Below are 288,358 nucleotides of genomic sequence, written 5' to 3'. Positions count from 1 at the left end.
ATTAACATACTTCATGTCTTTTGTAACAGATATCTGCAAGGGCAGATGGTTCAAGGTCACTTATGCTGGATCTAAAAGCACTGTTGTCAAGCATCTTGGGGAATTACTCCATGCATTCTGCCCGTCTGGATGAAGGCATCGATACACTGGTCAATGTCATCGTTGGTATGCGCAGCGGAGATCTGAACGCGAATCCTGGCTTTGCCCTTTGGTACAACTGGGTATGAAAATCCAATCACGTACACTCCTATGGAGAAAGAAATCAAATGAAAAACAACAACGAAAAAACAAGCACACTTGAATCTGCATATGAACTTGGTTGGAGAATCCAAACAATTATACATTTGTTGCATAATTTGTAAGATTTCCAAGACACTGTCTCTTTGCCTGTCTCAAGGCCAAACTCCGTATAACATTTCTGAAATATCTATCTCACCAAGTTTCAGCATGCTGTCGGCCATCAGAGAGGCCAATCGGGCATCGCCAAGCATCACAGGACATATGGGGTGATCTGAGCCGGCGATGGTGAAACCAGCCTCCTTCATCCGGTTCCTGAACCTGAAGCGAGAAGATATTTAAACCTTGGGAGTTAGGATGTTGGGGACTATATTTGTAGTGAAGGCATGATTGTACCTCATGGTTTTTGCTTTCATGGTCTGTGCGATCTCATTGGAGGAGAGCAAGAGCTCCACTGCCTGGGTGGCGCAGCCAACAACGGGAGGGGGGAGGGAGTTGGAGAACAGGTACGGCCGTGAGCGCTGCCTCAGCAGGTCAATAAGGGGCTTTGGTCCAACCGTATACCCGCCTGAGAGAAAGAAATAACACCAAAATATGATAATTGTCATGAACAACAAAGTTTCTTATGTCATGGACAATCACACAATTTTCCCAGTGAAGGGAGGAATTCCTGTGGACATCTCTGCTAGTAATTTAAAAAAAAAAAAGATCAAACCATAAATTATTGAATCAGGTCAAAGGAGCATGCACTTGTGAGTTAAAATGTGCTGGACGAGCAGTTGTCAACAGATGCATATGATCTTCCATCTGGAGATTCTTTTTTCGTGTCACAATCAAAGCTATCTTGATGACATGAACACTTATCAAATGTATTTAGTGTCATATACTGGAGTGTTTGAGAACAATTTCCTGTAATATATTACTTCTGAGAATGCTGAGTTAACACAGCACAATGTTCCATGTACCGTTGTGGTCTGAGAGGCACGCAATACAACCATGCTGCTTTTTTTTTGAAAAGGGTGCCAATCTTTTCTTTGCAGCCACCTGCTCCAGATGTGACGCTGGCTTTTCTAACCCCTCAAAATGTCAGCTCATACCCAAAAAAAGCCCAATTAATTCCCAGTTTTACTCCAGACTTGAACTGTACTACATGAAAGACTATGACAGATGCAGTATTTGCTTTGAGAATGGTGATAAAGAAATTCAGAGAAGGTCAGGGGGAGTTGCATTGTGCCTTTTATTGATGCAGAACATGTATGAGAGCTGTAGGACAGGGGTGAGGAGTGCCGAATGTGTGTCAGAGGAGTTCAAGGTGGAGTTAGCACTGCATCAGAGATCAGTTCTTAGCCCCTTCTTGTTTGCTATGGTGATGGACAGAGTGACAGATGAGGTTAAACAAGAATCTCCATAGACTATAATGTTGACAGATGAAATAGTGATGTGTGGTGAGAGTTGGGAGCCGACAGAGGAACATCCCGAAAGGTGGTGGTATGCCCTGGAAAGGAGAGGAATAAGGCTGGACACATAAAGACAGAATGCATGTCTGTGAGTGAGAGGAACCCAAGTAGAGCAGTGAGTGGATATAAAGATGGTGGAGGATTTTAAGTACCGAGGGTCAATAGTCCAGCGCAATGGAGAGTGTGGAGAAGTGAAGAAATGCGTAGAAGCTGGTTGGAATGAGAGGAAAGAAGGTTCAAGTGTGAAAAAGAGTAACAGCCTGAATGAAAGAAAGGGTGGAGAAGACAGAGAAGTTGCTGTCTATTTTAGAGACAAAGGAAAAGACAGAAGGCAGAGCTGGAGGCAGCAGAGATGAAAATGTTGATGTTCTCTTTGGGAGTGAAGAGGATGGAGAGGATCAGGACTGAGTCCATCAGAGTGACAGCACATGTTAAATGTTCTGGAGATAAAAGTCAAAGAGATTGTTTGGACATGGACAGCGGAGGGATGGTGAAGATCTGATTAGGAGGATACGGAGCTTGGAGCTAAAAAAAAGGAGGCCTGGAGGAAGACCAGAGGGGATGTAGCTTGATCTACTGCTGCATCTCGTCAGGCATCCACCATTGTTCTTTCTTTTCTGAATATGAAGGGTACGATTTTATCATTTCAGCTTTTACCATGTAATTGTCAGCGCGACTGGTATTAGCTGTCATAGATCATTATTGCCTGTCCCACCCAACCCACATCTATCTCGATCACAGTCTTGCTTCCTATTGCTCTATCTTTCTTCTCTTGCTGTCTCTTATTCTTCTCATTCTCTCATTCTACCCCAACCAGTCGAGGCAAAAGGCTGCCCCAAATGAGTTTGGATCTGTCCATGGTTTCTGCACCAGTAAAAGGCAGTGTTTCCTCATCACATTGTGCTTGGTAATGGGGGAATGTTGTGTGTCTGTCATTTTAAAAAGGGTGGTCCAGGCCTGCTCTAAATGGAATGGGTCAGGAATATATGTGTTGCGATTTGGTGCCATGGAAATAAGATTTGACTTGACAAACACAGGCAGGATGTGTCATAACAGCAAAACGCCAGGAGAGTAATCTACCAGCTGCGCCTCCCAATGCTTTCCCCAAGGTGGAGTTCACAATGTGCACTCTGTCCATCACTCCCAGAAGCTCATCTGTTCCTCTGCAAAACAAAGAAGTGTTATTAGTCCACACTCAAGACTAATGGCAAATGATGACTTTGGCACATTTTACTGACTAAACTGACTATTGGAATGATATGACCTGCCAGTTTGCTGAAAGGTTCTGTTTATCTTTTCAAACGGTCTGTTTTTCAAAGACAGACTGTTAAAAGAGAAAAGATAAGGAGAACTTTTAAACGGACAGCCTTGACCACCCTATCCAACAGACAGTGAGGTGACAGCAATGAAGTTTCTCCAATAGCTCCGCTGTTGAATGGAAAGATTCAGGCAATCCTTCCTGCCACAGGTCATTTCTCTTTATAATAATTCACTGCCTAGCTGCACCTTACAGGTTATTTTGCACATTACAGTTAATATATTCAGTACATATTCATTTGTTGCATCCCTTATTAAGCTATATAAAACTTAATTTCAACGTATATTTCCTTTTCAATATGTACAGTGTTTCTTTAACTAAAATGTGTGTTAATTAAAATGTGTATAGTATGTTCCTTGTGCTCTGCCTTTTCCCACTGTCAGCAGCAAAAAATCAACATAAAATCTTCTGGATCGAATGTGCCATTAGATCTAATGTGCCAACAGTTAAATAAATGTTCAAACAAAAAAACTAAATAATCATCTATGATAATAATGTAATTAAATAGTTACAAAAAAATTGGTAGGAAAAAAGTTAATTTCAGTTACAGCGATATCTCACTCACCTTCCCCGTGCTCCCAGGAAGCCAGTTGCGTGGCATTCGTCTATGAAGACCATTGCTCCGTATTGATCAGCCAAGTCACAAATCCCTGGTAAGGGAGCCACGTCTCCGTCCATGGAGAAGACGCCGTCTGTCACGATCAGCCGCATTCGAGAAGACTGCGGGCAAAAACTAATTTCGTATACAAGACTGAAACAGCCGTATTCTCGTTTTTCAAAAAGCAACCTCCAGCTAGTAGTTCTGGGGCTAATCACATGTGAGACTGCCAGACTGCCACCTCCAAAGCCCCTTGCAAACATGAGCTTGAATCAGTTCCTGGAAAATTAAGCTGTTTTGCGGTCTGTCATTACATTTCTTCAGCAGCAAATGGGGATACACTGCTTTTAGGTGATCAACTATTAATGTGCACTGATTATAATACCTATTGCAAGCAATTTTTGCCTGGATGTCCTTTTGTTTCCTTGGGAAATGTTCCTCCAGTTGTCTTGCAACACGTTGGCAGACTTAACTAGCTCAAGCTAGACTTAATTACAGTCAAGATACCATTTGCTTATCGGATAAGCAAACATTATGTTAGCATACAAATTTTGGTACAACTACAGGCGACTGGGTCTCCCGTTCATGTGATTTCATGCTGTTTTTCCAGTTCCTTTTTGGCTAGCTGTTTTTTTAATGACAAATAAAGAGATGAAAATGCCAGACACAAAAACTAGGAGCAAACACATTTGAAAAATATTTTGAAAAGTCAGTGAGACAGGAAGTAGACGGTAGTTTCAAAAGGAAATAATAGAAAGTCTCACATTGCAAAAAGTATTTTTGATGTTGCAGATTAACTGAATATAGTTGAGTGTATTAAGCTATCTTGATGTGATCTGTAAGTGGAGGTGTGTGCTGAAAAGGAGAGGATATGTAGGTAGTTTGTGTGAGAGAGGAGGATACAGAAAATGGGGTTAGATGGCGAAGGTTGATTTACCGTGGCGACCCTTGAAGAGAAAAGCCGAAAGGAGAAGAAGTCATTTATATTCTGATCAACCGGATTATCTCTATATTTAAGGGTCTCTTAAGGGTCTTTAAGCCAGATCCTAATTCAGACTTGTAGCTTATTAATAAGTGTCTGAGGTCCAACACATAAAAAATTGGGCATTTATTGTGCACACACCTGAGCTTCCTGTAGCTGTTTCTCCAGATCGCCCAGGTCCATGTGCTTGTAGCGCAGCCTCTTCGCCCTGCACAGACGAATCCCATCGATTATGGAGGCATGGTTCAGCTCATCCGACAGAACCGCATCTTCTGGCCCCAGCAGGACCTGATGTGAGAGTGGTAACAAAGCTTTAGTGGTCGCCAAATTTTGCGTGAGCAGCGTAGGGCCCGACTCACCTCGAACAGCCCAGCATTTGCATCGAAACAGCTGGCATAGAGGATACAGTCCTCCCTCTCATGAAACTCAGCCAGCTTCTGCTCCAGATATTTGTGTAGATCCTTTAAATAGCCAGAGACACGGTGAGCTTATTATTGCCAAGGAATCCAGCTTATAAAAATATGAGTTGTTCTCTACATGTTAAATGCTGAATATTATATACCGTACCTGCGTACCACAGATGAATCTGACAGAGCTCAATCCAGCACCATAGGCCTTAAGAGCATCGATTCCTGCCTGTACCACCTGCGGATGGCTGGACAGTCCGAGGTAGTTGTTGGCACAGAAATTTAATATGCCTGGAAAACAGTCATAGAGGGTAAAACACAGCAACACTTAAATCAAAATTGGTCTTCAGGAATGGCTTTTGTCAGTATTTCTAAATCCGGGTGGCCATGAATTGGCGGAGTAAAATCCTGTGATTGGTTCACTGTAGAAACAGTGGCAGTTGAGCGAGCGGAACAGAAAACCGCAGAGGTGGGCAACATTTCTGCCTTCTTCAGTGAGCGTTGCACATACTTCATCGTTCTCCTTCATTGGCCCTAAACCTAATTTTTCCTACTTTAGGTATCACTGTTTTTGAGGTGTTTGTGATCCAGCTCCTGGATTGCTGTATCAGCAGAGTTTGTCACCAAGTTTGTCACTGCTGAAAGTTTACTTTTTTTGGACTTTACTTCTTCAGGTAATCACAATTAACCATTTTCCTGATACTACTTATATTCAATGTCACATTTCAGATGTAGCTCAGAGCACATTTGTTCAATGAACAGTAACATGGTTAACGTGCAAATTTCAAACGTCTGCGTGTTGCAAACACAAAGAGGAAACTTGGTGATGAAAAAAATTGAGTTTTTTGTTTCCGCAAAAGTGGGTTTGGTGGGGTAGATGTGCTTTCTGATACTTTCCTAAATGTATCTTATCTGTCCTATTTAAGTGGATCTTAGGTATATTAAACAAGAATTTCAAACCTGTCATCACTCTTTTATAAGTCCCACCTGTCTAAAGAAATTTGTATGCTTGACCAGCAATACCAGCAGTTGAACTATTCACAAACGCCTCGATAATCTTATTATCTTAGATTAGATTATAAGTTTATGCAAACAATACCGTTGAACTTCGGACAAAGGAGCTGAAATGTTATTTTTCAAGTTCTGTGTGGGCTTCCTGAACTATTATTGCGATGAATAACATATTAGCTGATAAGTCCCTCTACCGTTACCTCTGTGAGCGGAGGATTGGAAACGCAACAGCCAGTCCCGTGGGAGAGAAATGGCTTGGACCAATTAACTGACGATGGGGGTGCTTGTAACCTTTCAGTAGTTATAAATGTCAAACAACGTGTTTTTTTAATAGCTAGCTTGTATTATGCCTTCATAGGTTACACAATGCTATTCAAATAAAACATTATTTATGAGTACAATGTCGTTTAAGGGGGGGGGGGCAATTTTATGGAAAGTGGGACACCCCACCTCCCCAGATTTAAACCCACGAAGAAGACTTGCACAACGCAGCCGTAACTCACGCTTCCCTCAGACGACGTCAGCTGTCAATCACAGCAAGATAAAAGTAAAGTCAAGCGAATAGTCAACGATATAATATTAAATATTCTGTACGGCCACAGTTCGACGAGTCCCCTTACTGCCATTGCTGCCGTCCACGCTGATGTGAGGTCCCTGCTTGGACGTTATAATCCTTTCGGCTTTCCACGTCCCCCCGGCGCGGATAGTGTCCAGTTCAGTATTGAGCACAGCTCTAGCCTCCGCTGTGGCGGTGTATTTCCGAGCCAGAGGCAAAGTCAAGGGCCACAGGCGGCCGAAAATTGTGTTGATTACACCACGGCTAACTTTCCCGACAGACATGATCGTGGATGTGTAGTCGTGGGGGCGAAAGGAGCCCCGTCAGTGTGTCTGTACCCTGCGTGGCAACGTCGGAAGTTCCGTAGAAAGCTGGGCGTTGCTTCACGGGCCAATCAGACGGTGTCCACCGAAGCTCGATCAGACGTCAGGATGATGAGGCTAGCTTACTGGGTCAATTTGGTTGTGTTGCCAAATAAATAATAATTATAATACCGCATTTATACGAGAGTTTTAGAGCGTATACAATGTACAATAGATACCTGTTGAATATGAACGATTTTTTGGGATTGCCGTGTACCAAAAAAAAACAAAAAACGATTTCTTTCATTTATATCAATGCCCACACATCACCAGAATCTGACTTCCACTCGTACAATGCTCATCGCGCGTTTATTTCTGTAGCTACGCTGAAGAAAAAATATTCACTGGGAAAATTAAATTTATCGCCCCGCCTAGGACCTATAATCGACGGTTATGGAATTAATTCAGACTGTTGTTAGGACCTTTCAATGTCAAGGTTTCTCTCGTTGAGGCAGTTCAGCTCACAGTGGATGGGTCCCATGCTTATATTTTGATAGGCAAGGACGGAAGCTGTGGTTATGCTAAGAATTTGTTATTGACAGGCGTGTTTATGTATGATAATAAATAAAGCTGGCTGGTTTCGCGGCTGACGATAGATGGATGGGTGGATGGATGGATGGAAAATGAAATTGTTGAAGTACACGCAATAGTTTGGGTCACAACACACAATTTTTTAAGTGATAGAATTATATTTTCTCATTTCACATCCGGCAACACTGCAGGATATACTTTGAAACTAGTTTCAGTGAAACCAAGAATGTAATCCTTTGCACATTTTTGTCAAAGTACTTGAACCGAGCACTATCCAGTAATATGCTGGATGTCAACCTTGCCCAACCTCGGAGACATCGTCATTTGACCTTTGCCACCTCTACCTTAACCCTGCACTTCATCTTCCTGTATTCCTGTACACTCCCTACAGACCCTTGGTGTCCCACTTCTTTTTTGCGAGCCTCTTTTTCTGTGCACACTCATGTACTCCTGATTTATCTTCTTTCTAAATGACATACTGAGTGCTCTCCTACCATTCAGCTGAAGTCATCCAGTCATGTGGAAGCCGATTTTTGTAATTTAATCACTTCCTGCAAATTACAAATTCTAACCAATTCTCATAAATGAATGGATTTAATCTGCATGCAATTTTCTTATTTTAAGATTTAATACATTAACGGAGTATATTTGACTGGAACAGGCTTTGATAAAATACATAGTCTTGAAACTTTTTTGAATTTTTTTGTATTTCAGCCGGTCATGACTGAATTTCAAACACGGTTGAAAAGGCAGGGGGTGCAACAATGAACTGTTTTAGTTGCTAGGAGATGATGGCCTTGTGTGAATTTCAATTCATATTTGCACAAAGGATGTATAAAAGCATATGGGCTCTAGAAGCTGTGTGTTTTACTGTTTTTGTACACACTGTTTTATACAGTTTTATAATTAATGTCATGTGTAGTTGGTAAACAAGACTGTTTATGAGACACCCAATTTTACCAATAACCTCATATGATTTGAAATAAATTTCAATGTATTGGTGATTTTATTAACAGTAACTATTAACTTGGTCAATTTGGACAAGTACAGTAGTTTGGAAAAGCTACTTTCATGACTAAGGTTATGACTTTTGTATGAGTACATCATGAGTGGAAAATATCTTCACTCACGAGGCACGAGGTTCCTGTGATTTTGATGGAAAGGTCAACAAAATCATTAGCCCTAGGTGATTTCAGCAAAATCACACACTGGAACACACACTTTACTGAGTGACAAACATACAAATAATCCAGCTGTGTTACTGGTGCTCTACACTTTTACCACACAAATGAGAAAAGGATTCTCCAGTTAATAGTCAGTTTAATATGTAACAGAGGTTTGTAGCAACCTTTTAAATTAAAAACATTTTCACGAGGGAATGCTTAATGGAAAAGTCTCATCCTACATCAGTAACATGAAAACCAGCATCACACAATTAATTCAATGACAGATGAGCCTCTCACACACAAGCTTACAGTGTTTGCTACTTTGACAAAGGCATTTTCTGCAATCCATCAAATAATCACAAATACATATTTACATTAATATATATATAATACATTATTTGTTACAAAATGTTTTTTTAACATTCTCTCTGCCCTTTAAGAGTAAGAATATAACCGTATAAAATGTGCAAATGTTTGCATTCCACAGGTGAACCGCCACAGCTCATTTCCTAATCAAATACACTCACAGCCAGTCAAACATACGGCTGCTGCCACTGGAAGAATTAGGTGCAACATCTCTCTCAGTGTTTCCGTTGCGACTCCTGTGACAAACTTCACGTCACATAGAGGCATCCGTCCCTCATTTCACGGCCTTCATCTGTCTGGCAAATTTGGCTGGTGAAAGTGTGTCTTAAGACTCAGACTGGTCGGTGTCCTGGGCAGAGGCTCGCAGCGACGGCATGCGTTCAGCTGCTTTTGCTCTCTCGGCCAAAAACCTGTCGAACTCTACACAGGGAGAGAATCAAAAGAATATTAAATGGCACTTAATTTGGGAAAAGTTAGCTGAGAAAATGTTTATAGGATTCATAGAAACACAGAGATCCTATGATACCATATATTTATTTATTTGATACATCCACTTTCATTTAATTCAACTTGCTGTGAGTCAGAAGCCCTAACCGCTGTACCACTGCGCAGCCCAATTTCATTTCACGAGATCAATTTAACATCATTCAAAACCACAGGCTTTTCCAAAATGACAAGACAGTTCTCACACGATTTTGAGATGCAGAAGTTTTCTTTTCCATTTTGAGTGGAGGTTTTGTGAAGTGTTGCAGATAATCGCAGAAAATGTCCTTATCGCTTGAAATATGAGGAGGACAATTTAATTGAGGCTTCTACAGCTGAAATAATCAAAGCCTTGACAATGGCAGACAAAGATAATTATACTAATTCTAATTATTGTAATTTTTCATTATCTTTTTGTTTTTTGGTTGATGAAAGACATAACTCCAGACTAGATGTGCAAAGCCACAGTGCTCAACAAGACCAAATAGAATAGGATTTGCTTTAAAGCAAGTGATGATGTTGTTTATGTTGCCTTACTAAACTTATAACAAACAATATGAATGTACAAAAGGGATCTAAGTTTAACATAAAACAACTCCTCGACTGCTGAAAGGGAGAAATCGGCATTACCGAATAATAATGTCAATGGGTTGACGAAATGTGATCAGTTATCAAGGATCTCACCTTCACTGGTCACGCCATCAGAGTCCTCAAAGTCGTCGTACTATTACAAACAAAAATGATTGTGTATAATATAAGCTCAAGAGACATGTAAAGATCACGAGAGAGCTACATAGCTCTAATGTGTATTAAAGCTTGCTCTTGAAAACAACACCATAGTTATTAAATTGAGAGACATCCTGCACTCACGTCTGTGTCCAGTGAAAGCCATTTCTCTATGTCATCCATAACGGTGGACTGGTTGATGGGAATCTGCGGGAAACAGAGAACATCAGGATGCTCAGCGGGAGTAAATGCGGCTGAGGGATTCAACAACACGAGAGCAAAACCATCACTTACAGACATATGGCAACAAAAAAATGAACAACTTCCTGTTGTTGGTCAGCTATTAATCGAGAGGGCTGATAAAAATGTGGCATTTCAGGACATCACACAACCCAAAGTTTGTCAATCTCTTCGAGGGAGGATGGATGCATTTGGCAAAATACAATGGAAAAATAGCATGCAAAGAGATGTTTTTACACCTGAACCAGCAAGCTCAAAAACCAAAAAGCCATAATACCACAGTAAAAATAATTGCAACCAAGTGAAGGGGGTGGGGGTCCCCAAACAAGGGAAGCGAGGGGGTGGAGGTGGGGTGAACCAGTGAAGAAACCAAGTCACGTTCAGGACGGGAACCCACCATTCCCTTTTTAATCATCCAGTCTAACTTTGGTGAGGAGCTGCGGGAAGAAGCTGGACTGCAATCCTTCACATACAGACAAAGAGTTTTTTTTTGTTGTTTTTTTTTAAGATACAAAACAGAAAAATCACGTCATTTGAAGCTTTGCAAAATGGTCACCTGATGCATTACTGTACATGTTCAAACACAGGAAGCATAGAAGATAGTTTAGGTGGGGCTCTCAAAGTCGCTTTTCCTTGCTGCCCCTCGTATGAGCTCAGACAAACTTATACAACAGCTCAAATAACACATAATATCATGAGGAAGTGTAGTTACACCACTTCCAATATCAGTAGATTGGTTCAGTTCCTGATCATTTTACCACAGTAAAAAACTTCACATGGGGTCAGCGAAAAAATTATTCTTCCCTACTTGTTTAAAAATAAGCAAATAAATATAAAAAACAAGTACGGTCAAATGTCCACTTTGAGAGTATGGGTGCATCTTTGTCTTCGGCTGGAAGTCCAGGAGCCAGAAGGGCAGAGTATGATAGAAAAAATAAATTGCGAATTACTATGCTGATGATACTGTGCTGCTGAAAGCAGGGATAACTAGTCAGCGAGCCACTACTAATTTATAGTTTTCTCTCAAAGAGGAAAAGATAAAACTTTCATCTAAATCCTGCAAGATACTTTAAAACATGACATGAAATGTCACTGTTACTTACATTTTCACAATTTTGTGGACTGCCATCTTGAGCATGCGCCAAGCCATCAAGCACCGGGTCACTTTGCTCACTGAAATACCAAATTAATAACCTTGATTATGGACCATTTATGGGTACAATTTGTAAATGCAGGTAACTATTTAACAGGGCTGAATTGTAATATATATCCAAGAGACGTGGCCAAAAGTCATTGTGTCTGCAGACACCCCAACTGGGGAGCATTTGCGAGACAGTAACACTACAAATGCCTCATTATGAAGACAATATTTGTCTATTTTTGTTCAAAATATTCAGTATTTTCCACCTTTGTAAAGCATGAAATAACATACAAGCACACCTGAGCATCCCAATTAGGGATCGATAAACTATATTAATTCATTTTTTTCTGCACCTTTGTTGAGTTGATGCAATTTTCTTATGCAGTATGTCAGGGTCGTCTGCATCACTTGTATCTGCAAAAAAGTGGCAATGAATTAGAGGGTGAATTTGACAAAACAGGGTTTCGTTGAAAACATGAACAGATGGATGGCTGACATTCTCTTCTATGAACATGGATAACTCAGGGTCAACAAGTTACAAGGCAACCGCTTCACCCCAATCCATTCCAATTTCCGACAAGACAAGCCCATGCCTGCCTAAGCAGCCGCTGAGAATCACGGACTTAAACATTTGTAGGTTAACGCGAGCTATCCTATTCTAATTAATGATCAATTAGATAACTAATCAGCGATCAATATACCCACACCTGCACTGCGCCTCTCACCGGGGGCATCTTCAAAATTAAAAAAAAAGGAAAAAAAACAAAAAGAATCCAGCCCCTTTTAAGAGGCCTGGTTCCAGACCTAAATAAAATGTGTTGAAATATTTTTGTCACTTGATAAGAGACGGCACGTGCCAGTCCACGTTCGTATCAATAAACATATAAGAAAAATTGCATTTTTAAGACACAGTAGAGAAATATTACACTAATGGACTCACCAAGTGCTGCCATACAGTTTAACAAACTGTCATCTATTGATTGGCCAAGTGGCTCGCCATTGGTGACTGATCCAGCCTCTGACTGGTCAGCCTGGAACTGTGTCCGGTTCCTGTGCATGTCGCTCTGAGAGATAACGGAGGAGTATATAAACAAAATGCATTCCTTTTCATATCGTCAACAAGACAAGCGTCCATTTCCGCAACCATGGCAATATTCTTCACCTTCTGCTCTGTATCTTCATTGTTGGTTGATTGCCTTTCAAACCTGTGAAAACAAACAGAAATTGCATCACTGGCAAAAAAGGCCAAAAAATTGAATTATATCTATACACTTTATGAATACCAAAGTAGTATCATCATAATATCTAAATGGATGGTTGACTGGTTAACCTGTGATAGCGACTGAAAGCGGTGTTCATCTCGTCATTTGCCGAGAGCAACTCTTGTATCAGTTTCTCTTCATTAAGCCGCGGGATGATCTTCACAATCCTGTCTTGCATTTCCTTACACACTGTGTACAACTGCTAAAGACACAATAACACAGAGAATGTGTGGGTGGGGGGAGTTGCGGGAGAATGTGGATGATACACATACAGGGAAAGATCAGTTAAAGGTAACAGGAGTGGATTCAAAATGTTTCCCCGAAATAGAGCGTCAATGTCTTAATACTCGTAAGACACACCATTATAGCATAGTAGTTCCAAAGTAGTTGTTAATATAAAATGTTGTGGAAAATAATCCCAGCTGCCATTGGGTAAGAGGCAGGATTTACAGTGAACCAATCACAGGGCTTCATATATAGACACACAACTATTCACTCTCTCTTTACATGTTATTTAGACATATAACCATTTGCTCACTTCATAATGTAAATCTCTGAATATGTATTTATTTATCAATGTATTTTTTTTACCTCCAGGAGCTCCATGTCTGCTTGCTTTACTGTGACAGGATCCAGTTGGCTCATCAAGTCAGACATCATCGTCAGGTTGCTTCGCACAACGCCCAGCTCCGCCTTCAGTTTCTTTACCTGGAACATCACAAACATTGCCTGAGAACACACATCCGCACTCGCAATGGCACATTCTGATTGGTGTAACTGTAACAGGTGAAGAAAAAAGAAAAAAAAGAGAGATACTGAGAGGATTTCAGTGAGAAGTTGTGAGAAAGATTTCAACTAATGTGAAAAAATACTAATTATTGCAATTTACCCATTATGGGACAAATAAAGACTAATTCACTGGAAATATGGTGCATTATGGGTGATACAAAATGCCTCTCCAGAGCAGCAAAGTCCATCACCTGACTGGGAGTGAAGGCATCGCCTCTGTCTATCTTTTGTTTGAGGTCTGAGGTCAGGGGTGCACTGAGGGAAGATTTGGAGGACAGATGCACAGCAGCGACAGCAGTAACAATGGGCCCGTTCCCAGGTGAGGTCTGGTAAGCAATGCAGAAAAATCAACCCAAGAGAAAATGTGACCCAAAGTCAGCAGCGTTCACCAGAGTATAAGTGATGAAAGGACGTTCACCCTTCCTTGCGTCTACCTTTTTGGGTGCAGAGAGGTAGCCATCTAGTTCTGTCATGGGGAACTCAAGGCCCTTCCTTCTCAGGTCCTCGTACACAGACACCACACCTGTCAGGTCAGGTGAGCTACGGAATGCGTCAGCCCAAGCCTTAACGAACCGCAAATGATTGCAAGAATGTGACAACGCCAAAACTGCAAAAAAAACCAACCTAATTTCATTTACACCGCAGCCACACCCTACCTGTATTATGCTGAGAACTCTATCGTGAAGGATCAAGGGAGGGTTGTTCCTGGGAATAATTGACCTTAACAAAACCCCCTCAATAAAATCCCGTGTGGTCACATGGATGTGGAATCTGTAGCCACAGTTCTTCACACAGGTTTCCAGGACCTAATGTCAGAGGGAAAACAGGAGGGTGAATTCGATGCATGTCTTAACTCCGTCTGGGTCTGAATACAGAAAAAGGTTGGCAACTGTGGTGTGACTTTTAACCGCACTCACGGTGAGGGCTAGCATAACCTCTTTGAAGTTTTTGTTCCCCACAATCCTTTTCCTTATAGCTCTGACTGCCTCCTTGGGTCTAGGAATCATAGAATGTTCAAACGGTCAGAAGAATGTAATCTCCAAACTCTTCTCTGGATTTGCGAACAGATAACAACAGAAGTACATGCACGCTTGAATGCAGGCACAAGCACACACCCTTCTTCTGAGCTGTTGATCGTATCACAGATTTCCATATTGAGGGACCAGTCCTCTGATGGTAGACTGGAGCAGGTTGCATGCTCTGTGGGGTCAACATAACAGATGAGTAGCATAATGTAGTATAATGTTTCTTCATAAAAAATTAAAAATTATTCTTTAAACATAAATTTTTTTGAATATAGCACAAGCTGTACCTTTCTACGAGAATGCAATACTTCCGCCATGCTTTTTACGTATTTGCGGCAATTGTATTCATTTTTATTATCATGTATTAATTAAAAATATTGCATTTTACAAATGGACAGCAACAAGTTTTCAATTTTATTGTTTATTTTATAAGTCTTGAGTTTATTTAATGTTTATCTTATTGACAAGAGTTCCAGAACCTCTTGTAAAATGCTTTCCTGTTGCGATTCAGACAACAAAATAAAACCAGCCGAATGTCCATCAGATTTGGGTCAGCAGGATGTCGGCTGTTCCCTGTCGCATCAGCAACGGGAACCAATCAACTCCAAGCGTCACCGGCGTTTTTATCCCGCCCCCGGTGCGGGATTGGTCAAAAGTCGAATCAATCAAAACGCGAGTCGTTTGTTCCTATGTCGGTGGCAATCATTTTGCTAACTGGATTAAATACCTGGTGCGAAACGCACGGGTATCTCGCAAATGAAATTCACTCGACGGTGATGAGAACTGTTCCAAGGGGGATGACGCGACAAAATATATAAAAAAATGACTGACAAAAACTGGTTGTTAAAATGCAACGACCGTAATAAGCATCTCACCGATCCGCTGCCCCACCGGCGTATTGAACGGATTGCCCAGTAAGAATTCCATGCTAGCACCGACGAGGGCTCCCCAAAGCAGCGTCCACCGTGGGTCAAGCCAGGCGCCAACAGCTCCGGTCAGTACCGCAGAGTCCGGCTCGCCAGCGAACCAAAAGTGGGCCAGCCTAGCTGAGCTGCGTCATTCCTTAAAGGGAACGCATCTGTCCCGCCCACTTCTGCGGCTATTCAAGGGCTATGGTTTCCATGTTACTAGCTTGGGCGGGAGAAGAAAAGCGCATCGGATTACTTTTGAATTTATATGAGGATTGTTGAAAATACTGTGAGAGCAATTTCACTAATATATCAATATTTGTACCCGCTACATAAAAACGATTATTTAAAATCTATTAAAATATTTGTGTTTGTGTAAAATTGCTAAAAATAAAATCAAATAAAATAAAAATACTCGCAGGCTACCATTGCTGTTTACACCGTAGTGCTGACGTCATGAGGTTGCACTGAGCTCGGTCCCAAAAACATGGGATTTGAGCAACGCATTTGAACGTTATTGCTAACGTTGAGAAGTCAATGCTGAAGACAGAAGTCAAAATAATCTTCAAAATGAAGATGAACAAATATGTGAAGAGACAAGAGTCGGCCAAAGTTTCTGGTGTGCGTGCTGCAACTGCATTGCTACTCTTAACAGAGATAGAGTATCTGTTGTAAGGAGCTCCACTTTTTGTTATCGGCTGTTCACAATAGATCGACAGACCGTTGTGTTTACTAATGAGGTGACTCGACATCAGCTTCCCACATGATCATGCTGATTCCCAGTGTTTCGTCCTCAAATGCTACTTCTGCAGTATTGGGTTTTTGACATCCTCGCAGGAAAATCCAGCTTCTCTTGCCTGTGGCGTTTCTTTGAGCAGGCGTCAGTCGTTTCCCTAGGACCCTTTGTCTGCTTGTAAAAGAAAACTGGAGACACAGCGTTCGGCTCTAGTGTCTTTTTAAAACTAGCAGCACTCATGCTCTTTCAGCAGCTTAGCTTGGCTAAATTCAAACACATTCGGAGAGAAGTGGTGAGAACACAGCCATGGCTCCTGTGGAAGTTGTGTATGTCCACAAGCAACGTCCCACTTCTTTCTTTTCTTCTTGTCCCTTGGAAAGCTGTCTAAACTAACGTCACTCCCTTTGTTTCCCTTGAAGTGGAAATTGCATCCAAAAGCAGCACAATGTGGTATTATTACCGCATATACAGTATCTTCCCAAGCGAAAGTTAACACTATAGGAAAGCCAAAGTTAAGACGAGCAACTTTCATACGACCTGGAATGCATTGCACTAGTAAAGCAATGGCGGAGCCACTGCGTTAAAATATGTATTATAAATTGAGATTTTTGAAGAAATGTGTTTTTTAAACTACACATTCTTGTATGAGACAAACAGTAAAGCATATTTATTAGTCCTCCCAGGCGGGGTTCCCTTTAAAATTTGTTATAGAAACCTAACAGTCCTGACCCAACATGAGCAAACATTTGTTGACAGTGGCGAGGAAACGACACCAGCAGAGATCTTGAGCATCTCCGAGCTCATTGCGGGCGGTCTTTTTCCTCGACCGGTTGAGGTAGGGTTGGTAGGGAACAGCCACAAATGATCTCATACAAATGATAGCAGTAGTGTTAACAGTTACATGTTCTGGTGACACGATACAAGCAGGGGCTTTATTTTCATAAAAGACATAATGGTGGGGGCCTGGCAGGATGAAGTAGCTCAAGCCATGCTACTTTGGGACCTGTGAAATGAGAGAGCCCTGGGACTTTGGAGAAGTTGCTTATGCTTGTCAAGGTAGGAGATGCTAACATAATAATGCCAAAGTGGGAAAAATCCAAAACATTGCTTAGGATGGAATGGGACACAGACCTTGAGCTATGATACCAGAAGATGGCTCTAAAGCTTACTGAAATGATTAATAAATTATTATGAATTATTATTATTATTGTTAATGAATGAATGAATATGCTATTAAATGGACTGAAAATAACTACTTCGCCAATGTTTGCACATTTTATCAATTACCATCTTTATTCATTTTCAATATTATTTGGTGAATTTATTAGAATCTGAATTTCTTTACTGTGTAATTTTGTTCTTTTTTTCATTTTATTTGTGCCACTTTAGATGGTACATAAAACTATGTTTGTGAATAGGCTTGTTTGTTGTTTTTTCTGTGGCTCTTACTTCATTTCTCATGGTTGCCCTCCAGATTTGGTTGTGTTCTTTTTTTTTATCGATCGACATAAACTTTACCCGCATCTCCACCTTCCACACACCATGCAGGTGTCTTTATGTCTCAAGGTCTTCCTGTTTCATATGGAAATCTGTATTCATCCCTGTATTGTCTCATCACTTCCTGTCATACACCATTGTTCTTCTCATGCCAATAACCACCACATCCGTTGTTGTATCAGTTCCAGCCCCTTTGTCACAGCCATTCTTTGCCAGACTGTCATGGCTACCAGTTTGTAACTGGTTTCTTTTCATTTCCCTTGGTGTTACTGTAATGGTAAGCCACTCGTGTTACAAATGATGTTGACAGAATAGGCAAAACTAATTGTGTCAGCTATGTTTAAGGATAATGTTGTTTTCATCTAATATATTAACCAATGAACTAATGCTAAATATAATGTTAAATCAGATTCTGTGAATTAATGAGTTTAATTTTTTTCTGAGCAAGACACCTTCTTGCTATGTGGCGGAAGTGCTTGAGTAATTACTAATGACAAAAATCTGAACTGTTACAAGTGTTGCTCCTACCCATTAACCTAGGAAAATCAGAGGAATGGGAGGTTCATTAGAGAAAGACTATGATCGCTGATTTTTGGGTCTGCAGAAACCCTGGCCATGAAGGCAGCCAGCTATGCACCATAAGTAAGAACAAGAGTCTAGGTGTATAACTCCTTCACTTTACAAATGTCTGAGAAAAAAAACACACACCAAGAGTGCTCCAAAATTAAAGATAATTTATTGAACATTTTTTTTCAAACCTTTGTTATGTCAATACTTTTGATCCAGCACTCATCCCTACCTGGGCAACGGATGTGCGTGTTTTTCTTTTTTCTCTAACTTTCACTTCACCATGAAAGGTTGATACTGAATAACATTGAAATACAAGTTGAATATTAACACACAAAAAAACTATTATAACAAAACAACGGTAAGCAACTCAAGGAATTAAGGCTTTTTTTAAATTCCCTTAAAAAAGCCAGAAGTTCCATGGTCCAGAAGAATTCCCTTTGGTTTTGTAATTGGTCAAAAAAAAACAGTCCAAATGGTTCTGATGTCATGACCCTAAAGGCCTCAGTTCAACGAAGGGCGCCACTCAGGAATTGGGACTTAGATGGGATCAATTCTGAAATACACAGGGAACACATCAAGTCAGTATTAACAGGTGGCCCACTTCTCTCATAAATTATTGTGGAAAGTTGGGAACTTCAGTCACAAAGAATCCAATTTTCAACAGAATTTGAACCAGGAATCTTTTTGCTGCATGGCAATAGTATCTGATCTCGTACCAGCATGTCTTGTATGGGTTTGTCATGTCCCACGAAATGAAATATAAAGATCGTCACAGGGTCACTCCAGTGAAAGTGTTGATTGGAAGGGAGATATAATTGCTCAAAGGTAGCGCCTGCTCGGTGCTGCAACTTTGCCAGGACTTGATGCTGGATCCAGGGCGCAGGCACGGAGCAATTTGTAATCTGAAGAGAAAGACAACAAAAAAACCATCAATACACTTTCGATGTTTTATCCATTTGCTTGAGAACCGTTCATATAGAAGTTGAATTAAGTTTCAAAAATCGATATGAAATTATTTTCAATCACAATTTGTAGAAAGCTTGAGATGATATGTAATTATAATTACAAAATCCAACAAAGCGGTTTCAAGTTGATAATGCACCTGCTTAAAAAGTAACCTTGTATGTGTGAATTTCCAGGTAATTTTAGGCCCCTAGGTCTATTTTTCTACTCTCATGACCTTATTTCAAATAACTTTGTTGTGTAAATACATCTACTGATGCACCTGGACACATCCTCAGTGATGTTCCTGGGATCATCGGGTGTTTCGGGTCTTTCAACATCATACACCCTCATCCAGGTGACCCAGCCAGGGCTGATCAGGCCCCGACTTGTGTCCAGTTGGCACGCTAGCTACCATGATTCCATGGCTCTCCTCTCTTGAGCCACAGCCATCTTGAGGCCCTCTCTGCCGCTTCGGTGGTATTGCGGATGGCTCTTCTCCTATGCTGCCCGACGATGCCCAGACAACCCAGAGCGCTGGCATAGGACCGGGCTGCAAATCCCCTGCTAAGCTTAAACTTAAGCTCTAACTAAACTTATTTAAAATAATAAACCATACAGCAACACTTTAATTCATTGATAAATAGGCCTCATATTTCAGTATGGTTAAATGATAAATTCCTTTGATCTTGACATTCATACTGTCTGGTTACTGCAAAATGTGCACTCTTCTTCTTCTTCTTCTTCTTCTTCTTCTTCTTCTTCTTCTTCTTCTTCTTCTTCTTCTTCTTCTTCTTCTTCTTCTTTTGGCTTTTCCCGTCAGGGGTCGCCACAGCGAGTCAACTTTCTCCATCTAACCCTATTCTCTGTATCCTCCTCTCTCACACCAACTACCTTCATATCCTCTCTCACTACGTCCATAAATCTTCTCTCTGGTCTTCCTCGAGACCTCTTGCCTGGCAGCTCCAATTCCAGCATCCGTCTACCAATATATTCTCTATGCCTCCTCTGTACATGACCGAACCATCTCAGTGTAACTTCTCTGACCTTCTCTCCAAAACATCTAACATGTGCTGTTCCTCTGATGGACTCATTCCTGATCCTATCCATCCTGGTCACTCCCAAAGAGAACCTCAACATCTTCATCTCTGCAACCTCTAGTTCTGCCTGCTGTCTTTTGGTCATTGTAACAGTTTCTAGTCCATACATCATCGCTGGTCTCACCACTGTCTTGTACACCTTTCCTTTTATTCTGGCTGAAAGTCTTCTATCACATAGTACCCCTGACACTTTTCTTCACCCATTCCAACCTGCTTGGACCCGTCTCTTCACCTCTTTTGCGCACTCTCCGTTGCTCTGGACTATTGACCCCAAGTACCTGAAATCCTCCAGCTTCTTGATCTCCACTCCCTGTAGCCTCACCGTTCCACCCGTGTTCCCCTCATTCACGAACATATATTCTGTCTTGCTCCGACTAACTTTCATTCCTCTCCTTTCCTGAGTGTACCTCCACCTCTCTAGATTTTCCTCTACCTGTTGTCTGCTCTCACTACAGATCACAATGTCATCGGCAAACATCATGGAGATTCCTGTCTAACCTCATCTGTCAGCCTATCCATCACCATTGCGAACAAGGAGGGGCTCAGAGCTGATCCCTGATGGAGTCCCACCTCCACCTTGAACTTCTCTGTTACCCCTACAGCACACCGTACCAGTGTGCCACAGCTGGCATACATGTCCTGCACCAGTCTAACATACTTCTCTGCCACTCCAGACTTCCTCATATAATACCAGAGCTCCTGTCTTGGCACCCTGTCCTATGCTTTTTCTAGGTCTACAAAAACACAATGCAGCTCCCTCTGGCCTTCTCTGTACTTTTCTATTAGCATTCTCAACGCAAATACTGCATCTGTAGTACTCTTTCTCGGCATAAAGCCATACTGCTGTTCACAGATGCTGACTTCTGCTCTCAGTCTAGTTTCCACTACTCTTTCCCATAACTTCATAGTATGGCTCATCAACTTTATCCCTCTATAGTTGCCACAATTCTGCACATCCCCTTTATTCTTAAAAATAGGCACCATCACACTTTGTCTCCATTCTTCAGGCATCTTCTCACTCTCTAAGATCCGGTTGAATAATCTAGTCAGAAAATCTACCGCTGCCTCTCCTAGACACTTCCACACCTCCACAGGTATATCATCAGGACCAACTGCTTTTCCACTCTTCGTCCTCTTCAATGCCTTCCTCACTTCACTTTTACTAATTTTTGCAACTTTGTGGTCTACAATAGTCACCTCTTCTACCCTTGCCTCTCTTTCATTTTCCACATTCATCAGCTCTTCAAAGTACTCTTTCCATCTTCCCATCACTCTTCTAGCATCTGTCAATACATTTCCCTCTCTGTCCTTAATCACCCGGACCTGTTGTACATCCTTTCCATCTTTATCTCTCTGTTTCGCCAACCTGTATAGATCATTCTCACCCTCCTTACTATCCAACCGAGCATACAAGTCATCGTACGCCCTTTGTTTTGCCTTTGCTACCTCTATCTTTACCATTCGCCGCATCTCCCTGAACTCCTGTCTGTTCTCTTCAGTCCTCTCAGTATCCCACTTCTTCGCTAACCGCTTTCCCTGTATATACTCCTGCACTTCCTCATTCCACCATCAAGTCTCCTTATCTACTTTCCTTCCAGATGACACGCCAAGTACTCTTCTACCTGTCTCCCTGATAACACTAGCTGTAGTTGTCCAATCATCTGGAAGCTCACCCTGACCACCCAGACCCTTTCTCAACTCCTCCCTGAAAACCATGCAACACTCCTCCCTTTTCAGCTTCCACCACTTTGTCCTCTGCTCTGCCTTTGTCCTCTTCATCTTCCTTGTCACCAGAGTCATCCTACAAACCACCATCCTATGCTGTCTGGCTACACTCTCACCTACAACTACTTTGCAGTCACTGATCTCTTTCAGGTTACCTCGTCTATACAAGATGTAGTCTACCTGCGTGCTCCTACCTCTGCTCTTATAAGTTACCCTATGTTACTGTTTTTTCTGGAAAAAGGTATTCACTACAGCCATTTCCATCCTTTTTGCAAAATCTACCACCATCTGTCCCTCTGCATTCCTATCCTGGATACCAAATCTGCCCATCACTTCTTCATCCCCTCTATTGCCTTCACCAACATGTCCATTGAAGTCTGCACCAATTATCACTCTCTCATTTCTGGGAATATTCTGCATCACTTCATCTAACTCATTCCAGAATTTCTCCTTCTCTTCAGATTCGCATCCCACCTGTGGGGCGTAGCCACTAACAACATTGAGCATCACACCTTCAATTTCCAGTTTCAGACTCATAAGTCTATCTGACATTCTTTTCACCTCTAGGACGTTCCTTACGAACTTGTCCTTCAAGTTAACTCCTATTTCATTTCTCTTCTTGTTTGTACCATAATAGTACAACTTAAAGCCTGCTCCTAAGCGTCTAGCCTTACTACCTTTCCACCTGATCTCCTGGACACACATTATATCCACCTTCCTACTCTGCATCATGTCGACCAACTCTACCTTTTCCTGTCATAGTCCCAATATTCAAAGTCCCTACTCTCAGTCCCAGGCTCTTTCCTTTCCTTTCCTCCTCTCTCTCTGCTTCCGAACACGCACTCCTCCTCTTCTTCTTGTTCTTGTTCTTCGACCCACAGTAGCCCAATTTCCATTAGTACCCTGTAGGTCATCAGTACCAATGGCAGTCGTTGTTAACCCGGTCCGCAACTGATCCGGTATGGTATAGTTTTGGTTGACTTGCATGTTTGGTTTTGGCAAAAGTTTTACATCGGATGCCCTTCCTGACGCAACCCTCTGCATTTATCCGGGCTTGGGACTGGCACAGGGAGACACTGCTCCGTGCCCCCCCAAGGCAGGCTTGGAGAAATGTGCACACACTTTAAAATGTGCACTCTAAATTATTTAAAGTAAAAAAAAAAGGTTTTGAGGAGGGCTGGAGGGAGTCTTTACTTCCCCTAAGTAAAAGAATTGATTAAAAGTGATTAAAACCACCTGTCACACTGGTGGCCTGATTGACAAAAGTTTATATCTATATGTAAAATGTTACTGTAATCTGCTATGAATCAGAATATTTTGCCGCCTTCACTCTACAGTAAATCTCAAATATTTAACCTATATTGAAGCATAAATTGAAATTAATAATGTTACGTAACCTGTGGACGTCATTGTAGGTCCTGCGGGAGTCCTTATCCAGGCACACTGAAAGCGTTCGATCATCCACTGCCTTGATGCAGATATTCGGGGTTCGAATTGTCTTTCAGCGAGGGAGAAAAATTCATAAATAAACATTTTTTTCACTATTGATATACTACATAAATCCTTTTATGAATATGACAATAAATCTGTAAAGAATAAGAGTAATTTCCTACCCTTTTGTCTTGTGGCTTCATGGTGTCAAAACTTATGGCAAGGAAGTTCTCATCTACACATAGGGGACATTTTTAGATCACAGCAAACCAAACACATGCTATCAAAGGCTTTTGGGTGGGCTTTATGAAGCCGCAAGATATAAGATATATAAAATAAATAGAATATCATTTGGATGACCAACCTGGAGTCAACGTTTCTGATACAGATACAGCAACCAGCCTACACTTGACAACTGTCTCTCTTTTTTCAACCCGTTTGCTTAAAGTGCTCTATTGTAAACAAGAAATAAAGTATCTCAAGCAAAGCTCTTGCTTTCAATGAAGTATTATCCTACAACTTGGCACCAAAGAGAAACACTCTTGTACCTTCACGTAACTAAGTGAAATGACTGCCCATTGGACATCTGCTCTTGACTTCCTTTGAGACGTGAACTGTTTTCCTGATAAAGACAACACATTGTTTGATATCACTTCACCTTTGACTATCAAGGACACAGAAAAAATAGAAGTCAGAATCGTACTTTGGACCTGCTTGTTGAGCTCCCTTGAATCCAGGGCAACCTCCAGGTGAGACAGAAACACTTCTTCCACGACAGTCCTCTCATCACTGCCAGATAAGGTAATCTAAATATGTAAAACCATGAGCTACATGTGAAGATTGGTTAAAACTATTTTTGTATCCAGTAACTAGATTATAAGAAACATGAATTTCTTTGAATATTAATAAAGTGAGCTGACAGATACCTTAACAGAATACAGCGGCAGGTTGACTGGCTGATTCCCGCAGCGAAAGTAGTAACACAGTGTTTCCAATAGAAAGAATTTCTTTTCTGTTGTTTTGTAATGACTAAAAAACTGCAGTGGAGAGAAATTATAGTAAAATAGGAGTCATAATAAAGTATAAACACTCTTTCTGCTGCTTTTGTGTTTCATAATGAATTGCATGGTGGAAATTAATAACGCACAATGTGTTTGTGGAGTCAAACTAAATTATGAGTCATCAGGTTTTGCGTTTTGATTCAAGACCATTTTTTTACCAATTTTAAACTTCTGTCAGTCACCTCCAAAATGTGACAGAGGTGGCTGGAAACTGAAATTTGTTTTCAGATCCTGTTGTGGCAACTGGACTTAGTTATTCATCTTGGATGCACCGGCGCACAATGATCATTATTAATGATCAATGATTAATGATATTAATGATTATTCATTGTTTGACTCTCACCACCATCTTGAGCACCAGCTAGTGGTATTCAAGACTTCAACATTGGACGAAGAACATTCCAACAACCACTGCAAGTTGGAAAACAGGTCCAACAGGTAGGGAAACCGTAAATTCTTGAGCTACCCTAACTGGGCCTTTTCTTAAACAGAAACTGACAGGAAACACTGAACACAAGGAAGTGCAAAGTCAAGGACACACAAAGTCAAGAATGTGGTGTATGCCGTTCAGTGCAATGAGAATTGTGATAACGACTATATTAGAAAGAAAAAACAACCAGATGGCCCAACACGGGAGAGACACTTTTTCCGGGTAGGACTCTGTGGTCCACTTATAGACAAGGGCCACTCCTTTGGAGACAGCAAAGTCTGCATTCTGGCCAGACGAGACGGGTGGTTTGAGAGAGGAATCAAAAACGACCTTCATAGCACAGAGGAAGGGGACTCCAAGACAACTTTTCACCTACACACAACGTCTTGCTGAGGTTCTCCCCAAGACAGATCAACACACACCCTGCAACTCACTTAGGGAAATCAACAAATCAAACAAAATTTCCCCCCGGTTACTCGATTGCAAGCCATGGCCAAAGTGAACTGTTCTATTGTTTTATGCAGTCTACACAGTAGCCTTACAAGAACTTCTCCAGATCCCAGCTTAGGTGAGTCCACAGAATTCGTAACTTTGTTCCCAGAGCAACACACACATATATCGACATACAGATGAACATAAAATCTCATACAATCTAGTTACTGCTGCACAACAACTCGTTCATTAACAGAATAGATCCTCTCAACCTAGTTGCTGCAAAACAACTCATTCATTAACATAACAGACCCTATTGACTTGGACCACTGCCCGATTCCAGCCCGAGCAGTTCCCACAGTCTGCTAGAACTGAAGAACCTTCTCAGATGAGAGTCCAGTTGCCATGAAAAGATTTCAAAACAATTGACTGAGACCCGGATGTCTGAGAACCTTCATACAAATGGCATTCTGAGAGGTGCTACCAAAACGGAGATGTTTAAAACTGAAAAAAACATAACAATCAAATGGGAAATGTGTGAAATATGTGGAAACACAGGTTCCAAGAATTTCCTGTGAAGGATGGCGGGAAATTTGTTATAGATTTGCATCGGTAGGCAAGTTTAGATGGTATTTGATGCTGACAAAACTCAGTTTGCAGCAGGAGATAGAGTTTCATGTAGAATCATAGCATTTTAGAATTACCTTTTTAGAGCCACAGTTTTATCCAATCTGAAAGTAGAACAATTACTGTAAAACATTATCTGAAATTCCAAAGTCATAATTTTTGACTGAATGACGTTCTCGGCTCATGTGACTTCGACTGCCCAATCATCCAGATTTGCCATGTGTAACAACAGGGAAAAAACACTGCAGAACTTTCAGAACCAACAAAAATGACAGAGCAGACTTGAATAATTGACACATTTTATTGGCCGGTCCCCTTGAATCCACTGTCAGACCTCTGCAGAAATCAACGGTCCTCAACCAATCCGGAAACAAGGACTGTGTTTCAAAAAATCTCAAGACTTTTCATCCATTCCTTCATCATCTATACTGCTTATCCTAAACTCAGGGTCAAACTGGGGGTGGAGCTTATCACAACTGTCTTTGGGGGCAACTCAGGAAGTACCCTGGAGTGGTTGCCAGTGGAACACAGGGCCACATATAGAGACAAACAACAATTCACTCTCTATTTCATGTCTGGGGAAAAAAAATTTCCAATTCACCTTGGTGGACGATGGCAGGAAACAGGAGAACCCTACCAGACAAGGGGAGAATATGCAACTCCACAAAGAAAGGCCCCCTGTTGTAATCAAACCAGGGACCCTCTTTCTGTGAGGAAGAGGCCCTAACCACTTTGCCACTACTTAATGGGTTTTAATGCAACTTCCCACAAACATCCCACAAACATCGATTCCTGATGACCTCTGGATTCGTAAGATTTCCACCATCAACAAAATGTTGTTTATTGGTCTAACTAATGCATTTTAGGACAGGACAAGATAATACATTATTGATCCCCATAGGGGAAATTCTTTTGTCACAGGCGTGGAACAATGACAATATCAATAAATATGAGTATAAATATAAATAAAGAGACAATTAAAAGAATAGCAAAAGACATCCACAAAAAAATAGACAGCAAAATGAACAATAACAAGGATAAAAATAGACAACAGAGTGAAAAAACAACAGCAAAGGTGAGAATAGACAACCAAAATGACAAGGACAAGAACAGAAAAAGAGTGACAATAACAACAAGAATAAACAGGATGCGAATGGAATGCAAATTTTCCCTTCTGTACATATAACGTTCACTGTAGTGTACACTGACAAAGCCCATTGAAATTTCTAGCCTTGCACATCAATCACTGGTTGAACCTGATGTTTATATCAACCCCTTTTGGTATTTGGTCTCTGCCAGGTTTCCTACACAACTGTCACTGAAACCATGGTCTTTCCCCAGTTAATGACATAGAATTCCAACAAATCAGTTACCGATTCAGCAAACTTAGGTATCACCTCTCTAAGACTGCTGATAGTGCTGTGGTACCAGGGGTCCATGTTTCCCAGCAAGTAGGCATAAGACAACATGTCATCCGTCGGACATGGACTTTCCTATAAAGAATGTTTCACAGTGAGAGTGTTCATGATAAACACTTGACAACAATTACGGTATTGAGTGACCCAGAATAACTCACAGGTGAACAGACTGAAGACTGGACTCCTGTGACTGGGATGTAGTAAAATTGCAGGTTGAGGTTCTTGGTCAAATTAGAATATTTGGACTGCTGACTGAAAAGAGTTAAACAGGAGATGTATGCCAGATGAACAGTGAGGGATAAAGAGAATGTACACAACCATGGAGTACTTTTAAAAATAGATAGTGTATATTTGAAAACAAATGATTGAATGAAAAAAATGGCTGCTTACTGAATTGAGTGATACACTCGGGAAAGCCTTCCCAGCACACGGTTGTCCCCCATCACCACTACCCGTGCTGTGTGAGTCCAGGCTTCTTGTTGGATTTGGGATTTTCCAAGACAAGCCTCTATCTGGCCCATCATTTCACTCACCCAATTTGCGTGCCCTGTCTTCCTAAATGCTTTTCTTCTTGTCATAGTTGACGTGGTTTTTCTGAGGTAACATTGTCTGGTGTCATCAAAAACACCCTGTGTCAGAAATGACTGGTTCATGGTGTTTTTGGACTGTGCTGAATTCTGTCCCTCCTTTTCTTTTCCATCGAGGCTACTGTTTGAGCCCAGAGCGAACTCTACCAGCAGATCACCTTTGGTGAAAACACATGGAATGCACATTTGAACCACAACAGTGACTTTTAAGACATGTTCATTAAATCATTATACTGGTTATCCTGCACTCAGGGTAAGGTACACCTTGGACCCACTTGGATCACATACAGAGTCAAACCACCATTCACTCTCACATTCAAACACCTGCAATTTAGTGTCTCTAATGACCTCCTTGTCAAAATCTTCATTCACCATGACTTATATGACTTCTGCAGACATGTCTCCAATGAACCTTTTGCATAATTTTGACTGTGGGAGGTGGGAAAACCCACAGTCGGAATAAAACTAGGATCTCTTCTTTCGTAAGCTTTTCACTGCGCCACCGTGCCGCCCCTTCTGAGACACGTATTCACTTGATATCTTACAAAAAGGAACGATGTCAGCTGATGGACTCACATAGATCTTGCTCATTTTTCCAAAAGAGCAATATGACCTCCGGCAAAGGCATCGCGGTGTTGCACACAGTGCTGCATGTGGTGCTGCAATCTATCGTTCTCCCTTTGAGGAAAACAGTTTTGGTTACACGACAATCCCAAAACCACTTCAGCATGGCAGAATAAAGAAAACATACCTTCTTCTGAGACACTTAAGATGTCTCTGTAAATGTTTTGCAATCTTTGCAGATATCCAGAATGACCACCTGTATGCTCCTCTATATGCTGCTCCATAGCCTGGACAACATCCTGGAAATATTTATCTATAATGTCATCCTCCAAAGCCTGGGATACAGAAAATGTATACAAAATTAGCCAGTTTTAAACAGCAAGTGTGTGCAGATACCTAAGACATCATGGTTTGCTCACATTGCATGCTAACCAGTCTGATATTGTTGCATTGTAGTGCACACTAAAGGATGTGGCCTCTCACTCACGGGACTGAGGGCTGGGGGGTGATGTTAAGCTGAGTATATATAGATGTTCAAGTTTAATGGTGTTTGTTGGTGTTTCTTTATTTAAGTGTTAAACTCCTACACACCTCTGTTGTCTTTTCTCGGCAAAACACCATATTGGTGATCCTAAACTGATCAGGTCCAACTCAGAGGATACGTGCAATACTACCTCAACTACGTTGCCCCGACTCGCTCAACCGGCCCTGCCCGTCACGGCTGGCCGGCTGCTGGAGTTTTGGCAGAGTGACCTGGCCACTTGGTTCCAGCATGTGGAGGCCATTTTCCACCTGCGTGGAATTTTGTCGGAGGATGACAGATACTTCCTAGTCGTCACAGTGCTGGACCAGCAGACCACGAGGCAGGTCATCGAGTTGTTGTGTGACCCTCCATAGCGTGGTAGATATACTGCGTTAAGGGATTTCCTGCTTCAGAGGTACAGTTTGTCTGCCACGGAACAGGCGGACAGGCTGCTTTCCATGTCTGGTCTGAGAGATGGTTCTGTTGTTGATCTTATGGTGAACAAGTTGTTACTGCTAGGATCTGGTGACACTTGGTTCCTTTTTCAAAATGTTTTTCTGCATCGGCTTCCAGCCTTGGTATGTGCAATCCTGGCGAACTCCAGGCATTTGGCCGGCGGCGACTACCGTGGCCTGGCGGAGAAGGCCGACTGCATCTTGCTGACAGCTAGGCCATTTGTCATCCAGAGTGCAGCGCTGTAGCCCTTGTGGACGGAGCCTTGGGACAAGGATGCAGCCGCAGATGTTGCGAACCGCTGTCTTGATGACGCACTGTCTTTGGCCACCTACCCATGAGAAACAAAGGTATTTGGGCCATGGACACACGATGGGATGTTTAACAATGCCTATTGGCAGAAGTTTCATTGTTGATGACGCCTATGTTTTCCACCGTTTCTACGACACATGGTGTGGAGCATTTCATTCCCATAGTAGGGCCACCTGTTTTTGTGCAGGTCAGGCACCTGGATACAGCCAAACTAGCGACTGCTAGGGAGCCGTTTGCCATTGGCTTGGAATCGTGAGGCAGTCTAAACAACCCCTGGGCCTCCACGCTTTACATGGTGCCCAAGTCCGATGGGTCGAGGTGTCCGTGGAACTGCATTTCACCCCTTGGTGCAGTTCCATTGCCATCGAAGCTGCAGGCTGTGTCTGAGTTCCCTCACCTGGCATCAGTTAAGGCGTTGCAGGAGTTCTTGGGCATGGTCAGTTTTTACAATCAGTTCCTCCCTCATACTGCCCATCTCCTTCTGCCACTTTATGGGGCATCAGTCCTAATGGGCTAAAGATGCGGTTGTCTGGACTCTGGAGCGGGCTTGGGCTTTTGATGGGGCCAAGTGGGCCCGAGCTATTGCGGTCCTCCTAGCCGATCCCAAGCCCACAGCTCCCCTAGCATTGATGACCGATGCATCTGATGTTGCTGTGGGGGCCGTGGTTGAACAGTGGGTGGAGAATACCTGGCAATACCTTGCATTCTTTAGCCGCAAACTACAGGACAGTGAACACAAATACAGTGTTTTCGACAGAGAGTTATTGGTCCTGCATCTGGCGGCGTGGCACCTCCGCCTTCTTCTGGAGGGCTGCTCCTTCATGGGCCTTTGACTTTCGCCATGTCAAAACTCACCAGCAGCGACACCTTGCGGCTGTTTCTGAGTTCATCACAGGCATTAAGCATTTGACTGGGAAGGCCAATCCTGCAGATTGCCTGTCGCAGGTTCTTGTATGCCCAGCGCATGTTGGGATTGATTTTATGGCAATGGCCGCTGACCAGCCTGGCAACACGAACGTCCTCACCCAGAAGTCATTGCGTACTGACTTTGAGCTGGAGGATGTGGCTGTGCAAAACGGTGGCCCTGGCCTTCTCTGTGACGTCTCTCCTGGCCGGCCTCGCCTGGTAGTTCTCGAAGCTTGAGTTTTTGATTTGCACTGTGCACTTGCTCTCACACCCAGGGGTCCGGGCGTCAGTGTTACTCTGGTCTGGTGTTTGTAGGGATGTCAAGGAGTGGGCGGCAGCTTGTGTAGTGTGCCAGCGCGCCAAGGTTCACCGGCTTGTTCGGGTGGCCCTTGAGCCCTTTCCAATTCTGTCCAGGCATTTCGACCATGTCCATGTCGACCTGGTGGGTCCCCTGCCTCCTTCGCAGAGCTCATCACAGTCAAACGAACCACCAGGTGGTCCCGTTGTCATCCACGACCGCTGTCTCTGGCTTTTCTGTCCTCTTGGGTCGCCTGATTCAGCACCCTATCTGACATTACGTCAGTTTGTGTCAGCTCTCTGGTCAGCACCGGCAGAGTCTTTGGGGACAATGGTGCACCATACGACGGCGTACCACCCTCAGGCTAACAGCTTGTGCAAGCGGTTTCACTGGTCCCTCAAGGTGGCATTACGGACCGCACTCTTGGATGACACCCGGATAGACCATTTGCCATGGGTCGTGTTGGGGCTGTGTTCTACCTCTACGGACGACCTTGACACCTCACCGGCCAGTACGAATTCCAGGGGAATTTTTGGTGAGAGATCTACTTTCCATTTTTTCTTGACCACAGCATGTCATGTCATGTCCAATTTCAAGGGAGAGGGGTCCAAAATTAGTACTACCATGTTTTAGCTGCCAATCGAGTAAGGTTAGAGTAACAAGACTAAGAAGAACATATAAAATGTGTATAATGCAGATAAAAGTGGAGGGTAATTTAAATATTGGAATGATAAATAAAAGATAATATTCTTATCTTAAATTCAATGTATGCCTGTTCAACATTGGATGCGGTGATGAAACAATCATTATAGATGATAAAAATTGGGTGAGAATTTTTTTTTTTTCGGGCCTGTTTAATGAGCAGTTGGACTGCTGATACTTTCAGCTACTCTTTACTGATTATTACTGATTACTCTTCTCAATTTGGAAAAAAAAAATCACTTATGCATCGGTATTCAGAAGTAATTGATAGCATTGTCTCCAAAAATCCTCAATTGGTCTTGCTCTGTTATATATAGATATTTCGATAGCTGAACTCATTCATCATCATTCCCAATGTAATCACTATTACTGAAGTTGTTGTAACTAGCAATCCTTCAATTTTATCCTGCACTCAGGTTTGCAGGGGGGCCTTTTCCAATGTTGACAGACGAGGTTTACCCTTAAACAGTCGACAGTTGATCACAGGGCCATGTATAGAGACTACTGTTCACTCTCATCCACATGAAGTTTAAAGATATACAGCCAGGGGTGTAAGAGCGATCTTGGGGAATTTTTAAAATCGCATTCTACCACTATTGCAGCAGTTCTATCATTGTAGCCTCCTCTGAATGTAATGTCCAATCAGTGTGCAGCGCGCAGGGATCCGCCACTTTTTTGAGGTGATATTCAGTCAGATTGGCACTTCAATACATTCCCCATGGGTTCTGGGAGAGGTCACAGATTTGTGCTTTTGTTTTCACATAACCTGCTCAGGCCTTGGAAGGGCATCACTTTGACCTATCCACATTTGGTGTCAAGATGATATTTCTATTGCATCTGTCAAAGAAGATCCTTTCAGCCGATGTCGTAGTGAAGAAAAATTGTCGAGTTGTTCTGCTATGTAAGTGTGACAATTGTCTAGTCATCTGTTCTCCTTCTTCTTCTTCTTCTTTCGGCTTTTCCCGTCAGGGGTCGCCACAGCGAGTCAACTTTCTCCATCTAACCCTATTCTCTGTATCCTCCTCTCTCACACCAACTATCTTCATATCCTCTCTCACTACGTCCATAAATCTTCTCTCTGGTCTTCCTCGAGACCTCTTGCCTGGCAGCTCCAATTCCAGCATCCGTCTACCAATATATTCTCTATGCCTCCTCTGTACATGACCGAACCATCTCAGTCTGGCTTCTCTGACCTTCTCTCCAAAACATCTAACATGTGCTGTTCCTCTGATGGATTCATTCCTGATCCTATCCATCCTGGTCACTCCCAAAGAGAACCTCAACATCTTCATCTCTGCAACCTCTAGTTCTGCCTGCTGTCTTTTGGTCATTGTAACAGTTTCTAGTCCATACATCATCGCTGGTCTCACCACTGTCTTGTACACCTTTCATTTTATTCTGGCTGATAGTCTTCTATCACATAGTACCCCTGACACTTTTCTCCACCCATTCCAACCTGCTTGGACCCATCTCTTCACCTCTTTTCCACACTCTCCGTTACTCTGGACTGTTGACCCTAAGAACCCGAAATCCCCCAGCTTCTTGATCTCCACTCCCTGCAGCCTCACCGTTCCACCCGAGTTCCTCTCATTCACACCTATATTCTGTCTTGCTCCGACTAACTTTCATTCCTCTCCTTTCCAGAACATACCTCCACCTCTCTAGATTTTCCTCTACCTGTTGTCTGCTCTCACTACAGATCACAATGTCATCCGCAAACATCATGGTCCATGGGGATTCCTGTCTCACCTCTTCTGTCAGCCTGTCCATCACCGTTGCAAACAAGAAGGGGCTCAGAGCTGATCCCTGATGGAGTCCCACCTCCACCTTGAACTTCTCTGTTACCCCTACAGCACACCGTATCCACTGTCTCACCGATGCCCAGTCATCTGTTAATTTACCTATTTAATGGGCCACCTTAGTCATCATTGCAAAAGTTGCGTACAACCATTCACTCTCTGATTCAATGTCATACAGTGTTAGTGTCTCTAATAATACCATATATTTTATTTACAAACATATACATATAAATACTTTTGGATGTAGTGATATGAAATTAGTTAGAGAGGAGAATACGGAGAAGGTTGATTAGCTGTGGCGACTCCTCAAGGGAAAAGCCAAAAGGAAAAGAAGATATATGTATATGTATATATGCATGTACAAACACATACACATACACATATACATATATAACATATATACACCCACACATATCAATAAGTAACTAAAAGCTAAAGGTGATAGTGTGCTTTAAATAGAGGTGTTTTGAGTAGCGAATTAAAGTGGGAGAATTAATTGGTGTTGCTGAGTTGGCGTGATAATGAATGTTAGAAACGAGGAGAGACATACAACAATTCACTATCAGTCACATGTCATATAAAGACAAACAACCATTCACTTTCTCACTCACATGGGGGCAATTATTTTATTTTTTTTTTTGGGGGGGGGGGTCTACAATTAATTACTGCATATTTTGGACTTCGGGAGGAAACCCGAGGACCCAGAGGAAGCCGGAATTGAACCAGGGGCCTTCATATGGTGCTGTAAGCACGAAGTCAGTCATTTAGTTACAGTTTTGCTGAACCTTTCCAAATGCTTGCTTACCTCAAGAACTCGAACCAATTCAGAGCTTTGACATGACTGGTCAAGCCCCCGCCGCAAACACCGAAACACTAGATATCTCTTCTGAGCGGCCGTGTCCTTCAGCAAACCAGGCACTTGCAGCTGTTCCCTTACTGATGCTTCCAGGGGACCAGAAATCACAGCTGGGTCCGCCAGCACAAAAATCCTGAGGGGAAATCAGCAAAATAAAATGTGAGAAAACGGTCGCAATAAAGGAAGTTGAACTTTGGTCATTCTGTAGATGGAAACTTACTTTTCCTGCAAATTGAAATGCTTGCTCTTTATATTCTGTTCCGCAATTACTTTTCTCTGATATAAAGAGCCTGTCGACAGAAAGGTAGAGAATTTAAAGTATTAAATTAGGGTATCTACCATGATCATGGTACCATGATACCTGGTGTGGTGATTTCCATCTTGATGCTCCTCAGGATGTTTAGTACCAATGCAGAATAAGGAAGTGGTAATATCAGGAGCTTTTTCAAACACTCATATACATCCTGGTACAAGGTGGTAGGGATAATGACACTTGACTGCAAGTTTTACGGGAAATAGCAAAAAGGAAGGGCAATTATGTCAAATCACAGCCATTCATCTGCACTTTGAGCAACATATTGGTTTTGGTTTTGTGCGGCAAAGCCCTGGCTCACCTGAAGAAGCACGGAATGGAGAGTGTGCAGTTTTGGGACCACGCACATGCAGGAATGGGCTTTGTGGAGCTGTTATATAAAAAAGCCATTGAATTAGCAAGCTAAAAGTGAATCAAAAAGTATCCAGTGATTCAAATTAAAGCATGCCTGTTTACCTCACTCAGGTTTTCCAGCAGGTCTTTGACTAAACTCTTGATAAGTAGAACAACACATGATGGATGGGTCTCCAACATCTTTTGAAGATTCCATCGCAATATCCCTGCAGCACAGACACAACCATGTCCTTCAACAGTAATTGGTCTCATCAATATAGTGTGTACACTAGATGGCATTCACGCACCCAAGGAAACAGAGCCGCCATGCTAGGTGCTAACCAGGCCAAGTGCGCTTTGATATACAGAAAGGAGCGGTTTGGAATCGGTCAGTTGCACTACCAACTGTGCCACAGCTGCTCCATTTTAGTCATTTTTATTGATTATATCGGACCTGGGCCTTTTACGGCCATAACCAGCCTTTTGGTCAATCAGAACATGAATGAAAAAACATTTATTGTTATACAAATGTGTCACTTTAATTTAGAAAACAGTGTTGTTCTTTAGGTGAGGAAGCACATACATGGGTGGGTGCGTGAACTGAGACGAGTGATGCTAACCATTTAATCCTCGAATTGGCTCATGCAGAAAAAAAGAAAAGTTGATGCAGACTGCCATGTTTTCAATAAGCCATTGCTAAATATCAATTTACAGAAGTTAAAGAATAATTGGTGTACTTGGTTTGTGGTACACAGATCACAGTGTGTAAGGATTACAGTTTTTCTGACTTGTCTTCATCAAGTTGTCTGATGAAGAACATGCAAGGGAGTCAGATGCTTTGCTAGCTACACTGCAAAATCAACAAGGACTTTTTCCAAAGCTTTGCATACCCAGAAATGTAGCTGTCAAGACGAGTTACTTCATATCCCACCAAATCGTCAGAAGTAAGCCATTTTCGGATAGAGGGTATTAATATGCCCGAGGAAAAAGCACACACTTTCTTGCGACGCACTTTGATGTGGAGGGTTGAGGAGACTGCAAGATATCTGGAACTTAAGCTAAAGGAGCTGCAATGTTCTCAACATTGCCAATCTACTCATCTTGTAACGTGGGATAACCGCAGACTCTAAAATCACCCTCATGTATGTGAACAAACATTCTCACTAATGAAGTTCCTCAAACCAAGATCCAGATCCTCCACCACGAATGATTCTGATATTCTGCTGCTCAGAAGCAGTTAATCAAAATATGTAATTGACTGCCTTTTAAAACAGGACATAAATAAAGTTATTATTTACCCTTTATTAATCTCCATAGGGAAATTCATTGTCTGCAATTAACCCATCATGGATGAACCATGAGCAGTTGGCATGCTGTTGATCAGTGCCAGGGGAGCAGTTAAGTGTTCAGTGTCTTGCTCAATGACACTTCGATACACTAGGGGGAGCCAGGAATCGAACCAGGAATGTTTGGTTCCAAAGATGATTTCTCTACCTCCTGCGTCACGGCACCCATAATTAAAGCTGAGCAGAATTAAGTTAAAGTTATTGTTGGTTTGGCTCCTTGTAAAAATGAACTGTCCACCCCTGGGTTACATCCAACCATTGAGTTAAGTGGCATTGTCATGATAAACGAGATCTGTTAACAAACGAGATCTCTGTCTACCCAAATGGTGAAATAAATATATTTCGATAGATATTTAAATAGATTCCAATACCCTTGAGGCCATTTAGCTGTAGCTTCGCACAAAAAACAGAAAGTTTTCACAAACCGAATGATAAGCTTATTTTCAAGAAGAAAACATCATATTCGCTTGACATCAGGACCATCATCTGATTTTTTTGACAATATATAAGAAAGTTGGTATTTACTGTCATTTACAATTTGATTTTAGACACCTGATCACAGGCAAAAGCGTAAGGTAGATTTTACCAGCCATTTATTAAACGTCCTTATCACCCATTTATTTACTGGTCACTGTTATATACTGTATATATGTGTCAAGCGTCATTTAGGAACATTATTTAGGAACATTATTGGAACATTAACAGGAACATTATGTTCCTATTGTGTGTATTACGTGTATTATGTAGGGTACAACATGTTGACCAATCGGTGTCACACAACTAAACTAAACTAAACTAAACTAAACTAAACTAAACTAAACTAAACTAAACTAAACTAAACTAAACTAAACTAAACCAAGAGGCATCCTTACCAGATGCCCGAGCCACCTCATCTGGGTTCTCTCTATGTGTATGAGCAGTGATTCTACTCCGAGCTCCTCCCGCATGACCGGACTTCTCACCCTGTCTCCAGGGGAGAGTCCGGCCACCCTGTGGAGGAAACTCATTTCGGCCGCTTGTATCCCCAATCTCGTTCTTTTGGTCACTACCCACAGCTCATGACCATAGGTGAGGGTGGGAATGTAGATCAACTGGTAAATTGAGAGCTTCGCCTTTTGGCTCAGCTCCCTCTTCACCCCAACAGACCAGTACAGAGTCCGCAACGCTGCAGACGGCGAACCAACCCGTCTGTCGACCCCCCACTCCATCCTCCCCTCACTCATGAACAAGACCTCGAGATACTTGAAGTCCTCCTCTTGGGGCAAAACTTCTTCCCTGACCTGGAGTGGGGATTCTACCTGTTTGCGATTGAGCACCATGGTCTCGGATTTGGAAGTCCTGATCCTCATCCCGGCCACTTCACACTTGGCTGTAAATCGCTCCAGTGAGAGCTGGACTTTATTGTGGACTGATGAAGCCAACAGAACCACATCATCTGCAAAGAGCAGAGACTCAATCCTGCAGCCACCAAATCGGTGACAAAGGGCAAGGAGTCCAGAGGGCGGAGTCCATGTGTCACTGGAAACGGGTCCTACTTACAACCGGCAATGAGGACCAAGCTCCAACAACAGTCATACCGAAGAGCCCGTATAACGGGGTTCGGTACTTCATACTCCTGGACCACCACCCACAGGATTGACTATGGGACACAATCAAATGCCATCTTCCGATGTACAAAACACATGTATACTGGTTTGGCAAACCCAATTATTATTATTATTGTTGTAGTTGTATAACCACCATCATAATAATAGCTCTTCATGTCCTTTTCCTTCTTTTTGTGCTACTTATTATTATTATGATTATTAGCATCATCATAATCATCATTATTGCTGGTGTTGTTATCATTATTAATCTGCCAGCACCTCACTATAGAATGTTGGATTCATCTTTGGATTACAAAAATAGAGAGAAAGAGACAGACAAAAAGAAAGATAGGCAAAAAGAAAGAGATTTTTTTCAAGACCATGATCCATGCCTAAATGTGTCACACAAGCACCAGTCGCTTCCAGGAAATGTGAATCATAATAAATTTGTCAGCTTAGAATGCCGTTAACCTGCAGTCAACCTCTACAATACGTCTACCTTTCTGCGGTGACCCTTGGCTGTCCCTGTCGCTGAGGAGGGCCTGGAAGTTGTCATACAGACTGTAGAGCACTGTCCAGGAGTCATCCATGTCGGGCTGAAAATGAATATCGCATCAAAAAGTCACTGAAATATTCTTCCAAGCGGGCCATCCATGCTTGAACCGGCCACACAAGTTTGGCAGGTGAGGTCACTCCTCTTAAACCCGTCATTTCGAAAGAAAGATAGGACTGTCAGTAATGATTTAAACCGGTTTGCAGTGGCAGACAGATAATCTAAGTGGTGAAAAAAAGCTAAACCCTCCTTCTGCTATGGCATGAAGTATAGAAATTAATATGATCTTGGCATGTCATAACAAAATAAAGGCTAAAATAAGACGCAATAGTCCATCACTTATCAAAGTAGCCTCTATTCTTTTACAGATCTGGACATAAAATCAAAACTGTGTCCGCAGCTGCTACCTGTAAGCCAAAAGACTGACAAAAGCCTGTTTTGTTGTTTGAAATGGGTGCCTGCAACTCTTATGGGGAAGTTTGTCACGGGTCAGGGGGCGGACTCGGGCAGGGAACCACACCTTCAAGGCTGAAATCAGGGTTTGAGCTCTTTATTTCGGTAGGCAGAGTGTCTCAGGCAGGCTGGGTGTCGCTGGTAATTCCCTGGCCCCGAGACAGAGTCACACAAGGCTGGGTCCCAGGCGGAGTTGCAGGTAGGGTGTCTCGGGAAGGCAGGGTGTCTCGGGAAGGCAGGGTTGCAGGACAGGCCAAAGGCAGGGTTGCAGGACGGGTCACGGCAGGATCTCAGGAAGGGTCGGGGTCCGGTGGTCCACCAGGGGGTCTCACAGGGTCAGGGTCCAAAGGTCCAGAGGGGGCTCTCGCAGGGTCGGGGTCCGGTGGTCCACCAGGGGGTCCCGGTCTACACTCGGGATCTGGTGGTCCACCAGGGGGTCTCACTGGGTCAGGTCGTAACAGGCGTCGTGGGGATAAACATGGCAAAGGGGAAGTCCAGGAACCACGGCTGGGTCCAGTCGCCAGGGGTCATGGGGACCCACAGTGGTCAGGGTTGTTGGGCAACCACAATCCCCCGGCCCCAGGCAGAGCGTGCCGCTGCCCTTTATAGGGATCTTGATTAGCGGCCGCTGCTGCAGCTGGCGCCGATTATGAATTGGACCCAGGTGTGAGACCCTGACAAAGTTTAATTGAAGTGTGGCTTCATGGCTGATATATTTTTAGTGGACGTAGGACTGGAATGTTTACAATGACGCTTTTTCAAAGCACTTTGGCATGTAAGAACAATATAATAACAGATTTATTATTGTACTGTAACATAATAAGCAAAACAAAAGTGAAAGGATGTTGCAAATCATTGAAAATGGAATGCTTTTAAAAGTAAACTCAAAAGGTGTTTTATTCTGACATGAATACATGTGGCACACAATAAAAAGTTTTATGCCCTAACTATGAACACATGAAATTTCAGTGGAAAATAGAGGGAAAAAAAAAACGACAATATTTGAGAGCACATGAATGGGGCAGAACAAAGGTGACTAACATTGCCTATCAGCAAATTTCAAAAAGGTACAAATTTAGCATCAACCTTTGGTTATACGGGTTACAGATTTAAAAAATAAAATCTCTGTTCTGATTTAATACGACCTTTTTCCCATGTACTCCTATATAATCTATCTAAATAATCAATACTGGGCTTCATCAGTTACAGGAAATAGTGAATTATTTATATATCTACACAGTTCAAGTTAAATGCTAATTGTCTCTCATCATGTATTGTGAAAAAGCGATGGCTGTGTGTAGTTTCTGGTCACCTTTGAAAGTGAAGTAATTTATGACTCAGAAATGACGCAGTTATAAAATGTATAGCACCTTGAGATCAGGAGCAGCACAGAAATAATGTGAATGTAGGTCAGTGACCTACATTTGACAGGTATTTCTGTCCAACCCTTTCCTAGTTTGGCTCTGAAGTGTTTCCTAAATCTCCCTGCTGAAGAAAACCGGACACGCATTGTATGTTAATAGCATATCATTGTTTGACTTCATGCACTTCAAGTATGGTCAGGGGTCTAAGGCGGAGAAGGAGATGATGGGGAGGCAGAGCAGAGAGCAGTGGGGCAGGTTCATGGGCTGCACTTGGCCTGGTGAATGCTTGTAAGACCTCCAGTCGGACATGCTTTCTGGCTTACAGCACAAAGACACCTCAAACCTGAAAAAATAACATTTGCAGCATGGGTATCTTGTCTTGCAGGGTGGGTGCACACCGTAAAAGTAAAAAGACAAGGCATTTTAAGGGTCTGCAATGAAATGGAGGAACATGGAGACTCCACACAGAAAGGCCCCCTGTCGGAAGGGAACTGGGGACCTCCTTGTGCCAGCCAAAGATACTAATAATGATAATGAAAATTATAATAATAGCAATTGTAATCATCATTCAGCCTCTCAACAAATGGGATAGGCTACACCCCCTGCGACTCTGAGTGCAGGATAAGTGATATAGGTAAAGCGTTGAATTAACAACAACAACAACAAAAACAACAATAGTAATAATAATAATATCCATCGCCCCATCCATCTTCTGCCGCTTATTCTGCACTCAAGGTCACGGGGAATGCTGGAAAACCCCGGACTGGTCTCCACTCAATCACAGGGCCACATATAGACACAGACAACCATTCACTCACTCATTTTGGTCAAATTTTCTCAATTTATTCCAATTAACCTGCTGCATGTTTTTGGACTGGGGGAGGAAACCAGAGAACCTGGAGGAAACCCATGCAGACGCAGGGAGTACATGCAAACTCCCCACAGAAAGGTCCCCTTGTCGGACTTGAACGAGACTCCTTCATGGGGTCAGGCCAAAGCACTAACCACTGCACCATGTGCCCATAATAATAATAATAATAATGATAATAATAGTAATAATAGTAATAATAATAATAATAATTATTATTGTTGTTATAATTATTATCATCATTATTGTTGTTAGTATTGTTAGAATTATTACTTCTGTTATTACTTATTATTACTTATTACTTATGTTGTTGTTATTACTTATGTTGTTGTTTTTTCGATTACAGAGAAAGGGAGTGTCAGAAAGACAAAGAGAAAGACATGAAAAGCTATAGAAAGAGAGAGAGAGAGAGAGAGAGAGAGAGAAAGAGAGAGCTCTATTTTCTCAATGTGGCATATTTGACATTTGTGGCAACTAGCAATATATCCTACCTGGTGACACTTTGGATGAACTTTTTCTCATCCTGATCCAGACACACTGCAAAAGTGGTCCCATCCACTCCACTGGTCACCTGTACTCTGTCCACCTTTACTTCACAGATGGAGAAATGCTGCCAGATAACGAGAGGGATGTAAAGGAAGGGGTTGTAAAAGGAAGGGGTTTTTTTGCGTGCGATTATTCGACAACAACATCTCCTCACCTGGTTGTAGCCCATTTTAGACTTGGAGCACTGCCGTTTCAAAACCTCTGTCATTGTCAGCCACAGACTTTCTGTTGTTGAGTCTGGAGGGACAGGATTTACAGGATGTGCCATTGAACGCCATTGTACAACTCCTTCAAAAACATGCATATACTTTACAGAGTCCTTGAAATTACCTTTGTTGATATGGCAGACATTTAGTGTTATGATTATTTATAAATATACCATCTTAACAACCACAAAACAGTAATTTCTTTTTGCCTTTTTGTACTTTATGTGGATCATATTCACAGTGAAATGTTATGTGATAGAATATACCAATGGTATGTTGATTATGAATTCCAAGATAAGTTCAGTCCACAAAGGTCAATATACTTTTCTATCTAATGACCTTTTTGCTGAGAGAAGGCTAGGGGATGTTTTGCAGAGCACGCAAACAGATGTGGACTTTCACCCAAAACCAATGTTGCAGCTTCCTTCCAAACAAAAGTCGCAACATCTTACCCAATACCCCAAACAACACTGTAATACCGCCATTTCAACAGCACCTCTTTTTTAATGTTAGTGCCCTGTTCCTGTGTAGGAGCCAATCCTTCTCCTTGTAGAATTTACATAATTGTGGGTTTTAATTAATTTCATTTAAATCCTCGTCTATGAGTTCAGGGTATTTGGTGTTGTTATATGAACTAATAACTAATGTAATACATCATATCAATTATTCAATCCATTATAATATACAAGGAAATATATGTAAATAAATGATTATGATGAAAAGACTTGTTAATGATTTCTTTGTAAGAGTTGCTGAGTTTAGCATGAACAAACGTTATGTGAGGTGCAAACAAAAATGCCACTCTCCACAACATACCCAGCTGCTCCGGCTCTCTGCAGGCCTTGTAAAGATTTATGGAGGTACACACCATCTCTGACTCCATCCATCGACTTCGCCCACTGATGGCCACCTGAGTGTAGATGGGGATCAGTTAAGAAATAGGATATGTGTCATGGTTCCGCCTCAACACATGGCTACTGCTCGGTACTGGACGCATGGCTGCTGCTCATTGCCAGCAGTTAGTGAGAACTTAAAAACCATAAGCTAAGCCTCATTGTCGTTTCTTTCTCTTATCTGTCTGTCACTCTGAGTCTGTTTGCAGGTGCTGATGCCTTTTTGCTGTCTCCTTTCTGAGTCTGTACGTGGGCTCCTCCTCTCTGTCACTATAAGTCTCCCTCCTTCTCCCTGTCCTATTCTCTGTCTTAGTCTCTCTTTGTTCTCTACCTCTCCTGCTCCTTTTCTCTGTCTTCAGGTCCGAGTCTGTACCCGAGTCATCTCTCTGTCTGCCTTCCTTTTCCAAGTGCCTTCCTTCCTTTCTTTCTTTCCTTGACCCCCAGGTCATGTGACAGTATTCCCTCCTTGCCGCGCAAGACCTTTCAGTGGTTCACAGGTTGGACCCTCCTTATCCTTACTGTCTCCTGCCTGGGCTCCCTGTGCCAATGTTGCCTCTTCGAATCCCCTGCCTCATCTGTGGATCCTAATGCCACCTGGCCTGGCCTTCTGGTACCAACGTTGCCTCTTCCAGTCCCCTGCCCGATTTGGTAGAAACCAGTGGTACCCTATCTGGCTTCCTAGGACCAACCTTGCCTTCTCAACTCCCCTGGCCCGCTGGTGGACTCCAGCGCCACTGTGCTAGGTGGCCTGGTACCAGAGTTTTCTCATCAGGGCCTGCATGGATCCCAGAGCCATGCTGTACTGTGGATGCCTGCGCTGCCCAGCCTGGCCAGCGCAGCGAAGTTACCTCTTCGAGTCCACTGTCCCATCGGTGGAATCCAGCACCTTGCTGCCTGGCCTCCCGGTACCAACCTTGCCTCTTTGAGTTCCCTGCCCCATCAGTTGATGCCAGCGCTGCTGTACCTGGCCTCCTGTTACCAACATTGCCTCTTTGGGTCCCCTGTCCCATCAGTGGAATCCAGCATCTTGCTGCCTGGTCTCCTGGTGCAAACCTTGCCTCTTTGAGTTCCCTGCCCCGTCAGAGAATGCCTGCGTTCCCCTACCTGGACCCCGGCTCCCAACTACATCTGTCTTCAAGTAGCTGTCCTCCTGCTGCTGGACCCTCAGTAAACTTGGTTTTGACCTCTCTCCATCGGTGTGGCATCTTGTATTGCATCTGGGTCACCCTCACCCGTCACTTTTAATGATTTTGTCTCATTTTTTTCTTTTGATTTAGCAAATCTCTAGCTGTTGAGCAGGACCTTATTATAGGCCACATTCAGATGCAAAGGAACAGCCTCGCGCTCCTCATCGATCCCGAACCTTTTGCTCGCCACACCTGCAAAAAGAGAAGAGGTGCAGGTGTCTACTTTGCTCGGCTTCCATCTGCCGGTCTACCTTGAGCCTGTCAGGTGTGACTCACCCATGGCCTTGACCGCTCTGGTTGCGGCAGTATGTCCGAGCTCCGCGGATTGAATGAAGACCTCACTTCTCCTTTCTCCTCCAGCTAGTGTCATCTGTGGGGAACAAACGTAGCCAATAAGCATTTTCTTGTGAGGAGTACATTCTGCTTAAGCCTGCTGTGTTACTTGACTGTCAGATTGTGTATGTGTGTGCACGTGTACATGGTTGCGGTACTCTCCTGACCTCGGCCTGGTAGAGCTGTACAAGGACGGGCTGCTCTGCGTGCCGGCAGTAATAAAGCACCAGGTCGGCCATCAGGGGAAGACATGTTGTGCTGCTGCTTTCCGAGGCAGTGGCCGTCTACGGATCAGATCACATTATGGATTTATCAACAAACAAATTATTTGATGAACTTGAATTTGACACTTTGCTGCAATGCCACCACCACAATGCCACACAGCTGGCCCATTAGGCAATATAGACCAATGCCTCTAGGGGGCACCACTAAGTTGGGAAAAAAGTTTGCCTTCTAATATAATTGCATTAAAATTAGTTATTACGATAAACTCTTAAAATGGAAGTGCTCACATTTACTCAAATTTAAAGCAATGCCTTACTAATATTACTTAAAGTGATAATAATAAATAAGCCGCCCGGCTGATGGGTACCTGCTCACTCTTTGTGTCTCTCTCTCTCTAGTTTATTGCTAGTATTATTTATTCAATTATTTACATGCTTTTTTTTGTGGTAAGGGTATGAAAATTCAATCCCAGATGTTTTTTGTATTGAGTGTTGTTTTATCTTAGACATTGCAGACAATGGTAAAACAAATTGCTACTTGACTTATTTTTTGAGTGTGTATAAATCGCCAGTGGAGGAGGTTGCATGGAAAATCTCGCCTAGGAGGACCACATTGGGTAAGGCTGGCTCCGGAAATATAGACCAAACCGTGAAATTGTACATTTCTTCTCTTTAAATGCTCTTGTGACGTCAGGACATTAGGTCAAACACTGCCTTGACTTTTTTTGATTTTTAGGACCAGATGCAGGTGATAGTACCATCCCACATACCTGACGGAGGATGTCTGGGGAAAGATTGAGCAGGCTGACCACATTCCTTTCGTACCAGGGGTCCATCATGCCCAACATCTGGGATATATCAGTCGTACCGTCCCCCTGCATAATGCCACTAGATGCCTGTCAGAATACAGGAGCATAAACCTCTTCAACCAACCTTTAACTTTCTTTCGGTTTCAGCAAGCAAAAACAAAGACAACCCTGCCCTGATTAAGAAGTAACATATCCATTTTATTGGTTCTTCAACAATCCATGTTGCAACCTGAACGCTAGGCATTGATCATTTTCGATATGTTTGCAATACTAAATTATTGTTTATGTGTCAAACAGTGTTACTAATGGCGGTATTCGAATGAAACTGTTTTCTGTTTATCATACATGTAAAGGCGGAACCAGATAAGAATGGACAGATGTTCTCACCACAGAACCGGTAGCTTTGGATGAAGTTCTTAGCTGCCCCTCTGCTGATACCCTTCCCTCTCCTGGGAGCTCCCTCCTTCTCCTTCTGGTGGGAACAAAGTAAAACTGAAGATGGCAAGTCTTGCTGAGCCGTGGACATCGACTCTCTTTCTGCTGCAGTTCGCTGTATGCCCTTGCCAGCCGTCCCGCCTCTCGGTCCCCTCCAAACACAACCACCCGGGCCAGGGTCTCCACTTCTGTACTGTCGGCTTCGCTGCAGCTCAGGATCGGCCTCTTGTGTGAGCATACGTGCCTCTGAGGGCGGTGAAAACCCTGAGATGTCCGAGGCGACGTGTGCTGATGGTGCTTGGAGTGCTTAATCCTGGACCTTTTGTGTTGAGGATCGTGAGTGAAATCACTACTGAAGCCCATGCTTTGTGCACGCCGGCACAGGATCGGACTGCGGGGACTTTTAAAAAAGATCGAGAGGCGCTCTACGCCCAGTAGGGACCTGGATTTCTTTTTAGGTTTTTTTCTTGGCTTGGGCTGGTTGCCTTGTCCTTCTTCTGCGTCCTCCTGTCCCGTGTCTTCGCTGAAATCGCTCTCCACACCCGAAGAGCCGGATGTCGTTGAGGCCAAAGGCCAGCTGGAGGTCAGAAAGTAGTTGGAATCCCTTGCGTAAGAGGATGTGGAGGAGATGCCGTGGCTAAGAATGTCTTTGTTTTCCTCTGCATCATATTTCTCATCAACGCCTGTGTCATTACTATCATCAACCTCGTCCATTTCTGATTTGACAAAAGTGTCCGGTTGCAAATCCAGGTCCGAGTCTTTGGTAAGAATGTCATGAAGAAAATCTAGTTGGATATAGGGAGATTCATTAGGGGAACTCATAACCGAGGAAATATGAGCAGTGATTGGTCTGAAGTTAAAAGCAAATATCGGTAATTTTACTAGGGCTGGGACTATAACACCTTGATTCTTATTTCTCGAAAAAAGAACCCATAAAGTTTAAGGAAAATCTAAATTTATAGATATATTATAGTAGCATAAACAAACGTGCTGTTATTTGCATTTTATGCGAGAAGGAGTTTGCATATCTCAGGAGCACCTCCAGTAGCACCTCAAACCTGCACCTGTTGTTGCATGCACGCTGTAATATTAGCTTTGTACAAGTGTGCAGGTTACTTATGCTAGCTTTTTATGAACACACAGGTTTGATAATATTAGCTATGTATGAGCACACATGTTGCTAATGCTAGGTTTGTATGAGCACTCAGGCTGGCAATATTGGTTCTTCATGAATGCATGAGTTGCTAATGACAAATTTGTATGAGCATGCAGGTTGCTAATGTTACGTTTGAATGAGCATGAAGGTTGTTAACGCAGGTCGCTTATTCCAATTTTGTACAAGCATGCAGGTTGGTAATATGAACGTGCAGGTCGCTCATGAATACTTTGAATGAGTAAGCAGGTTTGAAATGTTAACTTTGAATGAGCATGCAGGTTGCTAGTGTTAACTTTGCAATGAAAGACAATAACTATGGCAATATGGGCAAGCTTCATCGCCATCATTTGACCACGTCAGAGCTCAAATTCAGAAGCTAAAAATCCAAGTCCACATCTGATAGATTGACCAGTTCATGAGCGAGATTGACAGTTAGCACCTCCGATAGAATGTCAATGCAAGACATGCTGGCGCTGTATTATTTGCTTTGTGCGAGTGCAGAATTTGCTTATGCTAGCTTTTTACAGACACAAAGGTTCGGTTATATTTGCTTTGTACGAGCATGTAGGTCTGAAGTGTTAGCTTTGTTCAAGCGCGCAGGCCACCAATGCTAGCTTTTTACTAGCATGCAGGTTGGGAATATTAGCTATATATGAACAAATAGGTCGCCAATGTTAACTTTGCTCTGGAAGTTATTCATCAAACAATTTAAAATGAATTCTTTCTTGTGTCAAATATTGAAATGTGATGAAAATTATTAATTCCAATCAAATAATTGCAAAGTCTATAATTTATTAGATTTCCAATTGGGTCCCAACCCTAGTTTTTTTACATCGGCAGCTTAAACCTTGCATTACCAAAGTTGTCACTTTCCCAGGAGCATGTGTGACATTTGGGGAACGGCAGAGTGAACATCTCGACAGTCCCTGGCGAAAGGAGGAAAAATGTTTGGATTAAAATGCAGCAGTGTAGATGTACATATCTGCACAATGACATTGGTCTTGAAAAGCAGGTTCAGTGAGATAGCGTTAGCCAAACATGGTAAAAATATATCGCCTTATTGCAATTGCCTATCGGGAGTTGCGTATTTACCAGCCAGCAGGGGACACATATTGATCCAAAAAACAACTCTGTTCAGAGTAATCAGAGTCTATGCAGATGTTGGAATAAGTAAAAAAAGAGGAATCAAAATGAGGCCCGACATGAAGTTTGTCAGATTAGCAGGTGTGAAAATTGTTTCACTTTGCAGCCTGTCTTTCGTACCGGTTTCCGAGTTGCCATTGGGAATGGTCAAAACGAGGCCCTCTCTGAGCTGCTCCATTGCCTGACGGAGACCTTCTCTGGCTGTGCAGAAATCTGCTGAAGAGGCAGCCGTCTCCATGCAGTTGGTAACTGTCTCAAGGAGCTTCTCCAGCTCCTCGGGCTTCTTCGTCTAAAGCACCATATGAGGGTTATTTTTAGGAGGGCATTGAGGATAATGTTTTTAAGGAAAAAATCCTGACGCATAAAAAGAGCAGTGTTATTATTTTCACCTGCAGGGCATCGTGGAGCCCACGAAGATTGTATCTGACCCCCAGAACAGCTTGGAAACTATGCAGGAGGAGCGTAACTGTAACGTCTTTGGTAGACTGGTTAGTGGCTCCCAGCTGTTCAGACACAGACAGAAACTCCGGTGGGACGTCTTCGTCCGAGTTCACTAAAAACACCGTTCTGACGAGGACACACAGAAAAAGGAGAGTGTTTCAGCACTCGGTAACTGTGGGCTTCTTCTGCGGAATAATCTGGGGAGGCAGAGACCGTCTCTTCGTTAAAGAGAGGGCCTTTATTTTTGAGAGAGCTTGTTGTGCCGTCATATGGTTACTCTGCTGAGGGATATCCCATGATGCACATCTCTCATTCCCTCCATTCTTCCTATCCTGTCAGCACATTTGTCCCATCATCTCTGCATGAGTCACCTCATGCTTTGGCACTCTCATTTCGCAGGTTCCCAGGGTGGCTTGATCTACCTGGAACTTCCTGTCTGATGTCCACCACTGTTAATTCTTATGTGACTATTAAACCAATTAATGCATTGTTTCAGCTATTCGCATGTTACATTAAGAGCTACTGGTATAAATAGAAATCATTTGTGGATGCCCCTTCCAACCCTTTCTATCTCTCTGTCCTTGTTGAGACAGAAAGCTGCATACATTGAACTGGGATCTATTAAAGGTTTCTGCACAGGTTAAAGGCTATGTTTCCTTGCCGTTGTTGCCAAAGGCTTGCTCACTGGGGAATGTTGGGGGCAACTCTGGCAACAATGACCAAGGTGACCCATCAAATAGGTCAATTAACAGGTGACCAGACAATTGTCACAATTTACGTTTGTCTTGTAGTGATAGCTGTTGCAGCTGAGCTAATCAGGGCTCAGGATACAGAACACCATGCACTGGTTGCTCACAACCCTCAAAAATGCTTATTTTGCCATAAGATGATTGAAACTACAAATATATAAAATATATCCATGGTAATATCCGCATATCCCCAGTATTATCCATGATATGGCAAGGGACTACTGTAGGTTGAAGTGCTGCCCTTCCTTGGCCTAAGCAGGTTACATGATGATGATAGCACACACTGTATGTGCAAGCCCTCCGGACCCATAGGGAATGCATTGAAATGCCTTTTTTTTTAAATGAATAAATAAAATTAAAAAATGGATTTCACATGATAGTCTACGAGAATTATTTCAACCTGACTGGAAATCTCCCCAAAAAGGTTCCGGTCCCCATGGAACGGCACCGCATGCTGATTGGAAATTTTATTCGGAAGCAGCTACAATGGTCAAAACTGCCGTAACAGTTGTACAATGGGATTTTAAAAATTCCCTGGTACGTCGCCAAGATCACCTTTATGAATCAACAAACACTTGTTGTTTGTACTGACAATTTCATAGAGTGCATACCAGACACAGGTTTCATGAGACAACAGTGTTGTGATGTGACACCATATGAATAAAATCTATTAAGACTTAAACTTATAAAGCGTTTTCAAAATTTGCGATTTCACAGAGCTTTGCACTAGATAGCATTCATACACTGATGGCGGTAGTGCTGCTGTGCAAGGTGCAGCTTGAGGTTCAGTGTCTTGTGCAAGGGCACTCAGTACACAGATAGGAGGAGCTGGGAATCGAACCTCTAACATTTGGATCAGACGAAGGCCCGCTCCACCACCTGAGCCAGAGTAAGTGGACCTAAAGTGAAACAGGTCCAGCTGCCACTGTCAGATCTCGCAACAGTATTTGGTACTGATACAAAAATGATGACATGCCTTTGTGTTGCATGGAAGGAACATGGCAAAAATTTATGAGGAACTCATATTCGACTCAATGTCCAATTCACTGCTACTTGTGACTGAAAACCATGGCAACAACACAATCACATTAATATAACACTCCGACGATAAAGATAGATATATATATATACTGTATATATATGCATGTATGTAAGTATGTATATATAAACAATGACCCCAAAACATACAAATCACTTCACAATTTTTTTAAGACACGGAGCGTGATTCGAGCAAATTTCATCCTTTGAAATATAAAAAAAAACGTCATAATATGTATACAAGCGCGAGAAAATCAAAATTTGAAATTTGCTGGGTACATGCCAAGCGAGCTCTCACAACCCGAATATTCTTCATGACGCAGCTGCATCCGAACTGGCGCTGCTGGCTGTTCTCACTTTGAAGAGCACCTCATAGCTTCCAGCATCCCTCGGCCACTTTGTCCGGGTAGTTTGTACAGTAGGCATATCTCGTGCCATGTTAATTCTATATCTGTTTGCTATTTGTTGTTATTTTGTGTTTCTTTTTTAATTTATTAATCATTATGGGTCCTAAGAAAGCAAGTGTTAAGGCAAATGTTGAAGCCAGAGAGAACAAACTTTCTTTGGATAATCAGCGAACATGGTGAATATAATCGCAATGCATCCACAATACGTACCATTTTGTGAGTTTTGAGGAGAGGGTTGGAGCGAATTAATTTCTTTTCTATTATTTTAAATGGAGAAAATTAATATACGATATGAAAAAATCAGTTGTATATATTTTTTTTATTTACTCGTGAGTTAAAATTCTGAAAGAAAAAAATGACTTGTTGATTGTTATCATTATTAGAGTTATTATTACTTTACAGTGTCTACATATATATATATATATAAAATGAGAGCTCTAGCTTAATATAGAGAGATATAGCTTTATATGTATATATATATATATATATATATATATATATATGTAGCTTTAGCCATGAATGCTGCACTGCAAAAATATATTGCTTTCCATAGCCAAACAAGTGTACTCGTCTCGACATTCATGGCTTTCTTATTCACGCTAATGAGGATCCAAAATACCTGAGTTTATAACACAAGGTTGCATCGTATTAAAGCCGGAATGGACTTACATGGTTTTGGGAGTGTGTATCCCGAGGGAAATGCCCTGCTCCGACCTCACCAGCCTTTGAAATGAGATACCTGCAAACAGAAAGCAGCTGTTGAGTGTCCCAGCACAGGTGAACATTATCCTCGTTGGAGAGGCACATGAGCAGGGTGAAAGGATGCAAAAAGCAAAAAAAAAAAATCTGTTTTGGGACTTTTTCACCACGTCACCTGGGGCTCTGAGCTCGTGATGGATGACAGTCAGCAGCCTTTTGCTGGCGGAGCAGCAAGGGTCGGGCCAGGAGAGGAACCTCTGAAACAGCGAGGAGGCCTCTTGCAGCACCCCGAAGTCTGGAGCCAGGTAAGGAGCCTGCGAGAGTCCGAGTGAAAAACCTGTTTAAAATGAATTCTTCACAGTTGTCCTCTGATTGACTATTGATGGCGGACGCTCACTTTTAGCAGTGTTGAGTAAAACAGGAGTGTCAGAGGCACCACCTGCTCATACTGACACTGCTCAAGCACCTGCAGCAAAGTAGAAGAATCACGAATAAAGATATACGCCTCTGTTCTTTAAACGTGGCACGTACGGTTATGAAAAAGTTTCAGATCACCACCTCCTTTGTTTTCCGCAGGATCGCATGCAGGAGGATGAGGAAGTTCCGGGAATCTCTTTTCACTAGTTCCTCCAAACACCAGCGGTTGATGCACAGACCGGCTAGGCAGATGGACACAAACAGACACGCACACATCTGCTTTACTTCTGCTTTTAGGTATCACTCTGATCGCTCCGAGGGGGTTTCAGTCTTTTCTATCATTTAGTTAATCAGTAAAAATGGCACGAAAGCACACCATAGCTTATTAAACAACAACAAAAGAAGGTTTCCGACATAATCTGAATACTCACACCGCTATTTGTTAAATTTCTGCAGGACTTCTAAGATCGGACACAGTTAGTATTACAGTATACTTTATTATAATTGTTTACATTTTTTGTAAGTCCCTTTAAATTAACCCATAATCTCAAGTGTGACGTGACATGCAAATTATCTTTAATCAACCACACAAGAAATCACCCAATTATCTGATAAAAGTCCTGTTTGAGACATCTTTGGTTTATAATCCCTATTTGCTGTTTAGCCTTTTATATATTACACAGTACTTGCAGGAGAGGAAAATCCGGATTCGCCTTTCGAGGACAAATCGGCCCTTACCTTTCCAGATTTGTTTGTGGGGAGTGCTGAGACCCAGGTCGGTCAGGCAGCATTCAAGGCCATGTCGAATGCGATCCTCCGTGCATGAACTCTGCTCCATCTTCTGCAGAGGCATCACAAAAACCACAGCGACAATGCGAACGATTATTCCTGGTTCTCATTAGCGTTGGATAGTTATCTCCTAAAAAAGGGTCTCCCTGAACAAACACAAACACGAATGAAAACATCCAGGACTTAAATGCTAGCCATCACTTCCTACCAAAACTGGGTGACTCACCAGTGGCTGAGGGCTCTGGAGATGAGCCGGTTCCGAAAAGGAACCGCAACTTCTTCTTTTTCATTAAAAAAAAAAATCTGCTGCTGACATCAAATTTCCTTTGCCTCAAAGTTGATGATGTCGGGCTGAGTCCCAAATTGGGGTAGTGTAGCGATGACTGTTAATGTCAGTCAAGGTACAAAGTCAGGGAAATAAAATACAGGGCCAACACCGAACCCACCATGAGATCTCTGGAACGAGGCTACAGATCACAAGACGCTTAGTGGTTTGGGCACACATACATTTGTGGCCGAAATGACTTTTAACTGAGGAGCCGACGAAACCACATCACGGGGATAATGAAAGGCTTAAAACGGGACGACATCGTATTCCACGATAGGGCGTGCTCCCTTGTTTTTCATTTCTATGAACGTCATCCTGGAATTAAACGGGGCTCCTTGTGATGGGATGTGGACAAGCACTCAGAAGCAGTGTTAAATCAAGTCAAATTTTTCATTTATTCTATGCTGAATCAAAAACAAAGTTGTCTTGTGATACATGTAGAGCAGGCCTGGTTGAAACTCCCTAAGATGATTTACAGAATCCAACATTCACCAGTGAACCAGGCACTTGGGACAGTGGCGAGGAAACATCGCCTTTCACTAGGCAGAAACCTTGGACAGATCCCAGCGCATTGTGGGCGGCCCTCTGCCTCGACCGTTCAGATTAGAAAGAGAGAGCCAGAGAGAAGGGGGTAAGAGGCACTAATGGACTACTACAAGTTATACCAGTAGCGTTAACAGTTACCTGCTAGTAGCTGAAATGATGCATTGATAGCTTTAATATTCATAAAAGAAATAATAGTGGGCGCCTGGCAGGACGGCCCCTGAAAGACAAGAGATTACTATCTCGCACTGATGAAGGGACATAACTGGCTAAGCCTCCGGCAACATAACTGGGGCCTAGCCTAGCGCTAACTGTAAGCTTTCTCAAAAAGAAAGGCTTTAAACCTAATCAAGGAGAGGGTGTGGGGAGATAGTTCCACTGAGGAAGTTGTCCCCAAGATTTTAAACTCGTGGGGCGACCAAAAGGGAAAATGGTACACAGGAAGATGAAGAAACACGAGAAAACGATGTTACTACTTGAAAAAAGGATGTTATACAGTGTAGTAACCAACTGCTCATCACTTGTAACTACTTACGTGTACTGGATAAGCGAAATTACATCACCTACTGGTTTCTGGACATTTTGAAGCCTTGGGTTTTGTGTCCCAGCCGTCACCACTTTGACCTCTTGCCACCTGAGGTCGGAGCCCGAGCCGGGACAAATCGGACCAGGGTGCATTGGGGTGACTGCAGAGGGGCAAAGACTGCCATTACCCCTCCAGAGCCAAAAACATAAGCTAAGCCCACTAATGTAGTAAACATTTGAACAAAAGTGATAAATGAATACAGAAATATGGACTGAATAAATGAATAAGTACAAATAAATGAAAAAAATAAACAATTAATTGATAAAGTGATGTAAGATAAGACTTTTGTCTTTAGGTCTGCAGTTCTCATCTAATACTTTACTGTCAGGAGGCGACTTCCCCCCGACACACACACACATAAAGCTTGTGGAGTTCAGACCTATTCAATGCAGAAAATGTTTCACCATTTCAGCTGCCATTAGCAGTAATCTTATTATTTGTAAATTACATTTTGCTTTATGAAGAACATCAGCCCACTAGACTTTTTCTCTTGGATATTTGAGCAAAAAGTATGTCTTTGTTAAAGCATTTTCAACTTCTCTTTACCTTTCTTTCTTTACCTTTCTAAATAAATCTTTACCTTTTTATCACATTATTCTCATTTCATCGCGGATATTTAAAGGAATTAATTAACTCTTCAACGGGTAATAAAATTTAAGGTATTAACTGTCTTGGCAGGGAAAGTTCACATTAACAGGAGTAATTTCATTACATTAAGAGAATATTTAATTCTAAAAAAATAAATCTAATCAAGATTTTTAGAATGTCACTATAACCTGAAACTTTTGGAGAAATCAGGTATTTTCCAGCACTGCCAGGTATGTTGATCTATCAAATACTCATCAACATGTTGCACATGTGCTAAGGTATGAAAGGACAGGAATTAAAAGTCTTAACTAACATTTTAAAAGATAAAAGTTTGTAAGTTTGTAGAAGTTATGTAACAGAGACTTGAGTCTCCTTAATAGAGACAGAATATGAAATTTAAAAAAAAAATACATGCCACGGAATCTCAATAATTCACACTTGAAGTATCTATAAAGACATAATAAAACTCTTACCTTTTCCTTTTAGCTGTCAGAGTCCAATTAAAAATGCTCAGGCCAGCAAAGAGGGGAAACAATGCAAAGAATACATCCTCCTGTGTTCGTACTTTTCAAAAATAGACTCTTCAGCTGCAGAGCTAAGAAATTATGGGATGAAAAACAGGAACTGAATGAGTCTTTTTGTCCAAGCAGCTGACATAAGACATTGTGTTGGTATTGTAGGAGGAGTCTTCCACATTATATAAAGTGGCTTGTGTGCTGCTTTATAGTGCTTCATTTGCAACAAAATTCTCATTTTATTTTATTTTACTTTTTTTATAATTTAATTTTATTTTTGCATTGTAACAGATCCACAAACACCCCAAGATCATGGGGTGTTAGTTAGGCTTCAGAACTCCACCAGATATAGTATTTGCAAATATTTCAGGTAATGCGCTGACATTTCTGTGAGTTTGCATTTTTTCTCCAAAGTATGCCTTGTCCTCAGGCACGCATGCCTGAAATAGAGAAGCACAAGGATTACCAGTCATTTAAAACTAGGAATTCTGAATGAATGAACAGCATTGAATTGCAAGTTTTGATCGCCAAGTTTATTAGAGTTCAACTATCCATAATTAATCTATAGCAAATCAATGGGTATCAGTGGTTGCACAGATGAACTCAATGGGTCCCAGCAGATATTATTTGCTTAATACATTAAACTTTAGCATTTGACTTCTGTTAAAAAACTGGGTGTGAGTGACAAGAGGTGATACTGTGTGTGTGGGGAAGGCAGGGGGGGGCACACTCACATGGGCATGAGTGTGTGTGGTTACGTGCACTCAGTGGTAGACAAAAAGATGAAAGTAAATAGCCACCATTGAACTGCCAGTGCTCCTTAAAGTTTTTTTTTTCAGGGGAAAAATTTTTTTTAGAACATCACCTAATGGGTGAATGCTGTGTTTCTGTAAATAATCTTAAAGAGTGTAATCTAGTCCTGCTCTAACTGTAAAGAGTCATAAGACATCAATGTTGTTGTTTGGCGCAAAATCTGACTTGAATTAGCCAGAAGAGGTTTATGGTCTCTGAAGAAAGATTTGTTATAAAGCTATCCTATCCTATTTTCCTCTCCATTCAGCCGCCGGCAACCATAAAAACCTATCTTTAACCTAAAAACAAACAAAAATGTGCAATATCTCATCCCATTTCTGTGCAATATTCAGAAACTGTGCAATATTTCATCTCATAACAGCTACACTGTGCAATATTTCATCTCATCTCATAACAGCTACACTACAATGTTCCCCTCTATCATACTATTGTGCACTCCTTGCCTCACTTGTTACTAAGACACTTATAGTTTTATCACTGCTTACTAAGACACTTTATAGTTTCACTGAGACACTTTATAGTTTATTGTTTATTTTTATTTCTAATTCTGCCTTTCTCTTATTATTTATTACTGTTATATTTTCTGTAACTCTGGCACAGCAATTTCCTTCGGGATTAATAAAGTTGTTCTTATTCTTATTCTTATTCTTATTCTTATTCTTATTCTTATTCTTATTCTTATTCTTATTCTTATTCTTATTCTTATTCTTATTCTTATTCTTATTCTTATTCTTATTCTTATTCTTATTCTTATTCTAAATGATAGTGTATTAACTTCTGTGTAGATCTCTGAGAATTATAAACTTTAGTGCTACCAACAGCCAAACTTGTGTTTTGAGTCTAAATTGATCCAAATCAGTGGGTTACACTCACACTTACACACATGTCACGTAAATGCACCGCTTTTCTAACGATGGGAATTCTCAGCAACCACAATGAAGCCCTGAGGGAGTCCTCTCTCTGAGATGGTCCCAAGCCTGGATAAATGCAATTCATGGATGTCAGGAAGGGCATCTGATGTAAAACCTAAGCCAGACTAAATCAATCTCAAATCTATGATGGTCGAGGCCTGGGTTAACAACAACTGCTACTGATGCCAAAAGTCCACAAGGTCCTGGGGGAATTTTGGTGACTGAGGGTTGAAGAAGGAGAAGGGGAGAGAGTGAGAGAGTCAGAGAGAGAAGAAGGAAGGCAGGAGTCTACGACAAAGAGCACAACGGTTTGAATATTAGGACTATGATGGGGAAAGGTAGAGAGTTGGTTGACACAGAGGAGGAAGGTGGATGCACTGTGTGCCCAGGACACCAGGTGGAAAGGTAGCAACGCAAGAAGTTTAGGAGAGGGATTTAAGTCGTACTATCGTCATATTGATGGGAAGAGTACCTCGGTAGGCATTATCTTGAAGGAAGTGTTTGTTAGGAATGTTCTGAAGGTGGAATGAATGAAGCTAGAAATTGATTTAATGTTCCATCATGGTCAATGTTGTTAGTGGGTATGCCCCACAGGTAGGATTTGACTAAGAAAAGAAGGAGAATTTACTGAGTGAGTTAGATAAGGTGATGTAGAATATTCTCAGAGGTGAGAGAGTGGTAGATATCAATGGACATGTTGGTGCAGGGAACATAGGTGATGACATGATAGGAAGGTTTGGTATATATATAGGTACGCAGAGGGACAGATGGTGATAGACTTTGTAAATAAGACGGAGATAGCTGTAGTGAATACTTTCTTCCAGAAGAGGCAATGACATGGGGTAGCTGATAAGAGCGGAGGTAGGAGCACACAGGGGGACAACATCAGTGACATATAAAAAGTAGGTGACAATGTAGGCAGACAGCATTGGGTGGTTGTGGGTGGGATGACTGTAGAGGCAAGATGAAGATGAAGAGGACAAAGGTAGAGCAGAGGATGAAGAGGTGGGAGCCGAAAAAGGAAGACCATTGTGCATCGAGACCACTGAACAACTGCTGTGGATGTGGCCAGGGAGACAATTAGGGTACTTGGTGTGTCATCTCGTAGAATAAGGAGACTTGTTGGTGGAATGAGGAAGTGCAGGAGTGTATACATTAAACAAGTTAGCTAAGAAGAAACAAGACTCTGAGGGGACTGAAGAGAGCATACAGGAGTACAGGGAGATGTAGTGCAAGGTGAAGCTAGAGGAGGAGAACGGCACCACCACACTTCCTCTCCATTCTTGAGGCATCTTCTCACTGTCTAAGATCCTGTTGAATAATCTAGTCAGAAACTCTACCGCTGCCTCTCCTAGACACTTATACACCTCCACAGGCATATCATCCGGCCTTTCCACTCTTCATCCTCTTCAATACCTTCCTCACTTCACTTTTACTAATCTCTGCTACTTTGTGATCTGCAATTAGTCACCTCTTTAATCCTTGCCTCACTTTAATTTTCCACATCCATCAGCTCTTCAATGTACTCTTTCCATCTTCGAATCACTCTTCTAGCATCTGTCAATACATTTCCCTCTCTATCCTTAATCACCTGGATCTGTTGTACATCCTTTCCATCTTTATCTCTCTGTTTCGCCAACCTGTATCGATCATTCTCTCCCTCCGTACTGTCCAACCGAGCACACGGGTCATCGTACACCTTTTGTTTTGCCTTTGCTACATGTATCTTTACCTTACATTGCATTTCCCTGTACTCCTGTCTGTTCTCTTCAGTCTTCTCACTGTCCCAGTTCCTCTTTGCCATCTTCTTTCCGTCCTTTTTGCAAAGTCTATCACCATCTGTCCTTCTGCGTTTCTATCCTGTATACCAAATTTGCCCATCACTTCATCCCCTCTATTGTCCGCACCAACATGGCCATTGAAGTCTGCACCAAATACCACTCTCTCATCTCTGGGGATATTCTGCATCACTTCAACTACCTCATTCCGGAACTTCTCCTTCTCTTCAAATTCATATCCCACCTGCGAGGCATAGCCTCTAACCTACAACTTCCAGTTTCAGACTTATAAGTCTATCTTCCAAAATCCCCCTTCAAGATAACTCCAACTCCATTTCTCTTCCTGTCAGTACCGTGATAATACAACTTAAAGCCTGCTCCTCAGCTTCTAGCCTTACTACCTTTCCTCCTGGTCTCCAGGACACACAGTATATCCAACTTCTTTTTCTGCATCACCAACTCTCTACCCTATCCGTCATAGTCCTGAGATTCAAAGTCCCTACTCTCAGTCCTAGACTATTGCCTTTCCTCTTTTCACTCTGTTTCTGAACATGCCTTCCTCCTCTCCGTCTTTGACAGAGTTGTGGTAACTATGGAGGAATAAAGTTGATGAGCCATACAGTGAATTTATGGGAAACAGTAGTAGGAGAAGTAAGCATCCATGAGCAGCTGTTTGGTTTCATGCCAAGAAAGGGTACTAGAGATGTTGTATTTGTTTTGATAATGTTGATAGGGAAGTATAGAGAGGGTCAGAAGTAAAGAGAAGGTCAGAAGGCGCTGCATTGTGCCGTTGTAGATCTAGAAAAAGTCTGTGACAGGGTGCTGATAGAGGAACTGTGGCCGTATGAGGAAGTCTGGAGTGGCAAGGAAGTATGTTAAGAGTGGTGCAGGACATGTATGTGAGCTGTGAGACAGTGGTGAGGTGTGCGGAAAGTGTGACAGAGGAGTTCAAGGTGGATGCGGGACTACATCAAGAATCTGCTTTGATCCCCTTCTTGTTTGCAATGGAGACAGATAGACTGACGGATCACATTAGACAGGAATACTCATGGGCTACTATGTTTGCAGATGAAATTGTGATGTGTAGTAAGAGTGGGGAGCAGGTGGAGGAACATCTGGAGAGGTGGAGGTATGCTCTGGCAAAGAGGAATAAAGGTTAGATACAGCAATTCAGAAAATATGTGTGTAAATGAGATGAACCCAAGGGTAACAGTGAGCCTACAGTGAGTGGAGATCAAGACAGTGGAGGATTTTAGACACCTAGGTTCAACAGTTCAGAGCAATGGAGATTGGAAAAAAGAGGCATCGAAATGCATACAAGTAGGTTGGAATAGCTGGAGGAAAGTGTCAGGTATTTGTGTCACAAAGGAGCAGCCAGAATGAAAGGAAAAGTTTGGAGATGGTGGTGAGACTGGAGATGTTGTCTGCTTTAGAGGCAGAAGCAATGAACAAGAGACGGGAGGCAGAGCTGGAGCTAGCAAAGATGAAGATGTTGAGGTTCCCTTTGGGGGTAAAGATGGGAAATCGGGAATTTGTCCATTCAAGGAACAGCACATGTTAGAGGTTTGAAGGAAAGATCAGATTGAAATGGTTTGGACATGCACAGAGGAGGGATGCTGAGGCTGGAACTGCCAGTCAGGAGGCCTGGAGGAAGACAAGATAGGAGGTTTACGGATGTAAGAGGACATGAAGTTGGTTGGTGTGAGAGAATAGAATGCAGAGGAGATGGTTAGATGGAAACAGATGATTCACCGTGGTTACCCCTGAAGGGAACAGCTGAAATGAAGATTTACTGTCTATAACCTTAGGGAGATAAAGAGGTTTTTTGAGTTTTTAAAGACAGGCAGCACTCAGAGCTCTTCCATCACGCTCATCTGATTATTTACAACATGGTCAACTGTTTCCCTTCCTCTTCTTCTTGCCCCCTTTTCCTGTCCTCTCTTTCTTCCATGCCCCTTAGTTTTGAAATTTTCCATCATAAATTATTGGATGTCGTTCATGGCCTATGTAATGGGAAAATGAGTGGAGGGAGAAAGATGTAAAATATCTACAAGAAATTAATACGTTATTGCCAAAAATAAGATTAAAAAACCATACAAGTATTGGTACGATGATCATAACAATTCATTTCAATATCTAATGAACTGATCGGTCACTTTAATTATGCTGAAACACTGCCTCAAGTAAAAGCATTTTACCAGCATTTAAATATATAGGAGTTACATTACTATCCATTTTATTTAATATGATCTTTATGCGAAGATATCTAATTAAGATAAGTATTTGCATTTCAGACATCTATAATTTAATCATCAGGCCCTTACTTTGAAACACAGTTCTCCATTGAGACCGCTCAAAAACGAGCTGATACATCCTCCAGCAAATGCTTTCAGGATATATCTATAATAATGTGACCCACTCGTGCTATCTGTCTGCACACAGCCTGGCACCGAGCATTGTGTGAGCTTTTATAGTGCAGAAGGAAGTTTTGGATACAAGAGTTCAAGACTATAGTTGAGTCAAAATTGCCCTTTATTGTTTCTTATTTATAGCAGAGGAATGACTGATGGGGCGGATGTGGCTCCAATCTGAGGAGTTGACGATTCAAATCCTTGTTCTTCCAGTATCTACTTTAGAGGTTAAACACTGAAACCCCAGTTGCCCACAACAGTCTGCCACCGTCGGTGTGTGTGAGTGTGGGTGAACAGGAACAAAAGGTGAACCCGCTTTGACCCATTAGAGACAAAACCAACACTATATATACATATATATGTACAACACTATATATATATATATATATATATATATATATATATATATATATATGTATATAAAAATTTATCAAGTCACAAAAAAAATCCTATAAACTAAATACATGTTTCAAAAATCGAAGGTAAGATATAACAAACTCCTGCATATTCAAAAGAAAAAGCTATATGCTCATTCACATTAAATATGCTAATGCTTGCTATTCACCTTCATGAAACAGTGCCACCCAGTGATATTCAAATTTCATGACTTGTAGCTCACAAAAGAGTCTGTTTGAGTGAATTCAATTCTTTTCTAATATCTCCTTGGAACCTGAACTATTGCATTGTCTGCCTCACTTTTCAGTCATCTGTCCTGCAGCTTTCTCGATTCCTTTTTGTACCATCTGTAAGGTGTCCTCAGTGGGACCTTGTCCATGAATTCCTATATATTTTATAACATGAAATGTCTGTGAGGGTTCCCAGCCATCCAGGTCATGATAAAATTTTGTCAAAATCTTCTCGTTGTGGCAACTTTCTTCTGAAGAAATTCAAGTCTTGCCGTAGGAAAATGAGCGGAGGGTCAAGGATGTAAAATATTTACAAGAAATTGATAAATGATTGCCAAAAAATATGAATAAAAAACATACAAGTATTAGTACAATGATCATAACAATTCATTTTGATTTCTCATGAACTGATTTGTTTAATTATATTAAAACACTGCCTCATGTAAAAGCATTATACAAGCATTTAAATACATAGCAATTACATTTACTATTCGTTTTACAAAGCATCTCCTGATTTAATATGATATTTATGCTAAGATATCTAACTCAGATATGTTTTTGCATTTCTGACATCTGTAATTTAATCATCAGGCACTTCTTTTGAAACACGGTTCAGACCCTTGAGACATGACTTGAATTTCTTCTGAAGAAATTCAAGTCCGATTTCCACGACAAGAAGATTTTGCGCATACTCACTCTATTTGCATTGTTCAAAGATGATAGTGAGCCCAAAGATCAGGTTAGCTGTGTGCATTCTTAATCATGATTAATATTCAATCAAATACTGTCTTGCACATAGAGTTCATCATTGCATCAGTGTGTTCAAACCAGCAAACCAATTTCTAAGTTGTCCTATTGGTCTCAGAGTGGCAGCTGGTTGTGTTAAACTTGCTTTACCCTCAAACAATAGAACTTTCAAAATGGTGCCTGTGATCTTCTAGCAATTTACAGGGAAGCTAACCATAGAAAAGAAGTATCTAATATTTACAAAATGGATTTATGTGTTATTTTTAATAAATGTGCTTTGCTCTAAGCCCCAGGGAAAGTGGGAACTTGGTGTAAGGGCAAACATAAAACATTGCAAAATCAAAAAATAAAAGCTCAAAATCTACATTTGACTGAAAATAACGAAAAAGGTAAATAAAGCAGATTTTCGAATACCAGGTCTGAAAAAGGTTGAAACCTTGAAAAACCTCGAAAAAGGACATCACCTATGACAAAAAACACAAACAAACAAAGAATACTTGTGTATCATACCCCACAAGCAAGTATATCATTTATCAACAATTCCAATAAGCAATTTAACTGGGCAGATGCTTTTAAGCAAAGATCTTGAAAGACTTATTAAAAATAATTGTAACTGCTTTCTTGTAAAGGTAAATGCCACAAGAAGGGGCCTCCCACACACGCACATGCACACACACACAAGCAAGTGCACAAACAGGCACACTTACACATGCAAAGAAACAAACAAACCAAAACCAAAATGCACAATGTAGATCCTCTATCACTCATTGAGTTGAAATAGATTAAGTTTATTTAAAGTCTGCTCCTATTTATGTATTAATTATGTATGATGTTTCATGTATTTATTTTTTTGAGTTGTTACTAATTTAATTTAATTTAATTTAATTTAATTTAATTTAATTTAATTTAATTTAATTTAATTTAATTTAATTTAATTTAATTTAATTCAATTTAATTTAATTTAATTTAATTTCTATTTGTTCAATAACTCATTGAGCTTTATTAAGCAATGATGAAGATGCTGAGGTTCTCTTTGGGAGTGAGGGGATGATTAGGATCTGGAATTAGATAATCAAAAAGTGTTTTGGAGATAAACACTGGTTGAGGTGGTCTGGACACATGCAGAGGAGGGATGGGGAAGATCTGTGAGGAAGGATGCTGAGGTTGGAACTGCCAGGTGGGAGGACTGGAGGAAGACCAGAGAGATTTATGGATGGTGGGGAAAGATGACAGAATATTAGTGAGAAAAGAGAATAAAGAGGAGAGGCTTAGAAGGAGGCAAATAATTGGCTGTGGTGACTTCTGAGAAAAGAAAATTGAGCTGTATCATTAAGCGTCCTCAACATGCAGCACTTTTTCAGCCTCAATGAGGCAAAGCGCTATTACAACATGTAATACAGTCAATTTACCGAAAGATGTCGCTGTTGTATCTACCACACTCAGGCTCCTTTTGCGAGTGACTGGACTCCCTCTTTTTCCCCCCTTAATATTCCAGAAAGGGAATGGGACGGGCAGATATAGAGGTGGGCAGAGGTGAGACCGAGTGGACAGACGGAGGCAGGCGGGGAAGTTGCCATATTTCGAGCGTGTTTTTAATTATTTCATATAATCTTGGGAAAAAAAGTGAATTGTAGTTGTAGTTTTGCGGCGGGCAAGACGAGTTTCAAGATTTAGTTTTTGGAGACTTCACCTGGAAGTGGGCAGCTCACTCGGAGGGAGTTCGTTTGGCTGGTAAGAACATTTGAAAATAATTGATTTGGAATGTAGTTTGTGATGATCGATTATTAATTCGATTTTTTTTTTGGGGGGGGGGGGGGATTGGGGTTCCAGTGTAGTGCCGCGGTGCGCTGACTACAATGCGAAGGCTCTCGGGGGTCTGGTTCGCCCTGGTGACAGTTTGCGCGCTGACCGGGGGGGTCCTGGGAGGGTACGGCCTGAGCATGTTCGCCGCCCAGTCCTCCCCTCCGGACCCGTGCTACGACGAAAACGGCAACCCGCGGAGATGCATCCCAGATTTCGTCAATTCCGCCTTCGGCAAGGACGTGCGAGTCTCCAGCACCTGCGGCGCGCCGACCGCAAGGTACTGCGTGGTGAGCGAAAAGGGCGAGGAGCGGTCGCGGGACTGCCACTCCTGCGACGCCGGGGACCCCAAGAAGAGCCACCCCGCCGCGTACCTCACGGACTTGAACAACCCGCACAACCTCACCTGCTGGCAGTCGGAGAACTACGTCCAGTTCCCGCAGAACGTCACCCTCACCTTGTCTCTGGGCAAGAAGTTCGAGGTGACCTACGTGAGCCTGCAGTTCTGCTCGCCCAGACCCGAGTCCATGGCCATCCTCAAGTCCATGGACTACGGCAAGTCGTGGGTGCCATTCCAGTTCTACTCCACGCAGTGCAAGAAGATGTACAACCGGCAGAACAAAGCGGTGATCAACAAGCAGAACGAGCAGGAGGCCATCTGCACCGACTCCCACACCGACATGCATCCGCTGACGGGCGGCCTGATCGCTTTCAGCACGCTGGACGGCCGCCCGTCCGCGCACGACTTCGACAACTCGCCGGTGCTGCAGGACTGGGTGACGGCCACCGACGTGAAGGTGATCTTCAGCCGCCTGCACACGTTCGGGGACGAGAACGAGGACGACTCGGAGTTGGCCCGCGACTCGTACTTCTACGCCGTGTCGGACCTGCAGGTGGGCGGGCGGTGCAAGTGCAACGGCCACGCGTCCAAGTGCGTTAAGGACCGCGACGGGGGGCTGGTTTGCGAGTGCAAACACAACACGGCGGGACCGGAGTGCGACAGGTGCAAGCCTTTCCACTACGACCGGCCGTGGCAGCGCGCCACAGCCAGGGAGGCCAACGAGTGCGTGGGTAAGAACCTCGCTTTTCCCCCTCTCTTGATTTTTTTCCTGCAAAAAACGAAACAAACAAAAAACAATTATATCAAGTTGGTTAGATCTGGCCAGATGCGCGGCAAGGGAAAAAAAAACAAAACATCATCTGATGGCACAACCACTACGCACGGAAGAGACTTCCGACCGGCTTCCGACTGGACGACAAAACACGTTCACCAAAAAAAGATAATCATCATTTTCGTTCCCAAAACGCACACGGTTAATTTAATCGTATTCGCAATGCCGACAGATAAATAAATAAAACAATCCGGGGTGTCAAAACACCCGGCAGGGCGGGAAACATCAACTTTTCTTGACAGAAAAAGTACAAATAAAATAAAACAAAAAAATACATAAAGCTTCCCTATAAGAATTAGAAGTCCGCGAAGAAAAAAAATAAAATCCATGAAAGGAAGAGAGCGCTTTCTTGGCTGGATGCGTAATTGCGCACGAACAAGTGCAACGCGCCTGCGCAGTAAAGGGAAGGAAACGTTGTGATTCTATAATAAGGCGCTATTAGAGATCAGACCGGCGATTAAGGCTGTTTTATTGTCATCTTTTTGGCAGGCGGAGGATTAACTACCACCGCAGAGTTGGTCTGTGTGTGTGTGTGTGTGTGTGTGTGTCGGGGATGGATTTTGAAACCAGATCTTAACTTTTTTGCGTGTTAGGTCTGGTGTTTATTTGCAGCACAGCAGACCTAGTAGAAGTAACAAGCTCTGACAATGGCATGGTTTGCTCAACTGAATGGAGCATGTGAACAAGTCGCCCCCCCCCCCCCCACACCACAGACACACACACACACACACACACTCACACTTGAACGAAAGAGGAACCGGGGCAGGGTTGTTTTTTCTATTGTGTCCACATGTTTGGTGTAAATGATCTATCTGGATTTCCCTCTTCCTGCAATCAAACAGATTTAGAGATGGATGGATGAGGATGGAATTTGACGTCCCCCATCTATCTATCTCTGCCCCAACCGGTCGAGGCATAAGGCTTAAGAGTGACTGAGCAGTGTTTTCTCACCGCCTCGTCAAGCGTCTTACTCATGGGAATGTCGGGTTTGTGTAAATCATCCTAAAGTGTGTGGTCTTGACCTGTTTTTCCTGCAAAGTGTGTATTGATAAGAATCCGCCGATGGGAAAGGAGTGGATTTCATCGGCTGTGACTGGGCCGTCAGAGTTTGCCCGGCCAGTCGATTGCAGGGCATACAACGATCATCGTCTTTTTTATGAGTCCTCGCTGCATTATTTTGGACTGTGGGAGGGAACCGGAGAACCTGAACTGGGAGAACAAGGGGACCCCGTACAGAAAGCCCCCCCAGTCGGAATTCAGCTCGAGACTTCCTCGCTGTGAGGCGGGAAGCGCTAACTGGGAATTGCCCCCATCAGCCAGCGAGTCATTCAGAGATCTCAAGCTGATTTAAAACAATGCCGTTTGAATTCTCAGTGAGGTTCAGGAACGCAAACGCATTTGATTACACGTCAGGCTCCGCCGTCCCAAGCAGCTGCTTCATATTCTCTCCGTGTGCAGCGTAGCAGTGACCCCTGACAGTCAGCCCCCCCCCACCCTCTCCTCACCAGCCTGACTGATGGGCTGTGAAGGGGAACTGTGGGAAACTGCAGCCTGCCAAGTGGGTTTTGAAGCAACTGAAAAATCATAGCCTCGGTCACTCATTTGTGTCATTTTGCATTCCGAGTCATTTTTACCGGCTTTCTGAAGCTCGGATCGGCCGCGTCCTCTTGTGCTTTTAACGTGCCTCTGGAGCACGTCTTTCCTGCGCAGCCGGCGGCCTTTTGTCTCGAGCAGCCTTTTTTTTTTCTTTTTTTTTTTAAGATAAAGACGCAACGGTGACAAAGCAGAATCAGTTTCCTGTGCAGCGTCCGGCGTCCTCTGCCAAAAGAACGTTAGCTAATCAGAGACTGAGAGAAGGCAAATCAGGAAGTGGCTGCATAAATTGCTTGCTGATCAGCTCCAGTTTGTATAAGAAACACATTAATTTATTCATTGCGCACCTGTATGCATGTTGATAATGTATTTATTAACACAGTCAATTGATTGAATTATGACAGAAAATATTTTTTCATGAACATTCTTGCTCTTCATTATAAATCGCAAGTATGGAAGTTAAATGTTTATATAAATATGAATCAGTATATGTATCATAGGCCGATGCATGCTCATGTACAGTAAACATATGCTTCTTCCATTCATGGGTATACAGCAGATTATGAAGATAATTAAATTTCTCTTTTGATTTTTGTTTTTTATAAATAGACTGAATTCCTTATGCATTTTTAAAAAGAGAATGGCCCATCCATACTGAATGTCAGCTGATATTCTGCTACAGTCAATAAGCATGGTTACACTATGGATATGCTAATACATAATAAGACATTATTAACTAATTTGTAGAAAATGAATTAGAGTGACTATGCAAGTTAGTAGGCCGATAGTTACTGACGATACAAAATTGTCAAGGTTAAGATAAAACTCTAAAATCAATAAAAACCATGACTCCTTGCTCTACTGAATGTTGATCCCCTAAGTCAAATTGTCAACAAAAGATATATTTTTTCATCTAAAAAAGGTTCAAGAAATGATTTTGCTCATGAAGATGGGAGAGAGCTTTCATCCAGTAGAAAGTCTCGCTCTCCCTCTCTCTTTTCCCTTGAACATTATTTTCTTTAATTCTCCTTTTCCACTCCCCCCTCCTTCCTCTCCTCTACAGTTTTCTCTGTTTTCTTACTCACCACTGTATCCAAGTGGAGAGTAAACAGCTTAATTTGTTATATGAGACTTCAATAGTGTTCTTTTTTTTTTTACATCTGAACTTAAGTTTTCTGAGATCAGAGCATTTTGTGTTTTAGGAGCATTTGTCACCTTCTAATATTGTAAATGGCATCTACTTGAATTAGCTGGCTCGATATGTCACAGTTAAATGGATAAGTCACTGTGAAGATAAAAAGGCACATGGCCCGACACTCAAAAATGATTTTTTTTGCATGTACAACAACAAAATGTCACTTCAGACACATCAAGTGTTTTTCAAATGGAAAACTTTCAAACATTCAAGTGTTTTATCTCGCCCCGAGTAGATAGCAATATGACAGGAGCCTCCACTTTTGAATGAAGTATTTTGAAGTAGTCTATATGAGATACAATGGAACCACTGCTACGAACGCCCCTAATTACGAAATAATCGGCCTACAAACAGTTTTCGATCAAATTTTGAAATGACCTGCAAAGAAGCCTCGGTGCACAAACACAAACAAACAAAGTCACATGCTTTCTGCGTTGTTCATCGTTGTGTTCCCCTGTTAGAAACGCTTTTTGGTGCTTTTTTTCAGTAAGTAACTCTTTATCACGGCTCCCAAAAAGGTTAAATATGCTAGCGCTAGCGGTGTTAAGAAGGAGTTAAGAATTACAGCCGAAATGAAAAATGAAAAAAAGTGTGACGGGAGAGTGGCATTGGTGTTACAGATCTCGCCAAGCACTATTGCATGGCTAAGTGTTGAACAAAGAATAAAGATGTACTAAAGATTGCAGATATGGCTAAATGGGCAATTACAAAAATGAAGCATATTTCTCAAGTCTTAGAAGAAGTAGAAAATTTATTGTTAGTTTGGGGTCATGAAAGACAGGTTGCTGGAGATAGCGTTTGCATTAGCGAGGCTCCCATGTGGCGCACAGGATAGAGTGATTTTCTGCAACACCCAACAACAACAACCCAACATTCCTAGTTCGATTCCATGGCTCCTCCTTCTTGTGTGTTGTTGTGCAAGACAGTGCTAGATGGCAGCCAACTGCTTCTGATGCATTGATGATTGGTTAAATGCGGGAGGAGGAATTTCCCACAAGGGCTTAATAAATTATTATTATCATTCTATGCTAGAAGGCTTTACTTACTTTGCTGTTTTCATGAAGGAAACGCAATGTACAAGTGCTGGCAAGAGGAACAAGAACACCGGAACCACTAATAATTAAGGTCATCCTTAATTCCTTTCTTTCTGATTGCAAACAAAGTCAAAGAACAAATGAAATTTTTAAGCCAAGGTTCTACTGTACTAATGAGAGAGTGAATGCTTATATGTCTCTATATGACGAATGAATGAGAGAGTGAGTGGCTGTATGCCTTTATATGACGAAGTTAACAGTTGTATGTCTCTATATGTGGTATTTCATACTCAAACAGTTTATTCCAAGGCAGCCGCCTACCTGATGTTTTGAGCTTGAGTCCTCATGTTATTCACAAACATGATGCAAATGACTATTTTTAGGCACATCAAACTCTCTATATAACAAATATAAAATTGTATGCGTTGCTGGTTATGTTAACTCTTTGTAAAGTTAAAATTTTATTTTGTCCCCATTTCAGTCCAGTTCCTCGTGGTCAAGGTGCTACAGATAACATCTTACCGTATTATCATAATACACAAAATTTCAGAAAGTCCAATTCAGCTGGTCTGCGCCTTTCAGTTTGAGCTGTCATACCTCGAGAATAAACTCTATACTCTTCAAAAAGGGTTTGTTATATATCAACTGTAGCACAAACAGTTTTGCTGGTTTTAAAATGGTTTGCCATGGTGTAAGCATTCTTCAGACATTAAATGATACACCCTGTAACACCCCCAGGGTTCTCTGGCTCCGCTCCACAGTAATGACAGCAAGCATAAAAAACATGGCATGAGAATAACCACCTTTTTTGTTTTTTTGAGTAAAACCATTTCTTATCCTGTCACGGGTACAAATGGAACAATGCCTCTAAAATTGGTCGTAACTCTTCTTCCTTGTAGCCTCTCTGTGCGACAGCCTGTGTAACTTCAGTGAGAAGTTGCTCTGTGAATGACCAGACAATTAGACCTTAAAAAAATGCATTTTGAAGATTTTGAAAAAAAAGTAAAATCAAATCCATCCTCCAGTCCAATGCCCTGCAGTTAAAGACAACATGTTTAGAGGATTTTGTTTTGTTGTGCTCTTTCTCTCTGGCTTTAGGGATAATTCCCTCAAGCTTTGCTGTGTTGTGGATGGAAATTTGAACGGGTGACTTTTTTTCTATTTGTGTGTGTTTGAGTGTGTGTGTCCCACTGTCATTAGGCAAGAGGCAAGGTTCACCCAGTCGATCACAGGACCACATATAGAGACAAAGCCATTCTCTCTGACTCACACGTATTTCAGAGGCATACAACTGTTCACTTCCTCATTCACACGTCTGGCTGATTTAGGATCTCCAATGAACCTGCTGCAAGTTTTTGGACTGTGGGAGGAAACCAGAGAGCCTGGAGGGAGCCCATGTAGACACAGGGAGAACACACAGAGACCTCCAGTCCCCTGTGTGAAATTTGTGTAAAAAAATATTGGTAATAGCGCAAGTTAAAGTCACGAGGAAAAATGACCTCCAGCCAACATGATTTTATATCCTAGTCACTGTGTTCATCATTTAACATACACAACATTTTTCTCTTTGCATATCTGTATCTATATCTATATCTATATCTATATCTATATCTATATCTATATCTATATCTATATCTATATCTATATCTATATCTATATCTATATCTATATCTATATCTATATTGGCTAATGAATTATGGCCCAGCAAGCTACAATTGCATGCTTTCTTGTGAATTCCTTCATAATTTATAGTGATTGAATTGGAGACAAAAGAAAACACTATGAATTTCAAGGACAGCGCAAGCAGTTTTTGGTACTGCTTTGTCATACTATTGTTTCCTTATTGGAGTGCTACATGTTCCCACTTGTATGCTTCACCCTTTGCTGCAGTTTATCTCTGTCCGCGGAGCAGAACGAGACTTGTAGGCCATCAGGACAGCCCAGTCCTTGCGCTTAGAGACCCTTCAAAATGTTGAAGCTGGGAATGCAGAGGGACACGCTCTGTAGCTCAGCTTCAGACCCCTTGGCAGCTCCCCCACTACGCTGCCACCCGCCACAGCCAGCTCAGTGACAGCGCTGTTTGTACGACCACATGCAGCAAAGGTCCTTAGTGTCACTTACCCAGCTTAGCCCCATTGCCATGTATCCCTCCTCCTTTCGAATGCATGAGGGAACTCCGCCGCGGTAGCATAGCTGAGCTCATTGGCTGTGACCCTCTTCCCTGCTGTGGATCCACATGGGGGTCCTTTCAAAAGAAGTCAAAAGAAAACCTGGATCAATTACAGCTGAAAAAAATCTTGATTCTTATCAGATGGACACTGCATTGCATTTGCTGGCACAACCATACATATTTAGGGTACTGTACAGTATACAAGTAGTGCCCATTCTGTTCAAGTCACACCATTGACAGCCTTTGACCTGAAATTAACAAGTGGCATAAAATGTGAACAGACATTGATGTGAAGTTGCATGCATATGTTTGGGAAAAAAAGGTTGACAAATTCACTGTTCCAAAAGATTCCAGAGCTATAGGAAAATCTTGCAAGCTTCAGCAGCAGGGATAGCAGTTAGGATGCCGCCACCATCACACATGAGCGGAGGGTGAGCAAAGATTAATGGTACTGTGGAGGAAAGAAATGCCTCCAGGCACCTTCTGTCATGAGAACAAACTAAACTGGATAAACAGATTCTGCACGTGGACGTGTAGTCTGCTGGACCGCAACAAGATTCGGGGGATGAGAAGCATTCCGATCCCATTTGCAGACGGAATGGTGTAGGTTGATTGCATTCAGAGATAACATATGTTCCATGGTCATAAAGCAGTTGGCTTTATTTAATAGAATATTACTGTGTTTTTTTCCACTACATGAACCTAAAACAACAGCATGGTTTGTATAAACAGACTTCACCTCACTAAAGCCAGGGTATAGCCCAATCTTGCATATGCAGGTTGGGCAGTTTGGGATTTTGCCAAATTAGTAAAAACAAATCAGGTCAGGTTTTATTTAAATGGCACTGAATTAAAATGCAGTTGTCAGTTGACACTTGGTGTGTGGAACAGATCTGGACCACACTCTTCAAGGATTTAGACCGTGGGGTATGAGAGCTGGGAGGGACGGACTCGCATGATCTATCGCTACTAATGCTAGTAGCGCTCACGGTTATATGGTAAAGATGAAATTATATGTTAATTGCGTTTATGTTCATTAAAGAAATAACAACGGGGGGGGACGCTTGGTATTAGATCAAACCTCGACCCCTGGGAACCTGCGAATGGAGCGAAACAGAGGACTCAGGAAATGATATGAGGTTACTATCACGCACTGATGAAGGGACATACTATGGGTGCAGACCGGATAGGAAGACTGGGAGGAATGAGAGTGATTTATGGAATAACCATCAGCCTATGGCAGCAAACCTAGGAGCTAGTTCTCCTCAAGTTAACTGACTAGCAAAGGGTCCAAGCCTTTTGTTGTTTCTGTTTGGTGAAAGGTAGGCGCAGGATCCGAAAATTAAAATGATAGAGCACAGACATATACCGTTATTTCCGGACTGTAAGCCGCTACTTTTTTCACACGCTTTGAAAACTGCAGCTTAAAAAACGATGTGGCTATTTTATGGAGTTTTGGGGGGCAAATGAGCTTCATGCTGCCAAATCATTTTGCCTCGTCACATCAGACCAATGAAATTACCTTGAAATTCTGAGGCTGTTCAATTCTGACACTGAAGAAGACAACTTTAATGGTTTTAGTGTGCAGAAGCAAGAATAAGATTGCGATCAGCCGGAGTAGGACAAAACGGAGATAGAAAATGTTTTTTATTATTAACTATTACTATTGTTATTATTCAGCGTTATTTATTATTAATCTTTCTTTATGTAAGAGGCACTGTTCTGGAAAAAAAGGATTTCTAGTAGGTATTTGTGGATGTTACCGGCATGTATTTAATTAAAAGTAAAAAAAAATGTTTCTCTGTTTTTTTTTTTAACATCTTTCTGTGTAAATAGCTCATGTTAAATTGTGGACACCTGTGGCTTATAGACAAGTGCCGCCTATATATTTGTACATATATTTATATATTCATTTTTAGTCAGTGTGGCAAATAGTCAATTGTGCTCAATAGTCTGGAAATTATAGTACATCTGTAGCAGGATCAGTGCGTATGGCGTGATGCACCAAGCTGATGACTGAACTGTCATCAGACGCTCAGTGTGGATTATACTGTAAAAGAAGAACATAAGAAACCAATTTGCATTGCCCTGATGAGGATGATGATGTAGCACGCGACTTTGCTATTTGCACCTATTTCTGTACCAATTTGCGCTGCAGTCCTTTGGGTGTTGCTGGTCTCACAGCTCCTCACAAGTCTGGAAAGTAAAAACCTGCACAAAGAAGAAGCATAGGGTGTCTTTTTGGCTGAACTGGAAGCTTCAAAAGCAGATATTGCACAATAACAGGGATGACATTATAAAAAACATTACGGGAAGACTATTTTGTGCTTGTAGCTTAGAAAACTTTTCAAGATCTTGTCTCCTGCACACATGAGATCATTTGAAACAACTCACATCTTAAGGGTTCTGCTTGATAAGATGAGCGGAGGCTTCAATCAGTATTTATGTATGGTCAGACTGTTTATTGTTGAATGTGCAAATTTTATCTATCCATCCTTCGCATTTGGAGGTTCTGAACAAAACCAGCCAGATCATATTTTGTACCCTGTTGGTGCGTGCATCCACTGTATAAACAAGCACAGACCACTGCAGGACACAAACCAGCAGTTTTCCCATTTCTGTGTTTCTGGGGTGATCCCTGCTGCTTCTTGATAACTTTCTGAGCTGTGCCTGCTTCCGTCATGTACCCTAGTGGCTGGTCCTTTCCTGGAGAGAGAATAATCAATTATTGGATTCTCGTGGAACTAAAGAGAGCGGAGAAAAAACACGGTGGTTGACAAGCGTCAGACACCATGACAAAGCCTCTGGATTTATATCTGCTCAAAGGAGGGAAGACCAAGGGATTCATCATTTGTCGCCCTCTATTATATACAGTATCTCTAGTTACAGGATGGTGGCGCAGTGATTAGTGCTTCCGCCTCACAGCAAGACGGTCCCTGGTTGGAATCCAACAGGAGGGCTTTCTGTGTGGAGTCAGCATATTCTCCTGGTGTCTGCGTGGGTTTCTTCAGGGTTCTCCGGTTTCCCCCCACTGTCCAAAAACATGCAGTAGGTTTATGGTAGACCCCAAACTGCCCAGATGTGAATGGTTGCATGTCTCTATGTTAAGTGTGAACGAGAGAGCATGTCGAGATGACATGCAAAAGAGGGAGTGAATAGTTGTATGTCTTTATACAGAATGAACCCCACCTCTCGCCCAATGGCTAATGGGATGAGCTACAGCCCCCCGCGACCCTGGTATAGATAATGAATAAAGCAGTTCTGTGAGTTAGCCCCTCATCGGCCAGGGGACATGGATACACCCATGGTTGGTAGGTGTCTTCTGTCCTCGTGGTCTTCTGTCACTTGTCCAGTCTGGATGGATGTGTAGACGGAGCAGACGGCCTTTGTCCCTCCAGGGCAACTGAATGCCTCAAATGGCATCACTCATGTGGTAGATAGTTTATCACATTTCCCCTCTTTCCTGTCTGTCGGCGGGAAAACCTCGGGCACCGAGTGCGTGATGTGAAACAGGTTGCAGCGGGTTTGTTAGTTCTTCATGTTCCATGCGGATTATTTACTCAGATAGTGAAGCTCAATTTCTCATGAATGAGCGTGAGTCAGAGATAACGGAGTGTCTGGTTCTCACCCGGGATGGCATCTTGGGGGAAAAAAAAAATGACTGTAAAGCCTCTAGCCCCCAGACCATTAGATTTTCTGGGATGCACAATGATCTCGGACTCTTCTGGGTAGCAGAAATATTGGCACCCCCACTTTCATTGTTAAATAACAAATAATAGCAAAACAAAAACAAAAGCACTGTGTTCTCGCTCAATCCCTCTTTATTTCATACTTGACTGTTAAAAGTGTTTCACTGTTAAAAGAAAAACACGAAAACAAAACGCTGTTTCGGTGAATTCTATTCCAGTAGAAAAGACCTCCCTTACCTCCTTTCATTTTTAGTAGCGTGTAAACTACCGTGTCCAATGCTATGAACATGATCCGTATGTCAGCTGCGGCGGATTTCCGCACCCTGCCCGAAGAGGGTCGCGCTGCAGATGCGGTGGGGGGGTGGGGAGGGTCTGTGGCTCTCTGAGTTCACCATGAACACATCTCGCTTCACTCCTCCGCTCCGTGCCGGTGCTTCTCTCTCTGTTTGCTTGACCAGGTTTGACAGATGATTCTCCGTAACAGCTAAAAAATAATAATTATTCAGAAACCTTTCAGCAACTTTGTCCCAGGGAAACTCTGAAGAGAGTGTATTCAGCTAACTGAATTATGGGGATGGTTCTTGGGGGGGGGGGGGGACGACTAAAAATAAAGGTAAAATTGCTGTAACAGTGGCACAGCAATCCTTTACACGCACGTGACCCTATAGAACAAATAATTTAAGTCTCACAGCAAACTATTTTTTATGAATTTCTGAGCTGAGTTTAACGTGATCATGCCAATACCTGGGATGACATAATTACAGGGAATCATCTTTTTTCTGTAAATGCTGGAAAGACAAATTCGAAGCCAAAGAGCACCGCCTTGTATTACCTATGACCAGTAAACTTCTCTTCCAGATAGTGGACCGACACTTTGTACTGCAAATCCTTCATTAAGATTAACTTCATGTAAAATGGGTGTGATAGTCTGATTGACAGTTATTGGATGTACTTCTCAATTAATGGGATGTAGCCTTACTTTAATACTGTATTTGAAGGTTCATTGGGTTCCTGCGAGGATTTCCAGCGGTTGGCACGATTCAGGAAGAACCAAGCCTTTTCCTTTTCAGCTCAATAGTATGTCCTGGAAGCCACCTAGCAACCGGCGTAAACTTTGGAATTGAAATGAATGCAGTAGTAAGAAAATGTTTGCAATGACCGCACAGTTTTTCCATAAAAACCATCATTAACAATTAATTCGCTGACTTTTTCCTTCCTATCTGGAGAAAATGCGACCATCTGTCTCAGTCACTTTTCCTGAGGTAAGCTGGTGTTCCTCACACTTGTTATGCCACACCATGAGTTAAACAGCTCTTCAGATTTGTAGAGAAAACACACACTGTAGTAGCTCACAGAATGTTCAATGATGCCATCGTGATTTCGTGCATTTTTGAACATATATATGGTATTTTTTAAAAAGTGTCCAAAAATATATTAATATATGATCTTAATTTGTAAGAGGAAAACAACAGTGTATAAAATAGACCGTTGATATAAATAATTACGTTACTCCAATCTTTAAGTGCAGCAGAGGTTTTCGACAAAGTCGTGTAGCGTTTTTTATAAACAGAACCTCAGGGGCTCCAAGAGAAAAACATAGCAATGAAACAGCGCAAGAATGATGGATTGTTACCTGACCAACATGATTTAGAACCTTGTAGATTCCTGAATTTCTCTTGAGCACAACCCGGATTGGAGAGTTTAAATAACCTCCCCACTCAGTGGGGAGGATTTGGACTAAGGCCTGGCAAATTCCCACAGCACCCTGGTGTTCTTGGTAAATAAATGTTAAATAGTACAGGTTTAGTATACATACACAATTTTGTACATAAATACATATGTATACATACTGTAAATACATACATACTTACATACATATGTACATATATATTGCTATCCAAGAGAGACTGTCTATGATGAAGAACTGGACAGTACCAGGGCCCTGGTGACCAAGAAGCTAACTGCAGTCCATGAAAGACTGGAAACAAAGATGAACCAGCTGCTAAGGTTGGAAACCCACCCAGCCTGGCTGACCAAAGGAAGCACAATCCTCAGCAGAGCTGTGTAGGAACAACAGGAGATTTAGAGCCCTCATCAAGAACTAGGTAGGGCTCTGGAAGATGACTCGAAGCCAATAGAAGACATGAGCATTAGATTTCGGATATCGGAGACTGCACCCACTTGCTGTTGTGCATAGGCCTGAACCCGCTGAGCCAGATTATCACCGAGACTGGCTTTGGATACCAATTACGAAATGGACCAACAGCCAGACACCTCCTCTACACACATGACATCAAGCTGCACAACTCCCTGATTCATCTCCTCAGGTTGCACAGCTATGACATTGGATGGATACAGTAAATGCGGATGGAAGGAAGATGATCACCACTGAAGGCTCTCTGAAGGCAATGTAGCAGATTTTCAAATGCAAACAGCAACCATGAGGTGGCAGCGTGGAGGTCAGACAAGACAAGAAAGCTCCTTATAGTTGCATGCACTGGTTTCACCCAAAGTCCAGCGTCCTGAGGCGATGACACTGCGTAGAACAGTGGGTGACACAGTGGTGAAGAAGCAAGCCTCCAGAAGGACATCAGGAAGATACCCCCCCATTTATGACCTGCTGAGTTTCAAGGAGTAGCTTACGTTGCAAAAACATGTCACTAGCCTTGAAAGACCAAAGGACCAGTCAAGGTACGGGTCTACCACACCAGACAAGAATCCAGGTGCAGGCTGTGCAAAGGTGACCCCAAGAGAATCCAGCAAATCATAACAAGGGGGCTGACACTGTACACACGAACATCTGTACTGGGAATGGGCTGGAGGTCTGAGGCTCAAGGTGGAAGACACTTCCAAAGGAATTCCAAAACTTCCGGTTCCAGACTGAAAAACAGGTGATGGTGAATCAACCGTACCTAGTTGTGGGGGACAAGCAGCATAATGGTGGATGAAGCGATCAAAAGTGGCTGCAATATCAGGGAGAACGTACACATGAAGCTGAGGAGGAGGAGTTGGAGAAGTAAGGGCAAGACTGGTACCAGGAATGATCTGATCACTTGGAGCAGCAATCCCAACCAAGATTGGAGAATGGCTCCAGCAGATACCAGGTAGAAAACAGCTCGGATCCTGTGCAGAATCCTCAAGCTCCTCCTCCAACCTGAGGTTGATGGAGACACAACACCACCCAAATGGGGGAAAGAGGGATTTTTTTGTCTTCATTATGAAATGGCAAAAGCAATTGGCTGGAGATAGCAAAGAAGCAATACATTTGACCAGATGCAAGTTGATCACAAGGACACATGCAGAATACACAATACAACCATTCACTTATTTACACCTATGGACAATCTAGCTTCTTCTTAAGCTACTTCTTTTAAAGACAGCAATGGAAGGAATATCTTGGATGCCGAGATCCACAGCACACATTAAGCAAACTCCCCGCAGTAAGGCCCTGCTCGGCCGCTGGAATTGAACCAGAAACCTCTTGCTGTGAGCGCTGACCAATCGAGCCTGTTCAGTCAAACAAACAAACCCGAAATGTAATGAAAACACTCACCCAATCGTTAGTGTTGAATATCCTCATTCAGCCAAAATGAACACAATGTTGAGGGATGGGACCATATCCATCCCATGAAGTCAGAATGTCCAGTCGAAGCAAAACAGCCGGATGCCCGTGGCCCCTCGACACATTCACCACATTTCCCACAAACTGGTTGAAGCAAACCCGAGGCAGGAAAACAGCAGCACCCATGTCCCTCTTTTTCCACACCTACGGTGTTGCCGTGCCACATCCCATTCATGACGATATTCAAGGATTCAAGAAAAAAAAGCCCCACATGTATTATATTTCAGAAAATGTTTCGTCTGTTTATTCCTACAGAGATGATTTTACCAACAGTCTTGTCACGCATTGTTAATTAATTTCCTAGTTGCATGCACAGAGTAGAGCACGTAGTCCCAAGTTGACAACACAAGCCAATGACAGCACAATGTTCCCCAATGGATCCATTAAATTTATGCTATTAATGTTTGTTTTAAGTCCAGACTGCTGTCCTCTACGGGTTGCTCAAGCAACAAACCACACACGACCTCACGTATTTTCATTATTTGGCTTTTATACAGACATCATCTCTGATGTGGAGTGGTTCCAGTATCTGCGAAGCCAGAAAAACAGACCGAGAAAAAGAAACCCCTTATTCCACTCCTCTTTTTGCCCCGAACCCGTTTCGCGTGTTGCGCTTTTATTCTCTATAAACACCGCCAAGATTCATCCCAAATGAGGGTAGGATAATGGACGATGGGCGTCTGAGTTCTCGGGCGACGCTCCTCAACAGAATCGTTGCATTTACATAGCTTCAGCAGAACGCCTACACTCAACTCCCTTGGAACGCATTCAATGCCGCAACAAGAGGATAAATGGGCCGAGGTACGCTGGCCATCGTGCATTATTTTTCATAAGAGAGTGTGTGTTATCATTGGCACTCCCTCGCAAAGACTATTTAGGAAAGACTGCGCCGCCATTATATAACATTGGGCCTTTTATCGGTGAGATCACGGTACGTCTCAGTCTGACCTCACACATCACAAAACACCTGTGGCTGTCTTTCCTACACTGTAAATAATTCTGCAAATAAATCAGAAGTTCTCAAAGACTTGAATGTCTCGGATATCAAACTTGTTGATTCACCGCCGATCCCTGATCTGAGCGACGACCATCTTTCCTTGCCATAAGAACAGACATTTGGTTTTGTTCTCGGCACTTTTTTTTATTTGTGGAAATTTTGCACAAGTACAAAAATAGAATAAGATAGAATAGAATAGAATCAAATCGAATAGAATAGACTAGCTTTTGATTGTCATTATATTTCAATAACGCACCAAAAAAAACTTTTTTAGAATACTCATTCTTTTTTCAACAATCTCGATTATTTCAACTCAGATGGGATAACTGTTAAAATAAATTCAGGACTTTTTGTGACAGGAATGTGAGTAACCTTGAAAATATGTAGGTTATTTTGGGGAAAGCTGGATGAACTTTGGAAGTGTGTATGTGGGGGGTAATTTTGTTTGAACCATTACATTATGAAATGCAAAATACTTCTGAGAGCATTCAGGTTTTACCTTTCGCATTAAGTGTACCCTTTGCAGATCAGCCGTTAAAGCCTACGTTTCCTGTCTGTGAGGCCACTAAATCGTAATTACTACCTTCAAATCTTAAGAATTATTACCCTCCGATCCGAAATGAATTTGCCTGACGCCGCATCGCATAAGCTGATTTCTCAGGGCCCTTAATGACATACGCAGAGAGGGAGCCTACGGTGCTACTGCTGGGGCCCTTTATGTCAAGGCAGCGCACCCCCTCCACACCCCGACCCTTTGCCAGGCAACAGCGGTTTTACGAGCGGTTGCTCGCACAATGGCGCGGGGCAGGCCGATTGCTTGGCTAATTGATCTCCACCAGAGATCACAGAGCCGGACGAATAAAGAAAGGTGACGCCTCCCATTACATCAGCGCATGGCGCATGGTGAGACGAGTCATTGGAGAAACATTTCCCACAGCGAGGGAGGCAGAGACTGCTTAGGGAGGGGAGAGTCGCACAGGGCGCACACATAAACACAAGCGCACGCAGATATACACAACCATTTATCAAGAGCAAGAAAAGGGTTCTCTTCTTAGATTCCACTGTTGGACAAAGGCTGGTGACTAAAACTCGACTTGCTTAATGGAAGTTTCCAAACAAAATAACCACAGTGATTCTTGAAACACTAATTATTGCAGCCTGTGTCATTGTTTTTCTCTATAGCTGATAATTTCACAACACGGTTTTTGACAAATTTTATCACCGCTATTATGCAAAAATAAATATTTCTCTTGTAGTGACACAAGGTTGGCCCCGCAATGTAGATGGGCCAAGGGTACAGCGTTTTTAATCCTGGACAGTGAGTGCGAGGGATGAGAACAAACCAGAAGAAAGCAGCGGACGAAAAGGTAGAGGGAACACAGGAAAGAGGAGAAGGAGGTGATGGGTGAGAGGAAGAGAAAGCTACAAAAATGTGTTAAATCAGGCACCTTTGTGTCGTCAACCAAAGAATCAGCACAAAAACGTGCTGTTCTACTATTAGCATTTTACTGTCATTTCAAGAAGGCTGTCTTCTTTTTCCTCGTTTCTCGTTTCTCACTTTATGGTTTTGAAGATTTGAATTGGACATTTTAATAAAAAGGAAATTTAATTTTTTTTAAATATGTGTTATATCCAAATCCATATCCTTGGGTAGTGTGGGCGCCTGTGTACATTAGAATCTCAATTTATGAATGCCCGCAATTACAAACAAATCATAAGTTTTCATGAAGGAACCTCAGTGTGTGAATACACAAACAGACAAACTCATGGGCTTTCCACGATGTTGCATAGCAACTATTGTGCATGGTACTCCGCGTTGTTTACATCGTTCATCAATGTGTTCCCCTTTTATACTGTTTTTTTTTTCAGTAAGTTAGCTCTCGGTATTTCTCCCCAAAAAGTTAAAAATGCTAGTGGTGTTGAGAAGAAGTTAAGAAATTATAGTCGATACAAAGAAGGAAATTATCGCTCAAGGTGAGAGCAGTGTTCATACTACAGATCTTGCTAAGCACTACGACATGACGAAGTCACCATCCGTACAATTCTGAAGAACAAAAATGTGCAAAAGACGACTGATGTGGCCAAAAAGATTAACGACATTAACAAAGCAAATTTATCACATCTTAGAAGATCTAGAAAATTAATTGTTTGTTTGGATTAATGAAGGACAGCTCGCTGGAGATAGCGAGGGTCTCATATGCGAAAAGGCTCTACTTTTACTGATTTAGTGAGGGAAACACAGAGTACATGTGCTGGCAAGATGTCTGGCAAGAAGCACAGTAATAATTAAGGCTATCTTTAATTCCTTTCTGTTTTTTTTTGCCACAAATAATCCCATAAAAAAATTCAAAAGAAATCAGTATGTTTTTGGGACTGGAGAACAGTCACTGGGAATCAGAGAATGAATTCAATTCATAAGCGGTGGTTCTACTCCATTCTTATGAACTTTGAAAAAAATCTTAATTACAAGTTACATTGTCCTGTAAACATGAGAGCCACAAATGTTTTTCTTTTCTTATTTGAAAAGTAGTCTGCATGTGTTATGTCAATGGGATGCTGTTACAAAGAGCCGGATTAGATTTGCAAGAATTGTTTTGCTTTTTTAGTGAATGCATAATGTTTTGATTGTTGGGTGTAAGGTTTTGTGGGTTCCTGCATGGAGTTTGCACAAATAGCTTGCAGCCTCTAAAATAGCACTAATACAAAAAGAAAGATGTAATAACTGCAAAGGAATTCCATTTAAGGTTAGTGTGAACTTAGGGGTGACATATACTTTGTGCCGTCGCCAACCCAACTGGAGGTCTTGAGGTTTAGCAAAACCATCAAGACTATAATGCAGCTTATTATTTCATTGAATTTAAATGGATTTCATTTTGTTGATGTGGGTGCAAGGATTTAAAAGATGTATATTTTTAATCTGATCGATCTGGTTTTGTTTTAAAGAGAGGCCTCTGATTTTCATTATTTCCTTCATTATCTATCTTGCTTACCTATCCCAGCTGTCATTGGGCGGGAGGTTGTGTTCAACCTGGACCGGTCGCCGGTCAACCAAATTGCCGCAATCGTCCCCTGTCATCCATTGTTATTAACAATTAAGTCTTTGATTAACCTACCTTGTATTTTGAACCGGAGAAAAGCCAGTCAGGCAACTTGAAAATACTCTGGGTTTTCAGTGTTGTTAACCCTTGTGTGGTGTTTTCACTTTTGTGTGTGTGTGTGTGTGTGTGTGTGTGCCCACAGACCCGAACACCACACAAGGGTTAAGTTCGCCCAAAATGTCTGTTTGGCAGAATGTTTGGGGGTTAATTGTCTGCTAATGAACACTTTTGACAATATCACAAGGGGATATTGGGTTGCACCTATCACATGATATCCTAATACCAGTATCCCTGATCCACATTCTAAGAACAACTGATCCTTCAGAACCTTTTCCATACTTTCAGATATGATTGAACACAATTCAAATCAAAATGCATTAGCAGAATGCTATTTCATATTTAAAAAGGTGGCAGCATTTTTTGACTCATCATAAAATGAGTAATAAGTTATCTAAACTGCATTTTAATTTTCTTCTCCCAGACTGCTCATTCGGTGACTTTATACAAAATAAAAAGCAAAATATATTTAAAATATCCCACCAAATGATCAAATTTCAAATAGAAGAGTATAATTTATTAAATAAAATTCCTTAGCAGAATGTGGCATCATATTTTGACTCATAACTAAAACGAGTAATGAGTAATCCAAACTGCATTTTCATTTCCTGCCGTGCAAAAAAGGTATCAAAATTCATATGCGTTCGCAATCCCAAGCAGCGCAGGAGAGTGACGTCAGAGGCTGATCTTCTTCCTCATGACTTGTTTGGGTACTAGGATATGGAACACGTTCAGCTGTTTACCTGCTGGCTAATCGCTGATACTTGTTCACATGGGCAGACAACTTCTGAATTGGATGCCCGTGACAGACCTGCGCAGATTACAGAGAGTTTTGTCAAATACTCTGGCCTAACAGACACTGTTATCAACAATGTTGACTGAGCTGGCCTCCCCACAGTCCTTCAACAACTTGATGCGATGATGCCTTGAAGGGGACGTCCGGCCACCAGTACACCTTTCAATGTAATCAAAACATACCGTGATAACGTTGTCTGTTAGGGCAGAGTATTCAGCCTAGCTCTCTATAATCTGCTCAGGTCTGTCACGGCATCCGATTCAGAAATAGTGAAGTGAAAAGTGAAAGACACAGCAGAGCTGTTCAGTACTGAGAGTCGGTTAGTTAGAGCAACATCGTTGATAGCAGTATCATGCAAATCTTACGATTGCAGAGTCAGATAGAATTGTTAGTATGGCACTCCCACGGCATTCACTCCTACCCAGACAATTTGTGAATCAGATGCAGTGACAGACTTGAGTAGATTATAGAGAGCTTGGTTGAATAATCTGCCCTACCAGACACCGTTTTCAACGACATTGCCTGAGCTCGCCTCTTCTTAGCCCTTCAACAACTTGAGACAACGGTGCCTTGAAGGGGACGTACGGCCACCTGCATCCCTTTCATTGCGATGGAAACTGTTCAGAGAAGAGGTTAGCTAGGGCAACGTTGTTGATAATAACGGTATCATGCAAATCTTACAGTTAAAGAAGCAGATAAAATTGCAGACAATTTCTGAATCGAATGACCTGAGCAGATTATAGAGAGCTGGGCTGAATACTCTGCCCAAATAGACACTGTTATCATGGTACAATTTGATCAAATCGAAAGGGATGCTGATAGCTGGGGTCCCCTTCAAGGCGGCACCGCTTGTTGATGGACTGTGAGGAGGCTAGCTGAGGCAACGTCGTTGATAACAGTATCTGTTAGGCTAGCGTATTCAACCAAGCTCTCTATAATCTGCTCAGGTCTGTCATGGGGATCTTATTCACAAATTGTCTGGTAGGAAGGGAGCACCATGGGAATTTTAGGCTAACAAGTATGAGGGATCAGCTAGCAGGTCAACAGCTGAATGTATTCCGTATTCCAGTGAGGAAGAAGATTGGCCTCTGATGTCGCTCTCCTGTGCCGCTTGGGATTGCAAATCCAAATTGAATTTTGAAAACAATTTTTTGCGTGACGGGAAGGGAAATGAGAAAGCAGTGTTCTTTTCTTTTTCATTTTAATTGCGTCATAAAAGATGTGACCTCAAGAAGAAAACTGAAATGCAGATTGAATTAAATATTACTCATTTTAGTTATCAGTCAAATTACACTGCGACATTCTGGAAATGAAAAAGCATTTCTGCTAATGAATTTTATTTAACAAATTAGACACTTCCAATTGAAATTTGATAACAATTTGAGGTGTATGTGTGGTGCTACATAAATAAAATCTGACTTATCTGCCCTGTAGCTGTACGTTGAACTGATAAAGTGAATTTGACTTGCAAATTCTACCAACGAAGCTTTGAAACCATTGTTTCACAGATGTTTAGGGACCAGAAAACAATGCACAGAAAGAGAAAAAAGTGTTTTGTGACCCCAAAGGCGACTTCCTGATCCCTCACTGCAAAACTGCAATCAACTTTCCTCTGGCCTCCCGAGGAATGCTTGGCCATATGACAAGTGAACCACAAGTAAGCATCAAATTCAGAAACGTGGTGCAGTATGGCTAACTGTTCCTCAAAAAAGAGGAAGTATAATCTTTGGTGCTGAACACAAGTTCAAAGGAGATGAAACCAATGAAAGATTCAAGGACTCCCTTGGCCCAAAAAAATGTCAAATGGAAATGCAATGACCCAGGATATTGAATCCCGTGTGACTATCCTTCAACATAGTAGGATCTGCCCAATTACAGGCCCCTCTGGACAAGGGATCAGATAGAGATAAGCACTTTATGAGACACTGGGATAGCACGTTGAAGATTCCAGAGACTGGACCTTGTCATTGGTTATTTCCAAAAAGAAAGGATGTCTGTAATGGTTTTAGAATAATTTATCCAAGGCGTGGTTGCAGTGACCCCCATGATGATTATCCAAACTCCACTGCATTTCAGTCCTTGATTGATTCAAGATGTCCTTATTGTCATTGCACATTTTCAGTGCAATGGAATTTCTTTTTGAGAGTAGCTCTTTTCACAGCAGCATACTTTGGAGATAGCGGCAACCTTAAACAGAAACTTAAAATTACAATCAAAAGGACAAATGATGGGAAAAAGTACCAGTAAATGAATGTCTGTTAGTGTAGTGTGGTGGCATGGATTCTAGCCAGTGCAGAGTATAAAGGTCCAACTCCAGGGGTGGAATGATGATCTGTGGTGCGGTCTTGGTGATCGGAGTTCTCGGAGGTCTTACCTTTCTTCTGAGCTGGAGAACCAAATCCACTGGCAGATGTTTCTGCGGAGCCCATATTTGGTCACTGGAGCTCCATGGACCTTCTGATTACTTTCTCCAAGCAACTGACAAGCATTACAGGAGAGGCAAAGAGCATCTGCATCTCCGTGGAGATTAGTCAGTGGATCATATGATCCTGACTGCATCTTATTAACAACCAAGTGGCCAGTTTATGTTTTTTTGAGGCATGTGAATATTTGACCTGCCACAAAGGGAGCTGCAAGCTTTAAGTATGCTTTCATGAGGGTCCTGTTTCTACAATCAATGTCTCTCAACTTCCGACCCACAAATCACTCACACTGCACTATTAGGCAGTTAAAGGGAGAAGCAATGTAAGCCTCAGAGAGCAGCAGTTTGATTGGGAGTGCTCAATGATAGAAATACTCATAATGAAAATACTTCTTCTAGATATTGCTGTTTTTTTACTGTTTATTACTGTTTTATTACTGCATCAATCCATTATCTCCGGCTTCTCCTGTAATTAGGGTTGCTAGGATGCTGGAGCTTATTGCCTCCTTCCCTTGGCAAGAGGTGGGGTTCACCTATTATTGTTATTATTATTATTATTATTATTATTATTATTATTATTATTATTATTATTATTATTATTATTATTATTATCCATCCATCCATCCATCCATCCATCTTCTGATGCCTATCCTGAACTCAGGGTTGCAGGGAGATGCTGGAGCCTATCCCAACTGTCATCGGGTTGAAGGTGGGGTACACCCTGGACTGGTCGATCGCAGAGCCACATATACAGATAGACAACCACTGACTCTCTCATTCGGGGCAAATTTTCCAATTTTTCCAATTAATATGCTAATATGCTTAATATCCTTTTTAGACTCTGGGAAGAAGCTAGAGAACCCAGACGAAACCCACCCAGACACGGGAAGAACATGCAAACTCTACACTCCCTTGTTGGAATCAAACCAGGGTCCTTCATGCTGTGAGGCAAGCGCTAACCACTGCCACCCTATTATTATTATTCTTTTTATTATTGGAATTCTTACTTTTATTATCATTATTATTATTCTTTTTCTTGTTATTATTATTTTCATTTGAATAATAACAATAACAATAATAATAATAAGAAGAATAATATTAACAATAAGAACGACAACAACAACAACAACAATAATTATAATAATAATATGGATATTATTAAATCATCATATGAAATAATATATATGGCAGGGGTTCATATATGGCTGGGTATATAGTAAAGCACTTCAATTCCTCCTGGCTTTGCACATAATCCATAAACTTTTTAACACTGAGAATCAGATTGAGGTTTAAAAGTTCACACTTGACAAGTCTGCCGTCATCTCACTGCACAGCAATTGTCTCCAACATTTGAACCCCCCCCCGCCAAAAAAAAAAAAAAAAAATCCTCAGGATTGCTATTTGCCATTAATAAAACATTAATAACCCACCTTTGGAGTGTACTTACATAGGTGTGGCAGTGAAAATCATTTAGATTTTTTTTTAATTAAGAAAATGTGGATTCTTCATGTTACAATCAAGGCACCGTTTGTGCTTATGACCCGATATATCTTCTCAGATGAGATAAAAGATGGCCAAAGTACCGAAGACATGAGAAAGGCCTCTGGTTTTAAAGCAGGGGGGTCCCAAAATGTCCTGTTAGTGTTCAGGTATTTTTCATGCATCTTTAATATAAAACATATAATGTTCTGTGGAGCTGCATGAATAGTAATGAAGTGCATCGGCGCTTTTGAAATGTAGCCCACACATACTACGCGGGGGTTATGAAAGCATTGTGTAACCTACGTGCGCCTGTTAAGAAAATATCTCTTCAGGTATTTTTGATCCAATTACCGAATGCGTGTGGGAGCTTGGTCAGGTCAAGATGTGTGTCAGCACGGTGATAAAGAAAATTCCACTGCCTGATTTGAAAAAAAACACAAAAAACAAAAAACAAACCAAAAAAAAAAAAACACTATGTAACGCTTGAAATAAAAATCACAGTAACTGAATGGAATCTGTACAATCAACATAGTATTACTGCTTTATAAGGACGTAATAACAGTGTCTTACACTTGTTACTAATAAGTGTTGTAACATTATAGAAACACATCGTCACTGTCAACTAGCTATTTTACCAAACTGGTAAGTTGAATCACTGTCACAATAATTTTAAATTATACTACAACTCATTCGATTTGTGCAAATTTCAACAGTGTGACGGATTAAGGGTCACGCATTATTTAAGGTTTTTTTTTCAGCAGTCCATTGGGGAGAGTTGCATTTTACTCACGAGCAGTTTGAATTCCATCCTGCTCTGCCATGTGAAGATGAGCTGCATTCTTTTCCGTGTAGGTCACGTGTGTATGCGCACACAGACACACATGCATGCACATAGTCGCTGTAACCAAGCATGATTTGCAGCTAATTGATGAGACATTCAATTGCTTTGGAAGGTGTTCCTCTCATGTCTGAGAGACCGCCTCCGCCGGACTGCGAGATGCGTGATTTCCGCGCAGTATGCACACCCACCCGCAGAGCCTACATAGATGATAGATGGCCCTTGAGCACACTGGAATAGCATAGCTCCAAGTAGGCCCTTGAAAGTGTTCTGTACATCTAGAAGCGAGCACCATGTTTGAAGCAATGATTCCTCCCCAACGTATTCCACTTTTTTTTCCGTTTAAACGATCACCCCGTTTCTATTGATGTCTTTCCATGAAGTTCTTGTTGTTAAGTTTCCCAAACTCTTAGTCGCTGCCAAATTTCCTGCGGTCTTAATGAATGTAACAGCTGACACCGAGCTGAGAGAACAAATAGTGTAGGCTTTCAAAATCATTGGCGAATCACTGGAAGATAAGCTTAGTATGGAAATGATAATATAATGATAATACTAGTAGTAAGATAATATTACTAGAACTACTACTTCTACAAATAATGATAATTATTATTATAATGAATATTTGGTATTGTTATGATAGCATTATAACAACCATAATTGTAATTTTATGTTTTATGATTATTATTTGATTTCTGTTTAATTGTATTTGTAATAAATAAATAGATAAAAAAATATGATATTATTAGATATGTTATAATTATTGTTAGTAGTAGTAGTAGTAATATTATTATTATCATTATATTATTAAAATTGCTTCCATACTAAACTTTTCGATCACCATTAGAGTAACAATAACAATTCTCTATATGATGAATATCTATATGTTTATGTGATGTGAATGAATGAATGAATAATTTATTTTATTGAGGCTGGGAGCTCAATACATGCCAATAGTCAAGCCTGACCAAGTGAGGAAGATAATCAGAGAGGTTTACCAGTTTTCAGGCTTTCATAGATGCGTTCGTTGTTTTGAATCAGGGTACCAATCACTCACTCACACACACACACACACACACACACACACACACACACACACACACACACACACACACACACACACACACACACACACACACACACACACACACACCCCGCTAAGTGCCATTAGGAGCTAACCCCTCCTTAGGGGCTTATCAACATCCTGCTATTGTCAGTGCTGTACAATTACTGCAGCGGCTGTATGAGCAGAGCCAGGATGTGTGAATGAGATAACATGGGAGAGGGGCCTTCTTTGGAGATGGCGGATTTGAATCCCATAATAGTCTCACACGTTTAGAGAGCGGCATGTTTGAAAATGAGTGGCTGCGGGGATGGCAAAGCGTTGTCTTTAACCAGACTGTGTTGAAGTGAACGGAAACAAAATCGTCAAAAGTTTGACTCTCTGGCTGGATGGAGGGAAGTGTGTGTTGCCAGTGTATGTGTGTATGTGTGTGTTGCAGTCAGGGTAGGGGAGTGTGGGAGATAAGCCCTTAACAGCTGCCAAACACCTCTCCTAAGTGGTGTATGTGTGTGTGTGTGTGTAGGCCTCCCACTCAGCATGGGTGTTTCTAAATCCCAACCACCTGCCAACTCTGATCTCTCATGGTAGCCATGAGTCTGTGTGGGCTATGGCCCACAAATGGCAATCACACATGTATGACGTCTTAAAAACCGGGCGTCTCTCTGTAACAGCCTCAGGAGAGACACGCTCAACTAAAATGTCGCCAAAGGTGTTTTCTGTCAATTATGCATGTTAGCATTTACCCATGCCACTTGCCATGGATGGTCTGCATCAAATACCTGCATTGATCTCGCTCAAACCATCATATAGCAGTCACTCTCATTCACGCATCATGTAGACATAGGAGCATTATGTTCCTCATTCACTTGTCATGTCAAGACATTCAACCATTCACACTCCTATTCACCCTCTCATTCATACATTATATTGAGCCATACAAGCATTCACACTCTCACTTATACTTCATACAGACTTCTTTCATTCATTCATCATATTGACATACACAAGCATTCACCCTCTCATTCATACTTTAAATGGGACACAAACAGTATTCACTCTTACAGTCACCATGTCATTCACTTCATTAAGATATGCAGCTATTTACCCTCCTATTCACCCTCTCATTCACAAATCATGCAGAGACATAAAATTATTCAGTCTCTCATCCACCAGTCATAATGAAACACAAGCATTCACCCTTCCATTCATACTTGATACGGGAGGCAAACAGCATTCACACTCTCATTTACACCTTATATACTGTATATAGACATAGAAGCATCACTTCCTCATTCACCCGTCATATTGACACACAACCATTCACGCTTCATGCTTCATATTGGAGACATACGGTATTCACTCCCCCATTCACTCTCTCATCACATCATATAGAGACATACAAGCATTCACCCTCTCATTCATACTGCATATGGGATGCAAATAGTATTCGGCCTCTCATTCACGTCATACAGAAACAATCTGCATCAAATACTTGACTGTCGCACTGATCTTAATTAATTCACCCTGTCACTCAAACTTCATATAGACATGCAGCTATTCACACTCTCATTCACCCTCTCATTAACACATCATGTATGGACATACAAGCATTCAGCCCCTCAGTCATATCGAGACATATATCCATACACCCTCTCATTTAACCTCTCATTCACATGTCATATAGAGACATACAACAATTCCCTCTCTCATCGTGGCCAGTTTCAACCTCTAATGAATTTCCTGCGTGTTTTTGGCCTGAGTGAGGCTGGAGACGCTACAATGAAATGCCCTGTTGGAAGCTGCTGCGTTTAGCTGTGCATCCGAGGTCTCCCCAAAAACTTAAAGAAGAAGTGAATGCAACGGACGGACAGGGAGCTCCGAGTGCATTACCTCATGTAATGTTGTGCTGTTTACGTTGTTATGGATACCTAAAGTGCCAAAGCCCCCTTCTTGCCCCTACCAGCCTGCCACTGCAACCTGCACGCCCGCCGCTGTCGATTCAACATGGAGCTGTACAAGCTGTCAGGACGCCGGAGCGGCGGCGTCTGCCTCAACTGTCGTCATAATACGGCAGGACGCCATTGCCACTACTGCAAGGAGGGCTACTACCGGGACATGACAAAGTCCATCTCGCATCGCCGAGCTTGCAAAGGTAAGGACACGTCCCTCTCACATTCCCTAGCTCCCCTGGTAATCAACCCACCACATGGTTTTGCATCTTGGCATGAGCACCTAAACAACAAATGAGCATGCGACAGGTTTGAGGCCGAACCCCCCGGAGGACTCGTGAGGAGTGAGTTGAAAGCTGAGCCCCATCTGCTTCGGGGGTAAAAAATCCCTCAGCAAACAAAAATGCCATCCTGTCCAAAAGAGCCTGCACAATAGCAAATTACCTGTCGCTATGTTAAAATGACATATTATTCATAGTGGACTCACAATTCCAAGATCTCCAGATCATCCAAGTAAGAAATTTGATAATTTTGCGTATTCTATTGCATTCCATGGTTTTTTTTTCATTTCTGTGGTTGCATTTCAAAAAACCTATTTCTCTGCCTCATGGTTAAATTTGAAAGTGGAGGCTGATTTTGATCTCTTTCATTTACACAGCATATAAAGAGTTTCAGCCATTCACGCTCTGATTCACGCTTCATGTAGTCGTACAGCCAGTCACTTGGTCATTCACAAAGCATATAGACACAAAATCTCTCATTCATACATCATATATATTTATGAACACCCATTCACTTCCTCATTTATATGTCATTGAAAAACAAACTGCAACAGCTCTGTTCAGCGGCTCTCAAGCATTTAAAAAACTGATTTCACTGAGAAAAAGACATTATTATTCAACAGATATGCAAAGGAGAGCAATTTTACATGGAGGTGGGAGAAAACCAGTTACACATTGGAAATTACACAGCCATAGCCAAAAAGCCCCGTTTTAGTCAGAAATATGTAATTAATCAATTGTTTGCTGTTCAAAGAGCTCAATTAAGCCATTCTATGCTAATGTTCAAATGTTTTATTGTGAGAAATGTGAGTGATTCGAATAGAGGCTGACACATAATGCCATCATTATGAGTGTTATTTATCTGGAAACTTACTCTTCTTCCTTGAAATCAACGTTTTTACACAATCATTGTCAAAATTTGACACATGTGTTTATATATTTCTTTCTCATCACAAGCCTGCGACTGCCATCCTGTCGGCGCAGCGGGAAAGACGTGTAACCAGACTACTGGCCAGTGCCCCTGCAAAGATGGCGTGACAGGAATCACGTGCAACCGCTGCGCCAAGGGCTACCAGCAGAGCCGCTCTCCCATTGCCCCCTGCATCAGTAAGTTTTAATTTCGCTCGGCTTCATGAGTTGTAGTTATAATGTTATTATATGTCAATTACACAACGAAGTGGGCAAACCCCATACAGGACAGTTGGTGTTGTGAAGTACACAATTTTGCCTGAAAAGTGAAGCGAGTGTTCGAGGACCCTAAACCTGCATTCTTTAGAATGGCCAGCAGGGGGAGACTGTGGTCATTGTAATAAATACAAAAGCAAGCCCACATTTATTACTAATTTCTTCCTAGTTTATGGTCTCAGTCATTAGTTCCGGGTGTGTTTTTAAATGTCATTGTGCCAAACTTGATACAATTTTAAGCAGAAAAGGATAGCACGACCTGCGTCCTTCAAATTGAAATGTGACCTTCGCCTCCACCAAGCTTCACCTTGTCCCACAAACATTAAGATGGTGACAGCCTCATCCCCAGCACCGGCTGTTGTTGGATTTTCCATTCATATGTATCAACCAATTGCAGATGGACTGAGGACTGTAAATTAAACTTTGCATCGCTCAGTCATGTTGAAATCCGTTATAAACTGGTTACAGCGCTGTTATAACACATTTATAACATGGCTTTAATTACTTTTTTGACGATGTCTCGCCCTTACATCGGAGCTAGCTCTCTACGGCCTCACGTGCACGTGCCTTCAACAGCAACCCCCACCCCCCCCCCACACACACAATAAATCCACAGAATTTGAGGGAATTATTGCTGATGTGTTTATTGGCTGTATCTGTTGCCTGCAGGCTCCAGGTTCTGGGTCAGTGTTCGCTAGCAACCCATGCAAACATGAATATCCCGTTTGTGTCTCTTTTTTTTATTTTTTTATTGAGAAGCAACAGGTAGCCGGCTGGCGCAAACAGATAAGATAGCAATCGTGACCGCGGAGGCCACTATTTCACCAGGATTGACATGCATGATAAATGAATGCATCTATACAAAACAGCTATGATTACACCTTTGACCGGAAATCCATTGTCATTTAAATCCACCAAACTGATCGGGTAGCCTTGTGTCATTTGTTTGGGAGGGAACAAAAAAGGGGGGAAGCTTCACTTCTGATTGATAACGCATAACGCGTTTACAGTTTCAAAATACGCAGCAAAGGTTGGCACAGCCATGTGGGATAGTTACCGTAGCGTGATTAAAATGTGCACAGCAAGCATAGAAAGATGAAATTTAACAAACTCACATTTTGCACAGCAATCAGCCACAAGCAGGATATGACATCAATTCTCACACGGCTCATCTTAAATGGAATTTTGGAGTCCCCCCCCCCCCCCCCCCCCAACTTTTATCCATTATTTATTTGGCTTCATTGGGACATGCTAGTAGCTAGCTGTACGCTAGTGGCTTTCACCTTTATATAGGAAAACTGTTAGAAAAAAAAAAAAGCACACACAGAATAATGTTTCTAGGACTTGTGTTTAGGGGTGGGGGTATTTCGGGGGATTTGTCCCCTAGCAAAATGTAACAGTTGAGTAATTTCTTTTAATAGAGATCTGCGTGTGTCATTTTTTTAATTGGGACAATGCTAGTAGCTGGTCATATGCTGGCGGATTTCAACCTCATATAGGAAAACTGTTGGGAAAAAGCCCACAGTTATGTTTCTAGGATGTGTGTTTAAGGGTGGGCATATTTCGGGGGATTTGTCCCCTAGCAAAATGTAACAGTTGTGTAATTGTTTTTCATAGAGATCAGGGTGTTTCATTTTTTCTAATTGGGACAATGCCAGGCAAACCTCATACGCAAACCTCATAGTCATACGCTAGTGGATTTCAACTTCATTTAGGAAAACGTTCAGAAAAAAAAACAACACACAGAGTTATGTTCCTAGGACATGGGACTTGTGTTTGTGGGAGTTGAACCGAGCAAAATGAAACAATTGTGTAATTCTTCTTTTTTCTGAGATCTGCATTGTTTTTAATTGGGACAATGCGAGTAGCTCGTTGCACACCAGTGGATTTCAACTTAATTTAGGAAAACTGTTAAAAAAAAAAAAGCAACACATTGTTATGTTGCCAGGACTTGGGTTTTAGGTCGGGGAACTTTGGGGGATTTGGCCCCTAGCAAAATGTAACAGTTGTCTTCTTTTTTCACAGAGATTCAGGTTCTGTTTTTTTAATTGTGACAATGCTAGCAGCTAGTCGTATGCTAGTGGCTTTCAGCTTCATTTGGAAAAACTTTTCAAAAAGCAAAACACAACAGACAGTTATATTTCTAGAATTTACGTAATAGTAACAGTTATATAATTACACTTGTATTACAACAAGGCCTATCCTTTTTGCTCTCTTTCTTCTTTCAGAGATCCCGATGGCATCCCCGACGTCAACCTACAGCAGCTATGAGGAGCCGTCAGGTGAGAAACACGTGTGAATATTCCGGTGACAAGAACAAATGGGGATAATTGAGGTCACCCCTTATGAATCATAAGTATATCTTTTCCTAGAGCACAGTCGCCAAAGCATACGCCAGTTCAATGTGGTCTGCTGCCGTTGTAAATTTTCCTAGCGCTTCCTGTGGCGCGCTTGTATTCTTAGCTCGCGCGGCGGCCTGCCCCCTCGGGGTTCCAGCCTTAATCTGATTACATGCTTCATTTGCGCCAGTTTGTATTTCAATCAAGGAGCGGCTGCGCTGGCAGAAAAGCCCTCCCCCGACCGATTGTCCGCCCGCTCTGACACCGCTCTCTGTTTTTCGGAGTCGTGACACCGGGGCGATCGCCCGCCGTCATCTTGACATGTTGCATTTTTTCGGCCTCCGAGAAACCGGGTCGCGTGTGCCGAATAACCCTTCACTGGTCGCAGGTTCAATCGCCCAAGCCGAGTCGCCTCGGATCATCCATCAGGGATGATGAGGGGGCGCGCCGCCTACTTCGCCGCTGTTGTTAGCTGCGTGTTTTTTTTCTCGCCATAGTCACGGCCGCGTGAAGTTTCAATTCTTGTCGGACACCACCCTCTGCATTAGGAACGGCGCCCCCCCCGCCCTTGGGGACACCGGTAGAATGAACGTGGCGTGGCCGCTGCCACACAAAGGGGGTATTTGTTCTCCCGGCAGGGGGATTGGACCTTAATGAGCGCCGCGGGTGTAATGGTCCAGACAGTACAGCAATTGCCGAGGCTAATGGACAACGTCATCTATCAAAGCGAGGAATGAAGAAGGCCCCCAGGGGCCAGCGAGAGATAAAGAGCCCCCCCGACACACACACACCTCCCCCCACACTCTCGCCACCTCATTTAAATGGAAATCGGGCATGCTGGATATGGGCTCATCAAATTAATTTACTTTGGGATTTCCATTTTTTTATTTGCCTCCCCCCACCCGAGAAAGCAGGCAGGCACCGGTGGGGCTTTCTCCACATACATGAATTTGATCCCACATCCGCAAAACCCCGCTTTTTTTTTTTTTTTTTTGAGAGGGAGGAGAGGGGCGTTTTTTTCTTCCTCCATGATTACCCGGGCAACCTCATTCACACGGAGTATAATGGGGAAGAAAGGGGAAGACTGGACAGAGGGCTGGAAGAAATAATGAAGTTTGTCCATATTCAGGCAAGCTGAAAGGTCCCCTCTCTCTCTCAAATGCCCCCCTCCTTTCTCTTCAGACTACCCAGCCCAGCTTTCCCACTCCCCCTCCAGAAAAGAGCACAAGGCTTACTGCTCTGGGAGAGGCAGAATCGGTGGGGGCGATGGGTGGGGGGGGGGGTGACACACATTAGGGGATGATCTGGTTTCAATTTGTGCCTATCGGCAGGGGGAAGTGGCGGGAACAAGCGATTTCACCTGTTATTAGCCGATAGCAGCTGATTGCCCCGTTCACACTGTAGGATTTTTTTTGTGGTTCCTAGAACCTTTTCCGGAAATAGGCCCTTGTTTTGTGTATTCAGACAGCAGACACCAGTTCCTAGAACTGTTTAAGTGCAGGGTCTTTTTACGGTTCCATAGAAATTTGTGTCTTGGTGGAACTCATACAGCATTTTTAAAAATTGTTGTCATCGCCGGTCGGGTGTTCCCTCATGACAAAATGGACAGACACGGACCAACTAAGAGGTCCAAGTAACGCCATGGCGGGATTACATATGTAAACATTTTGGCTGATATTCGTGTGGCATTAGAGGACTCCATGTCCTCTTCCTCGTGGCTGTCTGGGCATTGCGCTGAGGTTGCATGTCACCGGTACTTGCATGACGCTGGTCCCATACGAATCCAAAACTAAAGGTTCTCCTGGAGGATGGCCAGTACTAGAACTAGAACCAAATTCCAGCCGGACATTTCCTAAAACTGTATACTTAGAACTTGTATCAGTTTGTAAGCGTCTATTGATGGAGCCAGTTGTACTTACAGGGGTCTTATAGGAAAACCCCTAAGACACTCTCCCCACGCTTAGAGTCATGGCTGTCTTTGCAAGAAGATCTCTGGAGATTTTGGGTGGTCAGTGGCTGATTTCCCTCCATGGCCTCACAATAGTCGCTATCCGACAGGAAAGTTCCAAGAACTCTATATTCAGTTCCAGGAAATACCCTTCCCTTAGTTTTGCATTGTCACAAGCAGTGAGGGATCACAATAGGGACTGTCTGCATAGTGCACCTTCAGCGCCACACTTAAAAACAAACAACCGCGAAAGTGAGGAGGACGACACTAACATGGAAAGCTTCCGCCGTGAAAAAACACAGCCGTTAGTTAACTCTGTACTTATTTTGACCAAAATGTTTGCGTTCCCTTGCGAGGCCTGGAAACCCCGCTGTGGTCGCTCCTCATTGTGTAAGATATAACTGGTGACGGCCGTGGCTTATGAGTCCACCAATCAAATGTCATCCAGATGGAGTGTTGCACCATGTATCTTTTGTCACTGGAAATTTTACCACCAAATGGTCAGCCTTCATTCTTTCTTACCTTGGCCCTACAGATTGCGAGTCTCACTGCAAAGCCTCCAAGGGAAAGATGAAGATCACCATGAAAAAGTACTGCAAAAAAGACTTTGGTGAGTGAGTCATACAGGTAAACGGACTTAACCGCATCACAAGACATACCTGGTGTTGCTTGACTTGTCGTATGTCTCCATGTGAATGAGAACGTGAGTGTGTTATGTCTCTATAAAACATGTGAATTAGAGTAAATGGTTGTATTTCTACATGACAAGCGAATAGTTGTATGTCTCCATATAAGGTGCGGATGAGAGGGTGAATTCCTGTATGTCTCTGAGGGAATAGTAAATGGTTGAATGTTAATGTTAATGTTGATGAGCATCATCACCTTTGTGTATTTCGTTCACATATGCCAGGGGTGTCCAAAGATGGCCATATTTGGTGGAGTGAAAATGTGTGAGGGTCGACATTCTTTGAACTATATTAGACTACTATTATAGTAGACTATATCTTTGAACTAAATGAAGTATTTCATGACATTCTTTTATTGCAAATGGCATACTTTTCATGTATTAACACAAAACACGAGTCAACAAAATTATGCAAATCACTCTTTCATATTTGAATACCACATAAAATGGAGAAAGTCCGTCTGAAAAAAAAATTAAACCTATCTAGGTTCATTTGAAAGATTACGTATTATTCACCACAAAATGCTCACTACGAACTTCAAAACCTGTGAACAGGAAAACAATGCTGACAATGATATTATTCAGAAGTGCAAAACATTGATGGCCGTATAAATCCTTTTATTACTCGTTTTCAAAAAGGAGAAGTGCAGTGGTTTTCATTATTTCAAATTTAGACTCAAACTGAAAATACGAAATAGAAAAAAAACGGGTGACCGGACCAAATTAGATTTTATTATTGATTTTATGACCGAGGCTGCGCACCAGTGTAAATTTGAACACGGGTCTCATTGGGCCCATGGGCCGGACTTTGGACATGTCTGACATACAGTCACGGTGGCATGCAAGGCACTAACCAGGCCATTGGGATCTGCGTCTTGCCTAAGGACACCTAAGTAGCAGATAAGAGGAGCGAGAAATCCAACTACCAACCCTCCGATTGGAGGGACACCGGCCCTGCCATTGCTGGCTCTGGTATCTGAATGTCAGTTGCTAAGTAGCTCGCATATGGTAGTGAGCTGGCACTAAAAGGAGAATATTTATATGATCAGACTATAATATTAAAATCAGTTGTGGTTTAGCACAAATTCAGCGCCACTTAAATGCTTCCGAAGGAAAGAACACACAACTCCACCCTCTGAAACACCCACTGTGAAAACACAACTGCGCAAAGCTCATGTGAATGTGCCGCACCACAACGTCTGTGGGCAGCTGAGCTGCATGTACTTTTCATCATATTCGTATTTTCAATGTAAACACAGAATAGCGTGGATTTTGGGCTGCACCCTGTATTTGAATACCCCACAGTAAGGCATCTGCCCTTGACTCACGTGCGCACCCACCCGCCCACACATATTCTGAACTATCCTGGTGGGCTGCAGCTTTGAAACCAACTGTTGGAATAAATTTGTTAGGGCATTAAGTGATTTCTAGAGGCTGTCACCGGCCTAGGGCTTAAGGGTATGCACTGTAAACAAATGACGTGGCGTTATGTTTGGGTCACTTCCTGTTTTCCACTGCTCTACCTGAATACCTCTCCTGTCAGAACAAAACAATTAAAAATCTCCTGCCACAAGCTACTTATGGGAAATGGCAAATCCAGGCCTGGATTTCTAAGAAGTTATTGGCAAATCTAAATGAAAAGGGTTGTGAATATCAGATGTCGATGCTACGAGATGTGGAGCTTTTTTTGGGGTGTGGTTCTTTGTTCAAGGGTACCTCAGCAGTCCTCAGGTCTGAGCCACTGCCATACGTGCTCTGGAAAACCTGTGTTAAAAAATATGACTGGAACTACGTTGGTTATGTTTGTCGTATTATTTTACGGTTTGTTTTTGTTTGTTTTTAAAAATATTTTTTGGGTTCTGTTAATTACCTTCAAAACATCACAAAGTATTTTTATTGAACATAGATTAAATGCTAAAATGCACAGAGACTTTGGAGTTTCCTCAATTGCATGAATCTAGCCGAAAGTCCTTCCAGCACAATTTGAACGCGTAAAAATCATAAAAAGGGTAAAATTAACTCGTTTTTGCACCAAACTCATGGGCAAAGACTGATGTACTGACTTGACCTGTAAAATAACTTGACAGGATATTCGATCCAAACGTCTGGTTCTAACTTAAAGCATGTTTTAGCACACGCTCAAAAATGTGTTCTCTGGCAAAGATTGAGTAATCATCAATCGTCACTCGACCAATGAAATATTCATAATATTTTCCAGCGCAGAGAAACCTCTGATTGGCTCAGTCGAAATCATCACCAGGCATCCTTCAAAGAAATTGGCCAGATTTATCCTTAGATGCTGCTCCAGCCAAACAGATACTAATTGAGGCCATTTTCCGCTTTTTAGTTTCGCCTCGGAGCCAAAGGTGGCCGTAATTCACGCCCCACCACCACCACCACCACCATTGGATTTTAAGTCTTAATCTCTGGAGCCGTGACAGCGTGTTGAACATCTCTCGGGCTGATTCGAGCCTAGCGGGCGGCTCTTGTTGGTCCACCCCTTTTCCCCTCGAAGCCGATGACTCCGGCGTAACTGCGACCACGGGTGGTGTGGCAGTGGCGGACACAGTTAGCTAACGTGCATTCCTTTCCTTTTCCCCCCTGCTTTTAATTCATTTCTCAGGCCTGTCGCCTCACTTTTATCCCGCCTCAGAGTCATTCTCTGTTCTCCGTGGGGTGTGTGTGTGTGCTGGAAGGGCAACCCCCCCCTCTCGCCCCCGACACACACACCCCCATGTGCGAGTGGTGATACTGGCCCCCCGGGGGTCACGGGAAGGGGCCCTCTGTTTAAACACAGTTGTGCACTCTGCCAGCTCCGAGCATTCCTTGGGGCACAAACAGGTGGTAAATTAGCCAGACGGTGATGGACTGCCGCCCCCGAAAAGAAAGAAATATGTTTTGTTTATTCAGTTTTCCTTTTTCTTAACATCAGCCGTAGCTACGGAGATGACGGACACAAAAGGATTATATTCCGGCCCGATACCCTCCTCCCTCCCTCTCCCCTACTACCGGGAGAACAATGAATCAAAGGGCCGAGTGTTTACCGACGCTCTGGGATTGTGCTCAAAAGGCCTGGGCCTCTCTGTCTTCCCCGGCCACCCTTCAGTGCCCACCCAGGGGTAACAGGTCCCCTGATCATTCACTCGGCTGATAAACACGGGGTGGGGGGGAGGCGTAATTAACCAAGCTCTAATTTCATTAGCCTTTGGTTGTTAATGGCGTGCTGTGTCAAACAGCAACACACACCCCCAAAAGGAGATAAACCCAGCAGGGAGTATGGCCGCGAGGGATGCCCGGCGCACAAGAGCACGGGAGCCATCGCAGTGATTTGTTCCGGCCCAAATGTGTTTTTTTCTCCGCTAGCCCCCCCCCTCCCTTTTTAGCTTGAAACTCCTATCGGTGTCTAAAAAAGGCAGACAGAGGACCCCACTTGAAAAGTGAAAGCAAGCGAGATAGACGGTCCACCAAAAAAAAAAAAGAAAAGAAAAAAGGGACCGTTACTGGTTGCGGTGGCAAAGTCCAAGTCCAGCGCGGCGGCGTGTTAGAGGGGAGAGCGCTATCTCTGCTGGATTCTCACGCTGCAAAGTTGGACGGGGCTCTGGGAGCAGAGCCCCCGGGTAGCTCATGAGGTCAGAACATATTTCGATTCTCCTGGAACTTTTTTTTTTTCTGTGGCTTGGGAAGATAAATAGTGCCCCCTCCCCAACCCCCCCATCCTCCCACCCCCCTTTACACCCTTCATGTGTCTGGATGAAGGCGAGAGCTGCCATGAATGGCGGGGGGGCTATGAGAGCTCACTCTACTCAGCCTCAACAAACCTTCTTTCTTCCGCAAATTGTCTTCGCTCTTTCGCTCGCGGCCGCGCATTGAAAACGCGCGCTGAAATGCTCCCGCTGTTCCGCTCAGCCCTCGAAGGTGCCAGAAAAACAGGATGGCCAGCGGAACATGGAAAGCGACCACGTCTGGCCCAAAGAAACATACTCAACCATTAGAGCATATGAGGAAGAAATTCTTCTTTTTATTGTCATCATATCGAGATATTCTTTTTTGTAGTTAATAGGCACTCTAGTCAAGTCTTTCTTGGGGCCCTTTGGTCATAAGGGCCACCTGGGTAACGCACCACCAAAAGGGATGGAATTTTTAAAATCCCATTCTGTTACAGAAGTTCCTACCATTGTAGCTGCATCTGAATGTAACATCCAATCAGAGTGCAGTGACCCTCTGTGGGGAATCCTCTTTTTGGGGCAATTTTCAGTCAGGTTGAAATTGCCCCAAGGTCCCTCATAGCTTCTCATGTGAAATCTCTTATGTGAATCCCCCCCCCCCCAAAAAAAGGCAAATCAATGCATTCTTGGACACCTTACATGCTTTCGTCATACGGGAAATTATCAAACAGGCTTCTCTCTTCATATTGAGAGACACCTGAAGGATTTCTATGAATGAATGGTCAATAATTGTTCATTCGTGAACAATCTTAGATATACCTTCCGTGTAGCTTATGTGGCTGGAGGGAACATCTTTTTTTTTTAATCTCACTAACTATTGGTTACAAGTTGTATTGCTATGTAATTTTAACATGACAAACCCAGTGTGACAATTGTCTGGTCCCCTTCTAATTGGCCTATTTAATGGATCGCCTTAGTCATCTTTGCAAAAGCTGCCCCCCCTGATGATTTTGTCTGGAGCTGCCACTGTTTATTTCAATGGCGCAGAATCACAAATCAGTTATCTGACAGCCCTTTTCATGCAGAGCATGTCTGGATTGCATGCCTTAAGATGATTGACAGAAACCCAACGTTTCACGTCATGAGCGAGGCATTTGGCAACAGCAAAGAGGTAACAGTACCTTTCAGGAGCCTTGGACAGATCTGAATTCAATGCGAGCAGCCTTCTGCCTCGACCAGTCGGTCGAAAGTAAGAGTCTATTTCTACTAATAAAAAGCAGAAAAAGTTGGGCGCCTGGCTAGACCATTGCAGTAAATCAAGCAACGCGCCCTGGTAATTAGGGAAATGGGACTTGGGGGAAGACATGAGGTTACCATCATGCACTGATGAAGGGATGTGAGCGCAGACAGGATAGGATGAATGGGAGTAATGGGAGAAGTGCATCATGGGATATCCCTCTAGAGAGTAAGCCGACAGCAGCATAATTAGCGGCTGGCCTAACCCTATCTTTAAGCTTCCTCAAAAAGAAAGTCCTTAAGCCTATTCTTAAACAAAGAGGGGGTGCTGATGGAAATTGGAGGATAGTTCCACAGAAGGGAAGCTCGGTAACTGATGATGAGCAGGGGATATGTTAATTTTTTTTCCTGCCTCATTCGTGTGATTGTCAGTGAGCCCCCGCTCACACTTGAACGGCGTGAGCGCATTCCGAGCAGAGCCCCGGGGTGCGAAAGCACTTTGGTTCAAGCACAGATTAACTGGGACGCTCTCCTGCGCCAGCGGACGTGATGCACAAACACCGTCTGTGTCTGACGGACGCTTTGCGTCTGAGAAGGACCCCCACTCAAGTCGAGAACCAGCCTCCCCCTCCTGGGAGTGTGTTTTTCAACCTTACAGCTAAAAGTGGCACATTCGCTTTAATTGTTCAGGACGTTTTACATTGTTCACTTCTTTGAGGGCGAAATTGGATATCTAATATGTAATTTGTTGGCCACAACAATGCAGTCCTTCTGCAGCTGTCAATGTACGTTCTTAGCCGTCTGGATTACAGAACTTGTTTCAACTTCCTTTTTTTTCCACTATTGGTAAGGTGGCACAGCGCTTCAGCCCCTCACAAAGAAGGTCGCTGGTTTAATATGGAGACAGGGAGCGTGGAGTCTACATGGACTTCTTATATCTACGTGGGTTTCTCCCTGCCATAGTCCAAAAACTGGGGACTGATGTGAGAATGAATGAGTGAATGGTCTCTGTATGACACATAAACAAGCAAGCGAATGCTTGTTAGTCTCTATGACATGTGTATTGCATATTTCTGTAGGACATGTAAAGAAAGGGAGAATAGTTGTATGCCTCAGTAAGTTGCCGTGTAACTGACAGGTGACAGGGCCGGGGTGAACCGTGCCTCTCGCACCAACTCCCCTACAAACACTGTAGAGAATGAGTGAATGAATAAATGGATGAATGAACAAATGCAGTGGAGAAAATGCAAGTCTGATGGGCCAGACTCTTGTAGGAAACCCATCCACGCCCAAGATGTAACTTTGACTTGTCTCCTCTCCACTAGCCGTCCAAGTGCACGTGCTGAAAGGAGACAAGGCGGGCGAGTGGTGGAAGTTCACGGTCAACATCATCTCGGTCTACAAACAAGGCGAAAACCGGATCCGTCGCGGAGATCAGCTACTGTGGGTCCACTCCAAGGACGTGGCCTGCAAGTGCCCAAAGATCAAGCCCGGAAGGAAGTACCTCCTCCTGGGCACAGACGATGACTCCCCCGGGCAGAGTGGCGTCGTTGCGGACAAGGGCAGCCTCCTCATCCCTTGGAAGGACCTGTGGGGTCGCCGGCTGAGGAAGTTCCAGCAACGTGACAAGAGGGGCAAGTGCTAAAAGCAGCTGCAGTGGAGGGAGGGTATGGAAGGGATGGTGGAGGGGCAAGCGGAGGCCTCTCCGGGATAGTGGCAAGGAGAGGAGCGGATGAATGAAATCAAAACTGGAAGAATGAAATATCAGGAGGAGGTGGGTGGGAGGGGGATGACCGAGTGCTGCTGCTCTGAGTGAGAATTAAAAAAAAAGATCAGTGTTTTTAGGGAACTTTTGTGAAGGAGCTCATTCTAGAGATTTTCTGTTTGTCTCGCGGTTGTTTTTCTTTTTTTTATTATGTAATTGCAGATTTTGCACCTAATGTTACAGATATGCCACATCATGAAGTCTTTCTTTTTTGTTTTTAACCCTCACCAAACTCAGCTCTTCAATTGCCTCACCTCTGTTTTTTTTTTTCCACCCCTTGTGTTATAGAGGTTCATTGAGAGCTGAGATTTACTCATACGTGAGTGATACCTGCCATTGGGGGGGAAGGAAAGCTGTAGAAGAGAAAATAATCCTTTCTTCATTCTGTACAATGAACGCGTAACATGACAGTATTCGCTCAGCGCTTGTTGATGTAGTCGTGACCGCTGCACTCGAAAGTAACCATCCGTGCCGACAGCCGGCAAATAATGCCGTGGCATCAGCTAGATGTGTAGTGGACACGCCAACCATGCACTTATTTTTACTCGTAAACTTTTTTTTCTAGAAACGCGTAAGATATACTTATATTTTTTAAGCGGCATGCGGGATTCTTGTATAGCTCAAACCGTTCTCACCTCACTGAACTGGTTCATATCAACAACTCAGCTTATACATGTTATAGCTGTGTGATAAGCGTAAAATCCGCTGCCCTTTGTTCACTTCTGACGACAGGAACAGCACGTGCCATGAATAACACCCGCTGTTCACCCTGATTTGTCAAGAGTAGAATTATAAGCTCCAAGAAGCCCATACAGGAAGATGAAGCTGCGAGTTGGGATCCGCATTTTGCCGAGATAATTGCGCATGTGAGGCAGTTCTACTCGTGACTGTAATAAAATAATCTCGGACTCATTTTACGAATAAAATCTGGCTGTGTTGCTTTTAAATTATCTTGGAAGGAGGAACCACGCTTGTGGTATTTCAAGTGTAGTTGCCCTCTGAAAGAAGCCCTATCAAGCAGCTCCCACACCACTGACGTCCTGCATGCTCATTATTTACTGTAGCTGACCGATAGATAGCAACGATTGTGATTAATGCACCCATTTGATTTGTATCCATGATTCCGTGTTGCGGGTGGGCGTGGAGAGATAAACCTGTGGAGTGATAAATATCACGTTTATTGTACAGTGCATCACCTGCAGTGTATCACCTGTACAGCATTTCACCTCAAAGCCAATTTAAAATTCTTTTGGAGGATTGGTTTCCATTTTTAAGACTCGGTACTCGACTTTACTCCTTTTCTGTTTGTTTTGTTCGGTTTCGTTCAGTATTAACTCGATCTATCTCCATGTGAAATTAACCAGAATGCTATATAGAGACTTGAAATAAAGAAAAAATGAAAAAAAAGACAAGTAAATGAATGTGTGACAAATATCTCATGTTTACCCGAATGTGTGCAGCCAGAAACGCTCTCTCTCGTGCTGGGAGACTGTGCTTACACACATACACTTACAGTACATTCTGCAGGGCTACATCAAAATGCACATATAAATACATTGGTACTCCTCAGTACTCCGTGCATCATACTGTATGTATTTTAAAGAAAAAAAACAAAAAAAGGAAAAAGTCTCCGCCGTCACATCTGTGCCGTCGTGTCGTTTTCGCAGGCATTCGCAGAAAGGTACTCCTGACTGCATTTCTGCATCCCATAAACATTCTCTCTGATCATCATCTGCTCATGTTTAGAAAATGGCTTGTAAATTGTTGTCCGGCAGAGTCCATTGCAAATGGTCATGTGCTGTCCTGTAATACTAATATATTATGTTTATCACAAATGAATATATTTAATGACACATGGAACAATATGGCTTTTGTGGTTTCTATTTTTTTTTAACTTTGGTTACTTTTGGAATTTGATTTGTAGATGGCTATAATGAAAAGTATTGATACGTGTTTGGCTATTGAATGGCCCAATAGAAAATGGACATTAATTCATCTGTAATAAAGCTGTGTAAAAAAAGAAAAGCTGACTATCCCGGTTGTAATGTTTATTATTTCATATACTATATATATTTCAACCTGCTGTGAATTCATCGAGCTCAAAAATATGCTATTTCAAAGAATTTTTGATTATTCATCTCAAATTTTGTGAGTTTGATCCATTTGATATGACTGCGACATTAGCAGTAGCTATTACAATGTTATGCATTAAATAGTACGTAATTAACATTGAATGAATTTGTGTTGTCTGTATTTTTAACATTATGCTAAGTTTTCTTCAATATTCTATTAACACGTTGCTTTAACAGCGATAATAACATAAAGCCCCTTTAATCAACACCTATCAATGGCATTCATTAACGATTAATTACGATAACCAAAAGCAATTATAAACAATTAATTTCAGTCAATCAATCCTGCCACACCCTTATTTCTTTCGAGATGTTAAAAAATTGTACTAGCGTCATAAAGCGTCATAAAAAGTGGGATTAATAATGCAACAATTATTTAACACAATCAAAATAATCACTCAATTTTATTTCTTAAACATTTTAATCCAGCATTAACATCTATTTTAAATGTGAGATGTTTTTTCCATTGCCAATGTACAGGCCTGCAGGTGCAGTCACAGACAATTGTGATCGCCAGTAAGACTGTTTGAATACAAGCACATAACTAAAAGTGTGAAATTAAAAACCATGTCTGATCCAAACTACAGACATTATTGTTGCCGCTTGAATGTTTTGGCGTCAGTGAAGACCATTCAATTCATTCATTTATTCATTCGTTATTAAAGGACAGGTGTACAAGACAGTTGTGAGACCAATGATGCTGCATGGTTTGGAGGCAGCGGCATTGAAGAAAAGACACGAAGCAGAGCTGGAGGTCGCAGAGATGAAGATGTCGAGGTTCTCTTTTGGAGCGACGAGGATGGATAGGATCAAGAATGATTCTGTCGGGGACAGAACATGTTAGATGTTTTGGAGATAAGGCCAGAGAAGCCAGACTGAGATGGTCCGGTCATATGCAGAGGAGAAATAGTGAATGCATTGGTAGACGGATGCTGGAATTGGAGCTGCCAGGCAGGAGGTCGAGCATTAGACCGGAGAGAAGATTTATGGATGAAGTGAAAGAGGATATGAAGTTAGTTGACGTGAGGGAGGAGGTTGCAGAGAATAGGGATAGATGGAGGAGGTTGATTTGCTGTGGAGACCCCTGAAGGGAAAATGCGAAAGGAAAAGAAGATTATGTATACTTCACTCGGGGTTTGGTACCAGTGTCAAGTCCGACTGTCATGGCGTGACTGGCGGCGTTCACCCTAGCCTGGTCGCCTGTCACATAGAGACATACAACCATTCACTCAGGATCTGAATGTATCTCAATTTAATATTTCGTTCCATTTTCTTTTCAGCAATAAAACCCAAAATAACCATTAAACATGGTTCCTTTGCTCTGGTCTGTCACTGGAGTCATTGAAAATATACAACAGAGACTTTTAATGAGATTCATTCATTATCGATACCGCGGGATTGCTGGAATATATTCCAGCTGTCATTGGGTCAGAGGTCGGAGGCCATTCACCCTCTCATTCATATGTAATATGGAGACAAACGGGGATTTTCTCTCTCTCTTTTACTCATCTAGGCAAATTTGAGAGCCTCTGATGAATCTCCTACATATTTTGTGACTGGGAGGAAACCAGAGGACCTACGCAGCCACACAGAAAGGCCCAAAGGTCGGGATCAAACTTCTTGCCTTGAGTCGGATGCACCAACCATTGTGTGCCCCCCAATTATATCATTTTAATAAACAAAATCAACAAAAACTTAATCCTGGATCCGGTCCTTCTGGACAATAGCTACAGGATATTTTCTGTTCTTGTCCATTCAACCCCTTCTGCAAAACTGCTGGGCATGCTAGACACCGGCGTCCACTCCAGCTTATTCAGGCCGATGCGTGATGCGGGGTGTTTTGCGGGAGTTGAAATGAGATCTGAGTGTGTGAACCTTCAAACAACCCGACGCGGAGAGATGATTTTACCATAGCTCTTGGCATCAGCGGAGCATTCATTAAGTGGAATGAATCGAGAGGTCAGCTTTTCATCAATGGCACCGGCTTGAGACATTCCGCGTTTACCAATCCCCTCGGTCACACGGCTGCCATTGTCTCCCTTTTTAAAAACAAGAGTACCCCTTGGAAAAAAAAAAGGAAAAAAAAGAAGAAAAGAAGCCCTTCTCTGGCAAAGCAGGGTGGTGCCGGTAATGCGACACGTTTAGTTTGTCCCAGGTTCTGTTGCTCAGTGGCTCCCTGCCCTGCATTTGTGTGCTGCGGTGACAGCTGCCAGGAAATGGGAGCTTTATTCTCACGCCATGTATGCTTATATGCCCCTCTGGTTACTTCGCGACTCGAGAGCGGGCTGGAATTTCTTTCTCGGTCTGAGTCCACAAAATTGCTCATAGCCTGCGAATGCCTCGTGGCGACAATCATAACCATGTGTGGCATTCAAAGTAAACCAAAACTAAAAAACATTTCGCATCAAACGTCATTTGCCTGTCGGAAAAAGTAACCGCATACCAAAACGCGCATCTGCCTGTAAAATATATGTCCGACTAATGTGGATGTTTATTTATTATCGCAGTCATGATGTTTCTGTGCAAAACAACCCAAAAAACAGAAATTGCCATCGGTTCATGGTGTGGGACTAGCCATTAGCTTTAGCATCGGGTAACAAGATGTAGTGGTTTTCACCCCTGATAAAATTTTTTGCATACATGTGCAGAATAATCGGTAAAGATAATGACAGGATAGCAATTGAACCATGTTGAATGGCTAGTATGCACTTTATTGCCCCAAAGAAAATGGAGAAAAATATTAAATTGAGATACTTTCTGATCCTGTCTCATGTTTCCTGGTACTTAAGTGAATGTGTCATTTGGGAAAAATAGGGAACGCCCTTGTGGATCGCCAAGGCTGATTTTTATTACAGCCTCTGCGAGCGACTCAGACATTGACTTCACATCATATTTTCTTTTTCAGTTGCTTGAAGTTGGATTCGATGCATTCACTTTTCAGCTAAGGTGAAACTCCAGTCATTGTCTTGCGTTTCAATCGAACCCCTTGCCAAACCGGGATGCAGAACCCACGATGCTCTGTTGTTTATTTATTCAGTGGCGTCATCCACCCGCACAAAAATTTCAAAACAGCATTTTGAAAACAATAAATATTGATAACTGACCGATGGGTGTTGAATCAGATTTTATTAATATCAATATTATTTCTGTCAGTATTTTATTAGCCTTTTAATAATTGCTTATTGATTCTATCAAAATGTATGCGATGAAAAATAAATGTCAATGAGATTCAAGATTCAAAGTTTTTGTTGTCATATGCACAGCGTGAAAACATGTTTCCCTGTACAAAGAAATTCTTACATTCCTGTCTGCAATGCATTTAGATATGCCTTGATAAGAAATAATGATCATGTAAACATTATTATAAATCTGAACAGTGTGCAGATAAAACATTTGAATGCAATATGGATATGTACAACCGTCTTTCCTTGGCTTACCGAGGCTCCTCTTACAGACCACCTGATGTGAAACAGGAGAATAGGCTGAAAAAAAAAAAGAATGAAGCACCTATTTGGAGCTGGAAAAGGGGAGCTTAAAGAAGTACTTGATATTAGCCCACACACACACACAAACGGGTGACAGCTGTCTGCGATGCAACATATACAGCATGTGCGCACACACACACGTGAAATATATTACACCGACCACATTTGACACTAACACCTTTAGTGCCCTCCCAACCCCCAACCCCTTCAATCACCCATTCAGTCGCTCCCAAACTCCCTCTCCATTTCTCTCCTTTGAATGCACTGCAGTTCAAAAGCTGTATTTCTGGCTTACTAGATTGGAGCACAAAAGCTCTTCTTATGCATCCTGAAAAAAAAAAACACTAGAGAGGCCTCAATCCCATCCCGGATAGCGGCGCACAGTTAGTCCCTCTTCTTTTTTTTTCTCATTACCATTTCCATACAGGATTAGGCTACTTGGCTTTTGGATGGTGTGTAGTATATTTCTTCACCTAACTCGACTACCCTCTACTTGAAATCATCTCCGTGACAATCAGCCCGTCGTTTTTTGTTTTTTTTTGACGTAGACACACACACTCAGAGTGGGCCCTTTCGGATGAGGCACCCCTATCGTGATTTTATACGGTGGCTTCTCTTCCCAATTGCATTGTCTTTACCATTGTGTTTAATTTACAAGATGAAAATGGCCATCCATGCTTAAAAATTGGTTAATACAAAAAATTTAAAATACAATATAATTTGGCATTGCTTTGCATTTGAATCAATATGATCTGTTGACGCATAGGGAGTGAGAGCAGGTCCACTATTAAGTCTTAAAGTGGAAAAGCTCACATTGTTCAAATGTAAACCAATGCCCAGTTATATTTTATTATATATAATTTATTCAGCATGCCATTTGGGGGGACATATTATTTTATAAATTGAAGACAATGGTAAAAACAACGCAGTTGATTTCTTTTGATATAGATGCATTGTAATCCCTTTATTGTAATTTTTCAAAGAACCTTGAGCATCATGGCTACAGCAACATGTGTATCTTGTATTAAGTTTGTATTTTAACGTCTTTTGGTTCTAAATGAGGAATTGTCTTCCCCCACTGACAACGCACCTCGGAAATAGAGGCTTCTTCAAAAAATGACGAGAAAGGGGTGTCTGATAAGTTGGAATCTGACGCAGGCTTGGGAAAGAGAGCGCCCTCTAGAGGCCAGCATTTAACCACCGTAGTGACTACTGTGGCTTAAACAATAATGCGGCTAATTTATGGATTATTAAGGCTAACAGGCTCCAAAATATTCTGCTCATTACAGCAGACCAATAAAATTGTTGGAATTTAATCAAATGCACTTTCACTGAATTCCTCAGACGGGTCATTTTGCGATTTGTGATGAAGGGGACAACATAAGCTCAAGGTCAAATTTGACGAAATTGACATTGAGAGCGACAACAAAAGAGAAATGGAGAAATTCTGAAACACTGAAGAAGACGACTTAAGTATTTTTCATGGGCAGGATAAAGATGAAGACCGCAATCACTGACCCTTCCTGGTAGGCCATTGTATTTTTAATTTTTTTAACTACACGTGTTATGGGGACTGTTTGAAAAAAAACAAACCATTTACAGTATGTATGTAATTAAAATAAAAAATCATTCTGTGCAAATCTCATGTTACAAATAGACACTTGCAGCTTGTGGACAAGTGCGGCCTATAGATATTTAAATTTTTTTTCTATCTAAATCAATGGGGTGCGGCTTATATTTGGGTGCACTCAGTAGTCCGAGTGTGAATTTTTTTTTGCAGCCATAATATAAAAATGACAAAACTAAGAAAGGGAGCAGGGGATATGTGGAAGCCTGAAATTTTTGGTTTCCTTTTTTCTCCACACTTGGCCAACACAGCCTCGATTCTACCCGGCCTTCTCTCCTCTGCTGCCCTCCCCCTCCCTTTTTCGCTCGAATACATTAATATCTGAAATGCTCGGAGGTCTGGGATCTTCAAATAAACCCTGCCTGGGTGTCATGGGGACCAGGAAGTGGAATTAACTGCTATATTAGCTGACCTTCATCTTGTTGTTTGTCCAAACCTGCCTGGCTGCGTATCGAGGCCGGTCCGTAACCACGGTCTCCAGGCCCAACAATGCGAGCATTTCCCCGAGGCTAAAAAAAAAAAAAAGGAGGCCTCAGTGGTTTACTGAGCAAACAAGATGTGCCCTGTCAAACACTCCTCGCTCCCACATTTCACAATAACTTTTTCAATCGCCATTTTTTTCACCCCCTTCACTCCCCTTAGAACCAGCCAAAAACAAAACGCCATCCCCGCTTAAATTTTGTGTAAGTTCAATCGCTCAAGTCGTTTTTTTTTTGTGTTTAATCCCGGGACCGGCATATGGTCGAGGCATCGGGAAGTTTTGATAAATGCTTATTTTGAGAAAACAAACAAAGCCGAATTCCCAGCGCCATCGTAAATCACCATTACGGTTTTTCTGCTTTGTCCATCAGACAGAGTTCCGTGTCGTTCGGTTCCTCGTGCAGAGGGCCAGGGGGGGTAAAAAAAAAGGCAAAGTGGTCCTGCGTCGCCAGTAAACACCTCCCTTCCCCCCGGCTTCCCCTCTGCTAGCGCCGATTAACGCTTGGAGTGAAAAACAGACCGCTGGTTTGCCTCTCCTATCCCTGTGAGGCCATTCCTTGACTGTTTCCCGACAGAATAAAACTCGCGTATTCATCCAACAGGTGGACAGTGCCATGTAAAAAGTGGAATATGAAATGAAATACTTCCTCTGGAATTTCGTGACGCCCCTAAAGACAGGGTACGGGAGTGATGTTTATCGGCGAGATGACAAATAGAAGTTCTCCACGTGAAAGCGAGAAAATATAGCCTCTCCTGCATGGTCGTGTTTTTGCGGCTTCCCGCGTCACAGAGGGTGTTTTCGGATTCGATCTCGCCGCCGCAATCAAAGCAACGCGGCCGTCAAAAGCGTCGGCATTAACGCAGGGGGTTCAAACGTGTTTTCGCTCACGGGGTCGGGAAGCGGCTGTCAGAAAATCCAGTTAAAGATTACCTGAATACACACAATCACACACACAGGTTTTTTTTTTTGCACAATCACCTTCAAGGTGCCGGAAAGGAGGACGCTTATGAAACTGTCGTCCATCATAGACAACCCAGACCACCCCGTCCACCTCACATTGGATAGACAACTTCTACAGCAGACTGTTACAGCTCTGCTGTCCAACAGAAAGATACAGGAAATCTTTCCTACCTCATTCCATAACCCTACACAGCAACTCACTCAAACTAAACAGTTACTGCGCTGCTTTATATTGTTCCTTTGCTCATTATGTATTCCTGTATATTGGTAAATATTTAGATTTTTTTTTGTAAATGTAATACTTCATACTTTATTTAATGTAGTTTTTACTTCTATTTTCAGCTAGCCTGTAAAAGTGTCTGTGATACTATGCGATAGAAAAATATCAGCCAGAATAAAAGAAAAGGTGTATAAGACAGTTGTGAGACCAGAGATGTTGTATGGTTTGGAGACAGCAGAGGTGAAGAAAAGACAGGAAGCAGAGCTGGAGGTCGCAGAAATGAAGTTGCTGAGGTTCTCTTTGGGTTTTGGGGAAAAGGTCAGAGAAGCCGGACTGAGATGGTTGGGTCATGTACAGAGGAGGGAGAGCGAATATATTGGTAGAACGGATGCTGGAATTGGAGCTGCCAGGCAGGAGGTCTAGAGGAAGACCAAAGGGAGGATTTATGGACACAGTGAGAGAGGATATAAAGTTAGTTGGTATGAGAGAGGAGGATACAGAGAATAGGGTTAGATGGAAAAGGTTGATTCGCTGTGGCGACCCCTGAAGGGAAAAGCCAAAAGGAAGCCAGCTTGTCACTGTCTTGTCCTTGTATGTCTTGTTGCTGCTATACAATTTCCCAAGCATGTTATCATTCGAGTACATCTTGTCTTATCTTATCCGTGTTATGGCGACATATTTTCAGCAATAAAATGGCAATAAGAAATGTACACAATTTCATCTGACGTGGGGTTGGTCAGCACTTCCGCCTCACTGCAAGAAGGTCCCTGTTTCAATTCCGACAGGGGAGAGTCTGAATGGTCTCCTTGTTCACCCCCGTGTCTGCATGGGTTCCCTCTGATTTAGGGGTGGGCTGATCATTTTTACATGTGAGAGTCATATGAGAAACCTAAATGGTGGTGGACGGCCAAACCAACGATAACTTGCTCAAAATTACTTGTATCGTTGTAAAAGCTAGTCTATTGAATATTTTGATTAACCGCTACATGTTGTGAAATATTGTAAATATTTCACTGTAAATATTTATATAAAAATTTTTAATTACGGTGTTGATCAAACAGGAAAATACTCCTTTAGAAGTAATAAACAGTGAAAACAGAACCAATCATCATATCAGTGTTCTGGACCCTTTCTTTATGCTTGTTGATCTTCACAAACAATGACAACAAACACTGACAATGTTTGTTCACATACATGAAGGTGATTTTAGGGTCTGCAGTTATCCCACATTACAATATGAGTAGATGGGCAGTGTCGAAAACATCGCAGCTCTCGTTCGAAGCCAGAGAAAATATTTAGAGGTCACCGCTCCGTCCTTCAGCTGAAGCTCCAGATTTCCTCCGATATCCTCAACTCTCAGTAACAGTTGGTCGCGAGAGAGTGCGTACTTTCTCTCCACGCATATTAATGCTGCAGGCAAACAGTCCTTAATAAAATCTCGGTCTGAAAACGGCTTATTTTCTGGCAGTTTGGTGGGATATGACGTAACTCATCTTGACAGCTGCATTTCTGAGTGTGCAAAAAAAAAAATCCCTGTTGGTTTTGCAGTTTAGCTAGAAAATAATCTGACACACCAATTTACCTTTGACTTCTGTAAATAAATATTTAGTGGCCCATGTCTTGTTGAAAATGTGGCATACTGCATCAACTTTTCTTTGTTTTTGCAAGAGCTGACATTTGAGGGTTAACCGACTCGCATCACTCATCTCAGTTCATGTACCCAAGCACGCACATGCATCCTAACATAAAAAAATAAAAAAACGGCACTGTTTTCTAAATTACAAGGAATAAATGTTTTTTCATTCATATTCTGGCCAACCTTACGCTGGCCAGACAAGGACGGGGTTGTCTTTATATGACATCTAATGTAAATAAGAGAGTAAATGGTTTTGTATCTCTATCTGACTTGTGAACGAGGGGTCAAAATATGATAATATATATAATTATAAATGATTTTGATGAAACTACTTTTCTCTTATTTTGCTTGTGCTTTCAAAAAACCAATCCAACTGCAGTTTTGCAATAACGCCATAAATTATTGATTTTATCTGTCAGTATGTATATCATATTTAGACTCTATTCAAATACACTAATAAACATGGAATTGACTTTCAGCTATTTTGGCGAGGTAAACTGTCATGTGCAAAGGCCCGGCCAAACCCTTGTTTTTGCCGCAGCTCGGAGCATTCAGAGGAATCCGGTCTCAGACAACCGTCCTCAGGGGTTTTACTCAGGATGTGAGAGATCCGTCTGTCGTGATCCAGGCACGGCCCTTGGATGGGCGCACACAAGGAAGGAAAAGGGTGGCGTCCCATTATCCCTGCTCTCTTTTCGACTGAACCGAGCGGTGGCAGGATTTTGCCTTCAATGCTGATTTTGGATTTCGCAGAGAAGCGCTGGATTATTGGTACAAGAAAAGAAGCGGGCCAGACTTTTCGATGTACTGATTGCCCCGCCAATAAAAAATAAGAATAAAAACACATTATCAGATCATTCCACATGGTTCTCTAATGTCATGTGCATTTATTAAATACATAGTGATAATGTCCACATGATGATTAGGATAGTTGTAATTTATTACAGTTCTATAATACTGTAGTGATGTCGGGTGTTGGCTTAAAGCTCAGTTTATTCACCGCTGCAACGTGGTTGATGAGTTCCACCCCAAATGTGGTCAGAAAGTGTCAGAACGCCCTTACATCTTGGATGGAACAATTTTGACTGTCTGTTGATACTGTCTGTAGCGTGAATGAATTTGAACTTCCTTCGGAGACTAGAAGATTTGGGAGCCAGGATTTTGTTTTGTTTTTTTCTGTTAGTTTCGTTTTCCACGTTAAATCATCGGGCATCATGAGTCACATAGATTTTTAATTTTTTTTCAAAAATGATTTTGTCTGGGATTATTTTTGTGGCACCAGTGGCGCATTGGTTAGGACTTCCGTCTCATGTTCTCCCGTGTCTGCGTCGGTTTCCTCTCCGGTTTTCCCCCCACAGTCCAAATCAATACCATTGTTTTTCTCCTTCATCTGAAAGATGAGCTGATGACCAATGACTCAGCGTGGATTAAAAAACAGATGAGGTCGAAACGACGTCCCAACCTCGACATCCACAGGAAAGCTGATATTAGCCACACTGAAAGATGGTAATCAATAACAGCCTTGAATATGATCAGATCGAGGGGACTGATACTGATTCAATGATTAAGGAATGATAGCCCCAGAATCCGAGCACGACTTCTACTGGTGGAATTCGTTTTATTGGAGCATCTGAGCACCAAAAAGAGGGAGAGTGGAAAGAGTTCCCATGAAGTCTCGACAAATTTGTTTGTATCCGCACTAGGAATTCCTCCATAGCTGTTTACATAAACACATTGTGGGAATTGGCCCGATTCCAGCCGACTCGAGTTTGATGTAAATCTTTTTATTTTAGGGCGAAGACCGTGGATTGAATTCTGGATACAGCTCGGTGCTGCGCAAAGCAACATTCACAAGGATAAATTCCAGCTGGCTTGAATGGCGTGTCAAAATTCCACCTAGTTCAACGAGGTGGTCTTTAGGGAAAGGGATTGATGAGTGTCATCTGCGTATTAATACAAAATTGCCAAGCCAAGTATTGCACTTCTATGTGTTGGATATGCTTTCCAATCGTCGTTGACTCTTTTTGTTACATAAAATCCTAAAATAACAAAAAAGGAAAAGAAAAACAGTTTGCTGGTTGTTGTTGGGACAGTTTTCAAAGACAGACTGTCCTGCTGTTGCACGACTAACCATTCAGATAAGCGTGGAAGCCTACACAAGATAAAAGTTAGGATTCGATAAAGGTCAGAACTAGGAATCGGATATCAGAGTGCGCACAGAGTCAGGTGTTGGGGGAGTGGGGACCAGAGCCGGTCCAAACTGGCACTGAGGAGAACCTGGGGAGGTAGACCTTTGAGCACCAGTGACGCAAAAGGTTACGTACAGAGACCAATTCACAGCCAAGGACATATTTGGAGTCCTCAGGTGACCGACTGAGTGCTTTTTCAGTTGCTGGGTCATCGAAGGCAAAGAAGGCTGGCTCATGCAATATTCATGCGAGTGCAAAGCAAAACTAAATGCACTCAGTTTGACCACAGGATTCGAACCTGGAACCTCGATGCTGCAGCACACAACAATTATTTTTATTTATTTTGTCATTAATTATTACTATTATCATTTATTATTATTTCATCAGAATAGCCCTGATTCACTTATAAACGGATGGTTATATGTAATGAAATATTGCTTGAAGTCAAAAACGATCATTGCTCTCCTTTCCAGGGCAGGCCTCCACCTGCTCCCTGTTCTCACTACAGATCACAATGTCATCTATGAATGTTTCAACCTCACATTTCACCCTGTCTATCATCATAGTGGATAAAAGGTGGCTCAGAGCTGATCCCCTGATGTTCTCCCACCTCCACCTCTGTCACCCAAATTGTCTCACAGGTCTCATAGGCTAGGAGTCTATGTGCATTTTCCTTCACCTCTCAGTTCTTCACCAGAGAGCCTGACTGAGCAGCAGCCCTGCAGAAGGATGGATTTTAGCTGGGGGAAGTGCATACCTGTGGATCATCAGGCCTCATCAGACGCAGGATAAGAGGAGCCTGCTGCCAGCATCTTCGGTGCCAGATTGTTTGTCTGGAGTGGTCACCGCCACATGGATCTCGCTCCCGGATGCCATTCAGCCCTTTCTGGCAGATCTTCATCTGCACAGTAAGAGCCATTATCTTTGTTTCATTCCTGAGTCCAGAATTCTATGTCTCACCTTTCCTCGCATGTTCCTTGTTCCAGAATTCTACGTCTCGCCTTTTGCTCACAAGTTCCTTGTTCCAGAATTCTATGTCTCGCCTTTCCTCGCAAGTTTCTGTGATCCGACCTCAGAGGCAACCTGGATCCAGCACAGTCATCCGTTCACTTCATTTGGAATAAATGCCTTACCACCCCAGTCTTTTTGCATTTTGGTCAGGTACACACTTTGGAACGTACTCATACAATTGAACGACAGTTCCTCTCTTTGCACCCTGTTGTATGCCTTTTTGATTTTACCAAGCCCGATGTTCTGAACTTCTGTTATTTTCAATGTATATGCCACATCTACAATATTGTTTCTTGGCATTAAACCATACTGCTGCTCAAATACTAATCTCTGCCCCCAGTTTAATTTCCACTATTCTTTCCTATAACTTCATTGTGTGGCTTGTCACCTTTATCCCTCTTGTTACTTCATGTATAGTAAAACTGTAAAGTCATACTACAGTGACAATGGGTTTAAGTATTGTTCACTTAAGTGACAGTTATGGACTGAAATAACTGAGAATCACAAATATCAAATTGAACACTTTATTGTGGATTTGACTGCAGCTGCAATTTGGACGATGACCCAAGGCAACATGTCCTGACAGCTGCTGTCATCTTCTGTATTTTTCAGATTCTCACCCGAGTCTGGGACATATAAGCACTTGTCATTATCAATTCCGTTGGGTCATGCATAGAGCGTGACACCTTCAGTGTTCTCTTCCTCAAAGTTGTGAAAACCTTGATGGAACACCTCTCCGAGCATCTGGCACTCAGAAAATGTCTGAAGACATGGGTCTTTAAGGTTCAGATCCGAATGGACTCGTGATCTCACAGGGGCTTGGGGTCTGCCCTGCCCAGAGACCTTTTACCACCCAGGCACTGCAGCAAATCCTTTCACTTCTTTATAGAGGGTGATTCCTTGCATTGTTTCCAGAGTGTGCCGCAGCTTCAAAGCCTCATGGCAAGTAGACAATTGTTCTCCCTCTGGGCTTATTCATCCCTAACCTTCCATATCACCAGGGAGATGCATACCGAATGCGAGGTCACTGAGATGGGTTGCTACCGGAAGGCATTTCCAAAGAAATAGTTCTTCAGTGTGTCTGCAAACTGCGTTCCAACTGAAGTAGCCAAAGTATGCAGTGGAAAACAGAATGTGTTTTTGTATGTCCCAAAATCTGAGGCTGAAGTAGCACTTGCGGTTTTTTTCTCGGTCAAATCAGACTTTGGTCTGGCGCGATTTAATTTGTTGGGTGTTCAGTGTCAAAATGGGTCATCAGATAACACTGAACAAGATATTACACGGCAGCTCGGAAACCCTTGCATTGAAGTGCAAAATCACAGCAGGTCTGGTCTACACATTTACAGAAACCCAACATTCCCCAACTGCAAGCACTTGGCAACAGCGTTGAGGAAACACTGCCTGTTACCGGGAAGAGAAATGCATCATGGGATATACCTCAGAAGAGTAGACCTATGGCAACATTGCTAGGCACCAGCCCGAACTTTGACCGTTTTGTTTTTGTGAATAAAAAATCCTCATTGAAAATTTGCATTTATGCCTTCACAATTATAGTTGCATTGCAGCTAAAGAATCAACAGCTTCACCTTTTTCTTTTCTTGTCCATGACTGGTCATGTCCTTTGGCTCGTACAAATGATTATATTGTCATTCCGAAAGACGGCCCTGCCAGAGTCAGAGACGAGGAAATGGACAAGAGAAAGAGATGCGTGAGGAGAGGACGTTACTTCACAGCTGAGGAAACATGGCAGATGGCAAGTCCAAGCTTTTGTGGTGAAAGAAAAAAATCTGCTCTGGTGCCAATGAAAATATGAATGTAGAAAGTTTAAAACATCTACATATGATATATAGGGGTAGAACCACCCCTGACATGGACTATGAGGACAAACCAAAGGATACAAGGCTTCGCAAAATCACCGGAAGAAGGCGGCAGGGTGGCGCAGTGGTTAGTGCCGAGAAGGTCCTTGGTTCGATTCTGACGGGACTCCATTCTGTGTGGAGTCTCCATTTTTTCCCGATGTCTACGTGGGATTTCCGGGTTCTGCGGTTTCAACAACAGTCCAAAAACAAGAGAACCCTAAATCGTCCACACATGCGAATGAGTGAGTGAATGGTTGCATATGACGAATGAAAATGTTAATAGTTCCACGTGTCTGTATGCCCTGTGATAGACTGACAACCTCCATTCCATCTGCAACTTTGACTGCAAAATAATCAATACAGACAGAATGAATCAATGAATGGATGAACTGCATTGCAAATAAGGTGGATTTGGACAGTGGGAATGGGCCATTACAACAACATTGCCCTTTTGAAGTCGTTCCTCATTGCAGTGCATCATATGCATCCCTTCTCTCAACAACGTGACTCCCTCCCATTTAACGCTCTGCCTCCAATTTTACTCTGCTTGTTCTGTGAACGCCAACTCGTCCGTGTAAATGGAGCAATTTTATTTCAATTGCCTTTTTCCTTCTGCTTGGGTTGCACAGCGGCGGGGCCAACTCTGCCAATACCATTTGTACAGAGCAAGAATCCAAATACTAATTCACCAGGTGTAATCATCAGGATGTGGTGGAAATCACCACTCTTGCATTGGTATAGCTATGATTTTTTTGAGGTTTATTCACATTTGATCAAAATGTGAATTTAAAAAGCCATGCATTTTTGATCATTTCAAAAATAACTGTCATTAATACATTTACTATCTCACCCTGGATGTCATTGGACGAGAGTTAGGGTTCAGCCAATCGTCACACTTAGAAATACAACCATTCACTCATTCATTCACATGTCAAATGAAGATGAAAAACCATTTGCTTAATCATTAACGAGGCGTATGTGATGAATGTGAAACTGACAAAAAAAATCTTGCATTAACCCTTTTGTATTTAGTCGTTTACCCCAAAAAGGCCACAGCATAGTGCTTTACAATCTGGACAATCCAGCAGCATCGCAACACACACGTCTGACAAGCAGCTAAACAGTTAGCCACTGTGAGAGTTTCTCTAAACATGTACTCAAGCTGACAGGAGACGGGCCATGTGCCCGGAGGGGGCTGCTTGTGTGTGTTGCTACACCTGCGAACCATAAATTCCCCCGTCGGTCATATAGGTCAAACCGAAACTTTTAGAGACATTGGGCCGTGTGATTTACGGATCTATGTAACCACCGGCATTTTAAAATAATAAGAACAAATCTCACTTGGAATGTAACACCTCTGCACGGCACCGATACTGTAAAACCACTTTAAACACAATTTATATGCGGAACATGACAACCTGTGTAAGAAGAAAAATACAGATGAGTTATGTTGCGAGGGGGTTTATGTATTATAAAAGCTTGTTGAGCTTTTTTTACACTGAAAGGCTGATATGTATATTCATTCATCCATTAATTCACCGGTGCCAGTTGATCACAGAGTCAAGTACAGAGAAATGGAGCCATTCACTCATTTACACATCATATAAGGACATATTCATGATTCCAAGGATTGTTCTGACAACTTCTCAGCAGAATACAGTGACACAGCAAGTTAGCGTTAGCAAGTCAAGTGCAGCCATCCATTCATTTTTTTCCTCTCCTCACTTTCAAAGTAGAGAATTACATATCCAAACTTAGACAATTTTAAATTGGTCTCACATGTCATTTATAAGTAAACGTAAGACCATAATAACTTTTTTTAAATTAGATGTGCTTTTCTGTGTGCTACAGTTTGTACAGTATGTGTGAAGAAAGCTGATATGAGATTTTAAACATAACCTGTTAACTACTGCCAATCAAATGGTGAATAAGCTACTCTGACGGGGTTCATAAGTTCAAGTCAGTGCTTCACCAGCCATCACTGCATTCAAACATCATACAGAGACAAACATCATTCACCTTCTCATTGACACATCTTGTAGAGATCTACAACCATTCACCCTCTCATTCACATGTCATATAGAGACATACAATTATTCATTCATTCATTCACACATTTGGGCAATTTAGGGTTACCTAAATTGACCCATGTTATTTGACTGTGGGAGGAAACATCGCAGAGAAAGTCCCAATGCTGGACTTGAGCCCGAGACCCTCTTGCTGACCACTGCGCCGCCCTTAAAATGGACTTTGGTGAGAAGCTGTGAACAGAAATATTCTCTCTAACGTCCGTGCCTTTCAGACGGACAGTCACATTGCTCACTCCCCCACTGACTGGCTATTACTGAACTCCCCTGTCTGAAAAGCAGCCTTTGCAGGACTCAGAGGACTTCTGAGAGCTCACCCGGTGGCAAAACCCGGCACATAAACAATTTTCTATAATGACACCGCTTTCAAACGGGGGCCTCATGATTAATGGGGGAAGGTAATGCTTTTAACATTTCTACATTTATCGGAGACAGAATGGCCGCAGAACCGAAGCACGGATTTATTTGCGCTTACCAGTTGAGTTTTCTTTAAAGGCAGCCTTTTTAAGGGGACAATGAAAATTGAATTTTTCACACAAGTCACAGTGTTTGAATTACTGATGGCTTGTGCTTCCAGTGCCGCTATTATCATCTGATGCAGAGCTTAAACTTGAACTTTGTTAAAAATGTTGGGATAAACGTTAGTTAAACCAAGTGTTGTGAAGATAGCCTCCTCTCACACTCAACTCATCGCATCACCAGATCACCATATTTTGTCTCGATTTGTTCCTGAACATCGTCAACCCTCTGATGCAAAAGACAAGTTCAGCTTTGTTATCTATCATGAATGCAGATTACTGTTCTGCTAGCATCCATCTATGTGGCTCACAAGAGGCACGTTCATTGATATTAATGTTTAAATGCAGTTTCCCAGGCGATGGAAGCCGCCGCCGTCCCCCCTTCCTCCCCCAACAAGGCTGACATGCAGAGGAAAACATTCATTATGTCATCTCAGTTTAGCAATATAGCCGAAGCTTCCGCTAGGTGAGATAGCCACTCGGAATCATACTGTCTTCATTGTGGTGGGACGACGTCAGTGTCCGGACAGACAGTGAAGAAGATGATTCATTTGCATCGCTTCACTGACCTGCTACTATTCCCAAATGCCGGTTGTATTTAATGACCCTTCAACAGGGTACTCGCGCAAGTTGGCGCATTGCACACAATGTGATCATTTCCCGTCGCTGATTCACAAAAAGCTCCCCTGCGGTGTAACATATCCGTTTGTTTAGCCGTGGGCTACTTGGGGTGTCCAAGCTAAACCTAGCAGCAGTGAAACAATATTGCATTTTGTGCTTTTGCACATGTATCTTATGTGCAACAATAATGCACCAGAAAGAAGGTAGATGCTTTAGATCATTTTCATAATGAGCACTGATTGAACCAGAGTATTCACAGAAATCTTCATTTTTACACTTATCACCTGCCTTAATGTTGCTGCAGATGGATTAAACCCTTGCATGAACTGATTATTTCCAAATGGCGATAGTTGCTCTCTTTAGTGGGATAATGTGGTCTGCAAAAGTGGTGTGGGAATGGATTTGAGGATCAAAACAAGTAATTCAAGGGGTTCATTGCCCCCCCCAAGGTTCCCCAGATCTCAATCCAATAATACATCTGAAGGTTGGAGGGATCAATGGAGGCCCCACTTCACAACACCAGAAGAATCTGCTACTGGTGTCTCAGTAGCCTGGCTCATGCACCTTCAGAGGTCTTTAGGAGTTTGTGCATGGGCGAGTCAGTGATGTTTCGGTGGCAACGCTGAATGTAAACATTATGATATACATTTACATTTCACTGGTTGAGGTTGGTGGCTACTGTGTCCGTGCTTCCTTTCTTCATTCATTCATTCATTATCTATACAACTTATACTGCAGTCAGGGTCATGGGGGCCTGGAGTTCATCCCGGCTGTCACTGGCCGCGAGGCCGTTTTCACCCTGGTCTCTTCTTAAAACCCTAAAACAAATAGAAACAATGGTATTTTGGGAGACACTTGAAGGGTAACCCAATAGCAACAAGCTTGATCATACTCGTAAAAAAGGATAGATATAGATTTAAAGAGTGTATACATAAAACAATTTGCCCTGTAGAACTTTTTTCTCCATAATGTTCAATGAAGAAGCACCGAAACGCACACTGACATCTGCTGTGCATTCAAACCTTGGAAGTCATACTTGCTGCCACTTTGAGGACATCCTGAAATGAGCTCTTCATAGTTCATCCATCCATCTTCTGCCGCTCATCCTGCACTCTGGAGCCTATTCCAGCTGTCAGCGGGCAAGAGGAATAATACACCCCGTAACATGCAAACTCCACACAGAAAGGTCCCCTAGTCGGAATCGAACCAGGCTAAAGCGCGAACCACTGCACCACCGCGCCACCCCTCTTCAAGGTGCCACCCCTTTTCAAGGTCAAATTTGGAATGTTGGTTTATCCCTTGACATCACTTTTGGCTTTCAGCACGCACTATCCTGCCCATGGTTTATAACCCGGTTTGGTTTCATAACACGCTATCGTGATCTGTGTGCAATCTGTTTGTTTCCATTAGTAAATGAGCTATTTCATATATTTCACGATTCATAACGTAACATAAATATATATTCTGAACATTCAGTTATTGTATATTAGTGTGGTATTACTGAAAAAAGTGTAGTACATTATGGATTCTGTTTGACCACGAAACACATTCTCCTCCCGCATCTCTGATCATGTCTTTTAATGATTTTAGCAACGACAACCTGTCCACAAAACCTGAGGGATTTCATGGTTCTTCGATTAATGGTTCATCCGATTAGCCTTGTGTTTGGGAAAATCTGCTCCAGTCAGGCGAGTCTAAACATCGGATCCCCCCCACAAACAATACCCAGTCAGACCCCCCTATTTATGACTGGGTCCTTTTCCCTTGGGCAAATATTCATGTAACACGCTGTTCCTCTGATTGAGTTTCAAAAGGAGCATTACAAGGCCGAACGCATTGATAATTCAAGCGTGGATAATACAGTTGTTCCCCAGGGGACCTCACAGTGTGTCCCGGTGCCCTCTCATTATTCTCATACACGTTCTAGGACGGAAAAAAAGATAAGTCTGATTAAATCACTTGCGTTGCCGACACACAGAGTTTAAAATATATTGTGATTCTGCAAAAATGACACTTAACATAGTTTTCAGGGACTGATTTTTTCTTAATATCAGGAAAGGGGTCAAAAACTACATCTGAGTCACCCTGGCAGAAGACAGGATGGCATTTCTCGTGCTGTCGGTCATAACCGGGGTAGGACGTTGCGCCACATCCCCCAACATTTGCAGCTTGGACAATCAGAACCGTCCCGCTGCCATTCCCCTTTAAATGCTTCCCCCTGCAGGGGAAATCTGTTAAGTGTCTGTGGGAGAGGAATTTTCTTGAACTGCGTTCTTGTCATGCTTCCTTTGCAAAGATTCATGTTTCATGCATGAAAGCTGTGGGGAAAAAAAAGTATTTTGATTTTTCATTTCCACGCCTTGCATGTTCGGCATAATTTCCCCGCCGTGACGATGCTGTCACAAGAGCCACAGGTGGCTAAATTCTAAGAGAAAATTGCTATTTCTCAAAGCAGGGAGCAGGTGGAGGGACATCAAAAGAGGTGGAGGTATGCCCTGGAAAGGAGAGTGATGATTAGCCGCAGCAAGACAGAATACATGCGTGTGAATGAGAGGGACCCAAGTGGAGCAGCGAGTGGAGATAAAGAAGGTGGAGGATTTTAGGTCTACGGTAGAACAACGGAGAGCGTGGAGGAGATGTGAAGGAACGTGTACAGGCAGGTTGGAAGGGGTGGAGAAAAGTGTCAGGAGTGGGGAAACAGTATCAGCTGGAATGAAAGGTCGGTTGTAGAAGACTGTTGTTTGACCAACTATGTTAACACTGTGGCGAAGACAGGATGCAGCAGAGATGGAGATATTGAGGTTCCCTTTGGGAGTGATGATCAGGAATGAGTCCATCAGAGAGGCAGCACATGTTAGATGTTTGGTGATAAGGTCAGATGGTTTTGACATGGACCTGGAGGGATAGTGCTGGGGTAGAGAGGAAGACCAGAGAGGAGGTTTACAGATGGAGTGAAAGAGGACATGAAGTTGGTGGAGTCAGAAAAGATGATGCAGAGAATAGACTTCTCTTACTTTTTGCTCCTTAACGCAACTAAGTCAGAAATTATAATCAGAAATAATCTGTTAATCCAGGAGGAAACTGATTGATAATGGATCAAGTTCTCTCCTCGGACCCTGCACCAAACATAGAGTGGGTTGATAAAACTGTACCGTGAGTTTGGAGTTGAAGGGTGTGGACTCGATGCAGAGGAAACTCCGGCGCTGACATCCACCGAGATACTGGCAGCAGTTGAACAGTTTGTTGATGCACTGTGGCGTTCACCAAGGATTCAGCACCAGGTGAGCTCCAGGAGGGCCCTGGAGACCAGGCGGGAGGGCCAGTTGGGGCTAGAAAGCCAGTGGAAAGTCTGGAAGGGAAGGTGGGAGAGGAGGTCCGGGCCAGTCCTGAAGGCCAGGGAGAAGAACGCTTGCATCCAAGATTTGAGGAGGGGGGCCCGAAAAGAACCGGGAGGCCAGGCATGGAAGTGCCAGCAAGCGAAACAAAACTCGAGGAGGGGCCCGGTTAGGACCGGAAGGCCGGGCAGAAGAACGGAACCGGGAGGCCAGGCCGGGAAGTGCCGGCAATCAAAAACAGAACTCAAGGAGGGTCCCGGTCAGGACAAAGGGCGCTGGCATCCAAGACTCAAGCACGGGGGCCCAGATGGAACCAGGAGGCCAGGCAAAGAGTGCCAAAAATCAAACCTCAAAGCTCGAGGAGGGGCCATGCAGGAAATGCTGGCATACTCTGACAGGTGGGGAGGAAAGATAGAGCGAGAGATCAGGAAAGGGGACAGAAATGAGAAATGAGAAATTATTGAAAAGATATATGGAGTAGGAGACGAAGAGTATGGGTAGGGATACATAAGGATGACCCAGTGGGACAGAAGCTATCGCTTTTAAATCCTCATACGTCAATGGGTAGCAGCCATGCATCCCCCAATGAGAGGCAGCCCGAGCCAAACCATAGCAGAGTCCTTTCATTGACTATTTCACACCCAGGCCTTCAATAGTGCTCCATTTATCAATCTACCCCTCAATAACTGTTTTACAGCTATGAAAACCATCTTATAATGCAGTACAAAGAGCCGTTACTTCACAGAGATAACTTGTGTAGCCACAAAAAAGCTGTTGCTGAAGAAATAAACCTGGAGTGCACAAGTCTCCTTCTACTGCAGCTACAACTGCGACACATATAAACACATTTTTCTTGTATCCCCAAAACTTTGGGGGGTCGAGTAGGGTGTTAAGCATCAGTTTTTCCGAGTCTTGTAATCTGGTCTGTGTCTGGAAAATAACATTGTCCAAAATCCTGCGATGGAGTTGGTGGTAGTACATGCAACGATCTTGGGCTTGACCTCTTTGTGCACTGGGAGCGCCTGCGATGCTATCAGTGGCCTCATAGAGTTCCTTGTATCGGCTTCTCTTTCGCTTGACTGTGTCACAAAATTCTTTTACCCTACCCAGACAAAACTGTACATCACGGGTTGACAAATTAGCTATTATATCAACACAACTATATATGTGTTTGTGCAGCTCACCACAGATGCATCCTGCTAGCTCTGGCTGGTGTACTCTCTGACTATCCAATCAAAGGGCGTGTGACACGCTGATGTTACCATACCCTTACAGAAGGCCTTGGTGTAGCAACTCAAACTGTGATTGGGCAGATTTCTTTGATTTGGACGACAAATAATGGCTGAAATCAATTAAAATAAGTCTGTGATTCAGATATTTTTTAGGCCAGCGGAGAGGGCTTTGCAGGCCCTAACAGCCCACCACTGCTTTTGACCCTTGTATGAAAGAAGTCACCAGAATCGTTAACATCCATCTAAGATCGGACCTGCCTTGTCATTAAAGGACAGAGAGATCTTAATCCACGCATTCGGTGAGATCTGGATTGAATTATTGTATTGCCCTTTTATCTGATTGCCAAAGAAAAGTGCCCAAGGCCTTCATAGTTCCTCAGCCCGTGTTTCAACCAGCACAAGTACATTTGAACATATCATTGCAGTGTTGTAAAGCAGACTTTAAGGTTTTGCTCCTCATGTATAAAGCACTAGCGCTGCACCATCTTATCTACCTGAGTTGGTGAAGTCATATGTGCCTGGACTTGGACTGCGCTTCCAGGGTTCTAGTTTCTTGTGTCCCTGAGATCCAGAATAAGACCTGTTGAAGAGAGCGGCTTTTCTTTTCCTGCCCCAACTTTGTGGGGCATTCTCCGTCCAAACGTCAGGCGGACTTGCCTCTGGCGGTTCTTCAAGCAAAACTAGAAACCAACCAGGTTATTGGTGCATGTGAGTTTGTTGAGTTGTATTGTGATATTGTAACCTTTTGTTTTGAGACATTGAGCCACCTCACCTCCTGAACCTTGAGCGTTCTCCCCATGTCTGCGTGGGTTTTTCCTTCTTCGGTTCCTCCATAACTTCATAAATATGTGATACGTTCACCAGAGACATCCAACCCCACTACAAAAATGGATGGGCAGAAAGGATTATAAGTAAATGTTTTATTTCATTGTGTCTCTTTCCTATTTCTTCTTGTTTGTGCAGCACTGGGATGGAATGCACTATTTAAATACTATCATCATCATCATAATTAATGCCCAGCATCATGTCCTAGTTTTCTTGGACCAACAAATAGCCTTGGCAAAGCTCCACATCTCTGTGGCAACATGCTGATCATAATCCCCTGATCGTGGTCTTCCTTGTCTTCCAATATTTGCCGGTAGCATGCAGAGTGGTACTGCTGTGCCAGTGACTTCAGCACTCACAAAGCTTTGGCGTCACGTTCTTATTATGGTTTATTGGGTTTGCAGCTGTGGTAATTGGGCAGCAATTTATTTTCAAGACAGTCGTGGGAGGAGCGTTTTTAAAGGATTATCGCTTCCCAAAGATGGCCAGACAAGCACATACGATCTTTCCATCTCTCCTCTCCATAAAACAAGGCTGCAATGTATATTATTTTTCTATAGTCTGTTTTTATTCATGCATTGTTCACGGGGGTCGGTGTCATGAAAGGGTCGGGATGGCTGGTTACAAAGCCGGTCACGTGCTCATCTGCCATCCCGAAGTGTTGGCTGGCGGATGCCATTTTTACCATAGCATATGGTATTCCGTTCTACGCCAGGCGGATAAACACATTCCTCCAGTTTATGTTCTTAGTTCATTTCTCTGTGTGGTTTCCAAGGTTGCTCGGATCCAAAATGTTAAAGGGTCCATCTGTGGCCGCCAGTATTAACCCTTTTGAGTTAGTTTCCAGATTTATGTGATGCTGCAGGACAGAACTTAATTTTAGATCAAATCGCTTTTACATCAGGATGCAGTTGAGAATCCAGTTTTGATTTGTTTATTTATACTCACACAACTTTACCCCAAAAGGACTGCAATGCTACTTTTGCCGCGATCGCATATTCCTCCAAAGTCGTGCCAGTCTCCGTCATCGTCATACCAACTCACATATATTATATCTATATTTTGATTCACAGTCGCCACGGCAGCCGCATCCCCCTTCCCCATATCTCAAAGCAGAAGTAAATATGAGACTTGGCAGTAAGAATGTTGATCATTACAAGATTTTATCAAGATTAATCCAAATTTTTTTCGAGGGATATGTTGAGGACTCCTTAAAGGCCTTGTCTCCCTGATAAGATAAGATAAGATAAGATAAGATAAGATAAGATAAGATAAGATAAGATAAGATAAGATAAGATAAGATAAGATAAGATAAGATAGTACTTTATTGATCTTCGTAGGGGAAATTCATTGTCACAGCTGCGAAACAATAACGTTCAATAATCAATAAAATGAATATAAATATAGAATAGAAGAGACATATAAATAGAAGAAACATGTGGCAACAACAGCAAGGATAAAAATAGATAACAGAATGAAAAAAAAAACAACAACAAAAAGGGAAAAATTAACTAAGCAGGGTGAGAATGGAGTGACCAACAACAAGGATAAAAAAAAATAAATGAAACAATACATATATTGCTATGAAGTTAATGCTTAAGATGATGTTCAGATTGGTATGAGAAAGCATTATGTACACAATGTATTTTTATTTATTAGATTTTGGAAATAGCAAGATATTTGAATGGGTGAGATGTTTATTAATCGGATGGCTATCATACAACTGGTGTGGAAGGGGAACTTGAATGGCCAAGAAGAAATGTCCACTAAAAGTTTTTGTAGCTTAGCTCCACACCTCCGTCCTTTAGTTCGATATACCTTCATCTTGAAGTTTGTTGCGCGTATTTCTTGAGACAAATAGCCTTGAATTAGCATCTATTTGATAAGTGGGAGTCACAAAAAGTCACACAGAAGTTTGCAATATGATTTTGTGACAAAAATTTAGTAGACAGCAGGATTTCAGCAGGATCTTACCTCCTTGTTTCTGACCATGTCTCCATGAACCAATCAGTGGTAGAAGAACTCATCAAGGGAACTAATTGTGAAAATCATAGACAGAATTAAGCAGAACTAACGCAATCATTTCAACTGATGTCCAAAGCAGGTCCTGGTTCAATTCCTATGGGGGTTGGAGGGGGTTCTGTGTGGAGTGTTCATGTCGTGCTCCAGGTTCTCCAGTTTCCTCAGACAATCCAAAAACCATGCAGTTTGTTGTATGTCTCTAAATGCAGCCCTGTGACCGACTTGCAATCGATCCAGGGGGAACCAACTAATGATGGCAGGGATGGACCGAACACCCTGCAGAATCTGGAATAAGCAGCACATATCATGAATGGATGAATGTTTTCTAGCCCTGCTGTATAAATCTACATTGTAAATTGCTTTTGAACTGAATTGACTCAAATAATCTTCTCAACCTCACACATGTACATCCATGTATGATTGGTGTGCTGGAGGAAACTGCTGTAAACACACCAACAGTATCGGGGTAGTTTGTGTTTCCTGCTACGTCCTTTGCCGCAGTGTCTGCAGGGTCAACCCTGTTTTACCCCTGCAGTCGCAATCCTTTGGTTTTAGTTTCATCCTGTGGTTCCCTCAGCTATCGCACTGCTTTCCCAATGTCATTACGCGGTGCCTTCAAGCGCTCATCTATTCAGCGATTATATGCAGCATCCCCCAGGCTGGATGTGAATGAGGGCCTTAGATGTTTCCACCTAAGAAACACAGTTTCCCCCCCCGTTGATGTCGATGATATCCACCCGTAACAGGGGATGAATGAATGTTACTCATTCAGGCATGTTGAGTATACCATTGCTCACCGGTGATTGTGTGCGTGCCGTTCTGCAGCCCGGAGAAACCTGCGTGCCTGAAAAGACTGAACAGGCGCCAGGTCATATTTTCGGCTTGAATCAGCTTCCTGAGAAGCAAACAGGATTTTTTTTCTCTCATTTTGTCTACTTTCCCCTTATCAGGAAATGCCTATTTGTAACTTTTGCGCCTCCGAGGTGATATTCTTGGATGACAATGTTGCTTCTCATTCTGTTGTGGAAATGAGACCAAAGGGTTCTCCAAAGGGAAGGCAAAGGACTATATATACTGCATATACAGGGCCGTCTCTAACTTTCTGGGGCCCTATCCGAGACATTGTTTGGGGGCCCCCTATTTTGCCAAACAGCGATGGATAGATATGTTAAAATATCCACAAAGACGTTAAAATCTATTACATTAAAAAAAAAGACATTGAGAGTTGTGAATTCCTCCACTGAATTATATATCATACATTATTGACCCCTTATTACTGACAATGTGTCCTAGAGTGACATGTATCACATAAAATATTTATGCTAAATATTCAACCTCCCCCACAACCAACATCATGAAATAAAAACTTTTTTTCTTTTTCCATTTGTCTGCACTAGATAGATTTTCTTAATTTTTTGGTATCATATTTCACGCTTTGATCCTCCGCACTATTGACTTTAACTGCAGAATTTAGCACAATCTGACTCATCAATTAGAATCATTACGTTTATTTAAAAAAAAAAAATAGGCTCAACTCATCACCCCTTACAGTTTCTATCATAAGTAATCACCCCCTTGGATGTTTTACCCTCTAGCCTTGACTTTGACACTTTATATTTTTATTCGTATTTCTCCCTCCTTCCCACTATTATCTATTATTGTTATGCTTTACTTGAAACTCTGGCACAACAATTTCCTTTGGGATAAATAAAGTTGTTCTTATTCTTATTCTTATTCTTATTCTTATTCTTATTCTTATTCTTATTCTTATTCTTATTCTTATTCTTATTCTTAAAATTTGGCTTTTTTTAACACAAAAATTGATTGGAAAAACTCTTAAATGTGTAACGTGAAAACAGATTTCTACAAATTTATTTCAATGAAATAAAAATATATAAAGGAATATAATTGCTTGCATAATTAATCACCCCATTCCAGTCAGTATTTTGTAGATGCACCTTTGGATGCAATCACAGGAGTGAGTCTGAGTGGATAAGTCTTGATAAGTCTTGTACATCTGCCAAAGCAATTTTGCTCCGTTCATCCTTGCAAAACCAGTCAAGCTCTGTCAGGTTGCGTGGGTATCGGGCATGAACAGCCCTTTTTAAGTCCAGCCACAAATTCTCTATAGGATGGAGGTCTGGGCTTCACTGAACTCCGGGGGATGTTCAATGCCTTGGAAATGTTTTTGTATCCATCCGAATTGTACTTCTCAATCACCCTGTCCCTGAGTTGCTTGGAGTGTTTTTCTGTCTTCATGGTGTAATTATAACCAAGAATACTGATCCACCAGTCTGGACCATTCGTACAAAGGTGTTTTATACCTCAATCACTTGAAGCACACCCATACCACTCAGGTGATCTTCATTACACCGAATGTGACACTATTGGCAAGAATTTGATGGACCTCTATTGAATTACACCATTAACTTAAAAAGGGGGGTGATTAATTATACAAACAATTACATTTCTTTATACATTTTTATTTCATTGACATAACTTTGTAGAAATCTGTTTTCACTTTCACATTAAAGAGTTTTTTCCAATAAATTTTTGTGTTAAAAAAGCCAAATTTTATAGAGCATGATTGATTTATGAAAGCACTAAAAGTGTAAAACATCCAAGGGGGTGAATACTTATGATAGGAACTGCATACCTGGAGCGGTGATCTTCATTGTCAACCCCGAAATTCTTGCAGTTTCAAGCTGTTGGTGATGTGTAACATTCTCCTCATGTATTTTACATGAGATTTACACTGGTAAAATGTAAAATTTTACCAGTGTAATTGTGATTTTACTTGCACTGAAATTTAAAGTGCATCACGTACTTTTGTGTGGTTACTTTGCTTACGTCAGGATACAAGAAACCAATGTTTGGCTGATGTTCCACATCAATTGGTTGGTGGATATCCTGTTTAAAGTCTGGGCTTTTGGCAGGATTGAAGGGGGAGGGGATCACTTAAATTTGTGCTGGAAAAAAGGTATCCTGCACACAATATAATTTGTGGCAAACAAATAGGAGGATGCAGACTGGTGTGACTTCACCCCCAAAGATAAATTGTGAAGAAATGTTGCATAGTCACTGGAATTTTTTTTAAAGTTGAAAAGAAATTGAAAATGGTTTCTTCTTCACATAACATGCAATCATATACAGACGAAAGAAAGTTAAGTATAAGTATAGATGATTTTTGGCTTAGTTTTACTGTCACATGCAGTACCGTCCGAGCTAGAAAATACTGCCATGCTCACATTTGACCACTAGAGAGAGCCATGACCCAATTAATTTCATGTATCGGCTTGTCAAGACTAAATCAACCAATCTATCAGCTTTGTATATTTATTTATTCACAAACCATGTTAAATTGTAATTTATATTTCCCTTGAAATCTAGCAGGAACTGGAACATTTTACATCATAGGATGTATGGTTTGTTTAGTTTGAGTAGACATTTCATATGAGATATTACATATATTATTTATTAGAAGTCATAAATATGGACCACAACCCACCACAATCCTGTAACAAGCATGTTTTTACCCATCAAATTCTGTATGTATATATGTGTGTGTGTGTGTGTGTGTGTGTGTGTGTGTGTGTGTGTGTGTGTGTGTGTGTCCATCAGGAGCAGTCGCTCCGTTGAATACAGTGTGCAATCTTTGCTGCTGGAAATAGACTTAAAGATATTTATTCCTCTTAGTCCACAATGCAGCAGTAATTATCTCTGAAAGACATGTCATCTCAGGGTAAAAAAAAACTCCCTGGACTTTGCAGAGGGGTGATCTGATTTTTCCAATCACAGGAGAAGCTCTCGGAAATCTCCCAAAATATGTATCTGATATCGTACGCATTATATCTTACAATCCTGACATTTGGTATGTTGAGTTCAAGGGTCATCTTCTGTGGGAGCTTCAGCTCACATATTTTTCTCCCTTAAAAAATTTGATTATTTTTGGAAGACTGCAGTGGAACAAAGAAATTACCAGAAACAAAAACTGCAACAACAACAATAATAATAATAATAATAATAATAATAATAATAATAATAATAATAATAATGATAATAATAATAATAATAGATAATGATGATGATTGATAAGAATAAGAATAAGAATAAGAATAAGAATAAGAATAAGAATAAGAATAAGAATAAGAATAAGAATAAGAATAAGAATAAGAATAAGAAATATTTCTGTACAGATGTGTCACTACAGTGATTAATTGTACTTAAAATATGAACAATAAATAAATACAAAAAAGTTCTTTCACAATACACTCAAGACCATGTGAACAGAAATAAGAAAAACAGAAGCGTCTGATTTTATATATATATATATCCTTATATGTATACATTCCAATTCAAATCTTTTTTTTTCATTCATTATCCATATGGTTTATTCCACAGGGTGAAATCTGGGTCGCCAGGGTTACTTTTACAGAGTAGTTTCCCAGAAAACTGCCATTTTCGTCTTCCTTCAGGGAAATGGTGGAGTCGGTCAAAATATATTTTCTAGGCTTTGTAAGTCAGCCACGTGTTGCGAAGCCTATCTCTCTCTGCGTGGGATAAACCATGCTGCTCGCCTCTACTTCATGATCTAGGAATGAGGAGGATAATCCAAGGCACCGTAACCTTTAGTAAATACCTTTGAAGGCCTAGCTGATGAATTTCCGCTGCGGGCTATGAGGTTTATAGAGACACACAGCCATTAACACTCTCTTGCACACGTCTGGGCAATTTACAGCCTCCAATCAATCCACTGTCTCTCTCATATACGTATGTGTACATACGGTAATTGTGAACATTCTGGTTGTATGCCTATAGTGGGTGTATGAATGAGTGAGTGAATGGTTGTAAGTCTCTATATGATTTGTGAATGAGTGAGATGTCCCATTGTCCTGTTGAACACACATAAGCTCGGCAGACATAGCAAATATTTCAAATTTAAATAACTTCAATGTTGGTGGCCTTCTGCCTCGACCAATTGGTTGAAAACGGTAGTGTGAAAAAGCCAGATGGCTTGGAAGGACAGACACGGATGATCTAATTATAACAGAAGTGATGACACTTGCATAGTATTAGCTAAAATGATATCTTGTCCAGTAGTTCAGTAAACTTTCGTAAACTAGTAACAACCTATGGCCTTGAATTCTCCAGATCATACTATGTAATACCTACTACAGACGTAATAGTACAACCAAAACATGCGTGTCAAATCAAAGCTTGATAAGATAAGATAAGATAAGATAAGATAAGATAAGATAAGATAAGATAAGATAAGATAAGATAAGATAAGATAAGATAAGATAAGATAAGATAAGAAAAAACTTTTTTTAATCCCGAAGGATATAATGCTGAGAAGTGGAGAGTAACATTGCACCTGACAGTGATAGTAAAAATAATAATAATAACAGCAACATCAATAATTATAATAATAATAATAATGATAATAATAATTTTATTTTATTTAAAACTTTGTATGCATCACTCGAGAATACCATATAAATATATCCGAACATTGGATATGAAAAAATACCAAAAAATACAGATTCAAACGAGGCAATGAAAAATAAAACAATAAAAGTGACAAAGTGGTTGAAACTGTATAAACAGGACGTTACATGAGATAATAGACAAATGTATTGCGTATGATTTTGAAAGTATTTATTTGCACTTTCAAATACTTTGGGATATGTAAGTCATATCACGGGGTTTTTTCTTTGCTTTTTTTTTTTTTTTTTTTTTTTTTGTTATTTTGAGCATGCCATGCCACACCATGATACCCTGCCGTATTCAAACATCTGGAGGATCGTCCGTATCCGGTACATGTGCGTTGGAAGTGGGAGGAGGCAGGCAAGAAAAAAAAATCACAGGCAGGCCAAGTTCGAAAGGGAGCAGAGACGAGGACAGAGGAGAGGAGAGGAAAAGAGGAGGAGAGGGGAGGAGAGTACGGGGAAGAGCAGCCCGACGCTCTGCGAGGCTCGTCTTGCGGGAGCGTGTCGCGATGGGGTCCGATAATGGAAGCCTCCACTAAGCACCGGGGATAGATGGGGATGAGTGCCGGGAACAGAGCGCCGTCCCGCAGCGATGGCGACGGCGTCGCCATCGGGCGCCTCTCCATCTAGCAGCCGGGATGGGAGGCCGGTGGTGCGTGGGGGTGGACGGGGACGGTGCGGTGTCACTCGCGGAGGAGTGACACGCCGGTGTAGGAATCATTTAATGTTGGCGTAGACTGGGGGAAGCGGGCGGCCATGGAGAGGCTGACATCGTCGACGCCGACGAAGCCGAGAGCCGGCAGGTTTTTCCGGGGGAAATCGCCGAAGTCCGTCGGCGGCTTAGTGAGCAGAATCTTTAAAACTTTGACCACTTTGGCCCACTTCGGAGCGGAGGACGCACGGGGCGGGGCGGAGGACGACGACGACGACGACGGGGGGTTCGGGGACCCCGGTGCCCTCGGCGCGAAGACGCCCGCGGACGCGCAGGTGGCCGCGGGGACGAGGGACGCGCCGGGCGCTCAAGCGGTGGCTCCCCGCGGGGAGACGCCACTCCGCCGCTACGGGGGTCGGATTCCCGGCGCCCTGGGGCTGAAAAACCACGGCAACACGTGTTTCATGAACGCCGCGGTCCAGTGTTTGAGCAATACCGACCTGCTGGCGGAGTTCCTGGGCCTGCGGGGATACGCGCTCCGCGGGGCGCAGACCGGCGGGAACGGCGAGGTCACGGAGCGTCTGGCGTCGCTCGTCCGGGCCCTGTGGACCCTGGACTACACCCCGCAGCTGTCCGTGGACTTCAAGGTAACCCCCCGAAACTGATGAATTAGTCAAGTAATATTTAAAAAAAAGGGGAGTAGTATGAAGATTCTGAAATAGTGATCAGGGAGGTATATCCACTATTAAAATCTTAAGAAGAAGTAGCATAGATGTAATAGGAGGACAGGTGTCTCAGATAAGATAAGCAGCAGATTATGACTGATAACTCTGCAAAAGTGGATTATAGACAGATCACAAGCTCGATTTATCGTGTCCTTCATATCCCGTCCGGTGTGCTTATTCTTCCCGTAAACATCCTTCTCCAGTCCACATGGTCAACATTCTCGTTGACAAGTTTGAGTGTGAACGCGCTACTTGATTTAACCGTGCAGCTTCATTGAACATGGAAGGGTGCCTTAAATCATGCGTTCATGGGTGTGCATGAATATCAGATTTTTGTAAAAGCCTGCAGACACTTGTACTTTGTGGCATTACAGATTTTTTTTCACCCCTGTCCACGTCAGATCAGATTTTATTTATATGATGCCAAATCACGACATGGTTGTCACAAGATACTTTCCATACAGGGCTGGTCTGGACCATGCTCTTTCAGATGATTTACAGAGACCCAACATTCACCCATGAGAAAGGCACTTGTGGACGGTGGCGAGGAAACACTGTCCTTTGACCAATGCAGATCTCTTTTAAATGTGGGCCGCCTTCTGCCTCGAGTGATTGGTTGAAAACAGGAGTGTGACAGAGCAGGAGGATTGGGAGGGACAGGCATGAACAGGCAGTAATAGCTAATATTATACCTTGCCCGGTTGTTCAGAAATGACTTACAGCCTCAAATCTTCCAGGTAGGTGTTTATCACAATGTAATATCTACTATTACAAATGAAAGTAAAACATGTTGTCTCAAATCGCAAATTAAAGCGCTTGGTAAGATAAGAAAAGATAAGATAAGATAAGATAAGATAAGATAAGATAAGATAAGATAAGATAAGATAAGATAAGATAAGATAAGATAAGATGAGATGGCTCCAAAATTGAAAAGTGAGGAGTAAAATTGCATGTGAAAGTGAATATACAGCACATTGTAACAATAATAATAATGATAATAATGACAATAAACACAATAATAATAATTGTTATTATTATTGTTATTATTATTACTAATAATAATAATCACATCACATCACCCAAGGACACCATACAGACAAAGACAGATATACAAAATACAGATTTCAAAGAGGCAATAAAAATAAAAACAATAAAAATAAACCTTTATAAAAGCATGATGTTACAGTAGATGACAGACAAATATATTGCGCATATTGTTGAATTTAATGGAACTGAGATTAATATTGCACATGATTTTAAAAATAATTTAGCCCATGATGTTGACAGTGTTATTGCACATGATTTAAGAAAGAAAAACTAATATCATACATAGCAATTACAGATTCACACACTCACTAACACATTGATGAAAGTTCTCCCAAACGTGCCTGAAGATCATTGGATATTTGACGACCTGAGGTCTCTGGAACTGGACTTGATCTTTTCGTATGACTCGATGAGGTTTCCTATCGACCTGTTGAACACGCAGAAGTTTGACAGACAGAGCAGACACAGCAATTAGTAACGTCTGCTGCTGCTGCTGCTGCTGTGAACTATAAGACTCATTCATTCATAGAAGGATTTGAACTTGAATGTCATGAACTTTTCTGTTGCATGTTTTCCTGTTTCCTGTATGTGATTTCATTTCTAACTACCGGTAAGGTCATTTGTTTTACCGAGACGTGGTGCAGAGGTTATCGCTTTTGCCCCACAAGAGGGTCCCCGGTTCAGTTCTGCCAGGGGGGCGTTTCTGCGTGGCATCTCCGTGTTGTCTGGTAGGGTTCTCTTCGGTTTCCTCTGGCTGACCAAAAACGTGCAGGAGGTTTATCTGACACCCTGAATTGTCCAGACATTTGAATAAATCTTGTTCGCCTTTCGGCTTTTCCCTTCGGGGGTTGCCACAGCGAATCAACCTTCTCTATCTAACCCTATTCTCTGTATCCTCCTCTCTCACACCAACGACCTTCATATCTCCTCTCACTACGTCCCTAAATCTTCTAGACATGTGAATGAATGACTGACAGTTTTTCTCTCGTGTGAATGAGAGAGTGATTGGTTGTATTTCCCTACATTTAGCCGTGTTATCGACTGACATGGTGAACCCCACCTCTGGCCCGTCAGCTGATGGAATAGGCAGCCTTGATCCAGAGCGCAGGAAACATGAATTAATTAATCTGCGATATTAGTGAGAGAGACCTTGGAGAAGTTGCAAATCTTTGTTTACCTCATCAAAAGACCTACATCTCTTTGAAAGATGTTTGAAAAGGAATAAACCATGAATTTAATTTATTCTTCTGTACCGATTTTCCTGCGTTCACGGTGGTGGGGGAGCCGGAGCCTATCATAGCTGTCGTTGGTCGAGAGACAGGGTTCGCATCCAGTCAATCACAGGGCTACATCATACAACCATTCACCCTCTCATTCACATGCTTGGACAATTCAGGGTCTCCCCAATGTATCCCCTGGATGTTTTTGGACATCGTTTTTGGAGAACATAGACACCCCACACAAAAAAGGCCCGCGGCCGGGATGCAACCAGAGACCTTCTTACTTTGAGGCAGAGGCACTAACCATTGTGAATTTCAAGTTGCTAAATCTCTAATTCTAGTTTGCCAACCCCCCCCCTCCCGAGAAAAGGCCTGAACAACAACTACATAGCTGTTGTATGACTTCTTACAACTACAAGCTAGAACTGCTTATCATTGACCCCGCATGAGTGTAGGAGAGCACAGCGACCAGCCACTGTCTGACGCATCCCTCACTTTACTTCCCCACAAATATTTAGATTGCCTAAAAGATTTAAAGAGCAAAACATCCTATTCTCAAATGATAGAGGGTATGGTGAGTTTCTTAAGTATAGTTGGCCACAGTCGTTTGCGTGTTCTCCCCTGTGTCTGCTTGGGTGTCCTCTGGGTTCTCTAGTTTCCTACCACAGTCCAAAAACACACGGTTGGTTAGTTGGAGTCTTGGAATTGCCCATATGTGTGAATGAGAGAATGAATGTTTGTCTATCTCTATATGTGATTAGTCCAAGAAGAAACTCGCCTCTCGCCCGATGACAGCTGAGATAAGCTCCAGACCCCTCTTCAGGAAGGGGTCTGGTGTGAAAATGAGAGCTAACAGTTGTACGTCTCTGCATGCAGTCTGACGGTGAAAGTTCCCTTAGGGTCACACATCGACGCATTAGGCACCCCTTTATGGTTGTTTTTCGGGGAACATGAAGAAGCGTCTATTTTTGGGTTGGAGGAACACGATTTCTCATTTACAACAGAAATATGTGGAAAATACAAACTCCACTTTTATTCAGATGAGGTTTTAATACAGATACAGCCCACCCCCCAACTCCCCGTTATCCTGAGGCCAGGAAGAGCACTAGTAATGAATGACTGAACATATTAAGTATATTATTTTATTTTACTATATATAGGACATGATGCTACATATTTAAATCAAAACAAACCTTGCATTGTGTTACAGCTGCAAGAATAGTTATCCTCGTTTTACAAAGAAAAGTTCTATGGAATAGTATTATTTGTGAGTTGGCTGCAGTCAGATGAGAAAAAAAAAAAAAAAAAAACACAACAAATCTTGCTGAATGCCTGGCACTGGGCTGGCTCCGCTGCCACCTGGCAACAATGGAGGTGAAAGGAAAAAGACGCTTTTTCAAATGCATGCCTAAATTATCACTACACAATTTGTTTTATGGCGATGGTGGCGAAAACGGTCGTGAAGGTTGAGTCCCTCCAAACCTACATGGGGAGCAGATGTGGTCTTTTGATCTGGAGACCCCCTGCCACCGCCGCCGCAACAGGGTGGCGTGTTTGCACAGAATTTTGCTGGACAGGGGCGAAGCTTGAAACCCAGACAGATACCCATTGGAGAGGTTGTTTGTTTCCACAGCACAAGAGATTACAAGACAGTCAGGAATTGTTGAAAACATGCATGAGCATGGGTGTAATTCTACCAAAGGGTGTGTGATTGACGACCATATTTAAGAGGCTGAATATGCTATTGTGACGGCATCTAGGCAAGAGTTGCACACAGGTACACTTCATTATTTTCCCCTTGTGTCTGCAACCTAAAATATATATTGACAGGGTCAGCCGAAAGCCCTGAATACTGTATAATTCATTAATTCTGTGTAGTGCTTGTCATAGACTTCAGGGTCGATGGGGTGGTGGATACCTGGCCTGGATCCATTACAGGGCCACTTATGGAGACAAACAACCATTCACTCTCTCATTCACTTGTCTTATTAACATGCAATACTCACTCAGCCATTCACACACCATATAGGCATGCAAAAAATCACTCAGTCATTCACATATACTGGCATGCCAAATTCACTCAGTCATTCACATATACAGGCATGCAAAAATTCACTCAGTCATTCACATATATAGGCATGCAAAAAAATCAGTCAGTCATTCACACGTCATAGACATGCAAACATTCATTCACAGATCATATATACATGTGTAAAATCACTCACATCATATACACATGCAAATATTCACCCATTCATTCACACACCATAGACATGCAAAAATACACTCACACATTGACACTTATAGATAAGAAAAAATTAACTTGTTCATTCACACATCACACTTGCATGCAAAAATTCACTCACAGATCATATACACATGCAAAAACTCATTCAAATAACATAGACATGCAACAATGTTCTCACACATATAGATGTGCAAAAACAAGCTTTATATTTTAGTTTTATGTAAAGGTGATGATAAATCAATGAGTTTTATAATTAGATAAAAATTGAAAAGTTGGTTATGGTCTTGTAGAGGACAGAGGGGCCATTTTCTATTCTCACGCTCTGGATACATGATTTAGGAAACATCGAGGCCAAACAGACATTCGTCTCCCGAGGGTCCAATGGCCATCGTGTCAGAGAGAAAATTTAATGAACACCTCTCTCACCTCACTTGTCTTGCAGGGACAATTACTATGTAATTACTGTTATTACACCACTCTACTGACTATCTGCACAGCAGTGTTTAGTTACCACATGTCCCACGCTCTCATGGTCAAAAACCTTTCATGCCTACAAATCATTTTTTGGGCTAAATTTATCTGTAGTGTCTGGCCAGTCTGGTATTGTTGCCAAAATCTTGTATACGTTAAGAATTTCTATTTATAGTCAAAACAGCTCATAGGTATTTATAAGGTTAGCAATGTTAAAAATGTGTAGTAATGAGCCCATAGTGTAAGCTGTGTGACAGGTTCAATGACAGTGACAAAGAAAATACAATCTGCTGTGCTCATGGATTAGACTTTAAATGGATCAGAAATGCTCCAATTTCATCCACGTTTTTTCCCCTGGTCACACATTCAGCGTATATTTTCAGTTTGTGTCACTCAGTGGAAAAAATACATCTAATGCCACCCATACAATCTTAAGAGATTTTCCAAAAGACTTGTGGAAACCTATCATCTCACACCTGCTCACATCTAAAGACTAGTTTTGAGAGTTTTAAGTCTCAGCCTAGTCTCATACCGGACTGTGAATCTTACAGGGTCACTATTTACAAGACTGCAATTAGATTCTTTCTGCAATTTAGGCAGCGGGTATTTGCAGAGCCTCTGCTATTTCAGTCCATCACTTTTCCTTTTCCACTCGGCTGTGATATGTTAGGGAGTTGACATTGTCCAAGCCGGGCTGTTCTGCCCACAGCGCCACAGTCCGCTCCTCTGTCTGGACGGTGCACATTGATCGGGACGTCCTCCGCCTTTCCCATTCATCCATACCACCACCAAATGCGGTCTCTGCAGCCAACACCACTCAGGTGATTATTTGTCTGCCAGGTTTCCCGTTTTCAGTTTTGTTAGAGTTCATTTATTGGTTGTCGATTGTGTTTTAACGTCTGATCTAGATTAAAATCGAATAGAACAGAATTGCCTTATATTCTCATTGCATTACAAAACACAATGAAATTGCAGTGTTGCTCCATGGTGTAGCAAGCAAAAACAAAAGAAGGTAAAACGCAACAAAATACGACACAATATAATAACAAATAATGAATGATAAAAAGAAAACAATGCAGTAAAGCGAGATGTGCAACTGGAACAATCAGTTATATTCTTGTAAACATTCTGAGATGAGGTATATAGCACTGGTCAACTACATGCTTGACTAAGCATGTAGATATAAATAAAAAACAATAAATAATACAATGTGAGTTATTGCACTTGAGTGAAGATGGGAAAAAGAGTCTAGAGGTGTGTGGCGTGGGGGTTTATGTGCTTTGGGAAAGAGGCCGTCTCTGAGTCCGTTCATGCGGCATTTGCGCGCTTAGTTGCGCCAGCCGGTGGGAATTGACGATGTTTGTCGTTCTGCTGGCGGGAGCACGTTGCTACTCCATTAAGACTCTGGTTAAACCCGTCCGACTTTTCAGTTTGAACTCTGCATTTGAGTATTTTTCTTTTGCGGGATTTCTTCCACAACCCAAAAGCATACAGCACAGACCCTAAAAATCCCAGACGTGCACGCAGAGTGAAAGGTCGTGTGTCTCTATATTTGGCCAGCCTCTCCCACGACCCTCAGTGCTGGATAAGTGTTATTGATAATGAATAAATGGATGAACGATTGGTCGACTGCATCCTTGTCATATAAAGATAACCTGAGCATTTAAAAGGCATCCATTCACACAGGTTCTCAAATATCGTCACTTTCTTATTTTTTTTCAGAAAACACAAAAAGCTGAGCCACATGCTGAATAAGGAGGTAATTCTAGCAAAAAAAAAAAAAAGGCAAAAAATGGCTATTATTTCAAGAAGGTGACAATGTTGAATTTGCTTTCTGCAGAAGATGATAAAAAGCAGCAAGAGCACCCTTCTGCAAATACAGTAAATAGAATAATCTAGATGAGGGCTCTGGAGGGTTTAGCAAGTCCACCAGCAATCGGGAGGTTAATGGATTCATCTTTACTTTAAAATGCTTTAGGTGTAAAAGCAATTTATAAACGTAGGCTGTTCGTGATGAGGTCTTCAAGGTAAAGAGAACTTCAGTGTCACTTTCAAGATCAAATTCAGAGAAGAAGATTAAAAGGTGTAGTGCTTTATCAAAAGTTATCTTTTTTTGTTTATGATTTTCCGCTCGCTTTTTCCCCGCAACGCTGACCCTGACTCGCCCGTCCAATCAGCTCTCGCTCCCACTGGATCCCGGTTCTCTTTTTAGATGAAGCAAAGGGGGAACGTGGTTTCGAGTGTGCTTGAGTCTTTTGGACGCGCACTCAAAACGTATTGTCGCGGTCGAGTTGAGATATCCCTTATTTGTAGATTACGAAGCTAGTGATAACACACCACCGGCTGTGGTTCATATTATTTGTTTAATGCCCACATTAGCAGTGTGCCATTCAACACTGCAGTCACATTGAACTCCGTGTGAACTAAAATAACCCACAGCCCTTTTCAGGTATACTGCTAATACCATCTGAAATGTCTTATTGAAAAATCCAAATTTAGCTGTTGCCCATTAGGTAAGCATGTTAAGAAAACAATTGGCGGTAATCGGATTTTAGCTTGAAATACTGAGATCAGAAGAGTGTTTAAGGAGGCGTGACTGAGCGGAGAGTAGAGGAGCGGCGAAATGCAAAGCATTTGTGATCCAATTGCGATGGGATCGCTCAGGGTGTGCTGCGTGTTCGGACCAAACCAACAGCTGGGTGAAGGTAGGAGAGATGCAACGTGAAGAACCCAAAAGGAACTGGTGGATTCTTCTGATCATCGACGTGTCCGAGGTTCATGTTTGATAAAGGATGTAGGTGCGAGAAGATTTGAATTTGACTTCCAAAAGTTACCAGGAGTTCTTTTGATTCAGACACGTTGTCAGAGTTACTGACTATAACATTTGTCAACAGCGATAAGGTCCCTGGTTGAACTCCGACAGTGGGCCTTTATGTTTGGAGCCACCGTTTTCTGCCCATTCCTTACTGAAGAAAATTCAAACGCGGTAGAATGAGCTATCCCACCAGGACTTGGAGATTAATGAGTCGAAATAAGACTCCCGCCTCTTTTTGTTCAGTGAAGAAAATCTCAGAGTAATGGAAATGCAATATCACGAGTTTGTGAGAATCTCGTTCATCATCACAGTAACTCTGCCAATGATGTCATTTCTTCATCATTCCCTCTCCCCAGGCTGTCGTGTCCAAGTATGGGTCACAGTTCCACGGCAACTCTCAACACGACGCATTGGAGTTCCTGCTGTGGCTGTTAGACCGCGTCCATGAAGACATCAGTCCGGCCTTGTGCCGTAACGGCAACATGATCCAAGCGCCCCAACAGGTCAGCCTGCTATCGCTGCTACGCCTTACTACTCATCTACAAAGTCCCACTTTTAGCTGTGCTTTTATATAACCACCGCTGTGAGCAGGCTTTATGTTAGTAGGATTCTTGCAAATGAATTCACATTCATTGTGTGTGTGATGGTGTGTGTGTGTGTGTGTGTGTATTGTCCTCCTGTTCCTGCTTCGTGTGTTGCCTTCCAGTTTTTGGCCCAGGCCCTGTTACAAAACCCACTGAGGCATGTGGTCATTCTCATCTGTCCCAATTTAATAACATCCCAAGTTAAAATAAATACATTTTGCATCATAACACATTCCATTTAAGTATTTTACTATTATTACTATTATTATTGTTATTGTTGTCATTAATTAAGTTCATAATAAATGACATATATATTACATTTTTAAAGGCTCTATTAATTTTATTTTATTTTATTGAATTTTATTTTCTTTTATTTTGTTTTGGTGGGGACATCCTTTAAGAACATAAAACAGATATTGGAGTTTAATGATCCAAAATGCAATAAGCAAATTCAAACTTACAAACCCGGAGGTGTTCATGGAAAAAGAAAATGAACATATAGCCAAGCTGCTGCAGAGAAATGTGTTACGAGAAAAAAGACGGTTTAAAAGCAAGTGTTAATGGGCTGCGTGAAAGAAGAATAGCAATATGAACTTAAAAGTTGATGTCAAACTAAAAGCTACAGAAAGAGGGACATATTGTTCATTCATAAATTCGTTATCTACATTGCTTATCCTGCAGTCAGGGTCAATCATAGACCCACATATAGAGACAAACAACCATTCACCCTCTCATTCACACATTATATGGAGACATAAAACCATGTAGCGTTTCACTTACAGGCCATATTGAACCATATACAACCATTCACCCTCTCATCCATACAACCATTCATGAGTTAACTCCAAATGACACCAGCTAAGCTCCAGTATTGTGAGAGAGAATGTTTGTCGAAATTCAAATGTGTTTCTCATTGAAAAAGACAAAGCCAAGGAATTTCTCCAGCCAAATTATTCACATCAGTGAACCATTTTCAAGTTGCATCCAAGATTAGCTCGCATATTCATTCATTCATTGTCTGTACTGCTTGTGCTGCACACAAGGTCACAAGTAACTGATGTCAGGTTTATATCCTGCATATCCCACAAGCCCCTTGGGGAGTTGACACAGTTCACTTCCCAGGGTGCAAATCATTGACAGTAGCCAGTCATACAGAAACAGCTCGAAGAAATACTTAAGTCAAAGGAAAGAACATGTTCCCATCCACCGTGAGAGGCGACTGACACCCTTGGCTTTTTAATGAAGGTTGAATCTCAATCATACCTATGCTATTGTGAAATGAGTTTCGGTAAAGAATAATAAATAAACTATTGGTCATTTATTCAAAGATTCAAAAGCGTGCATTGTCATATGTACAGTGTGGATATGTATGCTGCTTAAAGAAATAAAGGGAACACTTAAACAACACAATCCAAGTCAATCACACTTCTGTGAAATCAAACTGTCCACATAGGAAGCAACACTGATTCATTTGGACTTGATTCAAGGATATTACATCAAACTTGAATCAGCTTTTACTGTGTATTTCCACCTTTATTTTGAGCATGACTCCAAATCCAGACCTCCATGGGTTAATACATTTGATTTTTATTGATAATTTTGTATGATTTTGTTTTCAGCGCATTCAACTATGTAAAGAACAAGTATTTAACAAGAATATTTCATTCATTCAGATCTAGGATGAGTTATTTTAGTGTTCCCTTGATTTTTTTTGTGCAGTGTATTTCCCCATATAATGAAATTCTTACTGACAGCGGTGCATTCGGCCAACATGCATCTGCAGAGCAAGCAAACACGTCTGCCATGGAGGGGGCCATTTAAGTGGATTTATTCAAAAATATTCAATAATAATATGTATTGTTCTAGAAATAATAGGTGTCTGGACACATTCTCTTCCCGTCCAGTCTTTCTTTTACTATAAAAGGGAACACCCAAACAAGTAGTAAAAAAAAATGTTGCAGCATTCACATTTTGCCTCTCAATGGGAATTTCTGGTCAAAATCTGCCTGACAGTGAAGCAAATACAGAAGTTAGTTTAAAAAAGCACCGGGTTGCTAATGAAGTCAACAAGAGCACTGACAGAGGAAGGAAGGGTCTGCATAGCCTGAGCACACAGCTGCAAAAATGGTCCACTGACATATGATACGGTTGAATTTCTTTAGATTCATTATCATCACGATTTTAAACATCTGATCTCTTATCATATGATTCGAGCGGGGTAGGCGTAGCACGTTCAAATTATTATCGGAAATTTCGGTGTACTTGAATTGAGTTACGTTGATGGTCCACTGCCAGTTCTTTTAATCACAAATGAATTTTCCGTGAATCAATTTTTCACTCTATCAGACATGATTCATGCAGTCAGATAACCCCTCCGCTCATCACGAGGAACGCGAAGGAAAATTATTTTAAGTAGCCCATGTCACCCAGTCGATCAGCATCCACTCTTTTCCTCATTCCCTGTTTTTCCCCCGGCAGAGCTCTGACATACTGTACCTCTGTGAGTGTATACAGTTAAGCTTTGGAATGCAGTCCACTGTCAGTGTGGTACAAAGGAGCTTTGTGAGGGGGCAGAGAGGGCCTCACTGAGGGTTCGAGAGGGTAGCTGAGTGAGAGTCACTCATTCACGCTCCATGACATCACCACTCAGTTGCGTCGAAGAACTGTAATATCAGAGTACAGCGGTCACTCCTTGTCTAACACCTAATGAGGCCGGCAGCTCACTGTCCTTTTCAGTCCGTGGCGTTTGTTTGCTTACCTCGGTCTCACTCGACATCGCCACTCCTCCGGCAGAGGCATGGGGGTGCTGGCGGTGCCGTCCGGTGTCGGCGCCGTCCGCCAGTCCACTCGTGTCCTCGCCCGCATGGCTGTTTCGGCATTAGCGAGTTCTGTCTCCTTCAGCTGTCGTCTTCCCGTTGACCCATTTTTAATTGTTCTTAAGTTTGTATTGATGTAAATGCTGAGCATGGGAGTGCTAGAGCTAGCAGGAAAAGTGAGGCACCCTCAGGGCTGCCTGTGTAGTCACTATCACCAGTATAAACCTGGCCTATATTTGGAGTATTTTATGATTGTAATTTCAGCTGACAGTTCCCAATTCGGCATGTATAAAAACAAATCCATTGCACACACATTCTAACTTTTGTGCTGATCCCTATTGACTTTGACTCCTGTGGAATTCATCTTTGACTCGGTTTCGTTGATATTATGTCACTCAGAGGGAAAAAAAAAGGAACAAGTGTGAAGTTCTCTCTCATTCTCCCTCCCTCTCGTTCTCTTGTTGTCTCTCCCTTGCTCTGCGTGAGCTTTGTGAATGTGCTTTTTGTAATGAAGAGGAAGAAAGAGACGCTTGTGCAGAATTAGTAGAGACGGGGGCATACAGAGCGAGCTAGGGGAAGGTGAGACAGAGTGGAGAGAAGATATGCAGAAGCCAGCAGTAGTGACAGTCTTGGACATGGGGGGGAAAGAGCAAGATTATATAATTCTTTGGTACTTCCTGACAAGTTATAATTTAAAAAAGTGCATAAGTACTGCCTTGTACCATACAAGACTGATATCCCCTTTAAAAGTAGGGCTTAACGCAAACTGTTTTCCTTCCAACATTTTCACTTTATGTACGTAAATACACAGCACATGTTAGATAGTTTGGAGATAAGGTCAGGGAGCCCAGACTGAGATGGTTTGGAACTGCCAGGAAGGAGGCCTAGATGAAGACTAAAGTGAAGATTTATGGATGTCATGAAAGAGGACATTAAGGTAGTTGGTGTGAGAGAAGAGGACACAGAGAGCATGGTTAGATGGAGGAAGCTGGTTGTGACGATGTTTGAAGGGAGCAGCCGACAGAAAAAGAAGTACATGCATACAATTCCAGGAAAACAGGAGGCTGTGGACTAGTGAGAGCCAGGGCCACTATCCAGAAGGGAAACAGAAGGCCTCCAAGGGTACATTGGAGCGATAGCACTCATTTATGACCTTCTGAGTAAATGGCTCATGCCGCAGAAGCCCAGGAGGCGCAAGAAGTGCTGCAATGAACACGCAAGCTCTTGCAAGGCACGTACCATCAGCAACTCGCAGGAATGGGTGACATCAAGAAAAAATAACAGTGGCTGGAAAAGGCTTGAATACAAAATTGACCCAAACCAGACCTCAAGTTCAGGCTGTGCAAAGAAGATGATCTTCCAGGTGGCTAGCATTGTGTACTGGAACAAATGTACCACGTATGGGCTGGAGGTCCTAGGATACAGAGATCTCGACCTAGATATCTCCAAAGATGATCCTGAGCGACTGGACCAAGATCCTTAGGGACTCCAAGCCCAGATGGACAAAATGGTCGTTGTCAACCAACCGTAAATGGTGGTAGACAAGCAGCAGAAGACAGACATAGTAGTGGATGTAGCAATATCAAGAAGAAAGAGCTTGAGGAACAGTAAAAGTGGTCCCAGTAGTGATCTGGCCAATGGGAGCAGTAAACCCTTGAGCTGGGAGAAAGGTACCAGCAGATTCCAGGAAGGACAACTGAATTTTTTGTTCAGAGGAGTGCGAACTTGGGAACAGCTAAGATGTGCAGAACTCATAAGCCCCTGGATCTCTGGTAGATCACCCGAGCGTGAAGGAGACCCAATACCGCCCAGAAGGGAATATTATACACTGTTACAAGGGAAAATTGCTTTGGATCTGGAGGTCTCCTCATCAGCTCATCAGCCCCTGAACCATCCTGGATCAGATTACATTTACAGGTTTTATCTTGGCCCGCTAACCACAATGACCGAAAAAGGTCCTTGCTTTTTCCACTGCAATCGAGTTTTGTATGTAATTGAAAATTACATTTTTCAATTGTAAAGACTTCCTTTCTGAGTGAATTTGAAACACCACTCCATCTGTGGTGTCTTTCCACCAGGCATCGTTCTCAGAACATGAAATACCACATGGAAATGATTCCCCTTCCTGCTTTTTGCAGCTGTTTTGGAGATGACACTGACTTGTGTTACCTAAGATGCCAGATATTTTCCCCATTTAGCTGGATAATTCATATATTCCAGGCAGAAGAAATGGTTATTATTTGATTCAACCAACACAATATTACATTCTTATTTTGTTGCCAAGTTAGGGCAAACTGGATTTGTAGCAAAAAATAAGCCATCATCTGTAATTTTCTGTAGTTATGATTGATTATTGATAAGTTGGAACATGGAAGCAGAAAGTGGTTATTTTAATAGATCAAGACTCTGAAGCCAGAGGTAGCTCACCAGAGTAAGGAGGAATACAAAATAATGTAAGAGACAAATGTCAAGACAGTGGCATTATTAAAGTTCTTGTGTTTACCCCAGAGGCTCTCATTAGGCTGAGAAGATCCAAAAAGACTAATATAGTCAATTTTACTGACTAATGGATGGAAGCTAGAAGCATGACAAGTGAGGTGCAGTGAAATCTTCACCTTGGCCAGCAGTGACAATGCTAACAGGATCCTCTTCACGCTGCAGCCCAAGTTAGATAGCTGAAATATACATCTGTATAATGTAGCGAGACGTAAAAATGTGAACCAAATGTGGATTTATAATAGCAAGAACTTTTTTTGGCTGTTCCCTTTGGGGGTCCCCGCAGCCAGTCACCTGCCTCCATCTAACCCTCTCTTCTGTATCCTCTCCTCTCACCACATATAGCTTGTGCGGCACAAAAAAAAAAAAATTAAAGATTTTTTTATGAGTGGTATGCGAGAAGCGGCTGAGTACATTATAATTGCTAAAGGGCCTCTTGGGAACATATCGAGTATGGCTGCCATTTGTAATTTTTGTAACTACGTTTTTAATGAATCGATGGTTGATATAACCATCACACCGCATTAAATTCCACTGAAAGCTTGCTAAACTTACTGTACCAGCAGTATTTAGATTTTCTCAAGTTGTTTCCTGTTTGTCTGGACTGATTTGGTTGAGTCTTGTGTTTCTAGTATGGAGGTCAAATCTACCTGTTTTGCCATATATAACACATAATCATCTCTGGAGCAAAAGTGAAGGCATTCATGATTTTGTCAGTTTATCCTAAAAAGAGTATCAGTTTTATAGTGTTTCTTGCTCCGTGGGTCCAGGTGAACCTCGGTGCATTCAGTCTGCTCTGCAAGAACAAATTGTACAAACTATATCTGCACCATTTGGGTTTCATTGTCTGTCACATGATGTCATTCCCATTAAATGTCCGTCTTTGTCACCAGTTTCTGGGCCGTGTGAATGGCTGCTGTGCTTGTTTTGTCCTTAGTGATGACAGCATCACTCACAAATGTCTCCTCCTCTAATTTACTCATCCTTGACTTTTTGCTATTCCCTGCCTCTTCTGTTAAAAAAAAAGAATTATCATTAATTTGTTGGATTATTCTTTCTGCAGCAAAGATTTTGGGGCATATTTGTGATCCTACAATGTGTAAAATACAAATGTAGTGAAGTACAGTAGAGCCTCTGCTTACCAACATTACCCCAAATCGGCCAACGAGTAGAGATTTCGATCACATTTTGAATCGAGCTTCGATCAAACCTCGGTTTATGAACACACAAGCACAAAAACTCATGGGCTTTCCACTTTGTGGCATAGTGTGCTGCTCCCCTTTGTCTTTTACTGTTATAACCCTTCTTTGTGTTTTTTTCAGTTTGGTATTCCTAATTATGGCTCCCAAAAGGGATAAAAGTGCTACCGGTAATGGTGTTAAGAAGAAGTTGAGAATTTCAGTTGATCTGAAGACGGAAATAATAGCAAAATTTTAGAGTGGTGTTTGTGTGACAGATTCCACTAAGCACTATGACACTTAAGCCTCACTTGAATATCTGTACAATCCAAAGTTATTAGTTTTGATTCATGAAGGACAGCTTGCGGGACATAGCTTTAGCATTAGCAAGGGTCTCGTATGCGTGAAGGTTTTACTTTTGCTGATTTATTGAAGGAAATGCAAAGTACAAGTGCTGGCAAGAAGAGAAAAAACACCAGAAACCCAGCAATAATTAAGGCTGTCTTTTATTGATTTTCTATATTTCTGCAACAAATAAACCCATAAAAAAGTTTCAAAAGAGAGCAGTATGTGTTTTGGTGCTGGAGAATGGATCAATGGGTATACATTGATTTCAATGTGAAACATTTTTTCACTTTGCAGACATTTTGGTTCGCAAACAGTCAAAGAACGAAATAAATTCATAAGCGGTTATGCTGTATAAACCAAATGAAAAAAAAAAGGCAAGTGTGATAATATACTGCTCAAAAAAATAAAGGGAACACTTGAACAACACAATGTAACTCCAAGTCAATCACACTTCTGTGAAATCATAGTGTCCACTCAGGAAGCAACACAGATTCATTTTGACTTGTTTTAAGGACATTACATCAAAGTTGGATCAGCCTGGAGTTTGTTTTTACACTTTAATTTTGAGTGTGATTCCTAATCAGACCTCCATGGGTTGATACAATTGATTTCCATTGATCATTTTTGTGTGATTTTGTTGTCAGCACGTTCAACTGTGTAAAGAGCAAAGTATTTCATAAGAATATTTCATTCATTTAGATCTAGGATGTGTTTTTTAAGTGTTCCCTTTATTTTTTTGAGCAGTGCATTATAATTCAGATGACTGAAGTCAGTTCCAATTGGAATGGTGAGGTTACAGGGAGTCGAGATGAATAAGGTGGAGGATTATAAGAACTTAAGGTCAACAGTCCAGAGCAACCGACAGCATGGAGAAGAGGTGAAGAAAGTGTGCAAAAAGGTTGGAGCAAGTGGAGAAAGGTTTCGGGTGTAATGTGCGATAAAGAATGAAAGGAGGAGATGGCGGCGAGATGAAGATCTTAGGTTTGCTTTGGGAGTGATGAGGATGGATAGGATCAGCACATGTTGACTGTTTTAGAGATGGAGTCAGACTGAGATGGTTTGGACGTTCACAGAGTTAGTTGGTGGGAGAGAAGAGGATGCAGAGAGGGTTAAATGGAAAGCGATGATTGGCTGTGGCAACCCCTGAAGGGAGCAGCTGAAAGTAACTGTTACGATTATGATATTTGACAAATTCTGTATTTTTGATATTACGTGCAGGGCTGCTGCGACAGACTGCCATCTTCCAGGACCGTTTGAAAAAAAAATTAATAAAAAATTTCCTTGTGGTTGTTCATTTTGCTATCTATTTTTTTTTTACTCTTGTTGTTCTCATTCCATTCTCATCCTGGATATTTTTATCCTTGTTGTCATTCTGCTGTCTGTTCCTATCCTTGTTATTGTCATCGTCCTTTAATTGTCTCTTCTATTTATATGTCTATTCATATTTATTGATTTTGTTATTGTTGCACTGCTGTGACAAACAAATTTCCCCTATGGGGAAAGATCATACCTTATCTTATCTTATCTTATCTTATCTTATCTTATCTTATCTTATCTTATCTTATCTTATCTTATCTAATCTTATCTTATCTTATCTTATCTTATCTTATCTTATCTTATCTTATCTTATCTTATCTTATCTTATCTTATCTTATGGGATTTTCCCATGCATGCTGAGTTCAGTACCGTCTATCAAACATTCTTTTTTTTTGTTCATGTTGGATCAGTCCTTGAAAAGCAGTCTTTGGACTTTATTACTTACTACATGCAGTATGAAGTTGTCCACCCGTCTCAGAACACCTTTTTATACAATATTTCAGTTTTCTCCATCGCCTTGTCTTTTGACAGGATTTCCTTCCACAATCACCAAAGCTGATTTTGATTCAGTACTCAAAATCATGCAAGCGTCCACCTATGAATCCATCGTCTCACATTTATGCGGGGGTTGGGTCGCAGCCTAAGCAGAGAGTCACAGACGTTGGGACGTGGCAGGCCCATCATTTGGCTCCTCTCCATGCAGAGGAGCGGCAGCTCGACTCTGAGTCCCTCCTGGACGGCCAAGCTTCTCACCCTATCTTCAGGGGACACCCTGCGGAGGAAACTTCGGCCACTCGAGTCCGTGATCTCTGTCCTATGACCTCATAGGACCATTGTGAGGGGGGGAATGTAGATCTAGTGGTAAATTGAGAGTCTCACTTTTCAGCTCAGCTCTTTTTACACCATTGCAGCCAGGTGCAGAGTCCACATCATTGCTTACATCTGCCTGCCAATCTTCCTGAACAAGACCCTGTTATATTTGAGTTGCTCCACTTGAAGCAGGATCTCATCCCCTTGAGGACCATGACCTTGGATTTGGAGGTGCTGATTCTCATCTCAGCTGCCTCACATTTTGGTGGGAACCCCTCCGGTGAGAGCTGGACATCGCGTTTGGATGAAGTCAATTGGATCACATCATCTGCAACAAGTAGAGATCCTGAGGCCAGTAAACCCAATCTCTCCCAGCTGAAAACTAATCCGACTTACTACCTGTAAAGCAGACTGGGCTCTGACACGTACTGTACAGGAAATGAGTAGCCTGTATTTGCTGGGTGTTGCCCATACTCCCGAGGCGGCCCCCATAGGACTCCCCATAGGGACACAGTTGAATGCCTTCTCCAAGTTTCTGAAGCACATGTCGACTGGTTGGGTGAACTGTCACGCATTCTCCACGACCTGCTAAAGGTGTAAAGCTGGTCCACTGTTCTGCGACCACGACAAAACCAAACTGCTCCCAAATCTCAAGTTCAACTGACAGACCTTCCTCCTCAAGGACCCCCAATAGCCCTTTACTGAGGAGGCTGACATGTACAGGTAATCAAGTTACCTGTAACATGTAAGAGCCATTCATAAACATTCTTCTCATGACTCCGAAATCATGGGAGAAATATTCATCAGAATAAAAATGTCTAATGCTGACATAATGCTTAAAAAATATTGTTTTGTATCCCTATGTCTAATTGGACTTTGTTTACCATTTTTGTCACCATGTTTTGAATATCAGGAGAAAACACCTGTGGAGGGATATAATTATCTTTCAAGCTCGTACCAAAGAATGTGCTGAGTCTTTTACTAGTTTTCTGGATTTTCTCACTTGTTAATTAGTTTGCTCATTAACGGGGTACGTAAGCCTTAGCGGCATGCTAATGAACCTGTGCTCTAATTACATTCTTAAACCCTATCCGGTGGCTCACTGCTATCATGACCCACGAGTCAGTCACATTTTCCTCCCTGCTGAATCTCTCTCACCCTTATTCGTTCCATACCAGCCGTTCTTCTTTTAGACCTGTGCTTTGAGGCACCCCTTCTGTATCCTATTTTTAGGACAGAGAAAAACAGGTTGAAGGACTTTTAACTCTGGCTATGCGCAGCTTTAACTCGTTCTTCAGACTGAAACCAGGTCACAAAAGCATCCCATTCCAGCTCTGTGGGAAAAGAGAGCAGAGCAGGAACTCAGTGGACATTAAGTATCTGCAGCAAAGCAATGTACAATCAACCATTGCATGGCTGCAGATACTGCAGATGCTTGGTTGATCGGCCCCTTCCTTCCGTATCCAGAAGGTAGGAATCATGGTAGCTGAGCCAAGTGATATTTGATATACGATGATATTTATACTGAAATCCTTACCGAAAAAGACAATTCATATTTCATTATATTTCTTATTCTTCCTCCTTTCTACTATTATCTATTACTGTTATGTTTTTTACGTGAAACTCTAGCACAACAATTTCCTTCGGGATTAATAAAGTTGTTCTCATCTCATCTCATCTCTCATCTCAAAAGCCAAACTCCTGCCCGTCGTCCGATCTGTGAACTTTGTCAAAACAAACCGATGTATCCCACAAGGGCTCGCATCAGACCAGCTAAATGTGTATCTTGAATCGACACCTCAGGAAGAAAAAGAGAAAAAGCAAAAAGTGTGACGAATTTTAAAAACAACCTGCCACACTTCCCATCGTCAAGATATCGCTGCCAATCAAACCCAGAGTCAACAGATCTCAGCACATACATTTTTTTTTCTCTCAGCACAGAAACTTCTCTGCTCGCTACCATGCACGCACCAGAAGACTGAGAGACAGCTTTTACCGTTGGGTTGTCTGGCGTCTGAACTTAACAAACTGTTCAAGACACTGCATTCACTTCATATTATCAAGCACACATTCTTTAGGACCATAATGTTTGAAATCCTCAATTTTAGCTCTGGACCTTACACATGTGTATTGGTTGAAACCCCGAGTTGCTCCCGATGCCCTGTTAAGCTGTGCCGCCATTAATGTAGCATACAGTATAGAGTATATACACATGTGATTTGGGATTTCTACCAGTTCGTAATTGATAGCCTTAATGGAAAATAGGCTCCAATGGTGCTGCCTCACAACAAAATAGGTTCCTGGTTCGATTCCGACAGATTGCCTTCCTATGCGGAGTCCCGCTGTCTGCGTGGGTTTCCTCCAGGTTCTTCTGTTTCTTCCCACAGTCCAAAAACACACAGGAGGTTCACTGGAGAAATGAATTTGTCCAGACATGTGAATGTGAGAGTGACTGGTTTTATGTCTCCATGTGATGTGTAAATGACAGGGTGAATGGTTGGATGTTTCTATATGTTGTGCGAATGAGGGAGTGAATGGTTGTACATTTATAAATGTGGCCCAAAACAATCCAGGGTGAACCCCACCCATCGTCCAATGACAGCTGGGATAAGATCCAACCCACCGATCCCAACTGTTGCGGGATAAGCGGTGTGAATAAATGAATGTGCGGTCCACGTAACTCGATGAAAGCAATGTAAAATCACACTCAGCCATCTGTGCTTTAGGAGGTAGAGCAGTTCAATCAGATATCTGGGAGCAGTTCTGGTGTGACCTGCTTTTGTTCTGCCCAGCATATGGCATCAAATCACACAGGAACTTTTTCAGAGGCAGAGCAATTGGTCTGCCTCTGACAAAAGTGATATTAAAGGGATAAAAGGACAAACATGCATTTTGCATGTAATATAGTCTGTGCCATGCACATTTAACAGTCATTATTTATGCTCTTTTTTCTACTTTGTTATTTTATAGCCAAAAGACAGACTATATATCATTGTGGTTCGTACAGCTGAGTCAACAGTGCTTTGAACCTTCTTGCAGAAGGTGCACATTTTCAAATTTCCCCCCCTCCTGCTTTTGCCTGAATGTGTATATAGCCCCCATTCCTTTGAGTATATACACTTTTAGCACTTAATCCATATAAATGCTCACCCACCGTGGTAATCCCTGTCCGTAAGGTCGGAAAACCTTCCGGCTTAGACATTATCGGGACTTTCAGAGTGGTACATGCACGAGTGGAGAAGCTTACCATTATTTATTAATGTTCAAATATCACCACAGTACTTGAACTCTTTTACTCACTCAGCTGCTCAATAACTCGATAGCATCTTTGTAGATGTAGAGTTTTAACACGTGCCCTGCAGCATTCACCCTCAGTTGAGATCCCCACAGGCGTCCCCATCAATCGCCTGTTGTGCTTTAAGCGTCAGCAGCGAAGGCCCATTTATGTGTGCGTTTGTACAGCTATTTTAAATTATTCATGCCGAAGCCGCTCAACCCCCGGTTGGGAAAGTCCACAAAGCAAAATATCAAAAATCTTTTGGTATTTAATTTCTTGGTTGACAACAGTGGTGAGGCTTTAGAGCAGAAAAAGCAGCAGTGCAAACATTGTGGAACACCGAGAACATCGAAACCATTCGCTTTCTTATTTACAAGTCTGGGAAATTTTGCATGTTTTTGGACTCTTGGATGACACTGGAGAACCTAGAGGAAAACCTATCAAACTAGGGACCTTGTTGGTTGGTTAGTGAGCAAGAGGGGCCAACCTTTGCAAATACAGAAATACAGAACAGAGGTCTTGCACATGGGTTTCTAGCCATGCAATTTGTTCTAGATATTTATATATGATTATTATTACTACCCACATCAGATACTTGTCCGACATCTATCTCCAGCTGCCAGCTGCACATTGATGAGCTTGTCATTTTTCGCTCTGGCTGACTCTTTTTGTTTTCTGGCCACCTTCAGCATCTCCGTGAACTCACATCGCCTCCTTCTGACGGTTGTGAGCTGTCGGCCAGCCCCCACTGCAAGCACAGCACTCATTTTGATGCGTCTACACCATTTATCGAAACCCACAAATCATTTGCAGGCACTGTAGGTGAGGGATTTTAGTTTGAATTTTCCCTCTTGCTACTCAGCCTCTTGGCAAACAGCGTCTCCAGCTATGAAGCAGAGTAAGGCCGTTTTCAGACAGAACATTACTTGATATCAGCACATTTAAATGATCATGGAGGGCAACTTTGGCATTTACTAATGTGACCCATTGGTAAATTAACAGGTGACTAGAAAATTGTCACAATTTATGTATGTCCTGTCAAAATTTCATTGCAATACAACTTGTAAACGAAAGGTGGCGAGATAAACATAAAGATATCCCCTCTAGCTACTTAAGCTACATTAGCTACAAGGAATTTAGATCTAGCTACATCAGTTGCGGTGCCTCATTTATCACGGGGGCTACTTTCCATCAAGTGGCTACCATATCTGTATTTTATTATTTATATACATTTTAGAGCTTTATGACCCTACCCACTCTTATTAACCTTTCCCATACTCTTATAAACACTTCCTATACTCTTAAACAAGTAGTGATTGCTCGCTGAGCCAGTCAGAGCCCGGGATACACGACACATACTCTGGTTGGTTGCCACTCTATTAGATGCTTATTTTGCCATCAAAATAATTGAAATAATAAATGTATAAAATTCAATTATACTGTGATATAAAATCACAGCAAAAGGTGAACCATGATATGGCGAGGGACTACTGTAGATGGAAGTGATGTCCTTCCTTAGCCTGAGCTGGTTACGTAATGACGAAAGCACATACAGGTATATGCAACCCCTCCTGGAACCCATAGGGAGTGCGGTGAAGTGCCTCATTTCCAAAGAAAAATTCTGAAGGGGCAGCATTGAGGGGCAGCGAGGTGCAGGAGGTAGAGGAATTGTCTTTGGAACCGAACGGATGTCATTTGACATATTTATCAATGTCAAACGTCTTGTCATTTTGAGTTGCAGTACCTTGACTATTACGCACCGACAAGTGCAGGCGCCTGACAGAAAGGGAAGGGTTAAAGCAACAGAATGGACAAACAATTGTTAAGGCTCTAATCGCTGCACTGCGGGGAAAGTATATCCACTGTTTTACTCTGCATACAACCATTCATTCCCCCCGCTTGACTGCCATCACTCAAACCCTTGGTCACCTGTCTCCTTCAGCTCTCAAAAAACTGTCCTGCACCATGTTTTTTTCCGGCAGTCCAGGTCTGCGTTTTTCTCACACTCACCAATGGAGAACTATTCTCGATATGCAGTCATGGTTCATTCCAAGCACATGGCCTAGCTATTTGAGTCTTCTTCTCATGCTGTCCTGGATGATGCTGTTACCCGCAGTCTTTTTACTACTGTATGTCATTTGTGATCTTGTTCAGCCAAAAGATCCTTTGCTTGTTGTGCAGCAACCCTCTGAACGTTTCTCTTTGCACCACTCCATCTTTCAGACCCCGTCCAGCAACATGGTCTTGACACCGTATCTGGTAGGGTTGGAGCTTTGGTATCACTGGTTGCTGAGTTAAGTGCTGCTTCTCGTCTGTCTCCCGTGCCAAATCTCACCAGTTGCTCATTACTCCAACGCCATTCCTCAATAATGGCCTCTTTCACTTGTCAGTGCTCGCCAGCACATCGCCTGGCCACCCTTCCCTACTGGCCTTTCCCTATCGGTGTATGCTAGCGACTCTCGCCTGGCCACCATCTAACCAGGCTTCCTTTGTCGGTGTATGCCAGCACCTCCCACCGAGCCGCCCATCCAAGCCAGGCTCCCGGACAAGCTTCAGATGTAGCAGTTGTGACAACAACACCACCCAGCACTAGCGGTTCACCTGAGTTCTCCCGACACCAAGACCCAGCAGTTCATATATAAGAGGTCAGAGTCATGCTGACATCGCAAGCCCAGCTGTACACATACTGTCAGCGTTCTCCCGACCCCGCAAACCACCAAGTAAATGTGCAATTTGACTAAGCTCAGTAATCTTGTTTTTTTGTCTTGTGTCTGCATGTGGGTTTGTCAGTTCCCGAACCGTAACAATGTCAAAGATGCATCTGTTCTAGTTACGGTCGTTTAGCACTCCCCAAAAAATGTTTCCCGAACAAGCAACAGTTGCAGCATATTTTAACCGCCACCATTGTCAAAACCCATACTTAACTTCCCGGCGGTCTGTTGACAGGACAGAGCTAAGCCTCGCCTCCTGCAAAAGTGATAAGCCCATGTGAGTGTGTGCTCTTCGGCCAGAATGTTGCTTCGTTATCTCGACGGAAAGAAATCTCTGGAATCCACAAACGGCTATGTGAAGTGGGGACAGAGAGGGCCTGAATTCTGGGCCCATGATACGTTTGTTTAGGGCCGGCAGACAACTGGGAGTCGTGCAAAAAACAGAGTAACTGGAGAGGGTGTGTGTTTGAACAGCGAAGGCCACCGCTGTGTAAAAGCACAGCTAAAACGATATGTGACGGAATACACTCAATAGTACACAACTCACTTATCGCGTTGGTATTTAAAAGATGTGTGTGAACAGATAAAATCAAACTGGGTGGGTGTGTGAACCATGCTGACCAGAGCTTAGTGGGAGGTGCAGTGGTTAGCGCCTCTTCCTCGCTGCAAGATGGTTCCTGGTTTGATTCCAACAGGGGGGGCTTTCTGTGCCGAGTCTCCATTTTCTCCCTCGAGTGTTTGACACTTCACAGATTTGTGGAGTTTGTTGAGTCCAGGAAAAAAAATGCAAAGAAAACATTGTTTAAGAAGATTTAGGATTTGAACAGGCTGCTGGCTGTAGCTTCCTGTTTACAGAAGACAAGACTAAGAGAGCTGGAATTGTTCAACGCCCTCAGAATTTTTCCTTCTCTGCATCTGTGACTTCATGTTTTTGACATTGCAAAAAAACCAAGACATATGCATACAGACTGAATTACCTGAATTTTATGTAGAACATTTCAAACAGTGTTTACATATGCCTATTACTCAGTAAATTTTTACTTTCTCAGCATGTAATAAATTCCTAATTCCCAACTTAAACAAAGTAAGACTATCCTTGGCATATAAAGAAAGTTATGGTAAAATGACTAATTTTGGGGAAAAAATGGTCATTAAAGCAGCTTACACAGATGTTTGTATGATGTTTGCAGATAACACTGTGATTTTTAGTGTGAACAGGGAGCAGGTAGAGGGAAATATAGCAAGGTGGACGTAGCTGTGGAAAGGAGAGGAATGACGGTTAGGCCCAGCAAGAGGCCACAGGGAGTGGAGATAAAAACGGTTGAGCAATAGAGTGTGGAGAAGAGGTGAAGAAACGTGTAAGAAAAGAAGAAGGAATAGAAGAAGATGAAGATATCATTAAGGACATTTTACATTTTTCGGTTTCTGCAGAATAAATAAAGCCAACACACCTGCTTCAAGAGTAAATTGGAATTTTACTTAGCCCCAATGAGAAGCCAGTTGTGATAACTTCATATCCTCTTGTTGGTGTTGGTTGTAAATCCACAGTGTGTATCTGCATGTGCATTTGTGTGATTTGTGCCACCGCACATTTGTTATCTGACCTTGTGAGTCGCTCTGCTATCACTGTGTTTTTTTATCTTCCTTGTTCTCTTTTATCTTCCTCCAAGGCCAACATTTTCTGTTCGGTAGGTGAGTAGATGAAAGAAGAAGAACTGGGTTTCCCAGGGAGTTGTATTTAGCTCAGGGCACTCCCCTTGATTTAAAATTCACCGAACTGCATGGGCTTACATAGATAAGTCCTAAATCCCGAGACAATATATGAAACTCTCTGCTGCTGTAAGCATTTCATTTACAGATGGTCTTCTATGTGCTGCAGGGGCCGGTTGGATCCGAGGAGCTGCTTTCTTCTGACCCGTCTCAGTCCCAGCAGCCAGCCGGAGTCCAGCCAACCTTTGTCCAGCAACATTTCCAGGCACAATACAAGTGAGTTTACATCTGTAACTCAAACAGCTGCTTAAAAGGTAGAATACAAGAAGTTGGTGATGATCAACAATACAGATTCTGTTAAAAATCGATTTGAATCTTGATACCATAATTCCCAGACTATTGAGTGCACCTGAATATAAACCGCACAGGCTAAAAAAAAATAAACAAATATATGTGTACATATATAGTGGTGTCCACATTGTAACATGAGATATTTACGAGAAAGATGTTACACAGAAACATTTTTTTTTACTTTAAATTGACTCCAAACCGGTAACCCCCCACAAATTCGTTCTGGAAATGATTTTTTCTGAACAGTGCCTGGAAAGCGGCTGATGAAAAAGATTAATAATAAATAACGGAAAAACGGAAAAGTCCATTACCCCTTCTCCAGCTGATCACTATCTTCATCTTTCTCCTGCATACTAAAACCATTAAAGTGTTCTTCGTCAGTGTTGGACTTCAACAGCCTCAGAATTTCGCGGTAATTTAAATGGTCCAATGTGACGAGGCTAAATGTTTTAGTGGCAGGAAGCTCGTTAGCACCAAAAAATCCATGAATTTGCTGCATCATTGTTGAAGCCGCAGTGTTCAAAGCGTGTGAAAAAAAAAAAAAAAGGATGAAATGAATGTATGTATGTATATGGTTGAGTGGTCACTTCTGACTTCCGAGCACTGGTGCTTCGGATCTTCGGTGACTGAATTGCACTTTTTGTAGGACGCTTTGGATAAAAGCGTCTGCCAAATGGCTGTAATGTAATGTAAATGTAATGTAAAAAAGTAGCATCTTATGGTCCGGAAATTACGGTAGTTCAGCCTTTTTCAATTGTTTAAGACCTTCCTATTCAAATAAACTGCGGCTTGTTGTAAAAGTCGTATATTATAAAATCCCGAAAGACTTTTACCCATTCTGAAACCTCAGACGGACCCTGACTCAATGTTGGCGACCTTCTTCCTTGACTGATTGGGAGAGACAGGCACAAATGATTTCATACTAATAATAACAATCATGCTAACAGTTAACACATGGAAATAGCTGAAATGATACAGTATTAGCGTTAATATTCATAAAAGAAGGATGGTTGCCCATAAAGACCACAACAGTAGATCAACCAACGACCCTTGGGAATATACAAAATAAGAGCAAGAGCCCTGCATTAGCGCCCTGAATCCAACGTGAAGCACTTTGATAGCACTTCGGTATATAAGTGGAGACGTTTGGGCATTCAAATGGGTTGCAAATCGCAGAAACATATATATGCTGTCAATCTCTGGAACTCTACCGGAAGGGATGAAAAGAAAAATCCTCCTTGACATATTCCTCCATTTGGTTTGTTGATGGCATTGGTGTATAGCGGTCTTAATGAGCTCATCACTTGGGGTGAGGCGCGTCAGTTAAAGAGGCTCCGAAAACTTTAACCTTAAAAACGATCACTTTTAAGTCATTTAGTTAATCACCTTTTTGGATACACTGGTATTTTCCTCCCAGGTATTCTTTTCTGCCATGTTTGAGGTACCTTTAAAAAAGATAATGTACGTCATCTTGGAAATTCATGTGAGGTGTTACAGCAGCTCGTTTTGTGTTCTTGTGAAAAACATTTGACGTTATTTTAGCTTCAGCTGTGTTTTCAGTTTGTTCCATAACCTTGATAAATCTGAAACCCCGCGCAGCAAGAAGTGACATGACCGATTGTTCTTCAATTCACCACCGTCATCTTAAATATCACAAGGATCGCATAGTTTCTGCCAAGTGTCACCTGATCTACTTGTAATGAGAAATCGGTGTCTGTGTATATTCTGAACCTTAATAACATACACCTTAATGTTGGTGTAAAGAATAGCTGTCTTGTGTGCTGGAGAAGTGGACTTACCAATATTGAAGTTAAAGATAAGTATATAAAAGATTGACATCTACATCACTCATGCTGCTGTCAATCATTTTTCAGTGCATCCAGTTTGCACTAAATGTGTACTTTGAAAGTGTTCTCTCCAGACTGTGGACGATTTCTTGCTCGGATGTCAAATAAGATCCTCCGTCTGCCAGTCTCTCAGAAACCTGGCACTTCTGCGCGACTGCAAGGGATACATATGTCAGTGTCCAAAATGTTCCATCGCTTCCCTCATCGGCAAATTCTTGAGCTGCGACTCCCTGGTGTCAACAGGCGTAGGAGGCAAATGTTCATCTCAAAATCTCAAAAACCAAAATCAGCTTGCGATTAATTTATTATTAAATCACTAAAGTTATTATCAGTGACCAAAAGGGTTAAAACACTGTCAGAGCCAGCAAACAAGGTTAATGATGCTAACTTATGGTGTCTGTCAGAACACGCTGTAGTGGAACATCTCATTATGGCATAAATCAAGGCGGCGCTGGTATCCTTTACCGGGATCGGGTCAAATCGGAATTAGGTCATACATCATTTTTAACAAGACAGCTATATTTTTCATTTGGCCAACGTGGTGCCATTACAGTGGGATAGAAGATTTTACATTGGTTGCATCAGTCAGATTATGTTATCATAAACTCCCATTTTATTGAAGGTCAGTGGTACTTTCCTATTCAGTTGGTAATATAGAGAAATATATATTACACCTGTCAAACAGTTAGTTTTAATCAGATGAATCATATGGACACTGTCGATTCATTTAGAATAATCATGATTAATACCTGTTCATTATTCATTGCGTTTAAATTTCTAGCAGAGGGCAACATATATACACTTAACATGTGTTATATTGAAACTCAAGGACTGTTATGATTACAAAAGAAATGTAACACATAAATGATAAATATTAAAATAATAACTTTAATATAGAGAAATATATATTACACCTGTCAAACAGTTAGTTTAAATCAGATGAATCATATGGACACTGTTGATTAATTAATAATAATTGTGATTAAAACCTGTTCATTATTCATTGTGTTTCATTGTGGCCTCTCGATGGGATGTACTCTAACATCCCATCGAGAGGCCATTTTGTTATTTAGAGTCATCTGTCTTGATCAGATGGGTGGGAATGGAGTTGAGGGGGTGGTTATTGTTCGCTGTTCATCCGTCCTTTTCATTAAGATTTTTAATCAAATATATCATGCAAATGACTTAGTTGATTAATTGATTCATTGACTGATTAATTTCAGCAGACCTAATAAATACATACACCCACACACATTCACTACCCAGTGAGGGTGCGGTACTGTAAGGCGTCGGGCCAGGAGCCTCTGTCGCATGGCTGCGTCATGAATTTCGGATACTTTTCAACCTTTGCACGCTTATTCCATTAGCACGTCACCAGAATATCTCTCCCTCTTCTTCTGCTTTTATCTGCGTAAGTGTTTTATAGCAGCTCCGAGCACATACATGTTTAAGTGGGGCCACAGTGTGATTTGTATGCACGAATCGCGTTCACCCCCTCACTGTTTCCGGGCAAGAATAAGACATCTGTAGCTCGGCAATTCTGCTTAGCCAAGAGGCAGCACTCCAGTAAGTGTCAGCTGGGCTTGTTTGAATAGAGCTTTATTCAGTCCCTCTCTCAACCTATCGGGTGCCTGGAAGACATTTGAGGATTTGCTGCTTTGTTATTGATGGAAAAGTTCAATGATGTTTCAAAATAGCACCAGGCTGAATTTCAGTTGCACCACAATAGTTCATCAAAATATTGTCACGCCAATCATTGCATTCATAGAACAGCAAGCAGAAATTTTAAGTCCGGAATTATTTTAAAAGTAGCTTATTTTACTTGCATGCACAGTAGTGAAGAGAGGGGAACAGGGAAAATGCTGAATGGCTGCAGAAAACTCGGGGAACGAGGCAGATGTAATGAGGCTAATGCGGCACAGGGGCCACTTGCGTGAAGAAAAGTCACCATAAACACAGTATCTTCCAAAGGTCTCGTTCGACAAAGTAAAACAACTGCAGCCCCCTGAGCTGGAATAAGATATGTCCTGACAAAAAACAAAAAAAAGGACCATCAAGAGCCCGTACAATCTGGTGGTGGCAGTGCAAGTTACAAAACACTATAGAGCTGCAGCAAAGGAATTTTTACAAAGGGAAAATATAGATTGGAGTTTCTGTTTTGTTGGTTGGTCGGTCAGTTGGTTGGTTTGCTGGATCGATAACAGCAAATGTACAATGTTCATGTCATTCGAGCGGTAACTTCCAGCGACCGTTTTTTTTTAAACTGCTGTCAACTGTTTGAGTCATTCTTCAGACTGCTATTTCCTTCGAATCAATTTTTTCCAAGTAACTGAAAGAAATGAAAGGAAATTAATGGTAAACTGAAGAAATGAAATGAGAAGCAGATGTTGTTCATTTTTCATTTTATGCAACAGAATAAATTCACCTTACTGCCATTAATACCATGGATCCAGAGGGCTTCTTCAATTTCCTACCCCACTCCCACAGACCCTTGTTCTCATTCTACCCGGTTACATCTTTACCATTTTTCCCATTAAAGGAGAGTAACCTGTACAACCCGCCTCTTATTTCTGTCCCTGTGACAAAATGAAGCCATCGAGAAGGGTGACGGCAAGGGTTTCTTTTCAAGTCAAATGGCAGCTTTTCCAGCTGAATGTAACGGTGCCCTCCGCTCTCCGCAGATCTTCACTGACCTGCCCTCATTGTCTGAAACAGAGCAACACCTTTGACCCGTTCCTCTGCATCTCACTTCCCATCCCTTTGCGTCAGACCAGGTGAGTACCTCAGACAACTTCCAAATTCCAAGTACCACCAGATTTTACCTATTTTCTTGGATCACATACAATGTAGACCTCTCTCAGGGGCCTCATGACTTTTCCCATGGCAACACCAGGAGGTTGTACTCATTCATTCAACTATTATGTATACAGGAATTAAGTTTGCTGGGGCACTGGAGCCTATCCCAGCAATTGGGCGAGAGAGGGGTTCATCCTGGTCCAGTTGATCAGAGACAAACAACGATTCTCTCTTTCATTCCCTTAGCATCACATGCGACAAATTAGACCATAGGTGTCAAACTCTGGCCCGCAGGCCACTTTCGGCCCGCATTGTAATTTTTTTTTGCCTGCAAAGCCATATCAAATAATATGTGCTGGCTCGCCAGTATCATGGCCTACAGTGCATGTACTGCTAATACCACAAAACCCAGAATGCTCTGCTGGTGTTTTAGCCCAAAAGTCACAACAGGACCCATAAACGTCTTCTCTGTTGACAGTAATCATAGCATTGTGTGCTAATATTGGTAACGTACTAGCTTTCTGAAATACAGCAAAATGAAAGGCAGATGACCAGAGTAGATCAGTGTGTAGCAAACTGAGCTATAATTAATGTTTTCTTGATGCATTATTATCATTATCATTATTATTATTATTATTATTATTATTATTATTATTATTATTATTTCATTTTTACATTTATTATCAGCCTGTGGTAAAAGGTTAAAATTCAACTCAGAAGATTGAAAATAAAAAGAAGCACACGATGTTAATGTAATTTTTATTTAAATAATAAATGCCATTGATGTGTTTTTTTAATTTGAATTTCAATTTTAATATTAAGTTATATATTACCTGGTCTTAAGATTTTTCTTGTTCCATATACAGTTTTTAAGCACTACTTGTTTGGGTGAAGAGGGTCACAGTTACATCTGGAGGAAGATTTTCTTCAATAAATATCAATGTGTGCAAGTGACTTTGTCCCAGTTTTGAATTTTGGCCCACTCTGTATTTGAGTTTTACATCCCTGCATTAGACATTCCTCTCTCATCATTTTGCGACAAACCTAGAGCAACATGTCTACACTAACATCTGTATCCATTTCTAAACCTAACCTTAGTAAAAGCGGATTTTGTATTGTCCACATCTTTCTTTTGTAAACGAGAAATCACGTTCCTCCGCTGGCGCTGCACCCGAAAGTGTTTCTCCAGGTTTTTCGAAAAATAACGAGAAAGTGGTGCCTAATGCTAACTTTCTCGCTGGGCTAACTTTCACCATTTGTCGCTTAATGGCATGTAAGATATTGAAATATAAATTTAAATATAAATATGATAAATATAATTTTGAATATAAATAAAAAATGAATATAATTCATTTATTTAATTTATAAATATAAATATTTAAATATAAATATTAAAGCTTGGTATAAATGTTACACCCCATCTAGCAAAAAATTTCAAGGCCTACACATTTTACCAGAGCATGAGTCAAAGATATACCTACGGAGTGAGAAGTGCAAATGGTGTTCGTATAAATAGAAAGCAAATTTATAAAGACTTCTAGACTTCTAGACAGAGACATGATGTTCCATATGAGACACACAATATGCAGTGCAAGAACATGGTATCCCGTATTAGCAGCATATTCAATTTTAAGTCTGGCAATCTGATGACCTGGGGGGGAGAGTGGGAAGAACATGGCTCGGGACAAGCAGCGCTCTGGATATTTATGTCGGTTAGTTTTTTAAAGAAGTTAAAGAACAGACTATCATGGAGCACATAGCTTCCGATGCTAGAATGGAAGTAGATAAAATAAAAAAAAAAATCATCTCCCTACAATTCCAATTGAGCAGCACGGTGGCGCGGATGTTAGCTCTTCACTTAGAGGGTTTTCGGTTTAATTTTGGCCTTTCTGTACCCCGGTGTCTGTGAGGGTTTCTCTCCTGGTTCTCCAGCTTCCTTCCACAGTTCAAAAACATGCAGGCGGTCCAGACATGTCAGTGACAGAGTGAATGGTTGTATTTCTTATTCCATGTGAATGAGTGAATGTTTGTATGTCTCTACATGTGGCCTCGTGATCGACTGGCGACCATTCCAGGTTGAACTCCGTCTCTTGCCCAATGACAGCTCGGATAGACGCCAGCCTCTCTGCAATCCTACGTGCAGGAGAAGCAGGATAATCAATTAGTCAATCCAATTTTTAACAAGATAACCTGATGCCGCTTTAAGAAACAGTTGATATTAGGTATAATTTTGGAACAAATATATATTATTTTGGTAGAGTCATCCTAAACCTTCATTTTCACTGTTAAATTTTAATATGGAAAATTGACTTTCTGAATACTGTTTCTCTTCTTTTTCAAGACGATTGAATTACTTTGGGAAGTTCCAGATATTTAAGCTGTTAGATGGGGTCATATGAAAAAGTGTGTATTGAAGAAATAAGAGAGAGGTTAATGACTCCCAATTAAACCATCAATCAGACTATCTGTCCTACTCCTACCACTCAATGGGTCAAGAGCTCACATGCTTCCTTGGGGTCAACGACACCTCATAGGACTGAAGTAACTAAAAGTTTTTTTCACAGTTTGACCTACTGGAGTCTCTTCCATATTAGATATAAAGTATCTTTAAGATCCAACTTTTGAAAGAAGTCACCCTGTCCTGTTTGTGTACCAAGACACAATTTTAACTTCCCCCCATTGGTTGACCTGATATTTGGTCTTTTTTCCACCAATCACTCCAGGGTGTGATTGGCCGAGGGATGACATATATAAATGAGGTAAAGATGTGCACAATTTGGGATGTTGACTAAACGAGTGTTATAACAGTTTAAATGGGGATTACATGTGGTGTTATCTTGTTATGACATGCCATGTTGCAATGGTGTTGTCCGATGTTTTCTTCGTGTCAAAGTCATGAGTGAAGTAGTTAAACAGGCTTCAGCCGTTGTCCTGTTGTTTGCTATTTTTCTAAATAAAACACTGACCACTGACGATACTCCAACCTCATCATATTCACCCATTTCACAAAGCAAAAGAGAAAATTCATAGATAGGGAATTACATGAGTTTCTAGTATGTGCAATGAAATACATGTCATACTTAGAAATTCTGGATATCGAGTCACAATCCAATTTATTACAATATATTTACAAAATGCAGCTGCTGTTTGCAAAGCAATACTGAAACACTTGGGTTTTGATCTCATTAGCGGTTCATATGGGTTTAACCAATATCCCCTCTTATTTGGAGATTGGTTTTTAAATGCATTTTTCTGACAATTTCTGGCAAAACGGGAGATTTCAGCCATCCTTTGTTTTTACCTCACAATGTAAGGGGATAATAATTACTCTGAAGGGATAACAAGAAGAAAGAAAAGAGTTTTATATTTGCATATTTTCTGTGTGTGTGTGCAGGGGTGAGCTCAAAGATTGAGCCTGTGTAAAGATCAGCTGCAACCAGAAACTCCAGCACACTGCGGTCTGGTCGGGATATCATGTATTCTCTGTCTGTTGGGTTACTGCATTCGTGTTTTGGAGCTGCTGAAGTCACATACATTTGGAGCTGGAAAAGACAGGCAAAAATTAACGTGTCAAGGTTGTAAGTGATTTCCTGTTAAATACCACAGTATTTGCTGATAAAAATCCGTATTCTAGACCAGAGGTGGGCAATCTGCGGCCCATGGGCCACATCCAGCCCGCTGGTCTTTTTAATCCGGCCTGCCAAAGATCGGTACAGAACTCATACTTGATGTGAATTAATGAATGATTGGATCAATGAATGTGGGATCTCAAACAGGAGATTATTTCACTTTTGGAGCTACTTGAGAATTTTCCTGAGCTGAATGACACAGATCGGGTTTGTGATTTAGCCCGCTGATTTTCAACCATAGTGCCGCGAGATCGTTGAGCGTCACGTCTGTGACGCGATGACGTAGAGGTCAATGTTAGAGTTAGTGCTGCGCGACAGTGGCAGTGGTGAGTGACAGTGATGGAGATGAACAAAAGGAAAAAGAAAAGACGGTGAGCTTGAGGCAATACGGCAAAAGCTATCTTTCATTTGGATTCACTTTCACCGGGGATACAAATCCACCGACTCCGCCGTTCTTGGTGTGTGGTGAGAAGCTATCCAATAGCGCCGCGGTGCCAAGCAAGCTAAAACACCATCTCCAAACCAAACACCCTTCCGTTCAAAACAGACCATGGACTATTTTGTACCCTTACATACAAACAATGAGAAACGGGCAATTTTTGGGAGAAAATCCACAAAGGTAAATGAGAGAGCCCTCAAAGCTAGCTACCTTGTTGCTGAACTCGTAGTTAAATCAAAAAAGTCCCACACTGTGGCAGAAACATTAATACTGCCAGCTTGTAAAGCTTGAGCAAGAGCTTCGTGTCTGTCTCTCTGCCATTACTGCCAGGATATTCATCGTGTGTTCATCGAAACAGCCCCATGTTTCACACTGAGTATAAATACAATAAACTTATATTATTAACTATATGCATTATATGTACTGTATTAGAGTGTCATTTTGTGTCATTTTGGTTGGTGTTGTGCCCCAGGATTTTGTTGATGTAAAAAATGTGCCGCTACTCAAAAAAGGTTGAAAGTAGCCTTTACTGTGAACATACACACATGAATGAGTTAGACATGAAGCTCCAAGGGAAAACTGAGAGCCTTCAAAACCAAGCTGGTTTTATTTTCAAAGCAATCGTCAGATGAGTCTGATATATATTGTTTGCAAATGCGTTTTTTTTTTTTTTTTTTTTTTTTTTTTACATGTATTGTATCTTGTGGTGACCGGGCCCGTCTGTCAAATTTTAAAAGTTAGTGCGGCCCCTGAGCCAAAAAGTTTGCCCACCCCTGCTCTAGACAGAAGATGTGCCTGGGACAGGAAGAAACCTACTCTCAAAACCGGTCATTTCGGTGAACAATGTAACTCACTTGCTTAATTTGTTTGTCAGTATTTGAAAAAATACAATTAGGATAAAATAAAGATCATTCAAGATTTGTTTACTTTTACCATCTAAATGGAACTCGAGTGAAACGGCTCCACCGGGAGGTTATTAGTAGTTTCAGATACTCACTATTGTTAAACTAGGACATGCTGATAAATCCTTGTTCATGAATATTAAAGTGGTTTCCAATTAAAATAGAACTGTTTTACTAATCCTTGAGTTTCTCTACTTTTGCATATTTTTTACCATATCTTAGCTAACGAAACAAAAAATGATATTTATGCCTGTGTGCTGAATTTTTAGGAAGCTGAGACACAAGGTTACAAACAAGCAGTCTTTTTTATATCACCATATTGGTAGGTGGAGTTCTCCACCATCATATAATAAAAGTAAACACTCAATTTTTGCGCCATATAAGACCATCTCCCATGGAACAACACGCTTTGTGACTGGTACTAAAGAATCAGCTTTGCCAGACAAGTTTGTTGACTCTTGCAAGGAGTTTGGCTCGGCTTTACTGACGGGAAGGTGAGCAAAGGCAGGTAAAAAGATTGTAAAGTGGTTGGGAGGTACAGAAAAGAGATAAATAAACATATAACTGTACTGCACCCAGTTTTCTTTGCCAGAGGAACATGTACTGTATGCAAGGTATGCCAGAGGTATGCCTTTAGGAGAGTGATGGTTTGTGGGAAAAAGCTGTTCCTGAGCTGGTGTACAGTAATCTGTACCTCCTACCAGAGTGGGAGAAGGGAGGTTACGTTGTGTCCCAGGGTGTGCTGGGTCAGCGGTGATGTCTACTGACCGCAGATGAGTGTACCGGTAGGTCCTTATTAGAGGGCAGTTTTGTGCCCATGATTCTTCCCGCAGTTCTGGTTGTCCCATCCAGTCTGTTCCCGTCCAGTTTGCTAGCCATACCCAACCAGACCGGGTGTAAAGAGCAGACTGGACCACTGTCCTGTTGAACAGGATCTGCAGCTGCTGACACAGGTTTAACTTCCTGTGCTGGACAGAAAGTTTATCCTCCGTTGGAGCCTTTTTGGTCGCATCATCTATCGTTGCATGACCACTGTAGGTCCTCGGAGGTGGTGAATCCAAGACACCCGCAGGTCACCTGTGGCTCTGGTGCTGTTCAGTATGGTGATGCGACAGTTGTTGTGGGGGCAACGTCTCATCTGCATGCAGAATCGTCACCGTCACCGATGGGGCCCATGACTGATGTGTTTGCCTGCGAGCTTGTGGAGTTTGACAGATGGATCCCTTGAAGTGCAATCTTTGGTGTGGGGGGGTGGAAGAGCAGTTGGGAGAGCTCACACCCCTGGGGTGTTGCCAATGCATCGGTTGTCTTGGTTGCACAGGACACAACTACACACCTCATTACTTAACTGAGTACTACTTACTTAACTGGCCCTGCCCCTTTGTAATCTTAAAGTAAGTTTGTGACAAAGAAATTGACATGAAATCGCAACTAAACACACTCTTCTTCCTCTTACTCTCCTTCTCCTTTCTTCTGTTCCCTTCAAGGGTCACCACAGCGACACATCTGCCTCCATCCAAACCTATTCTTTGCGTTCACATCTTTCACAATGTATTGTTCTTTCCGTTAATAAAAAGTAGTCTTAAGCTTTCTATAACTTCTTCTTTTGCGTCAGGCTGTTCCATTTATAGGTCACCACAACAACCATCTTCCTCCATCTAACCCTCTTCTCTCCCACTTACTAACCTCATGTCCTCTTCATCCATAAATCTCCACTCTGGTCTTCCTCTAAACCTGGCAGTACCAGTTATTCTTAATTCTAAGAGCAACTTTTATTTATCCTGAAGGAAATTGTTGTGCCAGAGTTACAAGAAGAACATAACAATGATACATAATAGTGGAAAATTGTATAAACAGTAAAAAAGAAAAAGCGGGGAGAGTAAGAAATACAAATAAACTATAAAGTGTCTTAAGTAACAAGTGAAGACTATAAAGTGTCTTAAGGTCTTAAGTACCAAGTGAAAGATAACACAAGAGTATGAAAATAATATTGTACATGTAGCTGTTATGAAATGAAATATTGCACAGTTATGAACATATATACAGATAAACTATTACAATTTACAGTAAGTGGGTGAGATTTTTTTTTTTTCTTTTTTTAAGGTTTAAGATTTTGAGATTCCCTGCGGCTGAAGGGAGAGGAATTAAAAAGTCTGTTAGCCTCAGGTAGGAAAGACCTCCTGTGGCGTTCAGTGGAGCTCCTCGGTGGTATCAGTCTACTGCTGAAAGAGCTCTGACAGGACGTCTGTGTGGCATGCAGGGGGTGATGACCATTGTCCATGATGCTGAGGAGCTTCCTCTGCGTCCTCCACTCCATCTTCCTCGCTCCCAAAGAGAACTTCAACATCTTTCATCGCCACTGTCTCCAGCTCTGGCTCCTGTCTTCTCAGTGTCTCGAAACCCAACAGCATGGCTGCTGTCACTTTTGCCTTCTCCACCTTTCCTTTAATCGTAGCAATTAAACACAGTATTTTCAGTATTCCAATTTTTGATGCATTCTTACCATTCTTTTTGCCGTCTGTCTGTTTATTTACATAGAAAATAGGTAAATAAACAAATAGTCTGAACCCCCATGAATATAGTCATACATAGACTTTGGCTTCAACATCGAACCAATTTCCAAAAGCAAAACAAAAAAATAAACAGCCCAGTTTGGAGGTTAAAATGAAAATCAGTTTGTTGCATCTATAGCAGTTTGGGGTCCCGTGTTCCACAAATATGAAGATTTCACAATTCTAATATTGCCTACAGTACAAGATGCGTGCTACGTTTTCCTTGCTTAATATGGCTATTGCGTCTATGTGCAAATACTTATCATCATAACTAGTTTACACATTTTCTAATTATTTGTTGCAGGCTCCAGGGTGTAAGAGCCTGCACCATCCCGCTGCACCATAGAGTTACCATGAAGGCTCATTTAAGCTCACATTACAACACGTTAATAGGTTTTAGACGTCACCAAATGTCACTTTGCACAAACTTCCCGTGTGTTTCACATTGCCATGGTTGTCACACTATGCATCCACTAGAGAGCAGTGCAGAATTCAAGTGCCATTTCAAACAACAAGCATGGTGGCGGCTTAGGAGCTGGTGATAATACAGACAAAAAGAAATTATAGATATAACCGTGCCATGTTGTCTTCTTCTCTGTTCAATTTTGAAGGTCGCACTTGAGCAACACTGCCCCCAGTGAAGTGCGGTGGTACCGCTGTGTTCTCCTGCAAGCTCCCCGAAAACGTACAAATCTTGAGTGGCCATATGCCGTGCCGCTCATGGCAGTGCTGCCTCCGGAAACTCAAGTGCTCCACTCCCCTTAAAAATTGCAACAGATTTTTATAACTTCGCGATCATAAAATGAATTCCGAATAATTAATTATTAACAGAGAAATCTTTTTATTTATGGAGGATTTTTCACCCTTCCCAGCTGAAGAGGGGTTTGTGGTAACAAAAATGGCACAGAAAGTACAACCCGAAAATGTTTCTAATGCTTTGTTTTTCTTGGCCCCGGCAGGCCGCTGTTTGTGACTCTGGTGTTCAACACCAAAGGGCAGAGATACTTGCGTATTGGGCTGGCTGTGCCACTTTTTGGCTCCGTTGCCTGCTTGAGGAGGATAGTGGCCAATGAGGGGAAAATTTCACCAGATCAGGTACCAGTATATACCCCACCTGCATGCTATTTCCTTGGATTTAATCATCAAGTTCATATAGATTAAACCGCATCTGAGATCATGGGGGGGGGGATAATACGCAGCTGAGGGTTCAAAGTTCACATGGCAAGGGGTTTGGGTTGCAGGAAATACAGGAAACTAATGGGTGTCTGTGTTCATCTCCAGGTGATCCTGACAGAGATCTACTCCACAGGGTTCCAGCGGTCATTCTTCGATGAAGAGGATCTAATGTGCATAGCTGAGAATGACGTTATCTACGCTTTCCAGGCTCCGCCTCTTTACATCAGAGGGGGCTCTGCGCGGCTCTCAGGTAGCTGCATTGTTGCCCGGCGGATCCTTTTTTTTTTTTTTTTTTTTTTTTTTTATGAAATGAGGAATGACTGGTGGGTCACTCAGGAGAAAACATCTGTGATTCACCGCTGCCTCCAAAACATGGCTAATGTCAAAGCTCTGATGGTTGGCATGTTGGGGCCTGATCCATTCTGAGAAGGTGACGCCTTTTATTGTTTAATGTGCAGTTTATTGGCCTTCTATACTCATTGTGTCCATATGCAGAGACTCCGCAAACCCAGTGGCTCAGCTCTTTGGAGGGATCTTCATCATAGATGAAAGAAATACCTTTACTGTCACATTCAGTTTACGTAGAGCACAACATCAGCAACATTTGACTACTGCTTTTAAACCATCATGGATAAACCATGAGCAAAAGGCACCTAGGGGTTCAATAACACTCTCTAAGAATCAAACTGGGAACCAAAACCTCTGCTCTGCCAGGGCTGTGAATGAAAGAGTGAATTGTTGTATACCTCTTTATGATTGTATGTTTCTATGATGTGAGATATAGAGAATGAATGGTTTTATGTCTCTATATAATGTTTGAATGAGAGAGTGAATGGCTGCATGTCTCTGTATGTGGCCCGGAGTTTGACTTGCAACCAGCAGGAGAAGCGGCATAGACAATGAATGAATTCATTAAATTAAAAAGAAAAAACCTCAGCCACTAGGGGCAAAAGTTCTTTTTTTGTCAGAGATTGACATTGCTGATTTATCACATGCTTGTCTGCTTTGATAATAATAATAATAATAATAATAATAATAATAATAATAATAATACATTTTGTTTGAGGCACCATATACACTGAAGGGCACTAAAGAAAACAATTGAAAGAAAACAATAAAAGTGACAATGTGGGAGAAAAAACAAAACATATGTACATGCATTCATACACATATATAAAATGCACACACACGTTGACATAAGTAACTAGCAGTAGGTGAAATGGCCTTCTTTAAACAAGAGGTGGGGCTTCTTTAAAATTCAGAGTATTTGAATTTGAGTATAGTGGCATGAAAACATTTTCATTTCCCCCCCACCCTTTTTATCTAAACTTCTCACTCTGTCCATCATGGGCCTTTGAGTTGTTAAAGCGACAATGAACCAGTGGAGAAGTGGTGCAGTGTGGCTTCCCGCCAGGGCAGGATATAGAGCACAAGCATCAGATAATACCTCCTGCTGAGAAAGCAGAGGGTTATCACTCCATCTGCTCTCTGAATCATTTTCCCACAAATAGAATGGTGCTTTCTCACTGCTTGATACATCTACCCCCCCCCCCACTCCGCCCGAGGTGGTAAAATTCTCGATCACAACTGCGCTGAGTGAAAACATCCATCCTTCTCTCACGTGCAATGACGTATATATTTTGAAGACATCAATCGGCTGTGTCCGTGTGTGTCTTCGTCAGGTTCAATTGACAACAATTAGCATCATTTTAAAATAAAAATGTAAAGCTAAGGATCTCGTCTAATAGAGCGGATGTGTTTCGGTCGCTGGAGGGGGCATCTGTCCAATCGGAAGGTTGGCAGTTTGATCCCCAGCTCCTCCTGTGTGTCCTTGGGCAACCCCAAGTTGATCTAGTTAGCCCCCTTCATGCAAGGCAGCTCGGCCGTCATCAGTGCGTGAATAGGTGAACGCAATCTTATGTTAAGTGCTTTGAAACCCCAAAACGCTCTCCATTTGCTTATTTCTCTCATGCAATCATATTTAAGGATTCCTTTCGCTTCTCTGTTAGGGTACCACCACAGCCTGCCTTCTTCTCCATACTGTGCAGGTCCAGAGGGTCAAAGGTTACCTGCATCTGGAACGTTGTCATCAGAGTTCCTCAACCAAGGAGTTCCGGTGAAGATTCTGTTGCTTGTGTGCAACACAGCAGGAGGTGGCCAACAGGCTGTGAGGTAATTACTTACTTTACATTGACCGATCTCCAAAATTTTAACTGTCACAATACGCCAAAGCATGTCTGTCAAACATGAGGTTTCTACCAGATGGGCGCATGATGCTGGTGAAGGAAAATATGGAAATGTGGTACTTTTGCACAGTGGTGCCTCAATCATACCCTGTGAAAAAGAATATAAGCACAGGGTAAGGATTTAACTTGTTGTTTTGTTTCTAAGTGACCTCGGCAACTCGAACATCAAGTTTTGGGATCCTGGATGGACTTTGCTTCAACTTTGGTGTAAATATTTGTCTGAACTCAAAGATTATCTGGATCTGTCTGGAAGGTTGCAGTGACTTGACAAAACTTATTGTATATCATGAATGCCGTGTATCAAATGTACCCAATGAGAATTTCTTCAACATTCTGCACAAAAGTGCACTTGGATGTAAGATTATACTGATTTCTGCCATTCTAGATTCTAGGTTTCTTCAACTGCTAAAGCACGTGTTCATATGCAGCCCAACATCTGGATACATTTTAAATCCTTTAAAGTGCACACAAAAGTAACATAACAATAAATACAATGTAAAGATACATAACATTTACTTTAGTAGGTACTCCTTGAAGGTTGATGCTCCCGCCTGATGCTCCCCATGGGTTTCCTCCGGGTTGTCTGATGCCACAATCCGAAAAGATACATCTGATTAATTGGGAACCCAAAATTGAAAATGAGAGTGAATGGCTCTATGTCCAGACCAGATGCCGAGTGCGAAAACAATTTCAGCTGATTTGTGCTTTGGGACATTAGACTTTGGGACTTTTCGTGGCTGAAGGTATTCATGAAAGGGGCACGGTGGGATGCACATGGTCTGTAGCAATACTCTGGTTGGCCATGTTATTTAAACATTGCTTACTCTGTAGTCAGGGGCACCAACCTTACTAAGGTAATAACTCTGGTATAGATATACTGTCACCAGCAGCTGCCATTGTTGTCATGAGGCAGGATGGATCTAGGCTTCTGTGATTTTTGAGGTGAAATTGTAACCTAACCATTCAAATGTTGTGGGAGAATCAAGATATATCTATTCACGTAAAAGTATTTCAAGTCTCTTATTCTCTTGTTTTGGTAAAGTCTATTCTTTCTATGCTCATTTGACAAGTGTGGCACCAAGGGTGAGCTTCTGCTTCTTTTGCTTGTTTGCCTCAAGGTTTGAAGTGCTGTGCATTCAGAGAACGTGTACTCTTGTCCTAACACATGATTATTTGGGTTACTGTTGCCCTTCTGTCATCTCAAACCAGCCTGACCATTCCCCTCTAACTTTTGGCATCAGCAATACTTTATTGCCAAGAGACCCACCTCTCACTTTATGTTTCCTTTCATAATTTTTGACCATTGCTTTCAAACACCTGAGATGCATTTGTGTGAAAATCCCTGCAGATCAAGTGTAATACTCAGGCCACCCTGTTTGGCACAAACTACCATGCAATGCTCAAAGTATTTGAAATCCTTTTAGCTTCACATTCTTATGCTTGGTTTGATCCTCAGGGACTTTTCGTGATTGTGTCTACTTTCCTGAATGCATTGTGATTGGCAAGATATTTGTGTTCACAAGCAGTTCAGCAGGTGGGCCTCTGGCTCATTTACACTTGTTTCGTGCATAAATAGTGCATTGTCAAACATCACCTCCCACGTACATCCAATGCATGCTTTACACTGCCATGGCTGTTAAGATAAAATAGACATAGACAACAACAGAAGAAGGCTAAAACTACATTAAAAACTGTTACACAACGACAGGGATAAAGTGACATTAGTGAACAAATTTACCCACAGGGATTAATATAGGATAAATTATGACTATTATTATGATGATGATGATGATGATGGTACGCACCAGGGAAGCAGTTAGGGGTTCAGGGATGATCCGTTGGCTGAATTAGCTGCCCGTCAATCATAGCTCGACATGCAAGGGATGAAAAGGATTGTCCAGGATAGCTCCAAGTTTGTCCTTCACCCTCCTCACAGCCACCATTTCCAGACTGTCCAAGTTTAGTCCTGGGCTTTTCTCACCAGCTTGTTAAGCCTGCCGACCTCACCAGTCTTGTCACCACCCCGCCAGCACACTATAATGAGAAAGATCACGCTGGCACCCAAAGACTGGTAGAAGGTCTTGAGGAGCCCACTCCAGACACCAAAAAGTCTCCTTTTTGGTGTCAGATCATTTTGCTCTGATCTTGCCTAAAGAGGGCATCTATGTTATGAGTCCAGTCCAGCTTATTGTTTATGTGAACCCCCACATACTTATATGGGTTTACCATCTCCACCTCCTCACCCTGGATGGTGATTGGTGTAGGTCTCCTCCAGTTCCTTTTGAAGTTCACCACCACCTCCTTGGTCTTTGTGATGTTGAGTTGAATGTGTTTCTGGTTGCTCCACCGAACAAAACTCGCAATCAGACCTCTGTATTCCTTCTCATCGTTGTTGTTGATGCATTCAACTATAGAAGAGTTATCAGAGAACTTTTGGAGGTGGCAGGAACTAGAGTTGTGGCAAAAGCCGGAGGTGAAGAGGGTGAAGAGGCCACTGCCACAACTTCAGATACTCAGCCATCCACTCTGACATACTGCGACCGTCTTGTGAGGTAGTCCAAGACCCAGGCAGGGATGTCAAAGGTGCATACCTAGCAGCTGGTCTCCCAGGAGGGTGCGTTGGATGCTGTTGGGGGCACTGGAGAAGTCAAAGAAGGTTACTCTCACTGTGCTTCCTGCATCCTCCAAGTGTGTGAGGAAGATGTGCTGCCAGTATGCAAACTGCATGGGGTCCAGGAATGCAGATAGCGTTCCTCAGATGCCAGAGGACGAGCTTCTGAAGTTATTACCAAAGGCCTGAAGACATTGAGAGCACTTGGACGTCCTTTCTTTGGTTCTGGGACAATACAGGAGGTCTACAAGAAGTCAGGTCAAAAGCCTCGGAAAGAGGTTAAACAGGTGCTCAAAGACACCAGCAAGCTGCCCAGCACAAACCCTGAGAACCCCAGGGCTGATGTCCAGACCACTAGCTTCTCTCTGCCTCAGTAAGCTCAGCTTAAGCACCACACCCACCAGAGGACAGTGCAGAGCTCAAAGTTCTGTTTCAGACACTAACAAACCAGCTGGTGTTTATCTACTTTCTAAAATATTAAATGGAAAATTGTTCTCCCTGGTTCTACTGACATGTTGTTTTCTTGTTCGCTGCTCCTTACGCTGGTTGCACTTGAGTATACTGCAAAACGCTGCCCCCCCAATGCATGTTCCAGTGCTCTGCTCACTGTGTTTGGCTACACATCTGCGAGCTCCCAGATAACGAAAAAAAATTCACAGGAAATGTATGCAGAGGGCAGACAGAGGGCTCAGTCACTGTGTATATTTAACATTGGGCACATAACATTGAGCTTTTATAAAAAGACTGGTGAGTTTACACCTAACATCATGCATCCACCAATAGCATCAACCATACTTGATTTACATGTTTTGTTTTGTTTTTTCACTTCTTTGCAATTTGGGTTCAAAGAGTAACTGCATGTAATTTGTCTGTCGAACAATTTAGCAATTTTTACCAATTGAGTTCTCTGCTATTTTAGAATGACATAGCAGCTAAATTTGTAGAATTCCATGATAATCAGATATCATCTGAAAATATTAGCAGTATTGGCATTGCGGTATCAATGTTTTTAGCCTTTGGAATTTATCCTCGCATCTCAGTGTAGCATAGAGGACTCGTCTTTTTCCCCGAGCTCTGCCTCGTATCAAAGCATGGAGGAATCGATCCATCAGCAGCTCCGCTCTCTGACAGAGTCAAGGTGTATTAATGAAGACGATAGACACAGCTGAGTAGGAGGCACGAGCACGTTCACGGCGTCCATGTCTCGGTTTCTCCTGCCAAGATTTCCCACTCATCTCGCTCACAGCGGGCAGCAGGAGCAAGACGCCTATAGAGTCCCTCATCTTTACCATTTTTTCTTTTTTTTTTGTGTAGAATGGTGTGGATGCTGCATTTCTTTTAATCATAACAAACACAATAGCCTGTTTTTAATGAGTTAAATCACAGGCAGTGACAAAAATTGGCGATTGATATGAATCCAAATGCTTAATTTGAAAACTTGCATAACATCTTGCTTGTTTTATGGCTGTATCTGATGATAAATATAATGTACCTGATTATAAGTTACGCTAATGTTGTGATAGTAGACTTTTAACTCTTAAAGATGTGCATTGTTTCTGGGTTTTATAAATATAATATAATATATATATATATATATATATATATATATATATATATACTGCTCAAAAAAATAAAGGGAACACTTGAACAACACAATGTAACTCCAAGTCAGTCACACTTCTGTGAAATCATAGTGTCCACTCAGGAAGCAACACAGATTCATTTTGACTTGTTTTAAGGACATTACATCAAAGTTGGATCAGCCTGGAGTTTGTTTTTACACTTTAATTTTGAGTGGGATTCCTAATCAGACCTCCATGGGTTGATACAATTGATTTCCATTGATCATTTTTGTGTGATTTTGTTGTCAGCACATTCAACTGTGTAAAGAGCAAAAGTATTTCATAAGAATATTTCATTCATTTAGATCTAGGATATGTTTTTTAAGTGTTCCCTTTATTTTTTTGAGCACACACACACACACACACACACACACACACACACACACACACATATATATATAGAAATATAGTTATCATATCCCCAATGACAGATGGGAAAACCATAGAGGCTTTCACCAGATATGCCTGTGCTTGAATGCATTTTATCATCTTTATCTCTGCTGCCTCTAAATCTGCTTCCTGTTTATACCTCACTGTCTCTAAATCGTACAACATGGCTGGTCTCACATTCATTTTGTTTAATAATAATAATTTATCCTTTATTAAGCCCCGTTGGGAAATTCATTCTCTGCAATTAACCCATCATGGATGAACCATGAGCATTAGGCTGCTGTCAACCAGTGCCAGGGGACAAGTTAGGGGTTCAGTGTCTTGCTTGACAACACTTCGACACACCAGGAGGAGCCGGGATTCGAACCAGGAATGTTCGGTTCCAAAGATGATTGCCCCAATTTGGCATATTTTCTTTATGTGTTCTCTGTTTCCTTCATATTAGATCATAAAATCAAGAAACAAGATTTTTAATTGTCATTGTGCACGTACAGTGAAACTTTGCAATGAGAACAATTAAATATATATAAATATAAATATAAATATGTTTCGGCCATGATAATTTATTTTGTAAATCTATATTCTATTCTCTATTCACTTTGACCTGTAAGATTTTAAAATCCTGGGAATGCATTTCAGTAATTTTCTCAGTGAAATTGTCTTCTTTCTCAAAATCACAGGAAAAGCGTGTAAGATATTGCCTTTTCAATATAAAAAGAAATCATTTAATTAAATCGGATGAACCTAAAACAGAAATGAAATAATGGATTAATTGAATAGAATTTTCCATATATATGATTTATAGTTTAGTTTAGTTTAGTTTAGTTTAGTTTTGTTTTGTTTTGTTTTGTTTTGGTTTGGTTTGGTTTGGTTTGGTTTGGTTTGGTTTGGTTTGGTTTGGTTTGATTTGGTTTGGTTTGGTTTGGTTTTTAAATTAGCAAGAACAGGTATTTCAGTCATTTAAATATATGTGTGTGTATGTGTGTGTGTGTGTGTATGTATACTGTGTATTGTTGCCCTATTACTTTTTTTTTTTGTTTGTTTGTTTTTCCTGGAAAAAAAAACCTCACATGTTGAATAAGGAGCTCATTTAGGTGAAAAAATATTTTTAATCAAAATAAATAAAGGTGACGTTTGTACTTATATGTTTGTACATATAAAGTCAAGCCTAAAATAATTCATACCCAAGATGTATAAATATGTCCCATTCATATATATATATATATATATATATATATATATATATATATATATATATATATATACACACACACACACACGTATATTTATATGTACAGTATACATAGTGAGAGAAAGAATAAACATTTACTGGAACCTGAGAGAACCCTAAAGAACTCGAATTATTTACAAATGTAGCTTTTGCTAAGCGCTCTCTGTACTGACAAAGCATCATGTTTGCACTGTTTGAGTGCATCCCAGTCTCTTTATACCCAATCTCATTTTGCAACAGAAGGCTGTTCTCAATTAAATGTGTATTCTAATAAATGTGTCACGGGATCAGCTATCGGTTCTTCGGCTGCCTCTCTCCCAATCAGCTGTTTTCACTTCACTCTGCCTTCTGCTGTCCTCTGATAGAAGCGCTGTAATGAGAATTCTATAGAAATCCTGATAATAGTGATGGTTATTATGGCACAATAAAAAAAAGGGACCATGTGAGTCAGTCCTGGCTCTTGTATAGTGTTAGATTATACTTGTTAGGCAGTTTTTAAACCCGTTATTGTCATGTTTATTCATGGGACACACGATACAGATCAATATTAAATGTCTCGGTTCTCTGTTCCTGTTCAAGGTTCGGACCTCCATTCCTAATGAGAGAGGACATGTCTATTTCCTGGGACCAGCTGCAGCAGAGCATCCTCACCAAGCTTTATTATCTGATGATAAATGGGGCGCCGGCGCAGGTACGGAACAACCACTTGTGATCCTGAGTGTGAGTGCGGATTATGTTTTGTACTCTCTCTCTTCAAGGTGATAACAAAACAACAACACAGGGGCTGCAATTTAAATTGCACCCATTCACACAAGGATGGGATTTGCTCACGCTCCATTAAGGGACAGCAATATAAAACCTTTCGGCATGATCTGCCAGTTGAAAATACGCCAATCCTTTCGCATAAAAGAATGCACATAACACTTCTGATGTGGTAGAGTATTATTTTATTTCCTCATTTCTCTAGTGGTGCAGTGATCCGTGCCTCACAGCAAGAAGGACCCTGGTTGAATTTGGATGGTGAGCTCTCCCCGTGTCTGCAGGGGTTTCATCCGGGTTCTCCGGTTTCCTCCCGCAGTTCAAAAACATGCAGTAGATTAATGGACACTAATTTCCCAGGTGTGTGAATGAGAGAGTGAATGCATGCATATCTCATGAATCAGGGGGTGAATGGGTGTACCCCACTGTAAGGAGTCTGCACACCAAAAGGGCTCTAAAAATAAAGATAATTTATTTTACTTAAAGTAAAAAAAACTTATTCTCGCGTGACGTTTCGTGCAAACATAGATGCTTGCCAGAGATATGTGTTAACAAACATGTTATTGCAGTGCCATTTTTAAAGAGAATGATCATGTGATTGATTCCCTCCTTTTGCGCCTTTTGTTAGATAAATCTATGTTATTGTTAATATTGACATTTGAACATTATAATATTATCTATACCATTTTTCAAGACCAGACCTGAGAAACTGATACTTTTTCACAGATACAGATATGGAAACTAGAGCATTCTTAATCGTAGGAAATCGCATTCTTAATCGAAGAAAATTGCATTCTTAATCGAAGGAAATCAGCATACAATATACAGTAAAACACTGAGTTTAAACAAGGGAGGAAGAATTAAACAAACAGGGGTACATGGGTACAGACGAATGAATGAAGGTTTTTTCCTTCACCAACAGCGTCAAAAATCTTCATTTAAGCCTAAGATAGATGCTTTAAGAATAAATCTTGTACCACACTGCACATAAAACTCCTCTTTGATAGTGTGAGTGAATGTCTTTGCTCTGGGCAGACTCTGCTGAGGGATGTAACATGGACTATTAATTAAATTTGGACTTTTTCTTATCTCAGGTTTTTAAAAGGCAATTCAAATTGACATTGATTCCGTGTAAGAATCAGCTGAACTTTTCAGAAACTTGAATATCGAACCGTATCCAAATTTAAACAAAGGATCGAAGGCTCGAATGACAGGCTCGGACTGCGCTGTCGGCGATTTCATTTCTGCATATTCAGAGCTTACTCTGCCGACAATGCTCAGGGCAGACGTTTACTGTTAATACCTCAAGGACATGATAATTAATTTTTGTTTGGTTATTGTTATTGTTATTATTATTGTTATTGTTATTGTTATTGTTATATTGTTATTGTTATTGTTATTGTTATATACAAGAGGACCCCCCCCCCCCAGTCTTCAAAGCTTTTAAAAAGGAAAATCTCTCAAAGAGATATGGAATGGCCCAGACAGATGATCTACAGTGCCTAATAAAGTTCTGAATGCCCATCTGACCATGCCAAGAAAGAGCAGATACAATATTTGCCTTAAGATTGCTGAGGTGTACAGAGAAGCTCCACTGTGCCTTTGTAGATTTAGAAAAAGCATACAAGTCCAGGGACAGGAACTTTGGTACTGTTAGAGGAAGCCTGCTAGACTGGTGCAGTGCATGAATTAGGGCTGTGAGACAGAAGTGAGGCGTACTGTAGGTGTGACAGAGGAGATCATGGTGGAGGTGGGACTGCATCAGGGATCAGCTGTGAACCCCTCCTTGTTTACAGTTGTGGTGTACAGCAGCACCCCACAACCTTTTCCGTCCCACAGACTGGTTCAATGTCAGACAATATCATGGACCAGCCTTTAAGGTGTGGCAGATAAATGCAACAGAATAAAATGATACGACCAACACAAAAACTGTGGTGTTTTGCAAATATAGTAATAAACGTGAATCCCCTGTGTACTTGTATGTAACTTTTTTAGGAATGTCCTCTTGACATGTGCCAGCAACATAAGAATATCACCCTCTCTGCCCCCTATCGCTGGTCGCTATGGTAACACTTAAACATGCCTTCAAAATAAGATGCACCACAGTATGTGAAATAAAATACAATTCAACATAATGCTAAATCAATGAGAGCTTGTTTCTCTGCAACAAGACAGTCCCATCTAGGGGTAATATGAGACAATGACACCAAAAGCTTCCGTCCTTGTTCCCGCTTTTTTCTTTCGAAATACTCCAAAGGCTTGTTTTTTAATGCAGGGTGCTTCATCTCCCATTGGTTGAAGCAGTTTTGAAGGCTTTATTGCTTCAATGGAGAGCCGGTCGCTGCATTTTATGCAGAGCAGGCTCGGTGCGTGGGAATCACCTGTCACAATAAATCTTTATTTTAAGTAAGTCTGATGGTATTGGTATAATAATGTAAGTTATTTATTCTTTTTGTGCAACCCGGTTACCAAATGACCCTCGGAGTGGTATCTGTCTGCAGCCCAGGGGTTGGGAACCACTGATGTACAGGATGATAGATGAGGTTAAACAGAAATCACTGTGATGCTTACAGATGATGTGTAGTGAGAGCAGGGAACACATGGAGGAAAATCTCGAGAGGTGGAGGTATGCTCTGGAAAGGAGAGGAATGAAGGTTAGTTGCAGAAAGATAGAATACGTGTGTGCGAATAAGAGGGAACCAAGTGGAACTGTGAGGCTACAGGTAGTGGAGATTTGGAGAAAGTGCAGGAGTTTAAGTACCGAGGGTCAATGGACAGCAACGGGGAGTGTGGAAAAGTAGTGGAGAGATGTATTCAAGCGGGCTGGAATGAGTGTGAAAAGGATTCAGGGATTCAAGAATTCCAGGCTTTCTTTGTAATTACACAGAGTGTAACGAAATTTAGAGATAGCAGCTCTCAGGTTCAGTGGAATCAAAAACAGACACAAACAACCTTAAAAACTTAAAAACAACTTTATAGCCTTGACTTTGACACTTTATATTTTTATTTGTATTTCTTATTCTCCCTCCTTCCTACTATTATCTTTTATTGTTATGTTTTACTTGAAACTCTGGCACAACAATTTTCTTCGGGATAAATAAAGTTGTTCTTATTCTTATTCTTATTAAAAAGCAGGACACAGCACAATAATGCAATAGAGGCATTTCTGGGTTAGCGATATAAGACAGAAAAATTTAAGACCAAAAATATTTGAAAAATACATATATGTGAAAAATATAAATAACATCTAGAAGAATAAATAAATGCATATGTAGATAGAAAAAAGTTAAGAAGTGGGAAAAAAGGGGTTATTGCAATGTACTGTATGAGAGGTTCAAGTATTAGATGTTAGATGTTCTGGAGATGAAGTCAGACTGAGAGGGTGCAACCGAAACAACCAAACAACCGAAAGTAAAAGAAGGAAGTTTTGTGTTCTTTTTATATTCAGACCACCAAACTGTGAGAGGGCAGCAAGTGAACTACAAGTCTCATGTATAAGTGCCACGTGTTGATTCCTGCTAAATTTGTGTGGGCTCCAAAAAGCAAAACGCATAACTTAACCCAGATTTCACTATGGCCCACTTTGACTCCCTTCTCTATTGTCCAGCCGTGGTGTTGCCCGAGTAACTGTGACCCTGAAAAACATCGATGCGTGCCAGCTTTTACAAAGGACGTCTCTCAGTCCGGTATTTTTTGTTCTGTTTCATTGGCTCATAAAGAAATACTTTCGCAGCGTGAAAACGTCATAGATCTTTAAGGAACCCCAAGGAAGCGCCTTTTCACAATACAAATAAAGGTCATTGCACCTTGACACATTGTGTACTCTTACAATGATTTATTCGTCCTCTTTTGCTCATAAACCATAAACCTGCCTGACCAAACTGAACAATCCAATGAAATGTTTTTGGAGATCAAGGTTAAATTTGATCCAGACCACTTCCATCAGACTTGATAAGAGTGTTATGACAGTAGTTGCATGGTTGATACCCCGCCATCTTTAACTGCAGGCTGCTGTGTGTGGCCAATAGGGGGCGCTAATTGTATGCATTATATGCCAGGAAATGTGTGTGAGTCTCTAAGGGCAACGGAGGGTGAATTCTCTTACTATTTCAAACTGGAAGGGAATTAAAACTCTGAAAGTTGTTTCTGCATTCGATCAGCAGCATAGCGTTGATGATCAAATCAAATCCAACATTTAGTTTGGATATACACTCTTAATTACATAAGGTCCAGACAAACAGAGTTAAGACAAGCTTGTCATCTCCAATTTCAGAGGAAAATATATTACATATATAAAAATATTATATATATTAAAAAGAGTATATGAGTATTCCCAAAAGTTTAGATCACTCAGCCTTTGTGGCTTTGTGGTCTTTTAATGTGACAATCCTGAATGCTCCTCGTTGGTTGGACGCAGTGTTTCGTTTATGTGTTAATGTCTTACTTTTCTCATCTTATGTGTCTACCTTTTATAATCCTTTTTCCAGTTCCCTGTTACCGCTGGATTTTATTTGGCTCAAAGTTGCCTTCTAGTTTGTAAATTAGTATTATTATTGGTAGTAGTAGTATTGTTGTTGTTATTTTTATTATTAGTATTGCTGCTGTTTTGTTGTCATTATTATTATTGTTATTACAATCATTTTTTAGCATTATGATCATTTTATTGTTTATGGTATTACTATTATTGCTACCGCTGTTTTGTTGTCGTTATTATTATTGTTATTACAATCATTTTTTAGCATTATGATCATTTTATTGTTGATGGTATTACTATTATTATTGCTGCTGTTTTGTTGTCATTATTGTTATTGTTATTGCAATCATTTTTTAACATTATTATCATTTTATTGTTTATGGTATTACTATTATTATTGCTGCTGTTTTGTTGTCATTATTATTATTATTATTACAGTCATTTTTAACATTATTATCATTTTATGGTTGATGGTATTACTATTATTATTGCTGCTGTTTTGTTGTCATTATTATTATTGTTATTACAATCATTTTTTAACATTATTATCATTTTATTGTTTATGGTATTACCAATATTATTATTGCTGGTGTCTTATTATTTATATTATTAATTTTATTTTTATTATTATATTATTATTGCTGTTTTATTATCTTCAGTAGTAGCAGCATTATTTTTTGTTGTATTTTATTATTGTTGCTGCTTTTATTAGAGACATTGCATAAACCCCAGATGACAATAGTGGTTTGTAATCTGCACTCTTGTATACTTTCAGAATACAAGAGTGCTGTTTAACATCCGCGTGGTAGGCGGATCATCGTTTTACAGCTACCTGTCACCTCAGGAGGGCCGGCCGCTCTACCACCCTGCTGTTGACAGGTGAAGGCTTTACTGCAGGAAGCTGTTGTCTGACTGTGACCTTGAAATCTCAACGTCTTACAATGGTGAACCCGTTTAAAAACTGCACACACACACACACACACACACACACACACACACACACACAAGAACATGCACATGACAGTGGAAAAGCAGATGCAAATGTTGAGAATCGTAGTTTCCCTTCCACAGCAATGCTGACTCCTGGTGGTGTCAACATCTAAATACATAACTTCATATCTGAACTCTGTCAAATGAGATTGCCATGGGCCGTGGGATTTTATTGATAACAACCCCTTTCTTTTTTAGAGCTCTGAAGCTCTGCAGTTCTGGAGGGCCTCCGCATGTAAAGCTCATCATTGAGTGGGAGTACAGGATCAAGGACTGGTAAGACAAGTTTCAGAGGTGCGGCTATTAGCATTTAAATTTTTAAAAAGGTTTTCTGCGTGTATTGAGATAAATGTTCTTTGTGTGTGTTTGTGTGTGTGTGTGTGTGTGTGTGTGTTTGTATGGGTCGAACTGTAGTTTGTTTGGCAACATCCAGGAGGAAGTGGTGAAAGATGCAGAGAGTGTGAAGAATCAGCAGCAGCAGCACATTCAACACTACAGCTGTACGCTGGACGAGTGCTTTCAGCTCTACACCAAAGAGGAGCAGGTTATTATCCTACGTGTGTGTGCATGTGTTTATTGTGACAGCAATTTGGGGATTGCGACGAGAATGGAGATAGTAGACTAAGCGGATCCCTTGTCCTTATCAAAATGCACACTGCAGCTTTGCTGTATCAAAAAGTGGGTCTGGAACCCTAGAAAATACGAGCAGCGACCCAAAAAGACCAAAACAGAAAATACAGAGTCAAGTCCGATTTTATTCATGTGACGCTACTTCTTTTCTGACACTTTTCATGTAGACCAGCCCTGGACCACACCCTTTAAGATCATTGACAAAAACCCTGTGTTCCCCCCAGGAACCCTGCCTTTTACAGGGCATGAACCTTGAACGGTGCAATGTGGGCGGCCTTTTGCCTCGACCAGTTGCGGTAGAGTAGCAAAGTGATAGAGACAGAGGGAAATGAGGGTAGGCTCAAATGATTTATTACCACTGTATTTTGCGGACCATAAGGCACATCGCATTATAAGGCGCAATATCAATAAAATTGTCTATTTTCATATATGAGGCGCACTGCATTTTAACGCGCATGATAAAACATATGGTATATAAAGCAAAATCTCCATTTGTTCCCTCGGAAACTCTATTTTGTATTTTTGGCGCAGTTCATCTGCTTTCTTCCTCAACTTCCGTACCATTGATTCAAGAATGTTGAATTATTTCGTGGCTGCTCTATTTCCATGATCTACTGCATGACTGACAGCCTTGAGTTTGAATTCCACTTCATAAGCATGTCTCTTAACAGGTGCCATTTTTGGGGGTCCTTCTTTCTTCTCCTTTCGGCTTTTCCCTCTAGGGGTCGCCACAATCAACCTTCTCCATCTGATCCTTGTATGCAACTTTATCAGCAGCTTCCTCGTAACATTGCAGCAGCAACATAACATGAGTATAATGGCGGCTTCATTGCCTCATTGCGGCATATTATGCAGAGCGGCTTGGTCTGTGGGAATCACCTATTACGAAAAAATCATATTTCAAGTAGAACTCCTGGTATTGTCTGTTAAAATCTTTCTTTTTTGTGGAAGTTATAGGCTCTTCCTCTGTCTCTTCGCGAGACCGTTTCCCCTTCGAAAAGAAACTTTTCATCTGATGTCTTTTTTTTGCCCATTTTGCTAGCTTGTGAGTTACATTTTTGGCACTCAATTGACCGATGATGTAAACGAGAGATTTCGGTCATTTTTCAAAATAAAAGATTTTTCAAAATAAAGATTGTTCAGACTCAGATAATAAGGTGGGATTATTTCCTGTGCGTCCTGGTACCAATTGATCCACGGACCGGTACTGGTCCGCGGCCCGGGGGTTGGAGACCACTGCTCTAGACCTCCTCCCTGGCAGCTCCAAATCCAGCATCCATCTAACAATATATTCACTATCCCTCTTCTGTACATGACCCAACCATCTCAGTCTGGCGTCTCAGACCTTCGCTCCAAAACATCCAACACGTGCTATTCCTCTGATAGACTCATTCCTGACCCTATCCATCCTGGTCACTCCCAAAGAGAACTTTAACATCTTCATCTCTGCGACCTCTTGCTCTGCCTTCCTTCTATTGTAACTGTTTATGTACAGTAATATCATGTTCAAGCACAGTACGTGCCAGTATTACAAAAAGTGGCAGAGGTAAAAGTACTACGCACTGTTCAGCGATTGATTTATCATTGCCTGCAATAGCGGACACTTGAAGTTATTGTGAGGATGGAGCAACGTTGTATTCCAACACTATATAATTACGTTATGTAACGTCTGACATTGCAACCCGTATTCAACCAAGCAACTTTAATACAACATCTCTGTATCAGGTGGGAACGGTCCGATAATAAATCAAGCGGAGCGGCTTCGTGGCTTACCGAAGTCGCACTAAAACATTATGACGCATGTTTGAGCGCAGTGTACCATATAAAATTGGTTTGAGGTCAGTAAGCACAACAAGAATTCATACATAAGGTGCTCTGAATTATAAGGTACACAACAGATTTTTGAGAAAATTTGTGGATTTTAAGTTTGCCTTAAAGTGGGAATAATACGCAACTAATAAGAGTTATTAGGTAATAGCTAACATGATACGATAGCTGTAGTATTCGTCAATAAAATAACAGCCACACCCCCTGAGTGAGAGACTATCAGAGTATAACACGGGCTAGATTCAACAGACAAATGAACTCATGTTCAGAACTGTGACCTCCCGCCCCTTATTCCATATTTCTGGTTCAGCTTGCCAGCCGTCTGGTTCTCCCTGAAGTCTAATGATCTCCATGAATGCTGTGCCTTCATCTTGTAATTTCATAGCAGAACGGAGGTGCCTGGAATCGAACCGGCAACCAATCAATCAATCATCAATCTTTCATTATTTTTATATACATTTTTTATATATTACTTTATTTTATTTATTTGTCATTGACAAAAAACTCAGTTAAATAACAACATATCATATCCCAACACAGACAGAGAGTAAGCCTATAAAGTGCAGAAATATGGCATCAAGGGGATTTTTTAATCACACTTTTTCAAGCTCTCTGTTTTTTGGTTGTTGACTGTAGCTTGTCTTCAAGCAGACACTTCGGTCCACAGAGGCCAGGGGGGTGGTAGTGAGAGGGATGGCAAAAACTATTCTCAACTGAAGCAGTAACCATGATAACAGCTTCATATTTCACCTACTGATCAAAAAAAAAAGGTGAGATATAAGACAGAAAGTGTCATGAGATGTAATTTTCAAGAACATTAGTGAAGTAGAGAGTGAGGACTGTCTTTGCTGCAGAGGCTCAGCAGCGCAATGTTTCCACTTTTCGCGCCTCACCCCCTTTCTACCCCCTAGCTCGCCCCCGACGACGCCTGGAAGTGCCCGCACTGCAAGCAGTTACAGCAGGGCGTGGTGAAAATGAGTCTGTGGACGCTGCCGGACATCCTCATCCTCCACTTGAAGCGCTTCAGGCAGGTCGGGGAGCAGAGAAACAAGCTCACCACGTTCGTGCATTTCCCTCTTGCGGGTTTGGATATGGCGCCCCACATGGTGAGCCGTAAACGGGATGCACGCCTGCCTCCTCTTCAGCCTGGTCCACCACAACAATCCCGGCGTCTGAACACGGCTCCACCAGACTTCCTGTATGATCTGTACGCCATGTGCAACCACCACGGAGGAATGCAAGGCGGGCATTACACAGGTCTCTGAAACTGGAACCTTAGATTTATGAAATCAGTCATGACATTACAAATACATATATGCATCTAGTTATATGTATTTAAGTATCATTTATTTATCATTCTAATTGCAGTAACTCCAATTTAGGATTCCGTGAAAAACAGACATAAATTCGCAGCAGCTACTTATACCCTACAAAAATACCGGTGTGCTTGAATCCAGCTACTAATTGCTTGATAAAGTTATGGTAGTTATTGACGGCCAATGTAACTTGAATTATAAATTAAATCGGGGTACAAATTGTGTTCAGAGTTAAATTTGGCGATAATTTTTTCAATGCTAACGGGGTTTAATTTGATCTTTTTTTTTCAAGATTTGTGATTTTGCATTGTAGTCTCTTATCTGTTTTGCTCAAAGTTTCAGGTCTTTCTCAAGTCTCTTGGCTGTTAGCTTGTAACATTTAACATGTAAATTAAAGAAGTTTTCAACTGATTATAAATATATATTAAGTACAATCACAACAATATTTCAGTTGTCACAAACATATTATTAAAATTTTTATTACGTATTGATTACGACTGGAATATTAGTCAAACTAGCATATGTGTACGCTTGACTGATTTTTCCACATTCTCTCTAACTTAACACTGTTTTCTTGTTTTTTTTTTTGTTGTTTTTTTTTTTACTGTTGAAGCCTTTTGTAAAAATTCTGTAGACGGGCATTGGTACAGCTTCGACGACAGCAGCGTGGAGCCTGTTCCAGAGGGGGAGGTGTGCACGCGCGGGGCTTACATCCTCTTCTATCAGAGAAGAAACGCCATCCCCCCTTGGTCAGCCAATTCACCAGCCGCCGGTTAGTTTTCTTGTTCTCGTTGATGGGTGCCTATCATTACAAATGAGTTTTTAGCTTTCCAATGCTCTCCAAAATTATTTATAGAAACCCAACATTCACCCATGAGCAAAATTGTCCTCTTCACTTTGTTGAAGGTTCCATCTGCACATCTGCTTCCCAGCACTGGCTGGTACGGCTCAGTGGGAGCACAGAGAAAGACAGCCTATCTTCTGGAGACCCGCTGCACAGGCAGCACCGGGAGTCTCCTGAGTTGCCAGCGTTGGAAGAGGAACCCTTAAAAGCAGAAGACATTGGTAACCATATGGACATACGAACATCATTTCTTGCAGGAGGAGTATGCATGCAAAACTCCTGTAACACACATTAACATTCACAACCCTTACATTTTCTGGATATGAACTTTCAAATGTAGACTGTGACTTTTTTTATTATACGTATTTTTACTATTATAGGTTATAGCAATCTAAGTAAACCCTGGGCTGTGGGCGTGATCTGTACGACTATGTGATCTATCACATCAATCTCATTTTGGTTTATTCTCACCCCTACCTTCACAGCAAGAAGGTTCCTGATTCAGTTCCTGCTCACCCCGTATCTGCGTGGGTTTCCTTTGGGCTCTCTGGTCTCCTCCTGGAGTCTAAAAACATGTAGGAGACCCAAAATTACACATAGGTGTGAAATGCACCCTTTCCCCTTTAACTGAAGATGTCTGAATATAGCCCTTCACCCTTCAGAAGCAGTAGACATATTCAGGCATTGTCCATGACGACTGTTGAAAAATTAATTCCAGGTTTGGGGGCGGCTTTAAGCCCAATGATGAACTCTTTCCTTAATATTACGTGAGAGTTTCATTGAAATTGGGGTTTTATGTGGCCTGCCTGCGTGGGCAGGTTGAGTCTTCACCACGAGACGAAATACAGAGTTTACCAAAAGTTGCCAACCACTGATAACAGTCGTGAACAGGAAAGGCACATATGACATTATCAGAGAGCACGCTTCCGGATTAACATTTTCAACAGATGGAACAGATATTTACTTGTATATAGACTGTGCTAGTTTTATATCATACATTGGCCCAGCAGCATTGAGAGGCGTGGGCATATTCTTCTCTGCACTTCAAATCACCCACCTCGATAAGTATTGGTACGCTCAGTGCTCTAAAGTGTAAAGTTCTACTGTACATACTACATTAAGAGCCTGCACACATTTTCCAAATAAGCTCTCATGTTATTACATAGCAAGGTATATTTGAAAATGCCATTGAGCATTTTTTTCAACTTTCAGAATGTCACAATGCCTTGATTATACTCTTAATCGATGTCGGTTTACAAGCTGCTCATCAAAATTATTGGCAGAGGAAGGAAGAGCTGCATTTCGAGATGTCCAAATGATATTTGTCATTCATTCACTCATTGTCTACACTGCTTATCCAGCACTCAGGGCAGCAAGGGTACTGGAGGTTATCCCAACTGTCATTGGGTGAGAGGGTACACCCTGGATCAGTTGCCAGTCGATCACTCTGTCATTCACTTGCCTGCCCAATTTAGGGCTTCCAACAAACCTACTTGTTTTTGGGACACAGGGAGAACATACAAACTTCACACAGAAAGATCCCCAATTGGAATCAGACAGTGACTTATTTGCTGTGAGGCAGAGGTGCAACCGATTTGTCATAAATTTGGATAAAGTTCTGCATTTTATTGATTTCTGTTCCGACAGATGGAGTTGACGACAAGCCATTTGCCCGTGGTAGCCAAGGGAGGAGTGTAAGCATGAGATCACCAACAAAGTCCAAGTCTTTGAGCAAAAAGCTCCCTTTGAGATGGTCTTTTGGTGCCAAGGATCGCATCAAGAACTCAGCCCGGACCCAGCCTGGAGAGCTGGTGGAGTACCTGGAGTCCGGGCGCCGTCCACGATGTACCAAAAACCCCATAATAGGTTTAGTGGCAACCCCGCCTCAAAGGAAAGCCCAGGAAAAAGCCTCCGAGGTCAGACACAACTGCAGCTCACCGGGTGGCGGTAGCCTAAGTTGTACAGACACAACCAGGTCAGACAATTTCTCCCCCAAAATACCAGAAGGACAGAGCAGACCTTGTGTAGAAAGAAGTAGCAGCCAGGTGGTAGCTAACGGCAACAATGCCAAAGGCTGGGATGATGCTTCTCTTAGACAAAGGTCATCTAAGAGAGTGAAGCAGGACCAGGGCAGGACCCTGGATGTGCAGCTTAACAGAGGGGGCATTGTAGGGGGTCACATGAGCCATAGTGCTCCACCAAGCAGAGACACAACTCTGAGAAGGACCAAGGTCCAAATAGGGGGGACCTCCAGAGAGCAAAAAGACCTTTCACAGATGGTCCATCATGAGGACCAAAGGGGCCAAAGAGGGCAAGAGGTTTGGAGTCATGGCAGTCTCCTATCGTTTTTCAAACCGGCTTTCTTGAAGAAAGACACATCAAGGTCGCCGAACAAAGAGCCAGACGGGTATGTGAATGGTCACAGGCAGCCAGGAAAGTTGGCAAGAAGTGACTTGGCTAACAAGTCATTCTCGAATGGAACTCTGACCTCAGTTGCACTAGAAGGGAGAACGGCTGTCCCCAGCTACAGCTTACACAACGGCAAACTGCAGCAAGTGAATGGGAAGACAGAGCCTCATGGACTTGGAGACATCAAGCATGCACACAGTTCCAGTAACGTCCAGACTAAGCTGGATCTGACGTTTCGCAGATGCGCATCCCTGCAGAGAAACAACAACATGGGAGCCACTCCAGGCCACCACATCCTGCTGTCAGACAAGCCAAGCTATGCCACTCTGGAGAGGACACAATACAGTACCAGCTCTTTGGGTAGACACAGTCCTGTCAACGAGCCGGGCTTTTAAATATGTATTTAACGTAAACAGTAGCCAATGTGTGATATATTCACGGAAAAATAAGAAGATAATTACATTAGGTAGATCATTATTTCAATTCTCAATGAAAGAGCATTGCCCGGGAACTTCAATAAATAAGAGCCAACATTTTTAATTCAATGAAAGGCATTATTTTTGACTTGAACGGCGTTTGGTGCTAACACTGAGGACGTTTTATTGTATACTTGGTGTTGGTCCAGCATTGCTAAACTGAAACTGCGGAGAAGCGCTGTCTCAGCATACAGTGTAAACTAGACCCGATAATAATTAACCAGAAATAATAATCATGATGATTGTTTTTTTCTGTCTTGTTTTAATTGTTAAAAGTGCCTCTGTGACAGCCCAGAATGACTGTTCAGCCCTCAGACCTCTCTGCTGAGCGTAGAGCGTAGCACATTTGTTATTTGTCATAAAACACTTTTTAATGCCTTATTCTGTATTATCCAACACTGAAGGGTTCTCATGAATGCTGTGTTTACTCTCTGTGTTTAGTGCTCTGATAGCTGTCGGACATAACCACCTCGTGCACCATCGAGAGTGTGAGACAGCGGCGACATCGGCACATCGGTGGAATTAAATTTAATCTCCGGGAAGAAACACCCCCTGGTTGATTACTGAAAATGCTCAAAACCACATAAATAACTGACCACTCATGGAATCAACAAAAAAAAGGATTGAGGGAGAGAGATAATAGCTCAAAAGCAGTTTGCTTTAATAAATGGAAAGTGCACAAATGAAATAAAATAAGTGGCAGCTTGTTTGGATAGGCCAACCTAGAATCTTTGAGTCCTTGAGGATGGTGATTCAAATCGGCGCAGTGGTTTGTGCTCCTGCCACACAGCGGGAAGGTCACTTCCTGGTTCGATTCCGACCTTTCCGTGTCTCCATGTTCTTCCCCCACCCCCGGTTTCCTCTGGGTTCTCCTGTTTCCTCTCACAGTCCAAAAGACATGTGAATGAGAACGTCGCATCCCCGATAGATAATGAACAAATCTATTCCGCTTATCATCATTCACTGAATGACTGATGACTGATGAATGATTCATTCATTCTTCATCTATTCCACTAGACACTCAAGGCCCCGGGGTGGGGGGTGGGGGTTGGCTGGTGCTTATCCCAGCTGTTATCGTGCGAGAGGTGGGTTTCATACTGGAGCGGTCTACTGGTGACTGGTCCATATGTATCCACATATGGAGACATACAGCCATTCACTTTCACTCATAAGTCATATTGACATACAAATGTTCACTCACTCATTCACAATTTTGGGTCTCCAGTAAACCTCCCACACGTATTTTGATTTCGGGGAGGAAATCCACATACACACAGGGGAGAACATAGAGCTTCCACGCAGTAAGGCCCCTCGTCGGAATCCGACCAGGAACCCTATTTCACAGGCGCTCCTAAAATCAAGGAATGGCTTCAAATCCCATCAGACAGGGGCCATTAGGAGAAGTGGCCCTCTCTAGCCACCCCCTCTGCCAACAAAGAGGCCGTATAGTGAATAACAGCCTGTCCTGTGTTTTTGTCTCCCTCCAGCTGGGGACACATAATACGCACATTCAAGTAATGATGTAGGAGCATCCTCCATGCCTCCGACAGCCCTGCGTCGCACAATGGGGAGGGTCCGGCAGTTCTCTCGCCTGTGATAAGACCACCTTTTGATGACTCTCTGTAGTGACTTAATAGTCAAAGACATCTCCTGGCCTGGAGTTGTAATAAATTGCAGGTTTTATGCCGCAGTAACTGGGCTGAGGGCTCCATTACTTTGGAACCTGTGTTGCTGGGGAGAGAAGGTGAAGATAAAATTAGAAAATATAGCATTGCCGTTCAGTTCTGCCCAACACTGACCTCAGACACTATCAGGACTCTTCCTTCCTTCCTTTCGGCTGCCTTAAAAACGGTTTTTCAGCACTTCTTATATCAAAGACAGAAGAGGAAGGGTTTTCTTAGTTCTCCTTCAACGCATCTGCAATATCAGAGAAGTCATTACTGTCAGTATTTTATGTCATGAGTTTAATGCAGCAGCCGACTGTTTATCCAGTCCTTCAAGCCTTCCACTTAAATTACTTTCACCTAGCCCGGCGCCATCATTATCGCTAGATAACAAGTTCAGCCTTTTTGAATTTGACCTAATCCCTTTTGTATCTTTAGCTACTCTAAGGTCACCCTCCATTCCATTGTGTTTTATTTTTTTAAATCAATCAGACTACAGTGGTGCAGCGCTTAGCGCTTTGGCTCCTATGGCAAGAATATCCCCGTTTTTTTTCCGACAGTGGAAGTTTTAGTGCAGGGTCTTAATGTTCTCCTCGCGTCTGCATGGGTTTCCTCTTACGGTTTCCTCCCACCGCCCAAAAAAATGCAGTAAATACTAAATTTCCCTAGAGGCATGAATAAGAGTGAATGGTTATACGTTTTTATATGATGTTATAGACAGACTGATCGGGGCTATGTCTCTATATGGACTGCGAATGAGATGGTGACTGGTTGTATATCTACATGGCATGACCATGGGATAAGGAATGATTGTGAAGGTTCTCAGTCATCTAGGTCATGATGAATTCTTGACAAAAATCCTCTTGTGGTGGCAACTGGATGAAGATATTCAAGTCCAGTTGGTAAGACAGATTTTGACAAGAGGTAAGGACTGGTTTTATGTCTCAATATGACATGGATGACAGACTGAATGGTTGTATATCTCTATATGAAATGTGTATGACAGAGTGAATATCTGTCTGTCTCTGTATGTTGTATGAATGGTAGCATGTCTCCATAATGTGAGAATGACAGAGTGAATGATTGTGTGTCTGTTTATGTGGCCCTATGAGTGATTGGCGACCGGTCCAGGGTGAACTGGACCATCACTGAGCTCTCGCTCAGTGATGGCCGGGATAGGCTCCAGCACCTCTGGCAACTTATTGAAAGTACTAGTATAAAAGCTCTAAAACTACTGTTAGACCTGAGCATAAAGGAAACTTTCTTGCGAGACAAAGAGACTGTCATGTTTATACCTGTTTTTTATGGTGATGAATAAGAAAATACATAATTTGCTGATGATTCTAGCAAATGTTTAAGTGCAAACTGACCAAATTATACCAGACTCAAAATATATGTTGTATGTAGTTGTAGTAAATGGTCATACTAAAACAAGGCATGAATTAGTGCTTTTTAATGACTAGCAATGCTACTGTGTGGGCTACTAAGCAACACATTTTCATATAAAGATAATGAGTCATGAAGGAACCATTCATTTAAAAATGACTTCACTCGCCTTATTTTGTGTGTGTGTGGGGGGGGGGGGTGCATATATTATATGTGCTTGTGTTTCTGCATAATGAACCAAACTGTTTTTTGGGGGACAAAACTATTGATTGACAAGTCAAATCACCCACATCTTTAAAAAAAAACCCGAAGGTGATTTAACAGAGAGAATACCTCCCAAAAGGCTTCACTGACAAGGAAAAATTACTTCATTGGTATAAATACTTGCAAGGAGGGATTTAAAAATGGTTTTAAAATTCTAAAAGTGTCTTTTTGGTCACTTAACAAACCATTCATTAAACACCTCTGTTTTATATATTTGACTGTAAGCACTAGATAGGCTACCATCTATCATCCAATTTGCAATAATAACTTACCAGAAGAGTTAAAAGGTAATTCTCAATCTGACACATCTGACATATTTTGAAAAGTGATGGGATCATCCACAATGTGGACTCACATTGATTTCTCTGCATCCAAATGAGAGTGATGAGTCCTTGCAGTGATTATGCTCTGACCTATTAATTATAACTGTAATAAAGTAGCTACGTTTCTGACAGCCGGTGGTTGAACTTTAATTTAATTCATCATTTTGATACCACTGCGTAATCACAGTTTTGGTTTTTGAACTGAGTCAGCTTATTTATGCTGGAGGAGGAAGGGGAGCAAAACACTAAGCAGAAATAAAGGACATAAGATACTTCTTTATTTTTTGGAATAATAATATATATTGTTTGTCAATTCATTCATTTCAGTTTTTTCTTTGGACTGATCAACATTTTTTAACAAGACTTGAAATCAGTTATCTACACTGTCATTGTGAAGCATGTTCTTGTCATACAATAATACTGTTTAACCACCAAAATGACTTGATGGCTTGATGTCCGACTGTTTGTGTGACATCATTTCAAACATATGACGAGATTATATTTTATTACTAACTTTTTTTTAAAAATATGCATTTTGTATCCAATTACATTATTGTGAAATTTAAAGATTCAAACACAAATAACAAAATGTGTCACGCCATATCAGACTGTTTTCAGTAAGGGGTTTTGAGTTTGACACAAAACTGGATTGTCTGTAACATCTACTTATCATGACAGGGGTTTTATAAACCGCGCATTAAATACAGCTTTTCTGACAAATGAAATCAGTGTTGCCCAAATCATTCAATGCAAGGGTTTGCGTCAGGCTGACAAATCACATCAGGTAACTGGGTCTCGACACAGACAACCCAGTTTTCCAGATAACCAGTGTCTGGAATGTTACTTACATTGCTATGTTATTGACACAGACTCAAAAATGGACAAGACTGTTTAATACTCAGGTTTCTATACAACTGACACACACTCATTACTGCTGTGGAAAATTATCTCAACTTATAGAGTACTTTCATGACCTTGCAGTTTCAAAGCATTTTACACTAGATTACATTCACCCATTTCCCACGCACTGATGTGCACTGAGAGCCGTCATGCAAGCAGTCCAAAATCATGCAGGAGACTGGAGACCCTAAATTACTCAGACCTGGTGAATGAGAGAGTGAACGATTGGATTTCCCCACACGACATGTGAATGAAAGGGTGAATATCTCGATGTACGGCCCTGTGATTGACTGGCGACTGATGGGACTCTAAGTGACCCTGCGTGCAGGATAAGAGATATAGATAATAAATGAATCAATGGGCAAATCAATGGCTCTGCAAAACAAACTAATTTCTGGCTGGATGTGATGCCTCTACAATAACAGACAAGATCCAATCCTGGAATATCACAAGTTTGGATACTCCCACATCAATTATGAAACTTCATTCACTGGAGATATTGTTATGCTAATGTAAAAGCAACTAACATTATATGATACGATTTTTTTTTTTTTTTTTTGTCGAAAGAGGGGCATGCTATTTCCAGCTGGAGGACACCAATCTCAAACTGGAAAAAAATTCAATTCTTCCAATAGTATCCTGGCCAGACGATAAAATTTAAGCTTACCAACTGTGGTAGTTCACAATGCTCGGCAATGAGGTCATCACATGAGTGACCTGTTTGAGACTCAGTGGTTTCTATGACATCGTAAATAATTGCAATCAAACAATGTAACACAGTTACATAGTATGTAACATGTAGTGGGTTAATTGGAGATTTCTAGCCCCACTGCAGCCCTGACTGCAGGATTGGCATACTAGACAATAAACAAATGAAAAAGTGATTTTGAATTCCATTGGCACTCTGAATTAGTGTATAATAATTGTTTTTAATTGGTATATTTTAATTATTATTATGCATAATACAGTGGTAGGGTGCAATACTGAATGTGAAAAACAGCAGTCATAAGTAGTCAACAACTTGTCCAAGCATAAATGATGTACATCACTGAGGTGCGAATACATTTGCTTGTCATACGAGCACTAGCTTCAGGATTGTTTTCTATTTCATTGACGCGTCAATAATGCACATCATGAAATTGATCGACCATGACAAGCAAATGCCGGCAGCAGAGTGACTTTGCCCAATGTTATTCTAAAGCAGAGTTAAAAAAACTGACATTTCACTACAGTTGAATAAACCTCGTAAGGCCCCGCGACGTGTCAAATGTAATGTGTCTAATCTGTACACATCAAAAATGTCTGACCTTAGTATGACACTATTGTTTACTCCTAAGCTAGCTACATTTACATTCATATCTCACCACACTGTACACTAGATCTGTATATTCTGCCAGATTTGTATTTTTAGTAATATTTAAACACCTGGCTGGCCAAACCTCATCACCCCCACCACATGGCACCAACCTGATAGCAAGGACTAGTGAGAGCTTGGCTCAAACAGTGAGCGGCTCCAACGTCACATGGAGCTAGGCATCGGTTTGGACTCTTCTCAGTGCACTCACATCCCAAGACAAAACTCAGGATAAAGATTTTCGTCCAGAGACTCAGTTTCTAAGCACCCGCATTGTCAAAACCTGTGCGCCTGACAACATGATTTCCTATGGCCATTTACTGTGGTACAGCCATGTGGCACATGGAGTGACAACATATCCGAGGCCAGGACTGCCCTGTGCCTGAGTCCGAGAGAACAAGGATCACGTGTACGTCCCAAGAAGAAATGGCTTGATCACCTTGATGAAGGCGTATGACTCGCAAATGTCACTGATGATCGAAAGAAGTTGAGATTACTGCGCAGTAAAGCGGACCCTGCAGCCACACAGGACGTACGGTAGGTAATCTACATTATGCTGAAATTATAATTTGTTCTACTCTTTCCTTGTATATCAACAAAGCATGTTCCAGGGCTTAAAACCAAATGTCATTGCACTGCACAGCCTGTCCTCTGCAATGGCAAAGACAACTTTATTCTTTGAAAGATAATGTGCTAAATGTTCATTTTAGTTGTTCAGAGATCAGTTTAAAATTCGGATTATCTCCTTTTTTCTCTCTCGAATTCTCTTAATGTAATATTGTAGCAAAGCTTGGAGTCTCTCTTGTGGTCTCGTAGCTAAAACAAAGTGCAAAAAACAAATCTCTGATATGAATACATAGTAGAAGTATTTCTGCCCTACTCCCTGGGAACCATCTTAACTAGCTGACTGCTGATGAACATGTCAGTCCTCCTCTTGGAAAGAAGTGACAGCAGAAGAAAGAAAAAAGGCTGTTCCTCAAACATGTAGTGACACTGATAAAACAACTGAAACCTCAGGGGCCTTCAGAACAGATGTTGAGGCAGTGCTAACTAAAACCATAACATTGTTTGTAGGGTGGTGATGTCCATCGGCTATTTGCTCTTAATATACAACAAAACTCATACAGAATGTTGTAATTATCTTCTTTTGTGTGTCAAGTGGGAAGGTCTATATTGGAAATTGTGGCCAGAACGCAGCAGAGTCAATACACGATTGATCCTGTTATGGATGTAGAACTGAAAAAAGAGAACATTTGCCTCCAGTTGCTTTTGGTTGAAGCTTTGAATGGATTCTAACTAACTTTCTTTAACTGTTTGGTCAGCCTAATATATGTTGATCTGCTGTAAAATACTGCGATGGATCCGATTTATTGGCTTCTGTGTCAGCTACTTCAGCAATTGGAGGGTCACAAACATACTGGGCTTGTCTAGCATAAGAATTGTTCTGGTTTATACAACGGCATACAACTGTATCTATTTTGTTCATCTTGATTTGTGCTGAGCTCCACTGGAAGATGCTGCTCACTGACAGTGTCGGCAACCATCTTGTATTTTAAGCCCATCAAGTGATCTCTTCTTTACTTTGAGCTGCTCCCTTCATTGGTCGCCATAGCAAATCATCTTCCTTCATCTATCCAAATCCTCTGCATTCTCTGCTCCCACGCCAACTAACTTTCTTTCCACCCCATCAATAAATTTCCTCTCTGGTCTTCTTCTAGACCTCCTGCCTGGCAGTTCCAACCTCAGCATCCTTCTAGCCAGATCTTCATCATCCCTCCTCCGCACATGTCTAAACCATCTGAGTCTCATATTATCTCTAGAACATCTAACCCTTACTGTCCCGCTGATGGACTCACTCCTGATCTTATCCGACAACCTCACTTCTAAAGAGAGCATCTCCATCTCTGCTCCTCCAGTTCTGCCTCCGGTCTTCTCCTCAGTGCCACTGTCTGGAAAGCAGACAACATCCTAGGACTTACCACTGTCTTCGACACCTTCCTGTCATTCTCACTTTTATCACACATCATCCCTGACACTTTTTACCACCTTCCTGTCATTCTCACTTTTATCACACATCATCCCTGACACTTTTTACCAAAATGCTTGTACATATTTCTTCACATCTTTCTTTTATACCTGGTGAAATACATTTTGTTTTTATTTTACTGATTCACTAAGATTCTTGTCTTCCAGGCCTGATGCCCATAGTTTTTGTATAACTGATGTCTTTTTGCTGATGATACTCTAGTCTGTTTTTAGAGCGGCAGTCTTGAGAGGAAGTTAGCAAAATGGTTGGTCAAACCTGTGGTTACTTTAGTTTATGCAGGGTTGGAGGACAGTTTGGTTCTGAAATTGATGGCGATGATGCTACAACCAACACCAGCTACTATTCGTTCCCAGTGGACATAGAGGAATGGATGATACCGTGTATTGATGCCAATGCAAGACTCCAAAAATCCATCAGTGTTATTGAATTTTGCTTCACTGTCATCAAATGGGAAATGTGTGCCTGCTCAACAACTTGGTTTATAAACTTTGAGATAGCAAACTTGTGGAATTGTGTGTTTGTAGATGTGTTGCTAGGTTACTGGCATGTTTTGGACCAGTCTGCTCCAGTAGTTATACACTGATATACCAACCATAGTTTTTAAACTATGCTCATAATAGACAACAGAGGCCACAAATCACATATCAAAAGGCTGACTGCGCAATACTATGACTTAATCATTGCCGTAGAGAAAAACCCAAGGCACACTACAACACTCTAATATTTCCCTTGATCCACCTATGTTTTCTTGATCATTAAATTTATGGGAGATGGTGTATGATTTCAGGAGGACCAGGCCTCACCCGGAGCTTGTGACCACCTACGGTGACTGTGTGGAGTTTGTCCAGTCTTACAAATACCTAGGAGTGCTGCTGGAATGGACTACCAATACAAATGTACAGTACAGGAGAGGTCAGAGCCTACTGTACTTCCACAGAAGGCTGGCGTCCATCAACATGTGCAAAAAAGGCTTTATTTTTTTTATGATTTAATAAACATCAAATGTGTCCATTTTCTTCAACATACTGGTATTAAAGAGTGTAATCCTTATGTTCAGGGATGCATGAAAGAAAGAATGGGAGAAGAACACTATGAGGTAATGAGAGCTAAAAGTAGTCTTAGCAAGGGCTTCAATCTGCTCTCACACTGAGGTTAAATAATTTGTTTAATAAATGCATACTAGCTTTGTATCTTACAGAATTATTACGCATCTATTTTACAGTAGTCTACGTTATTACAGATTGTACTTAGCCCCAAAATGAAACTGAATTGTAATTATCTGTGATTAAAGTTCAGAAAAATGATCATATGGTAATAGTCAGCAGCACCAAGTTCCTGGGGGTGTGGATAACCGACAGTCTGACCGGGTCCCAACACACTGGAGCTCTTGTAAAAAAGAGCCCAGCAGCGCATGCACTTCCTGCTACAGATGAGGAGCGCACATCTTCCCCCTCCAATTCTCCCTACTTCTCCCTCAGAGAGCGTCCAAAACCAGCTGCATCTCTGTATGGTCAGAATCCTGCAAACCCTCTGATGGGACGTCCCTGCAGAGGGTGGTGAGGACAGCGAAGAAAAAAGGTCAGGTCATTGCAAAGAACCGCGGCCTGACCAGAAACCACAACATCAGCAAAGACCCCTCCATACCCCACCATGGACTGTTCTCGCCCGGGCCTCTGGGGAGAGGTTCTGCAGCCTTCGGACCAGAACAGCAAAATTTCAGCAACATCTTCCTCCCACAAGCTGAAGGACTGTTGAACTCAAAATAAAAAAAAAATTAAACAAAAAAACCTCTCTTCACCCACTCAAGTTCTGCTTTCACACTCTGGAAAGTGTGAGATATAATACCATTTGCTTTGCAATACAAACCACCTGCAATATATTTAAGCATATTGTTAAATTATATCTTAACTATATTTTTGTACATTCTTTGATACTTTCCATTTTTATTATTTTACTATTTCGCTTTATTTTAATTTTCATAAGAAAATATTACTGTTTGTCATCTGCGAGAGCAACATTTCGCTCTGACGTACATTAAAAAAAAAGGGGAATCTGAATAACAATAAAATTCAGTCTGAGTCCAAGTCTAAAGTCTAAATCAATCAATAATAATAGTTTTGTAAATGTTTCTTGGACAAAGTAAACAATAAACACAGTGTTATTACAAGCGATTCTCCACAAATGACTGAAATCAGTCTTGAAGAGCACCAACATTACAAATAAACAAGCCTGTTTTCAAGTTGTTTCAGCAAATAATGTTTGCTCAGCAACACGTTTACCAAAACAGACATTTTAAGACAATTTTGCCTCATCGATGTATCTGACATAAAGAAATTAGGTCTCCAGCTCTGCGGATATATCAGAACGGCATCCAGTACAATTCCTTTACGTTACAAATCAACACAGGGCGCTCGGTGTAATATTGAAAAGGGAAATGCCAAAGTTGAATTGAAGATGGATTTTCATGTAAATATAGAGATATTAATACCACATGCTTGCGGGAAATAAATAAAGACAGCTGCGTGTGACATTTATGCGGTGGGTTTGGCAGGCGAGCGTAACAGTTTTGACAGGGAGGAGCTTCGGTCACAACAGCGGGCAGGCCCTCCGAGCGGAGGAAGCGGAAATCAACGTCCAAAGCGTATGCTAGTAGTAGCTAGTTGAATTTGGGACGGGGTGTAAGCAATACACCGCATATTCGCCCGGTGCCTCCGAAGAAAAAAAAAACGGGGAGCGAGTAGCAGCAAAATTAAAAGATATTGTTCTGTCTTACGGTTGAAACACCGGGGCGGGACGACTCGAGTGGTGAGTTTCGCTCAGGTTCTCGATTTTAAAGTTGTGTCCTGTTTCCCTTTTCACGACACAGGCTAGTCAAGTTCAGCACCGCTAGCTGAGGCTAAATGTGCAACCGAGCTAGCAACAACAGCCTGGTATGGAAAAAGGTGTTTTCGCTTTTTTCCCTACATTTGCCAACGTGAAGACAGCTCGTAGGCCTCGATCCTCCGTAAACAAACGGCGGTCAGCGGTCAACAGCGTAGTTGTGTGGGGTTGTGTCGACACGGTTTTACATGTTTATGACATATTCGTGGACTTAAGTTTGATAGCCACTTCCCATCGTAGTTATTGTTAACCAACTGTTAGCCGGCATGCTAGCTGTGGTGTTCTAGAACACTGGGCGCAGTCTGTTTGCTGTAACGGGATCGATTTACTCGAACAGGGATGAAAATGGCAAACAAAACAAAAACGACAATCTGGTTCTCAATTTCCTGGGAGGTTTCGAGCTCAGATATGTTTCTGTTAGGTAACATCCAGTGAAGGGTTACACCGTTTATCTATAGGACAATTTCAGTCAGTTCCACTTCAGTGTCAGCTTCCCCTTTTTCATCACTTTGTCTGGAAGTGACGGTATAAGCTGTTTTTTTTTTTTTTTTTTTTGCAATTGCCGTTTAATAAGTAGACACTGTCACACTTTAAGTGATGTTATGTATTGACAGTGAAATATTCATACATAAGCGTCTTGCATCTTTCGATTTGACGCTTCAAAACGTGCGCCATAACGCGATTGTACAGATTATTTGCAAAATATAAAAATCGAGCATTCCTTTTTGCTGTTATTTTCTTTAAATCTTTAGTTGTCACCTCGGACGCCGTGCCATTTAATGGCATTAGGCGGCATGTAGTAGTGTGAGCCACTCATAGCTGTACGGTAGTAAACAACTTAAGAAGATAAAGTGTTTTTATCCATTTAATTCAACCGCTGTAGGTGTAGCTCATGAATCATTGTCAGCCCCACACATGCAAACCCCCGCCTGGCTAGATTTCTCGCTGGCAAGTCTCCCTGTATTCGTAGTCATTTACCGGACGTAACCTGGTTGATGTGCTATTCAATTTGTTTGATCTTATCGTTTTCGTAGTGGTAATTATTATTGCATGAGACATTAGGGCACATTTTACATTTTTAGAAAAAGTCTTAGTGAACGAGTCAACATAATAGTGCTGAAACCCAATTGACGGGCATGTAATGTTAGCTGTTACTTTGCTGTTCATGGCAAGGAGAAATTCAACTTTGATGCATTATAAGGACAATATATGGTTTGAAAGTATGAACTTGTTGTGAGATCACAATCACTCTCTTTTGCAGGAACCTTACTGTGACTTTTATGTGAGGTCAAAAACCCAAGGGAACAGGTCTTAGACGGATAAGAAGAGACTTGGAGTGAATCATCAGGTCACGGAAGCCTGGATAAGTCTTTTTATTTTATATTTTGTCTTCAAAACACAACCGAAGTTTAGGAGTTTCCCAGTGGACAATACGGACCATGGAGGCCATCGCCAAATACGATTTCACAGCTACTGCTGATGATGAGCTTAGTTTCAAGCGCGGAGAAGTCCTCAAGGTAAGCACCCCTTTTTTTTTTCTCGTGCAATAATGGGGCTTATCAATATTCTGCATCTTATTCTAAAAGATGAACATGTTAAATTAAAATATTTTCAGCGGATTCATCAAAGACTAACATCCCTGGCGATTTAGTATTACATTCATCCGTTTATGTTTGTATCAGTCCCACACAATTTGCACCAACGTAATGACGCGTCTTTTAAAAACGCACCAAAATAGCATCCCAGAGTTTTCTAGTGAAGCTTGAACACTTGTGAAATGCAATGCAATCACCTTTTCTTGGAGTCACAGTCAAGGCGATCAGCTTCTAAAAGGCGACTGGACATACGATTCGCAACAGTTTCTTAATGAAGTTTAAAAAAAGTAATATTTTGAGTTATCTAAACATTATGAATGACCACTGTAAAGAATTTACATATTTTTATGTTTTGTTTTTTTTTTTATAATAGTTTTTTCATTGAATTAAGAAATGTTTAATCTTCACGTGCCGATAGATACAGGAAATGTGCAGTGATGTAATGTAAAATTTGCTGCAAGTGTCTGATATCTGATTTTGTAGTTTAGTTCTTTTTTTTCCTCACCGGTCAGACCATAATTATCTAATATTGTGTTATCTAAAAAGTCAACTTGAGATCCTGTTTCTGTATTAGAAGTAAATAAATACTACATTGTAACTGCACTTTATGTTACAATGGAATGCAAAGTACGTCGCATTGCTTCTTGCCCTTAGATTTCCTGAATTTTTTTGAACACAAATTTAATTAAACTGGTGACTTGTACCTTGCTGAATTTTAACTGAAAATGATGATGATCAGATTAAACATCACAAAACCACTGACGATTTACGTTTAATAGATATTATATATTATTGTGTGATACACTAACTGTCACCTGCTTAAACAGACAATTCATTTCAAATCAAGTTGATCAACCAGGGTAGAAACAGACTCAGATATATTAAAATATACCACTGTTTTTCCCCCTTGCTTTGGTTGGACTGAACTGTACAACTTGTGAGATTTTTGTGAAATGAAACCAGTGTTATATCTTATCATCTCTGCAGCACAAGACATCTCATATCTTGAACTGACATTTCATTAAATATAGATTATCATACTCATCATTTGAGTGCTGATAGTCTGTTCTAAACAAAAATCCCTTAACTTTTATTGTGCAGGCTGCATATCTTCAAGGACACATGTCGTTTTTTGTAAGGACCTGTTTCCTTGATGTCAAGCATTAATACCCCTTGTGTGGCTGGTCTTCAGATTGCATGTCAAACCAGACAAAACCGTAAAGGCTGTATTGAATAAGTGTGCACAGTAATTGGCATCTTACAGGCTTATAGCCTGGGTGTCTCATCATTGTTCAGCACTATTTGCACCCACTAGCATGCCAAGTCTATCTGTTTAGCGCTATCTCCAGAACAGCACTAATGAAAACATAGACTGTAGAGAAAATATGTTGTGTCTCTTAGATGTACCACCTTGTGTTGTGAGTGGTATTTTTTTTTAGATGAGTAATTTTTATCACCGACATGAGTTCAAGGTTTTCTGCATATGAAACATACAGCAGCTCAAACTGATAATCTACAATAATGGTTCAAACCACTGCTGCTTTCCAGTCATCATGAAGGGAAGATTGTATATAATATCTGTTAGAGCTGAAAAGTGCTATTATTAAATCAATGAAAAGATATATCTTTTAACATTTTGTTGTCTTAATTATCCACAGTGTTCCTTTGTGTTCTGCTAATTTTATACACCGAATTTTAAACATGGTCTCACTCTCTGCTACTGAAGACAGTAAGTATGTTTAAAGCCGAGAACATTGTGTGGGATTAGCACTACATTACATCTGCCAAGTTGTTACTAAAAGCACTCTGACTTCGTTTTTCTTAAACTAATATATGTAAATTGATTTTTTTTTTAATTCATTTATTTATTTTCCGTTGAAACATTTGACTTCACTGCCAGCAAATTCCAAGCAACTGCAAGTGCCAAAGGAAGTATTGTTACTGATCTTTGACACTTTTATGTTTCCTGTGACAAAATGAAAAGTGCCATGATTAGACTAGTTTTGGTTGTATCTTTAAGCCATCTTTGTATTAATATTGCTTAATATTAATATTAATATTTATAATATTATATTATAAATTACTACGAAACAGAAATATGTCAGGCCCCCTAATCTTACCTCTCAGTGGTCTGTAGCAGACTCTCTGATTGACTTTGTTTCCCCACATATTAAGCAAAAATAATTCTACATTGGATTAAACATCAATTCACTCAATATTCACTTTAGTCTTCTCAAAGAAAATTGTTTGTGATTGTTGATCGTTGAGTGATTGTTTTTAGGAGCTGTACTGTATATTAATCCTAAATATTCCTTACAACAGAATGGAAAGCAAATATGGTTAAACCATTTGTGGATAATAGCGTTTAAGAAGCTTGCATGACTTATTTAAAGGAACCCACCAGTCAAGATATTTTCAGGCAAAATGAAAGTTAATTGTGCATAACTGGAATGAGAGATTTGTCTACTGAGGACAGAAGTCATTGACCTGCTTCTGCTCCTTAGTGACTCTCCACAGTGTTCAGCTGTGTCTTGTTTGCTGTATTGATATCAGAAGGTAGAAGACTGAAAAGGAAGGGTGTAATATCGCTTATCTACACATTTTGTGATAAAGAACTGGTGATTTGATTCGTAAAGTATCTTTTTTTTTCATAATTAAAGTTGTATGACATTAAGGAAAACCATTATAGTTATTGTGAACCTCAAACACCACAAGCTTTCTGAACACCAGAAAGGTATGTACATCCTTCTGTGATGGGGGCAATCAGCCACGTTCCCCTGATTCTGATATTTATTTAAACTTCATGAAGCAAATGAATGCCAGCATCGGTCCAAGTGAAGCAAAGCTTGAATGGAAACCTTATGGCAGTATCCATCAATTTTTTAAGCTTGTTTGTCCTTGTCAGTTAACATCTCCCTTTGCGTTTTCTCACCTTCACCATGTTTTCCTCTTTTGTTCCTTCCCTCTGCATAAAAAACAATACTCTCAAACCTGGATGCTTCCTGCTTTCCAGATTTGAATTGAGGAAAAGAATATTAACGATATCTTTTCATTCACTGAGGCGTTCTATTGTACAGAAAAGATCATGTAACTTAAATGTGCTGTCGTCCGAATGTATTTCAGGTACTGGTGAGCAAAGCATGCAGATTTGGGATGATTTATTTAATAAATATTAACTAATTGTGAGCTTTGCGTTTTTTCAAAACAGCTAATTAATCTTTTGCAGAAATATCACATTCAGGCCTTAAAATGTGTTCACGGGTATTTATTGTATATGATATAGTTGGTAAGCATTTTCTGCTTTTGTCAATTGATTAGCACTATTTAAATGACTTAGCTAAGTCATTTTTGGTACTGGGCTTAATAACACTCAACCATGGCACCAGTATTAATCCTATATATAATACTTTTAACAAAAAAGTATTAAAAACTGCCGCTTGTCACATTGTTAGCCCTACAAAGGAAAGCGACTCAAAGCCTATACAAACAAGTGAAGTTTGGAAGTCATTGCCAAGGAACACCAAGGAAGCTGTCTCGTAGCCGGCCTGCAGCTAGCCCATACAGATCATCTTCTCCAACTGTCCTTCCCTCAAATATTTGCTCAATAGACAAAAAATTGGACCATATGTCTTCTGAGATAAACCCACCATTGCATAACAGACTGCTCTATTTTCATCTCTGCCATTGAGCCTTTTTAACACATTTAAGTTCACAGTTGACAGCCCAAAGCCCAGAAAGGTTTAACTCGTTTGGTGCTGCTTTAAGTGTACAAATGGTATCAAATTGGTTCACTTTAGTTTGTGTTTGACCAGCTGGATATGCCAACATGGGCTAATGGCTACTGGCACTAAAGATTTCATTTAGCCTGAAAAATACAGGGCTCGCAATGCATTTCTCACCAGGAAATGGTGGTGCTGTTGAATTCTGCAGGCCTCCCACTGTCATTCCGCAGGACTGTTTAGTTTCAGATATTCACTTTCAGAGTTTGTCACCATCTGTTGCCTCATAAGGGCACTGTGTTTAGTCTTCAACACAATGTTTAAGGCAGTCAGACATGGTTGTCAATATTGCATTGGCTCTTTGACTGTAGGTGGACTCTTAACTCCCATTGGGTCTGCTCTTTTACCATTAGCCACACTTATTCTTAAAGCATATGTCAATCCATGCCGGATATGTTGAGTTTTAATGTCTCAGCTGTGGTCATGGTATTAAAATGAGTCTATGAATATTTTGCAGTACAAGTGTGGTTTGTGGATTCATGACAAATTTGTATAAAACCTTAGACTTTTGCAACGTGATTTCCCACCATGCACAAAGTCAGGGGGAAAAAAACCCAACTTGTGGTGAGATGTAAATATGTGTGTGTGTGTGTGTGTGTGTGTGTGTGTGTGTGTGTGTGTGTGTGTGTGAGAGAACAGGAGTTATTTCTTCTGAAGAGTTTCCTTGCAATCATGAGCACATTCTCAATAGTTTGAAGTAAAATATATGTACCTTATCAGAATAATCTATCTCCTCTATCTAATCTTCTGTCACTAAGCAGATCTAAAGTCTCTGCAAAGCAGGGGACAGCGATGAAGTCAGGCAACAGCACTGTCCAGTCGCTCTCTTCACCCCTTTATATGAGGATCATCCTCAATGCTAGCTCCCTTCTGCAGATCTTGAAACCCTTTGAAGTCAAAACAAGTTATTCTTGTAGAGTTTTATCAACTGTCTGCATTTTGCTCTTAATTTCTCAGTGTGTTGTCCAAGATTTACAATGAAAAATCTTAAGTATGAAACACAGGTAAATTAAGTTTAGACTGTTCTGGGACATTAAGACACAAGTTGTAAGAAAAGTGGACGTTTAACAAACCGAAGCTACTATAACATGAAAAAAAAGTATCACAGAAATTTGCTAAAATCAAAAGCTTGCTGGAGAAATGAGGGAGTAGCGTGGAGGCTTCCCTCTTTCCAAACTTTTGATTTTGGAATCTTAGACATTACCCGGAGTGTCTGTTACACAAATCAATCCAGTACTACTATTTACTTAACATGTTAATTGGAAACTGTGAACAATAAATGTGAAATAATATGTAAAATAAGGGCTTTTATTCAACACTCATTGTAACCTGTACTTTTTTGAAAACAATGCTCCCTCACCTTTTCATATAGAAACAGTTTTGTTGCACATAAACATTTTTTTCTGTAATGGTCCAATCTATTACATTGATTGATTTTAAATTTCCGAATAATTTTGTACACCCTCGTGTAGTTTTAACAAAAAAAAACAAAAAAACACACATCTTTTTTCCCCCAAATTGGTATTGCCACTTGTAAACTACAGGAAATTTCAGAACAGATTTGATAAGAATCCTCATTATTTGTGACTGTCCACTTCTAATAAAGGAACCTCTTCCTGGTAGCTCACTCCATCTTCCTCATTTACAACTCTTATAAAAAGAATGGGGGTAATTTGGTTGTTGCAAGTATTTTTTGTTCATGAATGGAAAATGAGCATCTTGTTAGTGTCTATTCTGAGTCAGGAACCAAGAAATGTGTGTCAAATCATATTGCACTACCTCCCCCAACATCAGTATCACACATATTCCCATTGTGTTAGTGCTTATGCGATTGAAATTGCAGTTCTAGTCAAGTGATGTAAGTAGGGTGAGAAACTTGGTTGTCACTCTTTAGTAAGATGTTGAACATTAGTGCTCATGAGCACATATGAGCCTTTGTTGTGAAACTTCAAACACTTTAAGAGATGTGAACCAAAACCCATCATTTAAAAAGTCATTACATTTTCCAAAAAAAAGGGTACTGGACGATATGTAGATATTGCTTTGAGCTGACTGTTCTCGGATTTGAATTGAAAGGACCATTTCAAAATTTAGTAAGAGACTGTATCCATTTGATATCGTGTTAGCAGTGTTACATGTAGGTTTGAAAAACAATCTAATGCAAAGCCTGCAACTCTATTTTTTGAATTTCCCAATTGACCATACTAATTTTCTTTTGCATTCTATTATCTGTATCTTCCACAGAGAATTTGAGTGCACTCTGGATAGAAGTACTTTGCTTGGCAGTAATTATTGTTTTTGTGTATTCATGAGAACATGATTCAATAGATCAGGCACAGCTGCAACCTCAGTCAGCCAGGCAAAATGTTCTCTGTGTAAAATCTGCTTACAAATTTGGAAGAAGCAAGGATAGAGACATAAGTAAATAACTACTTTATTTTTTTAAACACAGCTGGAGAATTCCAATGCTCTCAGTTAACCAGCGCAATGTAAATCTAATAATTAATTATACTGATAACATCTCTTTTCCTGCTCATGATTGTGTATTAACATGACATTTGGTCTGGCCACGTGAGACACGGCGTAAATTAACTTAACAAAGTTACAACAGTGTTTGGTCCAGTGTACAATTGGTCAGGAAAATCTGCCATTCAGTTGTCTTGTCAGAACTAACGTTTGTGTGTCCCAGTATCTGTGTGCTTACAGTAATGCCATTGCTTAGCTGTTTTCACATCCTGTTTAATGTGTCTTCCATCCCCCAACAGCTTCCTGTGTCTCCACAGCTTACTCCAGCAACTACTGTCTCCACCTACCACATTATAGCTATGAATTACACAAGCACAATTTAATATCGGTGCTCAAAGTTATATGGTTTCAAAAAGAACCGAACACCCTTAGACTGTCCATATCCCCTTGGCCCTCTGTGTAATTCCTTTTTTTTTGGCTTGATTACCTTGATATTAACCTCTCACATTGGTCATTATTCCCGGGACGTCCCTTTCTGTCCACCCGACTTTGAGTGAAGCCATTTTTCTCATTGCTGCTTGGGAATGACTAAACCTAAAAATAGTGTCCAATAAAGTCACTCATTATAACTTTTAGTCTTTTTGCGTTACACATACATTTTGGTTTCATGATATCGATAACTGTTTTTAACCAGTTGGCATATTTAGAAGTATATTGTCCGTTCAACTGACAAACATTAGAACGTGTAAAGAGCATCTAATAATGCCAAATTAATGTATCTTTTAATCGTTGTCAGGATTAATTTATTTGAAATGTTTTGCAATATTCATGTGAAATAAATTATTCAAAGTTACATTAAGGTAACTTGGAGCACGTCTTCAGAAGAACGACAAGCTGTGTGCTGTGACAATGACCTTTACTGTTAAGGCCGATAAATCCTTCAGTAGAGTTACAAAGGAACTTCAATGAACACTGTGAGTTAGAATATACACAATTTTACATATTCTTTTATCTTTAACGCTTGTAACTCCCAAGTCACATCAGCAGCTGTTTTGGACTTTTTTTTAGTTCTTTCTTTCTACTTGTCTGTTTTAAGGACTTAGGCAGGTTAAAATTTTGAATAGAGTGGTCAATAAACCCCTGGTATATTGCTCTTTGTGCAGTATATCTGGAGCTCACCCTAGATGCACTGCCAGACATGGCATGCCACTGAAGTAAAAAAAAAAAAAGGTCATAAGTATGTATAGCTTACTGGCTGAGAAAACTTCAACTTCTGTTACACTTTTTGAATGATTATTTTTCTTGAAATGGTTTTGTCCAGCTGAGGCTGAGGCCTCCCCTTCCCCTACATCCGTGTGGAAGCAGGCTGTGTCTAAACAGTGAACTCTGTATTCTGTTGAGGTCGAGGCCCATTGGTGGACTGTCGCACCTCTTTTGATCTACACGAGCTTTTCAATAAGACTAGATTCATCTAGAAATAGGACACAGTATTAACTAAGTTTAAATGGGTGAGATTTCAGTTGGAGCATAAAGATGTGTCTCAGGATATATTTCCTGTTAATTTCCCTAACCTCAGCTGAGTCATTTTCCAATAATGTCTTACGCACGCACGCACGCACACACGCACACACGCACACACGCACACACACGCATAAGTTAAATTATTAACAATTTATTGAAGAATTTTTATCTTCATGGTAAGTTTCATTTCACGATAAAAACAATTTCTTTATATGTATTTTCCCCTCCAGTTTAAAGAAAAAAAAATACAAAAAGAACTTTTAAAATAACTTGTAAGCTCCATCACATACGTGTCTTTTTATATGTAACTTACTTCACATTAACAATAGGAAATTTCTGTAATGTTGCAGATGGGCAATTCCATTTTGTTCCATATCTAACTACATTCTGTTGGCATTTAAGGTCGAGTATTACGTATTGCAAATTAACCAGGAAATTTACAGATGGTGAAATAACAACAGAATAGTGATGCCGATTTTTTTCTGATGCAGTTTTGGAATTTTTTAATTATTGAACAATGTGACATCTCCAGTGTTAGTATTAGAATTTTATTAGCAAATTTGCAATTTTGATGGTGAGAGTCCTTAATAGTAGAGCAAACTGTAGTTATCGATCAATTGTGATTAAATACAGAAGGTCGTGTGTCAGTCTTGTGGAGGCTCTGCCACGCTGCCACAAATAGCCACCACTGTGTTGCATTGCACCTTCACCAATAGTGATGGTGTGATGCATCGGAGTATATTATTCCTGTTGTAATTAGCTTTTACATATTACATGTTTGTATCAAGAGAAGGCCGCTTTGTTCTTTTTACACAGACATCAGCGTCATGTTTGTTCATGGAACACACTGTACAAAAGAATTATTTCGGTTTCTGAAAATTAGTTTGATTAGACTTTTTCCCAGTTAGTTTATTTTTAATTAGGCTAATTGTGTAAATTATATTATGTTATCAAATATGAAACAAAATGTGTGAATCAGGATGATTATTGCAAGGTAAGGTGTTTTGATGGGATAAAATAGAGAACTGTCAATTAGAATTGCCATTATGGAGTAAATGTTGTAGTTTTAAGTTGAGAAATTAATTTAATTAATTACAATATGAATAGTTCAATAAAATAGTCATTTAACTAGATTAGCATGATGCACTTTATTTCAAAGATCCAGTGCAGTGGTCTAGACCTGACATGGACAGAGGTGTTCTTTCATATAGCTGATTTCACAGTAAAACAGCTGTAAGATCTGAGAGGGAAAACATGGTCTGCTTTCAAATAGTGTGTATAGCAGGACCTCTCTGCTTGTGATGCCCCTACCAGCATGCTAATGTTCTCAGCAGCAGAGGCGGGAAACGGTGAAACTGCAAATATTACCTTGGCTCAGTAATAGAAGATTTTTTTTTCCATGAATGTCGTCTTTCACTTTCACTTCTTGATATTTTTATGTTTTGTACGTCTTTGTATTTGAAGAATCTCCGAAGTCTGCTCACAAAGAGAGATTTTATCTCCCAAACATCCCACTCAGGAATGACACCTGGCCAACTAGGCTATCAACAGCAGGCTAAGCTGCCAACACATGATACTGTGCAAAGTTGAAGTGACATCCTTGTATTTACATACTGCATTCTGCATTTCACCTTTTTTGCAGACTGATGGAGCAGAAAAGTAGCTAATGCTCAGCCTTGACCTCATGCAAAGCCTGCCAGTCATGAAAGTCTAGTGTACAGAACAAGTGTTCCTTCAGCAATGAATGCAGGGTTTTCCCTGGGGTCCCACATGACTTAGGTGGTGTTTGTAAAACAATTTGCCTACTTGACAAATTTTCTCATTTAACCTATTGGGAACTTGATAGTTCAAGCCTTACACTCCACGTGTGATACATATAATTTTGTTTCCATTCACTGTCTTCCTTTTCAATACCATAGTGATAACAGGAAAAAGTAAATATAGGGCTGTCTGAGATGGTTATTGGATGTTGATATTAGTGGGAATGGGAAACAAAATGAGGAAAAAAACAACTTTTATCTCACAAAGCATTGATGGGGGTCACACAAAAATGCATATAGTCAGTCGACTTTAATGAAAAAAATCGCTGGTTTGGCTACTCTGAAAAAAATAGATGCCCTCATTCCATCTTGTTTGCCCTTGAGGAGTTTTCCTAAGCTGAACACGGGTGTGATTTTTCAAAGTGTTCACTGCCAGCACTTGCTCTCCCCCTAGCTCATGCTGCCTTCTGCTTTTGCTATTCATCTGTCATTGTCTGTCTTTTGTCTATGATTTTACCTAGTTTTCCCTCATCTGCTGTTTTTTTTCCCCTCACCGCTCCTCTTCTGTATCAGGGTTGACCACGTGAGCTGTAATTATGTCTCGCTACTTCTTATCCCATATCGTTCCCTGCTGACGTGTCATAAAGACACTAACGAGTGAACACTGCATGCATAGTTATTAGGCAAGTTGTATTTTTGAGGATTCATTTTATTGTAAAACTGCAGTGCTCTTAGTCAATCCAAAATGTGAACAAACCCTCATACCTGAACATTTTAGTAGTCAAAGTGACATTTTGGCTTTCTTAAGGGAATATCTATATGTGCACCATTATTACACAACTATTAGTGTGTAGAAGTATTATGCAACTAAATGAAAAACAAAGATTTTCCCATCTCACTTGTTTATTTTCACCTGTTAAAGTGAGAATCATAAACAAACTCAAAATTCACAATTAAACATTTCTGAAATTTCAAAGAAAAAAAAACCTCAGTGACCAATCTAGCCACCCTTCTTTTTGATAACCATCACAAGCCCTCCATTCACGGAGTCAGTCGGTTTTTTGATCTGGTCAGGATCAACTTTTTGTGCAGCGGCAACCACAGCCTCCCAGACAGGTGTACGGTTTACGTTCAATGTAAATTTCCTGCTTAAGAGGGGCTTAAAAGTCCTCAATAGGGTTTAAATCGGGTGAAGAAGGGGACATGTCATTAGTTTTTCATCTTTAAAACCTTTACTGGCCAGCCACGCAGTGGAATACTGTGATGTATGTGATAAAGCATTGTCTTGCATGAAAATCAAAGTCTTCTTCAAAGATGCAGACTTTTTCCTGTACCACTGCTTGAAGAAAGTGTCCTCTGAAAATCGTAGATCTGAGAGTTGATTTTGAGTCCATTTTCAACCCGGAAAGGTCCAACTGGCTCATCTTAAATATCTGTCCAGTACCCAACCTCCACCTTGCTGGTGTCTGAGTTGAAGTGGAGCTCTGTGCCCGTTACTGATCCAAGCAAGGGCCCATCCATCTGGTCCGTCAAGAATCACTCTCATCTCATCAGTCCACAATACCTTTGAAAATCTGTCACCAGATATTTCTTGGCCCATTCTTGATGTTTCAGCTTGTGTGTCTTGTTCAGAGGCGGTCGGGTTTCAGCTTTTCTTACCTCGGCCACGTCTCTGAGCACTGAACACCTCAAACTTCTTTACACTCCAGGTAGGTTATAGTTGTGGAAATATGGCAGCTTCGGAGAATAACGGACTCCTGGCAGCTTCATGTTTGATTCTTCCCAAATCTTTGGCGGTTAATATATGTCTTTTCTTCTTGACACAATTCTTGCGAATTACTTGTTGACTTGCCCTGTTGGCTATTTGCAACAAAACTTTTGATGGTTCTATGATCATGCCTCAATTGCTTAGATCTTTCAAGAGTGCTGCATCCCTCTGAAAGACATTTTACAATTTTTGACTTGTCAGAGTCTCTTTTTGGGGCCATTTTTTCTGAGAAGAATCTACATAATAATTAGGCAAACCCTGATATAGGGTGTTGGCCACCTTTCCTTGTTACACAAATACACACAACTTGATATGCATTAAATCCACCAAGCATTCAAGTTTATAGAGCAAGGAGTCGGAAATTAGGGATAAAATGATGATAGGGTCAAAATAATCACATGCCCAATAATTGCGCTCACTGTGTACGTGAATCAAACATGATTCATACTTGTTGCTTCTATTAAAATAGCTCACAATCTGTAAACGATATACTATAGGTGAAAAGTCAGCTCACCTTATTTATGGTAAAGTACACAATGAATACTGGGATAAGAAGGCTGTAGTTCTGCTCCTTTACGTAACTTATACCAGGCTAACACTGACTTCAGAACTGGCACCAGCGAACAGCCTGTTATTTGCAGAAACCACTCTCCCTGAAGTTGATTTTGTTTTTTTAATACAGTTCAGGTGTTCTGTGTTAAACAAACAAAGCTTACCATTGACCTAAGTCTGCAGTGGGTGTTTGTATTCAAGAACATGTATTTTCAATAATACAGATTTTGTACAATGTAGTTTCAGGGGTATTGCTTAAATTAACATTATTTATATTGTTATCGAATAGTTTATTTTTTGTGTGTGTGTGTGTGTGTGCGTGTGCGTGTTAGCTTCGACTGCGTGGCTCAGGCTGTAGGAGCAGTCATCTTGGAACCAAAGTTCTGGGTTTGATTGCTGAGCCCCCTCTAACTTGTCAAAGTGTTGTTGAGCAAGAAAGGATTATCAAAGTATTCCATTTATTTTAAATGACAGCACCCTAACTGCGGCATAATGTCCAGAAAAAACACTTTTTGGCCACGTTTCAAATGTATCATAAAAGAATAGTTATACTACACTGTATTGTAACGGTGCTGCTATCTTTGACCAATATAAACATTTTTTAGATTAAATTGTTTAGATCAATTGTTTAAATTAGCTTTGATAAAGACGCTCTCCCCTGTGAGGGAGGTATCCCATGTGCCATCATATATTTTGTTGCAAGCCTTCATTTACTGGAATCGGTGTAATCTTAACTTGAGTGTTTCTCTGAGAGGGCAATTCATTGACCCCCTGTCTCTGGCCTGTCTTGATCTGCTGCCTCCCTGCTGAGAGCAAAGGAGGGCAACGCCATTTTCACAGCTTTTTCTCTCCCTTAATACCATTTTTCTAAACAGAAAGCAAAGCACTTATTTTGCTTGGACTTAACCACCACACATCCTGCATTTATTATAAGCAAATTTGAATGTAGAAACGTTTCTTTGTTTAGGCACACGCCTACACCTTTTTCATACTGTTTCATTGCCCCCAACTACCAATTTTGGTCATCCATCATATTGTTCATTGATTGACTATGCAATGATTACATAACCTATGCCAGCCATTTTCATTAACCTGCCAGTATCATTGTGAGCTATCTGTTCAAACTGCATCACAACAGATCATGAACACCTTGCAAGAGTAGTACTGACTAAGTCTCTATGTATAGCTATTGACATAGTGTCAACAACTGTGACAAAAGATTGCATGTCTGTTTTAAGGCAGAAAGAGCTTAGCTGATAAGCAAATCTCTTAATTTAACAGTCTACATACCAACTTGAAAAATAAGCACTGGATGATAACATAGACTGAGATGGTGGATACAAATGGCTGTTACTTTTTTAATTTGCAGGGAGGAAGTGCTCAGCCTTAGAAAGGAATTGAAAACCACTCTCTTTTGCAAGAAGCTCAGAGTACAGTGCCTGCTCCCTTGTGTAGTCAGCTGATGTTATTCAGGCATCAGATAAGCAATTTTTCTTAGATGGCTCCTGTTTGAGGTGTTTCAGGCTCATCCAATAGGATGGGCGAGAGGCCCTGTGGTTGATCGGGAACACACAAGCTTGTAAATCTCCTCTGATACTTAGAACTGCCTTTGGGAACCCCAGAGAGTGCTTGAGTGTCTTGCCTTTAGTCAAGATGACTCAATTCACTGAGCTGGCAACCCCGGGTAAGGGATGGGAAAATCTTTACGTCAAAAAGAGTTGATGATGAATTAACCAAATGTTTGATGTCACAGAAATTACATGCACTCTTGGCTTTCTAGGTCACTACCAGCACGCCCATCAGAGCCACACATGTCCCTTGACAACCTGGTGACACTAAGGGGGGGGGGGGGGGGGGGGGAGCATCACTGAGTGGAATTATATCTAAATTGGTGGCCAAGTTGTAACAGACAACCAGCCTGTGCTTTCCATTCATGACATTTGTGTCATATTTAGAGTCAAGTTCACACATTCTCCATCTGCACTGACATGACTCCTGCAGCTGCATCTCAGCTGCTGCTGCCCTACTTCTCTATGGAGTTCATTCATTCATTATCTATACTGCTTATCCTGCACTCAGGGTCACGGGGGGCGGGGTGGGGGCTGGAGCCCATCCCGCATGTCTGGGCAATTAAGCTCTCCAATTGACCTACTGCATGTTTTTGGACAGTGGACGGAATCCCAGGCAGACATAGGGAGAACATGAACACAACACAGAGACATAGAAAAGCCCCTTGTTGGAAACTGAACTAGGGGCCTCCTGCTGTGAGTCAGAAGCGCTACCCCCATGCTACCATGCTGCTCTCTCTATGGAGTTTTCCTTTAAAAGAGCCATTTCACTAGCCTGAGTGTTAAGTCTCCACATTGTTTCCAAGTGTATCATGTAATTCTAAACAATATGCAGCAAGCCGTACAACATTATACATTATAATTCTCATTCATTTTTTCTATAGCAGATTTTGTGTCTGTGTGTGTGTGTGTGTGTGTGTCTGTCTGTGTGTGTGTGTGTGTGTGTGTGTGTGTGTGTGTGTGTGATCTATACACATGTGTATTTATGGATATATGTGTGTGTGTGTGTGTGTGTGTGTATGTGTGTGTGTGTGTATATATATGTGTATATATACATGTATATAAGTGTATGTATTTATGCACACACACACGTGTGTGTGTGTGTGTATACTCTAATTTCCGGACTATTGAGCGCATCTCAATATAAGCGGCACCAGCAGCGTCCTGCGCACTTAAACCGTCAAAGTTGTCTTCTTCGATGTCAGAGTTGAACGGACTCAGAATTTTCCCGGTCATTTCATCGGTCTGATGTGACGAGGATCAATGTTTTTTTTAACAATTTCTTTGTGAATTACAGGGTCAAATAAGTATTTGAACCCCTGAGTCATACAATTTTGATATTTGGTACAGAAGCCTTTGTTTTCAATCACAGAGGTCAATCAGTTCCTTTTGGTCTTCACCATACACTGCATCAGGGATTTTGGCCCACTCCTCCATACAGATCTTCTCTAGATCTCTCAGGTTTTTGGGCTGTGGCTAAGCAACACGAAGTTTCAGCTGCCTCCAAAGATTTTCTATTGGATTTGGGTCTGGAGAGTGGCTGGGCCACTCCAGAACCTTTATATGCTTCTAACGGAGCCACCCCTTGGTTTTCCTGGCCGTGTGCTTTTGGTCATTGTCATGTTGGAAGACCCAGCCATGACCCATCTTCAATCCTCTGACTGAGGGAAGGAGGTTTTTGCGTCCTGGCCCCTGTGCTAAAAAACACCCCCAGAGCATGATCCTTCCACCCCCATGATTCGCTGTAGGTATGGCATTATTGGGATGATACTCCCCCTTCTTCTTTCTCCAAACACGGTGAATGACATTAAGACCAAAAAGTTCTATTTTGGTCTCATCTGACCACAAAACTTTCTCCCATGACTCCTCTGGATCATCCAGAGGTCCCTGGCAAACTTCAGACTGGCCTTGACATGGGCTGACTTAAGAAGGGAAACCTTCCGTGCAATACATGATTTTAGACCATCACATCTTCGTGTATTACTGCGCGTAGCCGTGGAAGCCAGCTGTCTTCAGGTCATTGACCAGCTCCTCCCGTTTAGTACTGGGCTGATTCCTCACTTTCTTAGCGTCATCGATACCTCATGCGGAGAGCTCTTCCGTGAGTCCCCAGTCCGAGGGACATCGACAGTCATCATATTTTTATTCTGTCTCTCACAGTGGAAACCCACCAATGCTGAAAAGTGGGAGAACTTGCAAAATTAGAGGGGGGATCAAATACTTCCTGACCTGTGTGTGTGTGTGTGTGTGTGTGTGTGTGTGTGTGTGTGTGTGTGTGTGTGTGTGTGTGTGTGTGTGTGTGTGTGTGTGTGTGTGTGTGTGTGTGTGTGTGTGTGTGAGTGAGTGAGTGAGTGAGTGAGTGAGTGAGTGAGTGAGTGAGTGAGTGAGTGAGTGAGTGAGTGAGTGAGTGAGTGAGTGAGTGAGTGAGTGAGTGAGTGAGTGAGTGAGTGAGTGAGTGAGTGTGTGAGTGTGTGAGAAGATGTATCCAAACTATACTGTTTCGATTATCTTATTTTCCTTTAAATGATTTCTACGGTGCGATCAGACCCAAGGAATTGCTCTTCATAGTCTAATTGAAATCTCTGAAGGACAGGATAAACCAGAGCCACTGCAGGGATTTTGTACTGCACAGTCTAAATTACTCTTTAGCTATAGTGCACTGATTCCTTTTGACTAATGCTGTCTCTGCATAAAATAGCAAGTGTAACTCATATATTTGATGTGTGGTATGATAAATAAAAATTTCACATGGTGTGCAAATAGACAGCAGAAGGGGCTTAATCAAGTCCATTAAAGTGGTGGCAGACTCGATAGAACTTTGCCCACCGAGATGCTGATAAAGATTTAGCTTGTCTGACTTTCTCTCTCTGCCCATCCTGCCTCACGATCAGATTAACTCATGGTCCACTGTAATCCCTGCTCCTGATTTATTTCAGTCTCATGAGAACCGTGCAGACATGTGGTTTATTTAGCATCTTGTTTACTCTGCTCCTGCTCGTCTTCTCTTTTTGCCCCTTACTAATGTCGTCCTTGTGTCCGCTCTTTAACGCAACAAAAGCATGCTAATCTTTTTTCATCAACATAAATATTTTTGTTAAAATGAAATTCTCTTGAATGTCTGTTATGGTGGCTAGAAACGGAGGATTTCAATTTAATCTTCTTATAGTCATCTTTTATTCTTTGTCTGGATCAAAGCAGAGGCCTAAAAATTTAATGTTTGATCTACTGTGGTATAAACACACCGAGCATGGGTGAAAATGATCATTTTTATATTCCTACGCGAGAAGCAAATGATGGTAATATACTCTTTGATAATATACTCTTTCACATTTGCCTCATTATATTTCAGAATGAAGTCAGGGAACGCAATGAAAATTAAACCAACTTTATTCATCTTATGGTGTTTTATAGCATTGCAGTAAAAGTCATAGTTCTAAAGAGCATACAATATAATATAATAGCTATCCTTGTTGACTGTCATGCATAGCCGTGTCAGGAAGGGCTTTAATAATCTTGTGTGAGACAGATGAGGGTCTGCAGTAGCAGCTGTGGAGGAGATAATCCCTTACACGGACCTTAAATTCTCCAATAGAAAGTCTTAAAACCACTGTGTCTCAATCATATTAAAATCACAAAAAAATCTTTTAGAGGGGGTTATCCACTAAGTGTGGTAGCAAAACTCTCTTTGGCTTGGAAGAGATATATCTCAGTCAGAAACATTACTGCTGTTTTCAGCAATGAAAATAAGAAAAATAACAGCATATCTGTCAAGTATTTGTTTCACTTTTCTCCAATGCCTTACTTTCAGTTTTTGTGAGACATAAGAAGGGACTACAAAAAATTAAAACTGACCATTTATTTGTTTGTTTATTTATTTATGTAGCTTCTATTTCAATATATTTCAGAAATAGAATGTATGTCATACATAAAGTAGTTTTCATAACTGACACAAAACATAATGAATAACTGTAGTTGCCCAGAAGTGACATTACATGACCATACATTTATTCACATAGGTTATTTTATGACCAAAAATGTATGGCGTATGTGTATACGATTCAAAGACAACATTTGGCTCGATTGACAATTTCAAATTGCACAATTAGCCTCCAGAAAACACAGGAGGGCTACCTAGGCAGACTGACTCACAGCAGGAAGGACTGCATCATGGCAGGGTGTGCTAGTTACCCTTTACTCATGATTCAGATTCAATAACACCTAATTGTCCACAAGGGGCGATTGAAGGGCACATGGGGTAAAGTAAGCATCCAGCGAACCACACATCTTTCAATAAACTGCACATATAAACAAACACTACATGGCTGTAGATCTATAAAATACTCTCTCCATCTACACTCTCTTGCTACACAGACATCCAAAAGAATTACAGACAAAACAAGAGACAGGCCACGGGCCCACCATTTGGCAGGATGGAAGATGAACCATCAAGATTAGGCAACATTTCTCCTAGCATGACAAACTATGATCAGCAGGTCCTAAAAGAGTGCTCTGTGGGAAGTCCAAGGAGACAACCTACCTTGGCCTGTACATCCACAAGAGGTTGACTAAATGTGGTATGAGCAACCAAATATGGCTTGCACTGCAGTTGCAAGTCAGACCAGGAAGAATCAGGGCCAAGATTCACATGGCAGGGCTACTGATTCTGTAGCGTTACTGGGTGAGTGTAAGACCAGCTTTCACATTGCATAGGTAATTGTACATTTCACGGCAACAGAATCAATGAGATACACTCAAAAGGGTACCTCAAGAGAGTATCAAATGCAGACATCATGCAAGTCCAATCTGGTGTAACAGTAATGTAGCAGAACTGTATACAAACCATCTTGACTAAGAATAATTATTGTGTCTCGAAGCAGAGTGGCCAGTATCAGGCAGCCTACTCCGGCAGTGTCCTCATATGAAGTCTGCAACAGTAGTCTTGTAGGTTATATCAAAGGTTAGATGTCATATGTAAGACTCATCTATTATGGTGATCGCAAATCCTGACGGCTAGTTTTAAAATTGTGGCAAGAGGTCTACATATACAGAAAAACAGCATGTTGACAGGTCTCCATATTATCGTATGTGCTTTTTGTAATTCCCTACTTTTTGATGGGTGTGAACCAAGTGGGATTTTTATAGTGTCCTATGTAACAAGATGCACTTATCAGTGTCCCATAACTTCCATCATATGTGTTTTATTTCCTTGGTTAGATTTTTCCCACAACAAAACATGAGCCAGCACTATTAGTGAATGCTAGATGGTTTCATAATATTACTAATTAAAAGGTATGACTGCATGAATTAGTGTTCTTAATGCTTAGATTCATACTCTTTCTTCCCACAGACATAGATTTAATTTGTTTGGGTGTTGGTTATGCTCTGCATACAATGCATTGGCTACAACTGTGGACTGTTGTTGAATTGATTTTATGAAAACTGAGAGTGCAAAACCAGTTGCACCTTTCAAGTGCAGTAGGACTTGACTCAGATTCCTTTGAACATTACTTGTCTAGTACTGTAAGTTTGCAGTCAAAGTAATGCCTAGAGTATGTTCAAGGACACCAACTAACCAAATAATAGCTTTCAGTATTAATGTATACTTATAATTTGTGTGTCACTGGAAACAACAGTTAGAAGGGGGATTCCCCCTGTACAATGGCATAGTTTTAAATAGCATTAAAAGTTCTTTGTAGCATCAAAGCAAGCTTTATTGTTGCAGCTATTGTGCTCTATAAATAACCTGGGTTGTGGATTGGATAATTGTTTAGGTTACAAAAGTTCATGCTGACCCGTGACACACTGTGCTATTTAACAAAATGTCTGTGACATAGTAACTTTTTCAGAGACACGTTTCACAGTGGGCAGTGCAAAATGTTAGACTACTTCATTTTAGAGATTTACAAAGGAGCACGTCACTTTCTCGACCATGATCAGCTGGAAATTAATTCAAAAATTTCGTACGATCTTCCCAGCTGCTTGCTTACTGACTACCATATACATGTTAATACAATCAACAAGCTAGGCAGTTAAGAATATTTCCTTGCGTATTTTGAAATACCAGTACTCCTGTTTCATTGCTTATACATAGTGATACAAGACAAATGGGACATCATTAATTTATCCCCCATCTGACCTGATTAAAAATTATTTCTCTATTGGTTTGTTTTCTTATGTGCTTACAGTAATACTGGCACTTACACCGTATTGTCTGTAGTGTTAAAAGTTGACATTCTTCTTACATACATTTTACATTAATTTCTGTGTTGAGTAGAATACAGCCTCCCACAGAAGGAAAAGCATGGGGATCAAACAGTATTGTAATAGTCTTGGGGATGACTGTCTGTCTGTCTGTCTGTCTTTCTGTCTGTCTTTCTGTCTGTCTTTCTGTCTGTCTTTCTGTCTGTCTGTCTGTCTGTCTGTCTGTCTGTCTGTCTGTCTGTCTGTCTGTCTGTCTGTCTGTCTGTCTGTCTGTCTGTCTGTGTGCGTGCACACAGCCTCTTCCATCCACTCAGCTCTGCTAAAAGACCCCAGGGCTGACACACTGAGTGGGGAGCCTGATTCCTTGTATCTGCTTAACTCCAGCTAGATCAAGCAAATCAGTCACTCCCACTATCACATGCAGCTCATGACTGTTAGCTCGGGGCGCTGTTCTACTGTCTCAAAATTAGCTTCTCTTATGAGTCAGCAGAATGTATGACAACAACATATGTCACATTTTAATCGATTCAGCATTTTGTAGAACTATTGTGTGCTGTGTGGGGAGATCGTTAATGTGAGTGAGGATTTTGAAGTTCACAATTTCAAGTAAAACGTGTCAAGCACAAGATTACGAGTATGTTGGAATGTTGGTCTTGCTCTCATTAAATGTCTTTGCAGCCATTAAATGTGGCACCTTAGTGCAGTGGTTAACCTTCTTACCAACAGCCAAGACCATCCTGGCTCCGAACCTTCTGTTGACATTTCCAATGTTGCATTTGCGTTGGCGGATTATGGTCCTTTTAACTTGGTTCAGGTACATCCAAAGACACAAAATATGCATTTACTTTGACAAGACACTTCTTGTCAAAGTAAATGCATGGTTGTCATTAGAAATTCAGTAAGTGTGAGAATGAATCTTACTCCAGGCAGTGCCATGCTGACTTGTGCTGACATTCTCACCCACCCCAATATTTTGGCGCACATGGACATGTCCTCATGGGTGTCTCTGCTTCCCATTCATGACACGCTACAACTTGGTGTTCGAGCCACTCCCTTGTATCACTTATTATGGTTTTAATGCTGTAGTAGCAGCTGAGATAGGTCAGTGACAGCTGGCATTCTACAAGTTCACTGGAGCAAATATGGGACATCTGTCTTTGGCTCAACTCAAGGGAAATAATAGATTTCGGGGGGGCCAGAGAAGTTGACATGTTTTAGAGAATGGACCAACATTAAATATTCCTTTTTCATTTTAGTATGTTGTTTTCCTCAGATGTAAAGCTCCAGTGACGCTGCGGTAAATCTTGTGTTGCTTCCTTTGCTGAAAGGTTGCCATGAAATTAAATATGATCAAAGACTGTAATGCATTTCTCCAAATTTATTCACAAACAAATAATAGGTAAATCCCCTGCTGCAAGATTTTGTCTGACAGGATGCAAGGATTTACAAAAACAGCTGAACTATCAAACATGTGACATTTTGGGTGTGCAAAAAGGGCTGTTTCCAACCCTCTTTTTGCCTTTCTAGTTTGTATTTTATTGAGATTATAGAATTGATTAATTTCAATTTTCATGAAAATTATATGAAAACAGCAAGACTTGCTGCTATAGGGTATTTTGAGTAATATAGGTGTTGTTGAGAATCAGTAACTACAGTGATTACATACATCATTGCACCATACCTGTAGTTGTACACAACTAATAGCTGTAAATATCAGTCTATGTGATGATGTGGATAATGGTGCCTCCTAAATCTTATTGATACCTCCTGTTTGACAGCAGTACTGTTTATCTTTTTTAGTATTTTCTTGTATAGCATGCTTACATAAGAAAGTAGGGTTTCTAAATAGACATTTTTAACAGGAAAATTATTGTCCAGATGTCTCTCAAAAATCCAAACACATGCAATGAAACCTCGGTATTTGTCGAAATTTGTGAGGCATAAATTTGTCATTTTTGTATCTTGTTTTGAAAATATTTTCCCAGTATTATCCACACATTGTAGTACTGTAGTATACTGCCAGATAGTGGCAAAAATGTGCCTGAAACTATATCCAAAGTTAACTCACAGTCAGCAGCCAAGGTGAAAGGAATTGAAGATGGAAAATTCCACCCCTTGCACATATTTATGACTTTGATTACTCTAAATAATTCATTTATTTGTGTGCAGGTTTGTGTTTGTGTGCACCTTATAATACAATTTAGTGTCTTGGTTTATTTGCTCGTTAACTATTTCCAAATCATGAATACGTTTCTTTCATTTTGTTTGTCACAAAACATTCTCTTGTGTCTATTTTGCCCCGGTAGCAGTTACTCCCAACCTCGAAGGCCAAACCCACATACTTTTATTCACCATAATTTTAAGAAAATTTGAGTATTCAAACAGGTCAGGGGAGTCTGCTGAAGGATGTGGAACAGAAAGGCCTGAGGAGGCAAGAAGAGCAGTTCCATGATCAAGATCTGGAATGTATCTATCTTATATATCTATCCTTTGATTTCTGTGTTTGTTAAAGGAATTTAGTCAGCACTAAAGATATACTGAAAACACTGAACTGTATTTTCATTATGAATTATCAAAGAAATTATACAACTGGACATGGTGGCAGAATATAAAGGAAAGCCTGACTTTTTAAGTCCTAATATAAACCAAATAAAGCCTCCAAACTCAGGGTAACACTTTAAAGTCAAGCTGATGTAAGTAAAATGACGTTCCTAGTACAGACCCCAGTAATCTTGACTTGACTGCTACCTGAAATCTTACCCATCAGTTTTAAGAGACCAATAACCTTGTTTTATATTGTTGAAGTCAAATCCCATGCCAAGAAACAGACTATTTTGATAGTCGACAAGGCATCAATTAGCAACGACTACTCAACTAGTCAAATTATGGATTGCACAAAAAGCAATGGCTCTTACTTGCCATCTTTAAGTGGTAGCAGCAAGAAAATGTTTTTTTTTTCTTTTGGCAAAAGAATGCATTCAGCCTGTTCAACTCAGCCCAAAGGGTTAGGAGTTTAAAGCTGCAATTTTTTTTCCCTTTTCAGAAGTCTCTTAAATGTCACAAACCTTTACACAAATAATAATAGACTATTCTTTCCTTGGCTTAACACCAAGCCTTTCTTGGCAAGCCTTTCTAAAGCAGACAATCATGGCTTTGGTTTATATACAAATTTGACTGGAGAGGACTCATCACACTAAGAAAAAAATAAATGACCACAGGCGCTTGAAGTTTCTGTTTCCCTTAAAAGCAACGCACACAATCAGTATGTCATCCGTAAATATGTTATGAGGTTGATCATACCGTAGTTGCTGCTATTGTCTTTTCTCGTATACAAGACAAAAAGAGGTGAGAATACACAAGGGAAGAGTGACGTGTCATGGAAAAGGGACTTTCGTGTAATCCTGGAACAAATATAGTTTCGCATTCTGTCAGCGACATTAAAATCATAATAATGAAAGAGAAATTAGGCTACATATTGTGGAAAGTAAAAAATCTATGAGCAGCAGCCTGTCCTATGTTATGTCACTCCCGGATGGGGGTCCATAAAACTATTCAGTGCAAAAGTAGCATTTCTTTGTGTTCCTGCCAGACCTGTAAACAAATTGCTGAGGGCCCGAACATTCTTCAGTCTCTGATAAGACCTTCTTTCGGCGAGTTTTGTAATGACGCGATGATTAAATATGTCAACTTCAGTCCTGGAGTCATTTAAATCATAGGGTTTTTCTTGGTGAACTGGGATTAAGATTTTGTGATTTTTGCATAACTTTGGAGGCCTGTATTAGGGATAAGATGAAAGAAAATGAAAAATATTCCACAATGCTAAATACAGTGGTTCATCTCCAGAAATAAGTGGAGGAGCTTGGCTTTGTCTTTTAAAGCGTTCAGTGTAATAATGATAATCAAATCAAGTAAAACACTTTTCATCCAGACAACAATCTATTAGACTCAGACAAACAGGGTTATGCAATTGTTACCTGTGAAATTTAATCATAGATTCGTAGATTTTTACATTTTCGAGCCTTTCAGGCATTCCTTAAACATTTCCTGCCAAGCTCAGCATTATCATCTCCAGACTAGTTTTTCCCTCTGATTTCTGAACTAACTTTTTACCCCCACAGCATAAGTCTTACATTGCTGAAATGCACCCATTTCTCCCAATCCACATCACACTGCACTGTCAGAAATAGACAGAAGCCTTTTTTTTCTATTATATGAATCATTCTCCAAAAATGGGCTCTTGTCCACCATGTTGTGCAAGCTTTTCAAAGTGGATGATAATATTGCACCCCTGGCCTTAAGAGTTGTTTGAAAATAGCTGTTAAACAGGAAAGCATTATCATTGGGCAGGTATACCCACTTTCAGTTATTGAAGATAGAGAAATGATTACTGTAAACAATAGCAAACCCTTGATTATGGTACTTGTGCATTTTTTCATTATCTTGTTCACAAAATGAACTATTTCAGTCTGAGTCTGAGGGGACAGCTGTAGACGTGAAAAGACTATGCTCCGCTGATCCAGAACACAAGAGCAGCCTCAGTACCATTGTTTACATCAAAACACTGGGCACATGTAAAGACTCTCACAACTTGGACTACAGCATTTGTTACCTGCCTGCTACTCAGGTTTTGCATTATAGTGAAAATACAGAACATTGTGCTCTACTTACTGAACATTTTGAAATGATTTAATGAACTACCATTCAGTAGCAGCGACCAGTGGTGTCCAGCATTAGATTAATATATGGCCTAAATACTGAATACAGTACAATTTTTGATTGGGCCCATCTATTAAATGAATGATCTCCAACTCCTGCTAATTATTAGCATTCCCACTCCTCTGTGCCTAGTGCAGTAATTTCATAGTATTTACCGAGCTGTAATCCACGGTACGGCACATATGCTCCCTGAAGAGACCGGAAATTGGATTTCAAAGTCAAACACCGATGGTCTGCATGTTATCATTTGTTTCCATTGTTGATTTTTTTCAGGTGCGACCAATCTTAATTACCATCTTTTTCTGTCTTTTTCTCAACCCCAGGTATTAAATGAAGAGTGCGATCAGAACTGGTACAAGGCAGAGCTAAATGGAAAAGACGGCTTCATTCCCAAGAATTACATAGAGATGAAAGCCCATCCGTGAGTACTCAACTTGTTGGATTCTTGTATGCACAGTGTATGATTAAATATAAGATTGCCTTCTGCCTAAATTATTTTTAATTATGCAGGGTAGGACACTTTGTCTGATCTTTTCACAAGTTGCATGTGTTTATTATAAAGTAAGACTTCTTTTCCCAGATATAGAAGTTGCAAGTACACACTAATGATTTGTTTTTTGTTTTAATTTTCAGTTGACTCGCTGTCAATGTTGCAAGCAAACCATTCTCAAGACCATTTGTATATGTGTGCGTGTGTGCGCGTGTACAGATTTTGAGTGTTCAAGCCTGTTCAGCTTCTCCAAACTTGTCATTTTGGACTGCGGTTCAACATTTTTCATGGCAAATAATAGACAACAAGCTCTCCCCTGCTGCTCATGAGTTCCACAAAGATCTGTCCTAGTTCTGTTCAGTTTTCAACTGGGGCCTACCTGTGTGTTTACATGTTCTCCCCGTGTCTGTATGGATTTCCCCTTGGGTCTCCCACTGTCCAAAAACATAAGAACATGCAGTAGCTTCATTGGAGACTTCTAGCCCCACTGTTTCCCTAACTATAGGATAGGCAGAATAGATACTATATGAAGGATTTTTTTTTTAAATTTCATTGTCTCACAATCTTATTACTTCTTGTTTGTACAGCACTCAGATGAAACGAACTTCATAAATAAATGTCATTTTGAGTTGTTCTTATTATGAATATATATATACTTCCTCTTGGCCATTTGCTTAGCCCCTTTTGTATTTGTACAGGTGATACAATGTAGTTGGCTGCTGATAGGACTTTGAAGGGGGTTGCTGATATTTTAGAGGGCACTGATGCAAATAGCCACTGTATTAAGCCAGTATTATCTGGTTGCTGTTTTCATCTTTTCTGATAAAATGCAATTTAATGATAAAGAAGCATGCAAGCCCAGAGTGTAGCCTATCGCTGGCTCGGTGTCAGGAGAGATTGGCTCCACCCCCTCCCCCCACAACCTTGTGAGCAGGATAAGTGTTATTGAAAATGGATGGAGGCAATCAAGTGATGAACGCAAATGAAAATTTATTAACTGCTCAAATTGTCCTCAATGCCTATACATACATGATTCTGAAGAGCAAAACATCCCAACAGCATAAATGCTAAAAGTATTTGATAAAACGTCCTTGTTAGGCCGATGCTCTCCAGATGCACACAATATAAAAAAAATGCCTTCTGTTCTTATCTCCCAGATAAAAAAGCCTATTTTGTCCGCCAAACCCACTCAATTTAATGCCCCATCCTTTTCAAGTGATGTATTTACTGCTGCAAAAGTTTGGACATCTCCTTCAATTCTCTTTGCCTGAATTCTGACAAGATATAGCTACAGTTTAGTGTTTTATCAATGGGCTTTGAAAATTTAACAACAGCACCACTTAATTTGTCAACTTTATATTTACACTAAACCTTTTTATCATTAAACCCGTGATTAACATCAGTTTTAGCCATTTTAGAAATATCACTAAAGTTACATGAATGCAATCTCTTTTCCAATTATTATTTTGTACTTTTATTCTATCTTAGATGCTATGAAATGATTTAAGTTGGTTTTGGTACATACTGTCTCTCCTGGACCCTTAAATCACAATGGGCTCTAGGTGCCAAATTTCCCTTAATGTTCTTTTGTCTCTTCATCAGCTTTGTTCAACTCATAATCAATGCAATCAAAAACTTGACTTTACAATTCATTTTTTTAACCTTCTTCTCATAATGGATAAATGATGCTTGTTGATACAAGTTGCCAAAAATTGACATTCACCATGCCCCCCCTAGACATAGTCTCTTAAAGGCTGGCCTTTTTTGTATTTTTTTTTTTTTACATTATAACTGATATGCTGCTGTGACAAAGGAATTTCCCATATGGGAATCAATAAAGTTTATCTTATCTTATCCCTCTAGTGTGTCCTGGGTCTTCCCCATGGCCTCCTCCTAGATGGACATGCCCGGAATACCTCCCCCCCGGGAGGCGACCAGGACAATACAATTTAAATGTTAGCACTGAATATCTTTCTGCATGTGCTCATATCTATATTTTCTCATCAGTGTCCTCAGATATATTTCCTTGCCTGCCAAAGTGATCTGGAACTGTGGCAGGTAGCAGGCTTTTTATTTATAAGCAAATATTCCCCAAGGCAACTAAAGAAATTATCAATATCTTATGATACCCACAACCTTGAGCTATTACACAGTATTAGTTATATTGTGATTCATAATATTAAAAAGACATTATTATTTATAAATGAGCTCCGCAAACATTTTTCAAATTCACCTATGTCACAAATATCACCATCATTGACGTTTGAAAAGAACCAGTTACCACAAGGGAAGACTGTGTGAAAATGTCTTTAGTGGATGTGTCTGTTCCCGTAAAGTCATCACTTCCTGTACCTGCTTATTATAACCAATTACTTTTTTAACAAGCAAATCATGAACGACTAGGCTCAAGATGATTGACAACTAAGTTTTCAGTGACTGTTTAGAGGCCACCTAATATCTCATATTACTTTGCTCTATCTAATCAATGTATAGAAGACACTGTCTGAAGACATAGTCAGTGCTGTTTATTTTTTTAAGGAAACTTAATTTGTAGATAATGTGAGCTTCTGGAATTGTTGAGGTAAAAGAGGCTGGTCTCGAGGCAGTTAAGGAGGTATAATATGTGGCCTGTGGCGAGGAAGAAATTACTGTCCAATGGGCACCCACACACCCCAACAGCCAAGTACTCACATCTGTGCTTCACAGTATGGCTCAGCTGTGAGTCAGTCTTCTCTCTCTCTCTCTCTCTCTCTCTCTCTCTCTCTCTCTCTCTCTCTCTCTCTCTCTGTCTCTCTCTCTCTCTCTCTCTCTCTCTCTCACTCTCTCTCTCTCTCTCTCTCTCTGTCTGCTTGTCTGTCTGTCTCTGTGCATGGATCTTTTTTCCTCCTTTATGTGCTCACACTGTATGGGAATACTTTGTGTGACTGCCAAATATTTTAATTTAAGGTCAAAAGCTATTTATTTCACTTTCACATTTTGCCACTCACTCTTGCTCTCGCTCTCTCTCTCTCCAAACACACCCCTCATACTCAAACTCGGCTCACAGATAAAATGTAGTTCATGCCCTAGGATTTGTTTGTGCTCCCAAAGATCTATAACTTCATACCTTCTTGTGCCAAGGCTGCCCCTCGTTTGAGGTGTTTCCTTTTTATTTTGGAGGTTTTTAATGCCATGCGTTTTCTCAACCAATTAAAGGGATGTTCTCTTTGGCCTTCAAGTGTCATGCGTGGACATTTACATAACTTTATTACATGTGTTCATGTAATATCAACATGTGTTCCATGACAAATGTATCACAAATTTTTAACTACCACTACAATTTATACCATTGTTGTAACTTCAACAATTATAACCACATAATACTAACCATCTGGCACACTTGCCGGCAGTCAACTCAATAAGGAAATTACTAGAACTTCTTCTTTCTTCTTATGGTAAAAAAGAAAAAAGAAGAGCTCATGTTAAATTTGCATTTAATTTGTAGTCAAATCTGAAACCGTAGCACTTTTTCCCATCACTGAATTCAGTTTAAACTAAAAATATAGCAAAAGGTTTCCAGATAGCCAGAGTGACATGGAGAGCCTAGTGAAGAAAAATCATTCATGTGTGACAGTTGTAAACTAGATCTTTTTTTAGACGTTTAGCATTAGGTAGCAACTGTCCGTGTGCATTAGCTGAGGTTGAGTCACAGCAAAAAAAACTTCAAGGTCCTTGACATCTGAAGAAATTCTCTAGATCAACATTTTTGTAGCCAACTTTGGAAAATACCAATACTTTTAAATTACGAAGATATATGCTTTTCTTAAAAATAGCAAAGAAAGCTATGAGATTTCACAGACTTAAGCCATGTGTCCACTGCAAGAGACCAAAGCAGAGGCAGCGATCTTTTCACAGGTCAAGAAAACCGGCAACATTTTATTTTATGAGGAATTTGGACAGGAAGTTCCAGTGAGCATTTTTAGTATGTGCAGGGGAAAAAAAGCACTACTTGAGTGCAAGGGTTTGTTTTTCTTTTTAGGTAGAGCAACATACAACATAAAGGTGAAAGAAATGTATTAGACTGTCATTAACAATAATAATAATAATAATAAAAAAAACATCAAATTATGGTTTGTGACTAATGCTTTTTTTTGTGAAAGCAGTTTAGCCTATCCCTCGTTCCAGAGGTGAAGTGTGGCTGACACTTGTGCTCATTGCCCTCATCCTGTTTCATTTCCCCTGAAAACTGACCTGATTTGACGTTTATCAGAAAGAAAGGGGGACAAATTGCGCAGGCTCGGTGTGCTGCCAAGCATCAATACAAAATGGATAAAAACTTGGCCATTTCATTATTGATTTCCCCCTACATGTAAATGAGCCAAGAATGTCATCTTTAGTTGAATGCCCTTCTAAATTATTAACACTAGTCAGAGCCTTCTCTTCCCCTGTTTCTCATCAGTCTTCCTTGCTCATGTCTCACAGTGATTGTTTTTTGAGGATCTAACTTAGAGAAACAAATTTAGGGAGGAAAACAAAACATTTTGCTTTATACATTGTTTAAATGGAAATCAAGCTTCTTCGGGAGTAAGACTTTCTTTACGAGACAGCATTGCCGATTTTGCCCTTGATATAATTTGCTCCCTCCCCCTCACTTTCACACCCTTCCATGGAAAAAAGGAGAATAAAATTCATATTACTACATGTCATGTTTAAGGCTTAACTGAATTTACTATCTTTCAAATACTGTAATATTTTCTGATTATCTGAGTTTAATGAAAGCTAATATAAAATGTGTGTTATTCATCGTCTTTCCTCTCCCATAAAAACAAAGACACACAATTCTTTTGTAGCCAAGCGAAGAAAATTTTTAGTTTGTCACTCATTTTACAGTTCCAATTTGAAACTCATATGATATGGCTTATAATTTTAGCAGTTGTGAAACAAAATGAAATTATGTCTATCTGTGCAGAATTTGTGGAGGAATTTGTTTTCATCTTTTTCAAATCAACGCCGCAGGAACGGAAACTAAATGCAGTCTTAATAATCTCTTAGCAAAAAAACACATTAGTAAGCTCTCTCTACCTGCCTCTCCTTTCTCCTACAGCATTTCATCGGTATAAACAGCAGCCTGTAACGTTTGCTCCCTTCACTTTGATTCCAAAAGAAAAACGTTCTTCTGTGAACTCAGACACAAGCGTTACCATTCTTGACCATCTGGGTCGGCAAATCCTACACAAGAGGGTTTTCTTTTTCTTTTTTTTTCTTCAGGTTTTTGACGTTTTCTTTTAGGATCAAGTTTTGATATTCAAGACTGGCATTAATGCAAGTCTGGGCTGGCAGTGTGTTAGAAGCTATTTCCACCGAAGTCTTCACAACAAGATACGTGAAAAGTGTCTGTCAGCACTGCTGGGTGTTGGATAATGATGAATTCTTATTCACCATGATTCAGTGGATTCTTTCCTTTCTTGAACAGTGCACACTGTAGATGGCATCATACAATAATTTTGTGTGACCATGCTACATTTCACTCAAAACAAAACCCTTTTGAAAATGCCTGTTCTTTCCACAGTTAATCAGGGAATGACCCAACTTCATTCAGTTATGTCATGGTGTGAATGCATCTTTTATTAATTGGGTAAAGCCTTTTTTGGGGGGATATTGTCCCAGTTATGCTGATGTTACTGTAAATAAAAAGGATGGGCCCTGAATTCTGCAAGGAGCATTAATAGCATAAATCTTATTTTATAGTTGAAATTTTAGTTTCTCTAATATGTGTTTCCATTTTTATGATATATAAATGTGATGTCAACCTGGATTCCTGAATGGACTGTTTGTCCATTGTCTGAACTAATGCTAGTACTGTATTTAGAAACATGGAATGGGCTAGATAAAATACAATGCACAACTTCTACTAAATTTTAACATCTCTTAGAGAAATAGTCTTATTTTCTGTCAATGTGTGCAGTGTATAATTTGCGGAAAAAAATTGTGTTCCATAAGCATTATTTTTCAACAATTTAGTCTGCATATCCTAAGACACCATGCCAGTCATGACCAGATTACCAGCGTCATCATGATGAATCATATCTGAGTCTTTCAGCTATCCTGGAGGCTGTTCCTCACTTCCTCCAAAGGTTTTCGATGTTCAATTGGTTATGCAATTCAGAGCATTGCTGAGACATGTGGACTCATCATTTGCACTATCACACATTTGCAGGAGAGCAACTTCAAGACCTTGTTTTATTTAAGAACGACATATCTGATGAATTTCTATCAACCTTTCATCACCTGTGTTCCTTCCCTTGTCCATTAAGTTGGTTACAGATGTTGGGTTTTGAAGAGGCCATTTCTAGCTCACATCTTCTCATGAACTTGACAGTTCTAACACGAGGGAAGTCAGCTGGAATTCCTATTGACTCCCTACATCTGGGGAATAAACTCTAGTGCTTAAGGAGGTTCTTCTATAGTGTATAAAGCATCTGGATTTTGTAGACTTCAATGGATTAATCCGAAGCATAACCAAGCTTTAGAAAAGCTATTTGCGAGTGTCCTTGTTCTAATGTGCTGCACATGCACTGACAGTATTGAGAGTCAAAGAACCTGCACACAGCAATCAAAGTGCTTGCATAATTGAATTGTGACAACACTGAATGTTGACAAGTTTTGTCAACCTTGAGCAGATATCAGAAAATCTATGTCCTCTGCTATGATGTGCATTGTTCAAGTTTGATCAAGGTGGTATAGCAGAATGGAAATGACACAAGCACATTGTGAAACTACTAAAACATGACATTTTTTAGACGTCCGCCTCAATATCACCAGGAATCATGTTATTCACATGTCATTTCATGCTTCATAACCAGAGACGACCGACCAGGAAAGAAGCATCTTCATGGCTGATGATGCATTTGTTCTGGTGGCGACTTAGATTTTGATCCATGCCAACCCCTACCCACCGTACTGAAAATGAGGCACCCAAAAGAGGTTAAGGTGCCCGGACTTGACTGAACCATCGCAATTTGCTCCCTACTGATTCTTTGTCTGTCATAGCTCACTGAAGTCAGTATCAATCTACTTTGATACCTTTGTCATCCAAGACTCACCTTTCAAGGAAATAGGGCAGTAGTTGGTGTGCACAAGGAGTGTTCTCTGCTCTTGGCCTGCACATCACACCTCTGAGGACTTAGCTCCCCTGTCAAGTATGGCTAGGGCCCAGATAAAATATGGCCATATGAAGGCTTTGCAGGACTCTTAGTAAAGGAGCGGCTTTGTGCTGGCAGGAGCTGACTGGTGCATAAAGCTGCTCTCCTGCTCACCACAGGAGCTCACCTACTGGCTTGGACAATAAGCAAGAGTGTGTCGGGAAGGGAAGTAGGAATGCACCTTCCCACAAAACACTGCATAATTTTAGCAAAGGCATCACAACACTCTATGCCTGTGGTCACTAATAAGCCCAATTAATAGGCACAAGTTTTATTCTGTTTTGGCTTTGATTACATTTTTACAGGTGACTCTTTTTCTGACAGTTTTTCTACTAAGCTGCTTAGCAAAAGAGACATTTTACCCGTCACTGATTGGTCCAGCACTCGTTGCCCTCGTGGGTCCGAGTTTGTTGGGTTTTGGAATGACGACCGTGACTGGTCAAGGCGAGGGCAAGGGTGTCAGCCAATCACAGGCAGATTAGAGCAGGCCATAATTGACTACAGACTCAGAAAAGCTGCATTATGAGTGAATGTAGCTGGCACTTGTGTGGCGATGACAGTGACTGGGAGAGAAAAATATAGAGGAGTGAAATGGCAAGAGAGAATAGTGGTGAAATTGTGAGTTGCTGTGTCATGGCTTGTGCTTAACGGCATAAGTTTGGCACCGAAAACCTGGCTTTTAATCCAGAATGGACTGAGGCGTTTATGTTAGTCCTTCCTGTACGACGCTGGAAACTGCTGTCTCGTCTTTTCTGAGAAGGTGGCAGTGGTCAAACATGGAAATGTGAAACGCTCCAATTCAAATAAATATATACATTGAAAAACAAAGTTTAATAAGAGAAAAGTAACCCGCTAAATTCGGCAGCTCAGCTCCATTAGATAGGCAAACCTAAAGCAAACTACAATGGGTCAAGAGGATTGTAACACATCAATGTACTGGCGAACAACTCGCTAATTTTGCATGTTCCCGGAGCCAATTTTGGGATGCCTCAAAAAGACATTTGGTAATGGGCGCATTGCCAAGGAGTGCCTGTGTGCAGGAGCCTGTACCCCTTTCTTGATGAAATAAAAAGGGGAGCTTTGCAGAAATACTTAATTGATCCCGCAGAAAATTGAGTAATATTCCTCTGCCTGTATCAAAAGCTATAAAGAAAAGCAATGTATTAGCCAGGGATGGGCTAGAACAGCTGCATGAAGCCATGCTTAAGGCTTACAGAATTTTACATGAGGACATTTTCTCATTTACAAAACTTGTAATTTAATGTCAGCCTTATGCCTGTACAGATATCTTCATTGCGATACGTAGACGTCAACTCTTTTCAGTACATAATTTTCTTCACAAGACACAGGAGGCAGCAGTAAGTCTAGACTGAATCCACCATGTGATAATTGTATACTAATCTGTTTTATTTACCAATAATCAGGCTTTAAAATGGAGGTCATGTGGTCAAGCCAGCCTATCTGGATCAAAATCTGAGTACCATGGCTGGACACAGATAAAGTGCAGCTTGAAATTCACTGGAAATGTGGCTCTCACAGCAATATTTCCCGTCTTAAAGTTGCTTTGCTGAAACCTCCTGAGTGTGTAAAACCTTCACATTGCACATGTCTCAGCAATGGCCTGAATTTCACAAACATGTGCCAGCCAAAACAGTGAGAAAGACCCTCCGCCACGACTTGCATACTCAGATGTTGAAGACAGAGATGTTGATCTGGTCAGGGCATACCATGCTTAAAGGAGAGTAGATGGTAGTGTGGTGATATTACACCGAAAAACTGGAATGCAGCCTCTCCTACTACACCCATAAACACAGATAGCACTCATTTAAACTGGCTGATGCTAACATTTAAGCAGACACCATGATGTTGTATATCGAGATGCATGTTTGGACATGTGAACAGTCAGTAGTGTCGACACACCTCAGGGAGAGGATAACTTTTTACCAGCAGCCTTCCTTTCAGCAGTGGAGGATACTAGGAAACTGTCACTGATGGTGACTACATGGTCATTTCATTTCATTTGGATTTAAGAAGGGAGTTGGTGTAACTAATGGAAACTACATTTTAAACATATTTACAATCCCAAGTCTGGTACTTTCTCACGTTCTTTTATACAAACACACACACACATACACACACACGAGCACACACACACACACACACACACACACACACACACACACTTCAAGCTTAGTTTAGACAAAACATGGATTTTGATTCCTCATGAAGAATCAAAAACAACTATGAAAGCTAGTATAAGGCTAAAAAACTCACTGTAGATAATGAGTATTTGCACCAAATCTCACATGAAGGATAAAAAGTTTTGATTTAACAGGAGGGGGTTTTTTTGTTTTGTTTTTTTTTCTTTTTGTACCTTGATGAAGGGGTGCGTTCTGAATACAGGGAAAGAAATGTTTGGAAATGGAAGACATACAAAAGTATGCATAGCTCAGTTTGTGGTCTGCATGAGTTACAAGGAAAAGTGGTATAATAAAATAAGAAATGAGAAGCCTCTCCTGTGGGCTATCGTGAACACATTTGCTTATATCGAACCCTGTTAAAAAAAAAAATCTACTTGATGCAAGGTTGTACTAAAAGAGATGGCCACACTGCTAGATTAGCATCAGCAAAGCAAAACATTTTATATCGAGTTCAGAACATATGCATTTAATACCTGGTGGCTTCAAAGTGCTTTACACTGGATCACATTCACACATACACAATGACAGCAGCAGAGCTGCCATGCAAGGTGTTAACCAGACCATTGATAGCAAATGGAGGTTCAGTGTCAGTAGGCAGTCTGGAAGAGCCGGGAGTCAAACCGTCAGTCCTCCTATTGGCGGGACACCTTAGCCACAGCTGATGGCAGCAGATTGACACGTGGGAAGGGGCAGTGATTTTCTCACCACACTGCCCTTCATTCAATGTTGTTGGCCCCCAGAAGATGTGATGTTTGCGTGTCCTAAACCCGTCCTGTTTTCCTGCCACCACTTGGCCTGCGGTCAGGGCTTCGGTTTATGGCTCAAGGGTTTAAACTCAGGGCCAAAATCAGAAGTCTGAACACCTGTTGGTTTGTTTAGCTGTATTAATAGTTTGGATTTCTTCAGGAAGACTGTTAATAGTCAGTCATTCGTCACTGTTTTTTCTTCTTCCTCCTCCAGGTGGTTCTTTGGGAAGATTCCCCGGGCCAAAGCGGAGGAAATGCTTAATAAACAAAGGCATGATGGTGCCTTCCTAATCAGAGAGAGTGAGAGTGCACCAGGTGACTTCTCCCTCTCAGTGAAGTAAGTACCATATTACTTTTCATTAGTATCATTAGCGGTAAATGAATGACTGATGTACCACTCTGGATTTCAACCGCCATGTTTCCATTAAATACATTTTTCACATTCTAATCCCAAGCTACTGTGGATTCCAAACCATTGATCGCTTCCATAAGTGTTAATACCCTGTGCATCTGACTCATCACCGCAGCCGCTTCCTTATTCTCTTGAAGTCATTACTTCCCTCCGCTGACCAGCATCCAACTCTTCTCTTTGCCCTTCATTTGGTTTTTTCCCCCCCAAGTATTTGCTTAATAATGGCTTACTTCCTCTTATTGTGTCTTTCCTTGCCGAGCCTCCCAAAAGATACACCAGGTCACAGCAAGTTCCATGTAAAGATGGCATGATACGGATCTTAACTGCCAGCACTGTCCAGCCCCCACTTTGACCGTTGCCAATGCCTATCCTAGTGGCACGACTGAGTCATTTGATTAAAACTCTTAACCACCCCTCACTGATACACCTGTATGTTTTTGATAAGTGAAGCCAATGTCCCGACACATTTGTTTGAATCTCCCAAATGCTTTTAACCTTTGGTGCCTGTCGGAAACGGCGCCTCTCCCATCCTTACCGTATTGTCCCCCCCACTTGCTGATAACCCCATTTCTCAAACTGCTGTCGCTGTGACACTCCGCAGGTTCGGCAATGATGTGCAGCACTTCAAGGTCCTCCGTGATGGCGCCGGAAAGTATTTCCTATGGGTGGTGAAGTTCAATTCCCTCAACGAACTGGTGGACTACCACCGCTCCACCTCAGTCTCCCGCAATCAGCAAATCTTCCTGCGAGATATCGAGCAGGTCCATCACCAGGTACGAGTTACATCACTTTGTCTGAACATACTGGAAAGTTCCTGGCATGGATGTAGCTTTTTACCTTTCCAGTGATTTACTGTCTGATGTATTTTTAGCTCTTGTCTGGGGGAAGGGTCACACTATCCAATTTGCTCAAGTCAAACACTGACGGAGTTGTTCCTTTGCTGCGTTTTTCGCTTGATTTGATTTGGTGAAATGAGACAATATTTCTAAACATCTGACAAATGTCAAAACAGGTTACTCATCATTTGCAAATGACAATCAATTACTGTCGGTAACAATAACGCTGTTAACAACAGCCCCTTGTTGTGACGACCTAGTTAGATTTAACGGTTGCATTTCATTGACTTGGGTTTGGAACGATGGATATATTACAGCTGACACGCTCTCTGTGATAAGTTTTACAAGGTATTCAATCATTTGCCCAAAACTGGGCACTAACGCATATTGCTCTCCTAATTTAATCCTTGAGCGAATTCATACGAGTCCGTCTACAAATGATCCGACAAAAAACAAGCTCAGGGTAGTTGTGACTATTGGCTCGGTGTCATGAGGGTTGATGGGGATCAATAACTGATATTTATTATAGCTATTATAGCTATTTCTTTTCTGTTGTTGTGATGACCGTTTGTCATGTTAAACCCTCACTAATCTGTCTTCAAAACTTCTTTCTCCCCTTGTTTGAATCGCAAAGCATCCTACATATGTGCAGGCGCTCTTTGACTTTGACCCCCAAGAAGAAGGAGAGCTGGGTTTCCGGCGCGGCGACTTCATCCATGTCCTGGACAACTCTGACCCCAACTGGTGGAAAGGTGGTTGCCATGGCCAGACGGGCATGTTCCCCCGCAACTACGTCACGCCTGTCAATCGGAACATGTAAAACAGTCAGACCATGTAAAACAACCACAAAAGCCATCAACCATCGTCATGATCATTGTTTTTGATCTCATCAGCCCCCATCCAAACCCCAACCACCCCTTTTTACCCCTCTACGCCATCCCACAATATCAGGAGCAGACAGGAAGAATGCAAACAACTGAAAGTGAGAGAGAGAGATAAAACAGGAGTCGCGCCGCCGCCATAGGCGGTGCTGTGTGGGTGGTAGCGGAGCAAAATCAACTTCTAACTCGCGCTGAGAGTGTTCGCCTCCCCAGTGAACGCCTCGGTGAGGATTGAACTGTCTTTGAGGGAATTCTAAATGCAGATAAACTTAAGCGTAGCACACCGACCGTGAAGATAACCCAATGAGTAAACCGCTAGAAGTCCCACAGCTGCTTCTGTCTTCTTCTCCTTAACATTCTGCCTTTTTGTGTTTTGTTTGTTTCTTTTGTTTTTCTTTTTGTTTTTCTCTTCTTACTTTTTGCTGCGTGTTGTTTTAATTACCTAAATGAGAAGCCTACCAATAAATCCCAACTCTGGTCGAATGGAGGAGAGAAAAAAATAGAAGAAAGAAATGGTTTTAACAATTTACAAAAAAAGGAAGAAGAAAAGAAAATCTGCCATCTACAGCAGCTTTCCATGTCTAAGATCATTGGCACATGAGCATTGTACATCAGCCACTGGCTGTATAAATAAATCAACTATAGAGAGAATCCATTTTTTTAAGAATATATATTATATATTTGTATGTTTTTGTCTGTATTACCTCTCATAACTTTTTTTTTTCATTTGTAAATTATGTTCGATCATTTGTTAGTCAGAGTAAGACCTAGTAGCTCTAGAATGTGCTGAAATGTTCTTTGAAGTTTTTTTTTTTGTTTGCCCCCCTCCCCCCCTAATTGTCCAGATGAATCTGAGGGCTCTCAGATATGACGGCGTGATATTACAGGCACCACCGATTCCAATTGGAGAAGGTTTCTCAACGTCTATGACACAGTGGTGAGAAGAAAAAAAAAAGAGGTTAGCACTCGAGACAAAGTAATCCCGTTGGGGTTGGGGGGCTGATTATTGACCTGCAGGGTCGAGCCGCTAAAGCTGGCGACAGCCATTGGCTTTCAAAGAGAGGTCAGCCACTGTTTTCCAAGCGGGCGTATTTATTGCAGCCGTTCTCACTCGGCCAGCGAGTGTCGCCGGCGGAGGCCGTAGACACGAACATGAGGGAAGGGAGGACGATCAGAGAACCGAACTCACACAACCATGCAAGGGATTCTCAAAAAGACACGCTTAACTAGATTTGTTGTTCTTCTATCCAGAGCGGTATACGAGGACGTGTACAGGTAGTTAACATTCATATTCCGAATAATTCATTATGTGCATGCATAAGCGAATGTTCTCTTGTTATACCTGCATATAGCAGAGAGGCTGAGTTTGGATAATCACTTTGTGTAATCACCAGTGCAGATGAGCAGCTGGCACAGATGAACATTTCATAAAATTGAGAGATTGTCTTTTATGCTAAAAGGTGAGAGATCGGTTTAAATTATGTAAAAGATTTTTTTTTTTTTTTTTTGTTCTGCATTGTTTTTTCTTTCTTTTTTTTTTTTGGTCCAATGTGGCGTGTGGTCAAGCACTTTTTATCAAACATTTCGCTTCCTGGTCCGGTCCAGTGTGTGTGTTTGTTTACTGTTTTCTCGGTTTCCGTGCTCTTTTTTTTTTTCTCTCTGGATAGTGCCTTTCTCTCTGGTGTTTCAGTGTTTCCGACTTCCTACTTTGAGCCCCCTCCCCTTTTTCTGGGGCCTGCCAGTCCTGCATTGAGGAATAGTGTACATAATCCAGCCTGTCTCATCCAACTGTGCCCCTCCCTCCCTCCCTCCCACTCCTCCTCCAGCCTGCCTTCACCTTTCTCGCCACCACCATAGATCTTCTCTTATTTAAGTGTCTTTTGCTTCGTCTTACCTAATGATACTGTTTTGTTTTTGCTCTTTTTTTTTTTTTATTCGCATTTTTCTTTTGTTTCATTTTCAATTAATAAAATGCATTTATTAAAAAACCAAAAAAAAAAAAAAAAACATGGAAACCGTTTCTTGTGGTCTGTATTTTTGGTTGGTTCATCTCTTTTGAACACGAGTGGTATCCAGGTCAAGTGCAGCATAGGAGGTCAGCAATAATCCAAAGTGATAAAAGTAATTGTGAGTGGAGTTTTTTGGGACTTTTCCAGATGTTGAGACAAAGATGGTGAATCATTGGGGTGGGATTGAGACAGCTATTGATCTATTGATATCATTTTGGCAAAAGTAAAGCTGAAGGCCTAAAAACAGAACAGCAGTTGAATAAATGGTGGGGTTTCTTTTCATTTCTACAGAGGTTTCAAATTTAAAATCTAACGAGGCATTCCTAACATCTGAGACCTCAACAGATCATTTTTGTGGCTCAGCTGTCTGGCTGGTAGTAGAAACCAGAAAAAATGCTGGATTTAATTTTCTCCGCTTGGGATAATTTTACCCATCCAGAAGTGTTGCATCTTAGGGGAATTCAGAGGTTAGCGTTGGCGAGTTTACCTCAAATGTCATCTTAAGGACACCAGGCCTGGTTTTATCATGAACCCCTTCTTGCGACCTGTCCGCCCCTGTTGACGTCCAGAGCACTGGCGTGTGTCAGGTCATCTGAAAAGGCGGTGAAGAGGAAGCTGAGGATTTCACTTCTCGCAGGAGAGCCCAGGGTCGTTTTGCATGCAAAGATCTTTAACGTCACGTTAGCCATGGTCTGGTGCACAGCGAGTTTTCACTTCACCACTCCCGAGTGCCACTTTCTGTACAACCTAGGTGCCCTCCTCTTCTTTCTCCTTTTTTTTTTCTTCCCCGCTGCCCTGAGCAAACACTTCCCTGAGTGTTTCTGTCCCCTTTTAAACCTGTTCCCTATTCTGTGTTTTGAAGGCTATCAGCCTGCTCCAGTGCTTCCATTCATCCTTGTGACATCGATGGAACCCGAGAAGACATTTCGCATCGCAGCCTCTATTGAACCATCGCTGACATATAGTTATTCCAACAAAAGAGCACTAGGGTTTTTCCTGTTCTGTATGAAATTCATAAATTATGTCTGACTTTAAATTTAAAGCCCAAGGGTTCACTCTCTCCTCCCCTTTGCCATATGGTTCAGCTGTAGCATTCAACAAGGCGTCCCGGTTAAAAGCCGACGCTGTTTTAACATTTTAAGATGATTGGAGGATTTGCGAGGAACGAGTATATTCTACTCGGTAGAGATTATTATTATCGCCATGTGAACTGGTGACCTTCAAGAATCCCTCTGCGTCATACTTCTGTGGACCAGTTGGACACATTTAGAACAGAACTGACTTGTGGTCTTAAGAAGTGATTTATATGTCAAAACCACGAACAGGGAAGAATCTGTGAGCGGTGCAAAGCTTCCCCCGCGTTTTCTGTTGGCGACACACCGCGTGGGCTGCCGGCTGGCCGCCGCCGATTTAAAGTTAACGATTCAGTCCCTCGCACGGTGAATCATGATCCCGTGGAAACGATCCGTGTCCCCCGTGTAGGTGTCTGATTTGGGACAGAGTTATCAGATCACTTTTTTATTTTTTTCAACACCCATTAGCACAGGCCTTTATCTGGCATGCAAAGGTTAAGGCTTTCCATCCCTCTCTCCCTGCCAGCAAATGGGCAGATGAGAGGGTGGCACTCCAGAATAATACCCCACTTATATTTAAAGTAAGGCAGTTTTTATATAAATGAATATATATTCATCAAATACATGACAAAAAAACATACAGTTGCAAGAAGTTTGTGAACCCCTTGGAATTTCCTGGACTTCTGCATAAATTGGCCATAAAATGTGATCTGATCTTTGTCTGACTCAAACAATAGACAACCATAGGCTTTTTAAGCTAATACCATACAAACAATTATTTGTTGTTTTGTTTTTTTTTAACATAATCAATTTTCAAAGCGCATGGTGGAAAAGGTATGTGAACTCCAAGACTAATGATTTCTCTAAACTGCTAACCTGTGTCAAGAGTCAGATGACCTGGAGTCCAATCAATGCAACGAGACTGGAGGCGTTGGTTGACGCTGCCCTGTCCCTTAAAAAACAGCAGATTTGAGTTTGCTATTATTATCAACAAGCATTTCCTGACACGAACCATGTCTCCCTCAAAAAGAGCTCAAGAAGACCTTGTAAAGTCTACAAGACCACACCACAGGATGAGCTGAAGAAGAATCCTAGATTGTCAGACTTACAGAAATGTCTGGTACATGGTAAAGTCTCTGTTGATACATAAAACATTGAACAAGAAGGAAGTTCATGGGAGGACAGCACAGAGGAAGCCACTGCTGTCCAAAAAAACAACAAAAAAAAAAAATACTGCACATTTGAAGTTTGCAAAAGGGTACCTGGAGGTTCCACATCTCTACTAGCAAAATGTTTTGTGAAGAGATTAAACTAAAATTGAGCTATTTGGAGGGAACATACAACACTGATGCGAGCCCGGGCAGATTGCTATCATTGCACGGTTCCAGTAAAATCCAATAAAATCCAGTAAAATCATGCTGCACTATATACTGACTGGCTGACTTTTTATGCCTTTAAATCCTCTTCATTTTCTCACCTGTTATTGTATGATATTACCTAATGACTGATTTTTGCACTAAACTGTACAGATTACTCTGCTGCTACTCCCTATATTCAAATTCAAATAACATATATTTCTACATGTCAGGTTTTTTATACTGTTAAATCTCTATCATCCTTTCACCTCAGTACTGGTAGTTTACACCTGCGTGCACTTTATATGTTAATCTATATAAACAATATATATCTTAATGTATATAAACAAAATGTTTCTGAAAAGGGAGGACTGTTGCATGGTTTTCAGGGAGGAGTTGAGAAAGGGTCTGGGTGGCCAGGGTGAGCTTCCAGATGATTGGACAAATACAGCTAGTGTTATCAGGGAGACAGGTAGAAGAATAGTTGGTGTGTCATCTGGAAGGAAAGTAGATAAGGAGACTTGGTGGTGGAATGAGGAAGTGCTGGAGTGTACACAGAGAAAGAGGTTAGCAAAGAAGAAGTGGGATACTGAGAGGACTGAAGAGAACAGACAGGACTTCAGGGAGATGCGGCGAAAGGTAAAGATAGAGGTAGCAAAGGCAAAACAAAGGCCGTACGATGACTTGTATGCTCGGTTGGATAGTAAGGAGGGTGAGAATGATCTATACAGGTTGGCGAAACAGAGAGATAAAGATGGAAAGGATGTACAACAGGTCCGGGTGATAAAGGACAGAGAGGGAAATGTATTGACAGATGCTAGAAGAGTGATGGGAAGATGGAAAGAGTACTTTGAAGAGCTGATGAATGTGGAAAATGAAAGAGAGGCAAGGGTAGAAGAGGGGACTGTTGTAGACCACAAAGTAGCACAAATTGGTAAAAGTGAAGTGAGGAAGGCATTGAAGAGGATGAAGAGTGGAAAAGCAGTTGGTCCTGATGATATACCCGTGGAGGTGTGGAAGTGTCTAGGAGAGGCAGCGGTAGATTTTCTGACTAGATTATTCAACAGGATCTTAGAGAGTGAGAAGATGCCTGAAGAAAGGAGACAAAGTGTGATGGTGCCTATTTTTAAGAATAAAGGGGATGTGCAGAATTGTGGCAACTATAGAGGGATTAAGTTGATGAGCCATACAATGAAGTTATGGGAATGAGTAGTGGAAACTAGACTGAGAGCAGAAGTCACCATTTGTGAACAGCAGTATGGCTTCATGCCTAGGAAGAGTACTACAGATGCAGTATTTGCGTTGAGAATGCTAATAGAAAAGTACAGAGAAGGCCAGAGGGAGTTGCATTGCGTTTTTGTAGACCTAGAAAAAGCATACGACAGGGTACCAAGAGAGGAGCTCTGGTATTGTATGAGGAAGTCTGGAGTGGCAGAGAGGTATGTTAGACTGGTGCAGGACATGTATGCTAGCTGTGAGACACTGGTACGGTGTGCTGTAGGGGTAACAGAGAAGTTCAAGGTGGAGGTGGGACTCCATTAGGGATCAGTTCTGAGCCCCTCCTTGTTCGCAATGGTGATGGATAGGCTGACAGATGAGGTGAGACAGGAATCTCCATGGACCATGATATTTGCGGATGACATTGTGATCTGTAGTGAGAGCAGACAACAGATAGAGGAAAATCTAGAGAGGCAGGGATAAGAGGCTCTGGAAAGGAGAGGAATGAAAGTTAGTCGCAGCAAGACAGAATATATGTGTGTGAATGAGAGGAACTCGGGTGGAACGGTGAGGCTACAGGGAGTGGAGATCAAGAAGCTGGAGGATTTCAGGTACTTAGGGTCAACAGTCCAGAGCAACGGAGAGTGTGGAAAAGAGGTGAAGAGACGGGTCCAAGCAGGTTGGAATGGGTGGAGAAAAGTGTCAGGGGTACTATGTGATAGAAGACTTTCAGCCAGAATAAAAGGACAGGTGTACAAGACAGTGGTGAGACCGGTGATGATGTATGGACTAGAAACTGTTACAATGACCAAAAGACAGCAGGCAGAACTAGAGATTGCAGAGATGAAGATGTTGAGGTTCTCTTTGGGAGTGACCAGGATGGATAGGATCAGGAATGAGTCTATCAGAGGGACGGCACATGTTAGATGTTTTGGAGAGAAGGTCAAAGAAGCCAGACTGAGATGGTTCGGTCATGTACAGAGGAGGGATAGTGAATATATTGGTAGACGGATGCTTGAATTGGAGCTGCCGGGCAAGAGGTCTCAAGGAAGACCAAAGAGAAGATTTATGGACGTAGTGAGAGAGGATATGAAGGTAGTCGGTGTGAGAGAGGAAGATACAGAGAATAGGGTTAAATGGAGAAAGTTGACTCGCTGTGGCGACCCCTGACGGGAAAAGCCGAAAGAAGAAGAAAAAGAAGAAGATATAAACAATATGTTTATTGTGCACTTTACTGTAAAAGTGCACTCTTTTTATATTTGATCATCTCATGTTACCATGGAAAAGTGGGAAATTTACAAAAAAGCCGAGTGACTTTGACTGATGGAAAAACGAATTCTAAAGTTCATCAAGTCCAAACCCTGACCTCACTGAGATGCTGTGTCATGACCTTAAGAGAGCAATTCGCTTCAGACATCACAAGATTATGGCTGAACTGAAACTGTTTTGTGAGGAGGAATGGTCCAAAATCCTTCCTGACCATGGTGCAGGTCTAATCTGCAACAGAAAACTTTTGGTTGAGGTTATATCTGCCAAAGGAGTGTCAACCAGTCAATGAATCCAATGAATCCTGTGAATGTTTATAGGTTGTGTTCAATAAAAACACAAAAACAATGATACAGAAGTCCAGGTTATTCCAGGCAGTTTATTTTTCTTGCAACTGCACTGTGAGATCACTGAGGATTGGGATGGGTGAAAACGTTTGGTATGCATCATTGTATATATTGTAGCAGAAAATCAGGGTGGAGAAAAAAAAAAAGCCATAACTATTACAAGATTTTAAATAATGAATGAGACACTTAGATCAGCTACAGAACCATTGATGCTTTAATAATAATAGTTATAATATATTTATAAAGCGCTGTTCATCAGAGTGCAGCATGACGAGAATAAATAAAAAAAAGTAGGACCCGATGAAATAGAGGACCGCTCATTCGTTCATTTATTATAAGAGAAGATGATGTTTCACTGCCATCTACTGGCTGCTTTTAATGTTTAGTGCGTCGCTATCAACTTTTACAGTCACCCTGACAACAAAACACATCAGAAAAATATAAGATAAGATCATCCTTTATTAGACACAAAATGGGGAAATTCAGTGTTAACGACGGTAAGGATAGAACTAAATAAGAGATATAAGCATGCAATAATATGCAAAAACACTTGCCTACAGTCACTGTAATGTACTGTTATCTAATATACCACTCTTGGTATGGAGATTATCGGGCATAATGTGTACAATTAAGGTCTTTAAGTTTACAATTTGAACACAATTGCAAGTGTTTGAGATGATACTTTAATACTGCACATGAAATGAGAAGTGTTGTTGATATTTTGGTCACCATTCTCCTCTCTTATGTCCAAGGTGCATGTGAGATGTCACACTTGCCCTGTAGGTTGATACCACCAAATCTTGCAGAGAACAGCTTTAATCCAGGTACAGCATTTATACTTTCCCTGTTGACAGATGTCAATTTTGAAATAAACTGTTCTTTGGTTGGAAAAAAAATGGAAAATTGAGTGAGTGAGTGAATGTCCAGGGTGTACCCCGCCTCGATCAATGACCGCTGGGATAAGCTTCAGCATGCCCTGAGCGCAGGATAAGCGGTAGAAGATGGATGGATGAATGGATGGATGGATGAATGGATGAATGAATGGATGGATGGATATTCTTTGTTTGACCACCAGGAGCGCTGTTCTCTTTAACAGGTACAACTGGTACTCCTGGAACTGGTCTGTTCTCTCAAACGCAGATCTCCCAGGGTGGCTGGATTGAGTTGTCCTCAAAAATAATCCAGTTTGTTCGAATCATCCACAGGTACATGGAAATGTTCCCCAAAATCTAGGATTGAAATAAAAACAATATACGTTGTCGGCAGGATTCGAACCTGCGCGGGGAGACCCCAATGGATTTCTAGTCCATCGCCTTAACCACTCGGCCACGACAACTCATGTTAATCGAAGAGATCATTTGAAAATATAGTATAAACGAGCATCTTTGCACGTCCGATGACGTATTTGATGTCTATCGCTTCGGTAAACAGTAATATGGAGCGTTTTTATTTTCATAAATGTGCTTGGATTTCAGAAACTTGACTTTAGAATAATCTATTATGGTGTAATATCTGAGGAGTCCATTTAAAAGGGACATTCTGGTCTACAGAGCAACAGCAATTCAACGTAGATACGAATTCACGTTTGTATTCTTCTTATCCTTTTCATTGTACAATTACTTTGCGCTGCACCGGGGGCATGTCCAATGACAGGAACATGGTGAAAAAACATCAAACAACATGAAACGTCATACAAACACACAAGCATATTAATTTATAGGCGGTCTTTCGTGTTTTACATATAAATTTAAAATAGAAACAGAAATTTAAAAACAACGAATGTTGATTTCTCACGTTACACTTATGCCGCACATCCCATAAACCACCCCGGCTTAGTCGCACAACTTTTTTTGTAACACGTCGAGTTAAATATTTTAATGAGACAAAAAAAATGAAATATAAATATATATATATATATATATATATATATATATATATATATGTAATCTGATATGTTAATGTTTATTAAATGTCGACGAAATGACGCGAAACGTGTTTGTCGTTTGTCACGGCAGCTCGCAGCGGGCAAGGCTTGGTCACGTGACCGGGCTTGCTGAGGGCCTGCTGTTTGTTCAGCCGGAGCGGCGCGGGGGAGAACAAAGATGGCGGCCGTGGGCGAACCCGTGCGGGACGCTGGGCTAACGTTTTGAAGCCTTCGCACCCCGGAGCGACTCGGGAGCTTTTCTTTTCCACGGGAGGGGGTGCGGGTGGGGGGACGGGGAGGGGTTGCGGCCGCGTCGTGTGAATCGTCACTGCTTCCACGCCGCGGAGCCGACGCGTCCGGGCCGTTTCCGCGCAGGCTGAGTGAGGAAAAACTCATACATTACGGTAGTAGCATAATAGACCTCGGGTATCATGAGAGGGAGACGGGGCAGGCCTGCCAAACCGTTAGCGCCCGATGATCGGTCCCAAGCCACCGCCCGGGGTTTGCGACCCAGGAGGAATCTGAAGCCCCGGGCCAGAGACAGCGGGGACGAGGACGCCGAGAGCCCCGTGAGGGAAGCTACTAAGCCGGGCAGGAAAAGGAAGCGGGGCTCCATCGCGACGCGGGGCAGGGGACGGGGCAGAGGCGGCGGCAGAGGGACCAGAGGGGGTCGCGGAGTGAGGCGGACGCCCGCGTCCAAGGCGGTGGTGTACGACGACCATGAGAGCGAGGAGGAGGACGACGCCGTGAGCTTAAGGTCAGAGGAGGATGAGCTGATCGAGGAGGAACCTCAGTCCGAGGAGGACGAGGGCCTCAAAGAGGACTCCGATTGCCTGGATGATGATGTGCTGGACGAGCCGGAGCCGGAGGAGGAGGAGGCGGAGGAGGAGGAGGATGATGCCAGCTACTGCACAGAGAGTAGCTTTCGCAGTCAGAGCACACACGCTAGTACTCCCGGTAAATACACGCGTCGAAGGACAGCACACGGTGTCTCCACGTCAACTACGGGGACTGTATGTCTCAGTCAGACGTGGCGAACGGATATTATTTGTGTTTGTACGCGAAGCAGCGAGGTTATTGTTCAAAATGGAGCTCGCAGTCTGTATCAACACAGGCCTCACACCGTTCCTTACTGCTACGGCAGGTGGCTACAGTCGGCTAACCTCGCCGCCTTGTCACGTTACGTGACTATTTGTCACATTCTAATGGACGTAGTAAATTACTATTAATAATAATGATGATAATAGTAAGGTATAAGCCCCGAGCCCGCATTCAAAAATGTCAACGCTAAAGGCAAGCAAATTATTAGCAGCAACGTGCTAACGTTAGCATTAGGATTAGCTCCCCCACACTGAAGGCGGTGGGATCACTCACACTTTTGCTGCAAATTATTCCAATTTCGCACTTTATATGTGAGCAATAAACTTCACCATTAGACCCCTTTTCATGTGACGTTAATAGCCCACTTGACCGAGGCTAGCATCCCATACCGGCCTGGATCTTGACATAACAGAAGTTACTAATTTTCAAGAGATTCTTGTTGCATCGGTCCGAAGCTCATGTTGCAATATCAGGAGGAATTCCTGTAGTAGTAGCTTGTATTTTACTATGTGGTGTAGAGTGATACCACTTTGAGAAAAAAGGTTCTTTGGCTTTGAGATAAATATTCAAAACTTAGACATCTGGCTCAGCACAGGTAAATGGGATTACTCCATGTTTGGATTTGACCTGACATTCTGATCAGACAAGTTTGCAAAAGTGACTTCCTCAGCTCCTCCGCAGGTGTCAGAATGGTTTAACTGAAGCCGTCTGTGTATCCTACAGGAAGGAGGCGGCCACGGGCTTCCCGGCCGCGCACCCCCATCCTGGAGGAGAAGAACATTCCTTCTCTTGAGCTACCGGAGACTTCTGAGGATCTCCTGGTGCCCAACGAAGAGCTGCTAAACGTCACCTCCATCTACGAGGTGCTACGTAACTTCAGCACAGTGCTGCGTCTCTCCCCTTTCCGCTTCGAAGACTTCTGCGCGGCGCTGGTCGGCCAGGAACAATGCACTTTAATAGCAGAGACACACATTGCCCTGTTGAAGGCCATCCTACGCGAGGAGGACACCTCCAATACTACCTTTGGGCCTGCTGATCTCAAGGACAGCGTCCACTCCTCCCTTTACTTCATTGATGGCATGACGTGGCCCGAGGTATTGCGAGCATATTGTGAAAGTGACAGAGAGTACCACCATGTGCTGCCGTACCAGAGTGTGGACGAGTATCCGTACGGGGCCCTCGAAAGCAAGATCAAAGTGCTACAGTTCCTGGTGAACCAGTTTCTTGCCACCAACATTGCTCGCGAGGAGCTGATGTCCGACGGGGTCATGCAGTACGATGACCATTGCCGCGTGTGTCACCGCCTGGGTGACCTGCTGTGCTGCGAGACCTGCTCTGCCGTTTACCACCTGGAGTGCGTAAAACCTCCGCTGGAGGAGGTCCCGGAGGACGAGTGGCAGTGTGAGATTTGCGTCGCACACAAAGTGCCCGGTGTCACAGACTGTTTGACCGAGGCGCAGAAGAACAAGCCCTACATTCGCCAGGAGCCCGTTGGATACGACCGTCATCAGAGGAAATATTGGTTCCTAAACAGAAGGATTATCGTGTAAGTTCAGATTTCCGCTGACCGTCGACACAGGCTGTGTTACACATCAGCATCAATCAAAATGTGTCAAACCATTAGATGTCATCATGAGGAATTGTGAGACACAATTTTGTTGCCTGAGACCGCGGTTTAAGAGCAACCAAAAGATTCCTCCAACATTTGTATCGCCAGGTATCTCTCGTCTCTCATCCGATAATAATTTTGCACTGAACCGTCTCTGCACAGGTCAGATCTTGATGTGTGTTTTTCCCCAGTATGCCTGTAAAGGTTCATGCAAATGTGCTCGCTGTGAAGATGCCACTATTCTGTGCTTTTGGCCCACGTATGCTTCGCTAGCCCCTGGAGCAAACGCAAAAGAGAGATTGTTGTTGGACCAGATACATAAAGATTTTGGTTCAATTATCAAACATGAAGTAAAAAAAAAAAACACTCAAGTTGATCTTCAGGTCCCTCGACGACTGGAAGTGAACACAGTAAGACTAGAAGTTCCTGGAAACTGACTTCCAAGCCAGTAACTGGCTCCTCGTTCTCAGAAACCTTCACCTTCCCAAACATTATTTTCTGTCTGGTCTGTATCCGACCTTTTAAAGAAAAAAAGATACTGCAATTTATAGCTGGATTGCAGTTTCAGGAGATTTTGCCGCCAAACTGTTTATAGATTCCAACTAACATTTCTGTCAATAAGAAATAGCATTTCACAAACACCGCAGCATTGGTCTTACTTGAATCAGATAGTCCGTCATCACAGTTGCCCCTTTTTACACGGATGTCACTTGAGCTTTGGCAATGTTTTCTGCTGCAGTTCTGACGGCAAAATGTAAAAGCAACATAATGACAACAAATATATGAATGGGCGGACTGGTGGCTGATCATCGTTTGGTAGCCTTCGAGAACGTCAATAGACTTAAGAATCCAACAAAACCAGCTAGCCATTTATCACCCCTCTAAAGCTGTGATATTGTTGAAATGACTAATATAGCGTGCACTTGAATTGGTTTATTGATTGTATGATTATTGGATTGTATGATTATTGGATTTTCAGAACCGAAATCAAATTTTAAAAAATGATTTATGATTTAACTTATCAAACAATCAGTTGTCTGCAAAATACTTACCAGTCACCTTGAATTATGGAGTGTACACTATGTGCTATGTGCTTAAAATACTCTCTTTATTTTTGATGCGATTCTCAGCTGAGTTCAATTTTTCATCCCTAGATATGACCTCAAGTTTGCCAACAAAAAAAAAGTCAGCATAATTGTAAATACTCCTGAGTTGTCCTAAACTATAAGAATCAGTCGTCTAACCCTCTCCCTCTCAATTTCCCAGAGAGGAGGATGGGGAGCACGAGAAAAAAAAGATCTGGTACTATAGCACCAAGACCCAGCTGTCTGACCTCCTGGAGTGCCTGGACAAGGAATACTGGGAGACGGACCTCTACGCTACTCTTGTGGAGATGAAGGAGGAAGTGGAAGCTCACATGGACATCACAGAAGACCTGACCAACAAAGCCCGTGGGAGCAATAAAGCCTACCTCACCTCTGTGAACGGTACCAAACTTGTCATTTCTAAGTGTGTGTTTGTATGTGTGTGCATCACTGAGGCGACAGTTGCTGGTTATGGATACCGTGGCAGTTAGGTGTGTCTTTCAAGGTATCATTGGAAGAGAATCTCATGTGAGGCATGATGCTGTTTGGTGGGGAGTTTTCTTCCGGCCTCATGTTTCCCCCCGAAGAAACTCAAGCTGCAATGCTAGCGGTTTCAGTTTCTGCTGGTTTCTCCTCTACCTGCGATTTTTGCTTCTTTTCTCGTGCAAGAATTTCTGCCCTTCTAAAGCAGGGGTCTTTTTCATGCACTCGATTTCTCCAACTACAGCTCTTTTTTTGTTCTGAGTTTTGATGGAGTGATTGTGTGTACTATCGATATATTAGCCACGTTTTTAACATGCACCTTCTAAATCAGCCTCATTCAATGTGGAAATGTCGTAGTTTTCGGGGGCTCAGAAGCGCAGAGTTCAGCTCTTTCACCTCCCGGCAAGAAGGTTCCTGGTCAGATTCCGACCACAGGCTTTTCTGTGCGGAGTTTGCATGTTCTCCCAGTGTCTGCGTGGGTTGGGTCCGGGTTCTCAAGTTTCCTCTCTCAGTCCAACACCATGCAGAAGGTTCATTGGAGACTACTGGCCAGACATGTGGATGGTTGTATTTCTAAAAGTTATATGAATGAGAAAGTAAATGGTTGAATGTATTAGTGGCAATCAACTGGCAACCAGTCCAGGGTTAATCCCACCTCCAGCCATATGATAGCTGGTATAGGCTTGGCCCCCAGCGTGACCCTGACTGCAGGAGAAGCACTATAGATAAAATATGTCGCAGCTTCCCTTAGAAATCGCCAGCACTCCTAAAATTAAGTTAGTAGATAATGAGATACCCACCATCCCTCTAGTCAGCATCGCATGCTGTCAAAACAAGGGATGTGCATTACAACCAGTGGTACAGCTTGAATTTTACTGTTAGCGCTCAGGCCGACCAAAGGAAAGGCAAAACAAGGTGCAAGTCGCGAGTGAAACACTACCTCAGGCTTGACAGTAGACTTTTATATTACATTTGGCATCAGTTTGAAAGAATGGATGAGCCAATCCCCCCCAGTTGTTTTAGTCACCGTTGGGCCTCATGTCTCTTCTGGTTTCTGCTGCAGGGACTTAAAGTCTTCATTTAGTGTAGGTTTTTTTTTTTTTGCGAGGAGATTAAATTTTTTTCACCCTTTAAAAAAATAAAATAAAACGATAGATATGTCTCAAAAAGATAGAGGCATATATGTGCAAACATCATCTTAAAAGTCCAGATGAAGGAATTGCATTGTTTTAAATGCAATTTATTATTTATTAATAAATCCTTTTTTTAGGCATGAGTGGGGTATAAACCATAGTAACCAAAACCAACATTTTGAATCTATTATCGGTAACTGCGGTTAAAGACAATAGCCTTCTAATTCTAATCGCAATTTTTTCCTACTTAAATAAATTAATCATTGTCCACTCTACTGACCTCAATCGCACAAGTAAAATAGCTAAGTCGGGTTTGTTTCGCCTCACACAGGTACCCGGGTCTCAAGGTTTGACACTGTCTGTAGTTAAACCCGGTGGCTCCATATAACTCCCTTTTCCAGAAGAGTTACAGACAGGCCTACTTGTCAGCATGCAGAAAAAAATTGCATCACGTTTTCTTGTTATCTGTCTTGGTGACCGGGCTGTTAGCTAATGATAGCTCATGACTGTTTGAAGCAAAAAGGGAATTGATCCCCACATCTACTTTTTGTGTTTCTGTTTTAACCAGAGAATTGTGTTTTAGATCGCTCTGCTCTATTCTAAAGAATAACCCAGGCCCCGGGTGCTAACTGTAGTAGCTGGAATAACAGATTGACAGACAGCTGAGTCAAGACGACAGTAGGATACTGTAGATATGGTCAGTGAAGCTTTGCACAGACCGGGTTTCCAAACTATTATCTTCGTATTGCAGCTGCAGCGTGGGCTAGTAAGTGGTCTCAAATGCAGCGTTGCAGCCACAAAGCAGTTAAAAGTGGCAAAAAACTGCCGGCGAGACCGAACAGGAACAAGTGTGATGGAGTTGGTGATGCAGAGAAGAGTTTTAGTTGCATGAAGGTAGAAAAGCACTCTGTATGGAAACTGTACACCTTCTAACTGTATACTCCAATGACCCTTTTGGCTTGTTGACCTTGCAGCCTCGAGGGTTTCACCCTTGGTAACAAACCACAGACGTACGGTTTGTCACCAACCCCATCCAATGGCATGATGAAATATGCTGTGTGTATTAGCCGTGGTAACTGATGGACGTGTTTGCTTTTTACATAACTCCAAATTTCAGTCAGGTACATTGAGCAGATCTAGTAGCAGAAAACATTAACAAGGTAACGTTCACTCGTCTCACCAAACCAGAAATTCAATCAGCTATATATTTTCCCTTTGTTTTTTTTGCTGTCGGTGATTGGATAAAGGTAGCACAGTAGTTAGCGCTCCCGCCACACAGCAAGAACGCTCCTGGTCCAACGGGGGCCTTTCTGTGAGGAGTCTACATGTTCTTCTGTTTCTTACCATGATCCAAAACAGGGGCAGCTTCATTGGGGACCCTAAATTGCCTGGACAAGTGAGCAGTTGATTGCGTCTTTGTGACTTATGAATGGTTGCTTGTCTCCATTTGTGGCTCTGAGATAGACAGCCGACCAGTCCAGCTTTAATGGCGCTACAAGGTGACATGAAAAAAAAGGAGGCGGTCTATATTATTAGACAGGACATCACATAAAATTTCGACATTCATATCCCTTTGTGAGTGTTTCAAAAATTAATGACTGGCCCCTGCCCTAACTTGAAGGCAGGAATACAGAGTAGCCGGCAAAGTTTAGATCTCTGCCAGTCTGTATCATAATGTCAAAAATCTCAACGCGTGCCAGATATACTTCCACTACGGTTTTATAATGGCTTTCCCTCATCTGTATTAGAAATTAAAATCTTTACAAAGAAAAGAAGGACGCAGATTTATTCTGACTGCGTGTTAGTCCCTCTGACGCTGTAAAAGCTCACAAACATCCCTGCCGTTCTCTCTCCAGAGATGATCCTGAAGCGCCTGAACACCAAGCAGGAGGCGCAGGAAGCGAACGGGCAGGCAGAGGTAGCAAAGTCGGAAGCTGGAACGGAGCCTGCTAAGACGGCGGAGGACACAGGCAAGACCGCCACGCGGCCCAACTGCGGAGAATGTGACGATGCCAGACCCAAGCAAGAGGAGAGCTCGAAAAGTAAACACGGGCGACTCTCAGATGCGCCGGGGGGAACATTTATTCTTTCAAGAGCCTTGGAGAAAGAAAACTGTCTCACATCCTGGGTTTTTTTTCCACCTGTCTATGTTTGTTGTGACACAGCAGATGCCGTAGCCCTCCCTGCTGGCGCACAGGAGACCTGCGTGTCAAATCCCGACCCTAGCGCCAGCAGCCAGGACGTGGCCAAGGCTGCATCTGCCGATTCCACTGCGGAGACACAGCCCACACAGGAGAGCCAGGGTTCCCCTCCCGTGGCAATGCAGGAAAGGACAGGTACTCTAAATGCAAACATCACACACTTTAAGTCATGGGCTAAAAATATATATCTAAAAAAGTTGCCATCAAAAACAGGCTGAAATCCTGAATCTTTTTCATTTTTTAGTGTGCACCTAACAGTTTGAAAATCTGCAGTTCCCACTTACTTACATTGAAATTTTTCCTGATTGGCCTGTAAATAAATCTGAGGACAAGACAAAAGGACATTTCTTTTCAGCAAGTTACTGTTTTCACTCGGACTAATTTTTAAATGTGCCAAATTCCCATAAAACACTGCGGTGTGTCACAAAAGCAAAATGGTGACTTTTAGAAACATAAGCAAATATAACAATGAAAGTAATTATGTGTCCATCATAAATCCTCCCGTGTTTGTATATCGGTGTGCAAAGGAAGGCGCCGAGGAATGAATTTGTCATCTTGAATATGGGGGTATACACCGAGGGCATTTTAGATTTCCAATATGAAATGGGGCGACGTGGCTCAGGGGGTTAGAATGGTTGTCCTGGAAATAGAATATTCCTGATTCGATTCTTCCGCTCCTCCCAGCCAGTAGAAGTGTTGTTTAGCAAGTTACTGAACCTCTAACTGCGCCCATGGCTCTCATGGGTCATCCGCAATAAGTCAAATGCAGCGGCCACTCAGTGTCCTCCAGGATCAATTAAGTATCAACAACCCCCCAAAAAAAAAAAAAAATCCTTGGGATGTAGCATCATAAGGGTTTTATTGAAACTGTAGCTTTTGGTATTGCTCTACTGTTCTCCCCTTAACTTCGCTGGGTGAGTGTTCCCACGCTATAATGCATGGCTTTAAATAGAACAGTCTGCATATCTTATCATTTTCAATTCAATAGTACTTGTGCAGTGACGTTTGTCCTCTTAGCATGTTCCCCTCCAGATGTCACTTGTCGCGAAAGACCAAATTTGCAGATGAGTGCAGTTACCTGTCGTACGCCTCTGCTAAAGGCAGTGGAAATGATCCTGCATTGCTGTGTCGCGTCCAACATTTTGCTTTTCTTTTTCTAATCTGTCACTAAGCTTATTCCATATCATTAAATCACGTGTAATTATAGCTGGGGGATGCCGCACAAAGAATTATGAAGTTTTTTTTTTTATACAATCAATCAACCAGCTTTGGCTCTCAACGAGCCCCCACATGTCACAGCAAGCTTCTTGTCATGGGCTTTTTGGATGGGCAGGCCCCCATATGTCAGACAAAGTGCTCCTCGCCAGGAAGCCCCGCCTGCAAAAATCATCGAGAGAGATCCAGGCGTAGCTATGGGACTTTCCCCCAGTAATAACAGTGTCAACAAATTCTCCCTAATTTGGCTTTGTGTCGCCTACTTTGTTTTATCTGACCAAGCTGGAGTTATGTTTGAACCTCTTCAAGTCTGCAAACTCCATTTTGTTCAGGCCTGCATTCGACACTAGGTGAACTCGGTCAGTTTGTCATTTGCCTCAGAGGCTGCTGTAGCCCTATGGAATGTGTTGTTCGTGATACCCTAAATGTAACTTGATTTTCTTTCCCCCTCTGATCCTCCAAACAGTCTCACAAGATGAGGAAACGAGAGCCGAGTCTGTCAGCAAAGACCCGTCGCTCACTGATGAGAAGCAAGCACAAACCCACGCTGAGCAGCAGCACCAACAGCCATCATCTCAGACAGAAGCAGGAAGTTGCAGCAACCAGGAATGTGAAGACGGGAGCCCCGGAAAAGTGGACCAGCCAGACCTCTGTGACAAGTCCTCCCAGTCGTTGTCCGCCAGCCAAGATGGGACAGGTGCACTGCATACCATAGTTATGTTAATATAGCATGACAAGTGCCTTCTCGGCTTTGTCCTAATCAGTCTGTTTTTGCTTCGTGACAGAGAGGTATGACGAAAAATTCAAAAGTGATCGGGCGGCAACTACACCCAAAAGTAGCAGCGAGGTGAGGCTTGTGTAACATGGAAAATGAAATACTAGAGTAAAGATTTCAATATGAAACATGTAGACTGCATCGCAAATAGTTTTCTGGGGTGTTCCAGCTTTGTTGTATACTGTCGGTTTAGTTATTTCACTCATCTTATTTCCAACTGTGTGGAATAATATGTCCTTCGTAACTGATATGAAAGCTTTTCCCTGAATTGAACCTTGATAACTTACGATAGTATATTATTAAATTATATATTATATAATTATTATAATATTATGAAATTGTGACACTGAATTTTAAGTGCTAATTATTTATCATTAATTTAGACAGTATATAGAAGTCTTTTCTCTACCATGTTTGCTGTATGCTGTATATTTGAGTGTCCTGTTTCCCTTCTTATCCTTCAGTCCTCTCCCGTGGACTGTGATGGCGACATTTCACGCTCCAGCCTTGCCAAACGGGACCCCTCGTTGAATTTAAACAATCTTTTCAAGCTCGGCCAGGAGGGCAAATACAGGTCTTACCACAACCAGTACAGCACTAACGTCCTGGCTCTCAATAAACACCAACACCGGGAGGATCACGACAAGAGGCGACATCTCTCCCATAAGTTCAGCCTGACGCCGGCGTCCGAGTTCAAGTGGAACGGCTCCATTTACGGATCCCGGAACCTGACCGTCTCCACCTTGCGTCTCACCATCATCCAGCTGGAGACGAATGTCCCTGCTGCATTTATGCATCCCAATTGGGCATCGCATAGGTACGATCAAAATGCCGAGTTCTAACTTATCCTCTTGATGGCTCCTGAAAATGGTACCAGCAACCCTAAGAACGTTTATTATTCACTTCCACAATCAACCACTGCTGTGTTCCACTCTGTTGTCATGGAATATGAGTGATTTAATATCCTATGCGGCTCCTAAAGTTGACAGATGTGACTTAAGGGATCGAACCAGTGAACCAACAGACAAAATAAAATACACTGAAGTAATCTTTCAAGGTCATGGTTAAATAAATAGCCTTTTGCGAAGCGTATTTTTAAATGTTTCTCACAACAAAGAACCACGAAAGCCTTACTGATGGCTCTCGGCTAAATCCTTTAGCCTCGTTCGCTGTGTTGCTGCTCACCGGGAGCTGTTCCTTTATTGAACCCTTTATTCAACAGTCCTTTTTGAGGAATAGTCACATGGACCATAATATGTCAGATCTCAGAGCTTCAAAAATGCCTCTAACTCCTTATATTTAACCCGTCTGACAATGAAGCAAGTTGGCTTTTCTCTTATGGCATCCTTCTGCTGGGTCTCGCTTAAGAATGGCATCATTGTTTCATAATCGTTGAGCATAAAAGGGCAATCATAAAAGTATTTTGTCGCCCTCCTCAGATGACATTAAAATGATGCACTCATTAACATAGCACCCCCAATCAAGGTTATTCATCAGGCTAGAGAGTGATGGGAATTAAGGAGACGTGCAGAATTTTGGTAACTACTGGAGAAAAAAAGTTGATGAGCCATACAATGAAGTTGGTGGGAAAGATGGGTGGAAGCTAGACATTTAGGTTTCATGCCAAGAGAGAGTACTATGGATGCGGTATTTGCTTTAAGAATGTTGATGGAAAAGTACTTAGAAGGTCAGAGGAAGCTCGTTTTTATTTTATAGATCTAGAAAAAAACATATGACAGGGAACTGTGGTTGTATGAAGAAGTCTGGAGTGGTAAAGAGGTATGTTAGACTGGTGCAGGACATGTATGCCAGCTGTGACAGTGGTGAGTTGTGCCATAGGTGTGACAGAAGTTCAAGGTGGAGATGGGATTACAACAGCGATCAGCTCTGAGCCCGTTCTTAGTGACCGTCTGACAGATGAGGTTAAAGAGGAAGCTTCATGGACTGCAGATGACATTGTGATATGTAATGACAGCAGGTAGCAGTTGGGGCAACATCTCGAGAGGTGGTGGTATGCTCTGGAAAGGAGAGGAATAACGTTTAGTTGCAGCAAGACAGAATACATTTGTGTGAATGATAGGGAGCCCACAGGGAGTGGAGATAAAGGAGGTGGAGGAGTTTAAGAACCTAGTCGACTTTCAAGAGCAATGGGATGGGAGAGTGTGGAAAGAGTCAAGAAAAGTGTCAGGAGTAATAAAAGAGTAGTGGACAATGGTCAGACCAGCCATGTTGTCTGGTTTAGTGACACAGGAAAAGACAGTACAAAGAGCTGGAGGCAGCAGAGATGAGGTTGTTGAGGTTCTCTTTGGGAGGATGGAGAGGATCAGGGATGAGTCCATCGGAGGGACAGACCATGTTAGATTTTTGGGGGATTAAGTAAGAGGTCAAACTGAGATGGTTTGGACATTTAAAAAGGGGAACAGTGAGGATCTGAGGATCAGAACGAGGCTGAGGTTGGATCTTCCTGGCAGGAGGTCTAGAGGAAGACCAGAGAGGAGGTTTATGTATGTGTGAAAGAGGACATGAATTTCGATGGCATGTGAGAAAAGGATACAGAGGATAAGTTTAGATGGAGGAAGTTGATACTCTTTGACAACCCCCAGAAGGGAGCAGTCAAAATGAGATGAAGAATAAGTTAGCAGTTTGATTCCCACCTCCTCATGTTTCCATGCCCAAGTGTCCTTGGGCAATTCACTGAACCCCTTGTTTCTCCCGATGGCCGGGTAAGCCTCCCTGCATGGCAGCTCTGCCACGTGTTTGTGCCTAAATGGAATCTAGTGTAAAGCATTTTGACACCTCGAGGTGTGAGAGTACCATATAAGTGCTGACCATCGAAACAATTGCTGCCTTACAACTCTCTCATTAACATAAAAACACCCTTCAGCGATAACATTTGACAACAATTTACTGAAAGCTTTCAATAATATTGCATTACTCTGTTGCCTGGGTTTCTCTGACCTTCCGCCGCATTTTCTACTTATTTTAGGACCAACTGGAACAAAGCGGTGCAGATGTGCAGCAAAGCAAGGGAGTTTGCTCTGGCGTTGGCCATTCTAGAGTGCGCCATCAAACCAGTGGTCACTCTGCCCGTGTGGAAAGATTCCCTCGGACACACAAGGTGTGTCCACTTTGACCTGAGTCAAAGCCATCCATACACAGTAGCGCATGAGTTGACTTTGAGTAACCAGGGCTTAATGTTGTCATATGCCACATGACTTGCCTATATAATGCATTGCCTTGCTTCAGGCTTCACCGTATGACCTCCATGGAACGTGAGGAGAAGGAGAAGGTGAAGAAGCGTGAGAAAAAACTGGAGGACGAGGAGACCCTGCAGCAAGCGACGTGGGTGAAGTACACCATACCCATCAAACACCAGGTAACAGCAGCGACCTTCCAGGAAAATGTTTTTATGGTGTTAGGATTTCCTTTTGAATAAAGCATTTTGCTTGGCGTAATGTGTCATATGATTGTTTTTCGGTCCAGGTCTGGAAGCAGAAGGGGGAGGAGTACAGAGTTACAGGATATGGTGGCTGGAGCTGGGTCAGCAAGACCCGCGTGCCTAATTTTTTCCCAAAGTTTCCAGGAAACACAAATGTAAATTATCGCAAAAAACTTGAAGGTAATTCCTCCCCCCCCCCCCCCCCCCATATTCAGCTACTTCTGCTTGTTCTGGCATCATTGTCTTTATTTTTGCTCCAACACAGCCAAAGCTAGCAAGGAAGACACATCAGCTTGCGCTAACAAACCGAATGGGGCAACAAACATTACGAAAGGGGAAGGGAAACCTGCAGTAGACGAGCAAGCAAAAGAAGCGATGGATGAAGATACAAAAATGGAGGTTGACCCCTGCCCGACAACCACCTCAAGAAATGAAGAGAAAGGTAAACAATAATTCATGTCATTCGCAGCCAGCCCTCTGGTCTTCAGAGAAATTCCGCCAGATCTTTGTCCACATTCTCAGAAGAATGCCAAACACGTCTCCAGTGGGTTTTTGGCCTCCTGCATGGCTGCCCCTTGTCAAAGATTCTGTTGTGGTCTTCATGAACTGAATTTGTATGCATATGTGGTGGAGGAGAGTATACGGTATGGGTCCCTCCACTTCTCTACTGGTCCTGCAGGCCTTATCACCACATGACCCAGCAGCAGGATCTGATGGCGCTTGTGTTGACGTCCGTAACAGTCATGATCCATGGCCGCAGCTCCAATGGGTCTCTCCCAGAAACCAGTGCACATGCAAGGCATCAGCAGTCATGCAGACTCTGATCTGGAAAGCAAAGCCAGTTTTGACAGTACATGTAAGCGCCAACTTTCCCCTGTGGTTTTGATTTGAGGAGCAAAAGAATGATGCCTTTGATAAAAGTGCCTGAGATGTGTCTCCCAAACTTAAGAGCACTCAGGGAGTCAACTGAGGTGGTTCGGAGATGCTGTAATGATTCCTCCATCAGGGGCTTCCCAGGTACATCAGCCCTGACAGGAAGTCCTGTCGCTGACCTGAAACATCCTGGTTTTTATTTGTGTATAATGTTGTAGTTCTCCTAGGAGTTCCCCAGGAAGAGAAAGAGACACAGACTTGCTAGAATATGTCACTGGAAACATGGGTGGCTTGGTCGATCTATCAATCCTACTTGGATTCTAAATTCTTTTTGAATGCTGTGTTTTTGCACATTTTCCTGTTATAACAAAATGCACTTGGCACAAAGTTCTGTTAAAATAATGAATGGCATTTAGCGTAATATTTCCTTAACCTCAGTGATATATTTTTTTTTTTTTCATTTTTTCCATAATAGATAAACTTGAACACAAAGGTCCCTCCTCGCCTCAGGACCAGCCCATAGAGGATCTGACACCCCAGAAAGTCGAGCAACCCATTAAAGAGGAGACCCTGCCACCGAAGCCTTTCTATGATGTTGTAAATGTCAGCGAGGGCTTCCAGTTGCGAACCGCCTACAAAAAGAAGGTAAAGCCCTCCAAACTGGATGGGCTTTTAGAACGCCGGGTCAAGCAGTTCACGTTGGAAGAGAAGCAGAGACTGGAGCGAATGCGACAGGCAGCGCTCCTTTCCAAAATGGCCGCCACAAAGCCAGCTTGCAGGTTCAAGACTGAAGGATCCACACTTGCTAAACAGGAGCCTGCTGCGAGTCCGTGCGTTAGAGCCGAACAGGAGGAAGGTTTAGAAGGTAAAGATGGTGTGGTAAAAAAGCTTGAATTTGAACAAGAGCAACCTGAGTTAAAACCAAGTAATGAGGACATCAAATTAGAGTCAAAGGTTTCTGACATCTGCAGTTACACAGACGCTGGTCAGGGCGGTGGTGGGGAGGCTGGGGCCCACAGAGAGGTGAATGGAGGATCTTTGGCAAGCACTGTGCTTAACAGCAAAAATAACTGCATATCTGAAGACATGGAAACCAAAGAGAAAGCACAGAAACCTGAAGCAGTTCGAGTGGGGGAGAAGAAACGCGGGTACAAGGAAATGGAGCAAGGTGGCGGACAAAGCGATGCCGAGCTGGGGCAGACCAGAACCAGTCCGGTTCAAGTGAACGGGTTGAACGTCCACGCTGCTGCGGACTCGAGCATCAACTCGGACCGAACCTGTGGGTCTGAAGGAGAGAGCAATGAGCCCGTCAAGTCTCTGATGAATGGAAACTTCTCCCAAAATGACATAGCCAACATGAGCCATCCACTTCCCCATAAAGTACCCAGACTAGAGAATCATGTGGATGTGAAAGGAGAGACTCTCAGTCAACCAAACAATGAGCATCGAGGTGTTTCCATCAGCTCAGAGGGGGAAACGTCTACTAAACTGTCACTCTCAAGCCAGCCCTCACTTAATAGTAATAGTTCCGACAACCCCAGCAGTGCCACCCATTTGAAGAATCCAACAGAGGGCGATGTTTCCACCAATACTGACAGCACAGGCTCTCAAAATGTCCCAACATCTTCCATGTCCACTTGCAACCCCACTGTGAGATCTCAGGCAATGACCGGCACCCCCTCCATGACCGTTTCGGCTCCAGGCTCGATTGCGTCAGGCACAAAACCTGCCTCTGCAGCTGTCAGCGATAACAAACCAGGCGCCTCGGCTTCGGCAACAGCTGGCCCCATGACGATAAGTAAAGAGTACACCACCCGAGACAGAGTCAGCCTCCTCAGGTTCTCCAAGTCCAAGAAGGCACGCTCGGGCACGGCCCTGCCTTCCTACCGCAAGTTTGTCACGAAGAGCAGCAAGAAGAGCATTTTCATCCTGCCAAAGGACGACCTGAAGAGGCTGGCAAGGAGAGCGGCCATCCGAGAGGTGCCTGTTTTCAACTACAACGCCAAGCCAGCGCCGGACATATGGCCCTATCCTTCGCCTCGCCCTACTTTTGGGATTACATGGAGGTTGGTAAAAACGTAACAGTGCCGCTCATCGAAAACCCTCCTTTGTCCTCAGTGGCTGATGTATTCCAATGGTCTCATGTAGGTACCGCCTCCAGACCGTGAGGTCACTGGCGGGCGTCAGCCTGATGCTGAGGCTGCTGTGGGCCTGTCTGAGGTGGGATGACATGGCTGTGAAGCCCTCCACCGCAGTGGCGATGACTCGTAAAGGTGGGAAATGACAGACCTCTCCCCCTTTTCTTCGCATTCAATAACATTATTCACCCTCTCAGCCCGTCTACCGTGTGCCTCCTTGCATCAATTGCTATTTACTTCCAAATGGGTCCTTTCTCTGTCAACAAGACTGATGGATTCTAAAACATGGTTACCAATATCCTTACATGTTAAACAGATGTTTTGTATCATTGTTACTGTGATAGTTGAGACAACACAAGTTGTATAGGTTGTCATCCCAGGTGTCTAGTTTCTTCAATTCTCATCACATTTGAAAAGAAACTTGAATGATCGGCCACCTAATGCAGTGGGGGCCCTCCTTTGACGCCAAACAGTCATGGGCCATGGAGTCATGGACCCCATCAGAATGCTGAAGATGTTGAGCAATATTTTGCGCCAGGTGGTGCTCAGTGGACAGCCTTCTTTTCGTCTGATGGTCCAAGACATGTAGGTGGCAGGTCGAATAGCATAACCACAAAGTATAACTCAAACTCTAGCTCAGAGTGTCCCTGACACCTTCATGCCTGAACATGGTATTCATTGTTGTCAATCTGACGAGCACAGAAGCCATCTCAGGGCTCCTTCCCCACCAGTGACTCAGCCCAAACTGCACCCGACCCTTGGCCCCTCCTCAGGAAGGGCGACCCACATAGTGTTTTTAGGCTGTGCCAGGAGCGCCACGCAAAGGGCAAATCATGAAGAGGAGGGTAGCGGTGACCCGCGTCCAGGCACAGGAAAACTAGATCCATCGTTGTGGCACAAATCTCCTGACATCTGAGCTCCTGAGATAATCGGGACACAGAAAAATGTGTCCCGATTATGAGTCGATTATGTGTCCCGATATGGTGGTGGCTCAAGGAGGGCCCAATCTGCTTCTGCTTCAATATGTAGCTAATATATTTGAATCTGTCCACAGAAACAACAGACACAGACATCACCACAACAGAAATCATAAAGCGTCGAGATGTGGGCCCTTACGGCATACGCTCTGAGTACTGCATCAGGAAAATCATCTGTCCCCTTGGAAACAGAGACACTCCAAAAGGTAAATGGCCAAATTTTGTTTTGTGAAATTTCATTTTGAAGAATGTGTGAAGAATATCTCAGATTCTGTGTTTGTGGAGACTTGGAAAATTTTCACTTAGTTATCTCATTATTTTTTTCTTTTAAATAGAAACGCCCACTCCACAGAGGAAAGGCCTGCGCTCAAGCGCCTTAAGACCCAAGAAACAAGAGCCAGCCAAGCTGACGGGACCAGTTGCTGTCGAGACATGGATTCCTGAAGAGGATCTCGAGCTGTGGGAGATCAGAGCCTTCGCTGAAAGGTTAGACGGTACAATATTTGTAACATTTTTTTTTTTGTTAGAGAAGAATGCATTGTTGGAATGTCATGGTTTTTCCCTGGCTTTACAGAGTGGAGAGAGAGAAATCCCAGGGCATAGATTCCTCCAAGGCAAGCAGCTCTCTGAAGACAGCAGAGGATGTGAAGTCCCATTTGGAGAATCAGCTGAAACAGGCTCGATTGGCTGCCCAGCAGGTGACAATAATACTTACAAAACTACATATTTCTCAGAATCTCCCTTTTTTGTTTTTCACAAGGATTGTTTGTGTTTAAACTGGATTGAGCGAATTCACCAAACCCAACCATGCCATTTTTAGAAACGCATGGAGCAACAAAGACCAAGTACAGCCATCAGCTCCTCCACGTCGCCGAATTCCACCACCGCCTCCTCCGTCAGCACGCCAAGCACGCCGGCATCCACAGGCCAGAAAACAGGCCAGGTCACACCTGGAACCAAAATGGTCCTGGCCTCCAAGCTCAGCTCTCCAGTTCCTTTCCAACAAGACAAGAGCTTCCACCAGTCCTTTGCATCATGGGTCAAGCAGGGTCAGACCAGCAATAGCTCAGGTAAGCCAGAGGAAGATGACGAGTTTATGACGAGCGTTTTTATCTAGAACAGCGGTCAGGAACCTATGGCTCGCATGCCATATATGGCTCTTCTGGTGACGGCATATGGCTCCCAGACAATATTCAATAGAAAAAGAAAAAATCAGTTTGGAACTGATTTTAAAGTACTTGTGATATTTCTTTATAATACTCTGTTATTTTAAAGTAAACAGAAATTAGTTTTGAAGATAAATGACAATTGTCATCCGTCAGTTGGGTCGAGAACCATTGGCTTCCGAGCACGTCCAGGTCATTGTAAAGGTGAAGAAATTAATTTTATCAGATAGCCAACTAGTTTATCCGCTTCAACCCTCGTAACGGAAAAGATGGCGAAAAGAAAAAAAAAAAACGATGATTACCGTGCATTCCAGGCTGCATGGACAGAGGAATTTGCATTTGGATCTGCGGTATGTCTAATATGCAATGATAAAATTGCATAGATGAAAAGGTCAAATATAAAGCAGCACTTCGAACAAATCCATGCAGCACCAGAGGTCGCATTAAAAATAAAACATATTTTATTATAATTTAAACATGCGATATGGCTCTCGATGAAATATATTTAGAAATATTTGGGTTTTATGGCTATCCCAGTCAAATAGGTTCCCGACCCCGATCTAGAACATGTCAAAGTCAAGACCACACCTGGCCCATGAGTGAATTGTCTCTGGCCTGCATGATAATTCCTATGAGAGCTGGTCTGCCGATAAGTTGCGTTCAACACAATAACACCAAAAGTCCCACAATGCACTGCCCGTGCGTTAACACGCCATTCATGGGACGGCGAGCCTGGCTCGTTCATCAGCAGCCCTATGGAACTACTAGCCTTGCCAACTTTCAACTATCCCGCTCCCCAAACAATGGTGAAAACGGAAGGTGGACTATGAAAACGAGTTTTCAAGGTAGGTGGGAGGCAGACTTTTTGTCTGCGGATGTAAAGGGCAGAGTTGTGTGTCCTCTGTGCCGAGTGTGGCTTTAATAAAAGGCTAGTGACTAGCTTGGACTAGTGAGCCTCACAGAGCAGGAAACTGAGCTTTAATGCATTCTCAGTTTCTAACTTTTTTTCTCTTGCTACTGAAGGACATTTTGAGTTTCCTTCGAAGCAAATTATTTCTTGGCTGTAGATAATTGTTTTCACTTGGATTTACTCTGGGGATTCTGCAGACAGCAGCATAAGAAATAAATGCAACAGATTTTATATTTTTATTAGTTATTTGACAATTAATGTGTCTGGGTTTGTTAGTTCCAGGTGCATTAAGGTCATTTCATGAAGTTTTCAATAAACATCGAGCCAGTCTGGCCCTAGACCGATGTTTTAAAATTTTTGCCCACCGTGTATTTGAGTTTGACATCTCGATCTATAAGACCTCACACAATGTTTAAGAGATTTTTCATTATCGGGTTTGAAGCGGTTAGACGGGGAGTCTGCCTCAAGCCATTATTGGTTAAACCCTTTTATTTATTGTTTTTCACAGCTGTGTCCCCTCTGGAGCTGGTCATTTACAACATGGCTTTTACTTTTTTTTTCTATTTTTTTTTTTTTTTTAATTTGCTTTGATTTTGTGCACCTTACCATCTAGATGAAAGTATTTTGCTTAACTGCCTTCGCTTTGAGAAATCGGTCAGTTTTTCCCCGTCAGTCCGATGCTAGCCCGGTACTACTGAGGTGACCGTCATGGCAACATGTGGACACAGGTGATGTGGAATTTCTTGCAGCCTCCGTTGGCTCAAATACCTCAATGGCTAGCAGTATTTCTGCCTCCATCCATACCTTTTTGATCACTTGAGCCATATTGCAAAGCCACTACTGCTTGCTCGCAGCAAGATTGTCACTCACTATGTCCAAAACTCAAGGACAGAAGAAGCATGAGCGTCGTCCATTTCTATTGGATGAAACTTTTGAGAGGCGAATCTGGCCGCTGATGAGGACATTGAGATTAGAGAATTGAACCAAGCGTTTTTTTTTTTGTGGCATTTGTCTCTTTGGCATTGATAATTAATCAATGATCAATCTACATATTTCCAAAAATTCTTGAATTGCATGCATGGCCATTTCTGTACAACCTTGACCTTTAAGCCCACTTGTGCTCCTCTCATTACATAATTGTTAACTGTCAACAGGAGTAGTCCAACCGAAGGTAATGGGCATTTTCCCCTCTGGGCCTCCTGCAAACCTTAGGACATACAGCACACTACACCCCACTACTGGCAACATGAACCTCAAATCAACCAACTCTGCCCCAGTGACTCAGCAACAGGTATTTCAAATTAAGCTTTTGACTCTTTCTGTTAATGGAAGCAAAGGAAAAAAATTAAATCTGACCCGTTCTATTACTAATGTCTTTTTTTTTTTTTTTTTAACAGAACGTCAGAGACCAGACACAGTCTGGCTCACTGGTGAACCAGTCCATGTCTACCTCTGTGGGCACAACAGTCAGAACGCCAGCATTACTTCATAAAGGTGCTCCATTAAATTAACCATTTCGAATCTCAAACAGTTGTTTACTTTGCCGCTCACATCCTCACAGGAGAATGTTCCTCTCCATCTCCCCCAGGTCAACCCCATCAGGTACAGCCTGGATCCACGGCGGTACCCGGCTCCTTGCCCGGGCAGGCCAGTGATGGACAGAGAGCCCTAGGTCCTGCACCTTGCGCTACTCCCGCGGCGCTTGGACAACCGCCTGCCGCTTCCCCCCAAACAAACAGGCCACAGCAGGGTCAAGTCAAACTCACTATGGCACAGCTCATGCAGCTAACACAAGGATCTCAGGTAGGGAAGGGGAGCCATGTTATCCTTTCATTTACTTTCCTTAATACATTTTGTTTTCTTTCTAAACTTTTCTGTATCAGAATTCCAAATTGATTGGTCTAGAGGGCTAAAATCAGCACCGCTATATTACCTGTTCCACTTGTGTGCACCACTACAGGGAGGAAATACAGGACTAACAGTGGTGATTCAGGGTCAGGGTAAAACCCAGGGCCAATTGCAAATCATCCCGCAAGGTGTAACGGTCATCCCCGGCCCCGGTCAGCAACTAATGCAAGCAGCTATGCCCAATGGCCAGGTCCAGCGCTTCCTCTTCACCCCGATGACGACGCCATCTTCATCCATTTCAACATCGGCGCCCTCCACAGCCTCTCCCACAAAGCCCGCTGTAGCCCAGGACCCGCTGTTACCGACATCAGCTCCAACTCAAGCGAGAGCCCACGTTCAGACGACTCCCTCGGGCTTAGCACAGACGCAAATGGCTGCCCCTCTACCCTCTCCAACACAAAACAATAAGCCCCCGGTTTCCTCACAAATTCCAAATTTGGGGCCCCTCTCGGCCCCCGCCCCGATTTCTGTCCCAGCACAAACCCAGGTCGCGGCCTCTGTCCCCGCACCGGGACAAGTCACAGCCCAGGTCCCTTTACAGACACATCTGTCGAACTCTCCCCCGACATCAGCCTATCAGTCAGAGCCATCCACTCCTGTGCCTGCGTTGCCAGTCACAGCTCATGCCTTGTCAAAAACACTGGTTGCATCGTCCACATCGGCCTCAGTCCTCTCACAAGTCGAGACGGCGAGAACTGTGACTGGTCCAACGCAAAGTGCAGGTCAGATCAGTCCCCAGACTCAAGTTCCACCCCTCACTCCACAAAGCCCAACTGTAGCCCCTGCGCCCGTCAAAGCAGAGGATCCGCCCCCATCCCAGGTGCAGACACACTGTTTCAGCCCCACCCTGGCATTACCCTCAGCGCCTGTCCAGGTCCAGGGGACCGCCGCTCCTGCTCCTGCCTTAGCGAACATTTCAGTCAAGGGTCCTACTCAGGTTGCTGCTTACTCTAGTCTAAAGCCTGCTTCCGGGTCCCTCCCCTCGTCTGTCCAAATCCCAACCCCTGCCCTCGCCCCCGTCTCCGCTCCCGTCATCGCCGTCGTGTCCACTCAAATCGCCGTCCCTTCCCCGGCCAAAGCGGTGACCCAAATCCAGGCTTCATCCCCGCTGCCCCTTCATGCCGCCGGGGCCAGTGCCATTGTCACACCCGTCACAGCAACCTCGACAACACCTTCAGTGCCAGGTAGCAGTACTCCCCGAAATTCCCTCACACAGCAACTCGCTTTTATTGACGCATTTAGTTTTTTTTCCTGTTAAAATTTTTAATCAAGTCTTTCTCTTTACTTCCTCCAATTTTTTAGCTCTCACAGAGCAGAGTGCCGCTCAGCCCCAGGTTTGGAAACCAGCTTCCACTCAAGCTCAGACTCCAGCTCAGCCAGCACAGCAGGCCGCAGTTCCTGTTCAGGCGCCAGGCCTGACGACTGCGCCGGTATCAAAACATTCGCCCCTTACCCCTCTGCCTCAGCCGCCTCTGCCTCCCCAGTCGACAGCACAACAGCCCACTATTGTATCGGTGCAGCAGATGTCCCCAATATCATTGTCTGCGGTACAGGTTCACATGAAGGGATTACCAGTGTCATCTGTTGTCACCGCCGTGAGACCCGCCCAGACCCCGCTGCAAAGCCACACTCAACTCCAGCCACAGCAGCAAGCTCAAGTGTGCACACAAATTCAGGTGCAGCCCCTCGGCCAGGTCCAGCAAATGCCGCACATTCAGGTCCAGCCGCACCTCCAGGCCCAGGCCCAGATCCGGGTTCAGTTTCAGCCACAGACACCGCAACCGCCCCAGGCGCAGGTGCAGCCCCTCGCTCAAATTCAACCACAGCTGCAGTTTCAGTCCCAAAACCAACCCCTGCCCCAGGTCCAGACCCAGTCGAGAGTCCAGCCTCAGTACCACACGCAAAATCCGACTCCGCTTCAGACACAGCTGCAACCTCAATCTCAAGCGCCACAGCAACCCGAGGTACAAGCCCAGGCTCCGCAACAGCCCCAGGGGCAGCCACAACTCCAGGTCCAGTCGGTGGCTCAGACCCATTCTCCTCTTCAGCCCCAGATGAAGACCCAGCTCCATCCCCAGCTCCAAGTCCAGTTCCAGCAACAGAGTCCAATTCACGCTCAACCTCAGGCCCCGCAGCAAACCCACACTCAGCCACAGGCTCAGGGTCAAATTCAACCGCAGCCTCAGTTCCAAGTGCAGTCCCAGCAGGCAGCCCAGATCCCACAGCAGATTCAGATCCAAGCCCAGCCCCAGGTACAAGCTCAGCTCCAAGTGCAGTTCCAGTCCCAGAGCCAAACGCAAGTTCAAGCCTCCCCTCAGCTTCAGGTTCAGTCCCCAATTAGGCACCAGCTGATCACAGTCCCGGGGCTCCAGCAGCCAGTCCAGCTCCTCTCGGCACTGCCGCCCCACGTCGCAGCTCAGATCCAAGCTCAGATCCAGGCGCAGGCACAGCAGCAGGGCGGCACCGTCCCTCAGCAGATCAAACTGCAGCTGCCGATACAGATCCAGCAGAAGGGGGGTCAAATTCAGGCCCATCAAATCACCAACATGGTGACCGTGCAGGCCCCGACTAGTGTGCAGGAGCAGCTCCAGAGGATGCAACAGCTCAGAGACCAACAGCAGCAGCAACAACCGCAACAGCAGCAGCAGCAGCAACAACAACAACCACCACCACAGCAACCACCACCAAAGAAAAAGAAACATCAAGAAGCAAAAAGGGAGCCAAAGGAACACAACCAGCAGGCAGTCAGTCATGTAGATGGCATCCAAAATCAGGTGCGACCGAGGCAGACGCTGCACAGGAAAATAGAAATGATCTCGTTTGCGTACGCGAATGTTTACATGTGTCATCCTCGTGTAATCTCAAGGTGGTGGCGAAGCAGAACGCAACTGCTGAGCAGCTGAAACAGAAGAGGACCCTGGCCGCTCATGAGCGGGAGGAGAACCAGAGGTTTGGGTCTTCAGCACTGCAATTTTCCTGTCAACATTCCCAAGCAATGGAGTCAATAGAGTGGTTAACAAAAGCAAACAGAAAAAAAAACAACATATTTTTATATGGAATTTTTCTAGTGAAAGAAAAAGGTTCCTTTTATATCTGCTAACAAAGTCTGTGGATTGTCATGAGTGACCAGCGGGGTTTTTTTTTTCCTGCTCCAAATCAGGACGGGCAGCTTACTTGAAAATCGAAGCTAACATGTTAGAGCGTACACCGACACATCAACTGCTTCAACTTTTTAATAGTATATAATGCGCTTTTCATCGTCCCACAATGGGGATGTTTCAATGAGCACTGCAGAAAGTGGACAGTGCAGTAGAAGTAGTCAAATTATAAATATTGTAAGTTAGAAACAGTTGCATACAAACTATCAGAAAGTATAGAAAAAAAGTGAAATATTCAAACACTCCAAAAACAAATGGAAAACTAGTAGCAAACAACAGCTGCTTACAGAAGCAACACAAATGAGTGTACGAATTAATTAAAGGCTTTTAGAGTCTATTGGGAGCAGGGCTGGATGTTGAACGGTTGAACAGCAACTTTAACAAGCAATATATTTATTTTAAGAGCTCTGCTGAGGCTGGAGAAATGATAGATTGAATTATATCATTTTTGAAATCAAGTGTTGCTTCCGTGCACAGCAAGTTAATTAACAGTCGCATAAAATCCCTTTTATATAAATATAATCAGTAAGGCCGCGTCATTGTCTTTATCAGATAGGGCTCCACTAATTTAAGTGCCTACTGTCACTAAATGATGTTTATGAGCCAAAATGGCCAATGGTTCATTGCTCAGAGCTTAGCAGCCAGTCAGTCACATACCTGTATTAGAGAAATGATGCAACAGACCAGAAAGGTGTGTGAGCCCCGAGCTCTGTCAGACAGGCTCATTACAAAAAAGTTTTTCATACTGTTGCCTGCCGAGAGCTCAGGGGAAGCAAAAATGTATTGTAGGTGTCTAGTTTCTAAAACCCTGTGTCCCATCCTTGTCTTGTCCCTTTTTTCCTTTCTTTTTCTTTCACTATCCAGATTGATCGTATGCAACCAGGTGATGAAGTACATTCTCGATAAGATCGAGAAGGATGAGAAGCAGGCAGCTAAAAAGAGAAAGAAGGAGGAGGTGGTGGAGCAGAAGCGCTTCAAGCAGAACGCCTCCAAGCTGACGGCGCTGCTGTACAAGCACAAGGAGCAGCTGAAGGCCGAGATTCTGAAAAAGAGGGCTCTGCTAGACAAGGATCTTCAGCTGCAAGTGCAGGTCAGCGTGAATTAGCCTTACTAGTGGGAAAGGTTGAATTTAAAGTCAAGCTCGAACTCTGAATGATGATGCTAATATCCCGTTTCCTGTGTGTTATCTCAGGAGGAGCTGAGGAGGGACATTTCCAGGCTCCAGAAAGAAAAGGAGAAAGCCCGAGCGGCGATCGCCCAGGCCGCTGCAGCAACAGTCAAGGCCGCCTCCCACTCCTACACCTCCCCCCACCCCTCCCACTCCACACACTCCTCGCACAGCACCCACACGTCAACCTCATCCTCATCGTCACACAAACGGAAGAGGGAAGAGGAGCGCGACAAAGACCGAAGCAGAGACCGGGACAGGCACCACGACAAGAAGCGGGACAGGGATAAGGACCGGGACAGATACCGGGACCGGGGCAAAGATCGAGATCGTGACCGGGAGCGGGAACGGGAACGGGAGCGAGAGAAGAAGCGGGAGCGGGAGAGGGAGCGGGACAGAGACCGGCACAGAGAGCACGAGAGGCTCCACGACTGGGATAAAGACAGAGATCGGGACCGGGACAAGGACCGGGAGCCCTCCTCCTCAAAGCACAAGAAGAAGAAGAAGTTCTCCTCTACCTCAAAGGACCATAAGAAGGACACCAAGCTGTACTGTATCTGTAAAACACCCTACGACGAGTCAAAGTAAGGCGCACTCTGAAAAGCCACTGCAATGCTGGAACGAGGGCGGGTCCCTGTCGTTGGACTGAAAATGTTCTCCTCTCAGGTTTTATATAGGTTGCGACCTCTGCTCCAACTGGTTTCACGGCGCGTGTGTCGGCATCACAGAGAAGGAGGCCAAAAAGCTTGAGGACTTTGTGTGCAACGACTGCAAGTCCGGCCAGGAGGGGGGGAGCAGCGAGGAGCTCTACTGCATCTGCCGGACGCCCTACGACGAATCACAGTATGGCTCATTTGGCACATTTTCATAACTTTCATAACCGCAAATAGCAAACATTAGCTTTGAGTGTTTAAAAAAAAGTCAGCCCAACCCACATTGCTACTTTGAATGGTAGGTCAACTATCTGAAGCGGACTCGGTCGCCTTTTTAAGCTCATACCTGTCAAATTTTTGACAGCTTTCGTCTGTGTGATTTCTTTCTTCTTTTTTTTTTGCGCTCTCTGCAGGTTTTACATAGGCTGTGACCGTTGCCAGAACTGGTACCATGGGCGCTGCGTGGGCATCCTGCAGAGCGAAGCCAATCACATCGATGTCTACGTGTGCCCACAGTGTCAGTCCACAGAAGACGCTATGACGGTCCTCACACCGCTCACCGACAAAGACTATGAGGGGTTGAAAAGAATCTTGCGTGCATTACAGGTATGAGGGTCCGTTTCCGAACACGTTGACGCTGTAGTTTGGGATGCGATGCGCGCTAACATTCAGTGAAACTGTGACAACAGGCTGATATTAGGCAATATTTTGTAAGTACAAAGGTAGGTGAGGCTCAGGGTCACGATTGCTGCAAAGAGCGAGCCAGGCCATCAGGAGCACGTGTCAGCGCTTTGCCCCAGGACACTTTGACATTGAGACAGTAAGAGCTGGGAATTTGACCATCAACCTTGCAATCGGAGGGACGCTCACTCTACCGACTGAGCCACTCTGAACAACACCGTGAGCAAATAATCTAACGACATTCAATCAACATGCAATTGCAAGGAATTCAGTGACGTAATATTATCAAAATATTCATACAACCCAGAGAAACATCTGCACGTAAGCAGCAAGGCCAAAGACTGACGTTGGATGCCCATGACCTTTGACCCCTCAGGTGGCGCTTCATTTAAAGAACACCAGTCTGTAAAGGATATTACCACGTTGTCATAGGGAACGCTTTGGTAAATCGTCGTCACGGTACGCTATGTTAAAATAATCTTCATAGTGGCACATGGAGCTGGATTGGGAAAGAACTCCACTTCAAATATCATGTCTCTGCGGCGTGTTCAGTGGAATAGTGGTCAAAAGGGATTTGCAAATCAGCACATTCCGCTGTTATCCACGTATTTGCACAGCATCCAAACTTTGTTGGAATGGCGATTCATATTTCTCAAAGGCTGATCAGCTGATGTATCTTATTATTTTTGCTGATATCACATGAACAGGCAGAAAAGAGGGGCAACAAACCCAATGGCATTGAGGAATTAATGTTGGAGTGTGATAATAACTAGTAAAAAGGCATCATTAAAAGTATGCAAACATTAAGGTTAATGCAAGCATTGTTTATTGTTTCAACAGTCTCACAAAATGGGGTGGCCTTTTCTTGAACCAGTGGATCCCCACGATGCGCCCGATTATTATCACGTAATCAAGGAGCCAATGGGTAAGCCAGTCACAGTGGAACCGAGGCGTGGGCCTTTGTAATAATCCGATTGTAGCAAACCAATGTATTTACTGTGAAAAACACTCCTCACCAAGGGTTGTTTTTTGTAGCCAACCGGAAAAGTCACTTTTCAAACATCTATTGGTGAAGTTTGTCATGCATGTCACTTCGCTTTCAAGGGAGACGTTCAGAATGATGGTAACTATGGAGGAATAGGGTTGTTGAGCCATACAATTAAGTTAGGGGGAAGAGTAGCAGAAACTAGACCGTGTGGTTTCATGTCAAGAGGAGAGCACTACAGATGCAGTATTTGGTTCAAGACTGTTGATAGAGAAGTACGGAGAAAGTCAGAGGGAGCTCCACTGCGCCTTTATAGATCTGGACAAAGCATTGACAGGGTGCCGAGAGAGGAGCCACAGTTGTATGAGGAAGTCTGGAGTGGCAAGGAAGTATGTTAGACTGGTGCAGGACATGTATGAAAGCTATAAGGCAGTGGTAAGGTGTGCTCTAGGTGTGACAGAGACCTTCAAGATGGAGGAGGACTACATCATGGGGTCAGCTCTGAGACCCTTCACGTTTGGAGTGCTGATCAGCAATGAGTCCATTGGTGAGGAACAGCACATGTTAGATGTTGTGGAGATAAAGTCAGACTGAGGTGGTTCTCGGTAGGAGGGTGCTGACATTGGAGCTACCAGGCACGAGGGCGAGAGGAAAACCAGAGAGGAGATTTATGCATGGAGAAGAAGGACAGGAAGTTGGGTGGTGTGAGAGAAGAGGGTTAGACCGAGGCAGATGGTTGGCTGTCGTGACCCCTGAAGGGAGCGGCTGAAGGGAAAAAGAAGATATTTTTTAACTCTGACACTCATTTCTCCTTCGCAGATTTTTCCACGATGGAGAGTCATTTGCAAAAGCGACATTACCGCAAGCTCACGGAGTTTGTGGCTGACGTGACCAAAATCTTCGACAACTGCCGCTATTACAACCCCAACGACACGCCCTTCTTTCATTGTGCCGAGGTGCTTGAAGGCTTCTTTGTACAGAAGCTCAAATTTTTTAAAGCGAGCAGGTAGGTTTGCCCCACCCGATGGTTGAGCTGACTTTTCGGCTTTCCCAAGTTTCCCGACTGCTCAGCGCGCACGCTCATGTGAGACGTGCTGCTTTTTCCGTCACTTTCATTTACTCCTTCCTTCATTAGCGCGGCTGAGAGCTCCTGTCCCTTTCAGCTATGTTGGTTTGTTTTTTATAACAGAACCTCGCTTTGCTCGCGCTAACGCCACGGCATGTAGTGTCCAACCAGCCCCCCCCCGCCCCGCCCCATGTCCTGTATCGTGTTTTTGCATTTGTGCCTTCATCTTTGCTGCATGTGTTTTGATTTATGCCATCCCATTTTCTTCTGTCTTGCAGATTGTCAGATTCTTAAATGGGGCCAGTCTAGCAGGAGTCTGGACTGGATGCCGGGGGTCTCTAGTAATAATGGCATGCAGACCTGTTTCCAAAATGGCACAAAAAAATAACAAATAACAGTTGCTAGGAAAAACGGCGGCCTGCCGAAATGTCACACGTGCTCTCGTTCATTGCACTTCCCATTACCGACTAAGACATTTAGCAATCATGATAAAGCGGCGGCCTCGTCGCTATCAGCTTCGAGTCTTGTCCTGCCATCATGCTCCTCTATTAAGAATGTGTCTTTTCTTTATGAAATTCCACCACCGTAGTTTCACGGGGAACCTTTCTATCAATCATGTAGTTCATTTGTATTTATTTGGTCAGAACACGTCTCGACCTCAAAAGTATACAAAGCTGCATATATTTTATGGAAGATGTTTATGAAAGATAATGTACGTTCCTTTTCTTTGCCTTAGCTCTTAAAGGTAGCTGTCTGGATACTTTTATGACAATGTACAGCGGTTGTATTATATCTGACTCTGTAACTAAATGTTTGGATGTTTTAAACCGTCACGGAATAAATCATTTTTAGATTTCATGCATTCCTTGACCTCTGCGTCGCAAAAAATAGGTCGAGGAAACGGAGAAGCTAACGCTCATTCCCGCGTTGATACAGTAGCCTGTTTGTAGTCGGCGACGGCTTGCCATGGAATGACACCCAGCGTTATAGCAGGACCCTCCCCTCGCCGACCCCCTTTACATCCTCTGTGTCTTGTTTGTTGAGGTGTCAACATGTGAAGGCCTTCTCAATTCTCCCCCTCTCTCCACGTTCTGTAGGTCTCATAACAACAAGCTACAGTCTTCTTCAGCCACTTAGAATCCATCGCACATTGCCGAGCGCTGACAAATACAATGCACCTGCCAAGAATATTAACATTTTAAAACGTCTGTAAGTCTGTGATGGACTCCGCCCCCCCTCTCCCAACCCCACCTCCCTCGCGTCGGGGGATCTGCTCCTTTCGGATTTTTTGATAAACTGTTAAGGCACATCTTTGTGCCGCCCATTTCAGCTCGAAAGGGACCCTGTTGGACCCCTGTCTTCGTCAGTGGGACTCGCACTGAGGGGCGTGAACACCTGAGGCATTTCAGAGAGAGAAAAAAAAGATTACCTCAGAGAAAAGACTCTCCGGGAGCTCTCATATTTTCACGTCTTTTTTTTTTTTTTCTTTCTTTTTCTTGGTGGTCACAGACTTTATATTTTTGTCTCTCTTGTTAATTCCCCCCAACCATCCCTGTCTAATTCTCGAGAAATGGTGAACCAGAAATTAATTGAAACGGCAGATTCTTCCTGTAATAACATTGCAAGGGTATGGTGTCTAAATTCAGTAAAAAAACAAAAAAAAAACAAAAGACGATTCTCTCGTTTCCATTCATCGTCGGGTCAGAGGTGACATGAAAACACAGTCGTACTAAATGTTTGGACATCGGTAGTGTGCTTGGTTTAAACTTCTATAACCCACCGAAAACTGGTGATAAGCTATTGTAAAATTGAAATTGCTCTGCAGTAGTGACTGAGATGGACAAAACTGTATCTCAAGGCTCCTGTCTTGTTTGTAAAAAAAAACAAAAAAAACAAAAAAGGTTTGTCAGATTTTGACTTGATTTCTTTTTTTTGTATCACAGCTGAAGAAATATTGATGTATATGGAACTTAATAAAATGCAAAAGGCTGAACGCTTCCCCTGTGCTTGCAGCAGATGACGCACTGATTTTAATCAGTCTCTTGACAAAATGAGTTATTAAATGAGTCACATTCATTGATATAACAAGTGGTTTAGATTACGGATTACATATTGATGCAATTTTGATTTTTATAAATATCAGTGACTTCCCTTCTAAAGGGATATTTCTAAGAAACTTTCAAGGTCTGAGCTCTCATGAAACCAAGAAAAGTATTCAGTGTATTTCTTGCATAGTCTGCAGATAGTCTATGGATTTAAGGATTTCTGGAAATCCCTCAAGGAATTCAAATATCTTGAGTAATCAGTGCATTTATGTGATTCCTACCTAAAAATACCACTTCTAATTTTATTCATATTTACTTTAGAAATGGTATCGTAATTCGTAAGAAATTGTATCACAAACGAACCGGATCTCGATTCGTTTTAGCGAACAAGAGTCGATTCCTGTCGGGGAAAGTTGACTGTTGAGCAGTTTACTGAGCAATCCGGAAAAGGCGTGACTTTATTTTGATTGACACGACATAGGACCTATC

General features: G+C 41.9%; 8 protein-coding genes and 1 non-coding gene across 22 annotated transcripts in view; 4 read left to right on the top strand and 5 right to left on the bottom strand.

Annotated features, from left to right (window-relative positions):
- Positions 1-6,936, bottom strand: part of gcat (glycine C-acetyltransferase) — a 6,995-nt gene extending 59 nt beyond the window's left edge. Inside the window, exons 1-9 of the mRNA XM_086171093.1 lie at positions 6,631-6,936; positions 5,160-5,290; positions 4,952-5,053; positions 4,734-4,880; positions 3,578-3,732; positions 2,775-2,857; positions 634-805; positions 437-558; positions 1-247 (exon numbers count right to left, since the gene is read on the bottom strand). The exon at positions 1-247 is cut by the window's left edge and continues 59 nt beyond it. Coding sequence (XP_086027219.1) covers positions 87-247; positions 437-558; positions 634-805; positions 2,775-2,857; positions 3,578-3,732; positions 4,734-4,880; positions 4,952-5,053; positions 5,160-5,290; positions 6,631-6,850 — 1,293 coding nt within the window. The 5' untranslated portion in view covers positions 6,851-6,936 and the 3' untranslated portion in view covers positions 1-86. The remainder of the gene's footprint in view (positions 248-436; positions 559-633; positions 806-2,774; positions 2,858-3,577; positions 3,733-4,733; positions 4,881-4,951; positions 5,054-5,159; positions 5,291-6,630) is intronic.
- Positions 6,937-8,762: 1,826 nt separating this feature from the next.
- On the bottom strand, positions 8,763-15,690 carry tom1 (target of myb1 membrane trafficking protein). Of its 5 annotated transcripts, none has more exons than XM_086170406.1 (16): positions 15,533-15,690; positions 14,748-14,832; positions 14,550-14,628; positions 14,289-14,438; positions 14,067-14,195; positions 13,824-13,958; positions 13,435-13,551; positions 12,912-13,045; positions 12,744-12,786; positions 12,522-12,645; positions 11,935-11,995; positions 11,544-11,613; positions 10,838-10,903; positions 10,345-10,407; positions 10,159-10,198; positions 8,763-9,411 (listed from the first exon to the last, which is right to left on the bottom strand). In XM_086170406.1, the coding sequence occupies exons 1-16, from the start codon at positions 15,582-15,584 to the stop codon at positions 9,317-9,319; spliced, it is 1,443 nt and encodes a 480-aa protein (XP_086026532.1). In that variant the 5' UTR covers positions 15,585-15,690; the 3' UTR covers positions 8,763-9,316. The 5 variants fall into 5 exon arrangements, with proteins under 5 accessions (XP_086026532.1, XP_086026533.1, XP_086026534.1 ...); XM_086170407.1 differs by having other exon boundaries at positions 12,912-13,042; positions 15,533-15,688; XM_086170408.1 differs by lacking the exon at positions 10,838-10,903.
- A 2,894-nt stretch (positions 15,691-18,584) lies between these two features.
- On the bottom strand, positions 18,585-38,714 carry pik3r6b (phosphoinositide-3-kinase regulatory subunit 6b). Of its 2 annotated transcripts, none has more exons than XM_086170724.1 (19): positions 38,612-38,714; positions 35,304-35,407; positions 35,149-35,217; positions 34,896-35,031; positions 34,755-34,824; positions 34,484-34,667; positions 28,873-29,020; positions 28,698-28,799; positions 27,925-28,279; positions 27,693-27,786; positions 27,514-27,609; positions 24,493-24,603; positions 24,270-24,372; positions 24,115-24,188; positions 23,931-24,018; positions 23,749-23,801; positions 23,533-23,633; positions 19,085-19,270; positions 18,585-18,921 (listed from the first exon to the last, which is right to left on the bottom strand). In XM_086170724.1, the coding sequence occupies exons 1-18, from the start codon at positions 38,700-38,702 to the stop codon at positions 19,138-19,140; spliced, it is 2,112 nt and encodes a 703-aa protein (XP_086026850.1). In that variant the 5' UTR covers positions 38,703-38,714; the 3' UTR covers positions 18,585-18,921; positions 19,085-19,137. The 2 variants fall into 2 exon arrangements, with proteins under 2 accessions (XP_086026850.1, XP_086026851.1); XM_086170725.1 differs by having other exon boundaries at positions 28,942-29,020.
- A 1,283-nt stretch (positions 38,715-39,997) lies between these two features.
- Positions 39,998-55,457, bottom strand: LOC147221029 (phosphoinositide 3-kinase regulatory subunit 5-like). Of its 3 annotated transcripts, XM_086170788.1 has the most exons (19): positions 55,341-55,457; positions 54,261-54,379; positions 52,772-52,874; positions 52,175-52,275; positions 52,014-52,082; positions 51,792-51,930; positions 51,587-51,656; positions 48,672-48,849; positions 48,403-48,571; positions 47,997-48,065; positions 45,936-46,768; positions 45,510-45,635; positions 44,683-44,799; positions 44,459-44,552; positions 44,298-44,374; positions 42,919-43,012; positions 42,051-42,133; positions 41,842-41,960; positions 39,998-40,825 (listed from the first exon to the last, which is right to left on the bottom strand). In XM_086170788.1, exons 2-19 carry the CDS (start codon positions 54,369-54,371, stop codon positions 40,678-40,680), a joined length of 2,700 nt encoding a protein of 899 aa, XP_086026914.1. In that variant the 5' UTR covers positions 54,372-54,379; positions 55,341-55,457; the 3' UTR covers positions 39,998-40,677. The 3 variants fall into 3 exon arrangements, with proteins under 3 accessions (XP_086026914.1, XP_086026916.1, XP_086026915.1); XM_086170790.1 differs by lacking the exon at positions 55,341-55,457 and having other exon boundaries at positions 54,257-54,379; XM_086170789.1 differs by lacking the exon at positions 55,341-55,457 and having other exon boundaries at positions 53,049-54,373.
- Positions 55,458-64,211: 8,754 nt separating this feature from the next.
- ntn1b (netrin 1b) lies at positions 64,212-106,919 on the top strand. Its single transcript, XM_086170405.1, has 7 exons — positions 64,212-64,399; positions 64,499-65,539; positions 91,657-91,845; positions 92,881-93,030; positions 95,337-95,390; positions 97,931-98,005; positions 104,307-106,919. The coding sequence occupies exons 2-7, from the start codon at positions 64,525-64,527 to the stop codon at positions 104,624-104,626; spliced, it is 1,803 nt and encodes a 600-aa protein (XP_086026531.1). The 5' UTR covers positions 64,212-64,399; positions 64,499-64,524; the 3' UTR covers positions 104,627-106,919.
- A 29,862-nt stretch (positions 106,920-136,781) lies between these two features.
- On the top strand, positions 136,782-202,779 carry usp43b (ubiquitin specific peptidase 43b). 3 transcript variants are annotated; one of them, XM_086170437.1, is made up of 16 exons: positions 136,782-137,774; positions 146,010-146,156; positions 163,070-163,176; positions 167,780-167,872; positions 176,376-176,511; positions 176,698-176,842; positions 178,602-178,764; positions 185,272-185,383; positions 190,701-190,804; positions 191,114-191,191; positions 191,330-191,459; positions 194,284-194,629; positions 195,302-195,460; positions 195,595-195,753; positions 197,180-198,301; positions 198,859-202,779. In XM_086170437.1, the coding sequence occupies exons 1-16, from the start codon at positions 137,232-137,234 to the stop codon at positions 198,864-198,866; spliced, it is 3,552 nt and encodes a 1,183-aa protein (XP_086026563.1). In that variant the 5' UTR covers positions 136,782-137,231; the 3' UTR covers positions 198,867-202,779. The 3 variants fall into 3 exon arrangements, with proteins under 3 accessions (XP_086026563.1, XP_086026564.1, XP_086026562.1); XM_086170438.1 differs by having other exon boundaries at positions 178,641-178,764; positions 197,180-202,779; XM_086170436.1 differs by having other exon boundaries at positions 197,180-202,779.
- A 6,169-nt stretch (positions 202,780-208,948) lies between these two features.
- grb2b (growth factor receptor-bound protein 2b) lies at positions 208,949-249,923 on the top strand. Of its 2 annotated transcripts, none has more exons than XM_086170933.1 (6): positions 208,949-209,160; positions 210,644-210,752; positions 235,485-235,582; positions 245,994-246,116; positions 246,793-246,964; positions 247,662-249,923. In XM_086170933.1, the coding sequence occupies exons 2-6, from the start codon at positions 210,675-210,677 to the stop codon at positions 247,845-247,847; spliced, it is 657 nt and encodes a 218-aa protein (XP_086027059.1). In that variant the 5' UTR covers positions 208,949-209,160; positions 210,644-210,674; the 3' UTR covers positions 247,848-249,923. The 2 variants fall into 2 exon arrangements, with proteins under 2 accessions (XP_086027059.1, XP_086027058.1); XM_086170932.1 differs by having other exon boundaries at positions 208,950-209,160; positions 210,497-210,752.
- A 6,507-nt stretch (positions 249,924-256,430) lies between these two features.
- trnas-aga (transfer RNA serine (anticodon AGA)) lies at positions 256,431-256,512 on the bottom strand. The gene has a single exon. It is a non-coding gene; the product is annotated as a tRNA-Ser (tRNA).
- A 646-nt stretch (positions 256,513-257,158) lies between these two features.
- Positions 257,159-287,817, top strand: bptf (bromodomain PHD finger transcription factor). 4 transcript variants are annotated; one of them, XM_086170927.1, is made up of 32 exons: positions 257,159-258,057; positions 258,925-259,747; positions 261,077-261,297; positions 264,368-264,553; positions 264,677-264,847; positions 266,394-266,624; positions 266,713-266,774; positions 267,167-267,519; positions 269,689-269,820; positions 269,949-270,078; positions 270,186-270,321; positions 270,407-270,583; positions 271,490-273,080; positions 273,163-273,287; positions 274,207-274,335; positions 274,465-274,615; positions 274,704-274,827; positions 274,950-275,199; positions 277,360-277,496; positions 277,603-277,699; positions 277,794-278,008; positions 278,166-279,297; positions 279,416-279,543; positions 279,667-280,887; positions 280,980-281,062; positions 282,136-282,361; positions 282,464-283,023; positions 283,106-283,282; positions 283,506-283,698; positions 284,614-284,698; positions 285,578-285,764; positions 286,922-287,817. In XM_086170927.1, the coding sequence occupies exons 1-32, from the start codon at positions 257,532-257,534 to the stop codon at positions 286,959-286,961; spliced, it is 9,999 nt and encodes a 3,332-aa protein (XP_086027053.1). In that variant the 5' UTR covers positions 257,159-257,531; the 3' UTR covers positions 286,962-287,817. The 4 variants fall into 4 exon arrangements, with proteins under 4 accessions (XP_086027053.1, XP_086027051.1, XP_086027050.1 ...); XM_086170925.1 differs by having other exon boundaries at positions 264,680-264,847; positions 279,416-280,887; XM_086170924.1 differs by having other exon boundaries at positions 279,416-280,887.
- Positions 287,818-288,358: the final 541 nt, after the last annotated feature.

The sequence above is a fragment of the Fistularia commersonii genome, chromosome 23, assembly GCF_037954325.1.
Source record: "Fistularia commersonii isolate RoL2024-O1a breed Wild chromosome 23, RoL_Fcom_v1.0, whole genome shotgun sequence".
In the NCBI taxonomy this organism is placed as follows: Eukaryota; Metazoa; Chordata; class Actinopteri; order Syngnathiformes; family Fistulariidae; genus Fistularia; species Fistularia commersonii.
This window is presented reverse-complemented; position numbering and strand designations above follow the sequence as displayed.

Bases quoted from the DNA above. Each gene is read 5' to 3' on its own strand.
- tom1 (XM_086170406.1), bottom strand. From the start codon at position 15,584: ATGGAATTCTTACTGGGCAATCCGTTCAATACGCCGGTGGGGCAGCGG. The intron at 11,614-11,934 runs GTGCAGAAAAAA...TTGGTATTTCAG, and splicing joins ATTGCATCAACTCAACAAAG to TGAGCAAAGTGACCCGGTGC. The intron at 10,199-10,344 runs GTGAGTGCAGGA...TGTTTGTAATAG, and splicing joins GGCTTTCACTGGACACAGAC to TACGACGACTTTGAGGACTC.
- pik3r6b (XM_086170724.1), bottom strand. From the start codon at position 38,702: ATGGATGACTCCTGGACAGTGCTCTACAGTCTGTATGACAACTTCCAG. The intron at 24,373-24,492 runs GTATCTGTCAGC...TTACATATTTAG, and splicing joins TGCCGCTGTATTCTGTTAAG to ATTACCTTATCTGGCAGTGA. The intron at 24,019-24,114 runs GTACAAGAGTGT...TGTTTACAATAG, and splicing joins TTTCACTTAGTTACGTGAAG to AGCACTTTAAGCAAACGGGT.
- LOC147221029 (XM_086170788.1), bottom strand. From the start codon at position 54,371: ATGCACCCTGGTCCGATTTGTCCCGGCTCGGGCTCCGACCTCAGGTGG. The intron at 48,850-51,586 runs GTAAGTCCATTC...TGTCCTCGTCAG, and splicing joins ATACACACTCCCAAAACCAT to AACGGTGTTTTTAGTGAACT. The intron at 44,375-44,458 runs GTGAGTCACACC...CTCTTTTTGCAG, and splicing joins CAGAGCGGTCAAGGCCATGG to GTGTGGCGAGCAAAAGGTTC.
- ntn1b (XM_086170405.1), top strand. From the start codon at position 64,525: ATGCGAAGGCTCTCGGGGGTCTGGTTCGCCCTGGTGACAGTTTGCGCG. The intron at 65,540-91,656 runs GTAAGAACCTCG...TGCCCCTACCAG, and splicing joins GGAGGCCAACGAGTGCGTGG to CCTGCCACTGCAACCTGCAC. The intron at 91,846-92,880 runs GTAAGGACACGT...TCTCATCACAAG, and splicing joins GCATCGCCGAGCTTGCAAAG to CCTGCGACTGCCATCCTGTC.
- usp43b (XM_086170436.1), top strand. From the start codon at position 137,232: ATGGAGAGGCTGACATCGTCGACGCCGACGAAGCCGAGAGCCGGCAGG. The intron at 163,177-167,779 runs GTGAGTTTACAT...CGCTCTCCGCAG, and splicing joins CATTTCCAGGCACAATACAA to ATCTTCACTGACCTGCCCTC. The intron at 194,630-195,301 runs GTCTCTGAAACT...TTACTGTTGAAG, and splicing joins GCAAGGCGGGCATTACACAG to CCTTTTGTAAAAATTCTGTA.
- grb2b (XM_086170933.1), top strand. From the start codon at position 210,675: ATGGAGGCCATCGCCAAATACGATTTCACAGCTACTGCTGATGATGAG. The intron at 246,117-246,792 runs GTAAGTACCATA...GACACTCCGCAG, and splicing joins GACTTCTCCCTCTCAGTGAA to GTTCGGCAATGATGTGCAGC. The intron at 246,965-247,661 runs GTACGAGTTACA...TGAATCGCAAAG, and splicing joins TCGAGCAGGTCCATCACCAG to CATCCTACATATGTGCAGGC.
- bptf (XM_086170924.1), top strand. From the start codon at position 257,532: ATGAGAGGGAGACGGGGCAGGCCTGCCAAACCGTTAGCGCCCGATGAT. The intron at 273,081-273,162 runs GTTGGTAAAAAC...GGTCTCATGTAG, and splicing joins ACTTTTGGGATTACATGGAG to GTACCGCCTCCAGACCGTGA. The intron at 284,699-285,577 runs GTAAGCCAGTCA...TCTCCTTCGCAG, and splicing joins CGTAATCAAGGAGCCAATGG to ATTTTTCCACGATGGAGAGT.